Source organism: Aotus nancymaae, unplaced genomic scaffold (genome assembly GCF_030222135.1).
Source record: "Aotus nancymaae isolate 86718 unplaced genomic scaffold, 86718_ANA_hifiasm-v0.15.2.pri h1tg000040l, whole genome shotgun sequence".
NCBI classification, from domain to species: Eukaryota; Metazoa; Chordata; class Mammalia; order Primates; family Aotidae; genus Aotus; species Aotus nancymaae.
This window is the reverse complement of record NW_026988454.1, coordinates 50,035,149-50,323,506: the sequence shown is the minus strand read 5'-3', so window position 1 is coordinate 50,323,506 and position 288,358 is coordinate 50,035,149. Positions and strand designations below refer to the sequence as shown.

Here is a 288,358-nt window from a genome sequence, read left to right as displayed (position 1 = left end):
ATGATTCTCTTTTATTGCCAAATCTGATTTGTAAGCTCTTCTGCAAAGGTGATTTGTAAGAGGGTTCAGAAGCACCCATTTACTTGGCATCTCTATATCTTTTACTAAAATTTATTAGATGTTATATGCATGTCATTAAAAAGTCTGAAAGTACTTTAATAGCAAGCCAAGTATTTGAGATTTGAGATTTATGCATCATTAGAAAGAAAATTACTCTTTACAAGGCTCCATTCTAGCCTTGCAAGTGGGTCTTCCATGACCCATTAGATCTTGCCAACTCCCACTGCACACTCTTGAGCATTAATATCACATTGACTGAGCACTTCTTGTATTAACAGACCAAGCCCTGGCCCCAGATCCACTCCTCTCTGTACTCTCTCAGGTTCCTGAAATTCCTGCAACACTGGCTTTCTCTCACTGAAGTATGCACCACCATCCTCACATGACAATGCAATGTATGTGTTCCTTATTTTCCCTATTCCTCCACATCCATTGATTGTTTCACAAAGTAAATCATTATAATTCCAAATTGGCTGGAAACTGATGGGTTTCCACATATTCTTAAGTACAGGAATAACTAAATCACAAGCAGAAGAAATTAAACCACATTTCAATTTCTATAGGTAGCTAAGTACTCACTGAGCATCTACTTTGTGCCCAACATTATGAGAGAAATCAAAAAAGTATGAGGAAATGGTTCTCAAAATGTGCTTCTGAAGGATCCTTGGGCTCTCTGTAACATTTTAGGGGACTCCATGAAGCCAAAACTATTTTCATACTGTAACTAACATGCTATTTGTCTTTTTCACTCTTATTCTTGTATGACTAAACAGTGGGTGTACTAGAGAGTGTACAACATGTGATATTACAACAGACTGAATGCAGAAGCAGGTATGAGAATCCAGCTGTCCTTTGTTAAGTCAGGTACTAAAGAGACTTGGAAAAATGCAGAACAATTCCATTCTCTTTACTAAAATAATATTGTCTTGAAAAATCTAGTTATATTTTATAAAATATGTGACATATTAGTGTACAATGGATGAATTACATATAATAAATTAATAAATGAATATTTTATTTTGTCAATGTTAATATCTAAAATGATAACTATCAATCAGTAGATATAACTACATAAACAAAAGCTCTTTGGGGTTCTCAATAGGAAGAATATAAAGGTGTCCTGATTTCAACACATTTGTCAGAGGTTGGCAAAACCAAGTTCTGCCTCCATCCTGGGACAGTAATATTAGATCCTGGTATCTCTCAGAGTACAGAACCTATAGTATAAACACATCTTTCTCTTCTTAACACTGCTCCCTCTCAGAGTATAACTTTGGTATGATTATGCTAGCTTTCTTCCTCTCACCAGTTATGAGGACTAGAAGTGACAAGGAGCCAACAGGACAAAAGCTCTGTCCTGACACAGGGGTATAGGGGGCAGATGGGATGGTAGCTCAATGCACAGATTGAAGGTGCATTGGAGGAAGGGCAGAGATGGGAGGTGTTGGTGGGGTTGCTGTAGCAAGGTGCTCATGAAAATTCCAAACAGAATTTTGAATGTAGAGAGTAGACTTTTTGACATAGAAGTAGAAAGTTGAACACTTGAATGAATTATGTAAGGAAGTCATGGGCATCAAAAGGTTAATTTAAACAATGAAAACAGATGAGTTTGTTCAAGGAGAGTATACAGAGTTCTAAGACAAAATGCCCAGGTCACAACTCCAAGTGATCCCAATATTTAAGGTACCAAGGCACTGGTAGCAGAAGAGAACACTGCAAAGGAAACTGAAAGAAAGAGGTCAAAGTAGAAGGAAAACTGAGTATGGGTGTCACAGCAGCCAATGAAAAAGAACATTTCGGAAAGAAGGGAGAGTCATCACTTGAATGCTGCTGAGAAATCACATAAAATCATCATTGAAATGATGATTAGTTTTAACAACAAGGTCATGACAATCTTGGCAAAAGCTATTTCATGGCATACATATCTTTTTGTTTCGGTCTGGTTATAAAATCAAACTATGAAATTTTGATTATGAAAGATGCTTAGCAAAACCTTTTTCAATTTCCTATTTTCTTATTCATGCAAAAACATAGGAATTTTTAAAACATGATGTCTTTTGAGCCCAACATATTTAAATGTCTTTTGTCCTTGTCGATCACTACTGAGAATGAATTAAATCTTCTAAATAGTGAAGTATTGAAATAATTTATTACAGGTAGGAAGTACCTCCAACCTGTAAGTTCCTGCATAACAGAAATGTTGGGTGTCTACAGGCAGATGCCCATTCTAGAAACCTAGTCATAGGCTGTGTTTGAACTCTGAAGGCGTGAAGAAAAATGAGATGAGTCATGGCTATAACTGAAAGAGAAAAAAACCTACCGTAAGCAGAAAGAATGGATTCTTTAACTTTGAAGTGATTACATTTGAAGGGGAGGTGTTATTTGACTGATTTTATTTAGTTTTTTGCTTATTCATGTTTTGGCTGTGATTTTAAGTATTGTGTGATGGAAAGAGTAGCAGCCTGAGTCTTGTTGCTCAGGTTTGACTTCCTTCCAGAAGTACAGCAAGCTCTATGTCTTCAGGCTTCCTCTGGACTTACCAAGGCTTCATCTGTCAAGTAAGTATAAAGGTACCCACCTACTATAGACACACCTAATATGAAGACAGCTAATTCCTTACATAAGCTTCCATCAAAAGAATGTGCCCACCATCATTGGCAACCTTTCTTTTAGTCTCCCTGCTTTCTTTGTACCATTCTCTCCATGGACCTCTATATATTCTTGGATATTCTTCCTCGATAATCAGTGAAAACAGAAGTGGTTATTTTCCTCTAAATTTCTCTATAGAAGGTTTGTGGCAGTTAAACAGTTAACCATCACTACTTTTTAAATGGCTCTTCTACTATAAGCTCAAATTGCCATTGAATTCTTTTGTTGTGGTTGTTTAATTTTTTCTGCATTTATTTCGTGCCTCTAAAAACAGATTCCTTGATGGGAGAGAAAATTTCTGATTCATCTCTGATTTCTCCCACAATACCATACTCATAAAGTAGGGGCAGTCAAAAGATATTTAGTGAGAAGTTTGAAAAAATAAGTGTAAAAATATTTTAAAAGCTAAAAATATTACACAAATATAAAGAATTCTTGTTACTGTCCTTTGCTATAATTTCAACGGCAATTCCACTTCTATAAGATACCAGTCAAATGAAAGAGAATGCCTTGATTCTCAAACCCCAACACATTCCTCCTATTGTATGTTCCTCCAAACTTTGAAATCATAAAATTACATTAATCTAAAAGATATAGTTACATCTCTTTGCTCTGCTTTTCATCATTCATGTCAATAGTTCGTTTCTTTGCTTCTACTCCTTAAACTCTCCTATAGCTAGACAGGATCATTAACGACAGAATTGGGCTACTCTGGCAAAAACCAGAATGCAGTCAGGCTAGTTAGCTGGTCTATTTTAATTTTGTTTCTGCATAATGCAAACAGTCTACTAAGATGCATGTGACTTACATTGACCCATGGATAAATCGAATTTTTTTAAAATAGACATCTCTTCTTTATTGAAGACAAGTATGTCTTGTCACAATTTGGCTGCCTAATTTTAGATCCAGTAGGGTTTGCTTAGCCACCAAGCTCCAAATCCAGGCCAGAAATAGGCAGAAGAGTGATGGTCATGTGTTTAACAAGATCCCAGGCAACGGGCCAACACACATTGGAGCTAGGTTGGAATTTCTTGCCCTGTGAAAATGCAGTGCTAAATCTTCCTCTCCCTCTTCTCTCTTTCTCTACAAGTGGATCTCCCCTGTACAGTGAGCTGTCACCTGAAACTAACGAGGAGGATGTGACTCCCAGCAATCCGAGCTACAGTCAAAAGTGCATGACCTACCAGCCTTGACATGCCAACTTGGACTATGGTTTCTGGAATGGTTGAAAAAAATATTTTAATGTATTTTACCTTGATACGTTATTTCATTAAAAACTTCTAAAAGTGGTACATCTTTACAGTCCTTTGACACTCTGCAGGTAACACGTACTCGTTCTCTCGCTCTCTCTTTTTTTAACTGAAGGAAATTGCTCCTTGTTCTTGTTTCATTCTCTCTCTCTCATTAGGGCTTTTAAAATAAATATATCTGTAAAGAGTGAACTCCTACACTCCCTCTCTCACCTTTTTGATTATTATTAGTAGTAGATTTACTGAGAAAATTATTTTTAAGCTTATAAGTACACCTTGTTGTTTTTAAGGTATCTAAATTTGGCTATACGTTCAGGTTTCCCCAACCTTCTAGGGCCTTCATATCCTCTTCCACAGAAACTTTGTCATATGTTGAGATAGTCTATAGAGCCAAAAATAAAAATAGCACATTTATAAATGTGTTTGTTTTTTCTATGACTGACTCCCTAGGATACCTAAGAAGAAGGAACACATAAGAACAACAACAAAAAAAAATTAGCCGGGTGTGGTGGCGCATACCTGTAACTCCAGCTACTCAGGAGGCTGAGGCAGGAGAATCGCTTGAGCCAAGATCACACCACTGCACTCCAACCTTGGCAACAAGAGCAAAACTCCATCTAAAAAAAACAAAAACAAACAAACAAACAAACAAAAAGAATGAAACAGTCTTGATCAGAAAAGATAGAGAAGCCTGCAACCTCATACAGCACAGCATCTCGGGGTCATTTTCTGAAGATTTTTTTTTAACAGTTATTAGCTACCAATGGTTGCTAAAATTGAAGAATTAATACATATTACAACCAATCACCATATTTAAAGATTGATTAAAGTTCTGAATTCTAATAAAAAAAATCTTACCCCAGAGAAACTTAAGGTGTATTAACTGTCTTCCACTCAAAGGGAAATATGAGTTTCACAATGGATCTAGAAAACCAGACTTGAGTACCTCTTGGTATAAAAGGGGCATTGACTTTAAGAAGTTTTTTCCAGCAGTAGTAGAAATGGATTTGACATGCTCTTTTCTTCTTACCTGTATCTTGTCATGACCTATAAACATGGAAGGTAGGAAACCACCTCTGATTACAGACGTAAGTCATACCCATCTACCATATACCCAGAAACAAACCTCTGTTACACAGATTGATTAATTCAGTGAACCATCTAATAGGACCAACAGCATCACTGCTTAACTAATGAGCTAATAGATGAAGATGAGTCAAGGACTTACGTAATGATCCAAACTTTAATAATAAAGGAAAGTTGTAAGCATGATGTTAAATATTTTCACTGTAAAATATCTCACTGTCATTATTATTGATCTAGAGATGGATCTTAAAAAGCTTATTTGGAGGTCCTGTAAGGGAAAAACAGCTAACCCTATATTCTTAGACACAAAACCATTCCTTCTCTCTCTGTGAAGGCCATTCCCTGGGAATAAGGATGCACCCTGATGAGGAAAACCCCTTCAGTTCATGGAACTCACTGTGCTGTCTCCTGCTTCTGGGCCTTTGCACTTGGTATCCGTTTGACTTTTGATGCTATGCTGTTCTCAGTTCCCCTTTGCTGACTAAACAATGTATCCTTCAGGTCTTAAGTTCTGTCACCTCTTCAGGAGTAAAGCAATAAGAGAACAGGATACTTGCTACGTCAACCAGACACACTGGAGAAACCCTGGTCAATGCCTTCACCAACTTATCTGCATCTCCTCATTATCAGTTTTGTTAACTGTCGTTCTCCTCAATAGTCTATACTTAATCATATTCATTAAACTCCTAAAATAAGAAAAGCACAGTACGAGGTACTAAGAAATAGTAACTATTAAAGATGTAGAGTTGTTGCCCTCAAAGAGATCAGAGTCTACCAAAAGGGAGAAACATACAAATAGTTCCTAATAGCACAAAACAGTAAGGCTATACAGAATGGGTGGTCAAAGTGCTATAGCCTTTTTATAGGTGGAGCTGAGTATGCAAGGGTGAGTAGGATTCTTATAGATGAGGAGGCAGGAAAAACACAGTAAGCAGGAGACATAACCAAAGGAAAGACATCACTGGCAGTAGAAAGAAGTGTGCGTAATGTGTTTACTTGTGGGAGACAAGCTAGGCTAGAGAGGCTGGGAAGGATCAGTTATGTAATTTGTAGGATCTGGTACAAAATGAAAATGTGAAGCCTATGATTCAAAAAGCAGGGGGAAAAGTTCAGTTAAAGATAAACCAACATATAAATTTTTTTCTGTTTTTAACAAAAGGGAATGGAGTGGTTGTGATATAGGACTACAACATAAACTTGCAATTTGCACATATATATAAATATTTATTTATTGACTGTTTTTCTCCTCAACAACATACATACATATATATATATACACATACATATATATATATATATATTTAAAAGAATTGTTAAGGTTATTTTGCAAGCTATGGCCACATTAAGATACATTTTTGATATATTATTTTATAATGTAAATGTTAGTATATCTAGAGCTGATGATCCTTGTAGAATCATTTTTGAAGATTTGACTCTTGATACAAATGAATTTCATGTATGTTTTAACTTTTTAAATGTAATTTCAAATGTAAATTTATGCAATGTTTTTGTTTCCTCTGTCATTTCTTGAAACTTGTGGCAATTATACAAGTAACTGAAAGCAACTTCACAATTTACATATAATTAAAAATACATGCTTATGCATTTCACCTCTGTGTCTTCAATTATATGGAAAAATTAATTTTAAAATTATCTTTCCTATAAATGGTTCATGTGCAGTTTCATATGAAAATAGCATTCATTTCTGTCAAATGTAACAATCATTTAATTTTTATTTCCAAGCCTGGGGATACTTGCTTTGCAATGTTGCAGCAGTTTTCAAAACCAGATATTCAATATTCTTTGAAGGATTCTAATAATTCCCTGATACGCTTTTATGCAATGTCGTAAGTATGCTTTTACTTTGTAATAATTTACTGACAATGTTCCTAATCATTGATCTCCAGAGTTCTTGACCCTTCACTCAGGCCAGAGAATTCCTATTTGTGCAGATACACAGGGATGGACTCCAGGGATCAGTAGGCAAGCCTGCTTACCACCATAGCCAGGGCATTGGCCTCATGCAAAACCCTTTTTCTCTCCCAGAGTCACAGCCCCTGCTGCCATTGCAGCCACTACTATTGCTTCTGCTTCTACTCTGCCATTGCCACTGTTAATCTGGACCTAGGTTCTAGTCTTGGCCAGTCCCTTGGGGGCTAAGGACTCCCAGGGTCCCCTAGGCACCTGTGTGCCAGTAGGCCACGGCGACTGCCCAACTGTTGCTGCCACAGACCTGAGCCCACACATGTACAATCAGCTGCCTGGTACGCCTCTGCTGCTCCTGCCTACACTCTGTTGTTTCGTGTGACATCACTTACAAAACACAAGATCAAAGACAAAATATTAAGAATTTCATGATGTCCATAGCAGAGGATCAAGTTGAGCATGGGGCCTCATCAGAGGGCAGGGACTCTGTGACTGCACTGCCACTTTGCCATAAAGTCTGCCTTGGGGAGGGGGAATACCACATGGGAAAGAGAGTTTTTAAAGTGTTCAAACCTGGGGACAGGTTTTAAAGTTCTTTAAATGACTTAAGAAAGAGCTCGTGATGTCCTTTAAACACAAAAGATTTTGATGTGATGAAGGACATTAAATTTGCTTTTTATAAAGTTCACTCTGGTGTCTAATCATGTAGAAAGACTAGTAGATAAGTCAACTAAAAAACTGTTAGATAGTCTAGGAAAGTGGTTTAGAAAGTATGAATTTAGGGACAGTAACAGACTCAAGAAATAACCACAGTATTTTGAGTGACAAATGTGTGGTAGGCACTTTAAAAACATTATTTCGAAATTTCAAACAACCTTCTAAGGGAGTTGTTATTGCTGATAATATCCCAGGCAGTCAACTGATGCAGCTGACAGCCTCAGGGTCTACTTTCTCAAGGTTACACAGTAGGTAGAGCAGAGCCAGCTTTAAGCCCTGGGCTTTCCCCAATCCCCCACTGCACACCACTTCTTTTCAGCTCAGGGAAGACACCCCACATGTGGTGACTGCTCTATGCAAAGTGGCAGGGAGAAGAAAGAGTCTAAGATGTATTTAATGTTTCTCCCTCATGTCCTATACCCTCCAAAGTCCTTCAGCTTCTCTGTATTTATTTCACTTGTATTTGTAAAATGAGTAAGTTCTGGAAATCTAATATACAGCACGGTGACTACAGTTAACAATACTACATTGTACATATATTTAAAATTGGTGAAGAGGTGAATCTTAAGGGTTCTCTCTACATCAAAAAAAGAAAATGGTAATTATGTGAAGTAATGAATATGTTAATTAGCTTGATTGTGTTAATCATCAGTTTATACAAATATCAAAACATCAAGTTGTATACTTTAAATATATATAATTTTTGTCAATTATTCCTCAATCAGCCTGGAAAAAATGTCCTTTGAGATAAAGAGGACCAAATTCTAAAAGGAGAATCATTGCAGTAGACCCTTTCAAGGTCACAGATGTACAGTTAACATTCTATATACACTCCTTTCCATTCCTCACTACTTCTTTCGTCATGTCTCACAGTGCTCAAGTTTGATCTGGTTTGGTTTAGTTTTTATTTGTCTTCCCCTAAGCTGATACCCTACGTATCCCCCTTCCTCAAATCCGATGATTGTAAATTGCCCAAAAGGCCACGGGGAAGTGCATGTTTTTTCAAAGCTGTGGAGACACTGCCCTCCCTCATTTAGTTCAGGAATAGTCTGTAGGGAGTCTTGGTTGGGAGAAATGAAAGAGAAAAAGATGTAAATGAGTGAGGTGATTAGCACCCAGGCAGCATCCAATAAATGTCAACAGCCCTTCAGCCACAAGAGAAAGATTTCTAATGGGCTCTTCTATTACCTACCACAGAGAAGTTGAGAATCCTTCTGCAATGAACATCCCCAGGCTGCACACACAGGACATCAGAGTCCCAGCCTTCATTCTGAAAATCACTATGCATTCATCATGCAACAAAAATGCATTGAATGTCTACTATGATAAAGCCATCATGCCTGGTATTTTAAAAAGCCTGATCTTTCCTATTCATTTAACCAATAAGATCTTGGAAGTTGATAGTATCAGCATATATTATATTTGGTTAAAATAGATAAAAACAGAATAACTTCATCAGGTCTTGAGCCAACTCTCCACAACCAATTACATTCAATTATCAGTTTCAGTAATCAGAAATGATTTTAGAACATGAAGTTTTAAATGATCATTTAATTTCTCATTGTGGTATAATTCCTTGCTGTATTATTCCTTAAGAAATGAATATAAACCAATCTAGCATTTTTCAACATTGAAATAAAGTTCAGCTATATGCTCAAGTCCATGTAACAGATGTTTATTGGTGGGGTGAACATTCACATTTACTAAGCAATAACTGTGTTGTATATACTGAGAGGCCCCTTGACATACATGTTCTCATTTATGCTCACATTGACTGTTATTACCTCCATTTTACAGATGAAGAAATTAAAACTCAGGAAAGTAAAGCAACTAAGTGTATATCACAACCAGAACTTGATTGTACTTCTATTTGATTTCAAGAGACCTCCATGTGTCAGAAGTCATAACTCGTACAGGCATACACAGTTGATTTTAGGCCACTTGATTAAGTAGTACAAAAAGCTGGCACAGGACAAACCTGCCCCTATCCATACATGTGCCTTACTATATAAGATAGTTCCAATGCCATCTATTTCTTTTGTTACTTCCTACTACTCTGCAGAGCTAATCATTCTCCTGCAAATAATATTGACTGAATATTATTTTGCATCCCAGAATTTTAGTAAAATTAAAGTCATAGAACATAACCATCATTTTTATAACAGGTCATCAAGGAAAATCAGCTTGTGTAGTAAACTGAAAAATCATTGCTTCCTCAATTCATAATCCAGGCAAACAGAGAAATACCATGAATACGCTTGAGTTAGACAGTCGGCTACAGTTGTGCCCTGTATATTCTGCCTAGCAACAACTGTCTGGTCTTCCAAAGATGACAGGGCCCTGGGAGCTGGGTACTGACGCCGTGGAATGTGTGGAGCGCTGGGTGTGCAGGTTGCTGGAAGGCAGGGATTAAGGGAGGGCTGGCAAGCATGGGCTGGACTCTGAGGGCAGCACTGAAAGGTGTGTGTGACGTATGTGCGGAAGAGTGTTGGGCCACACAGAAGGATCTGAAGGACAAAGCAGAGGCAAAGGATACTTGTTGACATTTTTAAAGGAAGAATAGAGGTTTTGGGAGATATCTGACCCCCTAAACCACATGTCCAGGTGCATACTTTCTTTTCTCCTCCGCCTACTCCTCATTTCTCACCAGACTTTGTGAAACCTCTACAAAGATCATGTTCTTGCATATTGGATGCCACATGTCATTGTGTTGTAATTATGCCTGCTGATGTGCTACTGCCCTAAGGAGCATCTGTCATACCTTCCTCCAGGTCTCCTGTCTTCTTCCTTTCTTCTGTTTTCCTTATCTCTCTGATGTTTCCCTCAGTCACACAGATACAGTTGACAGCAACAGGACTCAAGTAGGGCTTGAGAGGTGACCACAGGCTGCAGTGATTGAGGTTCCATTTCAGAGGGTACTGTCTTCAAATAAGAGCCTGCAAAAATGACCTCCTGTCACTGAGGAATTAGTTCAATAAAAATGACTAAAAATTATCTGTAATCTCATCACCTAAAGAGACAGCCACTATGCATATTTTGGTAATTTCCTTCCAGCAGTTTTTATATACCTAGAATTTTTCTTTTATAAAATTGACATATGTGTGTATTTTCCAGAAATTATATATAACCTATAATATTAATATATGAGATCTATTATTTATAAATATAGAGATCATCTTAATATATCATTGAGATTATAAATATAGTACATATGTACTATATTTACTTGCAATTATAGATATTTGCTATAGGTATAAATAAAGAAACGTTTAGGTATACATAAATAGTTCAATAGCATATTTTTTCATTTAAGATATAATCAGCATTTTTTCATGTCAATGAATATTATTTTTCTTTTAATTTCTGTGGGTACATAGTAGGAATATGTATTTATGGGGTACATGAGATATTTTGATACAGGCATACAATATGTAATAATCACATCAGGATAAGTGGGGGTATTCATCACCTCAACCATTTATCCTTTCTTTGTGTTGTAAGCAATCTATGCTTTTTGTTTTCAAATGTACAGTAAATTATTTTACATATAGGCACCCTGTTGTGCTATCAAATACTAAATCCTATTCATTCTACATAACCATATTTTTGTATTCATTAACCATCTCTACTTCCAACTCCTGCCCCCTAACTATCTTTTTTAGCCTCTGGTAACCATCTTTCCACCCACCCCTCTAACTCCCCTTTCCAGCCTGTGGTAACCATCCTTCTACTCTCTATCACCATGAGTTCAATTGTTTTAATGTTTTTAGCTCCCACAAATAAGTGAGAAAATGCAGTTTGTCTTTCTGTGCTTGGCTTATTTCACTTAACATGATGACCATTCATCCATGTTATTGTGAATGACAGGATCCCATTTTTGTTTATAACTGAATAGTACTTCCTTGTGTATATGTACTACATTTTCTTTATCCATTCATCTGCATATGGACACTTAGGTTGCCTCCAGATCTTGGCTATAGTCAATAGTGCTGCAATAAACATAAGAGTGCAGGTATTTCTTCAATATACAAATTTCCTTTCTTTTGGGTAAATACCTACCATGGGATTGCTGGATCATAAAATAGTTCTATTTTTAGTGTTTTGAGGAAACTCCAAACTGTTCTTCATAGTGGTTGTACTAATTTATGTTCCCATCAACAGTGTATGAGGGTTCCCCTTTCTCCACATTCTCACCAGCATTTGTTATTGCCTATAATATAAGCTATTTGAATATAAGCTATTTTAATTGGAATTAGATTATACCTCATTGTAATTTTGATTTGCATTTCTCTGATGATCAGTGATGTCAAGTACCTTTTCATATACCTGTATGACATTGACGTCTTCTTTTGAGAAATGTCTATTCAGGTCTTTTGCCTATTTTTAATGGAATTATTAGATTTTTTTTTTCCTATACAGTTGTTTGAGCTTCTTATATATTTTGGGTATTAATCCTTTATCAGATAGTGAGTTTGCAAATATTTTCTTTCATTCTATAGGTTGTCTCTTCACTTTGTTGATTGTTTCCTTGGTGATACAGAAACTTTTTAACTCAGTGTGATCCCATTTGTCCATTTTTGCTTCGGTTATCTGTGCTTGTGGGGTATTACTCAAGAAACCTCTGTCATTACAATGTCTCAGAGGGTATATTCAATGTTTTCTTGTAGTAGTTTCACAATTTGAGGTTGTAGGTTTAAGTCTTTAACACATTTTAACTTGATTTTTGTATACAGCAAGAGATAAATGTCTAGTTTCATTCTTGTGCATATGGATATTCAGCATTCTTTCTTCTGTTCCATTGGTCTATAAGTCTGTTTTTATGTCAGTACCATGCTGTTTCAGTTACTATAGCTCTGTAGTATAATTTGAAGTCAACTAATGTGATTCCTCCAGTTTTGTTATTTTTGCTCAGGAAAACTTTGACTATTCTGGGTTTTTTATGGTTCCATATAAATTTTAGAATTGTTTTTTCTATTTATGTGAAGAATGTCATTAATATTTCCATAGACATTGCATTGAATCTGTAGACCACTTTGGGTAGTATGGACAGTTTAACAATATTGATTCTTCCAACACATGAACATGAAATATGTTTACATTTTCTGTGTCCTCTTCATTTCTTGCATCAGTGCTTTATAGTTTTCATTGCAGAGATCTTTCACTTCTTTGGTTAAGTTAATTCCTTGGTATTTAATTTTATCTGTAGCTATTACAAGTGGGATTACTTTCTTGATCTTTTTTCATATTATTTTCTGGTGGCATATAGAAATGCTACTGATTTTTGTTTGTTGGTTTTGTATCCTGCAACTTGACTGAATTCATTTATCAGTTCTAATACTTTTCTGGTAGAGTCTTCAGCTTTATCCAAATATAAGATCAAACAAGGATAATTTGACTTCTTCCTTTCCAATTTGGATGTTCTTTATTTTTTTCTTTTGTCTGATTGCTCTAGCTAGGACTTCTAGCACTATGTCAAATAACAGTGGTGAAAGTGGTCACTCTTGTTATGCTCCATATCTTAGATAAAAGGTTTTCAGTTTTTCCCCATTTTGTATGGTGCTGTGAGTCTGTTTGTTATACATGGCTTTTATTACATTGAGGTATGTTCCTTCTATATCCAGTTGTTTGAGGATTTTTATCATGAAGACTTGTTTAATTTTGTAAAATGCTTTGTCAGCATCAATTGAAGTGATTATATGATTTTTGTCCTTTATTCTGTTGATAAGAGGTATCACAATGATTGGCTTGTATATGTTGAACCATCCTTGCATCCCTGAGATATATCCCACTTGGTTACCAAGAGTGATCATTTTAATGTGTTTTTAATTTCAATTGGTTAGTATTTTGTTAAGAGTTTTTGCATCAATGTTCATCTAGAATATTGGCCTGTAGCTTTCTTTTTTTGATGTGTCTTTGTCTGGTTTTGGTATCATGGTAATACTGGCCTTGCCAAATGAGTTTGGAAGTATTCCCTCCTCCTCTTTTGTTTATTCAGAATAGGTTGAATAGAATTAGTATTAGTTCTCCTTTAATATTTGATAAACTTCATCAGTGAACCATCAGGTCCTAGGCTTTTCTTTGCTGGGAAAGTTTTAATTACAGGTTTGATGTCATGACTTATTGGTCTGTTTAGGTTTTGGCCTCTTCAAGGTTCAATTATTTGTAGGTTGAATATATCTAGGAGTTTATCCATTTTTCTAAGTTTTCCAATTTATTGGCATATGCTTGTTCATGGTAATCGTAATGATCCTTTGAATTTCTACAATATCAGTTGTAATGTCTCATTTTTCATTTCTAATTTTAATTATTGGGTCTTCCCTTTTTTCCTTTGTCAGACTAAAGATTTGTTGATGTTGTTTATCTTACAAAACACCAGCTTTTTGTTTAATTGATCTTTTGTATTATTTTCTTCATTTCAATTACATTTATTTATGCTCTTTCTTATTTTCCTTTACTAATTTTGTGTTTGGTTAACTCTTGCTTTTCTATTTCTTTAAAATGCATTGTTAGTGTTTATTTGAAGTTTTTCTACTTTTTGGTGTAGGCACTTATTTCTATAAACTTTCCTGTACTACCATTTTCACTGCCAATTAGTCTTCTCTTGTGTTGTTATGAAGAAATGCCTGAGACTGGGCAATTTATAAACAAAAGAGGTTTAATTGGCTCACAGTTTTGCAGGCTGTACAGAAAGCATAATAGCAACATCTCCTTGGCTTCTAGCAAGGCCAAAGGGAAATTTAACTAATGGCAGAAGGCAAAGAAGAAACAGGTATGTCACATGGCAAAAACAAGAGCAAGAAGGAGGAGATGCCACACACTTTTAAACAAGATCTTGTGAGAACTCACTCACTATCATAAAGACAGCACCAAGCTATCAGGGATTCACCTTCATTACCCAGTCACCTCCCACCAGGTCCTATCTCCAACACTGAGGATTACAATTTAACATTAGATTTGAGTGAGGACAAATATCTAAATGATATCATGCTGTATCTCATGGGTTTTGGTATGTTGAGTTTCCATTTTCATTTGCTTCAAGAATTTTTAAAATCTCCTTCTTAATTTCTTCGCTGACCCACTGGTCATTCAGAAGAAAACTGTTTAATTTCCATGTGTATGTATAATTTCCAAAATTCTTATTAATTTCTAGTTATATTCCAAGTAGTCAGAGAAGATACTTGATATAATTTCAGTTTTTTTGAAACTTTAAATACCCATTTTGTGGCTAACATGTGGTCTATCCTTAAGAATAATCCATGTACTGAAGAGAGTAATAATATATATTCTGCAGCAATTGAATGAACTTTTTTGTAAATATCTGTTAGGTCCACATGGTATATGGTGCAGATTAAGTCCATTGTTTCTTTGTTAATTTTCTGTATGGAAGATCTTTCCAATGCTGAAAGTGAGATATTGAAGTCTCCAGCAATTACTGTGTTAGGGCCTATTTTCACATTAGCTCTAATCATATTTGCTTTATATATCTAGGTTCTTTAGTGTCGGGTGCATATATATTTACAATTGTTATATGCTCTTGCTGAATTGACCTCTTTATCATTATATTATGATCTTATTTGTCTCTTTTTATACTTTTCATCTTGAAATCTATTTCGTCTTAGTATTAGCTGCCCTTGAACTTTTTATGGCTTTAATTTGCATGGAATAGCTCTTTCCATCCTTTTATTTTTCAGTCTATATGTGTCTTTATAGGTAAGTGTGTTTCTTGTAGGCAACCAATTGCTGGGTATTGTTTTTTATCCATTCAGTCACTCTATATCTTTTGATTGATGAGTTTAGTCCATTTATATTTAATGCTGATAAGTAAGGACATATTCCTGCCATTTAAAAATTTGTTTTCTGGTTGTTTTTGGTCTTCTCTTCCTTCTTTCCATCCTTCCTGTCTTCCTTTTAGTGAAGATGATTTTCTCAGGTGATACGTTTTAATTTCTTGCTTTTTATTTTGTGTGTATCTCTTGTATGTTTTTGACTTGAGGTTACCATAAGGCTGGCAAATGATATCTTATAACCCATTATTTTAAAATCATGATAACACTGATTGCATAAAAAAACAAGGAAGCAATCAAAAAGGAAACTAATAAAAGGTCTACACTTTAAGTTCATCCCTCTGCTTTTTTAACTTTTTGTTGTTTCTATTTATGTCTTATTTTACTGTGTACAGTTTGAAAAATTATTGTAGCCATTATTTTTGATAGGCTCATCTTTTAATCTTTCTACCTAAGATATGAGTAGTTTACATACCACAATTACAGCATTATAATATCCTGTGTTTTTCTGTGTACTTATGATTACCAGTTAGTTTTTTACCTTTAGATGATTTCTTATTGCTCATCAATGTACTTTGCTTTCAGAGTGAATTATCCCTTTAGCATTTATTGTAGGACAGGTCTGGTGCTGATGAAATCTCTCAGATTCCATTTTTCTGGGAAAGTTTTTATTTCTCCTTCATGTTTGAAGGATATTTTTTGCTAGATATATTATTCCAGGACAAAAGTTTTTTCTTTCAGCACTTTAAATATGTTGTGCCGCTCTCTTCTGGCCTGTAGGGTTCCCATTGAGAAGTTTGACACCAGGCATATTGAAGCTCCATTGTATGTTTTTGCTTTCTTTTCTCTTGCTGCTTTTAGGATCTCTTCTTTATCTTTGATGTTTATAAGTCTAACTATTAAATTCCTTGGGATAGTCTTCTTTGGATTAAATCTGCTTGTGTTCTATCATCATCTAGTACTTGAATATTAACAGCTTTCTCTAGGTTTGGGAAGTTCTCTTTTATTATCCCTTTGAATAACTTTTAATAAACTTTCCAACCCAATCTCTACTCCCTACTCTTTAAGGCCAGTGACTCTTAGATTTGCCCTTTTGAAGCTATTTTTTTAGATCTTATAAGTGTGCTTTACTCTTTTTTATTCTTTTTTTCTTCATCTCCTCTGATCGTGTATTTTCAAATAGTCTGACTTCAAGTTCACTAATTCTTTCTTCTGCTGGATAAATTCTCTTAGGAGAATCTGATGCATTCTTCAGTATGTTTTGCATTTTTCAGCTGCAGAATTTCTTCTTGATTCTTTTTTATTTCAATCTCTTTATTAAATTTATCTGATAAAATTCTGAATTCCTTCTCTATGTTATCTTGGACTTCACTGAGCTTTCTCAAAACAGCGATTTTGAATTTTCTATCTGAAAGACCACATACTTCTGTCTCTCCAGGATTGGTCTCTGGTGCTTTATTTAGTTCATTTGGAGGCCATGTTTTCCTGGCTGGTCTTGATGCTTGCAGATTCTCATTGGTGTCTAGGCATTGAAGAGTTACATGCTTATTGTAGTCTTCACAGTCTGGGCATATTTGTTCCCAACGTTTTTGGGCAGACTTTTCAAATATTCAGAGACATAAGTGTTGTAATCTAACTCTTTGGTCACTGCAGCCATATCTGCTTTAGGAGGCACCCCAAGTCTAATAATGCTGTGGCTCTTGCAGACTCATAGAGATACCATCTTGATGGTCTTGGGTAAGATCTGGAAGAATTCCCTGGATTACCAGGCAGACAGCCTTCTTCTCTTTCATTACTTCCTTCAAACAAACAGGGTCTCCCTCTCTGTGCTGAGCTGCCTGGAGCTGGGGGAAGGGTGACACAAAATCCCCTGTGGCCACCACCACTGGGACTCCACTGGGCCAGATCCAAAGCTAGCATAGCACTGGGTCTCTCCCAAGACCCACAGTGACCACTGCCTGGTTACTGCCTATGTTCACTCAAAGCCCAAGGGATCTACAATCAGCAGGTGGCAATCCAGCCAAATTTGTGTTCTTTCCTTCAGAGTATTGATTTCACTCTGCCCCAGGTGGGTTTGGAGGTGTCATCCGGGTGCCATGGACTGGAGTCAGGAAATTCAGGAATCTACCAGTGCTCTGTTCTCCTGACTGGGCTGATGCTCAAGCTGCAAGGGAAAATTATTCCTACTCTTTCTTCCACCTTCCTCAAGCAGAAGTGTCTTTCTGTGGCCACCACAGCTCCAGCCTACGGCAAGTACTCCTGGCTACTGCTGATGATCACTCAAGGCCCAAGGGCTCTTCAGTCAGCTAGTGGTAAATGCTGCAAGTCCTGGGTCTCCCCTTTTGGGGAAGTGGGCTTCCCTCTGGCCCAGGGCAGGTCCAGAAATGCCAACCAGAAGCCTGCTTGGTGCTCTCTCCCACTGTGTTGAGCTGGTACTCAAGCTGCAAGGCAAAGTTCTCTGTACACTTTCCTCTCGTTTTCTCGAGCAAAAGGAGTCTTGCTACATAGTTATCACAACTGAAAATGATGTGCTAGGTCACACCTGAAGGCAGCACAGCTCTGAGTCTCACCCACAGCCTGTGGTGAGTACTGACTAGCTACCACTACTGATTATTCAAGGGCTCTTTAACCAAGGGCTCTTTAGTTAGCAGGTGATTAATTCTGCTAGGATTGGGTCCTTTCCTTCAAGGCAGCAGATTATTTTCTGGCCCAGGGTGTGTTTAGAGATGTCATCTGGGAGATAGGGCCTGGAATGACAGCCTGCCTGGTGCCCTCTTCCACTGTGGCTGAGCTGGTATCCAAGTTGCAAGACAAGGTCCTCTTCACTCTCCTCGCTCCTCTTGTCAAGCAGAGGGAAGCAGTCTCTCCCAGAGTTGTAACTATGCTGCCTTGGTTTGTGGAGGGGTGGCACAAGCACTTCCTTGGCCACCCCAGCCAGTATTTCAGTAGATCACTGGCTAAGTCCAAGTCCACTGGCTCCAAGCCCTGCACCGCACCAGGACTTGCCCAGGAATTGCAGTCCTTATAGTCTGAACTGCCTTTCAAGTTTATTTAGGCCCCAGAGCACTTTAGCTCATGGTAGCCAGGCTTGTTGGAACTCATATTTCAATGGCTAGAATGAACAATTTGTCTCTGGCTAGCACTGGTCTAAATGCTCCCACTGTGGGCACTGGCTGAGTTCTGCACCATATTGTTTTCTGCTGTGACAGGGTGGCACTGAGTTCCAATGCAAAACCCCACAATCACTATACTCTCCCTCCCACAGCACACAGATTCTCTCTCCCTGCCACACAGCTATTGCTGGGGAATGCGGGAAGGGTGCTACAGGAGATTTAAAACTGTCTTTCCAACGCTTTTCACTGCCTCTTCCCTTAATATGATTTTAAAGCCAGAAACTGTAATCGCCCACCTGATTTTTGATTCTTATAAAGGTGCTTTTTCCTATGGATAGTTGCTCAGTTTGGTGATGTTTCAGAGAGGACAATCACTGGAGGCTTCTATTTGGCCATCTTGCTCTGCCTCCTCTCAATGAATATTCTTTTTTTTTTTTTTTTTTAAGGAACTCCTGGCTACTTTTTTGTGTGTGGTGGGGTACTGGGCCTGGACTAGCAGCCTTTTCCAGAATTTTTTTTTTTTTTGAAAGAAAGAAAAAGAATAAAGAAGAGGAGGAAAAAGGAAAAGAAAGAGAGAGAGAGAATAGGAGTATTGCTTTCTTGCCCAGGCTAGAATGCAGTTTAGTAATGGGTATTGAAAACCTCTTTTATACCAATAATTATACTTGATGTAAACAGGAAGGAATAAGGGAAGAAAATAACAAATGAGCAGCCAACCAATATTTCATTTAAACCTATGAAATGCTATGCGATTACTGAGGAGTGATTTACTTCCAATTATGTAGTCACTTATGGAATAGGTATGAGGTGGTAATGTATGTTTTGTGTATTTGAAGTGGAGAGTTCTATAAATGTTTATTAAGTTTACTTGTTCCGGGTCTGAGTTCAAGTCCTGGATGTCCTTGTTAATTTTCTATCTCGTTGATCTATAAAATCGTTAGCTCTTCTTGTTACATTGATCCTTTTGCCGTTATGTAATGTCCTTCTTTGCCTCTTTTGCTCTTTGTTGCTTTAAAGTCTACTTTATCAGAGGCGAGAATTGCATCTCCTGCTTTTTATTTATTTGTTTATTTTTACTCTCTGATTGGTTAATAAATCTTCCTCCTTCTCTTTGTTTTGAGTCTTTGTGTATCGTTGCATGTGAGATGGGTCTGGATGCAGCATACCTATGGGTTTTGGCTTTTTATCCGATTAGAATATATATAACTTTAATACTGGCATTTGATGCTAGCTGGCTGTTTTGCCCATTAGTTAGTGTAAATTTTTCTTTGTGTTAATGTTCTTTTCTTTTTGATATATTTTTGGAAAGGCTGATATCGGTTGTTCCTTTATATGTATAGTGCTTCTTTCAGAAGCTCTTGTAAAGCAGGCCTGGTGGTGGTGAAGTCTGTAAGTACTTGTTTGTTCGCAAAGGATTTAATTTTTCCTTCGATTATAAAGCTTAGTTTGGCTGGATAGGAAATTCTGGGTTGAAAGTTCTTTTCTTTAAGGATGTTAAATATTGGTCCCCACTCTTTTCTGACTTACAGGGTTTCTGCTGAGAGATCTGCTGTAAGTCTGATAGGTTTCCCTTTATGGGTAACCTGACCTTTCTCTCTGGCTGCCCTTAGTATTTTCTCCTTCATTTCAACCCTAATAAATCTGGTAATTATGTGCCTTGGGGTTGGTCTTCTTGAAGAATATCTTTGTGGTGTTCTCTGTATTACCTGGAATTGAATATTACCCTGCCTTGCCAGGTTGGGAAAGTTTTCCTGAATGATATCCTGAAGAGTATTTTCCAACTTGGATTCATTCTCTTCATCACATTCAGGTACACCTATCAAACGTAAATTAGGTCTTTTCACATAGTCCCATATTTCCTGGAGACTTTGCTCATTCCTTTTCATCCTTTTTTCTGCATTCTTGTCTTCTCGTTTCATTTCACCGAGCTGGTTCTCGACTTCTGATATCCTTTCTTCTGCTTGATCAATTCGACTGTTTAAACTTGTGCATACTTAGCGAACTTCTCGTATTGTGTCTTTCAGCTCCATCAATTCACTTATATTCCTCTCTAAATTGTCCATTCTCGTTAACATTTCGTCAAACCTTTTTTCAAGGTTCTTAGTTTCTTTGCATTGGGTTAGAACAAGTTCTTTTAATTCACAGAAGTTTCTTATCACCCATGTTTTGAAACCTGCTTCTGTTATTGGAACACACTCGTAATCTATTAAGCCTTGTTCCATTACTGATGAGGAATTGCGATCCCCTGTAGAGGAGGAGGCATTCTGATTTTGAGTATTCTCTGCCTTTTTATGCTGATTTCTTCCCTTCATTATATATTTATCCATCTGTTGTCGTTGTAGTTACCGACTTTCTAACTAGGTCTCTGAGCAGACGTCCAACTTGTTGATTCCCAGCGCCAAAATCTGAGCAAACCACTGCGCCGGCCAAAACAGCAGTGTTAAGATTGATGGTGCTTTTCTGCCCGGGAATCTCCGGACTCTGCACCAAAAACTGGCGCGCTAAGGCACCAGCAAAACCGCCGCGCCACAAGAGTCGCCCTGGCGACACGTGGAGCTCCTCTGCTGGGAATCTCCTGGTCCGTGAGCAACAAATATTTGTCTGAAAGTGTGGCGTCCTCTTGTTCTCTGCGCTTTCACTGGGAACTATGAGCCCGAGCTGCTAGTGATCAGCCATCTTGGATCTCTCTCCTCAATGAATATTCTTAAAAAACAAAATGATTTTAACAACTGACATGCCAATTTATAAATATGGCATAACTTATTTAAAGATTTTTCTATTGTTAGGCATTTGGGTTGCTTCAGGGTTTTATTGTTGAATTAATACTTTAATAACTATCTTGTATATAAATTAATCTGGACATTTATGTTTATTTTCATAAAAGTAAGGCTAACATTTACTGGTTGGAGCTAAATGCTTTACACATACATTATCTCATTTAATCGTCACAAAAATTTGTAAAACAGATTTTGTTACTATCCCCATGGCATTATGCCATTCTTGCATTGCTATAAAGAAATACTTGAGACAGGGTAATTTATAAAGAAAAGATGTTTAATTGGCTTATGATTCTGCAGGTTGAGCAGGAAGTATGGCACTAGCATCTGCTCAGCTTCTGGGGAGGTCTCTGAGAGCTTTTACTCATGGTAGAAGCCTAAGTGGGTGCAGGCACATCACATGCCAAGAGCAAAATAAAGGGTGTGGGGAGCTGCCACACACTTTTAAACAACTAGATCTCATGAGAGCTCACTTACTATTACAAGAACAGGAACAAACCATCACCCCTACGACCAAAACACCTCCCACAGGCCCCACCTCCAACAGGGGGATTACATTTCAACATGAGATTTGGGTGGGACAAATATCCAAACCATATCAGTGTGGCATACAGAAGTTAAATAAATTGTTCAAGCTTACACAAGAAGAAAATGGCGGAGTCATGGTTCAAATGCAGGCAATCTTACCCCAGAGCCTGAACTCCAATCCTCTACTGTAACTTCCTAGAGATCAAATCATACAAAACCAAAGGCTATGGAGATTTTATATATTAATTTGTGTTTTTTATTAAAATAATTTTTGTATATAGTATAAAAATAGTCTAAACAGCACAGGGTGATATTAAACAAAAAATGAAAGACTTCCACACCCTTTTTCCCCCACATCCCAGTCTGACTTCCTAAAGAAGATAGTTAAATATTTATTCTTTTTGTGATTTTGATAACTACCACTATAATTTGCAATAAAAAATACAAGTTTTTAAAGCAGTATTTGGTCAGTTAATTGAAAAGATCAATTAGCATGAGGAATTATCATTAATTAGAATTATAGACCATCAATGTGTGGCCAAAGTATTTTCCATTAGAGACAAAGTTGCTAATTTGAATGTCACATGGCCTGTCATGTGTCAACTGCAACTACAGTGCCTGGTTGGTCTCTAATTTTCAGTATTAATATCTTAACTGTGACATAAATAAACCACTTACAAAGCAACTGTGTGCAGAATCACTACAGATTGTTCTTTTATTTTCTTCCAATCTTTTAATATCGCCTTCTCATACCTAATTCAATAGTAATATTTTTGGCAACTCGCCTTTAATAAAGCATTTTCAAAGCATTTTCTTGACTTTTTAGACAACACCACCTTTAATTTCACACTTCTATTACTTAAATCATAATTAAGCTACATAAGAATGCGCACCTCATGGCTGGGCGCTGTGGCTCACACCTGTAATCTCAGCACTTTGGGAGGCCGAGACAGGCAGATCAGGAGTTCAAGACCAGACTGGCCAACATGGTGAAACCTCATTTCTACTAAAAAATACAAAAATTAGCTGGGCATGGTGGCTCGTGCTTGTAATCCCAGCTACTTGGGAGGCTGAGGTAGGAGAATTGCTTGAACTGGGACCAGGGAGGTGGAGGTTGCAGTGAGCCAAGATTGCGCCACTGCACTCCAGCCTGGGCTACAGAGTGAGACTCCATCTCAAAAAAAAAAAAAAAAAAGAATATTCACTTCACAACATGTATTTATATAATTGTATTAGACCACCACGGCTTCCATAACAAAATACCACAGACTGGGTGGCTTAAACAACAGAATTTTATTTTCTCACACTTCTGGAGACCTGAATTCTAAAATCCAGGGGCTATTAGGGTTGGTTTTGGTAAGGCCTCTCTTCTTGGCTTTCAGACATCTACCTTCTTGCTGCGACCTTACATGGCCTCTTCCCTGGGAACACATGAAGAGAGACCTCTGATGTCTCTTTCTCTTCTTTTTTTTTTTTAACCTAAAAAATTTGCAAATATATATATTTTATTTTATTTATTTTATTTTTTTTAATTGCATTTTAGGTTTTGGGGTACATGTGAAAAACATGCAAGATTGTTGCATAGGTGAATACGTGGCAGTGTGATTTGCTGCCTTCCTCCCCTTCACCTATATGTGGCATTTCTCCCCATGCTATCTCTCCCCAACTCCCCACCCCCCGCTGTCTCCCCCACTCCCCCTCAACAGACCCCAGTGTATAGTGCTCCCCTCCCTGTGTCCATGTGTTCCTATTGTTCAACACCCGTCTATGAGTGAGAACATGCGATGTTTGATTTTGTATTCTTGTGTCAGTTTGCTGAGAATGATGGTTTCCAGGTTCATCCATGTCCCTACAAAGGACGCGAACTCATCGTTTTTGATGGCTGCATAACATTCCACGGTGTATATGTGCCACATCTTTCTCTTCTTGAAAGGACATTCACTCTGTTAGATTAAGCCCCCATCCTTGTGACCTCATTTAACCTTAATTACCTTCCTGAAGGCCCTGTCTCCAAATACAGCTATCTTTGATAGTCAGAGTGACATAGTCATCTGGTGTCTTTCAGTAGACAAAGGCAAATGAGTGGCTGGATAAAAATTATTACACTGCAAAATAGTAACATTAGGTGAGGACAGAAGAACTTCATAGGAAGCAAGCCTATTAACAGTGTAATGTCGGGTATGTAACTTCGGTTCCAAATTTAAATACATTTCTCTCTTTTGAGAAAAGGAAATGTGTGCATTGTGAAGTTCCAAAATATCTCTGCCTAAAATATGTATGGAAGCCAAGGGAAGAAGCAGAAAGAAAAGAAAAGCCACTGAGTGAGACTACCTGGAATTCTAATAGTTTGGAGAGTCACAGGTTGATTAGATGCCTCTATCATTTGTTCAGTTTTATTACTCTGAGGAAGGGGACAACTTAAAGGGGCAGGGCTGAGAATGAAAAGAGTAGCTCCAGTGTCTACATGGGCACATGTCTGTTCTTCATTCATGAAACTTCCATTTCTCCTAAAACATTAGTCAGGAGAAATTAGAAAGCACCTTTTGATCCTTGGAGCAACCCTATTCATCTTGTGGGGTTCTATATTTTTGCAACCTGCTGTTATTTAAGTTTTCTGCAATCTTTTTTGAGACGGTCAGTCTTTTTACAATAGAAGCAAATACCCCTTGTATCATTAGAAGGAGGCACCCATTCTTTCTTAAAAGGCCTGGTTTGACAAATCAATTGTTATAGTTGTCAATTAATAGTCTTTGAGGCCCTAGTGGTTACTTCTTTCTGAATACTTTTAGAAAGTTTATTTGCCAGGCTTACTAATTCATTGGTTTGTATAGTCACCTGATTGAGCTTGTATCATTTAACTAAGATAGCCAAGTCAGCATTTAAACCATCAAGGGAAGTAGAATTTATAAGGAAATCATTCTGATGATCTTGGAGGCTAGCATCGATCATTTAGAAAATTGTTTAAAGGTTTTTTCAAATTGTTCAAAATAATCAAGCATAGATTTGTCTGGTCTTTGAGTATGTTGTTGAATTCTCCTTTAATCTACATGTTTAAATTGCAGGCCTGGAGAACGACATCATAAACAGTCTTGGCCAAAGTATGGACCCTTTCATGGTCAGTTTCAGTCTGGTTTTTGAAAATTTTCTGAAGGATTATTTCAGCTTCCCTTTTTCAACTGTTCAGTGGCCATGACTGCTGATACCAGGTAGAGCTCAGAATATCCAGGCTCCTAATTCCAGGTAATTAAATCAAATTCTTTTGCAAACCCTATGGGATCTTGGAATCGGTCTGGGAAGTCTTTCACAATATTCTTAAGTTCAGTCTTTGTCCAATGGGTGTATATAATAACAGGCTCGCCTCTTCCTGTGGGTTTTACCCTGAAAGAAACTGCAAAAATAGAAGTTCCAGGGAAGGAACCAGAGACCAGGGGATTTTCCTCAGGTGATGGTGGTAGAAGGGTTGATAAGTCAGGGCAGGAAGTTTAGATAAGACAGGATATAAAGGTGCAGGGTTAATAGGAGGAGGAGTTGGAGATGGAAGGGAGAGGGCCTCCATAGTCCTTTTAAATTTGGAAATAGTATCAGATATCCTTTTGTTCACCTCCTGAATACAGGCAATTTTGTTACAATTTCTTTTAGAAGCTTCTAGGTGCCCTCGAATGGGTGCTCCCATTCAATTTGTCAGGTTCTAAAACTAGTTTTTTTCAATTGTTTTCACAAATTATTTTAGGATTTTCAAAGGACCATTTCAACCATTGCTGCTTATGACCATGCTGGATTATGTGGGTTCATTTTCTGTAGATATTTATAAGACGATAACCCATCAGTGTTATACACAGAACCAGCTTGTCCTTTAAAAGACTGCTCAGATTCTGAGGGTTGATTTCCTATAACTTAAGAACTTTTCAAAAGTGACTAAGGCCAGAAAAGTGTTTTGGGTCAAACACATTTTGATGTGATGCTGTTTGAGTGATGCTGTTTATGAGCATCACTCCTCCAAGTGTCATCAAAGAGTTGTGGATCACTCTCTTATGTGTCTCGAAATATCTGATTGCCTTGTGATGGCAGTGTGTTCAAGGTGCCAGGCGACCAACACTTAGGGCACCTCCTGGCTGAGCTGAAAGTAGTAAGTGTTCTTGTAGGAAGGCCCTATAAAACCAATCCATGTCATGGACAAACAACCCATCACCTTCAAAAAGTCTCTGGTCATCTGATGCCAATTGAATTAAATTGTCAATTAATTGGAGGGAACAAGTGTCTCTTAATTTTGGGGTGAGAGAATTTGCTCTCATACACCTTTTGGTTTGAAACTAACAGAAATTGGTCACAACTGAAAAGACACATCTGAATTATAATCAAGAGGAAGCAGCTGTAATTTTTAAAACATGCTATGTAATTTTAGGCCAAAAGTAGTGCAACCACCAGTGCTAGATTGCAAATACTGTGACCCAGACCTTCCGCTATGAAACAGAGGCAGAGAAGGTAAAAGTTCTTTATCCTGAAATCCAAATCTCCTGCCCTTAGATAGAGATGGAAAGCTCCATTCTTGGAAGGGAGATCTGAGAAAAACAGTTCATGCAAACACTAGACCTCAGCCTCAGGGTAGGAAGGTCCAAATTCAGGACTCATATGCACTTGACCATGCTCTTAAAGCTGGAAAATCTCAAGAGGTTCCAGCTGACCAGGTGCTGAGTCCAGGAGGACTGTCGAATCGTTGAGGTCGGGGGTTGCTCTGAATCCTGCTCATAGTGCCAGGAATGTTGACTTCAAGGAAAAAAAGTGAGGAACAAAATATAATTTTAAACAGTTACTTGAGCCAAAATGAGACAGCTGCCTGGAATACTCAGACCCAAGTAACCTTGGATATGAGCTCCATTTGGCCTTTGTTACAAGCAGATTTTTAAAGGCAAAAATTGGGAACAAAGAGTTGGCTGATAACAAAGATTTTTTGTCAGGAATTCTCGTAGGTTTACAGAAATAACAGTGATTAGTGATACTGCCTATACGTTCTATAAGTTATGGTGTCAGCATTGTTAGATTAATTTATAGCTACTTGTGACTTTAGCAAGTAGTTTTGAGAGTAGATTACTTAGCCTAAAGGGGATAATAGGACATGACTGCTGTCTCGTTCCAGTGCCTCGCTGGGCCTGATAATTTACAGGAGTCTAGCATTCCTCAAATAAAAGGGATTTTTTTCTCAATACTTCTGACACCAAACATGATGGGAGGGTTTCCCCCACACCAACCAATTGCCTGAAAGCAGCTGGATATCCAAAAACTTAATTCAATTCTAACAATAACTACCTGAGTTAGTGTCAGATTCAAAAATTTAAGGGTTCAGTCCCACAAGACTGCCCCAACTTCAGATGCCAATCACAAGCCCTGAGTCACCTGTACTTCTAACCAACTGGCTATAAATGAGGGGTTCTTAGGATAAAACTAAGGAACAACCAGATGAAAGAGGTGCATAGGGCAATGTATGGGGAGGAGATGTGAAGCTTCCACGGCTGCTCCAGGAGTACTACCCTCCCAGAACCTTGATGTGTTCACCAACCTAGAAGCTCATCAAATCTCCCTGTTCAAGAGTTTTTATAGAGTTCAAATTAGGCATCCCCTATTCTCCTTTTCCAGAAAGTCAGTGGTGGGGAAGGGACTTGAAGTTTCAACCATTGAATTACCTGGGCTATTCCTTAATTACTTGAGCTATAGTGCATACTGAGGTTATCTATTGGGCTCACCCTAAGTCACCAAATTAGCATAAACCAAGGTATGATCAAAGGGACTTTTATGAATAACAAAAAAGACACTTCTGTAACTCAAAAAAGTCCCAGGGGCTTTAGGAGCTCTGTGTCCTAAACAAGGGATGAAGACCAAATATATATTTGTTATATCACAGTATCACATTCACTAATTGGGCTCCTCAGGAAGAAGCACTCTGATATGCAGGAAGTTTATTGCACAATGTTTGCTAGATGAACACCTGTGGAAGGGAAGAGAAGAGAAGGGAAAGAAACTAGATAAGACGAAGAAAGGGTTAAAATGTGATGGATGCATCACAACAAAGACCTTACTCAGCAAAGGAATGAGGAATTTATACACTCCATTGACAAGCATTGACTGTAGGATGTTCCAGAATCTGGATGTTGTGACTTTTTACAAGGCAGCTCTCTTCAACCAAGAGCAAGTCCTAAGGAGGGACTCTGCTGAGTAATAATGTCAGTCACCAATATTCCTAGAAGCTGCAAGAATGAGTGATTGGCACATTACAACATCTGCTACTGGCTATGCCTTACACTATCCGTATCTACTTGTGTCACATAATACTTTTTTTTTCACCCTCTTGACCAGGATTTTTTTTCCCACATAATACAATTTAGAAGCAGCTACTCCAAAATTACGTTAGACCTCATTTCCTGGAAGAAGTTTACACTTGGGAAGTTAGTAGAATAAGATATAATCTCCACTACTGCAACTGATGTCCAGGCTGAAACTGATCCTAATAATCCCCCTCCTTAGCCGGACACTTTAGATTCTCCTTTCCCTTGGTTAACACTTCTGGCTTTTCTAGTAATGTGACCCAGAACCTCATCCTTGAGGGGTATAAGCCCCTTGTCACCATACCCTTAGAGCAGAGACGTGCCAAGAAATGCAGTGTATTACTTGAGTGTCTACATATTCAGCCCTGCCCCATTGTGTAACAGCAGCTCTGTCTCCTGATGATCACTGTCAACCCTGCCAGGATGATGATCCTTTTCCATGCCTGTTGGCCTTTCACTACTACAAAGAATCCAAAGGGAAGAGGAAGCAACTATAGCTTGAAGTTCGAAGGGACTATGGTTATGTCTTCTTTAAGAAGTCTTACTCCTGCTATCTTCTGAATGTGTTTCTCAAAATTTGTGTGTTGGAAATTTAATCTCCAATGCAGCAGTGTTGGGAGGTGATGCTGTTAGAGTAAGCAGACAGCCAGACATAAGCAGGAGGCAGAGCCCTTGAGAAAGGAAAAGTCTAAGAAGTCTCTGGCCTGAGGGACCAACCAAAATTTGCATGTTAATAGCATCTCTAACGCTGAAGTGGGTGAGCAATTAGTTAACTGTGAGTAGAAAGGAGAAACATCTTAAGGAGTGTTTCAGAGCGTTTATTCCACAGGCAGAAACAAACCCTCTGAAACACTCCTTAAGATGCCCCAATAATCATTTACTTTGCAGTTACAATATTAGAATGTTGCTAGGTACATCCTGATAAGGAAGGAAAGAGGGGCAAAGGGGGAAATTCCTAAAAGATATGCAGATTTGATAAGTATAGATGTGACTGCTAGACAACTTTCCTGGGGTGGCAATAAGGAGCAATGCTTCAATTAGGCAAGCATAGTGCATTAACCAACACTAACAGAGGGTCCCACAGGCCTGAGCAGGAATTAGGTGGGGACAAAGGCAGGAACCAAAGGCAGAAGCAGGAAAACTAGACAAAGAAAAAAGGTGCAGACTTGAGAAGAAGCCAGAACTTGAAGAGGGAGCCTAATATGATAAAACTCACAGTCAGGACCCTTGGAGCTGTTTTCCTGCAGGTTCAGCCCACTTCTTTCTTGGAGTGTACTTCTTTTTTTTTCCTTACCATAAGCTCTTTGATCCCTATTTATTTCCCTTCAATAAAGCTCTCTGCTATCTTTGAACTTTCTCTTGGCAGAAATCTTTCCCTCAAGTTAGACAAGAACTGGGGACTTCTGTACTTAGTGGTAACAATGCCTTTTGAAAGGTGTTTAGATCATCAGGGCCCTGCACTTGTGAATGGGTTAATGACATAAAAGAGTTTGGCAGAAGGAGTTTCTCCTTTTTTGCCCTTCCACCATCTGTCATATGAGAATACAGCATTTCTCCCCCCTGGACGACCCAGTGGTCAAGGAGCCATTTTGGAAACACAGACTGAACTTGTAACAGATGACAAACCTGCTGGCACCTTGATCTTGGACTTCCAGACTACAGATTTATGAGAAATACATTGTTCTCTATAAATTACCCAGTATTTCCTTCCTTCCTTCCTTCCTTCCTTCCTTCCTTCCTTCCTTCCTTCCTTCCTTCCTTCCTTTCTTTCTTTCTTTCTTTTCTTTTCTTTTCTTTCTTTCTCTTTTTAACATCAACATAGATGGTAAAACAACCCCTCTAGAAAATAGACCCTTAAACTCACATAGTCCAGAATTGTGGGAACAGAAAACACAAATTCCCTAAGTGGGTCACTAGAACTGATGGCAACTAAGCTCATTCCTGTATCCATCACTTGGGTCCTGGACCAATAAATTCTGCCTATTGAAGATAAATAACCATAAAATGGTCATTGATTGAGGATGTATGCCTACTTCTGAAGTAAAGTGCCACACCCTCATTGGGTATTCTCTCTAAGTCAGCGCCTCAGTTGTCTTCAACAAGGTATTCCATTGTTATCTCAGCCCAGCAACTCCTGGATCATGCAGTATGTGATTGCACCAGTGAATTCCTAGCTACTGCATCTCCTTTGTTGAAGAATGAGCTTCTTTTTTCCATTAGATGTTATAAAAGGTCCTGCTCCCTAGGTCCATTCACGTGCTTTCTCTCAGAACTCCTGGCCTCTAATATTCCAATCTTCCTCCATTCAGGCGCCTCACCAATGTGACCAAGCTACTCACCACTGCCCATAATTCCATATAAATACTAACCTTGGGTAGCTTATTGTTCCAAAAGACAAAGTAGTGACCCACTGCTCTTCCTATTGAGATTTATACTCATTATTATTTTTCATAACCACCTCTGAATAGTGCTACAGTGCAACTATGGTTCATTTTTAGCTTGCACCCACATATTCACAAACTAAGTTCAGCCATTTCTGAGTATCTGTCATCCAACTTCCAGCCATATTTGTAAACAAAAAGAAAGTTGAACTAATGCAACAGTGTTGAATGATATGTACTTGGAGGTTACCTGGTTTGTGACTTCTTTGTGCCTTCTATCCCTGTTCATGACCAATTCCAGATGTACCAGTTCATTTTACAGTGAATTCTGCTAGGCATTTTAAACCTTATAATTTGGCAAATTTGGCAAAACTCATATCATAGTAGGCAGTCCTGGTCACCCAGCTATTTAAAGTCCCATGGTCAGGTGCTCCATCTCTACCAGAGGTCAGGTGCTCCATCTCTACCAAGGCTCAGTAGCGCATCAGAAGCTGTTTTTGAAAGTGCAAAATTCTCCACTGCCAATGGCACAGTCTCATGCCAGAATGCTATGAGTCTGTGTTATGATTCTCCTATTGAGCTTTGCCATAAACTGCACGTGCTGTTTGTTGTAATTCATTTCATGCTGCTATAAACAGAATGTCACAGACTGGGTAATTTATAAAGAACAGAGCTTTATTCTCACAGCTTTGGAGTCTGAGAAGTTCTCAAGGCACAGGTAGATTAAGGCCTAGGTCTCTCTTCTTGAAAGATGGTGCCTTGAACACTGCATCCTCCAGAGAGGAGAAATACTATGTCCCCATATGGCAGAAGAGCAGAAGAAAGAGAAAACTTACGTCCTCAAGCCATCTTTATAGCAACATTAATCCATTCATGAGAGTTGAGCCCTCATGAACTAAATGTCTCCCATTAGGATCTCACCACCCAACACTGTAGCATTAGGGATTAAAATTTTAACACATAAATTTTTAGGGACACATTCAGACCATCACAGTGTCTTTACTTACTACAGATACATCTAATACCACAGAGTCTGCTAGTCATACATCCAAATAAGCAGAGCTTCTTGTAATATGGCTTGGACCTGCTGAAAGGCCTTTTCTGCTCTGGATCCCACTCAAATTTGGGAGCTTTTGTGTTGCCAATAGTGTTTTGGAGCAGTATTATCAAGTATGGAACACCTGAATTTCCATAGGGTTTATTATTACCTAACCTCTGGGGTACATGTTACTTATTAAGGCCTTCAGTGTGCTTGCCACTCACTGATGATCTGGCCTAAGTTAACTTAATATCACCAATATTACAAAGCAATGTGATATTCTGTGGAATTTTTAGATGGTGCAGGTCCTTTCAAGCTATATAACAGAGAACAGAGAATTAACATAGTCCTTGGGCTAGACTGTAAACATATACATAGAGTTGTCCTTTCTAATCCTATAGGTAGAAAAGCTCAAACTCACCATATCAATGACCACATTCCTTGTACCTGAGGCTATGTTTAGCTGCTTTAATAAAGACATCACATCTGATATTGCTGCTGCAATGGGGTCACTAATTGGTGAAGTTTTAGGCAGCTCACTATTATCTTCCAGGATTCACCTAATTTTGAAAAAAAAAAAAAAACAGACTAGTGAATTAAATATTTGAGAACATTATAGGTACCACCACCTTTTGAACTTTCAGGTCTTTAAGGGTGGCAGTAATCTTTGCCATTCCCCTTAAATCCAATATTGGTTTTAGTCTACCCTCTTGACCAGAGGTTTCTGCTTAGCCTGTTTCATTATGATAGCTCTTATTCCACGTGCCAGGGATCAATTTCACAATTGAATAAACGTATTAGTTGTATGTCATGGGACTGGAGTAGTTGTTAGGCCTCCACTCTAACAAGGGATTCATGATAGTGCTGCTGGTTTCCTAGTATCAAAGCCATCTTGGAACCTCTGCCAACAGTTCTTAGAAAATGTACACCCGTCTCTTTTCCCAGTGTATGGTTACATAAGTATAAGTCATAGATTCCTTTAAGGACGGACTGAGAAACCCCTTGCTGTAATGTCGCAGTCTTTTCTCCTGGAGATCTGCCCTTTCCTTCAATCTAAGAAATCCCAGTCTGTAACACAGCCCATGGCCAGAAAAAAAGGAGAATGATCATGATATTTTATTGGGGCAGTTTCCCTGCCTCATGATCACCCATCCTTGATTTATTTTTGTTGTATAAATTGAGCAATACCCTTGGTGGCTGGTTACATAAGTAAACGGTCATAGATTCCTTTAAGGAAGGACTGAGAAACCACTTGCTGTAACGTTGCAGTCTTTCCTCCTGGAGACCTGCCCTTTCCTTCAGTCTAAGGGATCCCAGTCTGTAACATGGCCCACGGCCAGAAAAAAGGAGAATGATCATGATATTTTATTGGGGCAGTTTCCCTGCCTCATGATCATCCATCCTTGATTTATTTTTGTTGTATAAAGTCAGCAATATGCTTGGTGGCTGTCCAAATATCTTGTGACTAGGAACACTGTGTTTTGTTCACCATCTTCCTACCTCTCTGCATGTTTTGCCCACTCTGGCTGCCAGTATGCACTTGTTGATCATCATAATACTGCAGTCACCTTATTTCTGATGGCTAAGTGCTACCACCTGGCTTCTATCATTTTGGCATCCTATTGTCCCCCTTGCTATCAGTGAGAACCATTTTGATACAGCATCTTCTGCTGTTCAAGTTGGCCTACAAAGTACTGCCATAATTGATTTGTCTTTAATGCTGGTGACCCTCTCACCAGTGCATACCTTGTAGCTTTGGTGGTACCCTACATTAGTCAATAAAAGAGTGTAAAAGACACAGCTCCTCCTCCAAAACTTGGAACAATTGTGAAGGGCTATCTTAGCTCCAGAGTGCCTCTAGAATTTTCTGAGGTCTTTGTTACAACTGCATCCCTCTTCACTTTTTTTCTCTGTACAGTCCCACTTCCTTCACTCCCCTAAAGGTACTGACCCCAAGAGCCCTCCCCAGTAATTTCCTGAATGCAAATATCTGCCTCAGAGTCTTCTTCTCAGAAATGGAGAGAGCAGGCCCTAAAATGAGATTTTGGAGCTGAGTCACCAGCTGACTGGCTAGCAAAGATGACCCCAGTACAATCTTGGGCCAGGTGGCTCTCTTCAGCTGAGGCAAGGCTCAAAGAATAATTTAGCTGGGAGTTATTGGCTGTCAACTATCCCAACAGCTGGAGGAATGAATGTTTCATTCCTAGAAGAGGGAAACTGGGCAGTGCACCAACAGTACCTACTGCAGTTATGCTATTTGATTACTCTTTTTTCATATTAGCCCATTCTTCTTGTTGTTGTTCAGGACAGGGTCTTGCTCTGTCGCCCAGGCTAGAGTGCTGTTGCATGATCGTGGCTCACTGTAACCTCTGCCTCTCCGGTCCAAGCAATTGTCGTGCCTCAGCCACCACACCATCACATTACAGGTACACTACAGGTGTGCACCACCACACCAAGTTAATTTCTGTATTTTAGTAGAGACAGGGTTTCATCGCGTTAGCCCAGGCTGTTCTTGAACATCTGGCCTCATATGACCTGCCTGCCTTGGCTTCCCAAAGCATTGGGATTGCAGGCGTGAGCCACCATGCCCAGCCCATAGTAGCCCATTCTTGTTTTATGCTGCAATAACTGCTTGAACTTTCTCATAGGATAATAATTTAACTTTGTGAAACATTCTTGCTATTTCTTAAATCAATGAGTTTTTTTTAAGGTCAAAAAAACCATTTGATTTATAAGAACAGAGGTTTAATTGGCTCATGGTTCTGCAAGCTGTACAGAAAGCATGGCAGCATCTGTTTCTGGGGAGAAATCAGAGAGCTTTTATTTATGGCAGAGACAGAGCCAAAGCAGGCATCTTCCATCTTCGTATGGATGGAGCAGGAGGAAGACAGAGAGCAGGGAAGTGCTACACACTTTTATTTTTTAATTTTTTTTTAACTTTTGTTTTAGATTTGGGGGTACATTGCAGGTTTGTTATATGGGTAAACTTGTGTCACGGGTTTGTTGTACAGAGTATTTCATCACACAGGTACTAAACCTAGTACTCAATAGTTTTTTTTGCTCCTCTCTCTCCTCCCATCCTCCACCTTCAAGTAGGCCCTTGTGTCTGTTGCTCCTTTCTTTTGTTCATGAATTTTCCTCATTTAGCTCCCAATTATAAGTGGGAACATGTGGCATTCAGTTTTCCACTCCTTTTTTAGTTTTCTAAGGATAATAGCCTCCAGCTCCATCTATGTTCCTATAAAAGACACAATCTCATTCTTCTTCATGGCTGTATAGTATTTCATGATGTACATGTACTACATTTGCTTTATACAATCTGTCACTGATGGGCATTTAGGTTGATTCTATGGCTTTGCTATTGGCTATACACTGTAAACAACCAAATCTCATGGTAACTCACTCACTCATTGCCACAAGAACAGCACTGAGAGGATGGTGCAAAACCATTTATGAGAAATCACCACCATGATCCAGTCACGTTCCACCAGACTCCACCTCCAACACTGAGGATTACAATTGAACATGAGAGTTGGGTGGGACGCAGATCTAAACTCTATCATTCTATTCCTGGTCCCTCCCAAGTCTCATGTCCTTCTCAAATGGCAAAACACAAACATGCCCTCCTAACAGTTCCCCAAAGTCTTAACTCATTCCAGCATTAACTAAAAAGTCCAAAGCCTCATCTCAAACAAGGCAAGTCCCTTTCACCTATGAGTCTACAAAATAAGAAACAAGTCAATTACTTACAAGGTACAATGGGGATATAGTCATGGGGTAAATACTCCCATTGCAAAAGGGAGAAAATGGCCAAAAGAAAGGGGCTACCAGCCCTTTGCATGTCCAAAACCCAGCAGGGCAGCCATTAAATCTTAAAGCTCTAAAATAATCTCCTTTGACTCCATGTACCATATTCAGAGCAGGCTGATGCAATGGGTAGGTTTCCAAGGCCTTTGGCAGCTCCATCCCTGTGGCTTTGCAGGGCTCTGCCCCATGGCTGCTCTCATGGGCTGGAGTTGAGTGCCTGCAGCTTTTCCAGGCTAAGGGTGCAAGCTACCAGTGGATATACCATTCTGGGGTCTAGAGAGTAGTGGCTCTCTTCTCACAGCTCCACGAGGCATTGGCCCAGTGGGGACTCTGTGTGGAGGCTCCAACCCCACATTTCCTCTCTGCACTGCCCTAGTAGAGGTTCTCCATTAGAGCTTTGCCCCTGCAGCAGGCTTCTGCATGGGCATCCGGCGTTTCCATACATCCTCTGAAATCTAAGTGGAGGCTCTCAAGCCTCGTCTCTTGCACTCTGTACACTTGAAGGCTTAAACTACATGGAAGGTGCTAAGACTTATGGCTTTCACCCTCTGAAACAGCAACTGTATTTGGGCCTCTTTGAGCCATAGTTGGAGCTGGAGAGACTGGTGAGCAGTTCAGAGGAGAAATGGGGGATTGGAGCCACCACCACTTTTCCGTGTCAGTCCATTCTCTCACTGATATTAAGAAATACCGGAGACTGGGTAATTTATAAGAAAAGAGGTTTAATTGACTTACAGTTAAAGACTGTACAGGAAGAATGGCAGCATACGCTTCTGGGGACACTTCAGCAAGCTTTTTATTCATGGCAGAAGGCAATGCCAGAGCAGGCATCTTCACATGGCTGGAGCAGGAAGGAAGAGTGAGGCGGGGAGGTACTACACACTCTTAAACACCCAGATCTCATCATAACTCACTCACTCTCATAAGAACAGCACTGAGGAGAGGGTACTAAATCATTCATGAGAACCCACCCCCGTGATCTAATCGCCTCCCACCAGACTCCACCTCCAACATTGGGGATTACAACTGAACATTAAATTTGAGTAGGGGCACAGATGCAAACCATATCAGCTGTCCTACATACAAGTTTTGCGAACTTATTCCCATCATTTTACCACGCTCTTGAAAGGGCAAAGTATTATTGTTTTTAAAATGTTCCCCAGTGCTGTAAGCAAAAATATTACATTATCATTTCCATTTTCATTAAACTTTGTTTCATATATTTATGATCATAGTTTTTAAGCCCATAGGAAGAGTAGGGGAAGAAGACAAGCAGAAATACATGGCACTGCTTTTTTAAATTTACCTTTACATTCTAGAAAGGTCACTGCTTGAGAGAAAAAATTAAATGTTTCATTGCTATGCCATTTTAAAATTTTTCACTTCTTAGGCTTCTTATAATCTATTAAGGGATAAATTAATTCTGTATTCTTTTTACCAGTTGGGTTTAATTTGTAGTAATGTATGTTTCAAATTTCAACTCCGCAACATTAATAATATATTTAGACAGCCTCATGAGCTATGTCATTTTGCCCAAAATAACACACTAGCCCTAAACCATGCAATCAGATAATAAGTTAAGAAATTACTATGCAACAATACACTGTAAATAGACATTCTGAGTCTGAAAAGCACTTGACCTAACAAAGGGCTGACATATTCATATATTCCATCATGACATTATGCCGTTTTCTCGCAAGCCTGAGTAACGCTTACTTCATTTAACAGCAGTCAGCCTCTCCTACCCACAGGCTGCTCCTAGTACACTCTTCCTATTGGCCAGGGATAGAATGATGGACGGCAGCAGCTGCTGTCCTCCATCAGTCATGGGCTCTACCTTCAGTCTAAAATGATCATTGACTGAAATATATTAGAGACCACTCAGTTGTTCAGTAAAAAGCCCACATCTAGGACTGGCATCTTGTATACCTATATATGAACTGAATCTATAAATGTCCAGTTCACAGAAGAAACAATGTCCAGGCCCATCCTCACCTCCCCACAAGCCATAAACCCAAAGCACAAATCAGGTCCTAGGGCTGCGGGTATATCATGGATTTGTATGCAAACTTTTCATTCGGAGGCCAGCCTTGGTTCCTAGATGAAATTATTTTGCTGGTTGGCAAAAGCTAGGCAAAATGAAAGGGGTTCAACTAGGCATCCTGTAGCCAGGTCAATAATACGAATAGTGCTGTACAAACTGGTGTTTACAACACTTGTCAGGTTTGTCTTATAAACACTGCACTCACTTAATCTGGGAAATAGAGTGTGAGGAATAAAGAAGAAGTGGGACAGGAAAGAGGCAACATCCTATTGGTGCCAGGACCTCTTAGAGTCTCTGGAACAGGGAGATCAGTAAATTTTACACAGCTGCTTTTCTGAGAGTGCAGACTTTGGGGGGCATACATAGCCTCAAGTTTTGATTTGATAACTATGTGTATACCAGCATATTTTCCTGGATTTGGGACCCATGTTGACCCTGGGGCACCTCCACTGAGGAGTTGACTGGCCTCCAGTGAGTATCAATAATCTCCAGAGGCTGAGCAAAGGAGCTGAGCTGACAGCAGCATCTGCCGTTCATCCATCATCTCTTCTGGCCAATAAAAATAGGGCATGGCCGGTGTGGCCTGGGAAGGCCCTCATTCTCCCTCTCCAGTGGCTGTGCCAGATGAAGAAGTCATTACTATTCAGGGCAGAAAAAGAAATGGAGGATGTCTGGAGGGAATAAAAGAATGAGAGAACAGGATACAGTCAGCCAGTTGGTCACCGAGACACATTACATCCTCTGGGCACTTTTTCCAGATGCCTTGCATTTTTCAGTGTGCAGCCACTTTCCCAATCCCTTCACTAGGGGAGTTCAAAGTTTCAACATTTTTGCACAATGCAGTCTTTGGGAGAATGATAGGGATGTCCTCAGAGAGGGAAAGCAACGTGGCAGCTCTGGAAGATACTCAGTTTCATCATTTTCTTGAGATTAACGCTGAACACCCAGTGAGAAGCATTGGTTCCGAGGAGACTCAAAATGTCATTTAGAGAAAGAGAAAAATTATGATACAAGCAATCATTCAATGCTTCTTAAAATGCTGTCAACCTGACTGCAATTCTCTCTGCACTCAGAATTTGTGGGTGTCGTTCAGGGTTGCTCCTCACCACTATTTTCATGTTGTATCTCTCAAAAGCCTGTAGTTATTAATAGTGATAATACTAACAGTATCTTCCTTCTGAGCCATGCACAGCATTTACAAAGGTTTTCCACATTCACAACTACATCTGAAACTCCAGGAAATAAGAATAATATGCAGTGGCATCCATATTTTAGAGATGAATACACAGAAGGTCAAAAAAGGACCCAGGGAGCAGAGCTGAAAAGAAGGTCCAGGTGAAACTTGTCCTGAGATGTTATGTTTCCAAGTTCAGGGCTCTTTCCACATTCATGGCTGCTGTTTAGCCCAGTCCATAACTCAAGTGATGCCAGTCAGTTGTGATCCAGAACTGGGGGCAAGGTGAAATACATAGCACCTGAGAAGTTTGTCTGGGGTGTCATACCATTAATTCTATGAAGGAAGTCACATCCATGTTTGTGTGACTATGTGTAAAAAAAAATCATAATCTTTCTACTCACCAGCTCAATGACTACTGAAATGGAGAATCTGGAAAATCTCTTTTTATGAAGAATCCCTCTCACTTGAGATTTGGTGTCCTTTTCTCAAATCTTTCAGAACTTGATTTGTGCTGAGAAGATATGAAAGGTAGAGTTCTGTGCTTGCGCACACACATGTGTGTGTGCATGTGTGTTTGTGTGTGTGTGTAGAAAAGCAATATAATTCACTTTACTAGACCATAGAGAACAATTCTCAACATTTAATAGTAGAATTAATGGAGAAAAACATTTAAATATGGCAAAGCAGACACAGAGCAGAAAGCAAACTGTCCTCAAACTATTGCCAACTTCCAATAAATGCCATCTTTTCAATTTCCCTCCCTCAGGATCCATACCTTTAAGTGACCCTTTTTAAAAACCTTTTTCTCTTTGTATAAAAATGAAATTTGTGACAATAAAACATTTTTCCCTTTCTCTGAAAAATATGCAAGGGAAAAGGACTCCATTGCTAGCTTAAACCAAATAAAGTAAAACAACATGACTAATCAATATCTCATTATTTTGAGGATAATCTTTTTGCTATTTTTACTTTCCACACCAATTAAGAGCTTTGGATTAGATACTGAAGCTTGGACAGAGTTTTGCAGGCACGCAGAGTAACTCTTAGTAAACTTTAATTTATAAACACTAGAGTGCAAGACATACAATAAAAACCAACTCACAATTCACACTAGTTAAGAAACAATAATAAGAATTCTTGATCATTTTTAGATTAACTGTCAGAAAGATTAGGGATATTGAATGAGGCCATTAAGAATGCATAAAATGGAAATGACACTAAGATCCTAATTATTCTCTCTGCAAGAAGAGCAATGGAAGCTTTGGCTCTTTTATTAACTTGGTCCTAGGATAGATTTTTCTTCCATCCTCAAATACATTTTCCTTTCAAGTGACAGGAACTGAAATAAAAAAGAGGAAGGAGTAGAAAAAAATAGGAATAAATAAAATACCATAGGCCTGAAGCAGACAGTCACCTGCTATAAGACAGTCACCTGCTACAAGCATAAGCTAAATGATGCAATTGGTTTAATATATTTTATGAACCATAAAATATAAACCATAAAACATTTTAAACCAATTGCATCATTTAATCCCTTATTAAAGAGCAAGCAGTATATTATAATTCTAATTTATTCCTTGACATATAAGCAAAGATTCTCTTCATTCTTGATTCTTGAATAGGATTAAGTATGAGTCATGCAGTAATATCTGATCAATATCATCTGCATAGCTCATAATAAAACTAAAAGAAAAGAAAAAGAATTCTGGCATTCAATGTGCCCTTAATACAAATCACAATGGGACTGCAAAGTAAGAAAGCAATTCACAACATCAAATCATTTGCTCCTAAAGCAGTGGTTCACAAACTTTATCTCATATCAGAAATACCTATAGAAATTACGAAAAGATTGCTGGGCCCACCTCCAGAGCTTCTGATTCAGTAGATATAGGGTGGGACCTAAGAATTTGCATTTCCAGTAAGTTTTCAGGTTATGAGAAAGCTGCTGGTCTGGGGACTGCTCTTTGAGAATCACTGCTATACAGAAGTTAAGATAATAGAAAATATTAAAGGGTCTTTGGCCTAGACCAAAGAAATTCATTCATGAGCTAAAGAATGCAGTTTCTGAATAGAGAGCACTACTTTCCCTCAACAAATATTTAAGTGCCCACTGTAGGCTAGTAACTGTTCTAGATACTAGAGATTCAGTTAAGAACAAAACAGGCAGAGTCCTGTCCTCATGCAGCTTAAGGTCTAGTGGGGAAGACACAGGACATGCAAGTAGTCACAGGTGCTAGAGGTAGAAATGATGGGGGCAGGCTGCTATTAGATCTTGTGTCTAGTAATAGCCTCTTTGAGGAGCCCTTTGTACAAAGGCTTAAGTGAGAGAGTTAGCTGTGATAAGGAAAACTTTGAGTGTTCCAAGCAGAGAAATAATAACGTCCAAATACAACCTGTTTTGCTATTGCTGTGATATGATTCACAGCCAACCTTCAAGATCAACTTTAGCCAATGAAGCTATTTTTTTGACAGGAAACTTATGTTCTCGATTGAAAGAATGCAAAATATCACTTGCACATATTAAAAAGCATATGGGCAATTTCTAGCACTGAAAAAAAAACCTGAATAAGCAGCCAAACAATGGATTCAACAAAGAAATTAAACATTAATATAGAATATTAGTGTAAGCTGCATGCGGTGGCTCATGCCTATAATCCCAGTCAGTGCTTTAGGAGGTCAAGGCAGGAGGATCATATGAGCAAAGGAGGTGGAGGCTGCAGTGAACCATGACTGCACCACTGCACTGCAGCCTGAGTGACAGAGCAAGACCCTGTCTCTAGGGAAAAAAAGAAAAAGAAAAAGAAGAGAAAGAAAAAAGACTAGTAGTGTAACATTATTCAAAAAATATTATGTAAACATTGTTTAAACACATATCAGAACTATGAGTATAATACATACAGAAAACAGTGGAATATATCTAGGTTTAATGAAAGGATTTCAAAATGCAGTGGTAAAATGGCCAAACATTCAAAGTAGATGAAAAAATAGTCGTAATAAAGCAAATGATCACTGTCTAGTGTGGAGAATTCAAGATGGGATTATTCAAGGTGGGATTGTGTTTAATGAACAAAAAACTGAAAGAAAATTATCGCAGCTATAATTTGAAAAAGCAAGTGTTACTCATTTGAGCTGAATTGTACCAGGGATAAAAGTCATGTGGAAAATTCACATTCATTTCATGTACTTTTAAGTTACTAGAGAAGAAAACAAGAATATCACAATTAATTAGTATTTCCTTGGTTCTGAATTGTGTGAAGAATGAGAAAATAACTTTAAATTTAGAAATCAATTTTTAAAGTTTTAGAGGGGAAGCCTAAGATAATGAAACTAACGTTGCTGTTGAAGAAAAATGTGTAGAAACTAGAACTTTAGCTGAAAATCAGAAAGTGTTTTTTCTACCAGGTACAATACATAGTTTGAATTTGTTACTAGGAGACATAAACTCTACTGTGCAGATATAAATTTAGGGGAAAATTTTAACAACGACATACAATATTTTCTGGGTCTTCTCAAAGATAGAACATCTTGATTAAATGAATGTGACTTTTAAATCACTCTCAAACACATGACAGGAATTTTGACAAAATGTTGTTACAGCAATTAAACTTAATTTAGCCAAGATATGAGATGCACAAAGAGAGGTAAGCCAAACCACAGAAGATCCTCAAAGAGTGAATCATGGACATTGGCAGGAAGTGAAGCTAATTTTGAATTTGTGAGAGCCACAGCTATTGGTATGAACTGTTGCTTGCTATTAATAATATTTGTAAAATTTACCTTAAAAAAGATACAACTTCAGTAGTTTCAATTTTTAATAAATTTTATTTCTTGAATTTAAAGACAATTGTTAAATTAAAAAATATAAAATATGCTCCAAAAGTAACATTCCAATAAACTATAAGAAAATTCAAACTTGGGGGAAGTTTATGTGACTGTGAAATTGATAATTCACATACAAATAATTCTGAAAAATTTTTCTATACTATTTTCTGGCCAATATAGATCAAGTTATCATTAATCAATGTACTTCTATTTTTAAATTTTTTTACAATATATTGACATTAAAACTTCTGAAGGAAAAATAACTTAAGAAGTACTGTTTGAGATCTAGATACTGCCATAAGAGATGATGACTGTCACAATCTAAGTGCTAGCAATTTATATGGTGTAATATTTTCTGTAATAATTTCTCATATGAAAACCCATAACAATGTTTAACCTGATTCATAAGGTTCATGGTTCATTTCCAAATTGAATTATTCTTTCAAATTAAAACTAGTAAAAACTATCAAAGAACTACAATGACTCAAGAAAAGTGTGTAGTTTGACATTATTAATAGAAAATAAATTATGTTAAAATCCTCATAACAATCCAATTATCAATTTTGCTGAAATAAAGGCAAGAAAAATCCATTTTATCTATTTGGCTAAACTGTTAGTCATCCAAACATCAACAGAGTTCCTAAACATATGCAATAATAATTAAACCCAGTTGTCTTTTTTTTAATCCATTTAAGTCCCATAACTATAGCTCTGCACATTGTTCTGTATTTATTGTTATGAAGTATATTTTTGAAGTAGGAAGATAGAACCTGTTCTATTGAGCAGTTTCTTAGCTTGATTTTTAATTGTGAAATATTTAGACAAATGGTACATGGGTTGCCATTTGCACTCTTGTCCCAGCCCCTATACATGCTTTCACCCAACAGAGTGAGGAGACCCAGGCTTCAGATTCTTCCACCTCTGGAGCTACTTTAGACTGAGGAATCTCGTAACTAGTCTTTCCAGGTCTTTGTTTCTTTTTTGTCCTCCAGATGCTGCTTCTCAGATCATCTAATGCATGTCCTTTCCTACAATCCCATCAACACTTCAACTTATCCCAGGCCCTGGGGCTTTTAAGTCTCCCCCAGCCCTGGCTGCCTGAGAGGGGAAGACGGTAAGATAGGACAGTAATACAAAGTGATGACTCCTAGAAGATAGAGCACCACGTTTCCAAGATGCAGGCAAGCAATGACTAGAGGAAGAGAAGGAAAAAGAGAGAAAAAGAGAATACTGGCATGATTTATATAATGAGGTACCAAAAGAGTTAGAGAGAGTGGTGAGGATGATAGTAAGAAGATGAGAGAAGGGGTTAGCCACGAAGAAAATGATAGGCATTTCTTTTTCTGAGACAAATATAAATAGACACATAGGCATATAGGTAGATAGAAGAAAGATAAATGAATGAATAATTTTGAGATGTAGAAGATGAGATGGACTCAGAAATGCATTAAGGGAAATCATTTGCTTAGAGTAATAGCATGAGGATTCATGCCTTCCACAAATACTTATTGAGAGCCTACTGTGGGCTCTGTGTTGTGAAAGGTCCTAGGATAATAAAGGTTGGCAAAAGGAGATAGAGCCTCTTTCCTATGGAGCTTAAAAGCAATTGAGAAGCATAGAAATTGATCAAATATTCAAACCACTGAATATATTATTGTAACTCAGATATAAGGTCATGCTTCCATGGAAGGAAGATCAGTGTGAAAAGATTTGAAAAGGCAGTTTCAAGTGCATCATAAAACAGCAACTCTAGAACTTAATAGGCAAGCCAAAGGAAAGCACAGGTAAGAGAAAGGATTGGCAGTGTGTCTGAAGGCAGCTCACATTCACTACGTGACTGGGAAATAACCTGTCATATACTTTTATTCATGTATAAATTGTGGCTTACTTTTAAATCTTAGAAAAAGAAAAATGTAATACAAACGAAAAACATAAAAATTGAAAGCAACTCAAATGTTCCTCATCTGGTGAATGGGTAAGCAAATTGTGGCACATCATTACAATAGAATACTACTCAACAATAAAAAGGAACAAATGGTTAATTTACACAACAACTTAAATAAATCTCAAATATATATTGCCAATTCAAAGCAGCCACATCAAGAAGAGCTAGGCATTGTATTCCATTTATACGGCATCCTAGAAAAAGCAAAACTACAATGACAGAAAATGTATCAGTGGTTGCCAAGGTCTGGGAGTGAGAGGTAGCAGGGGTTAACTACAGGCATATCTCATTTCATTGAACCTTGCTTTCTTGTGCTTTGCAGATATTCCATTTTCTTTAAACAAATTGAAGGTTTGTAGTGGCAACCCTGCATCAAGCAAATCTACCATTACCATTTTTTCCAACAGCAGGTGCTCACTTTGTGTCTCTGTGTCACATTTTTGTAATTCTCTCAGTATTTCAAACTTTTTCATTATTATTATTATATCTATTAGGGCGATCTGTAATCAGTGATCTTTTTGATGTTGCTATTGCAATTGTTTCGGGGTGCCACAAACCATGCGTATGTAAGATGGCAAACTTAATGGAAAAGTGTTCTGTGTGTTCTGACTGCTCCAATGACCAGCCATTCCCCCATCTCTCTTCTTCTCTTCAAGTCTCCCTATTATCTGAGACAACAATATTGAAATTAGGTCAGTTAATAATGCTACAATAATCTCTAAGTGTTCAAGTGAAAAGAAGTGTCACATGTCTTTCACTTTTAATCAAAAGCTAGAAACAATTAAGCTTAGTGAAAAAGAGCATGTCAAAAGAAAGCTAGGCCTTTTGCATCAAACAGTTAGCCAAGTTATAAATGCAAAGGAAAAATTCCTGAAGGAAGTTAAAAGTGAACACATAAATGATAAGAACAAGAAAGAGCCTTATTGCTAAGATGGAGAAAGTTTTGGTGATCTGCATAGAAGATCAAACCAACCACAACATTCCCTTAGGCCAATGCCTAATCCAGAGCAAAGCCCTAACTCTCTTCAATTCTGTGAAAGCTGAGAGAGGTGAAGAAGCTGCAGAAGGAAAGTTTTAAGCTAGCAAAGGATGGCTCCTGAGGATGAAGAAAAGAACCTGTCTATAACATAAAACTACAAGGAGAAACAGCAAGTGCTGATGTAGGCTGCAGCAAGTTATCCAGAACATCTAGCTAAGATCATTTTTGCAATCTACCCATCTGACAAAGGGCTACTATCCAGAATCTATGAAGAACTTAAACAAATTTGCAAGAAAAAAAAAAAAAAAAAACAACCTCATCAAAAAGTGGGCAAAGGATATGAACAGACACTTTTCAAAAGAAAACATTTATGCAGCCAACAAACATATGAAAAAAAGTTCATCATCACTAGTCATTAGAGAAATGCAAATCAAAACCACATTGACGTACCATCTCACGCCGGTTAGAATGGCAATCTTTAAAAAACCGGGAGACAACAGATGCGTGAGAGGACGTGGAGGAATAGGAATGATTTAACACTGTTGTGGGAGTGTAAATTAGTTCAACCATTGTGGAAGAAAATTTGGCAATTCCTCAAGGATCTAGAAATAGAAATACCATTTTATGCAGCAATCCCATTACTAGGTATATACCCAAAGGATTATAAATTATTCTATTATAAAGACACATGCACATGTATGTTTATTGTGGCACTATTCACAATAGCAAAGACTTGGAACCAACTCAAATGCCCATCAATGATAGACTGGATAAAGAAAATGTGGCACATATACACCATGGAATACTATGCAGCCATAAAAATGGATTAGTTCATGTCCTTTGCAAGGACATAGATGAAGCTGGAAACCATCATTCTCAGCAAACTGACACAAGAACAGAAAACCAAACACTGCATGTTCTCACTCATAAGTGGGTGTTGAACAATAAGAACATATGGACACAGGGAGGGAAACATCACATACTAGGGCTTGGGGGGTTGGGACTAGGGGAGGAATAGCAGGGGTGGGGAGATCAGGGATAAATAGCATTAGGAGAAATACCTAATGTAGAGGACAGGACGACAGATGCAACAAACCACCACCACGGCATGTGTATACCTATATAACAAATCTACACAATCTGTGCACGCACCCCAGAACTTAAATTACAATAATAAAAAAAGAATTACACTTTATCTACTCTACCTGTGCTCTATAAGTGGAGCAACAAAGCCTTGATGACAGCATATCTATTTACAGCACATTTTACTGAATATTTTAGGCCCACTGATGAGACCTACTTCTCAGAAAAAAAAAAATAGTTCCTTTCAAATTATTACTGCTCATTAATAATACACCTGGTCACCCAAGAGCACTGATGAAGATGTACAAGGAGATGAATGTTGTTTGCACACCTACTAATGCAATACCCATTCCATAGTCTATGAATCAAGGAATAATTTTGTCTTTCAAGTTATTAATTAAAAACCTTTTGTAAAGCTATAGCTACCATAGAGAGTAATTCCTCTAATGGATCCAGGCAAAGTAAATTGAAAACCTTCTAGAAAGGATTCACCATTCTAGACATCATTAAGAGCATCCATGAATCATAGGAAGAGGCCAAAATGTCAACATTAACAGGAATTTAGTTGGTTCCAGCCCTCATGGGTGACTTTGAGGGGTTCAAAACTTCAATAGATGAGGTAACTGAAGATGTGGTGGAAATAGCAAGGGAACTAGAATTAGAAGCGAAGCCTGAAGATGTGACTGAATTGCTGCAATGTCGTGATGAAATCTGAATGGATCTGGAGTTGCTTCTTAAGCAAGAGTGGAAAAGTGGGTCACAAATAACAAGATATTTACAGCACATATAAGAAAGGATTAGTATCCAGTATATATGTAAAACTCCTATAATCTGTAAGAAAAAGATAAGTAATCAATTAGAAAAAATGTACAAAATAGATAACAGGCATTTCACAGAATGAGAAACATTAATGGCTTATTGTCATTAGCAATGAAGGAAATGAAATGAAAATAAGATTCCAATACACATATCACATATTGGTCAATTTAAAAATTGAAAAGACAGTGTGATTAAAAAAATGCTTAAAAATAGGAATTTTCTCATTCTTTATCAGTGGAAGTATAAATGAGTACAATTAGAAAAACATTGTGATATTACTTTGTAAAGTTAAACCTGCATAAACCCTATGACTAGCAATTTTACTATCAGGTATATACTTTAGAGAACTTCTTTTACACATATGTACCAGGAGACATGTTCAAAGCTGAATTTTTTTAATATCAAAACATTAAGCAGATCGAATGAGCTTAACCATAGAATGAATAAACTATAATGCTATTGATATCATTTGGCTCTGTGTCCTCACCCAAATCTCATCTTGTAGCTCCCATGATTCTCATGTGTTGTGGGAAATGACTGAATCATGAGGGTGTATCTTTGCCATGCTGTTCTCATGTTAGTGAATAAGTCTCATGAGATCTGACAGTTTTAGAAACGGGAGTTTCCCTACACAAGCTCTCTCTTTGCCTGTGGCCATCCACATAAGATGTGACTTGTTCCTCCTTGCCTTCCACCGTGATTTGAGGCTTCCCCAGCCACGTGGAACTCTGAGTTCTCCATTAAACCTCTTTCTTTCATAAATTGCCCAGTCTCAGGTCTGTCTTTATCAGCAACATGAAAATGAACTAGTATTAGTATACAGTAAATTTTTACAATAGACTATTAAACAGTAGTGAATAAACAGAGTAAAATTTATATATCAACATGGATAAATGTCAAAAACTCAAATTGGAGTGTAAGAAGCAGGTCGCAGAACACCACATGCGGTATGAATCAATTTACATGTAATTAATAAAAGACAAAACTACATAATATATTATTTAAGAATATTCATCACAAATGATAAAACTAGGAAAAATATGTAAGATGTTTGTTTAAAAATTCAGCTAGGCACAGTGGCTCACACCTGTAATCCCAGCTGCTGAGGAGGTTGAAAAGAAGAGATTTCTTTAGCCCAAGAGTTTGAGACCAGCCTGGGCAACATAACAAGACCCTGTCCTCTAGATAGTGAGTGAGTTCTGTCCTCACAATAGTGAGTGAGTTCTCAAGAAAAGATCTAGCTGTTTAAAAGTGCATGGCACCTCCCCCATCTCTTGCTCTTATTCCTGCTCTCGCCAAGAGATGTTCCTGCTGCCCCTTCACCTTACGCCATGATTGTAACACGCCTGAAGCCTCCCCAGAAGCTGAACAGGGGTCAGTGCCATGCTTCCTGTGAAGCCTGCAGAACCATGAGTCAATTAAACCTCTTTTCCTTATGAATTACCTAGTCTCAGGTATTTCTTTATAGCAATTCATGAACAGAGTAATGCATGGAGTACATGTGATATTTTGATAAAACCATAACAAATCAGGGTAATTGAGATATCCACCACCTCAAGTATTTATCATTTCTTTGTGTTAGAGGCTTTCCAATTCCACTCTCTTAATTATGTGGAAATATGCAATAAGCTATTCTTAACTATAGTCACTCTATTGTGTTATCAAGCACTAGAGCTTATTCCTTCTTTATAGGTATTTTTGTACCTGTTAAGCACCTCCTCTTTATCCTCCTTCTCTACCACCATTCCCAGCCTCTGGTAACCATCATTCTACTGTCTTTTTCCATGAATTTCCATTTTTTTAAAGCTCTCACATGACAGTGAGAACATGAAATACATTTATTTTTTGCTATTACAAATAATGCTTCAAAGGAATTTATTGTCTTGTTTTCCTGTGCACGTGTGTGTGAAATTCTCCAGAGTATATACTACTGAGAAATGAAATTGCTGGCTTGAAGAATATGTGAATCTTTATAGTAGTACTACACATTGTCAAAGTTCTTTCAAATTTGACTATAATAATTTACATTTCTATCAAGTGTTTGAAATTTTCCTTTGCTGCATATCTTAGCCAAGATTTGGTCTTGCTCAACTTCATGTCATTTTTTTCCAATCCAGTGATTGGAAAAGTTATCTTATTGGTTTAATTTTCATTACTCTGGTTACCACTGTTAGTAAGATTAATCATTGTTTTTATATTTAATAATTATTTAATTTTCTCTTCTGCAAATTAGCAGTTCATATTCTTTACTATTTTGTTCTAGTAGATTGTCTTTTGAAGTTGATTTATAGGAATTCTTAGAAAGTCTGGATTCGAATTATTTGTTGGCAATATGCTTCACAAATATCTTCTCACGACATGATTTTTATTTTTATTTTTGTTGTGTATGTTATTAAACTGAAGTTTTAATTTTAAAAGTCAAATTTATTAATTTTTTTCCATTATGGCCCACTCTTTTTCTGCTGTATTTTTAACAGTATTTTCTTCACTTTGGGAGGCCGAGGCGATCGGATCATGAGGTCAGCAGTTCGAGAGCAGCCTGGCCAACATGGTGAAACCCCATCCCTACGAAAAATGCAAGAAAAAAAAAAATTAGCCAGGCATGGTGGCAGGCACCTGTAATCCCAGTTACTCAGGAGGCTGCAGAAGAAGAATTTCCAGAACCCAGGAAGTTGAGGTTGCAGTGAGCCAAGATCACACCACTGCACTCTAGCCTGGGTGACAGAGAAACTCTGTCTTGACTCTGTCTCAGGAAAAAAAAATTGTTCCGACAGCTTGGTGATAAAGATATATCCTTTATTTTCTTCAAGATTTTAAGATTTTCATTAAAATTTGCATTAAAATAAATCTAATGAGTACTTATGTTTTGCACACGTTGTAAGTTAAGCATCAAATTTTATTTTTAAATATGGAAAAAGAATCATCTTAGAACCATGTATTTGATAGCAGATCCTATCTCTGCTACTTTTAATGTTCAACCTCTGCCATTTATTGTTTCTATATTTATACAGATCTGTTTCTAGGCTGCATATTCTTATTTCATTGGTCTATAATATGAATGTCATTTTGTATAAATTATTATGACTTTATAAATGTCTCAATCTCTTTAACTTTACAAATATTTTAATCTCTAAGAACATTCAGAAGAAGCACAAAGAAGATACTTCGTGGAAGACAAGAATGCCCTCTCTCACTACTCCTATTCAACATGGTATTGTAAGTTCTAGCCAGGGCAGTCAGGCAAGAGAAGGAAATAAAAGGTATTCAAATAGGAAGAGAGGAAGTCAAATTGTCTCTGTTTGCAGATGACATAATTGTATATTTATTTAGAAAACCCTATCATCTCAGCCCAAAATCTCCTTAAGCTGATAAACAATTTTAGCAAAGTCTCAGGATACAAAATCAATATGCAAAAATCACAAACATTTCTATTCACCAATAATAGACAAACAGACAGCCAAATCATGAATGAACTCCCATTCACAATTGCTACAAAGAAAATTAAATACCTAGGAATACAACTTACAAGGGATGTGAAGGACCTCTTCAAGGAAATGACAAACCACAGCTCAAGGAAATAAGAGAGGACACAAACAAATGGAAAAATATTCCATGCTTATGTTAGGAATAATCAGTATTGTGAAAAAGGCCATACTGCCCAAAGTAATTTGTAGACTCAATGCTATTTCCATCAAGTTACCATTGACTTTCTTCACAGAAGTAGAAAGAAACTACTTTAAATCTCACATGGAACAAAAAAAGAGCCCACGTAGCCAAGAAAATCCTAAGCAAAAGGAACAAAACTGAGAAAACATGCTACCTGACTTCAAACTATACTGCAAGTCTACAGTAACCAAAACAGCATGGTACTGGTACCAAAACAGATATATAGATCAATGGAACAGAACAGAAGCCTCAGAAATAACACCACACATCTATAACCGTCTGATCTTTGACAAACCTGACAAAAACAAGAAATGGGGAAAGGATTCCTTGTTTAATAAATGGTGTTGGGAATACTGGCTAGCCATATACAGAAAGATGAAATTGGACCCATTCCTTACACCTTATACAAAAATTAACTCAAGATTGATTAAAGACTTAAACATAAGACCTAACACCATAAAAACCCTAGAAGAAAACCTAGGCAATACCATTCATGACATAGGCATGGGCAAAGACTTCATGGCAACTAAAGCCAAAATTGACAAATGAGATCTAATTAAACTTAGGAGCTTCTGCACAGCAAAAGAAACTATCATCAGAGTGAACAGGCAACTTACAGAATGGGAGAAAATTGTTGCAATCTATCTATCTGACAAAGGGCTCATATCCAGAATCTACAAAGAACTTAAACAAATCTTCAAGAAGAAAACAAATAAACCTGTCAAAAAGTGGGTAAAGAATATAAACAGACACTTCTTAAAAGAATATATTTATGCAGTCAACAAACATATGAAAATGTTTGGTCTAATGACCACCATCATCGCTGGTCATTAGAGAAATGCGAATCAAAACCACAGTGAGATACTATCTCATGCCAGTTAGAATGATTATCATTAAAAAGTCAGGAAGCAACAGATGCTAGAGAGGATGTGGAGAAATAGGAACACTTTTACACTGTTGGTGGGAGTGTAAATTAGTTCAACCATTGTGGAAGACAGTGTGGTGATTCCTCAAGGATCTAGAACCAGAAATACGATTTGACCCAGCAATTGTATTACTGGGTATATACCCAAAGGATTATAAATCATTCTACTATAAAGACACATGCACATGTATGTTTATTGTGGCACTATTCACAATGGCAAAGACTTGGAACCAATTCAAATGTCCATCAATGATAGACTGAATAAAGCACGTGTAGCACATATACACCATAGAATACTATGCAGTCATAAAAAATGAGTTCATGACCTTTGCAGGGACATGGATGAAGCTGGAAACCATCATTCTCAGCAAACTAACAAAAGAACAGAAAGCCAAACACCTCATGTTCTTACTCACAAGTGGGAGTTGAACAATGAGAACACATGGCCACAGAGAGGGAAATACCACACACTGGGGCCTGTCAGCAGGGTGGGAGTCTAGGGGAGGGATAGCATTAGGAGAAATACCTAATATAGATGATGGATTCACGGGTAAAGCAAACCACCATGACACGTGTATATGTATATGACAAACCTGCATGTTCTGCACATATACACCAGAACATAAAGTAAAAAAAAAGAAAAAGAAAAAAAAAGATACTTTGCACTTCTTAATTGTCTTAATTATTCTTAAGCATTTGTTCTACTAAAGAAATTTTAGAATCAGCTTGTGAAGTCTGATGAAAGCCTCTTGTTGGGAGGTTGATCGAAATGAAATTGGATTTTTAAATTATTGATAGAAAAATTGCTATTTTCATAATATTAACTGTTTCCATTCATAATGTGATATTATTCAGGTCATTTTTCTGACCTTATATAATATTTCATAATTTTCTCCCACAATCTTGAACATATTTTATTATGTTTATTTCTGCATACATTGTAGTATTTTGACTGGGATCTTTTCCTACTACATTTTCTAATTGATTAATTACTTAGGTATATGAAGGTTACTAATTTTTTTAAGTTGATCTCTTGAGTCTAGCAATCTTGGTGATCTCTCTTAGTAGTTTTATTACTGTGTCTACAAATTCTTTTAAGGTTTCTAAGTATATAATCGTACTGCTGACAAATCAGTGTATTTGGCCTCTTCCTTTCAAATGCTTGTGCATTTTTCTCCCCTCTTGTCTTGTTAGATCAGCTAGGACCAACAAAATAATGTTTGTGAGAAGCAATTATAGCAGATATCTTCATCTTGCTTTAGTTTCAGTGGGAAAACTTCTAAAATTTATCCATTATGTATGCTTATGCAGATTTTTTTAAGGACTACACTTAATCAAATTAAGGAAGTTCCCATCTATTTTGATTTTCTTTTTTAAAATTATTTTACTTTAAGTTCTGGATACAAGTGCAGAATGTGTAGGCTTATACATAGGTATACATGTGCCATGATTATTTTGATTTTCATAATGAATGAGGGTAAAATTATATTGAATGCCTTTTCTGTATCCATCGAAATAATCATATATTTTATTCTCCTTTTATTTGCTAAGGTGGTACGTTTTAATTGATCGAATTTCTGAACTTTAATTCTGGGATAAATCCCTCCTACCTGCATCTTTTTCTAAATTATACTGTGACATGGTTTCACTCTGTGTCTTCACCCAAATCTCACCTAAAATCGTAATCTCCAAGTGTCCAGGCACCTGGTGGGAGCTGACTGGAACATGGTGTCAGTTTCCCCTTTAATGTTCTCATGATAGTGAGTGAAGTCTTTCCAGGGCTGATGGTTTAAAAGTGTTTGGCAGTTCCGCCCCCAATTCCTGCCGTCATGTAAGACGTATCTGGCTTCCTCTTCCCCTTCTGGTATGATGGTAAGTTTCCTCCCCAGACATGCAGAATTGTGAGTCAATTAAATCTTTTTTTCTCTATAAATTATCCAGTCTCAGGTAGTTCCTTATAGCAGTGTGAAAATAGACTAATACAGACTGAAACTTATTTAAGATTTTTTTCACCAATGTTTCCAACTGATACTGATCAGTAACCTTATTTTCTTATCATATCTTTGTTCAGTTTTGTTAGTAAGACCATCTGTTCTCTCAAACACTTTGTAAAAGAAAGGATTTGATAAAACTTCTCTGTAGAACAATATGTATATGTTGTATTTTGAATGAAATAATATGATATTTAAAAGCCTCATTATTTTGTATAAGATATTTCTAGTTGTCTACCCAATATCATTCTCCCTTCTTTCTTGTTGAGAGAACCCTGATTTGACATATATTTGTTTTTGAGGGTACCCTTACTTTCATGATGAGTTCTGACTATATAATAATAATGTATTTTTGTATATAAACAATTACTCCCTTATCTTCCCTGCTAAGACTTTTCTGTTTGCACCTGCCCCTGCCACCACCACATGCACACGTCTCAGTCCACTACCTGTTCTTTTGTGTGTATTTCAGGGCTCCTGCCCTGTTGCAATAGCTGAGATAATGCAAATCCCAGTACAGAGTCAGAGAGCCAGCTAGCCCAGTTCTTGGTCATGAGACTATGGCTTTTTCCTCCTGCCTGGTCAAGGCCAAAGCTTTAATGAAGATATAGTCAGGGCAACAAGCCAACAGTAATCATTTTCACTCTCCTTGTAGGTATGAGAGCCCCAGACAAGCCTTTTGGTAAGTGAGTCCAGCTCAGAATTTTTAGTCTTACTCCCCTGCAGGAGCCCAAAGCCTTATGGCCATCTCCCAGCCCAGAGCCCGGCAAGCCCAGGTACCAGCTCTGCTTATTACTTTGTGTCTTTTTGTTATGTTTGAATGTGTTCATGTGTGTTGGAAACTTGAGAGATGGGAACTCTCAAAGGTGATTAGGTCATGAGGGCTCTGCACGCCTCCTGCATGACACTGTGGGAGGCATTATATGGTGAGGAAACATGTGAGAGCTGAGTTCATCCTTCATAAGGACATTTCTCCCATGATAGATTAATGACATTGATCTATTCATGAGTGCAGAGCCCTGGTGAATAGATTAATGCCATCATCAAGGGAGTAATGTCCTTATGAAGGAGGAGTTCAGCTCTCATGTTTCCTCACCATGTGATGCCTCCTGCTATGTCATGACACAACAGGAAGGCCCTCACCAGATGCGTCCCCTCAATCTTGGACTTCCCAGCCCCCAGAGCCATAAGTAAAATAAATTTCTGTTCATTAATCTGTGGCACTCTAACAGCAGCCTAAAATGGGCTTTTAAATTTTTGCCTCAAAATGTTTGCCTAATTTGGAGGGTGTCTAGTCATGTTTTCTGCTTATCTGTTTCTATGTTTTATTTATTTCCACAGGCTTGAAACAAAATGTGTAAATTTTCCATGGTCTGAAGGCAAATGTACTGTCAGCTCTGCAGGAAGTGGTTTTCAAATATTCATTAGAATAAACAAAGTAACAAAATTTCTAAGTAAGCTAAGAAACCTAACAAAACATGTATTATTGCTCATTTTCTACCAGAAATCTATTGTTTAAGCATTCATCTACCCTAGACAGGAGGATTTGGAGGTCCTAGTCACCAAAAACGATGTTGTAACTAATAATGCTAGTAATTTAATTTTCTCTACTAAATAGGCTATATATTACTGCACATTGAAATATACGTTTAACTATATAATAGGATGAACATAAAAAAGTTCTAGTTTTGAAGCCCCAACTTAACTAAATACAAGAATGGGTAGCTTCTGTTCTTAGTCTCATGAAAGTTAGAAAGGTTGAACTTTTATTTTTCAAGGAGCAGATACTCGATATATGTACCATGTTGACTCAAGCCCATAGAAAACACATGGGCACTTTGGCTTCCGAAAACGGATACGAGAGATTTCAACTTCACTCACTGATGCGTTAGAATTCTAGAGAAGTGTAACTCTAAAAGGAAGACATGGCTCCTTTTTGAGTTACACTTCCCTGGAATTCTAAAGAATCTCTGGCTATTACTGCCAGGTCCTTATTAATATGTCCCACAGAATTACTGATTTCCCAGTAAAGTTTATAATGTGCTGTTCTTCAAGAAAGATCTCAGGTTGGAAAAATCCCTCATGTCAGAAATGTTTGCAAACATTATATACTACTTTAAACTTTCGAGTTTCAGAGTCTGGTGCTATAAACATCTGTAGAGATCTTCTAGTCCAGTTTCTTTATTGCACAGATGAATAAACTGAGGGCTGAAAGGGTGACTTTTTTCTCACCATGGGTCCAAAACCAGTGTCTTGATATCCAGTTCATCATTCTTTCCATGGTACACTTCAGGCTTCTACATTCTTAAGAAAGTAGCTAAGATAATTTCATGTGGTTGAAGTCGTGGGGCTTTCCCAGAGAAGGTAGGGCAATGTCCCATGAAATGAGACCAGTAGGCTGAGTTCCCAAAATGTGTGACCTTTAGAGCTCTGGGCATCCAGGGATCAGGTCTGCCACTTTGTGTGCTTCAACAGTGGCAATCAGCACCAGGTTTCCCTCTTTCCATTCCACTTTTAAGACCTGGGGGTTCTCTCCAGTTCTCCAGTTACTCGCCTACATAACTATTTGACAACATGTGCTCTGACATGTCTTCTTTTTAACACCTACTATTGGGACTTCCTTTCTGCTGAGGTAATTCTCCATAGCTTTGAGGTCTGCTACCCAAGGTAAAAAAAAGCATATATGTTTCTTTCTAACTTGGTATGGTTGCCTCAATTTAGCACTTCGTTTCATTATTTTTAATTATCAAATACAAATTGCATATATTTATGTGTATACATAGTGGAATGACTAAAGTCTAGCAAATTAACATATATATCAACCACATCACATGTTTATGATTTTCTTAGGGGGTGCAAACACTTAGAGTCCACTCCCTTAGCAATTTTTAAGTACAATTTATAGAGCTGTAGTCACCACAATATACAATATATTTCTTGTCTGTGGAATTTTGTGTCCTTTGACCAACATCTCCCAATCTCCCTACACCCATAGCACTTCATTTTAAATGCACAGATATGGCTTATTTTTCTAAAAACAATAGTTGTTTCATAATGGTGCTATTACATTGTATTTCTGAAAGGATTTTACCACATTCGTTACCAAAAATAATAAAAGCCATTCATTGCCCGATAATAGCCACTCCCTCATACACCCAGCGGCATAGTTATATAAATTGATACAGATTGCACCCTTAATTTATTTTGCCACTGAATATTCACAGAGAAAAAGAAAGCTTAAGGGTAAAAACATATAGTCATTTTGAAGCACTTCAGAATCACTGTCTTCTTAAAATATTTCCAAATACCAGTAGACATTACTAAAGTCATGGCTATATGCTGAGCATATGTATATTTGGAGAAAGAATTATCTATGCTTAGGAGTATAGGCATTAATTTACTAAACGGGAAGAAGTTTTCTTAGTGAAAGCCTACTTTGAGGACTGAATTGTTCAGTATTATTTCTTATATGGTCATATTTAGCTGGGATTTTTTTTCCAAATTATCTGGACAACTGCCAAATTTCCACTCTGATTCACTGTGACAATACACTGCATGAACCATATAAAATGACATGTAATTTTTAAAAATTTTCATTCCAGTGTTTTAAATTTTTTGGATAACTCTGTGAGTTGAATTATTTTAAAAATTAGTTGGCTCATGTCTCTCCTAAAGAAAGATGAAACAATGATACCACCTGAGCAGGTTTAATTTCATAGTCCACAACTGAACTTTCATTTTCAGATATGATGTGTGGCATTTATAGTATGAAGTTAAGAACAAAAATTAAAAATGCTTCTGTTTGACGACTACTATTTGCACTTCCCTTCTGCTGAGGTAACTCTCCATGGCTTTGAGGTCTGCTTTCCAAGGTAGAAAGGACCTTTGTTTCTTTCTAAAGTGTTGGTAATGGTTGCCTCCATTCAGCACTTCATTTTATTATTTTTTTAAGTGCCAAATAAATAAACAATGACAGTGTAGCAGTCCATGCTAGAAATTATTCCATGTATGCGAATAAAAACTTTCTATGAGAATTTTTAAAAAGCTGTTTTAAGATCTCTTCATACATGTGACAGGACACTACACTCAGATGGGTATCTTCACCTTCGGTTTGTTATTGCTGCGGTCTCCTTTGAATCCCTTCAGCATCCTGCTGAAATGAAGTTTATAAGCAGAAGTTTGAGAATGGATCAACACCTACACTGTCAAATATCTAACTCAACAGCTTAAATCCTTTAGTTTACTTCCATTTTCTGAATCTGTAAATTCCTCTGTATCTCTATATCTTACAAAAGTAATTCCACAAATATGTTAGTTATGAGGATTTCTCCAAACTGTGTGTCTTTAAAGAAAAGAAAATTATAACATCAGAAATTACAGGCAATTGGAGCTACTTTTCCAGGCAAAGCAGAGATGAATGGCAACTTCTTCCTATTAAAAAATAATTGACGTATGCTCTCTGACTTAGCTATCCAAGTAAATCTTGTATAATGTAAATTTCCCTCTAATTTTTTATCTCTTGTAAAAAATATAACAAGGCAAAATATTTAACACACATCTATTTCAAGTGTTCCTTATTTGCTATTTGTATGTTACCATTTTTAAAGGATTGGGCCATAGGAATTGAATTTGTACAATCTTATCTTTATATAACCATTTCATAGAGACTCATTAAAAAGAGCTCATTTCTAAAAGGTGAATATGGTTTTAGTTCTATTTCTCAGTCTTAGAAATGGGCACTAATATTAATAGAAATACAAGATAGACTAAATTAAAAAGATAATTATTTCACCAAAGCTAAAGTTGACATGTACATAACATAAAAATAAGGTTTTAAATATGTGAAGAAGGAAAAGTTCAACATTCTTTTAATAATCAACTACATGTCAATAAAGGTAGCCTTATCTCTTCATTTGAACTGATCATGGAAGATTTTTACTTGGAAGCACTGTTAAGAGCTACTCAAAGTTTGTATGAAAATAACAGAACCCTCTTTTTCTTTTTTTTTTCACTAAGTCAAACTGTAATTCCTCTCTATTCCTCACTTTTTAGTGAGGTTTCAGAATATATGGCTTTCTCTATTTTCCCCCTTTTTTCTTTAAAATTAAATCACCATTCAGTCTTTCCATTACTCGGGTACTATTTCTAAGTAGCAGATCATGTCCGAAAGCTCCAGCTTTTGCAGAAATGTTTTTAACTAATATTATTAACAGCTCGAGTCCACAAAATCTCAGCTACTCTCCCAAACTCAAACACAACTCCTGTCAGTAAAACATGAAAAAATGAGTTTGTGGGGGAAAATCTATGAGGTTATCATTGCGTTTATCCCCTTTGGCTGGCAGAATAAGGCAGCACAAAATGCCAACTCATGATTTAAATAAACCACTGGCAAGAAAGGGCCTGGTTGGCTGCAAGTCAGTACTCCAAATCAGTTCTATTCATATGTCTTTGCTAAGCACTGTCTCTGCAGTTTTCTGAATAAGATGACACAAGTGACAGATAAATTCAGAGATAATTAAATCAGCTAGTTTATGAAAGTAAGAGGTAAACCTTTCTGAAGAGAAAACAGGTATTTCATTGTGATGCGATCTTAAAACATTTACTCATGCTGAAGTAATTTAATTTCACTTATTAACTTTGAGACTAAAGGTGCCTTTATTTTCACAGTTTTAGATACTGTTAGAATTGTAGAATAGAACTAGGATATTAAAAAGAAATTTTAGTGGAATTTACTTTCATATGGCTTCTTTCTAGCAGTTCAATAAATTGCCATTAATTGATCATAAAGTGAAATTTATTTCATAGAGAAGTTTCGATACTCCCTCTGCCCAATTAGGAATTAAAAGTCAATTCTGCGCAATTAGGAATAGTTTATCTCACTGGGGGCTTGGGGCCCAAATTCAGGGACATTTAACTGTTTTTCAGTCTCTTCTTGAGGAATAGGACTCCAAAGGAAAGGAAAGAGAGAATTTTCTTAGTGTTCTTTTTCAACCTGTAGCCCATTCCCAAGACTCTGAATCAAAATCTAACTTCTTGTTAACGTGCTGGCGGTTTGAATGGCTGGGAGAGTCAAACTTAGCTGTGTTTTACTTTCCGCTTCAGCGGAACAAACAAGAGGCAATCTCATGCGCTTGAGAAATAAACCCCCCTGTAAATGATAACGTTTTAGACATAGAAAAAAGAGGAAACATTCTCCAATCTTTGGGACGTGTTTTAAAACCTGTGCTGTTTGTTTTTCTTCCTTCACTGTGGATTTAGGGGGGAGAGAATGGTTTCCTGCCTAAAGTCAAAATTGATGCTCACTGACCCAATTCCTTGTGTTCCTTCGAACTCCTTTGTAGTCCATACCCTCGCTTAGCTCCGGTAAGATTTTTATAAACTGTTTCAAGTAAGAGGAGATTGAGCAATATGAACGGAAAGCAGCCTTGGGCAGCTAGAATAATGTTCTCTTCGTTTTCTTCGTTTAAGATATGCGAAATTGTTCTTCCTGTAATCCGTTTCGAAAATAACTTTCTGCTGGGCCTTGCTGGACTTGGAGAGGTTGTCGTGACTTTCTCTGAAAACTGAAAAAAAAAAAAAAAAAAAAAAAAAAAATTAAAGGTCTTCTAGTGCTATGACCATAGCAAAATTTAAAAGTGCCAAAGTGACCGGGTACAGGTAATAGGAGGTAGCTACTGGGAGATGAGCAAGGACAAGAGCAAGGTTTCCAAGCGTTGGTTGGACGTGCTAGTGCAGCTTGCCTCCCGCCACTTCTCCCCACCCGCCCCCCCCCCAACTCTCATCCCCGCCGCACAATACTGCCAAGCCCAGGCTGAGCGAGAAGGAACGGACTTCAGCGACGGATGCTTACGTCCAGAGATGCCCAAAGCGGAGCCTCTGTGTCCAAGGAGGGACTGCGGGACTTGGCGCGAAACTGGGGGATGGGGCCCTCCCGGGCCTCACCAACCCGCCGCGCGGCGTCCCTGGCGCGGTGATTGCATTGGCACCTGTACTCCTGCGGGCCTAGGTGAAGCCGACCCAGCAGAAAGGGTGCGCAGCAGAGGCCAGCGAGACTGGGATCTGAACTCCCTATCTCCCGCACACAGAAGAGCGCATTGTGGCTCTTTCGGTGAGAGTTCCGGTTCTTGCCCCAAAGAAAATGCAGATAAGCGGTTGTGCCTCTCTTCAGAAACTCCTAGGGAGAGCGCATTGGGGTGGAGGTGTGACGGATGTTCTGCTTCACCCTTGTGCCTGGATAATCAGAAGCTCCAGAAGCCGGCAGAGTTCCACGAGGCAGCTTGGCCCCTAAAAAGAGGCTTGCATGGAAATGTTCTAGAAGAGTGTCTTTATTTTAAATTTTCATTAAAATAGATTACATTGTAGTTAATTAAGGAAATTGTCCAATCGCTCAAGATGACTCATCAGTTACAAAGAGTTGGAGATAGAGAGCCATTTCCCATATATAAATTAGGCAAAACCAAAAATGCAATACCAAAACAATTTGGCTTCAAATATTCACTTTTTAAACACAAATTGATCTTCAAGCGTTCATTTATTCACAGTTTTATAGCCTGAGAATCTATAAAGTCTTTCTGTTGTATTTAAACTGGGGGATAGCTAGGGTTTGCAATCCATGCTGCCTCTTTCTTGAGTCTAGACTCTTAATGCTCCCAACCTCTTCCCTTGGGCCCCCAAGTCTAGCCCGCCACTATTCCCTTAATGCCCCTTCCGCCACCTGACCCAGCCTTAGAGAACCTTGTCTCAATGCGTTCCTAAACTTGTAGAACTGAAGACTTCACTGTTACACCCCCCTTTCCGAGGGATTCGTGGTGAGTAGGGTTGGAAAGGATGGGGAGGGTCGCTGGAAGGAGGAAGCCAGCAGAGCTCTCAGGGCGGGCCAGAGAGAGAACGGTGGTGCAGGTTTTATAGTTGGAATGCATTTACTTCCAGCTCTGCAAAATGAAACATACCATCGCAGCTGGTATTACCCGCTGAAGAGGTAGCAAAAGACCTCTCTGTGTGCAGTTCCTAGGATGCTTCTTCTTAGCGCCAAGGAAACCTTGTTCCAAAAGTTGCCAAAATTTTAAAGGACTCCGGCCGAAAAGACCCCAGCATGGAAAGCCAGGCAGAGGGGGCCGGGTAAGGCCTCCTGGACTCCTCGAAAGCAGCTCACCCCGGGAGCAGCCGGAGGCTGCTCACTGGCTCAGGTGGAGAACATCAAAGAGAAAGGGGCGGGATCGAACTTTAGAGGGGCAGAATGGTGCGGACCAAGAGAGCAGAATTGGGGTGTGGTGCAGGCGGCAGGAGGACCAGGTCTGAGGGAGCGAAAGGAGGTGGATCAGAGGGCAGGAGTCACAGGTTTCAGCCACTGCCATTTCCCCGCAGAGGGAGCTCCTCCGGGCCCGGGAGGAGTACCCGGACTCCGACACTCTGTCTGCAACGACCCGGATTCCCTAGGGGATTCCAAGGGACAGCATCATCCTCCCCAAACATCATCAGGAACCGAAAGCAGAGAATTTGCCCCACCTTGGCACTTCTGGACTTATGAGACCAGAGATGGACGCATGGACGTAGAGAATATGGCATTCTCTACAGTATGAGACAAGGGCTCTCCTACGAGACCTTTCTCCAATTTTCTTTCTCTGCATGTAAGAGCCCGGATCCCGCCATCCCCGCCCCCTGTCTCTCTCTGTCTCTCTCTGTCTCTCTCTCTCTCTCTGTCTCTCTCTCTCTCTCTTTCCTGTTTTATCCTGGGAGATTCCTACTCGCGGTGGGAAGTCTCGGCTCCTCTCGGAACCGCTCAGTCTTTGGCACCCTTGACCGCCCCGGGAAACACACTCGCCGCCTCTCCAACAGGCGTCCCTCGCTCCCCATTGGGCCCCCGGTCCCCGCCCCCCAGCGCCCCCTCCCCCTCCACAGCCCCCGAGTGGCGTCAGCACGCCCGCGGGGCGTGGGCTTTAAAGGCCCACTAGCCGGAGCTCAGGCGCTTCTGCCCTGAAGCGCGATCGGGACTAAAATCGCAGGAGTGGGAGGGGAGCGAGACAGCGGGATTCCGAGCCGCGGAGCGCGCTGGCCTCGCTCCGCCTGATGACTCCAGAGCTCGGGTCCAAGCGCCGCCCAGGCAGCACCGCTGAGCTCCGCGGAAGGAGAGTTAATGAAAATACACTTAACCGTCTCCGCTGCGGAGAGTCATGAGCTGTCTGGATGTTATGTACCAAGTCTATGGTCCTCCGCAGTCCTACTTCGCAGCCGCCTACACCCCCTACCACCAGGTATGTGTCTCCTCTGGGGTCTTTGGGAAGGAGTGGCGCGCCCCGCGCTTGCGGCGGCACGACCTCTACGCCAAGGTCCGCTGCGCCTCCGCGCGTCGCGGGCGTCCGACCTGGGCGGGCACCGCCGGGATGCAGTGATTGCCCGAGCCGCCTCCAGTTGGTAGTGCAATTAGCTAACCCCTTTAGCTCCCCGGTTTGCTTTCGGGAAGCAGCTAAGCCCTGCTAATGTGAGCCTAGGGTTTCCCTGGAATAATCAGAGGAGGAAGGCACGGGCTGGATTTTCTTCTTAGAGTCTGTCGGACTCCAGATTCTTCCAAGCCAGGTGCAGTAACAGGAAATGCAGACAAAGCTCTCGCAGGGAAAACCAAACTTTAGTCCCAGTGGTGAAAGTAACAACAGAACCAAAAGCAAAGGCCAGCCTCTTTCTGAGATTCAAGAGCCGGTGTTCTCATCCCTGCAAGCTTATCTCAGGAGTAGTTTCTTCCGTTTCAATTCTCCGGCGACCAGGGCAATTAATTCCAGATCCAGCGAATTCATTTCAAAGGGCACCGCGCAGTTTTACAATTTTTTCTTCGCGAATTTCTGGGAGTATTATCTGGAGTCCGATTGACCTGGCAGAGGCGAGCTTGATAGACAGTACTTTGCCTTTCTCCAGCCTGAATAGCTGAATGGGGCAGCTCTGCTTTCAACAAGCACTTAAAGAAGACCACTCAACCCGGGTTCTGCAAACTCTTCAAGTTCCATTCAATTCTGCCAATTTCTCTTTCCTTCAGGCTGCGTCTGTTTGAACCATTTTCCTTCCATTTCCTCAGCTGAGGTAGCAGAAACTGAGGACAGTAGTCCAGGAAAAGAACGAAATATACATTTGGGGGGCCGTAGGGGTCCCCTCCAGGTTGGAAAGTGAGAGCTTGGTCACCTGCTTTGGGAAAACTGAAATACACGCCAACACCCCAGTGGATGCTTTTGCTAATTTTCTCTGCAAATTTAGAATGTCTATTCGGAAATTTCCTGATGAATTAATGATGGACCGGGTAGGGTTCACTTTTTGTTTTCTTACCTCGTCTTCTCCTCTTTTAAACTTTACAACCTGCAGTTTGTTTTGTATCAATGTTAATTTGAGGAATCACCAGTGTTCCTCATTGTAGGGAGGTGGTATTTAGAAGTGGTGCTATTGCTAAACCTTACATCTTTTAGCTCCAAATAACTCAAACCTTTTGGCTGCAGCTTCTATGTACTTCTTCCCAGGATGGGACTATGGCAAGCAAAGAGGAGAGAGGTGGATTGGTTTTCTGACTGGCCCTTTCTCCTTCCAGACCCTGAACCAATCTATTGCATTAAGATCTTTGTTCATTTTTGTACGACTCAGGTCCCTTCTTCAAGGCCATCTCTGCCTGCGGAATGCTTTAACACTTAATCCAGTCCATTGCTCATTTCTAAGAAAATGTTCACAGAAGCTGCACTTGCTTTTTAAAATCACTATCAGACATCTCGATTTACCCCAACTCACAGCCAGGATCTTAACTTTCTTCCCGTCTGCTCCTTTTTATCATTTCCTCAATATGTGTGGAGATGATGAAGGTGGAAATATTCATAATCCACTAGTTTTTCCTTATTAAAGAGAAGATCTGTTTAGAAACTGAGGCACGCTTTTAAATGGATGTCGTATGGGTAACCAAACAAATATCAGCTTGCATTTGTTAAAATGATCCATATTTCCCCAGTCATAATGTTACCCCAGATTTTTATCACACATAATTCATTACTAAATGTAACTATTTCAAACCCACTGTGGCATTTCTTCCTTTACATTCCTGGTTGCTTTCCTTCACACATTCCTATTTGCAGGGAGTGGATTTTGTAGGGGTAGAGGGTCCCCCCCCCCATTCCATCAGGAGGATGTTTGTCCTGTATCCTGTGCTTCTGCCCTGGATTCTCAGGCAGAGAACAGTCAGGCCCTAACTGGACTTGGGTGCCCTTTACCCCTGGAGTCTGATTTTAAAAATATATCTGCCCTGAGCCCAGCTATGAGGTCAAACTCCGCTCTAAACCTAGCTGCTTAGGTGTCTCCTGAGACTTTCACCCAGACATTTTAGGAGAAATTTTCCGGGCGTCAGAGGGACCAAGGACCACAATCTTCCTCTAAGGAAGCCTGCCCTTGCATGGATGCAGGTTGGGAGGACTGCTAACTATGTTGCCCCGCTATTGCTGGTTTTATGCTAACAGCACAAGGCTTAGGCCCATAAGCCAGTTTTCCCATAAATACCTTAGGAATTAGGATGAGGGAGTCAGTCTGAACCGAATTTGCCATCACTTTTGAAATTGACATCTCTGTTCTTTCTCTCTCTGAGCAGAAACTAGCCTATTACTCCAAAATGCAGGAAGCCCAGGAGTGCAATGCCAGCCCCAGCAGCAGTGGCAGCGGCAGCTCCTCCTTTTCCAGCCAAACCCCAGCCAGTATAAAAGAGGAAGAAGGCAGCCCGGAGAAAGAGCGCCCACCAGAGGCAGAGTACATCAACTCCCGCTGCGTCCTCTTCACTTATTTCCAGGGGGACATCAGCTCTGTGGTGGATGAACATTTCAGCAGGGCCCTGAGCCAACCCAGCAGCTACTCTCCCAGCTGTACTAGCAGCAAAGCACCAAGGAGCTCTGGGCCCTGGCGAGGTGAGTATGGGGTTCTGCTGGGAAAGACCCATAGAGGGTCCTCTCAGTGTGGGCTCCACCTACAGGAGCCTAAAAACGTGCAGCTAAAAGAATATTATGTGTCAGAGACAATGTGCAGAGGAGCATTTGGGAAAAGTAAGGAAAACGCACGGGGAAAGGGCGTAGGTATAAGAAAAAACTTCTTGGACAAAACACTGTCCTTGGAATTGGAGGGCCTAGGCTTGTGTGTTGGCTCCACCACTTCCCAGCAATATGACCTTGGGCAAGTCTCTTAACCTCTTTGAGGTCACTTTATTTACTGCTCTCTAAAATTAGAATAACACTTACCCTCCTAACTATCCCCAGAGAAAGCTATAAGACTCCAACAAGAAAATGGATGTAAATATGCTGGAAAAATATGTGTTTCCAGCACCCTCCCAAACCAGTGAGTGAAGGATCTTCAGCGCCATTAACTTAAAGGGCACTTTCCCAATTTGTAAACATTTTCCCATTTGCAAACAGTTCTAGAGCTCCATGCAGGCAACACCTGCTTGAGAATGTCTCCTAAAACCAACCTTTGCCTTTCACCAGGCTCCTATTACTTGGGAAATCTTGAAGCAGAAGTGTCTCAGTAGCAAGTAAAATAACAGAGAAACAAAAATCACAGCCAAAACACCTCTAAGAGTTTTCCCAAAACACATACCCTTTTTATTTTTCTACCTTCCCCCACAAAGCACTGCTTTTTTGTAGCCTAGGACAATTATTTGTTGGACAAGTCAACTAAATCTCCCTTCTATTCTGAAATCTCAACTTTCCTTTATTACCAACAAGGCAAAGGTGGGGGAACCATTAAGTAAACTTGGCTCACTAAGCTGTATTTGATGTGTACCAAGCTGAGAAAAGAGGATGTTGTTGAAAAAAAGGAAACAAATTTTCATTTGTCTTTGGGAGGGAAGTGGCAACTCTTCACCCCCTCTTTTTTCCATAAGAGAGTCTGGCAGTTTGCACAAGGCTTGCCCTTAGACAAGATCCAAAAAACATTCATTTTAGATACATAATATTCTTTTTATTCTCTGCCTAAATATTTTTAACAGGAAGATTCTTCACCACTTAGAATGCATTGTCAATTCGTTTAAAATTCTCTAGTATATGGTGCAGATGCCTTCCACAGAGGAGGTGTTCCATAAAGGCTCCATGAATTAAATATCTTTCTCTCCCTCTCTACTAATGGCAACAAATGAGATCTAAACGCTGATCACTTAAAATGCTACCACGGGCTAGGGGCCCACAGTGATGCTGACAATAGTAATAATAATTACTATTATTGCTGGCGTCCTCACTTTAATGCAGAAAGTTAATGTAAACGTCGGATAAAAGACCTGTCTATTCGTGTCGTTCTGTGCAAATAATAGAGCTGCACTTTTAATGTGACTAGTTTACTCTTCTGCTTGAATTCTTGGAGAAAAACATTTGAAAGAAGGTTTCTAGAAAGAAAACTAATAATAGCAAGACTTCAAAATATGTCGATGGACTTTCAGGCTGTCAGAGACCTTGGAGGGGCACATTTTCTGGAGCCAGGAAGGCTGAAACACGAGAGCGGGTAGTGAGATCCCTAGGCGGCCGACCAAGAGTGGGGAGAGGTATCTTTAGCTTGAGGAGAGGCTGAGGCTGAGAAAGGGAGACCGTGTCTGCACTGAGTCGCGGGAAGCTCCTTGCGCTTCGAGGCTTGAGTCGCGGAGGGCGTCTCTCCGCTCTTACTCTCCCGGCCACTCGGTTCCGCACAGAGGAGGCGGCTGCGAAATGGGAGGAAGCAGGCCTCTTTCTCAGGGGTTCCTTTGCAGTACCCCCACCTCGCTTTCACAAACTGCAGCCCCCTTAGAAAAACGCCGCTGCAGAGGCGAGGGCTGCTTTCTGCCCTCGGCCGTGACTTGCCAGCCTATTGTGCCTGCCCGGCGCCCTCAGCTCTCGGGAGGGGCCCTGCAGGTCGGCGCTGAGTCCCGCCGCAGTGACACGCACCTCTCTTCTTTTCCTCCACTCCGCCTCCCCGGCCTGCAGACTGCTCCTTCCCGATGAGCCAGCGCAGCTTCCCCGCCTCCTTCTGGAACAGCGCGTACCAGGCGCCAGTGCCCGCGCCTCTGGGCAGCCCTCTGGCCACCGCGCACTCGGAGCTGCCCTTCGCCGCCGCCGACCCCTACTCGCCTGCCGCGCTGCATGGCCACCTGCACCAGGGCGCCACCGAGCCCTGGCACCACGCGCACCCGCACCACGCGCACCCGCATCACCCCTACGCCCTCGGCGGCGCCCTCGGCGCCCAGGCCGCCGCCTACCCGCGCCCCGCCGCCGTGCACGAGGTCTACGCACCGCACTTCGACCCGCGCTATGGGCCGCTGCTGATGCCCGCCGCCTCGGGGCGCCCGGCCCGCCTCGCACCCGCCCCGGCGCCCGCGCCCGGCAGTCCTCCCTGCGAGCTCTCTGGCAAGGGCGAGCCGGCGGGCGCCGCTTGGGCCGCGCCGGGGGGGCCTTTCTCGAGCCCCTCGGGGGACGTGGCCCAGGGTCTGGGCCTCAGCGTGGACTCAGGTAAGCAGAGGAAGAAGTTTGGTCTCCGCAGAACCCCTCGGCCCCACGTACCCGACCCTGGGCTGTGCCTAGACCCCCTTAATCCTCCTTGGAGACCTTGAATTCTGTGGCCCAAGGATCTACATGGCACCGTCGTGTTTCCACTGATAGATGGCCCTGTGCCAACGGGTAGGCGGGATGAGAAAGTAGAACCGTACCCTAACCTGGATGGTAAATATTACAGAAGGCTTTTTTTTTTTAATAAAATTTGGTGGAAAAGTTCTAGCTCTGCGCTGTTCAATACTGTAGCCGCTGGACACATGGTACCACTGAGCAGTTGGTACGTGGTGAGGCCGAATTAAGATGTGCTGTCAGTGTGTAATATACACTGGATTTCCAAACCTTTGTGCTGAAAAAGAACGTAAGATTCATCTCATTAACACTTTTATATTGATTATATGTTGAAATATTTTCAACACATTGCATATAGATTATAAAAATTAATTTTCATCTGTCATTTCTTTTTACTTTTTTTCCAATTGTGGCTACCAGAATATTTAGAATTATGTTTATGGCTCCCATTGTATTTGTATTGGACAGAGCTGATCAAGAGTAGCTATTGAGAGTATAATTTAAAATCTAACATGGCTTGGGGGATTTTGTTACCTAGTGACAGTTATAAGGAAAGAAAAATGTGATCCTGCTATCAAGTTAATTGCCAAATAAAATAGATCTCTTAAAAATGTAAAACTTAAAAAATATTTTAAAATAACAATCCTGTTTCTAGCTTAAAGAATTGCAAATGTATAGTTAATAAGAGTTTGCTTTTTTGCTTTCTTATTGTTAGGGCAAATGAAAGAAATAGTTATAAAATAAGTGCAATCACTGGCTTATAGTCTGCCCACTGCCCCTTTCCTTAAGTGATTTGACTTTTTTGTTTGCTTTGCTTTTACTTTCAGTCACTGCCCCCCACCCTGAACTTTAGATGAATTCTATGACTTTCACAATAAAACAGTGGTGTTTTGTCTTTCTTTCCTTAAATATCTTGTGCCTTCCCTCCCCATTCCTTCTTTCTCCCTCCCTTTCTCTTCCTCCTCCTCTTCTTCTCTCTTTCTCTGTCTCTCTCTCTCTCCCTCCCTCCCTCTCCACCTCCTCTTTCTCTTTTATCCTCTTTCTATTTTCAGGTTTGCAGCCTCAGGACAAAAGCAAGGATGTGTACTGGTTTTAGACAGCCCACCTTCTTCCCTGTAGGTCTCTGCGTAGTGGAGTTGATGGCACTCAGAGCTGAAATGGAGTGGGTTTGTAACAGCTTCTGATCTTGGTTTGCAGCTCGTCGTTATTCCCTCTGTGGTGCATCCCTCCTGAGCTGATCTGCTGACCCAGGGTTTCCCCTTCCCCTTCCCTTCTGACCAGCCTTGGAGGCTCAGCATCTGTGCCTCTCACTCCGTGGATGAGGACATGGGGGAAGGCAGAGACTTCAGACTTCTCAGTGTATTGGGAAAACCAAAAACCACAACTGCAGAAATTCATCTAAAAATAATTCCTGCTGCTGAAAGAGCAAATCCAAAGACTCTGAGTTATGTTTGACTTTTGGCCGAATCACTGGAAATATCTGTGGTGAGATGGCTTAGTCAGGTGATATGATATCATAAGCTTTCTTGGAAAGGGGGAAAAGAAAATGAGACTTTTTGGTGTGAATATTTTTTATGCTGATGTGAATTATTTTGTTAGGTAGTGTGATTTTAACACTACTAATGTCAGATTTTAAAATGTATGTGTACTTGCATCTAAGACTGTGGTAGAGAAGTAAAAAGAAGTCAATTCCTTCTTCCTCACCTCTCAGCCTCCAGATCCCTTCCTGTCCATCCCCTCCCTACAACGCCCACTCCAGACGCAAAGATACACTTTTTTCCTTTGGACTGTGAACATGGAAGCCTCAGCCTGAATGTGAGTGGCAAGTGGCTTATCTGGAGCCACCTGCCCAAGTCTTACTAAAATGCAGCTGTTGTAAGACAACTGTTTAAAACTCCAGAAATATATCAACCAAGGTGGCATTTCTCAGTATTTGGCAGAACAATTGCAATTGCACTGGATATATAATATATATATATATATGTATGTATGTATATCATATTTTTTACAAGGAACATTTTACGATGAAAGAAGAAACCCTTCTCTGCCTTCTCTCCCACAAATTCTGTCCCTCTATCCTCTGGATGAAAAAAAACAAAGAGAGACCTGAACTGTCTCCACGGAGAAGAACTGGGAACCACCACAAGCGGAAGAAATGTGCATGAAGTCTCCATTACCTCGAATTTTTTTCTCAGTCTCTCTGATTGTGATTTAGTGTTGGGGCAGGGGAAAGGGTCTGTGCGTGGGCAAAGCTGAAGGTGATAAGGAAGAAGAGATGAACATTAAAGATGTCTGTTTACTATGAGTTCACTGTGTTGATTCATAAAAAGAAAATAACTTAGTTTTTTTCTAGTAGAATAAAATAACATAGTACTATGATTTGATGTCAGTAATATTATATATAGATATAGATATAGATAGATATAGATAGATAAATAGATAGTTCTTTCTGTGTTTCCACTGTGTTTGCTGTGCTAGGAATCTGTTAGCTGTTTCCATCTCACATCAGCCTTGGAGAATGAGAAGTTAGGTGCCCCTATCTGTTTTACAAAGGAGAAAATTGTGGCCTACAGAGGTCAAGGTCTTGCCTGTTAGCATTCAGAAGTCAGAAGCAAAGATGGTACAAAAAGCACTACCTGTAGACCATTCAGTCTGGTACAGATTTATTATTTTCCAGAAAAGAATTATTGTTACATGTTAATTCTAGACTCAATATATAGAGTCATCAGTTAAAAGTGTTTCTGAAGTATTGGCTATTTTACATTTTAATAAGCTAGGCTAAGAAACCAAATCTCTCACTAGGCAATAAAAGATTATTAAACAAGAAACTGATAGTTTTTCCCCTTGTTTCCTCTTGATAACACAGTTATTTCTGTTCTTTCATAAAAGTGCCCAGTAGAGAGATTTTATGTGCTGCTCAAAGTGCCCTTGTACCTTGTTGATGCCCATACAAATATTAGTCTGAATCTTGATCTTCATTATAACATGAGAGGCAAATATAATTTATCTTGGATAAGTCTCAAGAATTGGAAGCAGTTAAGGGATCTAACTCACAGCATGAGCTTGGCAGAGTTCCCCATACCCTCTTTCTGTCATTTGGCTACCTGTGAAGTAGATGTGATCGTTCCAAGAATATTGTTGTTTGCACTCTGATGGAAGGTACTCTGTGATTATGTGCATCACATCTGATAACAATAATCATAACTTATTTAAATAATGTTAATTGTTTGTCATCCACCGGGCACTGATCTTTATAGATTAACTCATTTAAGCCTCACAATTCTATATGGTATTTATTATGATGTTCTCCTTCTTACCTATTAGAAAACTAAGGCACTCAGAGGAGAAATAATTTTCCCAGTCATGAAGCTCATCAGTGGCAGATCAGGCTGCAAACCCATGTAGCGCCGGTGCAGGGCTGCACTGTTATTCACTGCAGTGACCCCTTGTCCAGTTCTGATTTGTCTCTTTGCTCTTCAACGTTGGGCTTATTTTCTCCACAATAGATGCATAAAGAAGGGAAAAAAGTCAGAGAAGCACAGATTGATGATGTTTTGGTAGAGCATCTGCAGTCTCAAATGAACTGTCATAGGACATTGTCCAAACTCCATCAAATGACACTACTTAGACCATTCAGTCAGATGCGGCTCTCTATTCTTCTTCCGGAGGGAGGTATTATTGCTTCTCTTATTTACTTCAGTATTTAACAGCCTTCACCACTCTGAAATTCTTCACACCTAACCTAATCAAGCTGTATAAGAGTTAGCCTGAGGTTTGGACATTGAAGCAATAACTAAAATTAGCTTTGGACTTGTCTGTGGATTTTTTTAATCCATGTTCCACTGGCATGAATCCCTGGTATATACAAGTGTAAATAAAATGCATTGAATCCCAGTGCGCTTTTCAGAATTTGCCACTAACTACACTGTTGAAGAAAGCATGGCAGTTCATTCTCTGCTGGACATCTCCACGTATTCCCCACTGAAGGGGCTGTTTACCTGCACCCCATTTGCATTAACACTCAAAGATCTGCGATCAGAACCCACAGGGAACATCCTCCCAGCCACATGGTTCTGATTACTGAAACTTCTCTCCTAAGCTACATCTGACCCTAATATCAGGTTGCTGGTGAGAAGACTCATTCACTGGAACCGACCTTTGGGGCAGTCCTGAACAGACCATCCAGACTGCTGAGCCAGTCCAGGCTCCAGCGACCTGGCGCATATGACACAAGAACCACAGCATTTCCCTCCATTCCACACCTTCCTCAGGTAGAAATGCAAGATGACCTAGATCTATAATGATTTGTTCCTGTGTAATAAGAGCATCAAGGAGAACTCTGGTGAAATGGTAGACCTACCTGACATTCTTCAGGCTCACTTCAAGTCACACAAAATACGAACTCTCATGCCTGTCTTGCTAATAGTAGTCAAACCATGCAGATCAGAGAAGGTTCTAGCAGTTGAAAAAAGGACATTCAAGGAAATGAGGGATGGCATGAGGAAAGGCAAACATGACGTTTTTACATATGTTATACCTGGTCAGGGGGCTCAGAGAAAGGTTATATTCTCCTCTAATCACCCCTCTCCTTGGCATTCGTGTCCTCTTTGCCCACAGTTTTCCCTTTGCACTTGGCCTAGGTCGAAGGTGAGGTGATGAAAAGGAAAGAGACGGCTCTCCACTACCAAGTAATCCTTTTGCCGATTGCCCTCTGGCTGAGAATTCGGTCACCCAGCTACAGGGAACTCTATCTGTTCTATTCCTTCAGTGTAAAGAGAGTTGCCATCCCGTCTCATTTCCCCCTTTGAAGTTCTATTTAAATGCATGGCAAATTCTAGCAATAACTTAAGATTGACTTGGGTCTGGATGGGAGATGGCGGGTGTTGGGACTCAGAACCCCTGACTGAACACTTCTCTTTTCACTTTTTCTGGGTAAGTACGGTATTTTCTGTGCCCTTCTGCATCTGGATAAAACAGCTTTCGGGTAACTTCAGTTTTCATTTTGCCTTGAATGAGAACGCCTACATTTCCATGCAGCTATGCATGTATTCTGTCAAAATAAAAAAGCTCTTTTTTTTTAAGCACTTAGTGAACAATTACTTCGGAGTTGGAGGGGTAAAAATCAATAGAACTTAAACAAACTGCTTTCATGTAAATGCTATGTCCATAAATTGAATTTATTAGTGTAATTCATTAGGATGTCTTCTAAGCATGGAAGAAAAATGGAAAGATATGTGAAAATACTTTAAAAATAAGTGAAACTGAAAAACCTAAGATCACTTTTTAAAAGTGCTTTAACAGTTTATTGACAAATCTCATGCAAATAATTCACATTTTGATTATACTTGCCAAGCTCTTTTCTCCGTATATTTCATTTTTTCTTACTAAATTTTTAGGATTTATTATATATTCCTAAAATCTGGAGTAAAGGAATAAATATAAGACAGTATTATTATTACTGTGGCTGTCTGTATGTAACTGAAATTGCGGCATTTACACAAGCAGCAGGGTTAGGCAAATATTAATTTCACATTTCCTAAATACCAACTGTTGCTTATTGCTTATAAATATGAAACTCTAATAATGCAAATGTGATATCTGCACAATAGAATCTATCCACAAATATAATACACACACACAGATGCAGGCCTAAAGAGAAATCAGAGACATCATGCCCTCAGACAGGCACAGGCACAAATGATTATTCTCACTTGACAGACCAACTGTACTGCTCTTTCCTTGTATTTCACTGCAGCCCCAGAAGGCTGGATCAGGAAAGAGACACTTGATAGCTGCTGTTTCCGTGGTTGAAATATTTGTGAAGTTAACGCATAATCTGAAAGCAGAAGCTAATAAATTATAGGGTGCTAATTGGAGCTAGAATAGAGCTGTCAATCATGTTATCCTAAACACAGAGAGACCCTCATAACCTAAAAAGGCAATGCAGCCTCCAAAAACAGCTCCCATTTGTTTCCAGCCATGACCTCCAAATATCATGTCCAGGCAAGGAGTGGCCACTGACAAGCGTCGGCAGAGGTGGTTCTGCTAATCCAAGTTGACTTTAAGAGACAGGCAAATTTTCTTTTCAAGGGAAAAGAGTAAGATATTTTGCTGAAGAAATAATTTTTAATCTTTAGAGAAATGCATACATTATACGTGTATATATATATACACATATATATACCTTACTAGAATGTGTGTCTATATGTGTGTGTATATATATATATATACACAAACACACATTATTCTAGTAAGGTGTGTGTATGTGTATATGTGTATATATATATATATATAAAACTTTGGTAAAGCATATGACCCCTTCATTTGGAATTTTTCACTTTAAAAAAATGAGTTAACTCAGTAGGAGAAAAATCTGAAGTTCTCCAGAACACAGGGTCAGATCTACTTCAAATTACAGTATTTCTGTGAGTTTCCGGTGTATTCTTGTGAAACTAAGCTCCTGTAAAACAAAATGGAGACATTTGAATTTCCTCAGCCTTATTGGAATTCAGTTAATTCACCTAGAAAAGCAGCAGCAGCATATTTCCTATTCTTTTGTTTTGTCCTTAGACTCAGTAAGCTCTGCCTCTGCTTATCTCCAAGTGCTTCAAAATGGCTACAACGGCTTTGCTCAATCTATCCTCTCATAGCTGTTTCTACTTTCTATCAAAAATGTATAAATAAATAAATATATAATTATGATTACATGTATGAAATTTAGGTTAAAGGTAAACTAAACTCTCAAAAACGAAACTAAAGAATTAAAACTTTTTTTATTCCTAATCAATATTTGTACCACTCTAAGTGATCTAGCTGGCAATTAGAAATTTTTACCAACATGTACTTTTGGAGTACATACTTCAATCTCTACCATACTTACAACTAGGAAAATATTCCATTTACCTTATAATTTGGAAGCTTCTTTAGAATATTTCATATAAATTTTTTTTCACTCAGAAACAAAAATTAAGGATCTTAAAATTCTAAGCACAAACTTGCTAGAAACAATTATGATTGGGATCATTGATGGGAATGTCCCAAACTTATTTCCTTTCCTGTGAATTCCCAAACTACAGTCTTGCTCCTGTTTTTAGCAAGTACATTATTGGCCCTTTAGCAATAATGATATTATTGAGAAATGGGATGGAAAAGAAAATAAAATGATTTATTTTTAAATTTATTTTTACCAGTACAATCCTATTTCATGTTTTTTTCTTCTAAGAGTATTTCACCCAATGTATAATCTGTTATACTCAATGTATAAGCAATTGGATAATTTTCCTCTAGTATCAAATGACTGTTTCCCATTGTACCAGCTTTTTGATGGAATTTCCTGATGCCTTTGGAAGCACTGCCTAAAGGTGCTGTATTAGTTGTATTCCACCTTGCATTGTGGAGTGTAATCCCATTTTTACCTCAGGCAGTTTCTTCTCCACACTCAGAAACTGACAAAAGGTCGCTGACAGACAGATGTTGGTAAGAAACATAGAGAACAGAACTTACGATGTTTGTTCTTCCTTGTTCAAATACTTCTTTTAAAAACATATTCTTCACTTATATATTTTTAAAGGCATGAAAAATGATCTGGGGGAAAACACTGAGGGAAAGCACCTATGAGGTTATATTCAATTGAAATTGTTGAGATGAAAAATTATTCACAATTTTATACTTAACAGTTTCAAACCATTTAGTTAATAAATTAAAACAGTAACACCAGAGACCATCATCTCCCATTGAAACTTGGGATGTCTGGTCATTTGATACTTAAGGAATGGTGTCATTATAGATAAGACAGAAAATTTAAAACTTTTTCATGGGATACTGCCATCTCTTCTTTTTGCTTGAGATATAAAGTATTGAAACTAAAAAAGAAAAATAATACTTCACAGTCATAATATATACTCATGCTGCCAATTGATGTAAGCTTTGGGTCTTAAGAAAATGAAGCAGAAAATACAGATACCACTGAATATTCCTGTGTCACAGAACAACAAGGGCAACAATTAAACATTAAAATAAAATAATGTATACAATTTAATAGTATATATTAAACATTAAAATAAAATAATGTATACAATTTAATAGTATATATTTTTCACATCACAAAAGCTTCTGGCTATATTTTCTAGTGTTATTTTAGGGTACATATTTATTTTTCTTCTTTATCAGAGGAAGTTCTAGCTTGAACTCAATTACACACCCTTTATTCTCATTCTCCTTATTGTAAACAGAAAAAGCTCTAGAAGTGACACTAAAAAATGCTTTGCATGATAGCTTTTAGTATACTGATCTATTTATTGTGCTTGCCTATCCTGTGTCTCTGTATCAATTATCAGAATGAACTTAGAGCTATCTTGTCTAAGTTTTCAGGCGAATATCAAGCTCACGGTTGGGTAAGACCTCAGCCCACCGGTACACAAGAAGTTACCAGAGTACCTAAACACAACTGTTCTGGTTGACTGTTCCCCTGAGCAGTTTGCAACGTTTTCTCATATTCCACAGAAGGTCCTTGTGAATTCCTACCTTCCAGCAGATTAGAAAACCTTCACCTTCACTGCTATCTTATTCAAATGCTGTCTGTTCTTTAAGTCTAGATTAGTTCTGTCTCTTCCACAAAACGTTGTCTCCACATCACACCACAGTATGTGGTCTCACCCTTATGGAACTCCTACCACCTAGTGTCTACGCCACTTATTTGGCACTTTTGTAACAACAACATCACATGATACAAGTTTGGGAGTTCTGAGGTTGCAGTAGTCCTACAGATCATTCTGTTGACCCTTGACTGATAATATTCTTTAACCTTAGCTAGATATTAAGTACATTGAGAAAGTACTACCAATTATTATGAAAAAAACAAAGAGTATTAAAATATTTTATTATGTTTAAACAAATTTTAAAATATAGGTCCAGCTGAAGTTTGGAGTGCAAGTTAGAAAAAGAAAGACTGGCTCAAAGTCTGCTTCATTAAAGAAAATCTCTCATTAAAAGGAGTAGAGAAAGATTCTATCACATTTAATAGGAGCCAATTAGTATCAGATATCCTTTTCCTGCCCTTATATCCTGAGCCTCAATCTCTGTCTTCTGCTCAAAGGTATCATTTCCACAATTACCTTCTCTTCATCCTGCATTATTTCTTTTTCCTCTCTATTGAATCATTCCCATTAATAACACAGGTTACAATATTTCCTGTCTTTAAAACATACACAAACCTGAAGACAAAATCTCCCTTGATCCATCCTCTTCCAGTTGCTACCTCACTTCTCCATTCCCTTTAAATGGAAAAATGCTTCAAATGAGTCATCTTTGCACTTTCCATTTACCTTTTCGTTGTATCCTTCCCCCTCTCTAATTTAGCTTTCCCTACACATAAACTTGTTAGCTCCTTATGTTTAAACTTTAAGAGCAGTTATCAGTAAGTAGCCTTTTGAATTGTCTTATCAATAGGATGATACAACAGTTTGGATCCTCTGAGAACCAAATGCCAAGACACATACCATGCACTTGAAGCCTTATTAATACATTCTAGCAAATATACATCTGGCATATCAACTGTAACTAAGGCCATTATTGGGGTTAACTTATGGTATTCTACACAGCCATTCTCCAGGATCTATCCAGTTTTGTCAGTAGCCTAGTTAATTAAATGGAGATATGATAGAAGCCATGAACCCTGAAATCTCTAGATCTTTAATAGTGGCACTAATCACTGTCGTGCCCCTGAGATTTGCATTATTTTTGATTTACAATTTGGGCTGGGGGAGGGGAAGGAAAAAGGGGCCAGTTTTAAAGGTTTCCACTTGGCCTTCCACACTATGGTATCTCTTACCACACAGGCCAAAGATCCAGTGAGGGGGTTATGCCAACTACAAAGTATATTGATCCCAATTACACATATAAAGAGTAGGAAAATGACCACTGGGTGGGGCTGTGGACTGAGTGGACACATCATAGGTTAGATTTTATCCAGGACGCAATTTAATACTTGCTCCCATAAGCCCCACTTCAACAGAGGGACTATGATGATGCATTAGGTTTCTGGATACCCATATCAACTCAGACCCTGTATCCAACTGCCTGAAATGTCTGGGAATTTCCCCTTTCTTCAGTGTACAGTCACTGAAGTAAATAGTTCCCATTGCAGTATATGCTGTGATCATATTGCAGGGTCCTTCCACCTAGGAACTGTCAGTCAATGAGTTGTAGATTCCAAAACTGGCTCAGGTCTGGAAATTGAGCAAGGATCATGATTTTTATTAGAAAGACCATGTCAGCCCCCGTTTCTTCATTTTTGCCTTTGTGATCATTAACTTTAGGGGTCACATTTTGCTTTTGTGATAGTTAATTGTAGGCGTCAACTTAACTAGATTAAGAGATGCCCAGATTACTGGTAACACATTATTTCTATATTTGTCAGAAAGGGCATTCTGAAAGAGATTGACATTTGAATCACTGAACTAAGAAACATCTTTCCGTATTGAATGTGGATGGACATCATCCAGTTGGCTGGGGGCCTGGATAGAACAAAAAGGCAGAGGAAAAGCTGATTTGCTCTTATTCTTTCTTCTGCAGCTGGGACACTCATATTCTCCTTTTCTTGGCCATTAGAACTCCAGATTCTCTGGCCTTCAGACTCAGGAAATTCCACCAGTTGCTCCCTGCAGGTTCTCAGGCTTTTGGACTTGGACTGAGTCAGGCTACAAAATTCCTTGGATTACCAGCTTGCAGGTGGCGAATCATGGGACTTCTCAGCCTCCATAATCATGAGAACCAATACTCGTAATAAGTCCCCTCTCACCTATCTATCTATCTATCATCTATCTATCTATCTATCTATCTATCTATCTATCTATCTATCTTATATCTATCTACCATCTATCTAAATATCCTATCAGTTTTGTTTCTCTTAAGAATCCTGACTAATAAAGCCTTCTACTGATGTTGGATGTTAAGGACTGGCTGCCCTAGGGATAACATGCTTTGATATGGTTTGGAGGTGTCCTCACCCAGATCTCATCTTGAATTGTAGTTCCCACAATCCCCATGTGTCATTGGAGGGACTTGGTGGGAAGTAATTGAGTCATGGGGATGGTTACCCTCATGCTGTTCTTGTCATAGTGAGTTCCCACTAGATCTGATGATTTTATAAGGGGCTTTTCCCCCTTTGCTCAGCACTTCTCCTTCCTGCCATTCTGTGAAGAAGGACATGTTTGTTTCCACTTCTGCCATGATTGCAAGTTTCCTGAGGCCTTCCCAGCTCTGCAGAACTGTGAGTCAATTAAACATCTTTCCTTTATAAATTACTCAGTCTCAAGTATTTCTTCATAGCAGTGTGAGAAGAAACTAATATATGCTTTATTAACCATCTCCACAACTATCTATAGTTAAGCCCCTTTGGCTTCCTCTCTGTCATTGGTGATGAGGGTCCCCTGGCTTTTGGTGATAAAGTGCAGCCATCTGGCCTCTATTGCTTTAGGCCTGCATCGGGACCATGGATGTTAACAAGCTCAGCTCTGGATCTGCCTCTCCTGCCAACAGCTCTGCCTGCATAGGAGACCATCACTGAGCTTCTTTGCGATGCATGTGAGACCCCTTTCATCAGTACATTCCTGATGACCTTGGTGAATGCTGCATCCTCTGGTGGGTCTTCTGGCTTCACATTATATGTCCACTCAGCATTCCCATTCCTCAGCCTTTGAATTCCTTCCTCTACCTTTTGACAGGGAAACTCAGAAAGGGCCTTTGTTTTCTTCTGGATTCTGAAGCCACCCTAGCCACAAATTTGTCTCATCTCCATTGGTCTTTTCCAGAATGTTAAATCTCACATCCCAAGAAAGTCTCACCCAGTGAATGAATTCTTGCTTACGCAGTCTTACCTTTCCATTCCCTTGACCAAGCGCCTTTAGAATGCAATCTCAGCATTAGCCCCCTCACTCCTGCCAATGCATGTTAGCTAATTCCTGGAGCTCCTATGAGATGTAATCTCTTTCCTTCCTTATCAGACCCAGAATATCTCTAGTCAAGTTATATTGGGATTTATCCAGCACAGTTATCAACCTGGCTGTCGAGAGAGATGAATGTGGTTCCTGAGGGCACACCAGTTGCCTGGTTGAGAAAAGGTCTCTATCATTTTCCTCTACAGAGAAAGTGCTGGCTCTTACTTTGGAGGAGTGGGCCACCTCTACAAGCTCTGAGGTATCAGAAGGGTCTGCAGAGCCAAAATCTTTGTGGTATTTATCTAAATACCTTTATTCTGTGTGTCAGGGCACCAGGTTTTCTCAACAGACCCACCTTGACTGAGCACTTAAACATCTCAAGCACTGCAACACTATATGAAATGCTGAGTTTGCTCCTCACCTGTCTGTGTATATATATATATATATTTTTTTTTTTTAATTTATTATGTCTCCTCCTCCAACTACAATGCTGGAATGTAACCTCCATCAAGTCACAGACTTTGCTTTGTTTAATTCTCTGTTCTTAGCACCTATAACAATGCTTTCTGCATTTTAGCCACTCAATATTTTTATTAAATGTGTAAATTAATGCATCGAAAATCTACAAAGGAGAAGTAAACCATAGTAGATCCATCCTAAGGTATTTTATGCAGCCAGCAGAAACATGTACAAAAGATTATGTAATAGAGGGAAAGTTTATGTAATAATGTTAAGTGAATAAAACTAGGAGAGGTGCAACTACAACTATTCCAGCATGAAAATAAGTTCATATTGGGGAGAAAAAGCTGAAAGGAAATATCCTAAAATATTCACAGTAATGTTTGGGAGGTATAATTTGGCCCCTTCATTCTTCTGGTTGTGTGTGAAGAAGCCCGAAAGGATCAGGACAGGTCATCTGATTCAGGCTCCCTGTAACCCTGACCGGCTGCCAAAAGGAAAGTTGGACAGGCTTCCTTTTACCAAGGAGTATCAAAGAGAAGTCAAGGACACCCTAACATTCATCCTAGATTCACAGAGACTATTGTGAGGTTAAAAGGTGGGTTTGGGACAAGGTAGAAACTGAGAATGATAAAATAAATGTTTGCTTCCTTTAGCATATGTTCACTATTATTTCAAAGGCTTCCAAAAGTTTGGGCATCACCTATGTCTGATATGAATCTCAAAGTAGTTCCCCAACGTCTGTAATCTGTCCAGGTCTCAAGTGATAACTCATTATTGAAAGAATCCTCATGAGTCCCCAGTGGGATTAGACCAATTTTCTGGTATTCCTGGCATGAGCCATAAGCAAGGACTTGTTCTGAAATAGGCTGGAAGAAGATAATGATAAAATCAATTTATCAATCCATTAAAAGCAAATACCTACTTTGGCTTAGGGATTCTATAAAGGAATAAAAGACACCATTCTATCTTCAGAACACTTGCAATTTATTTGAGTAGGTAAAATGCATAGAAATAGAATGGAAAAGACTTGCGATTACCGCCAAATAAGATTTAAAGACATTAAGGGCAACAGTAATTCTGAGAAAGGAGAGGGTTAGGGGCAGGCCTTTCCAAAAAGTTAGAATATGAGCTGGTTATAAACGTTGAGTGAGATTTATTAAGCAGAAAAGAACAGGCCAGGAGATCCCAATAGGAAAGTGAAAGCCAATATAGGTAGGCAACATAGAGTGCATCTGGACCCAAAAATAGACTTTTTCTCAAGAACATTTGGAGTGAAGCATTTTAATCAAAATTATATCAACATATTAATTTTATCTAGATAAATGTTTCCTCAATTGGCAGTTTTAAACCATAAACAACATAGCATTTGCTTCCAACTCTAAATTGCATTTCAACTTATTTAAATATTTTTCTTATGGATTCTTTTCTTGAACAATTTTAAATGAAGGTTAGATTCATTAATCAGCTTTTTCATATAAATTTTTACCAGTTAGAGCTTCTGTCTTTATGAGTCATTACTTCTCTAAAGTCTTCCTAGGTCACATAACACAGATTAAAAATATATATATATATTGGCGGGCACAATGGCTCACACCTGTAATGGCAGAACTTTCGGAGGCCGAGGCAGGTGGATCACCTGGGGTGGGGAGTTTGAAACAGCCTGACCAACATGGAGAAACACTGTCTCTACTAGCTGGGTGTGGGGCACATGCCTGTAATCCCAGGCATGTGCTACTTGGGGGACTGAGACAGGATAATCGCTTGAACCCAGGAGGTGGAGGTTGCAGTGAGCCGAGATCAAGCTGTTGCACTCCAGCCTGGCAACAAGAGTGAAACTCTGTCTCAAAAAAAAAAAAATGATCAATAAGATTTTATTCTTCTGCAAATTTTATTTTAACAAGTGTCATTTTTAGCCACTGTCAATTTTTTCCTCTGGATTATAAGATCTAATTTTTCTAGAATTAACTTCCAGTTGTAGTACTATAATTTCAGAATTAACCAACGAACTATACTTTATAAAATTATTTTTATTTATAATACATTTTACACATGACATTGTTAGCCATCATTTTATTTTGAATTAAATATTTCTACCACTATTATTCATTATGAATTATAAAAAAAATACTGCTAATTCACACTTATTTCTTAGAAACATGAAAATTTTGTAGGCCGTTTCCCTCAGATATCCTATACATTCTCTATTACCCAAATTGTAATGCAAATGTATTATACTGCAAACTTAATTCGTCTATACACTTCTGATGTCTTCTTATATCTTCCAAAGGTCCATGCCACTGTCAAAGCAAAAACCTCACTGCAAGCAACAGAAACTGACTCTGGCTGGTTTAAAAGGTAAGTGTTTATTAAATGGATGTAGGGATAACTCTCAGCACCTTGGAGAGGACTTGAGAGCAGACAGCAGAATGGGTCTAGCCTGGCTGTCCAAGCTTTCAGAGGCACCAGGCTCCAGACTAGCTCTGCTGACTCTCCTAGCCTTGGACTCTAGATGCCACTTCTAGCACCACTAACTTCTTTGTGCCAGAAGCCAGACTGATATGGTTTGGCTGTGTCCCCACCCAAATCTCATCTTGAATTGTAGCTGCCATAATCTCCATGTGTTGTGAGAGGGACCCAGTAGGAGGTAATTGAATTATGGGGGTGGGTTTTCAAACTGTGCTGTTCTTGTGATAGTGAATAAGTCTCAGGAAATCTGCTGGTTTTATAAGGGGCAGTTCCCCTGCACATGCTCTCTTCCCTGCTGCCATGAAGATAGGCCTTTACTCCTCCTTCATCTTCCACCATGATTGTGAGACCTCACCAGCCATGTGGAACTGTGAGTTTATTAAACCTCTTTTTCTTTATAAATTACCCAGTCTCAGGTATTTCTTCCTAGCAGTATGAAAACGGTCTAATACACAGACTATTGCAGTTGGCATCATCCCCAGAGAAGACTTGCCATGGTCTCTGATTCTTTGCATCCCTAGGTCTCAATTAGAAGCCTGGGGCAGGTGGGTGGGTGAGTCTTAGTGGTGAGGTCTGGGTCACATGCCTGCTTTCTTGCTGCAAGAAATGCTGGGGGAGTGAATGGAACACAGTTCCCACCCAGATTACAAAGGCGGAGGAATTACCCAGCATAGGAAGGGGACTCATATCATGGCATAACAAAAAGAATAGCAAATGCCCATTAGAAGATGAGAAGATCAGAGACAAAATATTCTGCCTTATTCAGCAGAATATCAGATGTGGCCGAGTGACCACAAATCCTGGACCTTAACTTGGGGGCTGTTCACCATAGAACTAACACATTTACTTCTCTGTGTTCCTTGCTGATCATCTGTGCAGGCTCTCAGGTAGTAAGCAAATTATAAGATTGACTAAATTATCCAAGGTGGAAGTGAATACATGATCCTTTTCCAAGGCAGATTTTAGCAACTGCTATAAATAAAATGTTCTTCACTATATCTAGCAAACTTTCTGAATACTGCAACTTAATAACACAGAGAATGGCTTCACTGGTGTTGTTAACTGAATAACACAGAGAATGGCTTCACTGGTGTTGCTGTTAGAGCAATTGTGGTTTTAAGATTTAAATGGACAACTGCAAAATATATATTTTGATTTTAAGTTAAAGTTTTCTCTGAAGAGTTTTTTTAATAACAGTTCTCATTTCAGTGTTTATTTTTTCATGTGGTTGCTAAAAATCACACAGCTTGAATTAATATTGTATAATTTTTTATATTTATTTTAAGCATAATTTGATACAAAATGTAATCTTAAGTATTTTATATATAAAACAGATATGGTGAATAGCAATCTTTATGCTAGTTAATTTCCATAATACCACACAAGTCAGAGTGATTTTTATACAACTCAAAGATAGCAGAATGCAAAACTTCAGGACTTAAACATCTTCATAGTCTTATTTTCAATATGACTGAATCTACTGCTGTAAGCCTCCAAAATACAAAATATTTTACAATAGTGATTAAAGATAACATATAACATTGCAGTAATAACTTTCCAAGTGATTTCCCATGTCACAGGTGCTGGTTTCTTCTGTATGTGTTGAGTTATTTCTCATTTCCTCAGTCCCATTTGAGATTATTTGTAGTTCAGTCAACCCCCTGAGCCTACTACTTAGCCTCTTCTTCAGATCCCTGAACATACCTATTCTGTTTCCAAACATGTGGCCAAGATATTTATATTACAGCACAAACTTAAAGGTGGGTAACAGCCTAAAGCACCTCAAGGGAGAGGGAAAGCGATGTTTCCCTTCCAGACTTCTGAGTCTTCCTAAGCTTTCCACTTGCTTAGTGTTCATCTCATAATTCTACTGAAAGTCAGGCAGCTGGTATGGGGATTGCTACAACTGAAAATAAATGGCTCTCAGAACCAAGATTAGAACTCAAGAACATTGCACTGTTTATTTAGAGTCATAGACCATAATGACATTTATCATTTTAGTGGAGTTTTCTTTCAGTAACTACTGAATGAGAGTGTTTATCTCAACTCTGTATTTCCCAAATGACGCTGTTAATCAGACCCATCTCCATATCCACTGTGAGTGAGACAGGCATAGTTCAGGCCTTCAGACTTGCCAGGAGGGCAGTAAGCCACTTGTTTTTCTTGGCAGAAATCTTTGTCTGCATGTGGTTCCTTCTCTTCTTTCCTCAGACCACAAGATTCAGATTCCTGGGAGCCTAGGGGACCCTCAGACTTTTCTTCACCTTGGCTGCGTTCTGTAGCCAGTACCATATAGTTTAACCCTTCTCTGTTCTTGGTTTCCATTAAAGCAACTGGCATAATGTCATCTGAATTCAAACAAATCACATTGCCATCTTCACCTGTGAAAAAATATGAATGTTATTCTAGCATGTATTTAATTCTTTATTTGTAATAATATACAAGCTACATCAGAATTATGGCAACACCAACTTTATACATTTGTTCAGCAAATGTTTGTGAAGACTCCCAAGTATGGGAAATATAGAGATAAATAAAACATGCTTCTTGTCCTTGCAGCTGCTACAGTCTAGTAGGGAAGCAGATCAATTACTCTAGAAGGTGACATGTACTTTAATAAAGGAATATTTTTAAATGTAGTAGGAGCATAGGGGTGATTAACTCTGCCTTAACAAGTGGAGCAGGTCGTGGTCTTTGTGATAGGACTCAATTGGCCCTAAGAGGGCCCTTTTTGTCTAAAGTGTTTACTCTTTTATACCTCCACAGCAACTGAAATATTTACTTTTAAAGACTGATTTTTCTAGATTTAGAAATTTTGCTAAATTAATTGCTTAATATAATATTTACTGATGACTGCTACATTCCAAGCCTGTGTTCTACTTATCGATGGATATAGCAATGAACAAAACAATATTGCCTCTACATTCACCCCAACACATACCCAGATTTGATTTATTTGTAATGAACTTAAATTGAAATATGGGGAAAATAAAATAATTTCAAAAGACTACAGGAGGTAGAATTGTCCCTATTTTTCCCAGTAAAAATTTAATGGATCTACCTATTTATTAGGTTTAACATCTGAACTACAAAGCTTATTTTATAAGAGCATATGGACCACATCCCTTCTCCCCAGATCATTAGGTGTGCATTTCCTTTTTCTAGACCCTCCAAATTGCTGAAGAACAAGATAGCGAAGCTTGCAGGCTCTTTGGTATCATCTCATTTTTCTCTTCATTGTTCAAACATCATTATAGCATATTTCAAAACATGTGAATAGTTAGATGTGTTGCAAAATTAACTCCCGAATAGAAAAAGCTTTATCAGATGCCAAGTTTGGTTAGTATCAGAGTGTTGAACACCTGTGGAAGGTATTCAACTGTTACGATTATTGCCAATATGCACTAATAGCCATTAAGATGCCCATAAGGATAACTTGGTATATGTAATAATAGCAATGTAAAATATTTTTAAATGTTAGAAAAAAACAAGATATTTAAGTAGTCCAGTAGTCTGATAAGTGGGGAAATTAGGATGTTCTTAACAGGCTTAAATAAATCAGGTTAAAGGAAAATTTAGAATTTCAACAAAAACTTAAATCTACAATATAGTCTACCTACTCATATCAACTATTTCATTGCCATACCTTTAATCCATGAAACAGCATATTGGAAAACTTCCTACCAAAACATGATTTTAATTTTTTAAACTTTTTTGCTTGTTGAGTAGTCTGAAAAATAATATTTTATATGAGGCAAATAAATTCTTTTTGAAATTCTGTTGTCATGTGTCAAAGAAAAATCATTAGCTAACTACTTTATTGGTTTATAGTACTTGTAGCAATATTTAGTAACTTGACCCTGGCAAGGTTTCAGCAATTAGTACATCTTCTTGTTGCATAAAGAACTTACAAGAGACTGAAATAGTAGAGATAGGTTGTTTTGTTTGTTTGTTTTTAAAAATTATTTAATAAGTAGTCTATGGGTAGACCTTAAAGCAGATATCCTGAACAAAGATAGCATGCACTCAGCAACCTCTTTAAGAGAGAAATATTAAAATAAAGACTTCCAAGTAAGAAGGGGTATTTACAGACTAGACATATGCCGGCTGACTGGCTATGTTTAGAACAGCAGAGGAGCATTTAGATTTGTTTCCTGTAGAACTCTCTGGGACTGATGAGGTGATGTTTACACAAATGTTTGAATGAAGTCACTGGGATATTTTTACTAGATGCCCAGATATGTTACTAATCTTCTCTCTCTATCCCCTTTCCACCCCATTAGGTCAGTAGGACCACAGGATAGGCATGGTATGATTGTTCCTTGTTATCCTAAGGGCCCCCACCTTTTTACTTTAAAAAGTCCTTCCAAATGCTTTTCTTATCTTCTTACATATCTCCAACAACAACGAAGACTGTCATTTTATTGCTTTGTCAAATATGCCCACCAGTCTGCAAAGCAGTACACTATTATTAAACACATTCTCTTTTATTGAAAAAGTAATTAAGTTTAGGCTTGGCTTGAAGGGTCTATTCCACTATTTTTATCCTTTGCAGATATGTAAATTTTGCCTTTACCCTGCCTCTCTTGTTCAGTCACAATCTCAATTATCAATTTAGTGATTTCCACATCTCTTTTCTTTCCTTACCTTCAGGATTTATATTCATTGTAAATAGTAGAATAACGATTTCTCTTTTCCTAAAATTATATTTCTGTCATGGCCCAGAAATGCCTGTTACTTTCTAAATTATAATAGTTTGATGATATTCCCTGTTAAATTCTTCCTGCATCATTACTTTGAATATTTGTTTGCTTCTCTATTGTTATGAATGTTATTTAGAATTTTAATTCTTTCTGCCAACAACCTGGTACCTAAATAGATTTGGTATAACCAAAAAAAATGGTGTATATTTTCTAGCAGCTTCTAAGTAATCATTTCTTTCATTATACCTAGCTGTGCAGTACCCTATTGATAACATAACTGGGGAGATTGTGTGGGTCATTTCCTTACCACAGCCATGGCTTTGTGAAACCTTAGAGGAAAGGCTCAACAATGGGGACAAACTCTAGCCCTATTTCAGCAGTATTATTATGAGCAAGTTACTAAACCTGTTTTCTCATCTGTAAAATGGTGATAATAATAATGTCCACTTCATAAGGCTGTTGTAAATATTTAATGAGTTAATCTACATAGCAGAGTGAGTGGCACTTAGAAAAGTACTAAAACAAAATTAGAATAGTAATTCTAATTAAAAGCCTTTCATAGTGGTATTTTATTCTTTATATTGAGTGTGAGCATTGTTTATTACCTATCGCAGCCTCATAGATGAACTAGGCAATGCAAAATGCTGAAAAGATTTTCTCAAGGGTCCGTGGAGACTTCTAATAAAATCTAAAGTAAAGGTAAGCTCTCAGGCTTGCTAACACCCATTATGGCAGCCTCTGTGACTTTTATAATATGTCTTTACACATTAGAAGAAAAGGATTCCATGAGCAAAGAGTTGAATTTTAAAATACAAGTAAACTGTAACATCTGTGCAACCCTCTGGATTGCTTTACCTCTCTGCAGCATTTGGTCACTCCCTTCTTTGAAAGCCTCTCTCCTCTGGGTTTCCATAACAACCCTCCCTATGACTTTCCTCTTCCCTTTCTGGCTGCTCCTCCCCATGTCCACCATCTTTGTAAGCCCCTCATAAACTGGCTACTCTCTGGGATCCACCCACTTGTCACTCTCTTCTTATTTCATATACTCTAATTTAATGACCTCATCTGCACCCTGGACTTCAACAACCTACACTTACAGGACAGATCTTTCAACTGAGTATGAACCCGTATCTCGACTATGTCCTGGACTTCTCTACCTAGATACGCAACAGCCAACTCAAACCAAACTCATGCAAAACTGTTCCTCTTCCTATGTTCCTCATCTCCAGCAATAGCATTGGTTTTTTACAAACTTTCTCCTTTTTTCACCCACTTAGTTGCCAAGTCTGATAGCATTTACTTCTATGGTAACTCTGGACTCTCTTTTCTTCTCTCTAAACCTGTTACCATTCATTAATTCAGTTTTCATTACTTTTCATTCCTTACTTTGATCAGTGTGAACAGTAACCCTCCAATTTTATCACTTCCTACATTCTACCCTTATGCATAATAAACTATATGCAGTTCTGTGAATACCTCATTCTCTATTATTCCCTGCCTTTCTACATGCTGCTCCTTCTATCCTGAAATAGACAGGATGCCTTAGCTTCTTTTTCTCATACCTCTGCTTCTAAGTGGGTCTCAGCTTAGATGTAACCTCCTCCCCATGGCCTTTCTTGACTCTCCATCTGCCATAGTGTGGACTTGGCATCCTTCCTCTGGACTCCCACAGAACATGGATTTCTTCTCAATAACAACATAGAATGCTTATTCTCCTGGATTCTGGCAGAAGATGTAATACAAAATCATCTTCTCACCAAATTTTTTTAAAAAGCCTATTTGTAATTTTAAAAAATGCTGGAGAAACTACTAGAGAATCTACAGCTCATCAGTTCCTTTAGATTACCTAAATTTAATCTCTGAATCTAGATATTATATACAATATTTGCAAGTATATAACCAAATCTTTATCTGTGGCTAACACTGGGGAGTGAGATAGAGATGAATTAGGAAACTTTTACTTTTTACACTGCTTAAATAATTTTATATTTTTTACAATAAACATGAATTACTTTTACAATAAAGATCTTTAAAATGTAGACACAGTTATAAAATAATACAGCAAGAACAGTTACTGAGATTAATTACTGGAAAAGTTGCAAGGAAAACAGAAAGGAATCAGGAGTCATTTTTATGATTGTTGTAAAATAACATAAAAATTACTTTTAAACTTTCTAAAAGTTCGTGATTATATTTAATCAATAAAGTGTATAAAATTATAATCAAAAACATTTGAGCCTCAGCAGTCAAAAAATCTGAGCCTTATTTGTTGCTTTGAATGATAAGAGCATGCTAATATCCCTGATGAACACAGATGCAAAAATTCTCCACGAAATACTGGTAAGCCAAATCCAAGAGCACATGAAAAAGATACTACGCTATGATCAATTAAGATTTTTCCCAGGGATGCAGGGATCGTTCAACATATGTATATATGTTGAATATATATGATCCATTATATCAATAGAATGAAAGACAAAAACCATATGATCATATGAGCAGATGCGGAAAAGGCGTTTGATAAAATTTAGCATCCTTTCATAATAAAAGCTCTCAACAAACTAGGCATAGAAGGAACATATGTCAAAGTAATAAAGGCTATATATGAAAAATTCACAACCAACATCGTACTAAATGGGGGAAATTTGAAAACATCATCTCTAATAACTGCAACAAGACAAGGATGTCCCCTTTCACCACTCTTATTCAACATAGTACTGTAAGTCCCAGCCAGAGCAACCAGGCAGGGGAAAGAAAATAAAAGGGCATCTAACAAAAGGCATTCATAGATGATATGATCTTATATCTAGAAAAATCTAAAGATTCCACCAAAAAACTGAGATTTGATAAATAAATTCAATAAAGTTTCAGGATAAAAAATTATTGTACAAAAATGCAGTGCATTTCTATATACCAACAATAATCTAGCTGAGGATTAAATCAAGAAGGCAATGCCACTTACAAGAGCCACAAAAAGAATGAAATACTAGGAATATATTAACCAAGGAAATGAAAATTCTCTACAAGGGAAACAACAAAACACTGATGAAAGAAATTATAGGAGGCGCAAACAAATGGAAGACTATTCCATGCTCAGGGATTGGAAGAATCAATATTGTTAAAATGACCACACTACTCAAAGTAATCTACAGATTCAATGCAATCCCTATAAAAATATCAATGACATTCTTCACAGAAATAGAAAAAAAAATCCTAAACTTTATATAGAACTACAAAAGACTCAGTTAATGGATAGCCAAAGCTATCCTGAGCAAAAGGAACAAAACTGAAAGAATCACATTACCAGATTCAAATTATACTACAGACCTACAGTAACCAAAACAACATGGTACTGGCATAAAAACCAACACATAGACCAACAGTACATATATACAATTGAACACTATTCATCCACAAAAAAGAACAGAATACACAACACAGAAATAAATTCACACACCAACAGTGAATTCATTTTTTACAAATGTGCCAAGAACATACACTGGGGAAAAGACAATCTTTTCAATAAATGCTGCTGGGAAAACTGGATATCCACAAGCAGAAGAATAAAACTCATTCCCTATCTCTCTACATATATAAAAATCAAATAAAAATGGATTGAAGATTTAAATCTAAGACTTCAAACCATAAAACTACTACAAGAAAACCCTGGGGAAAATCTCCAGAACATCGGTTGGGGCAAAAATTTCTTGAGTAATACCACACAAACACAGGCAATCAAAGCAAAAATAGACAAATGGGATCACATCAAATTTTAAAAGCTTCTGCACAGTGAAGGAAATAATTAACAAAGTGAGGGGACAATCCACAGAATGTAAGAAAATATTTGCAAACTACCCATCTGACAAGGGGTTAATAACCAGAATGCATAAGGAGCTCAAATAACTGAATAGGAAAAAAGCTAATAGTCTGATCAAAACAATGGGCAAAAGATTTGAATAGCTATTTCTAATAAAAAGAAATACAAATGGCAAACAGGCATATGAAAAAATGCTCAACATCATTGATCATCAGAGAAATGCAAACCAAAACTGCATTGAGATATCATCTCAGTCAAGTTAAAATGGCTTACATTGAAAAGAGAGGCAATAACAAATGCTAGCAAGGATGTGGAGAAAGGGAACCCTCATATACTGTTGGTGGGAATGTTAATTAGTACAATCACTGTGGAGAGCAGTTTGGAGGTTCCTCAAAAAACTGAAAACAGAGCTACCATTTGATCCAACAATATCACTGCTGGGCATATGCCCAAAAGAAAGGAAATCAGTACATCAAATAGATATCTGCACACCCATGTTCATTGCAGTACTGTTTACAATAGCTAAGATTTGGAAGCAATCTAAGTGTCCATCTGTAGGTAAATGGATAGGCCGGGCACAGTGGCTCACGCCTCTAATCCCAGCACTTTGGGAGACTGAGGTGGGTGGATCACTTGAGGTCAGGAGTTCCAGACAAGGCTGGCCAACATGGTGAAACCTGGTATCTACTAAAAAAAAAATTAAAAATTAGCCAGGCATGGTGGCATCTGCCTGTAGTCCCAGCTACTCAGAATGCCAAGGCATTAGAATCGTTTGAAACAGAAAGGAGGAGGTTGCAGTGAGCTGAGATCTTGCCATTGCTCTCCAGCCTGAGCAACAGAGTGAGACTCTGTCTCAAAAAAAAAAAAAAAAAAAAGATAAATGGATGAAGAAAATGTGGTATATACATACAGTACAGTGGAGTACTATCCAGCCATAAAAAGAATGGGATCCTTTTATTTGCAAGAATATGGATGGAACTGGAGATCATTATGTTAAGTAAAATAAGCCAGGCACAGAAAGATAAACATCTCATGTTCTCACTTATTTGTGAAATAAAAATATCGAAACAATTGAACCCATGGAGACAGAGAGTAGAAGGATGGTTACCAGAAGCTGGAAAGGGTAGCAAGGGACTGGGTGGGGCAGGTGGGGATGGTTATTGGGTACAAAAAGTAGAAAGAATGAATAAGACTTAATATTTGATAGCATAATAGGATAACTATAGTCAATAACAATTTAATTGTACATTTTAAAATAACTGAAAGTGAAAAGTTGGTTTGTAACTCAAAGGATAAATGCTTGAGGGAGTGGACACTCCATTCTCCATGATGTTATTATTACACATTACATGCCTGTATCAAAACATATCATGTACCCTATAAATATATATATATATATCTACTATGTGTGTACCCACAAAAATTAAAAATGAAAAAAATTTTTAAAAATACTACAAGGCTATAGTAATCAAACAGCATGGTAACTGGTATAAAAATAAACATAATTTAATGGAATAGAATACAGAATCTAGAAATAAAGTCACATATTTACAGCCAACTGATCTTCGGCAAAGTCAACAAGAACACACACTGGGGAGAAAAATACACCTTTCAATAAATAGTGCTGGAAAAATTGGATTGCCATATGCAGAAGAATGAAACTGGACTCATCTCTCACTATATAAAAAAATTAACTCAAGATGGATTAAAGACTTAAATGTAAGACACGAAACCATGAAAATACTAGAATTCCCAAGTGTTCTGCCATTGGCATTCTTAGAATCAGTTCTGTCCAGGATGATAGTGAGTAGAAACAATGTGAGACTATTCACAAGGTTCACTCTAATGAGAGTTTTATGACACATGGCCAAGGCATGTGCAGACCTTTCCAATCTGTCGCTTAGCAGTTTGTGTTAAAGAAGTTACATGATCAGACTTTTATGTTCATATCATGGACCCAAAGTCACCCAAAATATGTAGTAAGAAGTATAGACAAGTAGATGTCTGTCCATGGGCTTCTTCTTTTTATCTGCTATTAGTCAGGTGCATCACTTAAGGTGAAGGTCTCATGTGAGGGTAATCTGGCTTCAACATCTGCCACCCACTGATCGCCAGGGTTGATTCAGCTGATACCTGGCTACACAAGTGTCCCCTTCCTCCACTGTTCCATATGTAGCCCTCCTCAAGTTGAAAAATGGGTTGAAGAGGATGACCTTCCCTGATAAAAGAGGACCATTCTTTAATCAAGGGCGTGCAAGTAGCTCTCTAAGCTCTCAAGGTAAAGGTTTCACCTGCACTGTCAGTTTTATAATCAATCACTGCAAATGGCAAGAAGCTTAATTTCTGAGAGATTCTAAGTTGTGGTCCATCTTGCCAGCTTCATTTGTAAGCAAGGACATCTGCATTTAAATAAACAAAGGACCTTGCAAACTTTTAATAACAAGAAGTTCTAGATCAGCTGAAAGAGAAATACTTTAAATTCATTTTTCTGCAGCCAATTAGACATACATACAGTAAATGTGACTTTAGAAATGAATTAAGTGACTACTGCGTTTTAAGTCTATTTACATTTAACTAAAAGGCTTCGTCTGTTCATCATAGTAGAATGCTTCCAGAAGATTATTATCTTAATCACCAAAATACTAAAGTCATAGAATCAGACTAGATCTTAGCAAAACCTGATCCACTACAATAATTATAGCAAAATTATGCATCAGTTTGAAGCAAAGGATTAGATATATACCTAGCAACATGGATAGATCTTAAAAACATAGTGCTTAATGAAACAAGAAAAAAAACTTTCATGCATAAAAAGCAATATACATTTTGCAGGAAAACATACAAATGAAAAGATATGCACTAAAGACGGTAGAATGGTTGCCCGACGGGGAGGGAGGATGTTGAAAAGGTGAGGAATATGAGGATCAAATGACTAAACAAACAAACAGGACAGGAGCCCTGCACAAACCAATGATGATAATGTACCATAAGCAAAGAGTATATAATTAACACTATACTTGAGGTCCACACTGATGTGTCGGGAGAGAGGAGGAGGAGAACGGACCTCGTGAAAATATAGTTTAACATGTTAATTCTCCTCCTTACTATCTTAGATTATAAATCCAGGGGCCATAGCAGTATCCTTTATTTTTTCAGTTTTTCAATTAAAATTGAAAATTTTTTTATTTTTTCAGTTAATAATACAAATAATTTTCCAAGAGGAATGCCACAAACACCTAATTATGATGACAAAGGTGCCAGTATATTATTCTTTCTGCCTACCCTAAAATGCCTCCTGTGTACATTCCATTTTAACCTTGTTCAGTTCACAGTGGAGAGAAAACTAGAATATTCTGAAGAATCAAACTTACCTTCAAAGCCTTCATTTGTGACTCCATTGGTATTTGCTTCATCTCTGCACTGATAAATACTATTTAAGAAAAAATTTCTGAATAACTGAAGTTGGTCTTGAATTCTATGAAAAGCAGGCCTTTGGTCAGGTTCTTGAGCCCAGCACTGGATCATTAAATTCCACCTAAATATGGAGAAAGATGGGAAAGTAAATAGCGATTGGCTATAATTATTGATAACCCAGGTAGGGTCATTTTAGAAAGGAAAGAATTTGATTCATTGCCAGTTTTCCACAATTAATGTAAACAAATCATAACAAAGGCTTTGGTTTCTTATTTAAGAGTGGCTTGTAACATTACTATGTTTATTAAATAACACCTTTCTTTGGAAAAACTGACATTATTTCAACAGTTATTTTTCCAAATAAATAGATGGATAAGTAGATGGTTGAAAAATGTCTACTCAACACATAAAGAAACTAATAACTATAAAAATTGTTGAAGAGGGTGAGATTTAAAAGATTTACTCCATTCCACACAGATATTTAGTGACAGAACCAGAGGCAGAAATCAGATTTTATGCCAGTGCTTCTACTGCTCATGATACAGTCAGGTTAAGTAAGAGGTTGAGTTTCCCAGACATTCATAGTTGGTTAATTAAACATTATCTTTTCCTTAATGGTTGTCCAAGAAATATCTGTGCAGCACTCTTAAGTAGTATTCATTCATTTACTCAGCAAAGATTTTGGACACTTACTTTATGCCAGCAGTATGTCAGGAGCTAGGGACATGGCCATGTGACTCTCATCCTCACAGATGATATGTATAGTAATTATAAGAGAAAAGCAAAATTCATCACACCTCAACTCATATGAGCAGAAAAATTATAACTCTTTTATGTTGTTTATAATTAACTAGGTCTTTTTCAGAGTCCCTACCTAGCAGAAGAAAAGTAACATCATTTAGTACAATGTTGTTTATAACTTAGTCCCACTATTTTAAACAATCTGTTTAAATAATATTCCATCTTTTCTGGATAGTAACCCAAGCTCTCTTATTTTCAGGCCATCCCCACTCCCTCTGCCTTGCTTTCTAAGGTAGTGTCAGGATATATTTTGGGTACGAGGCTTATGTGACTTCTAGAGGCACAGTGAAGAATCCTTTGAACCCCACTGTGCTCTCCAGATCTTTGTTAGTCTCAGTGACTAATCCAGAATTCAACAAGGAGTGATTGATCTGATCCAGCCTAGGCATCAGCCCCTATTGATAGTCTATGAATTCTTTACCTATTCTTTTGATGTTTCCCCACTAAAGTGGTCCACCCTGGTCTCTCTCTAGCTGTAGGAGTCTCAGACACTATCAAGTCCTGCACATGCTCTCAAGGCCCAGGGAATCCATTCCTATTTCTGCTGTATGCCCACAGGGTGCTTCTTGGCAGAATCTCTAGCTCTCAACAAAATGTTCACACAATACAGGAAACAAAGGAAGTTTGGAAGCATCAGCTAGACCTTTCCGTCTGTACAAGTGCTGGGTCTCCCACATAAAAGTGAGAGCCCTCCAGTCAATGATCTCCTTGTAATTCTCCCAAACTAGGGGTGAGTGAGCAGTTGGCCTTGGTGGTACCCATCTCTTCTAATTGAAGCCTGAAGAGGAGGTTTCTGAACCCAGATAACCAGTATCTCACCCTCCCACCTCTGTCAAGTTCTCTTCTTTCTACACTTCCCCAGGGCTTGGAAGAAATGAGGGCGCTACCCACTACATTTTTTTTTTACTATCCTTATATAAAATTGTATGTTTTTATACATAAAATTTAAACCTAGTACTTAAAACATTAACAAGGAGCCAAAGGACTTTAGAGAGCATCTTTAGCATATAGATGCTCTCTATATTCCAAGCCTGGTTTTCAAGTGTACTGACTTACTATAAACAGGTATTTGCTCTCTTTTTTGACTTTCTGGAGCTATATAGCAGATCAGAATCAGGGAGAGACAATTGATAAAGAAACAGATTGGGAGGTACTTAAAACATTAGTACTACTATATGAGTAAATATACAATTACAAATTATAAGTTTTTGCAAAGTAATAATAAAAACAAACAAGAATTCTAATAAACATGAACCAGTTTTGGAAAGTTGCTTACAGAAGGTCCCTCTGAAGAGGTGACATTTAAGCCAAAGAACTTTGTAGGAAAATAAGATGCTAGTCATGGGAATAGGGTGTGGATGGGAGTCAGGGAACACACTACAAGTGGGGAAAGCATGTGTAAAGTCCTAAATTTGGAAAGAGCTTGGTACATTTTAGAACCTGAAAGAAAGCCAGTGTCGCTGAAGTGCAGTCACTGAGGGGAAAGGATGAGATGAGATCAAAGGAGGAAAGCGAGATCATGCAGGTCTCACAGGGTAGGCAAGGAGTTGGATTTTACAACACTACAAGGAGAAGCTTTTCAAGATTTTTAAGCAGACTTTTTTTTAAGGATTACTCTAGCAGATATGTGGACAATAAATCACAAAGAGGCAGGTTGGAAGCTATTAAAGAAGACTAGGTGAGAGATAATGATGGTGTGGACTAAGGTAATGCCTATGGAGCTAGAACAAGATTATAATCACTAGGTAACGATGGCCCAGAAATCACTATAGGTATTGTATTTACAATAGCCAGTATCCATTTTGGGAATTATAATGCAATCTCCATTCCATTCTAATGTGGCATGCAAACTCCACTTCCATTTATTTCGCTTCTTGACAAGCGCCTCAGGTCAGAGTTGATACTCTGTATCAGAATAAATGATATCAGGGAAAACTAATATTGGACTGTTTCAATGTTTTTGTTTTAAACTGATGACTTCATATGTATTACAAAGAATTTACATACTGTGTATACAATACCAAAATTGGCTCTATTTTTTTAAATGAAAATCATATCTGAGAAATAACCAAAAGACAACCTAATCTTTTACATATTTCTCTATAACCTGTGCCATTTAGAAATGGGGATGATACAAAGATGTCAATGAAGGATCATTAGACTTTGAAATGAGATATTATAATCAATGTCAGATCACGGAATTAAAAAAATAGTGTTTTAATGATTAATCTAAGGGTTGTCCTCACAGTTGAGAGGAAAAATTGAAGTATTATAATTCTCCAGAGGAAGCATTTTATTTTTGAAAATAAAGCCGTGATTCAAAAATATTGCCAAGGCATAGACAGAATCTCTCAAGGTTGGTCATATTTCAATTAAGAAGTTTTTACAGTTGTCCTTCCTTATCAGTTTTGCTTTCTATGGTTTCAGTTAGTTGAGGTCAACCATCCAAAAATATTAAATGAAAAATTCCAGAAGTAAACAATTCGTAAGTTTTAAATTGTATTCCATTCTGAATAGTGTAATGAAACATGAACCTGAAACATGAAACTATCCCTTTGTCCAGCATATCTATGCTGTATATGCCACCTACTCATTAGTTGACTAGGTTGTCAGATCAAGAAAACATAGTATACCTGAGGTTGGGCACTGAAATGATTTGGCTCTGTGTCCCCACCCAACCTCCTGTCAAACTGTATCACCAGTGTTGGAGGAGGGGCCTGGTGGGAGGTGACTGAATCATAGGGGCAGATGTCCCCCTTGCTGCTTTGGTGATAGAGTTCTTATGAGATCCGGTGGTTTGGAAGTGTGTAGCATCTACTTCTTTCTTCCTCCTGTTCCCTCTCTTCCTCCTGTTCTGGCCATGTGAAAGACTGTGCCTGCTTCCCCCTCTGTAATGATTGTAAGTTTCCTGAGGCCTCCCAAGCCATGCTTCCTGTAGAGCCTGTGAAACCACAAGCCAATTAAACCTCTTTTCTTTATAGATTACCCAGTTCTCTTTATAAATTACCCACTTTCTTTATAAATTACCAGTTCCTGATAGCAGTGTGAGAACAAACTAATACAGGTATTATTCTTGGTTTCAGGCATTCACTGGGGGCCTTGGAATATATCCCTCACAAAAAAGGGCCATTGCCATACTTATTTATAACCTGCTTTATTCTGCAAAAAAAAAATCAAGATCCTTAATGGAGATTATTTAGAAGGAGAGAAAGGAAGGAAGAAGGAAGAGGAGGTCAGAGAGCAGGAAGGCGGGGGGAGAAAGAAACCATCCTTACAGCTGCCACCTAGTCACTTGCATATCACCCACTTATTCTGTCTCCAAAAGTTCAGCCTCTTGTTTAAACTGTGAAATCCTCATTAGCAGAAATTCCTAATTTTTTCATTTATGGAGGCTCTAATTTACATTGAATCCAATCATTACTCTCTACTTAATTTTCTGATGACAAACACATTTGACCTGTTAATATATAAAACCTTTCTGTTCCATGATCCAGGGATAAATGAAGACTAAAAAAAGAGGGACTATATAAAAATAGTCATCTAAAAGTAAAGAATAAAACTCGTGTTCTCAAATAGCAATAAATTGGCAATGGAATGAAATTAAGAGCTTTTAATAATCCTAAAAAAGTATTCCTTATATCTTTTAAGTAAATTAACAATGAAAACTATCTTGGCATAGAGGATCTTCCCTTACAAATATTCCCTTGTCACCATTCTGTATCATGCAGTATATGCTTGCGCCAAGTTATAGTTATAAATATTCAAACATATTACTCTAAACAAATTTGCAGTTCCTTCAAGTTTGTTAAAATTTACCTGGGCTGTTTGTTTTGACTCCAGAAAAATGCTCATTATACTTGAAGTATCTCATTTGGCTAAGAGAGGTTCCACTCACCATGCAAACCCCTTACAACTCTTTTCCTTAACTTTTTTTTTCAAAATAGCACAGGACTCATTGGCTATATCCAGTGTTAGTCTCTATGAATATTGAAGACTTTGAATTCAGAAGGCAATTGAATTTCAGTACATGAAAACACCATAGTGTTTTTCAGTATTAAAGGGAAAAGTTTCTACAGATATTTATACAAAGTACATAAAATACAGACATCAAGATTTTCCTTACTCATTATACCTAACCTGGAGAGACCCAATTAGTCTCTAGGTGTACATATTTTTTAAGATGTAAAAATAAGATGGTGAACCTCTGTGTTCTCCCGTGGTTGCTTCTTACAACCAAGGGACTCTCCAGTAATTCCAGTTGCCACTGTAACATATCTGTTATAAAACCCCAAAAAGCTCTCACTTGAAGTAGATTGCCCTTTGATCCTATTTCTTCTCAGGAGTGGTGTAGTTGTTGTGAAAACTAAAAACTGAAGAGAATCCTGATGACTGGGCTTTCTATCATACATCCCAGGCTATGGAGAGAAGGGTAGGAATGCTCTGAACCGGGCATTCCATTAATAGCTGAGTACAGCATAGCTATCTATGGGCTTATCTGACCTGGAGTGCATCCAGGTGCTGAGTATTTAAGCAGTGAATGGAAGATGTAGCAAGGCTCAGTGCAGACTTTCAAACCCCTAAGCTGGGCCTGTGATCTCAGAAAACTGCTTCAAATAAATACGAGTTTCCTCTGTACTCTAAGGAGAGTAGTTAATCTTTATCATGACAACTTAAGGCCATGACCAGATTGAATGGCATTGCTGAGATCTCCATTTCCTAGCCCAGCTTGTTTTCCTGGTTGGCAATGGATCTTTAACCCTTCCCAGGGCTTGTCAGAGTCCTGCAGCACTTGGAGGGCTTGCTGCATGGCTTATTTGTATTAATGACGTTCAGATGAACTTCGAAACCACCAATGGAAAATTTTCATTTCAAATAAACTATATTTTTATTAAAACAAGGGCAACCCAATCAATAAATAATTTAAGATAAAACTATAGCATATTATATTTTTCCACTCATAATCAGGAATACTTTTCTAGCACTCCTCCTTCCTCCTTCTAGTTGCATTTTTGATATCTTTAGATTGAGCGAAGTTCAACGTGTCTACATTTTGCTGCTCCACAATACAGCAATTTGTTATTAACCTCCCTGCCTCAAACAAAATAATCAAACATATCAGTCAAAATTGATAGTTTAGTGATCAGTTTCTAAGGAGCCTATCCAAAAATATTGCATGATTGTGATGATGCACGTTAACCCTTGGGGAGAGAGTAGAATAAGCCAGATAACATTCTAACAGCATAAGGAAAATTTTGTGCAACTGAAATTCTGGCAAAAATTCTGAGTGTTTGACATGTAAGAGACGCAAAACAGGGATTAGTTTGTAATTACTTAAAATTTATTTTGTATTTATCCTGGGCTTTTTTCTTAAGCCCTACATGAAAGATTTTCAAATTTTGTATAATTTATTATCCTTAATTTATATAATTTTCCCCATTTTCCCCAAAATCATTATGAATCATTTTTTAGGCACTATTTCCAAATTTGGTCAGATGTGTGTGCATCTTATCTCCCTATAAATATCCCAGAGACCATTAAGCTAAATCAGAACAAGCAATGATTCCAGTCATCTTCTAGCTGGAAGATTTAAATCATACAAAAACATTCACCAGTACAACATCCAACTAAGGTGCCCAGCTCTTAATCATCTTTTGGCTCAAGTCTGAATAATCCTCTAAATAACACAGCATAGTCAAGGCAGTACAACCATGGTGTGCATCCGCATACTGCTAATTCCTTTTGCACTTGTCTGTACCACACAGTTTAGCACTTTATTACATGTTGGCTTGGCATCTAACTGCTCCGTGTGGGTGCCTTTTCATTCAAAACACATTCTAAGATGCTGAAGAGCTGGGTCCCTGGTTTAAACACCTCTGTAATCCATACAATCCTTGGCATGCTATAGTGCACATACAGAGTTCATACTTCTTTGCTCTTTTAGAAACTTCTTGGATAAGACAATTCTTGGAAAAAGTTGTCAAGACTCAATATTTCTGCTGAGATTTTCCACAAGGAGGCAGATTAATACTCAGAATAAAAACTTTTTTCCTTATAATTTGATTCAAAGTCACTCACTCTTCTGAGAAATCACTATTAGAATTCAATAATGGCCAGGATTCGCTAAAGTTATAATACTTAGTCATTTTTTTAAGCTCGTAAACAGATCATAACCTGTGTAACTTTTAGTAATACTTTTTCCTACCAGTCAACATCAGCTATATCAACAAAGGCAATCCAACTTTTAAACAATATGTTCATATTTAGTAGAATCTTTTAATATGTAGATTAAGATACTAGTCAAATCAGATCTCCCAAAATAAAAGGTGTATGTGTGTGTATACTCTCTCTCTCACACACACACACACAGAGCGCTTTTATTTATTAGAATTCACTTAACCAGAAGTATAAATATATTATACTCTCCAAAATTTTGTTTCTCAGTGAAATATCATGTGTATATACAAATAAAAAGAAACCATAATGTATTCATAAACTGACACAATGAATTTATATTTTATGTGGAATATACAAATATGTAAGTTCCAATTTTTATTTTAACAATTAAACTGTACCAAGAGACCAAAGATTGTATGTGCACATGTTTTTGTTTTGGGGGCGCTTATGGTAACATAATTAACTTACAGATCATCAGGACAATTTCTTGGTGGCTCCAGTCTCCCTCCTGTTTGCACATAGTTTAAAACATCAAGATTTGAATGAGCTGGATAAGGCTGATGGCCAAGAGTTAAAATCTCCCAAATCAGAATTCCAAAAGACCTAAGAATATTAGAAAGTTTGCTTTAATTATACTTATTACAAACACCAGGTTTACAGTAGTTTCTCCAACAACATTTTTCCTGGGGCTAGCAGGGTCTACTTTTTTGGAGTATTATTGGCCTCATAAAAGGCAAATGGGAGATATAAAAGCAGACTGATCTTAAGAAAAAGTAGAACAAGACACTGCATATAAGAAACTACTTCAAAGGTGATAGGGTGATAGGAAGGCTTGAAGGAGGCACACATGTGCACACACAGAGACAGAGACACAGACTCATATGCATGCTCACATATATGCACATCCACACACACATGCACACACAGAAACACACACACGTGCATGCACACACAGAAACACATGCACACACACACATGCATGCACACATAGGTACATACATGTATACACACACTCATAGTCTGTTTCTCTCCCTGTCTGAAACCCTACTTTAGGACTCCATTATCTTAGACTTTTAGAACATCGACATGCAGACACACATAAGGGTGAGCACAAAAGCATTTCAGCATTTTCCTCCTAAGCTTGCAGGGGATACAGTGCCAGTAAACACTGAGAGGGAAGGCATGACTAAAAATTGGCAGCACTGAGACATTTTATTTCATCCCTAATTTTGCCTAGGGCCAGCCCAACTTAAAAGTCATTGAATAAACCTTTACATTTTGAGCTGTTCTATTCAAAAGTTGGGAGTCAACAAACAAAAATAAGGGGTGTTATTCAAATAATAAAGAGACATCCAAATCTCCCCAGTGTCCTAATCTTTTTGAAATCCATGATTTAAAGTTTACGATAAATTAATGACCAAACATTCCCAAATAGTAGTCATTTGGGTGCACACTTGGACATTAATTCCTAAGTATTAATTCCTATTAGTCATATGCTTTTACATCTTTGGAATGTAATAAAATATTTAAATTAAATCTATCTATTTCATAACAAAACTAATTCAGGGAGGAGCATGAACTACTGAGACCCAGGAATAGTCCCACCATAACCACCAACTCTCACTTTAGCTTGAGGCAAATCACTTAATCTCTCTCACACATTAAAAAAGCAAGATTAGATGTCCTTTTAAAATCCCCTCTAAGGTCTGATGATTCTGTCAGCATTACTCTGTGTCCCATTAAACTTACCATACATCAGAGTGAGTAGTGAAGATTCCATCCATCAAACTTTCTGGAGCCATCCACCGAACAGGGAGCAGGCCTTCCCCTCTCTTTCTATAGTAATCATTTTTATAGATGTCCCTAGCGAGTCCAAAGTCCCCAATCTTCACTATCCGTGGACTGGTATAGTCTTTCACAGAAACAAGGCAATTTCGAGCTGCCAGATCCCTATAGCAGAAGTTATATTTAATAAAATAATAACGATAAAATTCCAGAAATCAAATAGGCAACCCTAGTAGGTCTGTAAAGAAGAGAGGCTTTTTTTTCTTTAAGTTTTGGGACGCATGTGCTGAATGTAATGTTTGTTACATAGGTATACATGTGCCATGGTAGTTTGCTGCACCTATCAACCCATCATTTACATTTAAAGCCCCACATGTATTAGATATTTTTCCTAAGTTCTCCTTCTCCTTGCCCTCCACCCCTGACAGGCCCTGGTGTATGATATCCTCTCCCTGAGTCCATGTGTTCTCATTGTTAACTCCCATTTATGAGTGAAAACATGCGGTGTTTGGTTTTCTGTTCGTATGTTAGTTTGCTGAAAATAATGGTTTCTGGCTTCATCCATGTTCCTGCAAAGGACATGAGCTCATTTGTTATTTATGGCTACATAGTATTCCATGGTGTATACGTGCCACATTTTCTTTATCCAGTCTATCACTGATGGGCATTTGGGTTGGTTACAAGTCTTTAGTATTGTAAATAGTGCTGCAATAAACACGTGTGCATGTGTCTTTATAGTAGAATGATTTATAAAAGAGATGCTTTATTAAAATTATTGCTATTTTGAAGGAATTAAAATGTTTAATTATCTTGTGTGCTTTACCCACACTACAGGTGACTATTGTGCCAATATCCATAATAACCCTGTATCCAGAAAAAAAGTGTACCTGTGAATGAAGTGCATCTGCTCCAAGTAGACACAGCCTTTTGAAATATCTACACACAGGTCTATGAGGTCAACCAAGGTGAGTAAAGGACCATAAAACTGTAAGAAATGAAGGAAAAATTACAGGTAGTTTTCTAGTTTGCATGCAATATATACATGTATGTGTGAATATAAGTAAATACATGTATATGCTTATACATGTATGTATCTGATATTTAAAAGGGATATTTAGTTATAGTTATAAGAATTCAAACATAGAGGAAAACAAGCTTATGTTTTCTATGCAAATATATATAAATAAATGATGGCTATGTTTAGGAAGTAGAGGCAATATGGAATTTTCATTGGAGAGACCTCCAGGTGTCAGGTCAGACAGATCAAGATGTGAAACCTAGTTCTGGTACTTACTAGTTGTGTGAACTTGCTAAAGTTACTTAACTCACTAAGCAAATTTCTCATATGTAAAATGGGTGATAATACTGACATTGCAAGACTCAAGTAAGTTACAATATATGGTTGGTGGAACACAAGCACTTAACAGTTGCTGCTCTCATAAGTGGTAATAATGATCAGTTATTTAGTGCTAGTTGGTTTAATTACTGACCCAATGGCACTCTGTTTTGTCAGTCATGACAATGGGCTTGTTTCTCATACCAGCCCCGTATAAATTGCTAGCAATACCCTATTTCAAGGTTCCAAATTACTCCTCTCATCTAAGAGAGCCGGTACAAATATACACTTGAGCCTGTACTGGTTGCACTGATTTCTGAAAAAAAGCCAGTTGAAGTTTTTATTAGTACCAATCAAAGTTCCTGCCCTGAAGCTATATTCCTACACTGTTTGCCTCTTTCCATTGCCCTGCAATTACCCTGGTTCAAGCCATTGTCATCCCTAATCTGATGGATTCAAAAATTTCCCGTGTCTCCAGCCTCCTTTGCTTTCATTAGCTTGCTTTGTTGTGACCCACTTCCTGTGGAGTCTATTATAAATACCTGAGCACAGCCTCCACAGCACCCTCAGGCTGCACCAGCCTCTCTCCAAGTCTACCAATTTCCAATTGTTTCTCCTCTCTCAATCTGTGCTTCAGTTATGCTGGTCCACTTGCAGTTCCTTATACCTACCCTGCATTTCTCAGCCTGTCTTCTTTATTCCTGCTATCGTTTTTTCTCCCGGAATGTCCTCCTGTTTCCTGATTTCTATCCGCAGCCTTAGCTGAGTATCTCAAATGATTCCCAACCTCCAAGTTCCTTAATTTCTTAAAAACAAATGCGCTTAAGTGCTGTTCTCCCTACCTCCCCTGAGAAGTTTATCTCTTGCCCCCAAACTAGGAATAATCCTGATGTTCTGGGCTCACTATTGCCATGATCCTGCTCAACCACACCTACAGCTAATAACTAGGCTCTGACCTTACTCCCAAATCAATGCCCCTCCAACCTTATTCAGGTCCACTGTCTCTTTGCCTGTGTCTGAGTCTCTGCTGGATGTCTTGAATGGTTCACTGGCTCCTGTGTAAATGGAACCCTCCTCTGCACTTGGCAAAATCTACTCTACCTGTGAAGACTTTCTCCAGGCCTGGGGTCTTACTCCGGAACTTCATTCTGGTGGCTAGTGCCCTGTTCCCTGCTGACAGATTTTCGTAATGCTGCCTGCCTGCTTGGATCTCTGACTGTTCCCTCCTTCTGATATCCCATGTGTCAACCTCTTGGGATACCTCATCACTCCATGTTGGGTTTCCTTGACTGTAGATGCTACCCTGGACTTACCACCTGTTATCTCTTGTTAAACACTTAAGACATATCAAACTTTGATTTCAGTCTATCCCTAGTCAAAGCCTTTCATAACTCAGTGGGAAAGTAGAGTTCAGCTACTGTTCTACTTCCCGCTTTGGTTGTGTCTGAATCAGAAGACCTCTTCCATGAAGCCCCTCAGCTTTCCTCAGTTGAAAATCATGTCTCCTTCCTCTGGGCTTCTGCAGTATATTCTCCACTGCACTCTAATGAGTCCACCTACTTCCTACTTTAAGTGGATTATTTATGTGCGACTTACATCTCTACCATGTAGCAAGTCCCTTAAGTGCAAGAGCCACATCCTTCATTGCCGTATAGTAAACACCCAGCAAAAATTTGGTGAACTGAATTTTACCTGGAAGGCAGCACATTTACTGAATACTCGTATTTGACAGTTTTTTGTTTGTTTGTTTTGCTTTTTTCTATCTTAATACAATCCTTTTAACAAAAGTTAAGGCCAGGTGTGGTAGCTCACACCTGTAATCCCAGCAGTTTGGGGAGCCAAAGCAGGCAGATCACTTGAGGCCAGGAGTTCGAGACCAGCCTGGCCAACATGGTGAAACCACACTTCTACTAAAAATATATACATACATATATATATATATACACAAAAAAAAATTTATCTGGGCATGGTAGCACATGTCTGTAGTCCCAGCTTCTCAGGAGGCTGAGGCAGGAGAATTGCTTAAACTTGGGAGGCAGAGGTTGCAGTTAGCCAAGATCATGCCACTGTACTTCAACTTGGGCCACAGAGCAAGCCTCTGTCTCAAAAAAAAATGTGACAAGGAGATTTAGGAAGCTTTTGATTAAATATTTCATTTGTTGATGAAGAAACTGAATCCTCAAAGCAAAGGACTAGACTAAGCTTTCTGGGCCTAGTTGCAGTCAATTCTTAGGCATTCAACCCAACTAAACAGTCCTTGAATGCCGGGAGAGAGAGAAAAAGGCTTCTGCTGGTTCTTCTGGTATGGTGCCTCTGAGCATCCCATGTGGAGAGAGGCTGGCCTCAAATGAACTCAGCATGAGGGCGAGCATTTGTGGTGGCTCCCATAGGCCTCAGGCCCTTATTCTGCCTCAGCACCTAATGACATCTCTATGGTTGCAGCAGTGGAGACGAGGCCCTGGAAGCTGTCTTTGGCAGCCACCAGAAAAGGCTGCGGAACAACTGGAGTGCATTTGAGAACCAATCTTTATAAACATCAGGATCCTGGATGAATCAAAGTGATTTGGAAAAAATAGATCCATGTGTATTTCAGTCCATCCTTTTTCATCCTCTCTTCTCTTTTCTTACCCCCAGCCCCACCACAAAATAAGACAAATCCACAGATTAAATTTATTGTTTAGATGAGAGATTGAATATGTGCATTTTTAGTTCCACTCTTTTCCCAAACCTTACTAGCATGGCAGTACAGGGAAAGTTTTCATAATTTCACAAGCGCAAATCAAATGTCAGGAGAACTGACATGGCATACAAAGCATTCTAGAAGAGGGAAAGCAAATGGAGGAGTGGTAATTTAGCAGAGCCAAGAGAGATGAAAGCTGACTGCCCACAGAAAATAGAGGCAAGAATTGAGCTGTTTTTCACTATGGAACCCCAGAAGTCTTCAGAATGGGAGGCAGCAGGCAGCCCTGAATACAGGGATGAGAAGGACTGAAAGCAAGAAGAATGTTTAGGTTATTTAAGGCCTAACTAAGTCATAGATTCCTCTACCACAGATGAAGTCTTTTGTCTGTAGGAAACAAACAGACAACAGAAATCTGAACCAAAATAACTCTAAGTTCAGAGATACTACCAGTCGCACTGAGGCACTGTACTAAAATGCGGAGAATTGAAATTAAGTGACAGTCCACATACTGAGCCTTGAGACCTCCAGCCCCCTCTAAACGCCCTGAGTTGATGTATCAGGCATTTACTGCCCAGAGAAGAAATGAGCAATTTCCTCTGAGGTTAAACTGGCATATGTCAGGGAAGAGATTCAGTTACTGACACTGGAGGACCCCCAGTGGAAGAGCAGGGTCCCACCTAACACCAAAAGGAAGCTTCCTTGGACACATAGGTTCCCATCATTTTGTAAGGCTCATGATTAAATATGAAACCAGCCAAGAATACTGAACATTTGAGAAAGATTCTCACATCGAATCAGATTCCAAAACAAAGAGGAACAAGGAAGCCAAGACAATTCAGGAAGCAAATTAACGCTTTTTGAAAAACATAATTAATATCCTAAAAAAAGATGAGTACAATTTTGCATCTGTGAACAAAACCAGAATATTATTTTAAAATGCAGGCAAAATACAAACAAGTCTGTGAAGAATTAAAATATGGTAACAAAAATTTTTAATTCTACAAAAGGATCAGGGGACAAAGTTGAGGAAATCTATCAAAATAGAAAGCAAAATGACAAAAGCTAGAAAATAGGAGAGAGCAGGTAATAGAATAAGAAGATGAAAAAAGCAGTCCATTATAACAGGATTTCTAGAACAGAGAAATAGAGGGAATAAGGAATTTTATTGATTATCAAAGAAACAATGAAAAAAAAATCCTGGAACTGGAGGGAATGATTAGCAAAGTAACTGTTAATTTTCTTATAAGTACTCTTATAAGTAACAGTACCACAGATAAAACTTTCCTCAAATTTTTGAAGGGGAGGAGGCAAAAAGCAGACTACTGATAATAAGTTCAGGAATCAGAATGGCATGAGAATTCTTACTGGCAACTGTAGAAGCTAGGAAACAAAGATGTAATGGCTTTATCTGTTAGATGAACAGTTTTCCAGCCAGGCGCGGTGGCTCACGCCTGTAATCCCAACACTTTGGGAGGATGAGATGGGTGGATCACGAGGTCAGGAGTTTAAGACCAGCCTGGCCAAGATGGTGAAACCCCATCTCTACAAAAATACAAAAATTAGCCAGACACCTGTAGTCCCAGCTACTTGGGAGATTGAGGCAGGAGAATTGCTTGAACCTGGGAGGCAAAGGTTGCAGTGAGCCAAGATTGCACCACTGCACTCCAACCTGGGCGACATAGCAAGACTGTATTTCAAAAAACAAACAAAAAAAGTAGCGATTCAATCACTTTCTGTCACAGGGAATTGCTTGAACCAGTGAGGAAGAGGTTGCAGTGAGCCAAGATCATGCCACTGCACTCCAGCCTGGGCAACAGAGCAACAAGACTCTGTTTCAAAAAGAAAAAAAAAAAAAGGTTTCAATGTAAAAGTTCAGTCAAATTGTCAACTAAGTGTGAGGGAAAAATAAAGGACATTTTCTCAAAAAATTTTTTAAAAAGCAGATTTTTGCTGCACATGCATGCTTTCTCTTTTCTAAAACAAATAGACAAAAAATCATGAGATAAAAGGAAAAAGCCCCACATGGACAAGAGTTGAGGGAAATTCCCAGAGCAAGGGTGAAGGAAACCCCTACCACAGCAGCTGTGTAGCTATCCTAGAGCACAAGCATGCACACTGTTTCCAGGAAGGAAGTGTCCAAGAAAAAATTAAGCACTGGATAATCTGATACTGTTAACCATATTGAGAAAAGTGTTACAATTCAGTCGAGGAGTTTACATATATAAAAAATTAAAATAAAAAAAGAGGTATTTATTAAACTAGTCCAAGGAAAAAAAACTTACAATGGTAACATTTGGATAATTCAGCTCCAAAAAATAATAATAATAACTAAGTAGTTCCAATAATGCAAACCTGGAAGGGTGGTTTATCTGCAAATTGTGATAACTGTCGGAAGACGGGGCAGGCAAAGTTTTCCTGTGTATAGCATGGTGGGGGTTGGACAGGTATATTATGAGGAAGTCTAAAAGAGTTAAATCCTCTTCTTCCATAGTGGGCAATTTACCCTAAATTGAAAAATCAACATGTGTCAGCATGAGCAGACTATTTAGGAGCTTGGAAGTAAATACCAGAATATATGTGCTGGCCTGAGAGGTGGGAATGAGGCAGTGCATGGGGCTTCTGTTTTTCACTATATGCTTTGTCACACGTTTTAAATTTTTAGCTATAAGATGTTTACTGTGATAGAAAAAGAAATGTTTTAAATCCACCAGATTTAAACTTTGGTGACTTGCCTTATTTCAGGTGCTTTCATCTAAGGTATAAAGTAGGTTCCCGCAGGTAGTCACCCCTGGCCCTGTCAGCTATTCCACAGTATTTTCAGGGCTCATAATATGCCACCCACTGCTCCAGGTGCCAGGGATACAAAAGAAGAAGGACTATGGCTGTGTTTTGCAGACAGAGCTTGTTAGCATGGATGTAGGGAAATATTTGAAAGCAAGGAACTAGATGGGTGGGGTAGGGAAGGATGTACAAAATCAAGAGCTCTGTTTGGGGCAAAATATGTTTGAGATGCCTACTAAAATCCAAATAGATATGTCAACTAGAGAGGAACATACAAGTCTGTACTCAGTAAAGACATCAGGACTGGAAATATAATTTGGGACAGACAGGCATATAGATTAAGTATAGAGATATGGCTTTCCAACTCCACATGATCCCTGTGCTCCAGAAAAACGTGATTCTGGCAACGAGGGTCTTATTCTCCCATTAAATACTAAAAGCAGGCTCAAGGTCACATGATCAGAAAATGCCAGAATGTTAACCAAGGGTTCTGATTGTCAAAATCTAACATGAAGGAAATAGAAAATTTTTTTCTGTAAAAGTCTTCTAAGGTTTTACCACTGCAGTCTATTAAATTTAAAGAAAATTAATAGGGAATTATAGGGCATTTGCAGTATCAAACCAATATTTAGATCCCAGCTGCCTACCGTTGTCATGCGTGCTTTACGCAAATAGGTAAGAAGGTCTCCTCCTTCCATCAGTTCCAGGATAATGTATTGGGGTTCATTCAGCAGACAAACTCCAAGCTGCTTCAGAATGTTGGGATGATTAAACCTGCTGAAAGGTGGAAAGACACAGGATGACGTGACAGAGGCAGGAGTCCTAGCCCCTTGGACTCTTCATGGGGCACAGCAATCCTTTATCAATAGTTTCCTTCAAAATCCCTGACTGTCTCTAACGCTTCCTTTTCCAAATACTGGTTTGTGTGCTTACCTTAAGGAGGTAATACGGCAACCCCTAGTGGCCGTGAGTATGGATAAAATAGGTTGGTTTTTACAAGAAATAACATTTATATTAAGCATATTTTGGAAAAGAAAGCGATTTTAACTAGTAGCCTCCTTGAAAAGATATTGTAAAACATTGTGCTTTGGGTCATTACAGGCATGAAATATATCCTCTCCCTTTCAGGAAAACAACTCAGAAATGCAGGTTTAGCTAAACAGTTTTCTCAAGACATTAAACCAAGTAAGTCCTAACCTAATACTTGGAAGCCAGAGCTTGAGACCCAATCAACCACTGCCTCAAGTCTTCCCTTTAAGATGTGATTGAGCAGTTTTTATGACCACAAACTCATAGTTGCAGACAACTTTATTAAGACAAGGGATATTTTCATTGACATTACAGCATTTGAGAGAACTCGTTCTTACTGGGTATACTTGACCATTATCACACATTTAGATGAACACAAGCATGTCAAAAGCCAAACGTTTCAGAAGTCACTTGCAAAACATTCTCCTTGTTGAAGACAAAAGAAAGGATAACCTTTTGCCTGAGAAGTACCTATACCCAGGCTTAGAAAACTGATTTCTATAAACTACTTGCTCTGCAGATGTAGTTCCATTTAAATGTTTGAACCATGTTTGTTTTCGGCATGATCTATTATGTCAGGCCATTTTGGATGTTAAAAATAAGTCAAGCAGACTTAAAACTTCTTACCCATATCAAGAGAAAATTATTTCAGAACTACCTCATTAGATGTGCCTCCTTCAGAAATTCAATCTTCTCCTGGTCTGTGGAACCCTTCTTCAAAGTCTGTGCAACATAAAAACAAGTCAGGAATCAGTATAGCAAACATTTCTGTGAGCTCAGTGGGTTAATGGAGATTGTTCTGTTTGTTTTATAATATCTACCCTGAAAGCTGGAAACAGATCGTAGATAAAGCATGTGAATGTATTATGTAAACCTTTCAAATGTTACCTCCTGTTATTGCTAGTAGAAGAATATGCAAAATAAAAATGTCTAGTAATATTTACACAATGTTCCTCCAAAAGGTAGAAATTTTAAGAGACCAAGTTTTGTTGTTTAGGTCAATTTCTTAATTTTCAAATTTTTTTTCTCAATACGTTTCCCCTGTCTCCTTGGTTCAATTTATTTCTTGGAGGTAAGGTTCCCAGTCCCAAGCAGTTGATCAAAGCTAACAATGAAAACTGTGTTCTGAAATTCTCCAGCCTCCATTGGAAATTGGGGTGGTCATACAACTCAGTGATGGTCAATGGTATATAAGAGAAAAACTGCTGAGGCAGGGAGGGAGCTTTGAAGACTTTTGCCTTCCTGCACATGTACATTTCCCATCATCTTTCCCCCTCTCCCTGGCCTGAATGAAAATGTGATGCTTGCTTCTTTGGCAGCCATCTTGGAACAATGAGGCAGCAAGCATGAACAATAGCCAAGAAAATTTCAGAGATACTGGCTCTGACCTGACACGCTAGCCTGAACCAAAGCCAGCAGTCATCTTGTTATGTGAGAAATAAACATTTATTTAAAACAGTGAAGGCAGGAGTAAGTTAAAGAACTTTTAAATTGCATCATTTGGAAGCAGAGAGGATTTTGCCAACTTACCTAGTTGTATAGCTCACCCTCAAAGCAGTATATTTCTAAAAAGCAGAGATCAGGATACTGCTCAATGACATAAAAGATTCATCCTCCCTTTATCAAAGGAAAGTTTTGCAAAAATATAACAGTATATCCAGTGCTTCCTTAAAAATACATTAAATACACCATGATAAATAATCATGTAGTCTGAGACTGACAAACTACAGCCTGTGGGCCAAATCCAGACTGTTACCTCTTTTTGTATAGCCTATGATCTGAAAATCGTTTTTCCATTTTTAAATGGTTGAAAAAGTCAAAAGAATACTACTATTTCATAACATATGAAAATGATATCAAATTCAAATTTGGGTGTTCATATTTTATTGGTACATAGCCACACTCATTTATTTACATATTGTCTATGACAATACAACAGCAGAGTCTGTATGGCCAGCAAGTCTAAAATATTTACTATCTGCCCATTTAAGGAAAGGTTTGCTAACCCTTGGTCTAGTACCTTAAGAATGTGTTTTACAGCTCCGGTTCTCTTATGGTATGTTTGAAGGAAAATGATTGATGGGTCTTAGCTAATTAGTAGCCTTAGAGGTAATGCAAACCCTGGAGATTGTTGATTACAGACAGTGTACCTATGTAGGAAATGCTTCTTTAAAATGTGATTTCTATAGCTATGGATAGGCTTCGACATTCTACCAGCCCCCTTTTCAACAAATAGCACTCAACTTTTATTATAATTATATCCATGTCAGTCCTTGTAGATATGGTGATATAATATCTCAAGGAGTTCTAAGATCCACATTACCTTCACTGCTACTTTGATTTCACCACTTCCAACACCTAAGATGTCCACTGCTCTTCCTTCATACACTTCTCCAAAGGCTCCACTTCCCAGCAAGAGACGCAGAGTCAGTTTCTCCCGAGGGAAGGCAGGAAGATTTTCAATCTCCTCTTGCGTTGGAAGAGTACTGTAAAATAGCAACATTGTTGTCTCCCCACCCTCCACATACATAGGGTATACAAATTTGTGTTGGTATTGGTAATTGTGCTTGAGAGAGAAAGAAATATCTCATGGCTTTGTGGCACTGTGTGTTCTATGTGACGTGGTGATGTGGAGCTTTGTGCTCCTAATATACTTTTCTATACTACCACCTTTTACCCAGACAGAGCATGATAGTCCACTTAATTCCGATAAAAACATACACGCGTATGCATTGTCTCAAGACTTTTATTGTTACTTGCTGTGTCGAAATTAGTAGATATTAACTTCTTCAGATTACCAATTTGTGTAAAAAGCTATTGCAAATTAGTACAAATGTATCTGGGTTTATAAGCTTTTCTTTTAACTATTTGACACATGTGACATCTTATACAAAACAAAATTTACTATGACCAAAAAATATCACCCCCATCACCATAGGGTTACCTTTTAGAAAGCCAAGTTTCTCACTTGGAACACTACAAGGTGGGGGAAAGCTGCTATATTAAAAATGCTTTCAATTTTGAATGGAGAATCTTGAGTAGCAGATATTTGCTCAAAGGAAAGTCACCTCTAAACAGCTGATTTAGATCACCTTTGTGTCTACTTCAAATCCTTTGTTTTTACACCTTGCATTATACATTTCTGAAAGCAAGGCCTATGACCATGTAAGTCCTTTTTGCATAGATCCTAATATAATAAACCTTTGCATAAGACACTTGAATATCTTCCTTAATTATAATGACAACAAAAGTTCAAAATTTATCTGTCTTAAGAAGGTTTTGTGGGCAATCATTATACACCTTCTGAAATGGAGTAAGACTGACTTAAGGCTGACCATGTACACAAGGTTCCTGAAACTCCTCTCCTCTCAAACACTGCCCCCAGGTGAACCAACCATGTTATCATCTATTCTCGTCAATGTAGCATTTTTCTCCTTCTTTCATCTGTTTTTGAGCTACATGATAAAACACTGGAAAATAATGGACTTTTCTGTATTTTTCTTACAACCACATAATTTGCCATCCATTCCACATTTGAGAGTGGAAGAGGAAGTTATTAATAATTATGCCAGAAAAATGGGTAGAAACCATGACAGTCCTGGGCAATGCGGAATTCATAGGCACTCTCGTTGCTGTTGCCCACCCTTTGCCTAGGTGCTCCATAATGACGGCCAAAGCTACGTACTGTATCGCATAGCAGGCATTAGCCAGGCCTACTCCGGCTGCCAGACCTCGCAGTTCAGCCAACTCTTGGTCTTCGTTAATAAGCACTGTCGGCCCTTCCCTGGCGCTTTTTCGAGTCTTTAATCTTCTATGCCAGACTATAGAGAAAAAAATGACATAATTTACAAAGTAAAATATTGCTTCTTTATTTCTTTGGAAATGTTAACAGTGCATTTTAAATGTTTTTATGTAAGAACATTATTGATAGAATAGTTATAGAACTTTTCATAATTTGATTTTAAAATATGCTCATAAAAAAACTAATTAAATCCCAGTAAAAAGCCATATAAAAGCACACAAATCATACTACATCACTTTTAATCTCACTTCTTAAAGTTTAATGTATTTCTTACTGTTATAAACAAATTAAAGTATCTTAATATTAAAACTAATTTGTCAAAATCACCCATAAACTTGAGTCAAAATAAATAAAAACAAACATAATCATTAGTGAAACAAATTCATTTTTGAGTTTAGTCATATCCAGGTTATACTCCTCAGTAGAAAAGGAAATGCTTTCAGTGTAATGGCAATTTTTTTTTTTTTTTTTTGCAGAGTACAAGAGTGTATATCTTTGTTGTTCATATATGCACACTCAAATATGTAGAAAAAAGTATCGGAAAGAAGCTTACCAAATGTTAGCAGTTGCCTGCCCTAGTTGTAGAATCATGAGTGATTTGTATTGTCTTCTTTATATAATAAGCAGTATTAGTTTTATGATAAAAAAGAAAATGTTATTTTTTAATATGAAAATATAATTATGCCAATAAGATCATTCATCTGTACTGGAATATTGGCTCAGAAGTTGAAAACAGCAAGTGTGCTTCAAGAGATGATCATTAAAATTTAAACTTAATTCCACAGTAGCTTCCGTACTCAAGAAATTAAAGTTTTATTCACATGAAATTCAATTTGAGGAACTACACAATGAAAGATCACAAGTACCTTTACTAAATTAATTTTTCATACTTGAAACATTCTCACCACCTTGCTTCACTTTTAAATGCCCAGTGTAAGCCCACATCCTCAATGATGCCTTCTGAAACCTCTGCAACTTCTGCTGATCTTTCATATCTGAACTTCAAAGACCAATTGTGCCTCTCCGTGAGCGCTCACCCTATGCACTGTCTTGTTTATTTCATCTACTATTGACTTTTGTTATTATTTAACACATATCTTGCTATTTATCTTTCCACACAGGCATGTCTTACCTCCCTCATTAAATGGCAAGCTCCTGAGGCCAACAGCTGTATTTTACAGGCTTACATTTCCCTCTACTCCCAGCAGAAGCAGAAGACTAATGTTGTCCATTAGATATGACCACTCAGAAGCAAAGGATGTCGACACTCATTTTTAAAACTGTCTTAATTTTAGTATAACTGTTGAGTGCCCTCAGCAAGATACAAATTTTAAAATAATTGAGACTTTCTGTTATTTTAATGACTCAATCTTTTCTCATGCACGCACACACTCTTACTAGTAAAACCACATGCACTGCTGCTAAAAGCAAAGAACTGAATTAGCTTAGCTAGACTCAAAAATTCGTGAATTTTCAAACAGGAATAAAGACCTTTAAGTCCTGAGAAAGTCAGATATCCATAGGATGTCTTGGAAGCACAATAGGTTGTCTGAAATTATCTCATGTTCATCCACTAGAGTTATGGGTTTTAACAATGATGATGTACAAGAAAGCAAGCAAAGGTCAGCCGAGGGATTCTTCGTGTAATACTCCTTCCCAGTAGGAAAGCAGACAAGCAGTCAAGCCTATATGCCAACTGCCAAATATACTGCAGTCATATGCGTAATTCTGGAGGGGCTGGCTTAGTGGCACAAACATCAGCTGTGCAATACTTAGACTCTCTGGAACCACAGGTTAAAATCCTGGCAGGGTCAGCTGAAATTTTTAGCTTTCCAAGTTTGCTGAAAGAGTTTCACATATTGTCTGGGTAGAACCTTTGAAAAAAAAAATCTCAAATTAAGCTTCAAAGTTCTCTCATATAGATCGTGACTCCAAGCAGTTTGCAGAAAAAAAATAAAGATTTAGAGCACAGTAAAGTGTTGGCTTTATTTATCCTGAGAGTTCAACTTTATGTTTGACTTTTCCATTAACTTTCCCTTGTAGCTTACCCCTATTTGTGAACAAAATAAGCCACAACTTTCTTAATATGTGTTTGAGTGTTCTTTTCTGGTAAGAATCATGCCCTTCTTTTAATGATTCAGTGTGTTGGGAACTCTCAATATTAGCAATAGACAGGGGACCATATATCTTATAAGCCAAAACTGGACAGTTTGAGGACTGAAAGAAAATGCTGTTAATATTTGTGCTGAAACTGAAATAAACAAGAATGTATGATCACCATGATAACTAAAAGTCTAATACTTGACCATTCCTTTGAGGTTGTCACTGCATTTTATCATCATTAAAGTAAATCTTCTTATTAAAAAATAGCTTTCTGTCTACCTCACCTAATTTTTCTGCTTTCCTGGTCATTTGTAAATGAGCAGGGATTTGAAATAAGCAAATCAGATGTCTGAAAGCAAGAGTGGATCCCACAAGCCAGAAATGGATCTTCTGCAACAGAGGCCTTACTCATTCCAAACCAGCCTGTCTGCTTAGAAACCAAAACTATCCCAACCAAAGATTGTCACTGGCCTCCCATTAATCCTATACTTTTTTCTGTACCCAGGGTTATTTTTCTTTTATTTATTTCAAACTATAAGCCACAAAACATTTGTATGCAGCCCATCAGAAACAAATAACGTTTTAAAGAAAGCTAAAAGTTGGTGCCCTTGTGAGTAGTTTTATCTAAAGTATATCATTAAATGTACATATTTATTTTTTATAAAATAATTATACCTAGATCAGAAAACAATTCACAGAAGTTTGTAGTTATGAATGTATAACCAAAGGTAACCCTGTAAATTTTATTAACTGAATCAGGTAATATTTCATGTGGGAGGTTAGATCAACTAAGAGATAAACCAATCAGGTGTGATTAAGTAAACAGTTTGTTGCTTATTTTTAAAATTCGATTATACTTACCGAAGGTCAGTGAGATTGTAACAATCAGAAATATTCCAACTATAATAGTAAGTATGAAACTTGTTTCTGGTATCCAAAAATCATCTAATGATAAAAATGAGAAAGAGAAATTAATTCATAGATTAAAGCTAAGTAGCCCCAGTTCTACCTAAACACACAGAGTAATATGGCAGAGCTAGCTACTACTGGATTTTTGCAAGCCAGTTGTTTGCTAGACAGTTGGTAGCTTGAAAGCATCCATACAGAGAACATTTATGCCATGTGAAATCAAAATCAAGGTTTTTGTTTTTTGTTTTTTTTTTTCAGAGAGCTAGTTTACCAAAAAACTACTGGAATATACCCACTCAATCTTCTATTTTAAAATCACTGAGGACACACATGTATATCTTTTTAATATATTTAGAGTCAAAAAATCTCATTCTTCATATCAAAATAGTTGGCATTATTATTTTTATAATATCTTCATACATATTCAATTTCATGGATATTAAATTGAGGAATAAACATGGTAATTTCCCTTAGGTAGTTTTAGTTGTGTAGAGGAAACAAACATGTAAGCCAGAGTCTGGCAAACCATGGCATGAGGACCAAATCTGGCCTGATTTTGTACCCATTAGTGATGAGTAAGTTTTACATTTTTAAAGTGTTATTTGTAAGAAGAAGGAGAAAGAGAAGAAGAAGAGAAAAGGAAAAGAAGAACAGGGATCAGATGTAGCCTGCAAAGTCTAACATATTTACTATTTGGTTCTTTTCAGAAAACATTTGCTGAACTGGGAAGCAAACCTCTGTATACAACTAACTATGGAAAACTAACTATAATACAAGTAAGAATGATTCTGTAGACAACTATCTGTAATACAAATCAGAATGATTCTGTAGACAAGTAACCCTAATACAAATAAGAATAATATAAGTTTTATATAGCATGTGAGGGTATAAAATGCAATAATTCATTTGACTAAGGAGCATCAGTTAAGCGTTATGATGGGTTCATTTAAGTCTTGAAGGACAAGAAGAATTTTAATTGGCAGAAAACGAAGAAAAGGAAATCCCAGCTAAGGAGCACACGGTAGGTGGTGGGGACCTGTATTCTAGGCTGAGGCAAACACAAGGCCAAAGAGCAAGTGACATAAAAGCTTTTTACCAGTCTGATGTGGCTACAGCACAGACATAAATATTGGAAAAGATAGGTCACAATTGGAGGACAAATTATGGGAGAGCTTACATGCCACAAAGAAGTTTGTAGTTGATTTTGAAAGCAGTGAATGGAGAGCCATTGTGGGTATTTCAGAAAGGGGTTAAGTAACCCAGCTTGTGCTTCAACTAGACTTAACTGTCAGCAGTGTGAGTAAGCCAAGGGCACAGGCAAGAAATGACAACTTAAATTAAGAAAGCCAAGGTGGAAAGAGGAAGATAAGAACTCATCAGAGAGAAATCAAGATGGTAAACTCAATAGGACCTGATGACTGAGTACAGGGAAAAATCACATGTGGCACTGAAATTTCCTGCCTATGTGATTAGAAAGACAATATATCATAAACTAAAATGAGATACACAGTGGAAGAGGTAGCTATTGGGGAAGAAACAAAGGTCTTAGGCCTGTTGTGTATAATGTGAGAATGGTAATGAGGCTGGTATAATGTGAATAGAAAAATAAGGCTGCATAGAACAGATTGTGAACAGCCTTGGAAGCCTAGTTATGAGCATGGAATTGATGCAGTAGGAATTAAGGGGGTAGCTAATTATTATTGGGGAGAAAAATGACATGATGATAGTGATGTTTTAGAAAGATCACATCACATGAACGGAATACTTTAATAGTTTGGATAATAAGATATGAATGTGTGTGTGTATACACACACACACACAAACACACACATATATTTAGTCACTGTTTATTGCTAATGTTAAGAACGTACTGATATTTACTACTGAACCTTTAAGTAATAAGCTAGCGTGCAGGCAGACATGGTAACATACCTCCAACTAATATAATATTCTCACTGATTCCACTATATTCACCAAACCCTAGATTATTTGCAGCTACTACTCTGAACTGAAATATTCCTTTCAGATTTTTGGACTTCCATGTGCAAATGCTACTGCAGGATCCATTAAATGTCATCTTCCACCTTAAATCCTGGTTCTGTGAATTATTTGAAGTACTCTTTCTGCAAAAGAAACAGTAAAATGTTAAATATAGAACATATACATGACAACATACATGTTATTTCTAGTTGTTCATAGATCTTCTTGGTGACTGAACTCCAGAGAGTGTCCTTTGGCACACTTTATCCTTGACCTCATTCCTCTCCTGTAATCTGGCTACAGAACACAGCGTGGTTTTATAGTGATCCTAGTGAGGCATGGAGCCAACCAACTCAGCCCACCAAGAAAGTTGTGAATGATCAGTGGTCAGGAGAGAGCTGAGCATCTTTTCCCTACTAATTGCACAAGTAAACTTTCTTCAGAATTCCAAACCTATAAGACAATTATTCCATGATTTTTAACTCGGAAGTTTCCATTTTCTTAATTTTCAGTCTTTTACATTATTTGTAGTTTACTTACACAATAATGGATAACATACAGAATACAAAATTGATAAGGAAGGTGTGACAGTTCAGCTACCAAAGTTATCATTATATCTGAGATTCTGAGGTTTGTTGCTTCCTTTTGTATTGACCTACACCCTACCTCAAAGTCGATCCAATTGTTTTTTATATGAAACATGGAAAGAGCACAAGGGCTGGGTTCAAAACATGTAACTGGAATGACTTTTTACAGAATCATCAAAGGCAAGCTCAAAGTCTTCCATTTATGTCTTCTCTAACAGTGAAGAACATTTCAGGTCTTAAACTTTTCAGACCTGGCACCAATAGTTTCAGGACTTGGCACCAATCCACAGTAAGCTTGGGATACGAGAGAATCTGGTTCTGTTCCTGCGAATTGGCTCATTCTTCTGAAGACCAACAGGCAGTGAGGACTGGCCCTTATAGGAGGCAGAGAAAGGGTAAGAACGTGAGGAGCAACAGGACAGCAGAGTTGGTCACAGCTGTTCCCAGGAGCTGAGGGTCCCTTTAAAGACCATCCTGAGCAAAACATTAGGATGGAGTGTTTTAACACATTTTGTGAAGTCTCACGTTCAGCACTGGCAATTTCATTGTTTAATCAAACAACTCTGATCCAAAAGAAAGAGGCCCTTAAGAATTTGTGAGGTGGCTTTACACAGAGGCCATTGAGAAAAGAAAGAAGAATTTTTATAACGTTTGAGCACCTTTTATTTACAACATACTGTACTGGGGCTTTACATAATGTTGTTTCAATTCACTGAGTCCACAACAACCTAAAGAGATGAAGAGATATTATCAGCTCCATTTTACAGATGAGGAAACGTAAGTTCAAAAAAGGAAAAGAACAAGGACTTAAACATGGCTTGTGTAATGGATAGAGTCGTGTCCTTCCAAAATTCATGCCCACTCAGAATATTTTATGTGACCTTGTTTGGAAATAAGATCTTAACAAATGTAATCAAGTTAAGATGAGATCATACTAGTTTAGAGTGGACCCTAATCCAATGACTGGGGCTCTTATAAGAAGAGGGAAATTTAGACACAGAGAGCACCTTGTGATGAAGGAGGTGATGGTAAGAGTGGTGCATCTACAAGCCAGGGAATACCAAGGACAGCCAGCAGATGCCAGAAGCTAGGAGGCAAAGACGGATTCTTCCCTAGAACCATCAGAACAAGCACAGTCCCGCTGATACCTTGGTTTCAGACTCATAACCTCTAGAGCTGTAAGAATAAATGTCTGCTGTTTCAAGCCACCCAGTTGGTGGTCCTTTGTAGTGGCAGCCCTAGAAACTAATAAGGTTTGTTCAACTCCCAAGTTCATGCACTTGGCACTTATACTACCCTGTCAGCAAGTACACAGAGTCTAACTAGAGTGTCCTTACTGAAGAACTTATTTTGAGATACTGAAGTTACAGCATTCATTTAGTCATCCCATAGTCCACATCCTGACGGTGGAGACCTGGGGCAAGGAGTATGCAGAGTATTTGATGGAGTCACTTAAGTAGCACTTAAGGTGTTACTCAGGGTGACACACTAAAGAGGCCCTAGCAAAAATCTGATGTGTGACTTGACTGATGAACATAATTACAGTCACAAACCACCAAGATAATTCTGTGGGTTAGAATATATTTCACTCTGCATGAAAAGAAGTAACAGAAGCTTCAAGGAGATTTCAGTTAGAAATATGGCCAAGGGAATTCTCTAGTATGAGCAGGAACATTTTTTAAGGTTATGGGAGTGCCAGAGCCAGATGAAGCAAAAATAGATCTAAAGATCAAGGTGCCAGGACTATAATTATGGAAGTGACTTTTGTCCTTGGAACTTCTTAAAAGATGGTTTCATAGTCCTGTGAGAGAAGTGTCTTTGGAATTTGGAATTCTCCCCTCAAGTTGGCATGAAATCAGTCCTTCTGAGCCAGTTATGGTTCACTGTGCTCCCCATACTGGCCAGGTCTGAGGCTGTTCATCAGTGGCTGGTTTTCATTGGTAGTGTGTTTTCACTCCCTGGAAATACACGGCAAACTATAGTCTTCACAATGAACAGAGAATCCTGTGTGACCTATATGCTTCAGACCAATTCAGAACTTGACCTAATTTTATAGTATGAAAAATATCTACTTCATTGCCAATTCTCACTAGAGAGTATTCACCTGGCTAAAGCAAATTATCTTCAGAAATTTACATGCTGTCATCATTTAACATTAAACATCAGCTAAGCTTTTTAAACAAAACTGATATTAAGTAAATATTGGCTGCATGAGCCTATGATCAAACAATTTCCATACAGTGTCAATGAGCAGTTACAGATTTCTGAGAATGATGTGATCTGTTTTATAGTTAGCGTGCCAAGACCAACCTCTAGGAATTGAGCAAAGAACATAATGATGCGTGTTATGCATCATATAGGTCCTTAAACTAAAGATCTTTGTGTTTCTATATAAACACATTTTCATAAATAGTGTTACTTTTGATCACTTTATAATTAACTGCTTAGTTCTTTGTAGTTTACAAAGTACTTTGCAAACACACATACCTTATCTCAAGGATATAGTATATAATCCTACTTCCATTATCTTCAGCTTTCTCCCACTGTATTGAATTTTTATTCCCTTCTAGTAATTTGGGAATGCCTGGTTTACTTGGGACTCCAGCTTTGGAAAAAAAAAGAAAATACTGATTGATATGTTTGAAGTATTAATCTTCTGCATTGAAATCTTTCTATAGAATATGTTAAGGGCAAAGAAAAATAACATTAAAGAAATATTCATAGAGGTGGGGCCAAAGAAGCAACTTCATTTGGGAATCCTTCACCAGCAACCAAGGTATCCAGATTCTCTCATCAAAATTGACTAGAAGGCTGGCATGAGCCACAGAGAGAAGGAAGAGCAGTGTGGTGCAGGAGCGGCCCACCTGAGAGCCACATGGGGAAAGGGAACTCCCTCCCCCAGCCAAAGGAGCTGGCAAGTGAGCAGGCTACCCAGCTGAGGAAACTGCTTTATCCATGGAACTGTGCAACCTGTGGATGGGAAGATCCCACTTGTGAACCCACGCCACCGGGGCCTAGCATCCCAACCCAGAATGGGCAGATTCTTATGGCCTCTCAGCTGGAATCTGCATAAGCCTACAGAACTCCCTGGGGGAGGGGTGACCAGCACAGGCTTCTGCTGCCTGCTGTCTAAGCCCTTTGAGCTCCTTTGGGGCAGAGGCAGCAGCCAGCACTGGGACTCCCAACTGCCAAACATGCTAATCTCCTTGGGTGGGGGAAATGCAGCACCCATTTCTGTAGCTCCAGGCTGCACTTTTCCCCTACTGGAGCCAGGGAGGCTGGACAGCTTGGTCTCAAAACTTGTCCCCACACCCAAACACACCAGCTGTGGCAGTCAGCAGCCAGAGTGCCTCTTCAGGGCTAAACCTGACCCATCCTTCCTCAGTGGGTAGGGCTTCCCTGCAGGATCTCCAATAACTCCAGCCAGAGGCTCAGGGACAGAATTCAGATCTCCCTTGGCCTCAGCTCCTAGAGGGAGGGGTGGTTACACTCTCAGACTTAGCCTCTCCTCCTGGTAGTTCTGAGGAATCTGGGAAGCTCAGACAAGTGGATTTCCCCCCAGTGAAACACACGCTCTCCACCAAGGCACAAAGTGCTTTGTTAAAGAGGTCCTGCTCCCGGTGCCACCCAAGTGGGTGAGACCTTCCAACAGGGTCGTCAGGACACCCTATACAGGAGTGATCCTACTGGCATCAGGTTGGTGCCCCTTGAGGTTAGAGGTCCCAAAAGAAGGAGCAGGCACCCATCATTGCTGCTCTCCAGGCTCTTTGAGTAACATATCCAGGTGTGGGAGCAAATCAGATGAATAAGGCCTGAAGCGAACACCCAGCAAACTGAAGCAGCCCTATAGAAGAGGGACCTGACTATTGAAAGAAAAACAAGCACAAAGTGACAACAACAGTATCAAAAACAATAACAACAAGGTCCTCCACAGAAAACCCATCCAAGGGTCTGCAGCCTCAAAGACCAAAACTAGACAAACTCACAAAGATGAGAAAGAATCAACAAAACAAAAGAATGCTGAAAACCCAAAAGGCCAGAGTGCCTCTTCTCCTCCAAATGATTGGACTATCTCCATCAAGGGTGCAGAATTGAGTGGAGGATCAAATGGATGAATGACAGAAGTAGGCTTCAGAAGATGGGTAATAAAAAACTATCATGAGCTAAAGGAGCATGTTCTAACCCAATATGAAGCTAAGAACCTTGATAAAATGTTAGAGGAATTGCTAACTAGGATAACCAGTTTAGAGAGGAACATAAATGACCTGATAGAGCTGGAAAACACAGCATGAGAACTTCATAAAGCATACACAAGTATCAACAGCTGAATCGACCAAGTGGAAGAAAAGATATCAGAGTTGAACACCACCTTACTGAAATAAGACATGAAGACAAGAATGGGGGAAAATGAATGAAAAGGAACGAACAAAGCCTCCAAGAAATATGAGACTTCATAAAAAGGCTGAACCTACGATTGACTGGAGTATCAGAAGGTGATGGAGAAAATGGAAACAAGCTGGAAAACACACTTCAGGATATTATTCAGGAAAATTTCCCCAACCCAGCAAGACAGGACAACATGCAAATTCAGCAAACACAGAAAACACCATTAAGATACCCCATGAGAACCCCAAGACACATAATCATCAGATTCTCTAAGGCTGAAATCAAGGAAAAACTGTTAAGGGTAGCAAGAGAGAAAGGCCAGGTCGTCTACAAAGGGAAGCCCATCAAACTAACAGTGGACCTCTCAACAGAAACCTTACAAGCCAGAAGAGACTGGCGGCCAATATTCAACATGCCTAAAGAAAATAATTTTCTACCCAGAATTTCATATCCAGCCAAAATAATTTCAAAAGTAAAGGAGAACTAAAATCCTTTCCAGACAAGCAAATCCTGAGGGAATTCATCACCACCAGGCCTGCCTTACAAGAGCTCCTGAAGGAAGCACTAAATATGGAAAGGAAAAACCAGTACCAGCCACTGTGAAAATACACCAAAATATAAAGATCAATGACACTGTGAAGAAACTGCATCAACTTGCATGCAAAATAACCAAATAGCATCATGGTAACAGGATCAAATTAACATAGCAATACTAACCTTAAGTATAAATGGGCTAAATGCTTCAATTAAAAGACACAGACTGACAAACTAGATAAAGCGTCAAGACCCATTTGTGTGCTTTATTTAGGAGATTCATCCTACATGCAAAGACACACACAGGCTCAAAATAAAGAGACTGAGGAAAATTTACCAAGCAAATTTTAGGGAGTTGCAATCCTAATCTCTGACAAAACAGACTTTAAACCAACAAAGATCAAAAAAGATCTTTTGTTGAATAAAATAACAAAAAAGAAGGGCAATATATAATGGCAAAAAGAACAATTCAACAAGAAGATCTAACTATTCTGAATATATGTGCATGCAATACAAGAACACTCAGATTCATAAAACATGTTTTTAGAGACCTATGAAGAGTCTTAGACACCCCACACAATAATAGTGGGAGATTTTAACACCCCACTGTCAGTATTAGACAGATCAACAAGATAGGAAATTAAAAAGGATATTCAAGACTTGAACTTAGCTCTGGATCAAGTGGACTTAGTAGTTGTCTACAGAACTCTCTACACCAAATCAACAGAATATACATTCTTCTCAGTGCCACATGACACTTATTCTAAAATCTACCACATAATTGGAAGTAAAACACTCCTCAACAAGTGCAAACAAACTGAAATTATAACAAACAGTCTCTCAGACCATGGTGCAATCAAATTGGAACTCAGGATTAAGAAACTCACTTAAACCTACACAATTTTATGGAAATTGAACAACCTGCTCCTAAATGACTCCTGGGTAAATAAAGAAACTAAGACAGAAATCAAAAAGTTCTCTGAAACCAATGAGAACAGAGACAGTGTACCAGAATCTCTGGGACACAGCTAAAGCAGTGTTAAAAGGAAAATTCGTAGCACTAAATGCCCACATCAGAAAGCCAGAAAGATCTCAAATTGCCACTCTAACATCACAATTGAAAGAGCTAGAGAAGCAAGAGCAAACTAATCCAAAAGCTGGCAGAAGACAAGAAATAACTAAGATCAGAGAAGAATTGAAGAAGATAGAGACACGAAAATCCCTCCAAAAATCAATGCATCCGGGAGCTAGTTTTTTGAATAAAATAACAAAATAGACTGCTAGCTGGACTAATAAATGAGAAGAAAGAGAAGAATCAAATGGACACAATAAAAAATGACAAAGGGGATATCACCACTGACCCCACAGAAATACAAACTACCACCAGAGAATACCATAAACACCTCTACACAAATGAACTAAAAATCTACAAGAAATAGATAAATTCCCAGATGCATACACCCTACCAGGACTAAATCAGTAAGAAGTTGAATCCCTGAATAGACCAGTAACAAGCTCTGAAATGGAGGCAGTAATTAATAGCCTACCAACAAAAAAAGGCCCAGGACCAGATGGATTCATAGCTGAATTCTACCAGAAATACAAAGAGGAGTACCATTCCTTCTGAAACTATTCCAAACAATTGAAAAGGAGGAATTCCTCCCTAACTCGTTTTATGATGCCAGAATCATCCTGATACCAAAACTGGGAAGAGACACCACAACAAAAAACTTCAGGCCAATATCCCTGATGAACATCAATGTAAAAATCCTCAACAAAATACTGGCAAACTGAATCTAGCAGCACATCAAAAAACATATCCATCACAATCATACCTGGGGTACAAGCTTGGTTCAATATATACAAATCAATAAATGTAATCTATCACATAAACAGAACCAAAGACAAAAACCACATGATTATCTCAATAAATGCAGAAAAGGCCTTCAATAAAATTCAACATCCCTTTATGTTAAAAATTCTCAATAAATTAGGTATTGATGGAGCATATCTCTAAATAATAAGTGTTATTTATGACAAACTTACAGCCCGGATCATATTGAATGGGCAAAATCTGGAAGCATTTCCTTTGAAAACCAGTACAAGTCAAGGATGCCCACTTTCACCACTCCTATTCAACATAGTATTGGAAGTTCTGGCCAGGGCAATCAGGCAAGAGAAAGAAATAAAGTGCATTCAAATAGGAAGAGAGAAAGTCAAGCTGTCTCTGTTTGCAGACAACATGATTTTATATTTAGAAAACCCCATCATCTAGGACCAAAAATTTCTTGAACTGATAAGCAACTTCAGTAAAGTCTCAAGATACAAAATCAATTTGCAAAAATCACAAGCATTCCTTTACACCAACAATAGACAGCAGAGAGCCAAATCATAAATGAACTCCCATTTACAATAGCTACAAAGAGAATAAAATACCTAGAAATACAGCTAACAAGGGATGTGAAGGATCTCTTCAAGGATAACTACAAACCACTACTCAAGGAAATAAGAGATGACACAAACGAATGGAAAAACATTCCATCCCCATGGACAGGAATAATCAATATTGTGAAAATGGCCGTATTGCCCAGAGTAATTTATAGATTCAATGCTATTCTCATCTAACTACCATTGGCATTCTTCACAGAATTAGACAAAAGTATTTTAAATTTTATATGGAATCAAGTAAGATCCCGTATAGCCAAGACAACCCTAATCAAAAAGAACGAAGCTGGAGGCATCATGCTACTGACTTCAAACTATACTCCACATAACTAAAACAGCATGATACTGGTATCACAACTGACATATAGACCAATGGAGCAGAACAGAGACCTCAGAAATAACACCACACATCTACAACTAGCAGATCTTCAACAAACCTTACAAAAAGAAGCAATGGGGAAAGGATCTCCTATTCAGTAAATGGGGCTGGGAATACTGACTAGCCATATGCAAAAAACTGAAACTGGACCCATTCCTTATATCTTATACAAAAAATAACTCAAGATGGATTAAAGACTTAAATGTAAAACCCAAAACCATAAAATCTCTAGAAGAAAATCTAGGCATGGGCAAAGACTTCATGACAAAAACACCAAAAGCAATGCAACAAAAGCCGTAATTGACAAATGGAATCTAATTAAACTGAAGAGCTTCTGCACAGCAAAAGAAACTATCATCAGAGTGAACAGACAACCTACAAAATGGAAGAAATTTTTTGCAATCTACCCATCTGACAAAGGTCTAATATCCAGAAGGTACAAAGAACTTAAACATATTTAAAAGAAAAAGACAAGCAACCCCATCAAAAAGTGGGCAAAGGATATAAACAGACACTTCACAAAAAAAGACATTTACACAGCTAAAAAACATGAGAAAAGCTTAACATCACTATCATCAGAGGAGTGCAAATCAAAACTACAATGAGATACCATCTCACAACAGTCAGAATGGTGATTATTAAAAAGTCAGGAAACAATAGATCGTGGCAAGGCTGTGGAGAAATAGGAAGGTTTTACACTGTTGGTGGGAAAGTAAATTAGTTCAATCATTGTGAAAGATAGTATGGTGATTCCTCAAGGACCTAGAACCAGAAATACCATTTAACCCAGCAATCCCACTACTGAATATATACCCAAAGGAATGTAAATCATTCTAATATAAAGACACATGCACACATATGTTTATTGCAGCACAATTTACAATAGCAAAGGCATGGAACTAAGCCAAATGCCCATCGATGATAAACTGGATAAAGAAAATGTGGTACATATACACCATGGAATACTATGCAGCCATAAGAAGGAATGAGATCATGTTCTTTGCAGGGACATGGATGAAGCGGGAAGCCATCATCCTCAGCAAACTAACACAGAAACAGAAAACCAAACACTGCATGTTCTCACTCATAAGTGGGAGTTGAACATTGAGAACACATGGACACAGAGAGAACAACACACGCCAGGGCCTGTTGAGGGATGGGGGCTGACGGGAGGAACTTAGAGGATGGGTCAATAGGTGCCGCAACCAAAATGGCATATGTAGACCTATGTAACAAACCTGCATGTTCTGCACATGCATCCTATTTCTTTTTAGAAGAAATTTTTTTAAAAAAGAAATATTTTGGTATAAGTACATATTTTTAAATGAGCATTTGAAGTTTTTATTAGTTATGGATTTGATGAATTAGTGATAAGATTAATAATATAGCACAACTTGGCATAAAATAAGTGATAAATGCAAATAAAGAAAATTATCATAAGTTTTGGAACATTTTTCCTCCATTCTTTTTTTAAATCTTTTTAGTTCTGGGGTACATGTGCAAGATGTGCAAGTTTGTTATATAGGTAAACATGTCCCGTAGTGGTTTACTACACCTATTAAGCCATCACATAGATATTAAGGCCAGCATGCATTAGCTGTTTTTCCTAATGCTCTCCTTCCCCCCACTCAATCCCCTGACAGGTCTCACTGTCTGTTTTTCCCCTCCTTGTGTCCATGAGTTCTCATTGTTCAGTTCCCACTTGTAAGTGAGAACATGTGATGTTTGTTTTTATCTTCCGGTGTTAGTTTGCTGAGAATAACGGCTTCCAGCTTCATCCATGTCCCTGCAAAGGACATGATCTCCTTCCTTTTTATGGCTGCATAGTATTCCATTGTGTGTATGTACCACATTTTCTTCATCCAGTCTATTGTTGATGGGCATTTGGGTTGATTCTGTGTATTTTCAATTGTGAATAGTGCTGCAGTGAACATACACATGTGTGTATCTTTGTAATAGAATGATTTATATTCCTTTGGGTATATACCTGGTAATGGAATTTCTGGGTCAAATGGTTATTTCTGGTTCTAGATCTTTGTTCCCTCCATTCTTATAGAGCTCAACTCAGAGTTGAGGTATACCTTTCAGGACACTAGTTAATTTTTAATGAACTTCTTATATTATATTTTTTATTTTACTATCTGGAACATAGTAGTCAATACATATTTTTTGAACATTCAGTAATACTATTTTCATGTAGTTATCACCACAAAACCATCATAGCTAGACATGAAATAAGGATACTGAAAGAAGAAATAACTGCCCAGTTCAGGATCCTGTCAGACCCAGCCAGTTTTATTTCATTACTGCCTGCAAGGTCTCCTATGTTTTCTCAATTTCTTCAGGTTCTAGAAATAATAATGTACTGTTTTTAAAGATAAAAACATAGAAATAATAATGTACTGTTTTTAAATTTCAATCTCTAGGATTAGTTAAATAAGTGATAAGAAAAGAACAGAGGCACAGGGTTTTCTGAGTGCTGAGTATATTAGTACTCACCTTTTGTTGTAAAGCTTTCTGGAAGTGAGGTGCTACTTTCTCCTGTCTTATAAACCACCACTACTCTGACATTATATGAAGTATAAGGTTGTAGATCTGTGATGTTACAGACGTAAGCAGGACCTTGGCTGCACGAAGTTTTCACATGGTAAAACTCATTGTATTTCCACTAGAAAAAGAAGACTCGATTAATATTTTTGTAAGATATTCTTAATCTTCTTAAAACACAAAAATGTATGGGCTTATAGCAAGTGATTAAAATGTAAGCTTTCTCTTCTATTAAAGAATAAGAACATCTTTATGAATGATCCCAAACATTACCTCATTACCTATAGTCGTTTTGCTTTTTATTATAAGATATAACTGACTTACATGACAGTTCATGGGAGAAGATCAAGGTGGGACATACACCTCTCACTGTATATCATCAAGGAAGATTCAGAGCTATGAATTCTTGTTATTTCAAAGAGTAGATACCTACATTTAATCAGGATGGCTAAGAATGCAAATCCACAGCTGTGGAACAACAGATCAAAACAATGGTACTTTCAAATTCCAGGGATTTGCCAATGTCATAGCAATAGTATTTTCACATATTTTGACATTTTTTTTCCTCCTAATGCCCTCTTCAGGCATGTGAACAGAATTCTTTATTTTTATATACTGGAAGCCTAGATAGCCAAAAGAAGAAAATTTTTGCCCACCATTGTGAAGCTACTAAGTAGCAAGGCCAGAAGTTAAATACAGAAAATCTTGTTTTCATTCCACTTTAGATACTGGGCCTCTAATTATAGCTATCTGAAATTTCTTGCTCTGCAACACTGCTTTTTAAAAATCTGTGTATTTGGATACTTATTATTATTTGAAAATGATAATTTCTTAACATACAAATAGGAAAAGACAAAAAGATATGGCACTCTTTCAAGGGTTCTTGGTGTATTTTCCCTTGTAGTGTTTCATAAAAAGGTCAGTTTCCCTGAATAAACTTAATTTACATCTTCTTTTTCACTTAACACTCGTGAGGTTACATCATTTCATTAGATGGACACTTTATATTAGTTTTCTATTCAGTAAGGAGTGATTCTCTAGACGTTTTCAGTCAGTAGACCACTATGTACAGTAAGAAAGGGGAATAAGGGAATGGAGAAAATTAAAAATTAAAAAATGGAAGTGCTGATGTCAGGGACACTACCTGCACTAAACTCATAAATGTAGCAATCCCGCTGAGACATATAGTTTAACGGCTTAATGAAACAGGGGCATTGAATCCATAGTATTTACTGTGAACCTCAAAGAGAGAGAAATTAATTCCTGGCTAAAAAAAAAAAAAAAAGTCTTAACTCTTTTTGTTTCTGTCTGCTTCATGATCTGGTGGAAAAATTACCTTAAGTGAATAGTCTAGGTGACCCAACATTCCATACCATCCAGAAATTATCAGAGCTCCTTGAAATGTCAGGAGATGTTTGACCAAGGGTACCACTGCTGGAAACCTGTAGAGTGTTGGCCTCACTACAGCAATGAATGTCTGGGCAGACCACCAACTTGGAGAGGTGCCACAGGATATCCCAGTAAATCACAAGGGTGTCAGGACTTTCCATTTGTTCGAGGTTATCAAGTGCAGGGGTGAAGGCTACCACAGAGGGATTTTCAAATTATTTGGGTAGGAGTGAGGGGAGTGTGAGCTAAGATGTCTGAGAGTTTGGAACTTCAGAAATTTATGGTTCTGATAAGAGATTTTCCTGCACAGCTGAGAAAAGCACAATTTTAATGGGCTTCCATGAAAAAATATACCAAAGCAAAATTACTTGTTTTCTCCCTATTTAAAATATGTTCTTCTTCTATACACTGTTGTGAGTTTTTTTTTAAATCTGTAGAATTTAAGATCTAGATAAATCTTATCCAACTTTCAGCTTGTGGGCCTTATGTGGCCAAGGATGGCTCTGAATGTGGCCCAACCCAAATTGGTAAACTTTCTTTAAACATTACAAAAATTTTTTGCAAACTTTGTTTAGCTCATCTGCTAACATTAATGTTAGGGTTTTTTACGTGTGGCCTAAGACAATTCTTCTTCTTTCAGTGTGACCCAAGGAAGCCACAAGATTGGACACCCCGATCCAGATTGAAACTTCACCTTGTGCTCTAGTTCCGTCATTTGTCAGATAAAGAAATTTTAACAGAAATGACAAAGTTTATCGTTTTCTTCTCTTTCCTTTCTAAAAAATTACTAATTAAAAAGACACATAGTACCCTTCATTGCCCACTCCTCAGAGTTTCAGTATCATTCCCAGCTGTCCTGTCATTGCAGAGTAGGTCCAAGTCATTCAAAAGAGACAGCACTTTCTGACTAGATAGCACTCATCAACCCTTGCTGAACCACAGACTTTTACTGTACTCATAGTTAATATTTGTAGATGGCCACTCATGTAGAAATGACTATATCTTGCATTTGCAGCTTCAAGATTTTCTAAATGGTCTGTCTGGAATCTGTGTTGAGTAAGTATAAAAACAGAGGAAGTTTAGAAACAAAATCACCACATGAAAGTCATGAGAACTGGACCAAGAGGTCTCTGTCTGCTGTCCTTCTCCCCAAACTTTACAAAGTGGGATGGATAACTTAATGACTACTATTCCTTCCATGGACAGCACCCTAAAAGGACTGCTATAGGAAGAAGTCAGCCCTGAGGTTTTTCTCTGCCTGGCTGGTGAGATCTGACATCTGTCTGGGTCTCCATCTTCCAATGAATAAAATGAGAGGCTAGAGTGTCAATCATCTCTAAAGTCTTTTCTCATTTCATTTCTTTGATAATCTTGGAAATGAACTTTACATCCTTCCCCTTGGCTTTAGACTGAACTGCATTAAGTTTACTTAAATAGATGTCATTTTGAAAGGTACACGTATTTCTCCAATTTAACAGCATTTTTATAAGGTGGCCATTTTTTAAATAGGCAATAAATCATCAGAAACATGCTCAATGGAAAAAGTCCAATTAAACTATGGCCTTTGATTTTATCAACTCAATATTCAGTGTTGTTCCACAGTTTTATCTATAAAGTATAAGATCATAAAAATATCTTACTTAAAAATTTTTAAACATCCTGGGGAATAACTGCATTTTAAGAAATAGGCCATGATTATACTGATTTGCTTTTTAAGTTACCACTGAACAAAACATTTCTAACTAATCTTTTAAAATGTGTACACTTACACAGGCTGAGATATCCACAAACATGCACATGCAAATATACAATCTTTAAAATAACAAGTAGCAATTATAAAAACTTAATAATCAATTTTAAGTTTATCACCATAAAAGTCAATGTAGGCTTTCCCCATCAATGAATTAATCAGGTTTGAATTAATTAATCAGGTTTGAATTAAATGAATTAATTTTAATGTCTTAAAATTCAATGACATCTATTTAAGTAAATTCTTTTTTTATTGGTTAAAGCATGAAGAGTTTTGGATAAGGAATTATTTAAAGTTTGCAAGCCAACAACAAAACTACTTTAGAATAAGCTGGTTTTATGTTTTACTTCTCTCCTGTTACTGCACAGCCCTTAAATAATGAAAAGAACATTTCTAAACAAGGTTTTGGTTTTCTGTTTCTTCAGTTCTTTTTAATTTTTTTCATAAAAAACACCAAGTTGCTATGGACTTTAAGCTAGAGAACCGTGCTAACATCTAAACTAAATAAAATATTATAAAATTAGTAACTATAACTTATACCCTTTTACATAAAGCCTTTTAAAAGCAAATTAATCTCCCTGAGAATTCTTCATACAAGAAATTAGTCAGGATAACTTACTGCTTCTACATGCCAAACCCAAATCAATGAAAGTTGTGAAATATATTGTTTATTTATAGATGAGCATGCTCTAGATGTATGAAAAAGGCCTTTCCAATTTATTTATATTATAAAATAAAGAGTTGCATTAAAAGTCTACCTTCTGTAGTTCAAACCAAAATCTGATGAGGTTAACATTAGATGGAGTTTTCCAATTAAACTGCAAACTAGTGTTCTCTGGAACCAAGGAATAAAGTTTCTCTGGTGTGTCAAACATTTCCACAGTGACAGGATGACTCTCTGTACACCACATTTCCTCAGAGTGGCAGGCCAGAACCTTTTTGTAAAAAAAGAACAATTGCTTAATCTTTTGAGAGCCTTACACTTGAGAATGACAATAAAAAGTGCCTAGTATACTCACTGTACCTTTAACATATAAGTATTTCCACCAGATAATCTAGTAACAAGGAGAGTGAGACTTCCATTTGGAAATTCACTTTGTCTTAGAGGAGCTTCAGGAATTAGGGCCAGATTCAAGATTGCCAACTGATAGCGAACTGATTCTTTAGGTCCATTTGGCTTGTGAGATTCTCTCCAAGATATAATGAGGCTGGTGTCTGACCGCACAGTTGTATTAATGAGCTGCACTGCCTCTGGTACTGAAATAAATGGCAAGGAATGATAAAGGATGCTACAATAGTGCTGAAAGATAGAAAGAAGTAATAGAGTTTGGGTTGAGGAGTAATCATATGGTATGAGCAGAACAAATAACTGATGTCCAGAAAGAAAGTCAGTCTCTTATATAATGGTAGGTTAACAGGCTGCCTGAAAGGCTCCCACTTATTTTTGTCCAGTGACCAAATCATTCTCTGACTCCAACTCAAGGATATGGCCAATGGGAAATAACCCAATTTGGGTGAGTTTTGTGAATATCAGAGAAATCCGAAATAAATGTCATCACCTCATAACAATTGACGCCTAATAAGATCTTAGAAAACCTTTTTAGATCTATTTTCTTTAAGGCAATACTGTTGTGTAACTTTACATCTCAGGCCTCAATAAAATTCACATAGAAAAAAGGCTTGGCTTTTCTACAGCTCACCACATGTACAGAAACCTCTGAGTATCTGGAAAAAGAGTGACACTGTGTGGTGAGTCCAAATAATGTGTTTCTTCGTCAAACAATATTGATTTCAATGTTTTACCTCCTAGTTGCTGTCCATTTTGATAGAATATTATTAGTCAACTTCAAGGGTTAGAGGGTCAGATCATAGTTTTCTACAAATACATTTTTCTCATTAAAAAAGCTTATATATTAAAATTACTTTGCATTCAAATTTAAAAAATAAACATCGACATACACATCACATATATCACAATATCCTCCTTGAGAAACCCATACCAAGCCCATAACTCACCTCCACTTTTAGTTTTTCCCAAAATCTCTTTTCTTGGTGGTAAGTGTTGCAAAGGATCTGAATAATAATTTTTTACAGCTATCTGTATCATGTATGTCGAAAATGGTTGTAAATCTTCAATAAGAGCTATACTGCCCTGAAATTCCTGTAATTAATTTTTAAAAAATCATTATCTTACTTTTAACATTTTATACAATGGGTAGAAATTATTTAATCAAAGAGAGAACAAAGTTAAAAACTCAAAAAAGTTAATTTATTTTAAATTCTGGATTATTAATGATAATACCGCTGTTCTACCCAGACCCGAGTTGTTCAATATTTCCAAGAATAAATACCAAGTGATTGGTAGCCCTCAGCTGATTTTGTGGCATAAATCATTTCACATGGAAAGTTAAATTCCTAGAAGAGGACACTATTTCATTAACATTGTGTTAGAAATTCAGCAAGATGGTAGTAAACGTGTGACACGTAAGTGAATATAATAAAAGATTGTTATGTTATCTAATCATTCTTAGAAAAAAAGTTTAAGAGAGTAAAGAGACTTTCCTTAGACCAATAGTTCTCAACTTTGTTTATACTTTGCTATCATCTGGGAAGTTTTAAGAAACTGCTATGTCTGGGTTCTATTGCCAGAGATTCTGATTGAGTTATCTGGGGTGAAGCCTAGATGCAGAGTTTTTTTTTAAAGCTTCAATGTGCTGCCAAGGTTGAGAACCACTGTCTTAGACCACTGTTAATCAACAGGAAGACTGTAAGATAGATTAAATTTAATAACAGGCGTGTCCAATGCTGCAAGTCCAATCTTCACCAGCCAAATGAGCTAACCTATCTCTGAAATTACTCATGTTCAAAATGTGTAAAAAGGGTTAGTTAGCCAAATAAAGGAAGTAATGAAAAATCATGTATACTTTAAGTGAAAGCATATCGTGTTTAATGTCCAATAGTTAGTCAATTTCACCTTTTGGATTGGCTAAATAAAGCCAAGCACAAAGCAAAATATTGGATATACGTGATTCTGTCACTAAGACAACTGAAATATTAATGAATACACTTCATCATTCAATGATTGAATGAATAGTGCCAATTCATTTAGGAAATGTCTCTTGAATGCCTAGACAGTGCCAAGTACTGTGCTAGGTGCAAGGGATACAGTGATGCCTAAAAACAGCATCTGCATAGCAGTATATTCCTCTGAACATAGGAAACAAAAGACAAAATATAATGTACAATTTTCATATTAGATATATTCTATGGAGGTATACAGCAATGTTCTTTCTGTCCAGTTCATTTCTTTCTCTTTTTTTTCTTTTTTTCTCTTTCTTTCCTTCTTTCCTTCCTTCCTTCTTTCTTTCTTTCCTTTCCTTTCTTTCTTCTTTTTGTGATAGAGTCTCACTCTGTCACCCAAGCTGGAGTGCAGTGGTGCAATCTTGGCTCACTGCAACCTTCGCCTCCCAGATTCAAGAAATTCTCCTGCCTCAACCTCCTGAGTAGCTGGGACTACAGACATCCACCATCACACCCAGCTAATTTTTGTATTTGTAGTGGAGACAGGGTTTCACCATATTGTCCAGGCTGGTCTCAAACTCCTGACCTTGTGATTCGCCCACCTTGGCCTCCCAAAGTGCTGGGATGACAGGCGTGAGCCACCACGCTTCGCCCAGTTCATCTCTTACTCCTCAATCTTCAATCCGCTCCATAGGGCACAAAAAAGCAAGTCTCTATCATTCTCTCTGAGGATGATTAGATCATCAGGGTGGGGAATAAACCCAATTCTTTCTAGACACTCAGAAAACTGTTACCATGGCAATCTATCAATGGGCAAGAGTTGATATACTTCCTTGAAGCTTAACTTACAGTCAAGAAAACTAGAACACAATATCTTTTGATGAATCACTAGCTGTAAAAAAGTTGCATACTAGTCCACTTCAGAACATATAGGAAATACTTTACTATGGCTCATAATTTTATATCAAAAAAGAAAGTCTTGTGAAAACACAAAGACCAGTAGTTCCAATCTTACCAGAATTCTATATTTCAAGTCAGAGCTGTTTTTCCTGTCATTAACTTCTGCATAACAAACCAGGTATGTTGGAGTAGGGCTGGTGATGCCATACGATGTGAGGTTTGTCTTGGCCAGAGGTAATCTGATTGTGAGGCTGGCGTTAGTTGTATTAAGTATAGTTGGTTCCACAGTGTCCAAAGCTAGAGACAGAAACAATTTATCTAAAATAAGAAGAAAGCAAAAGATTAAATATATATACATATATGTGTAAGAGAGGAAAAGCAGATTTTTTTAACAAGGATAATAACAATGGTTAGAAATTTGTAGAGCATACATAACTTTTGCTTGAAAAGATAAATATGAAGATGCTTTTGAAATAATGTTCTCTCTGAAGAAAGAAAAATGGCTGTATCTTGATACTGTGTGCAGTATGTGCTGCTACAGTCTACCCAATGTCCTGCTTCTTTTCTTTAAGTTCATATATGTCTGATATCGTTCTTGGAGGAAAACCTGTTTCTGAAGTTTGATTGCAGCCCAGACCATCATGTGACACAGTCTGGTTAGACAGATGTAAGGTGGGTACCTGCTTATCACTGTTGCACACCTCTGCCCCTCACCCTCTCCCAGCCCAGGAGGCTGACACTATGCCAGAGGGTCAGAGTGTCATCTTGTGAGAATTGAGTAAAAGACTCACTAACGAAGTTTGGGGAAAGATCAAGCCCAGGTGCTTGATGGCATCATGGAGCTCCCTGGCCACCGCATACAACCAAACACATTGCATGCTGCAGAACTCCAGGGAGCCCCAGTCACAGAGGCTACAATGGGAATGGTCTGTTCTAGGCCAGTACAGTAGCACAACCATACTGCAGGCTTAAGCCTTGAAAATCACGATTCTGTCACTTGCCGCTGAACACAACTTCCTGATCTATTCACTCTAAGTCTTAATGTAAAACATCACCTAAAAATACAGGATAATTACATAATATGTAAATAATTCCAAATATGATTTTAATATGAAATCTAACCATCTTATACCAGTTAGTCAACTCTTTAACTCATTGTGGATGGCACTGTGCAACCTGGCTCCTGCTTGCTGTTCTAACCAATCTCTGACTACATAAAGCCATCCTTCACTCTAACCACAGTACACTACCTACACACTGCAGGACTTCTACCTGTCCGACCCTTCACACAGGGAGTCTCTTCAAATTGGAATGATCTTTCCTATTGACAAAACCTTACTTAAGGCTCAGTCCTTGCCTCATTTTTCCTGCGAAGCCCTTTCTGCCTTCCTATTCCAGGTGAAGGACATTTCTCTGTCCTCACTACACTTCACACGTTCTTCACCAGTGCACTAGCCATATGTGATTTTGGTTTTGGTTTTCTTTTGCTGCTTTCTTTTCTTCCTCTACCACTAGAATGTAGGCATCTTTGGCTCAGACTGTGCTTGATTTATCTTTGTTCCCCCAGAGCCCCAGAGGGTGCCTGACATGTATTAGGTATTTAGTAAGTGTTGTAGATCCCTATGACTTCATATTAGCCACATATAAAATACATCCTTTGCATTCAACAAGAAAATTAGGGGGTAAATGTCTAAGTGACAAATAACTTGACCAAGCCAGCTCCCTCACTTGCTAACTTTTTGGTCTTGGGAATGTTACTCCAGCTCTTCTGTAAACAGAGGCGATTGCCTGCTTTACAGATATTTATATATCACTCTATCCCTAGCACATGGTGAGCATATTAAATAAATGTTAGCTATTATTATCATCATTACTGAGATTAAAATGAAAACTTAGAGAAAATAATGCTGACCTTGTCTAGGAATTCCAAATATGAATTCCAAAATGCAAAAAAAAAAAATGTTTAAAATTAGAACTACGTCGCAAATCTCCAACAACAGAGAATAACACTGTGAACCTAAGTTTGAGGACATTTGGAAAGTGTGGGGGTTTGGAGATAGATAACGTTACTAAAGTTACAAGATGATCACTCTCTAGTTCAACCAATATTTATGCAATAATAATCAGTTTGTACTGATTTCTGATCTGAACAGAGAACGGGATACACAAGTGAGCAGTCACAGCAATTATCTAATTCAAAGGTCATTGGTAATTTTGTCATTTCTTTATTTAACGGATGAAATATGATATGTTGAAGTGTTGGAAATATTATTGAGGACAGAAAGACAGGTCTTTCCCTTACATTTTTTTTCCTTCTTTTAATCCCATACATTTTGAAGATAATTGAATGAACGCCTTCAGAAAAGAGCAAGGTTACTTGTAATTCCTTAAAATTTCCAGCAGATGGAGGTAAAGTATTCTTAATAATGTACCTAGAAACTAGCAACATAAAATTGATTACAGATTTAAAAGAAAATAATGAGTATTATATTAATCAATTCTTAACGAGTTCCAGTTAAAAAAAAAAAAAAAACTCATGCTACTCTTAGGACTTCGTTTTGGAGGATATTTGTGTATGGGGGCGGGGAGAGTTTATGTGTTTTGTTCAACTTCTGATACTGCATGGACTTTTTTTTTTGGTAAGATTTTTTGGTGCAGTTTTAGATTCACAGCAAAATTGAGAGGAATGTACTGAGATTTCCCAGATACTCTTCTTCTCCACACATGCATAGCTTTCCCCCCATTATCAATACCCCCACCAAAGTGGTCTATTTGTTACAATCAATGACTCTACATTGATATTCTTATCACCCAAAGTCCATAGTTTACATTAGAGTTCAATTTTGCATTGTACATTTTACAGGTTTGAACAAATGTGTGATGACCTGTATCCACCATTATAGTATCACATGGAATAGTTCCTCTGCCTTCAGCGTCCTCTGCGCTCTATTCACCACTTCTCCCCGAGCCTTCTGGCAACTACTGATCTTATTACTGTCTACAGTTTTTACTTTCCCAGAATGTCATATAGTTGTAGTCATTATATGTAGCCTTTTCAGATTCGTTTCTTTTACTTACTTCTATGCATTTAAGTTTTCTTCATGTCTTTTTATAGCTTTGTAGCTCATTTCCTTTTACTTCTGAATAGTATTCCATTGTCTGGATGTATCACGATCTCTTTATCCACTCACCTACTGAAGAACATCTTCGTGGCTGGGCAATTATGAATGAAACTGCTACGAACAACCCTGTGGGAGTTTTTGTGTAAACATAGTTTTCAGCTGTTTTGGATAAATACTAAGGAGCATCATTGCTAGAATTTGTTTAATTTTGTAGGAAATTACCAAACTGTCTTCCAAAATGGCTGTACCATTTTGCATTCCCACCAGTAATTAATAAGGTTCCCATTTCTCCACATCCTTGCCAGCATTTGGTATTGTCAATGTTCTGAATTTTGACCTTTCTCATAGGTGTGCAGTGATATCACATTGTTGTTTTAAATTTGCATTTTTTGGATGACATATAGAGTATTTGTATATCTTGTCACACATGATGTGAATTGCCATTTGTTTTATCTTTTTTGTTGAGGTGTCTGTTAAGATATTTGACTCATTTTTAAATCATGTTTCTTTCCTTATAGTCAAGACTTAAGAGTTCTTTGTAAAGTTTGGATAACAGTTTTTTTTTATCAGATATATCTCTTGCAAATATTTTTCTCCCAGTCTGTGGCTTGTCTTTTTATTCTCTTGAGAGTGTCCTTTACAGAGCAATTTTTTTTTTTAATTTTAATGAAGTCTAGCTTATCAATTCTTTTTTTCATGGATTGTGGCTTTGGTGTCATACTTTAAGCATCATCATCAAACCCAAGGTCATCTAGACTTTATATTATTTTCTAGGAATTTTCAAGTTTTGGACTTTACCTATAGGTCTGTGTTCCATTTTGAAATGATTTTTGTGAATGGTGTAAGGTTTGAGTCCACATAAATTTTTTTGCATGTGGGTGTCCAGTTGTTTCAGCACAGTTTGTTGAAAAGTATTCTCTATTTATCTTTCACCCTTTTGTCAAAGATTACTTGAGTATATTAATATGGGTGTATTTCTGGGCTCTCTATTCTGTTCCATTGATATTTGCCTATTCTTTCACCATACCACACTGTCTTGATAACTGTAGCTTTATAGAAAATCTTGAAGTCAGGTGATATCAGTCTTTCCCAACCTTGTTCTTCTTCAGTGCTGTGCTACCTATTCTAGGTCTTTTGCCTCTCCATATTAACTGTAGAATCAGTTTGTTAATATCTACAAAATAACTTTAGCTGGGATTTTCATTGGGATTTTATTGAATCTATAGATAAGTTGACAATGTTGAGTCTTCCTATCTATGAACATGGAATATCTCTACATTTACTTTGTACTTTGATTTCTTTCATCAGAGTTTTGTAGTTTTCCTCATAGAGATTTTTGTGCATATGTTGTTAGATTTATACCTCAGTATTTCATATTTTTGTGGGTGCTAATGTAAATGATACTGTGAGTTTAATTTCAAATTCCACTTGTCCATTGCTGGTATATAAGAAAGTGATTGACTTTGTATGTTAATCTTGTGTCCTGCAAACTTGCTATAGTCACTTAGAGTTCCAGGAGTCTTTTTGTCAATTCTTTCAGATTTTCTATATAGATGATCATATCATCTGTAAACAAATAGTGTTATTTCTTCATTCTCAATCAGTATGCTACGTATAAATTTTCTTGTATTGTCACATGCTGTGACTTCCACTGCAATGTTGAAAAGAAACTGAGAGAGGGAACATCCTTGCCTTGTTTCTGATTTAGTGGGAAAGCTTCTAATTTCTCACGATTATGATGTTAACAATAGGGTTTTTATAGGTGTTCTTTCTCAAGGAAGTTTCCCCTATTCTTAGTTTGCTAAGGGTTTTTCATCATGGATGGGTGCTGAATTTTGTCAATAGCATTTTCTGCATCTATCAATGTGATTGATCATCTGATTTTTTTCTCTTTAGGCTGTTGATGTAATGGACTACATTAATTGATTTTCAAATGTTGAATCAAACTTGCATAGCTGGGATAAATCTCACTTGACTGTGGTATAAAATTATTTTAATATATTGCTTTATTTTCTGCAATTCTTGCAATATTGAAGAGAAATACTGGTCTAAAATGTTTTTTTCTTGTAATATATTTGTCTAGCTTTGGTCTTAGGGTAATTCTGGCCTAGAATAAACTCATTCGTTGACCTAATTGGAAGTAGTCCCTCTGGTTCAATTTTCTGAAAGACATTGTAGAGATGGCATAATTTTTCCGTAAATGTTTGGTAGAATACACCATTGAATTCATCTGGGTCAGGTGCTTTCTATTTCAGAAGGCTATTAATTATAAATTCAATTTACTTAATAGATGCGGACATATTCAGAGTGTCCATTTCTTCTTCTGTGAGCTTTAGCATATTGTGTCTTTAAAGGAATTGGTCCATTTCATCTAGGTTATTAAGTTTGTGGGCATAGAGTTGTTAATACCATTCTTTGATTATCCTTTTAATCTCCATGGGCCCTATAGAGATGTCCCCATCTTCATTTCTACTAGTAGCAATTTGCATCCACTCTCTTTTTTACTTAGCCTGGCTAGAGGTATCAATTTTGTTCATCTTTTCAAAATGCCAGATTTTAGTTTCATTGATTTTTATCTGTTGATTTCCTGTTTTCAATTTCATTGATTTCTCCTATACTTCTTTTTGTCTTTTGTTTTTCTTTTGTTTCTTTTTATTATTTTGGATTTAACTTACTCTTTTTTTTCTAATTTCCTAAGGCAAAAGCTTTAATAATTTTAGTTTTTTTTCTAATATATGTAGTCAATGCTATAAATTTCCCTCTAAGCATTGATTTTACTGATTCCCATAAGTTTTAATGTTTTGTTTTCATTTTTAGTTCAAAATATTTTTGATTTGAGATTTCTTCTTTTACCCATTTGTTATTTAGAAATGTGTTGTTTAATCTTCAAGTGCTCTGAGATTTTTCAGTTATTGATTTCTAGTTAAATGGCATTATAGTCTGAGGACAGGTATTGTATGATTTCTATTCTTCTAAATTTGTTAAAGTATATTTTATGGTCTGTCTTGGTGAATGTTCCATGTGAGCCTGAGAAGAATGTTTATTCTGCTGTTGTTGGATAAATTATTAATAGTAGATAGATGTCCATTATAACCAATTAATTGATGTTGTTATTGAGTTCATCAGTATATCCTTAGTGATTTTTTGTTTTCTGCTGGATTTGCCCATTTCTGATATAGATAGATGTTGAAGTCTTCAATTGTGATAGTGGCTACCTCTGTTCCTTGCAGTTCTATCAGTTGTTGCCCCATGTATTTTGATGCTCTGTTGTTAGGGACATATGCATTAAGGGTTTTACGTCTTTTTGGAGAACTGACCCTTTTATAATGATGAAATGTCCCTCCTTATCCCTTATAACTTTCCTTGCTCTGAAGTCTGCTCTGTCTGAAATTAACATAGCTATTTCTTCTTTCATTTGATTAGTGATAGCATGATATACTATCTCCATTCCTTTACTTTTACGTATATGATGTACCTTTATACTTAAAGTGGGTTTCTTATACACAATGTATAGTTGAGTCTTGTTTGTTGATCCACTCAAACAACCTCTGTCTTTTAGTCAGTGTATTTAGACCATTAATCTTCAAAGTGACTACTGCTATGGTTTGATTAACATCTACCATATTTGTTGTTATTTTTTCATTTGTTGCCCTTGTTATTTGATCCTATTTTTGTCCTCCACTTTTTTTTCTGATTTTTGTGGTTTTACTTGAGCATTCTAAGTGTTTTATTTCCTCTCCTTTCTTGAGAATCAATTATACTTTTTTAAAAACATTTTTTAGTGATTTGCCCTTGAATTTGCAATATAGATTTACAACTAATCCAAGTCCACCTTCAATCAACACTACCTCTTCACAGGTGTGCAGTACCTTATAATAACAAAATAACCCCAAGTCCTCTTTTCTATCCCTTGTGTCACTGCCGTGATTCATTTTGCTTAATACAAACATACGTATATACATATATATACACACACACATATGTACATAAGTGGATATAATTGAATACATTATTGCTATTATTTTGAACAAACTATTATCCATTAGGTCAATTAAGAAAAAGAAAAGTTTTATTTTACCTTCACTTATTTATTCTCTAATGCTCTTCCTTTCTTTATGTAGATCTGAATTTCTGATCTGTATCAGTTTTCTTCTTTCTAAAGAACTTTTAAACATTTCTTTCAAACCAGGTCTACTAATAAAAAATTCTCACAATTTTTGTCTGAGAATGTCTTTATTGCTCCTTCTCTGTTGAAGGATGATCTCACAGAATATGGAATTCTAGGTTAGGGTTTTTTTTCTCTAAACATTTTAAATATTTTGCTTGTCTCTCTTCTTGCTTATATAGTTTCTGAGAAGTAGTTGGATATAATTCTTACTTTGTTCCTCTATAGGTAAATTATTTTTTCCTCTGGCTTCTTTCAGAATTTTTTTCTTTATCTCTGGTTTTCTGCAGTTTAAATATGATAGGCGTAGTGTAGTTTTTTTGACATTTATCCTTTTTGATATTCTTTGAGTGTCCCATATCTGTAATTTGGTATCTGATATTAATTTGGGGAAATTCTCAGTCATTATTGTTTCAAATATTTTTTCAAATATTTCTTCTGTTCCTTTCTCTCTCTCTTTTTTTTCTAATATTCACATTATTCATATCTCTCAACTTTTGTAGTTTCCCCACAGTTCTTGAATATTCTGTTCTGGTTTTTTTTCCTTATTATTTATTTATTTATTTATTTATTTTGCTTTACAGTTTTGGAGGTTTCTATTGAGATATTTTCAAGCTCAGAGATTCTTTCCTCAGCCACATCTAGTCTACTATCAAGCCCATCAAACGTTCTTTGTGTGTTACAGTGTTTTTATCTCTAGCATTATTTTTCCTCAAACATCTGTATCTTTGCTCACATTGATCATCTGTTCTTGCATACTGATTACTTTATCCATTAGAGCCCCCAGCATATTAATCATAGTTGTTTCAATTTATCAGTCTAATAATTCTAACGTCTTTGCCATATTTAAATCTGATTGTGATAGTTCCTCTGTCTCTTTGATCTGTGTTTCTGCCTTTCAGTATGCCTTGAAATCTTTTTTTAATAGCTGAATATGATGCACTAGTGGGTGAAAGAAACTGCTGTAAATAGGCCTTTAGCAATGTGGTGGTAAGATGTAAGGGGAGGGGAGGCATTTTATAGTCTTAGATTAAATCTCAGTCTTTAAGCAGGTCTTTGCTTTGCTTTTCAACTGTGAACTTCACAGGTTGCTTTCAGTCCTCCTACCCTACTTAGGTGGGACAGGATGGCTGGAGTGGGCTGGAGTTGGGTTATTCTCTTTGCCCAGGTCAATTAAGCTCTGATAAAACCCAAGCAGGTCCAGCTGTGGTTAGTATATCTTGAATGCAGACCTTGTTAAGAAGAACAGAATGCTCTGGTCCCTTTCAATTGTTCCTTTTTCCCACCCCACTGCGGGAAGCACAAGGAGATTTTCTAAGAAAAAAAAAAAAAACAGTTAAAGCTCCTGGAGGTAAAACTTATAAAAGTGTTAAGCCCCCCCACCCTATGGCTGGATCCCCCTCAAGTCTCTGATTTTCAGAGTTACCCACACTGAGCCTCAAGCAATTCATCAATTACAGTTTAGATTTTTCTACTGCTAAAACTGCTTTTTTTGTTTTTTCTACTGCTAAAACTGCTTACGGGTTTTTGCTCTGGTAAATTGTAATTCTCTGTATTTACCAATCTGTCTTTCCAATACTGGGGACAGCAGTTTGCTCTGTGACCTCACTTCTCTTGTGGATCCAAGAAGAGCTGTTTTCAATTTGCTCAGCCTTTTACTTGCTTTTGGGTGGAGTGGCAATTTCTAAGCTTCTTATATGCTGAGTCAGAAACCAGAGGCCGCGTGAACTTTCCCTTAAACTTCTCAAAGTGAAAAATAAATTATTTTACAAAAATACAAAGTAGTCTTTATTTATACATTTTTACATTTTTCAATTTACGTATTTTATAACTGAAAACATTTAAATGAAGGGAGTTTATGTCATTCATTTCTTTCCCTCTCCAGAGGAGAGTTACACTTAATTTAGAATGGTATTTGTACCTTAGTGGCAAAGAGAGCCTTGACAAGAGACCAATGAGGCCATGCAATACCTGTTTTGTTTTTGTTTATATGGTTTTTAGATTTCAACAAGGTTTTATTATGACTGTCAGTAGAAAATATATAGTCAGTTCTGCTATAACATAATACATGTTTTTCTAGGAATCATTGCACTATACAAATCCCACAGTAAAATTCAGTTTATGGGAAAAGTAGGATGAGGGGCATAACACTAAAAAACTTCATCAGTGACACTTTTTAAAAAAAGATAAAAACAATAAAAATGGTATCACAGGCTTATTCATGTTAAATGGTACCACATATTATAATAGTATATATTAATACTTAATGCTTTGATACATAATACTGCATAATAATAACACAAGTATGACCCATTACCTTGAAAACGAGGTTGTATGCAATGCTTTTTGACACCATTGGGAGGCCTAAAATACGATCAAAGGAGAAATGAGAGAAAGAAGAGAAATTATGAGACTGAGAAGAGAAAGAGGACAGGCAGAGAGAACAACAGGATGCAGGTTTCCCATGTCTAAAGTTGCCCACCACAGCCCAAGCTGCGTTTACACATAGAGGTAATTTGTGATCCAGGGCAGACAGCAGAGTGCACACTAAAGACTGGCAGTTTGGAGCAAGGATGAGAGCACAACAAACGGGCTAAAGGGACAGCCTTGGAGAAGAAGACATTATGAGAATTTTCCAAACCTAAATTGGGAGAACAAGCTAATTATGAATGTGACTGTATTACCTGGAAAAGGTTGCATTACTGAACTGTAAGCCAAGATATGCTTACTCCTTAAGGCTTTCACCTGGGAGACGATGGCCCCATTTCCTTTCTTTGCTTGAAAAATTTGTGTGTTGTCCTTTGCTGTGATGATCCAATATACAAAATCTCCATCCACAGTTAAGCTAACAAGTGTTTTACCTGCTGTTAAAAACATAAGGAATATAAAGAACAAAATTAATATCTTACATTTTTTACTCTAAAGAATATATAAAATTCTTTTTCTATATTGTAACTCCTAAATTTTGAATTTATTATTTTAATATATAAAAAAACTTTCTTTAATGTCATTTGGCTAAGGTTTTTAGGGGTGTTCTCTAATTTTAGCACCATATCAAGTCAATCAGGTCACTACTATTTTTACCAGCCTCATTTTGTGGAAAGGCAAACTGAGGTTTAGAGGAGTTAAGTAATCTGCTCAAGGACACCAGGTTAGTAAAGGGCAGATCCAGGATTTAAAACCCACCTACGTGACTCAAAGTCAAATAATGCCAATCTGAGGGAAGTATTAAATGATAGGCATAAGTCTCAGTGCCTTTCTCAGTATATTTATAAGTGGTTTGGAATGAATGCATAGTAAACATATTTATCAAGTTCGCAGATAATACATGATTATCACTGTCACTAGCAGGTTCATTTACAACCTTGAAATTCAAAAATATCACAACAGAATCAGGAAATTGATTCAAATTTTATAGGAATAAATGTAACATCCTAAATTTATCAACTCTGTAAATGAATGCATGAAAGGGATCTGGCTTAATAATAATGAATGTGGAAAAGACTGTGGTCTTTCAATGGCAGGTATCCTAAAGATTTGATACCACTTTTGGCTGCAACAAAAAGAAGACCGTCATAGCCAGAATCTCCCTTCACCGACCAGAACACATCGAGAGTGCAGTGTCTTTATGGGGGCAATATTTAAGAGGATATTAACCAGCTGGAATGAAATTACAGGTGGGAGACTAGGGGAGTAATTGCAGATACTTAAATTTTTCCTCCAAAGAAAATGCTTGGTTCCAGCATGGTGGCTCATGCCTATAACCCCAGCATTTTGGGAGGTCAAGGCAAGTGGATCACTTGAGCCCAGGAGTTCAAGACTGGCAGCATAGCAAGACTCTGTCTCTACAAAAAAATACTAAAATTTGCCAGGCATGGTGGTGTGCAGCTATAGTCCCAGCTACTTGGGAGGCGGAAGCAAGATGATCACCTGAGCCTAGGAGAATGAAGCTGCAGTGAGCCATGATTGCAACACTGCACTCCAGCCTGGGCAACAGAGTGAGACCCTGTCTCAAAAAAAAAAAAAAAATGCTTACAATGAGCTATGACAGTTATCACTACATAGTTGAATGGCTATCATGTAGAAAGTGATTAAATTATTCTTTGTAAATTTAGAGGTCAGAACTAAGACTAATGAATGGGAGAAACAAAGAGAAGATTGGCTAAATATAAGAAAAAATCTAATATTCAGAATTGTCCAAAAATGTAAGCAAACTTCCTTATAAATTATGAGGGTTTTTTAAAGAAACAAGTGTTTATGCAGGATTATTTTTAAAGAAAAGATTTCTTGCTACATCATAACATCTAAATGATCTCTAAAATCTTTCTATTTTAGGATTTTAATTACAGGTTTATGAAAAACTGACCAGTTTTATACATATATAATGGTCCACTAGATAATTCTTGTGTCTCGTGTATTAAATACTAAAGAAAAAATTATTCTGACACTTGTTAAAATGGTAAGAAAGACTTTAGTCAAGACAAGTGCAATAGCGCAGTAGGAAAGGCAAACAGTGCAATGTAACAAAGACAGTTGGGGTTTTTATAGCCAAAAAATTGAGTGAGGAAGTCAGTGGGTGGAAAGACAGTAAGAGATAACATCAAGGATAAGGCAATCCTTGTTAAATTATCCTAACAGGATTCCTGCTAAAGGCAGGCCAAGAGCCTATACACAATTCTTACTTAAGTCAGACCAATGCCCACCAAGAGTGGGAGATGAAGAACTTGATCAGATATCAGTGGTGGGGGGGTTCTCTCTAAACTGACTTTGTAGGATTTTTTATAAAACTGAAGTCAGAAAAGATGGACACAGGAAGACCAAAGTTGAGGCCTAGTCGAGAAGAGGACTCAGAGGAGCATAACTAAAGTTTGATCAAGGAAAGGGTCTTTGTCACAGGTTTAACAGAAGCAAGTAATATACCTAAGAGGGAATCACTCAAAACATTACCTCTATCATTAAAAATCCATTTAGAGTACCTAGGAATTGTTTCTAAAAGGGCTTGGTTGACACGTCAACAAAACCTATGTGCAATTATAACACATACATACATATTTGCAATTTCAAAACTTCACTGTATAATCCAGCAATGACCAATAGAACTTTCAGTGATGATGGAAATGTTTTATACTACATTGTCCAATACAGTGGCCATTAGCTATTTGTGGCTTTTGAACACTTGAAATGTAGCTACTGTGACTGAGAGATTAAATGTTTAATTTTATTTAATTTTAATTTTTTTTTTTTTTTTTTTGAGACAGAGTCTTACTCTGTCACCAGGCTTGAGTGCAGTGGCGCCATCTTGGCTCACTGCAACCTCCACTTCCTGGGTTCAAATGAGTCTTCCTGCCTCAGCCTCCTAAGTAGCTAGGATTACAGGCATGCACCACCATGCTCAGCTAATTTTTGTATTTGTAGTAGAGATGGTGTTTCACCATGTTGGCCAGGTTGGTCTCCAACTCCTGACCTTAAGTGATCCACCCGCCTTTGCCTACCAAAATGCTGGGATTACAGGCATGAGCCATGGCACCCGGCCTTAATTTCAATTAATTTAAACTTAAATAACCACATATGGCTAGTGATTGATTACCATACTGGACAATGAAGAGTTGACTCTTAAGAGTATATGGAGTATTTAGAGTGTATTTTTTTCTGTTGAATAACTCCTAATTAGGAGACTTCCAAATTATACTTGACTTTAGAATATTTATTCTACAACCATTCAAATTTCAACAAATAGAACCAAGTATTGAATCAGTCATGTTGAAATGGGATCATCAAAGTGGAAACAATTTAGGATAGTAGGAAGATCATGCATGTTGTAATTAGACCTAGTTTCAACTTCTCTACTAATTGTGGCCCTCAGGAAAAGTTACCTTACTTTTCTCAGACTTTGTTTCCTCATCTGTAAAATGAAGATATCAGTTCCTACTTCACTGAGGCATTATGAAGATTAAATAAAATAATGCATTTAGTACATGCTAAGCATATACAGTTAAGCCCATTAAATTGTAGCTCTACTATTAATTACAATTTTTAAAACACAGATTTAGAAAATTATGTGAATGCTTACCTACAATTTTCCTGAAAACAACTTGATTTAAATTCTATAAGAACACTTGGCATGGTGCAGAGCAAATGTCATGTGTATATTCTTTGGAGTATATGGAGAAGGCAAGCCCTTTTTAAATGTGATTGAAGGGACTGTGCACATACATCAGCATCTTACCGGGCATAGCAGGTACCGTGATAACTCTCCAACACTGACATCCTTCCAGATCCGTTGCCCAGATCTCTTGTGCTTTGGCAAAGTATATCAGTGGTTTCTCTAAGTTAGAGGTATCCATAGCCATTGCTCCACTTAACTCAAATTCAGTCACATTGCAAGAACATTGATTCCTTTTGCTTTGTTGGTTTGTAGCTGTGGGTTGCAGAATGCGGTGCAAGGTGTGATTGATAATACTGTAGTAGAACATCTGATAGCCAAAACCGGAAACTTCTGTCCAATACAAGCGACTATAGGGGGAAAAAAAAGTCCCTCCAACTTAATGAGTAAAATACATCATTTCAAATATTGGTTTCTAATGCAGATCAACCATTCCTAATGACTGTGAGGGACAAATGGAGGCTTTAGAGAGAGCATGATCAAGTGTCCAGTAACCTTTTTCTGAGATGAAAGAAGTCACAAGAAGTCTAACTTGTAGCATTTCCAGTGATTTCTCAATAAATGTGTTTACAACTAAAGTATTGGAATGTAATAACTGTAGGTGCTATGTTAAATGGCCCACATAATAGCTGAAATATAAAATACATTTGCATAATTTTCATCAATGTCCATCTCTATTCCCCTCTTAATTCTAGTTAATGATCTAGTCTCAAAATAAACTATTCCTATGCTTATGGTACAAACAAAAATGTATCTTTCCAGCCTGGGAAATTGCTACTTAGATGCTGAAAGGAGACTTTAAAGCTCACCTCATGAGGATATTAGTTAAGCTAAGATGGATGATCACAGAATAACTTTTGCTGTGCAAGACATACTGCCCATCTGTTCCTGCTCATCGCTTGCCACTGTCTCAATCCTCTTCTTGTCCTTACCAACAGATGATATTATTGCATTCACTAGCATAAAAATCTGCTATTGTTTCCTGATGGTAATTAGCCTAAATTTGTTAGTCAAATTGTCAGTATGCATTAAGTTTACATATTTGTGGTTGTGGCTCCTAATTTACATGCAGAATTACTTACTTTAATATAGTGAGCCCAGAGCCCTAAGCATCTTATTTTCTCATAATTGTCCTCTACTATTAAACCAAAGACATTACATTAAATATGTCTATATCTATTTCATCACAATATAAAAAGATACTTGCATTTACATACCTTAACAGAGGATACACAGAAAAAGAAATTATTGTTGAATTCGTATTGCAAATCTTCACCTCTCTGAGGTATTTCACCTTGTGTTCAAGATCAACATCAAATATTCGCATTCCATTTTGTGATTCTTTCAGTGCAAAATAGAGGTGCCTTGAAATCCAGTCAATTGTAATAACTGTGATTTCAGAAATCAGTGAATCTCGGAAAAGCTTAACAATAGGTAGAGAATACAGCCAAGAAGAGAGTGGTTATTTTTATTTGAAGACTTTTCTAAAATCACCCATATCACTTGTTTATTGTACTTCTCATTTGTAATCCCAAACCTCAGCAATATGGATAGTGGGCCATTGTAACATGGGCCCTCTTCTCACATTTTTCCTAAATGATTTCAACTACCATGGCTTTAACTGCACTCTACAAACCAGTGCTACAAATTTGTATCTTCAGACAAGATCTTTAATGAGTTACTGATTCAAATATCAAACTGTCTACTGAACATCTCCATATGAATGATCCCAGGAAACAGACTTTCATTACCCACCCCAAAATCTCTTTTTCTCCTGCATTTTATATTTTTATGGATTTTCAACACCCACCCAAAGCTAATCCTGACAAATATGGTTCCTCATTGAAATCTTCTTTTCATTACTATCCATAGTAAACTAGTCTCTCTCTCCTTTTTTTTTTTTTTTTTTTGAGACAGTCTGGCTCTGTCACCCAGGCTGGAGTGCAGTGGAGCAGTCTTGGCTCACTGCAACCTTCATCTCCTGGGTTCAAACGATTCTCCTGTCTCAGCTTTGCAAGTAGCTGGGACTACAGGCGCACACCACCACATCCAGCTAATTTTTGTATTTTTAGTAGAGACAGGGTTTCACCATGTTGGCCAGGCTGGTCTTGAATTCCTGGCCTCCAGAGATCTCCCTACCTAGGCCTCCCAGTGTTGGGATTATAGGCGTGAGTCACTGCACCCAGTTCAAACTAGTCCTATTATAAATGTCCAAATTGTCATCTCCTTTCTCACCTCATGCTCATCCCCACTCAGGCCCATAACATTTTCCACCTGGATTCCTGTGACAGCCTCCTAATTGTCTCAGACTTAACCCTCTCCAAGTCACTATTCACGCTGCTAACAGACAGGCCTTTCTAAAACACAACTTGACCATCTTAATGACCCACTAAATATCTTCCCTGGCTTGCTGTTGGCTTCTAGAATGACACCTGTTCTTTAGCACAGTAAAGCGGGTCCATTATGTTCAGGCTCCCCACTGCCTCTCCAGCTTTCCCATTTTCCTTTCACTCCACTCTCATCCAAACACTCTATGGCTCTTTGTTTTCCTGTCTTTGTACCTGCCTTGCCTTCACCTGGCTCATCTTTGTTTCCAAGATGTTTTTCCACTCCGTCACCACCATGCCAACCTATACTACATGTTCATTCTCTGTGATTCCACCACATCCTGTTCTCAGCACAGCAATTATCCTAGTCTGTCTTTGCTCTCAGTTAACATTTAGTGAATGCCTACCACGTGCCAGGCATTGTGCTAGATGCATTACATGGATTATCCTATTAAATCTTCATGGGAATCCCATGATGAGGTATTACTTAACCATAGAGATTAAATAACTGTCCAGTGATCATAAATCCAGTAAGTAGTAGAGCCCAAATTGAATTCTAGGTAGTCAAATCCTAAAACTCACTTTCTTAATCACTTGGCAATACTGCCTTCCTAGTGTTAGACTACTACTAATCTGGGTTTATTAAGAGCAAAGTCTATAAAATTTCACTTCTAATATCTCAGGCTCTAACACAGCATCCTAAACCCAATAACTATTTGATAACTGAGTGTTGAATGACATTTCCCCAAGATTTACTCTGTATTCATTTGTGGCTAATGGATTATACAGTAGCTGCCCTTTTCATTCTAATCTTAATGACTAAACCATTTTCCACTCATTTTAATTACAGAGTAGTGTTATGTGCAAATACTTCCTTTATTTCAAAAGAATTATGTAGTAAAATACCTCAGAGCTAGAACGATTGTGCAAGTTCAGAAGAAAGAGTGAGTCCCCTTCAGCATAATATCCCATCTCATTATCAGCTGTGTAGCCCATAGCACTGATAACTCTTTCTGCTGAAAACATCCACACAACTTGATTTTGATCCATATCTAAAAAAACTATCTTGTTATCAAGAAGAGTTATGAGGTAAGGAAATGGTTTGATTTCTGAAAACAAAAAACATGTAGATAATATGCATGAGAAAATTAACTTTAGTTTAGCAAAGTCTCTTGATTTAATATCAGGCAGTTTTGAAGTCCTTGGGCTCCCTTTGGTTCCTCCAATACATCTGTCACAGTGATAACCTTCTAGGCTCTCTACCCCTAGGTTTCTTTAAACATATTTTGGTGATATTTTCGGGTCAAAAACATGTTTTTGATCTAAAATTTAGCTCAGAGACAGTGTTCATATCCCTAAAGATGCCAATGGGCAAACACACACACACACACACACACACACACACGCCTCTAAATTACTATTTGCATAGATTTTATAAAACAAATACCTGATGTTGTAGACTTTAAAATATCAGAAAATGGTCCTGGCCCTTTAGATGTAAAGGCCTGAACCTAAAGAAAAGAAAAGAAAAACTGCATTCAATAGTGTTCTCAGTGGCAACATGTAAGTTCTGAGACTGACAGATTACTAAATGTTGCATTTCACACTCCTGATACACAACATCAATAGTTTTTAATAGTTATTTACATTAATATACAGCAATATAAATCATTAAGGAAAAATATTGCTCTATATTTATGTTGATAGATTTTTTATCTAGAAAAGTGCAAGAATCGAAACAAATCTGTCTTGCAAGAAAACTAATTTCTAAAAAATATCTGGGAATTAAAAGTACAGCAAGGATGGTGATTAGTGTTTAATTAATTCAATTGTGATAATCATTACACAATGTATACATTTATCAACTCATGTTGTACAGCTCAAATACATACAATATTGGTGGGAGTGAAAATTCGTTCAAACATAGTGGAAGACAGTGTGGCAATTCCTCAAGGATCTAGAAATAGAAATTCCATTTGACCCAGCAATCCCATTACTGGGTATATACCCAAAGGATTATAAATCATTCTATTATAACGACACATGCACACATTCATTGCGGCACTCTTTACAATAGCAAAGACCTGAAACCAACCCAAATGCCCATCAATGATAGCCTGGATAAAGAAAATGTGGCACACATACACCCTGGAATAGTATGCAGCCATAAAAAATAATGAGATCATGTCCTTTGCAGGGATATGGATGAATCTGGAAACCATCATTCTCAGCAAACTGACACAAGAACAGAAAACCAAACACCACATGTTCTCACTCATAGGTGGGTGTTGAACAATGAGAACACATGAACACGGGGAGGGAAACATCATACACCAGGGTTTGCTGGGGGATGTGGGGCTAGGGGAGGGACAGCAGGGGTGGGGAGGTAGAAGAGGGATAACATTGGGATAAATGCCTGATATAGGTGATGGGAGGAATGGAGGCAGCAAGCCACCATGGCATGTGTGTACCTGTGTAACAATGCTGCAAGTTCTGCACGTGTACTCCAGAATTTAAAGTATAATAAAAAAAATTGTCAATTATATATTTTTAAATACGATAAGGTTATTTTCAAAATTAAGTTATGTAGAACATTTAACAGAAATAAAACTGTACAAATTATGATAAACTTCCATTTTTCTTCAAGAAGCTTTAAAAACCTAATTTACCACACTTTTTAAAAAGTAATTTTTAGAAATATTAAATCTTACATTTGAAAATGATTGTGCATTTCAAACCAGTTTCACATATATTGCCTCTTTCAATCGTCACAACTACTGAGAGTAGAAACTGGACCAGGATACTAATTAAGGTAAGTAACTCATCCACAATGACATATGTAGAAATCGGCAAGTCTTTTGAGGTCTGTATACATTTTTCCCATTGAACAATGCCACATCCTAACAGTAAAGTTTATTTTTACTTTTTTAGATATTTTCTTTTAAGTAATAAATTATTTACATTTCCAAACCTTGCATATGTATATTAGCCTGCAAAGAAAATTGATATCTGTAACAGTGAACTCAAAATACAAAGCCTCAAGTGCTTTATCAACAAAACTTTGTATTATTTTTATTATACTCTTAGTATTAAACAAATTTTACTATACTTTATATATTATTATCCATGTACTTTTCATAATGGTGCATATATATATAATAGTCTTCAATTTTGTACAGAACTGTGTTAAGTGAAACTCACACATATCCACATATATCACTTTGCATGGTTCCATAGTGACCAAAATTTGAAATTATATATATATAGAGAGAGAAAGGCACACTTAGCCAGAATATTTATTTTACCAAAAATCTCCTAATTTTAACCAAATAGGAATATGTATTATCTTTAACTTTCATGTATAACTTATTTGATTGGTATATGTAGACTTAACAAATCACCAAAATAATTATTAAATTAGAATTTTATGAAAAGAAAAACCAAATCCCTAGGCAACTCAAATCTCCAAAACACTCCCCAATATGTTATTTTCCCCCAAAAGAAATGGTAGAAAGCATTATGGCACAGTCTTTTCTAGCCCCACAGCTTTGGTATTTGACTGATATACTCAAGGACTTGACTTTTCCTTTACAGTATGAGAATCAAATAAGATGATGAATACAAAAGTACCTACTGTGGTGCATGGCCTATAGTGATCTTACTGATAAATAATGGTTTATGAAAATAACACGTATACCCTAAATGTATGTACAACTACAATATGTATCAATAAAAAAAATGCAAAAGTAATGTGTAACATAAAAAAATAAAATTGTGAAGCAGCTTCAAAAAAAAAAAAAGCAAAAAGAAAGAATGAATTACTTTGAATTTGCAAAGTTCTCTGAATGTAAGTTGTGAAAATGTCCTTTACCTCACTCTCTACTTTTGCTGCCCACTTGACCTTTCTGATCACAGTATACCTAAATTATTGACAGGGTGGCAGAATTCCCTTTAATTATTCTTCTGTTTGCACTATTCAGACCCTCAAATCTTCCATTGTCTCTCTCATACCTGGAAGGCAACAAAGCATCCAGGAGTCATGCCTTCAAGTTGAAAAGACATCACTGAGGGAGTGACATTGACAGCAATCCAGTCTTCAAATGTTTTGTTTGTAATACTTTGACTGGATATTTTGTAGAAAATTTCAAATCTTGTTAACACCCCATTTTCATGCCTAGGTTTGTTCCACCTAAATTCCACCACAACTTCATTCTTGTTGCAGCATTTTCCACTTGGTAATATAAATATTCTGGAGTTCTCTGGTGCTGATGGAACTGAAAAGTAGAGGCACAGATAGAGCAGAATAGAATGTAAGACTGACTTTTACCACTTACATGAGAGTGTAAACAACTTAACAATATTTCTCATTCCAGACAGTTGCAGTATATTTATTACATTCTTAAAGATCTTCAAGAGAGAATATTCCATAGATTTCTTCAGGAACCCATCCTGATAATTTCAGCACATCTGACTGACAGGCAAGACTTCTTATGTTCAAATGAAATCCTTTCTACTACCACTTAAGCACAACTTTCTTCTCTGTGCCTTGTGTACATGGAAGGTGTCTGGTTTTCCCTATAAAATGCAGCATTCACTTTCATCCTGACAGAGCGATTTCAGTGAAGGTGAAAATGTTATCATCGGGATGAATGGCAGTAAGTCCAAACAGCCTTCAGCCAGTTCAGGGTGTAAAACACAGCATGCATCAGAGACCTAGGCCCTGTCACTCTGAAGTCCCTAGGAAGCAGAAAGTTTTGGGGGAGGCTGATGGTACCCCAAGAGTAAGGTTTGGGAGTATTCATTTATTCTAGAGGCAAACCAAGCAATTTGGTATCTCTCAGTCCTTTAATCAAGAGAAATGTCTCTGCCTGATTCTAATCATTGTCTCTAGATGGCCCTCTCCTCTCTTAGGACTCCTCCGCAAGGTCTTCACTCCCTCCCTCATTCCAATCACATTGCTATTTAATGTTTAACACTCACGCTATTATTCAATCTCCAAGCCTTCTTACGTTGGGCTTCTCTTCTCACATGGGATACCGCTTCTTGCTCCATCTTTCAGGGTGCACTAAAGTTTCCATTTCCCAAAGACATCTTATCTCTTAAGAATGCCTGAGGTAGCTTGATATAGGTGAAGGTTTCATAGGCTTGTCTACTCCCTCTATGCCACTGCTGCTCAGGTATAACTCTCTAGTATCTATTATCATTTGCTGTGCATGAGTTTATCTCCCCCATGTTTCATGAGCTCCATTAGAGAAAGCATCTCTTCTTATTCCTTGTTAAATCCTCCCAAATGTAGTATAGAACTGGCACACAGTAAGTGGTTAATAAAGGTTGGTCAATTTGGATAATTTCCTGGCTATATTGTAAATTTCCTGAAGGCAAAGGCCAAATCTTGTCATCCTTTCTTATTGCCTCCAATATCCAGGAGAGCACTGTTGACTCTTGCTCCCACCAAATCCCCTGATGGATGCAGTCAAGTCCATTTCCACAGAACAATTCAACAAAGCTGATATCCCAAGGAAATCTCAAGCAGAACATTCCGGGATCCAATGCTAACTGCTCCAGAACCTGCCCAGGCCCCACTATGTCCCTGTTGTGTGATTCGTAGATGAATATTGTTGAAATCATTCTAATAGTAAAAAATGCAATGGTGAATGGATATCTGTATTTATCAAGCTCTTATTACCTGCCAAATCCTGTATTAGCTTTACATAAATTAAATAAATCATATCATCATTTACCAACATTTGTAAAAATGACTGAATGGAGATTTGATGAAACTGTAGTGTAAAGTCCAGATTAAGTCTCAGCCCAGCCACTTAGTAACTATTTTATTTAAGCAACTGCTAGGCCTTCATTTTCTTTCTTGTATAATCAAGATAACAAGACTTTCCCACCCACCTCAGAGCTATGTGAGAATCAAATGAAATGTTTCCGACACATGGTAGGTATGCAGTAAATATTTAATAATGGAGTGATATATAAAAATGTGCTTTGCACACTTTAAGGTGATATACACATGTAACAATATGGCTAGTATCCTTTTTAAAATATCTTTTCCCCCCAACATTAAATTTAGATATCAGTTATTCACCAACAGAAGATTCTGAGTTACCATCTATGAGAACAGTCTGCCTTCCAAAAAAACTGTCTCTGCCCTTAAATGACCATTTTTCTTATGAAGGATTTTACAAATTACCTGAAATATGCATCTGCATCTCCTACATCACTACAATCAAATGAAATGGCTGTTAAAAAATCTTTGAACTATTGTTTTTGAATAAATTATGCAGATTTATGTTAATAGAGCTATTCTAATCTCCAAAAAGTCATTGAAAGGATATTGAATCTAAACACATCTAAAAAACTGAAAGTTATTTTTAAGTATCAACTTTCCATTCCAGATCATGAAAAGTGAGATTCTGCTTTTTTAAAAAAGAGATTTTTAACCTCTGTACCTGTTTCAGGTGCTCGAAGTGACAGAGATGTTTTGGGGCCCTTTCCCCAATAGGTATAAGGAGTGACAGAAAGATTAAATAAGGCATAGGGTTCCAGTCCTTCCACAGTAAGTACAGGTGAAGACTGTTGTTCACTAGTCAAGAACTAAAATATAAACACAAAACATTATTTTCTCAGGGAGAGAATTATAAAATCTTTCATTCCTTATTACCTAAAATCTCCAAACTTTGGTTCATATGTAAAATCAAAACTTGCAATTGAGGAAATGCTAAGCTTTGCAAATTCCATGTTGTACCACACAGACCAGTTAAAGTGTATCCAGCACAGCAGTTAGTACCAAGCAGTCAGAGACTGGCTGTAAACAAGTTTTCTGGGGAATAATCTTAATAACCAAATGCTATGGAAATGACAAAGAAGATGGGCTTGGCTAAGTCAAGATGGTACAGGTCAGTGTGGGCAGGGCTGACACAGATGGTACAGTCTGTTTGTAAAATGAAAGTTACTAGAACCAACACCATACCTTAGAATGAGCACTAAATTTTACACTGTAGAAAACTACACCCCAGTCTACTGCAGGAGGACCATTCCACCGGATATGAAAACTTGAAGCATTTCCTTCGATCCTAAATGAGGACTCTTGAACAGAATCTGGAATAACCTTAGGAGTAAAGGAAAAGTTCCCTACAGGATGAAAGAAAAGAAAAAAAGAAAAAAAAATTAGGGATTATTGATCAATATAAAAATCATAGAAAATCAATAGAAATTGCTAATAATTAGAACTGAAACAAAATTTTTCTTTAACATATCCTGAAAAAAATTATCTTTTTCTGACTTTTTCAGTCTATAAATTTGGGTTAAGATTAAACTCTTAACTGCAAGCAAACCAAATGAAAGTAAAGCTTTGTTCCTCTTAAAACTTAATTCTTAAGAAAAAAAAAATCCCAACCTAAACATTTATTTAACAGAAGGTATACTGGAGTAGAGTAGGCAGGAATAAAATACTGTACCTGGCAGAGGCTTAAGGGATGTCTGAATAATTGTGAACTGATTAAATTTGGCTGGTTCCAAAACAGAGACACTGGTTCTCTGATCTATTTCCTGAGTTGTGATCATCCTTAAGCCGTTGATCCAGAACAGACGACCACTATAGTACATCAGTGCATTCTGGGAAATTTCAGAAGTACTCCAGGCTGCAAATTCTGTGATGGTGGTATCCTCAGCGCTGCTAAAACATAACACCAGTTAGTGTGTGTTTCTGGAGTGGTGGAAGGGCTGGTCCATCCAAGAACTCATGAGAGTATGTGTGCACACTTGTGTACATTACTTTCTAACAATTACTGTCAATTTTTTTGTTTCGTATTGAGTTTTTATTTCAAAATTTTTTAAGTAGTAGACCTAAAGTAAATTTTTCGAGAGCTTTTATTGTTTCTTTGAGATGGAGTCTTGCTGTTGCCCAGGCTGGAGTACAGTGGCACCATCTCAACTCACTGCAACCTCTGACTTCCAGGTTGAAGAGATTCTCCTGCCTCAGCCTCCCAAGTAGCTAGGATTACACACACATGCCACTATGCCTGGCTAATTTTTTGTATTTTTAGTTGAGATGGGGTTTCACCATGTTGGTGCTGGTCTCAAACTCCTGACCTCAAGTGATCTGCCCGCCTCAGCTTCCCAAAGTGCTGGGATCACAAGCATGAGCCACTGCACTCCTCTCTGGGGGCTTTTCTTATTAATGTGATGTTGCAATATCAAGAGTGTTTAGATAAGTTGCAGCTTTTTAAAAAATACTTGTGATTTTGGTAATTCTCTACAACAAAGGCACAACCTGGATTTTCATTACTTCATTAGTTGAGACATTGCATCTTTGGTTTATTCTATGTGCTCCCACAACACCAGCATTAGCATAAGAAAGACACGAGGCAAGGTTCTTACAGGACCTGGAAATAAGGCAATCATCCAGAAATGAAACCTGTAGAAACCAATGGCTGAAGTATAAATTTGCCATCTGTACACAAGGTTAAAAGTTAGCCTGTAGACATGAAGCAGAAGGGCTTTGGGACCAAGCAATGCAATAAATCATGATGGAGACAGCAAATTAGGATTCAGATACTTTATTTATTTATGTATTTATTTGTTTTTGAGACAGAGTTTTGCTTTTTTGTCACCCAGGCTGGAGTGCAATGGAGTGATCTCGGCGCACTGCAACCTCTGCCTCTCAGGTTCAAGTGATTCTCCTGCCCCAACCTCCCAAGTAGCTGGGATTACAGGTGTGTGTCACCATGCCCAGCTAATTTTTGTACTTTTAATAGAGACAGGGTTTCACCATGTTGGTCAGGCTGGTGTTGAACTCCTGATCTCCAGTGATCCGCCGGCCTCAGCCTCCCAAAGTGCTGGGATTACAGATGTGAGTCACTGCTCCTGGCCAGGATTCAGGTACATGTTACTTTAAAAAGGAAAGCCTACTGCGTTGAGGGATTTGAAAAAAGGACACACCCAAAAAGCAAGAACTTGCAGGCATTTATCCAGAACTGACAGGAATGACAGTTCTTAAATGTGGTAGCCATAAGGGTTCCAGTCCCTAGCTAGACACACAGAGTAACTCTGTTATGAGCTGAGTTCATCACTGCTCTGACACTGCCCTGGGTGGGCATCCTTCCGTTCTATCCAACAATCCTCACTCAGACTCCTTGTTCTTAAAGCAACCACCTTACATCTAACCCAGTTTACATGATGCCAAGAAGGCATGGCCTGCATGTCTACATGACTATTCTCATTTCTGAATAAGAGTAGGTCCCACTGTGAAGTAATGAATTTGCAATGTAGGGGATTCTTCAGAAACAAACAGAACTGCATGGAACCCCAGCTTAGCCAATTATTAAATGATTGACTTTAGGCAAATAATTTAGCCTCTCATTGAACCATCTATAAAATGTGGGTATAACACTAACAAATCTACATCTGGGTGAAGCTTTGGATGAAGTTGAACTCATTTCATCATGGTTTTCTCAAGAAATAAAAAGACGGATTTAAAAAAAATCAATTCCATGACCCCACCACCCCATAATGAACAGCCAGGCATAACAAGATGAATGGGAAAATCAATCCAGAAGGCATGGTCTCTTGAATAGTTTCTCCTCATTGAACCATGTCTTCCTCCTACTCTTGGTTAGTCATCTGATTTACCTGTCATTTATTATTCTAGCCTGCTGGGTCATTCACTTTATACTATTCACAACTGTCATTTCAATGTGCTTATCAGTTTCTATAGTTTGATCAAGATGCTCCTTTTCAGACTAGAAAATACAAGTGAAAACTATGTTTTTGTGTTTAGAGGGTTTTTTTCCCTCGATGGAAGGAAATTTTGCAATTTTTCCTTGAAAAATCTGCTTGGTTGTTTCTAAAATTATAACAGTTGTTTGGTACTCAAAAAAGCTACCTCAGTTATTCTCAGGATTTTGGAGTGATAGTTCAATTTTTTTAGTGATTTCTGTAAATCATTTAAAAATATTCACTTTTCTCTCTTTAGAAAAATATAAATAAAAGTTTTATTTTGAGAATTTCACAGTGCCTCAAATAGGTTTGCTCTTGTATAAATTAAAGGAAATGGATGTACATAGAAGAGGGAAGAGTAGTTTGAAGGGCCATTCAATTACAGTTCTCAGGTTCAGAATATGATGAGTGACAGCAATCAGTTTATCTCATCTCTACTGCAAGCTAGAGCTATACTGCTCAGTACAGCAGCAACTAGCCACATGTGACTACTGAGCCTTTGAAATGTGGTTAGTATGACCGAGAAACCAAAATTTTAATGTTATTTAATTTCAATTAATTTATGTTAAATTTTAAAACTAATATTTGATCCATATGTTATGAATCATGTAAAATATATTAAAATATTTTTTAGGTTTCTTTTTTTTTTTTTTGAGACAGAGTCCAGCTCTGTCACCCAGGGTAGAGTGCAGTGCAACCTCCACCTCCTGGTTCAAGAAATTCTCCTGTCTCAGCCTACCGAGTAGCTGGGATTACAGGTGTATGCCACCATGCCCAGCTAATTTTGTATTTTTAGTAGGGATGGGTTTCACTGTGTTAGCCAGGATGACTCTCCTGACCTCATGATCTGCCCACCTCAGCCTCTCAAAGTTCTGGGATTACAGGTGTGAGCCACTGCACCCAACAATATTTTTGAGTATTTTAGACCTACTTGAGTATGTAAATCAACTCTTTTGCCTGTAAATTTTATGAAATTTAAATACAGATCAAAGATTTTCTATGTAAAGTTAGTGTGTAAATTAAGACATGTTATAAATGTAAAATACAAAGAGGACATCCAATCATTAATGTGAAAAAGAGAATATAAAATAACTTAATAATTTTTATTCAGATTGCATGTTGAAGTGATATTTTGATATGTTGTCAAAATATTAAAATATACTATTAAAGTTATGTTTACTTGTTTTTACTTTTTTTTTTTGAGACTGTTGTTACCCAGGCTGGAGTGCAATGGCATGATCTCAGCTCACCGCAACCTCCGCCTCCTGGGTTCAGGCAATTCTCCTGCCTCAGCCTCCCGAGTAGCTGGGAATACAGGCATGCGCCACCATGCCCAGCTAATTTTTTGTATTTTTAGTAGAGACGGGGTTTCACCATGTTGACCAGGATGGTCTCGATCTCTTGACCTCGTGATCCACCCGCCTCGGCCTCCCAAAGGGCTGGGATTACAGGCGTGAGCCACCGCACCCGTTTTAACTTTTTTTAATGAGCCAACTAGAATATTTAAAATTACATATGTGACTTGCATTATATTTGTATTGAACAAAGCTGATCTAAACTAAAGGTAAGAAATTTTGATTATATGTTACAAAAAACTTCCTGCTTATAAGATGACTCTGGAATCCCAATCTCTATATATAACTCCTTTTTTTTTCCTGATAGGATTAAAAGGTAAGACTTACTTGGAGGGCAAAAGTACCTACCCTTTCTATCATTTCACCGGGAGCTACTATACTCCACTATGCATACATACAAGGAAATATTACTAACCTTAAGATGAGGAAATACATTTTTTAAGAAGGAACTTCATTCCTCTACTTCATATTGAATCTGTGGATGCTTGAGGAGCTAGACTCGTAAAGAAACCAGCTCTTTGGTGTATACAGAGAGAATGCAGAGAATGAACTATGATCCTTCACGACATGGTTGCTTTGAACATTGTCTGTGTCTCACTTTAGACAGCTTATTTTGGCAATCAGATTGTCAGTACCTTAAGTTCTAAGGAAAGAAATAATCCATTTCCTCTGATTCACAGATAGGAAACTAGCTAGAGCTGTGTACCATAGTTGATGTGAAATAACTGATCAATCAGATTTGTTGTGTTTCTGTGCTTATATGCATTATGTATGTGTGTGTATATATATGAATATATATACACACACATACATATAGCTACATACATCCACATGCATATACATATATACACATCCATATACACATATATGTATATGTACATCCATATACACATCCATATATATACATATATGTATATGAATGTATGTGGACATATATGGATGCATGTGTATATATAGGTATATATTTATATCTATAGACACATAGATAGATAGACACATACCAACACTGCTTTCTCAGAGTTTACATGACTTGGAGTTTTTCTATTTACCAAAAAAAAGTAAAGCAGATAAATGAATCAGTAAAGTTTCAGGATATAAAATTAATGTACACAAATCAGTAGCACTGCTATACACCAACAGTGACCAAGCTGAAAATCAAATAAATAATTCAACCCCTTTTACAAAAGAAAAAATACTCACAAATATACCTAAGAAGATTAAAGACTTCTATAAGGAAAACTACACGATACTGCTGAAAGAAATCATAGATGATACAAATAAATGGAAACACATCACATGCTTATTGGTGGGTAGAATCAATGTTGTAAAAATGACTATACTGTCAAAAGCAATCTACAAATTCAATGCAATTCCCATTGAAATACCAGTATCATTCTTCATAGAACAAGAGAGAACAATCCTAAAATGCATGTGAAACCAAAAAAGAGTCCACATAGCCAAAGCAAGACTAAGCAAAAAGAACAAATCTGGAGGAATCACATTACCTAACTTCAAACTGTACTATAAGGCTATAGTCACATACCATACAGTATGGTACTGGTATAAAAATAGGCACATATATCAAAATAACAGAATAGAGAACCCGGAAAAAAAGTCAATTACTTAAGGCAACTAATCTTCGACAAAGCAAACTAAAACATAAAGTAGGGAAAGGATACCCTATTCAACAAATAGTGCTGGGATAGTTTGGCAAGCCACATGCAGAAAATTCTCATCTCTGACCTTAAACAAAATTTTCAACTCTCACCTTATACAATAATCAACTCAAGATGGATCAAAGACTTAAACCTAAGACCTGAAACCTTAACAATTCTAGAAGATAACATCAAAGAAACCCTTCTAGACATTGGCTTAGGCAAAGACTTCATGACAAATAACCCAAAAGCAAATGCAACAAAAACAAAGATAAATAGATGGGACTTAATTAAACTAAATGCTTCTGTGCAGCAAAAGAAATAATCAGCAGAGTAAACAGACAACCCACAGAGTGGGAGAAAATATTCACAAACTATACATCTGACAAAGGACAAATATCCAGAATCTACAAGGAACTCATACAAATCAACAAGAAAAAAAAAACCATCTAATCATAAAGTGAGCTAAGGACATGAATAGACAATTCTCAAAAGAAGATATACAAATGGCCAACGAACATATGAAAAAATGCTCAACATCACTAATTATCAGAGAAATGCACATCAAAACCACAATGTAATACCACCTTACTCCTGAAAAAATGGCCATAATCAAAAAATCAAAAAGAAAATAGATGTTGACATAGATGTGGTCAAAAGGGCTCTAACACGGCTGGTGGGGATGTAAACTAGTACAACCACTATGGAAAACAGTGTGAAAATTCCTTCAAGAACTAAAAGTAGATCTACCATTTCATCCAGCAATCCCACTACTGAGTATCCCACCTGGGGAAAAGAAGTCACTATATGAAAAAGATACATGCACATGCATGTTTATAGCAGCACAATCCACAATTGCAAAAATATAGAACCAGCCCAAATGCCCATTAATGAGTGAATTTTTAAAATGTGACATATATATATGGATATATAGATATAATGGAATACTACTCAGCCATAAAAAGGAAGAAATAATGGCATTCATAGTAACCTGGATGGAATTTGAGACCATTATTCTAAGTGAAGTAACTCAGAAATGGGAAACCAAACATCGTACGTTCTCACTCATAAGTGGGAGCTAAGCTATGAGGATGCAAAGGCATAAGAATGATACAATGGACTTTGGGAATTTGGAGAAAAGGGTGGAAGAAGGGTGGAAGATAAAACTACACATTGGGTACAATGTACACCGCTCAGGTGATGAGTACACCAAAATTTCAGAATTTGCCACTAAAAACTTATCCATATAACCAAATACTCCCATTCCTCAAAAACCTATTGAACTAAAAAATAAAATTTTAAAAAAGAGAAACTACCTATTGGGTAATATGCTTGTTACCTGGGTGACAATCTGTACCCCAACCCCCCAGGATACACTATTTTTCTATAGAACCTAACTGCACATGTACCCCTTAAACTAAAATAAAAATTTAAAACCCAACAATAAAACAAAAAATGAATGTAAATACTCAAAAAGATTAAAAAATAAAGAAATTGAAATAGTTGTACTATACAAACACTAAGCAAAAGAAAGCTGGTGTGTCCATACTAATATCAGACAAAGGAATCTTTAAGATGAAGAATATTAGCTTAGATGAATAGGAGTACTTTGTAATAATAAAAAGGCAATATAATCAAGTATATAGATAACCAATAACTAAATGTAAAGCACCCAAATACATTAACCAAAAAGAACTATAGGCAAATCTACAATCATAGTTGGAGACATACCAAAATTTGTTAAATACAACTAATATAGACCTTAAAAGAAACTCATAGTTTTAAATGCCAGCGAGTGGAATCATATAAAAACAATGACCTCTCTTTTCACCCTAAAAAGCTAGAAAAAGAACAGAAAATTACATCAAAAATCAATAGAAAAGGAAAAATAATAAAAATAAGATTGAAAATTAATGAAATCAAAAATTGACAAAATAGAAAAAAATCAACAATACCAGAAACAGATTATTTGAAAAGATGAATAAATCTGATAAACATTTAGCAGGAGTGATCCAGAAAAAAATGTACCAATAGCAGAAATATAAAAGAATATCACTATAGACCCTACTGGTATTAAAATGATAATAAGATGCTATTATTAAATTTGACAACTCATGCAAAATGACAAATTCTTGAAAACATGAATTACTAAAACTGGAAATAAAAATAAATAGCCTTAATCCTTAAAAGATATTGAATTTGTAATCAAACAATTTTCCACAAAGAAAACTTCAGATCTAGATGAATTCACTTGTGGATTTTATCAAAACTAAAGAAGAATTAATAGCAATTCTATACAAATGCTTTCAAAAAATTGAGGAGAGCATGCTTCCTAAGTCATTTTTAAGACTAACTCTTACTAAAGTATTATAGAAGAATCTGCTAGGACATATAAATGAAGTTAATAATGTATAAGACACAAAGTCAATATACAAAAAGCAGCTGTATTTTCCCACACTACTAATGAACATTTAGAAAATGGAATTTTTTAAAATAACATCTATAGAGCATCAAAAAAATAGATACCTAGCCATTAACCTAATAAAATACATGTTAAACATCTACACTAAAAACTATAAAACACTGCCGAGAGAAATTAAAGAAAACCTAAATAAATGAAAGAGACACACCGTTTTCATTGATTAGAAGATTCAATATTTCAAGATATTCATTCTCCCTAAACTGAAAAGAAATCAAAATTCCAGCAGGATTTATTCTAGAAATTGGTGAGACCATTTGAAATCTATTTGGAAAGGCAAAAGATCAAGAATAGCCAAAATAAAAATATTGGAAAAGAAAAGCAAAGTTGGAGTACTGAATCTGGCCTATCTTTAAGTTTTTCTCTAAATTTCTTTAATAATCAGGACAATATAGTACTGGCAAGAAGAATAGGCAAATATATCAAAGGAACAGAATAGAGAGTCCATTAATAGACCCAGACATACACAGTCAAATTATTTTCAATAAAGATCCCAAAGCAATTAAATAAAGAAAGAGAAAATCTTCAGCAAATGGTGCTAGAACAACTGGATATCCCTATAGAAATGAAAAAAAGAAATCTTTAACCCATATCTCAGACCATACCCCAAAATAAATTTAAGATGAATCATAGATCTAATTATGAAAGCTAAAACAATAAAACTTCTTGAAAAAAATACAATGTAAAATCTTTGCAACCTTGGGATAGGCTAAGATTTCTTACAGAAAACACAGAAAGGACAGAATATAGAAAACACATAAATTGGACTTAATCAAAATGAAATTCTGCTCATCAAAGCACACCACCAAGAAAATAAACAGATAAACTAAACACTGAGAGAAAATATTCACAACACATATTTTGACAAAGTGCTTATATACAGAACAACTCAATAACAAAAAGGCAACTCATTTAAAAAGGAGAAAAATACTTGAACCGGCATATCATAAAAGAGGATATATAAATGCCAATAACAAATGAAAAAGTGATCAAAATTGATAGTCATCAGTGAAGTGCTAATTAAAATCACAATATTTACTGCTCCACACACCAAAGAATGGTGAATATAAAAATGATTGCCAAAGCCAACTGTTGGGAGGATATGGAAGAACCACAATTCTCATACATTTTTATGGGAATATTAAATGGCACAAACATTTTGAAAAATTGTTTGGCAATTACTTAAGAATATAAACATCTATCTACCTTATCACCCAACAATTCTACTCCTAGGTATTTATCCAAGTATATATCCACAAAAAGCCTTGTATACAAATATTCAGTTTTATGCATGATAATCAAAATTAGGAAGCAATTAAAATGTCCATCAAGACATACATAGAATGGATACACAGACAGTGGTATCTTCACACAATGGAATACTACTCAGCAATAAAAAGGAAAAACTACCACACATAACATGGATATATCACAAAAGATTTTATGCCAAGTAAAAGAAGCCAGACACAAAAAATACATATTTCTGGATGGGGGCAGAGTGACTGGGAAAGGGCACAGGAATTTTTTGTGATGATGGATACTTTCTATGTCTCAATATGCATTTGTCTAACCTGATATAATGGAACACTTAAGATCTTAACTTTTCACATTATTTATATTATAACTAATTTTTTAAACAAAAGTGTAAATTTTATTTTTAAAATATCTGGCAATGCTAATGTTGAAGATGTAGAGATACTGACAAGAGCAGGACAGGGGGATATGTTTGAGGATGCATATCAAGGAGATAATTCATGTGGTCCCTTTCACCCTCTGGTTTTTATTTAAGACATCACAGGAAGAGTTCTGCCTTCATTCCATAGTGTATACTCTATTTTGTGAAGGAGCAGAAAAGCTTATCCACACACTTCCTAGGCTCTTGAGCAGCATTCTCCTGAGTGTCTATTCTGTACTCTGGTCATACCTCATCACAGCACTTACCATATTCTGCTGTAACTAGTTGTTTACAAATCTCTTTCCCCTACAAGCCCAATGCCTGCAACACAGTGGATAACCAGAAATGTTTACTGAAAGAATAAAAATGAATTTTCATGCATTATCATTTATGATTTAGGGACAAGTTTTCTTCTCAATCAGTTGCCTTTGAGGGACCCTACTTACCTCTGTCCCCGAAGAACAGCTGTGTACAGGTGAATACATTGACTGTCTTGAACCAACCAATACAAGAGCCCATCACTGAGATCTAAAGTTAGAGCAGTTACCTAAAGAGAAAGTAAGGTAAGAAAATAAACCAAATACATGTTTGAAGCATATCTTTGTGAACAGGTCACACTTAAGCTATAGATTTCTCATTAACATCCTCTTTGAAATAATAAATTCAGGCTTCAGGTTAAATTTTAATTCCATGGTAAAATGTACCATATGCTGTGAGTTCAGCTTTATCAGATGTGACAAAAGGTATCTTTTTACATTAGAAGAATCTCTTACTTTGTTCATTCTTTTTTTATCACACAAATAATTGGGACTTTCTATAAATAATTGGCTGACTGTATTTCATTATATCTTCTGATTGCAAAATACATTATTACTGCATAATAAATCTGTACATGATATAAGTGAACAAGAGACAAATTGAGAGCTTTGCTGGTTGCAAAATGCATTGCCTTCAAAACAGCCACTGGCACTAATGGAGTCAGATAGATTAGATATCAAACCATGGAACCACAACACAGATTTCCAAAAGCAACAACAGCACTTGACAATCTGGGAGAGGATTTGGAGAGAAGTTTTGTTTTGTTTTTTTCTTAATTTCCATTCTTTTGCTTTTAATATATGTATATTTTTAATTTCAGCAGCTTTTGGGGTACAGGTAGCTTTTGGTTACATAGATGAATGTACAGCGGTAAAGGTTGAGATTTTAGTGCACCAGTCATCTGAGTAGTGTAAAATGTGCCCAATGTAATGAAGCATTTTTTAATCCCTCACTCAACTTCCACCCTCCCTCCTTCTGTGTCTCCAAAGTCTATTATACCACACTGTATGCTTTTGCATATCCATGTCTTAGCTCTCACTTGTAAGTGAGAACTTACAGTATTTCGTTTGCCATTCCTGAGTTACTTTACTTAGAATAATGGCTTCCAGCTCCACCCAAGTTGCTGCATTATTTCCTTCTTTTTTATGGCTGAGTGGTATTCCATGGTGTAATTATACCACATTTTCTTTATCCACTCATCAGTTGATGGGCACTCAGGTTGGTTCCCTATCTCTGCAGTTGCAAATTGTGCTGCCATAAACATATGTGTGCAGGTGTCTTTTTGATATAATGACTTCCTTTCCTTTGGGGAGATACCCAGTAGTGGGATTGCTGGATCGAATGGAAGAAATACTGTTAATTCTTTAAGAAATCTCTTCACTGTTTTCCATAGAGGTTGTATTAATTTATATTCCCATCTGCAGCGTATAAGCGTTTGGAGTGGGGATTTAAAGAGGAGTAAGAAGGATGAATTTCCCCCAAATGTGCTGAGAAATTGAATGACTCACTCATTTATAAGAAAGTCCCAAGGCCACTCCAGAGCTTTTTCCTGGTTGGTGAGAGTACTTAAACAACCATATCAGATCACTGGGAAGATTACTGACAAAGTCCCTGAGGTGGAGAAGAAGTTACTCTAGAGATAATATTATCAATATGTTTTTACAAAAATGAAAATGTTTTTTTCCCTAACAATTATATTTGAGAAACAAAAATATGTTTTCTTGGTATTCAGACTCAAGTGACTCCAAGATAGAATTAAGGGACCTTTTTATTATTTGACAAGAATGATTAATCTTTGGATATGGTACATAAATTTCTCTCTCTTTTAAATGTCTGTGTTATAATCCATGTAATGCAAATCATGCCTCTTTAAATATCCTGGGAAATTTATGGCCCATATATGTTATTGAAATTGGAGATCAAGTGACTCAACCATTAGTTCATATATATATAAATATGCATATATATTTTAAATTATCTGGTAATCTGTATTATGTATATTTTAACTCTGCAGAAAAAAATGACTTAAAATAAGAAAATCTTAAAGGATGTATTAGGTAGAAGTAGTGTGAATGATTTATTTATTCTTAATGCATCTCTGCAATTTTCAAGTTTTCTACAGTAGAAATATGTCACTATTATAATCGGAAAAAAATACCTAGTGGGTAAACACGTCCAAGAAAAATAGGTATTGCTTGCAGAAGCTGAAGAAGTAAAAGTAACATTTGCCTTAGAAACATTCCTATATCAGGCATATTTTGCAGGTTGAATAATAATAATTACTGAGCATGTACATTATACCTGGAACTATTCCACTCCTTCTCATGAATTATCTCATATAATCTTTATAACAATCCTAAGAAGTAGAATAATAGTTAATAGTTCCATTTTTCAGATAAGGAAAGAGATACATAGAAGTCAAATAATTTGCCTAGGTTTCTAGAAACAGTTTTTAGAATAGTCAGTACCCAAAACTGATTGAAAATAGTAAAATGCCTAATCACCACCTGATTTGAAGCTCTAAAATAGTCAACAGGAGTCCTTAAGACTATACAAACAATAATAAATTAAAATGTTTTTGAGTTCGGTTCACTCAAAATAAAGCAAACTACAAAAATCTCCATGGTGTATTTGAACTTATATAATCAATTATGACCATGAAATAAGGCTTTTTGTTTGTTTTTCAAATAAAAGAAATCTTAGTTATACCAAGATCTTACCAACACAGTATTTTTTTAGAAGTCTGCTTTAACTACTCACAATAAGCAAGAGACAGTATTATCATAACTATAGAGTTATATAGTATTACTAAATGATCAGATCTTTTCATTTGTCACCTTTTTCCCAGAGAACCAAGGCTGTGCCTGTAGTATAAGGGAACTTTCCCCATTTAGTCTGGTGCTTTCCACTGAATAGAGTGTGGTCCAGTAGAGATATCCACCAACTGAATCCACAACCATGTCATTCACCAACAGCTTCACATGGGTCACAATGTCTGTGTGTCCTGTCAACATAGACTGCCTTTGTATCTAAAAAGCATAATTGTATGGTCAGTTAATGGCTTACAAGTGATATTGCTATTTCTGAATAGTTTATTGCAATCATTAATAAATTGCTTGATTAATCCATTCATTCATTCAACCACAAATAGTCATTGGCACTAAATACTAGTAGTGTGCTAAGTCTTGGAAACACAGCAACAAGCAAATAGGCATGGCACCTGCCCTAATGGGGCTTATCTCTTTACATGCCTCCAAAGAGAAGGGAAGTAAATTTATTTTGCATACAAATGACTGCTATTCCTAATTATACGTGCAGACAATGTAAACACTGCTAGATAAGAATACATTTGATTAGACTCCCAAGAAAAGATGTATATGTCCTTATAAATGATGACAGCTCTCCTTGCTCTTCTCTCTCAGTGTAGTTCCCTAATATTTCATTATTGAGTATCAATAATGTGCCAGGCACTGTACTTTTTTTATCTTTAAAATATAAACTCCTGTAATCCTCACATTAAACTTGGGAAGGATTTCTGTTCCCTATTTTTTCACAGGCAAAGTGAGTTAAAGTTAAACAATTTGTCCTGGAGTTAAACACTTTTATAAGAGATTTTTAAAAAATACTTAAAACTGGTTTTTATGTCCACTCTTACATTTCCTTTTTCAAAAGTATTTTTAAACTAACCCATTTGAGGGAGCATTCTCTGACTAACCTCACTCAATTTCATTCTACTTGCACATCTTTGGCACTTATGAATTCAGATTATACCATATTGCTTTGTCTCTAAATACATTGCTTCATATGCTTCTTTATTTCATATATGTATTTTATCTCATCAGAAGAGCAGGGACAACTGATGATGGCTGCACAACACTGGACACAGTAAAAAATCTCTGAACTCTACACAATAAAGGACATGTTGGCTATTTATTTTATATTCACCTACTTTGCCTTCTTTCAAGGCTTTCAACACATTGGTGGTAAACAAATGATTGCTGGACAAATAAATGAATAGACAGCAAGCACTTTCCTGATTAAAAATGATTTCAATATCATATTTCTTGATCTGTCAGGCCAATGTTCTTGTCACTAACCATCAACTTTCTCTTCAATGTATATCACTCCACAGGTGTGCTGGATGTCTTTATTTTGCCTCTAGGTCTAATCTCCACTCTTCTCCACCCTACTCAGTGCCCCACAAGAGGCCGACATCTATGGACTTCATCTGCTAGGCTGATGGGTTGTTGTCTGGCTTCTGGTGAGCTTCAGCCAATGGAAGCACTGGCAGATCAGAGGGCAGGAGGAAGGAGGGGTAGGGGTTCTTATTCTGTTAGCTGTATTCTTGCCAAACCATGCATCTTGATAGTGGCCGGCTTCTGTGCCTAAAGTCACAGTTCATATCAGATACTCTCCTACAGTCACAGCCCTCACCAGGTTTTTCCACTTCTTCCCCTTGCCGCTTCAAACCTAGACTTATATCTTCCCACACTTGCAAACCGTGAGGATGCTTCACCATCATTTGTTCATTTTCCCTAGCCTTTGAAAATGTCTCTTCATTTAGTTTCCTTGAATCATGACTTTGGAGCATGCCATGTTCCTGCCAAGACACCAACCCTCAGGTGAGCATGTTTATGTATTTATTTTAAACTATTATTGGGGAAAAAAAGAACTAGTTCAACAAATAGTGATAACAAATTTAATTTACACAAAAACACATTTTAAAAGGGATATGGGGCCAGGCAAGGTGGCTCACGCCTGTAATCCCACCAAGGTGGGAGATTGAGGCAGGCAGATCACTTGAGGTCAGGAGTTCAAGACAAGTTTCGCCAACATGGTGAAACCCTGTCTCCACTGAAAATACAAAAACTAGCCAGGCATGGTGGCATGTGCCTGCAATCCCAGTTACTTGGGAGGCAGAGGTTGCACTGAGCTGAGATCACGCCACTGCACACCAGCCTGGGCGGTAGGGTAAAACTGTGTCTCAAAAAAAAATTTTTTTAAGTGAGTTGGTTAAAGATAAACATAAAAGAGATAATAACGCAAGTGGTACACACTTTTTTAAAGATGAAACTGGTGTGCAAGTCACTGAAGTAAGTATTGTTCTAGAGCATCCAGAATGCCATGCTTTAACTCACCACATATGTCTTTCCAGCCCAGTAGAGAAAGTGTCCCAGCCACTCAAAAGCTAAAGCCCCTGCTCCTGCAATGCTGGGTAGGTGATAATTCTCTGAGATATCCGTCCCATTCAGCAGCCACACAAAAACATCACCTTTCGTGTCACTGTAGTAGAGGCTGTTGTTATACCAATCCATGTCTCAAAACAAAGTGAATTATTAGCAGTTACTTTTCACACATACCAACAAAAACATACTGAGTCAATAAATCACAACTGCACCTCAACATAATTTTAAAGAACACACTGATATATATTCACTAGAACTTTAAGGATCTGTCAAGAATATTTCAGTAATGTTATACCAAAACCTTAACCCCTGGAACTGAGCAGAACAACTAATACACATCAAGCATCTCCTATTTGCCAAATGTTGTCCCAGGCACTTTGCAGATCTCACTTAATTCCCAAAATAAAGTTATGAAGTAGGAACTATCCCCATTTTTGAGATGGTAAACCTGAGACAAGGTGAGATCATGTGTCCTGCCTAAGGGCTCACACATATATCGAGATGGAGCCCAGACTCAGCCAATGCCAAAGTGGCATTCTCTCCACTGATGCTACATTACCTACGACCGGCTCCTGTTAGTCAGAAACGCTGTTGTACTTTAAATGGTCAAATAAATCAATAAACAGTTAGATAACTATGGAAGATGTCATCTTCAGGTGAGATCACTATTATACCACCCTAGAATGAAGTCTTTTCTTCCTTCTAATGCCTTCCAAGCAAATTACCCATTTATTACTTAATAATCCTCTTTGTCAACCAATCGTTCCTTACACCTTATTCAGAACTCTATGCAGCAATTTCTGCTCCTGTCTTCTAGCAAACTCATAGTAAATTATCTTTAAGTATAACTGTCTTAGTGGAACAAGATAGGCTGTTAATGTGAGATGACATTGGTAGATTAATATGTGAGCATTATATCAAAGCCTTGCTGGTGGGCATAAAATTAGAAACAACCTCACATTTTGTGACTTAATAAATACCATTCCTATTTAAGAACAGACATTTTCCTAACAGAATCACTGGCAGTAGAGTTCAATCAATAGTTTTTCCTTTCACTATTGACCCAATACCAAAATACCCTATTCTTTTGCTTTATTGAATGACGTAGGAAGTCTTAAGAGTAGAAATCTGTCATCCAAGTGAACAGAGGACTTGGTGTTTACCTGTTACATTTACTATATCAGAAGATAAGAACTCTCCTGGGCCAAAGCTATTTAATGGTTTACTCCAAAGCCCATCTTCTTTCACAGCCATGATAAATGGTGGCTCAGTAGCTGTCAGGTAAGAAAGAAATTAAAAGAAACATCACGGAAAGCAAACTCTTTAAAGATAGCTTACATACTTATATCTACATCTTATATCTTAAGATTTTCTTTATAAAGTAAAAGAATATCAACACTTTGAAAAGTTCTATAAAAGGACATGAGTAATTGTATAAAAGGATCTGTGCAACAAGAATGATCCCATTAAACACACTTTCTGATTTTCACATAAATTTTTGAAACTTGAAGAAAAACGCATGGTGAGATTGCCTCTATGACAGTGTCTTGATCATTGCAGAATTTTTTTTTTTGAAGTGGCTTTGACTACTGTTTGTCATGGTCTCACTCAGAGCACCCAGAAACAATTGTGATAGCAATAGCAGCATAAATGGTATAGTCATCTTTCCATTCCTTTTCAGCCAAGAGGATGGAATTCAACATAATTCACAGTCCCTCAACTTCTCTCAGCAAGACCTTCAGAGTTCAGGAACGCCACTGCTTAATAAACCATGAGAAAAAAGAAACCCATAAAGAATCAATTATTGTATTTCCTAAAAATATCTTGGAAAGTTTAAAGTGGTAGGTTATAAACACTAATTAAATATCACACAATGCTTTATTTGCTTTCCTAATCTCAGAAAATAAATACGTACTCAATATGTGTTTACTCAAACACATACTCAAGAGGTCAATACACCCTCATTCTAATTCCTTTACACCCAAGGCAAGGAAATTTAAAGGACACTCAGCTATGTCTCTTTTTGTGAGAGTCACTCCCTAAATCCAGAACATTTTCTCACCTGGCACCAGGGTAGTACCCACTGAAGGCTCTGACCAGGGGCCTGGCCCCTTTGGAGAATTCGCTCTCACGGAAACCTTGTATTTTGTAGCACTCTGCAGTTCAGGTATATTCAGCATGGTTCCACTTACGTTCAAGAAAATATGAGTGACTTCAGGAGGGTCTGGGGTGGATACTTTCACCTCATAGGTCCAGTTCTGCCAGGCAGAAGGGCCTAATTCAAAGAGTTCAACAATATCACTGGTCAGGATGACATCTGTAAGGGCAAACCAAGGATTCTCAATAAATTCACCTACAGCCTCATCTCAAATGGGACAGCAATTGAGCTGTAATATCTGCTACCCTGATGATGACCAGGGATGGTTTGTTGATGAGGCTGGGACAGTGTTCATTCCTTGTGCCGCTCATTTTGCTGCGTTGAAGAAGACAGCATTCCCAACAAATAGGACTGTCCTTCAGTTAAAGCTACACGCTTGCTGCATATAATTGTCAGAAGGGTTCTCTACAACAATAACCGATATAATCAGGTTCTTAATAAAAAATTCTTAAGATGAATCTCTAAGGTAATTACTACTGTTTGTATAGTACCTTCCTCCAAGAAGCGCAATCAATAAAAAAAATCACCTATTCATTCTCAGTCATCTTTGAGATATGCAGCAAACATACATAATTAACTTTGTTCTAAAGCAAAAAACAGCCAATGTTTGCTAAATACTTACTATTATCTAGGGGACCAGAGGTTGGCAAACTCCACTCACAGGCCAAACCTGGCCCACTGTTTCTGTAAATAAAGTTGTACCGGAACACAGCTGCAGTTATTCCTTTACATGTTATCTAAGGCTGTCTTCACACTATAATGGCAGAGTTGAGTAGCTATGACAGGGACCATCTGATCCACAAAGTAAAGAAAAATATTTACTATCTGGCCTTTCCTTTACAGAAAAAGTTTGCTGACCTTTGTGCAAGATACTATTCTAAGGGTTCTACTTATGTATTTTAATTTTATCTGTGTGACAGTTCCATTAAAAGATAATAAATATTCCCCTTTTCCAGTTGTGGAAACTGAGGCACAGATTGGTTTACTTGCCCAGGGTCATTCTGTTAACAAATGGCAAGACAAGCGTTTGAATCTATCCAGGCTGACTCCACAGCCCACCTGCTTACCCACCACACACACTACCTCTCTCTAGAGATGGAGATTCGAGTCCAGAGAGTTTTAGGGAATTGCTCAAATTCATGCAAGCTTTCAATGGCACAAAAAATCTCAACCCAAGCATTCTATCTCCCTGGCTATTTGTCCTGACTAGAATGTCAATGCCTGGTTCTTAGCAAACACTCAATAAATGTTCAAATTATCCTATTGGGATATACTTGGAAAATATAGATACTCTCATAATGTAAAACTAATAAATGCAGAACAAATGTATAAACTTTTTTTTAAGCCAAGTAGCTGCTTCTGGTTGAAGACTGAATAACCACTAGGGCTCTCAAAATTGAATCATAACACCAAGCAGTTCAAGCCTTCCTCTTATTCCAGCAAGGCCAGTAACCACCCTGGGGACAGAGCACTCACTGGCTCCTATGGCAAGGGCAGGAGGTTTCCATTGAACAAGAGCCTGGTGAGAGCCAAACAGCACTGAAAGCTCCTGTGGGCGGCCTGGCAGAGGGTGTGGCTGGGAGGACGAGCCAAAGATGACCAAGTTACCAAACCCAAATTCTTCTATGTGACTCAGGTCACATCCCACGATGAACTCATTAAAAGACAAAGCATCCTGTTGGAAAATGACCTTGCCATTTGTGACAAGGAAGTCATTGTTTTCACAAGCAAAGCTTTTCACATCAGCAACTGGGATGTGAGGTAGGATGATATGGGAAGCAGAGCCATCTAGAAATGTTGACATGAAGACTTGGGCAGTGTCATTGAAGTAAATGATTTGCTTGGACTGTGGCTTGATTGCAAAGTCCTTTAACATGCAACTCTCCACAATACGCACAGCTTCTGCACACTGGCCAGATGGCACTGGAAGGTCTACTCTATAAATGCCATCTCTCAGAAGGTAAAAGACATACCTGACATAGGAACAAAAGAAACCTCATGAGATTCAATGCAAAGGTGGATGAGTAACCTCCTCAGTTAATTGCTTTATTCTGTTGCACAATCAGAACTATGTATCTCTGATGTTGCTAAGTATGGGAATGTCCAAGATGCAAAAATGTAATTACCTAAGATATACTCTATTTGTTTGTTACAAGTTGGAACATTAAAAAATTTCAGCCCCACTTCTAATGCGTAGTCTCTTAATTATTATAAGTGACTTTTTTTAAAATTTATTTATTTTACTTTAGGTGCGTACTATATCTGGCATTTCTCCCAATGTTATCCCTCCCCACCCTTCCCTTCCTCCCTTCCTCCCCACCCACCGCTGTCTCTCCCCTACCCACCCAACTGCCCTCAGTGTGTGATGCTCCTCTCCCTGAGTCCACGTGTTCTCATTGTTCAAAACCCACCTATGAGTGAGAACATACAGTGTTTGGCCTTCTGTTCTTGTTTTAAGGAATTCAAAAATTCAAAAACAGAAAGGGTCTCTTTTTTTTGAGACACTGTCTTACTCTGTCACCCAGGCTGGAGTGCAGTGATGCAATCACAGCTCACTACAGCCTCAACCTTCTGGGTTCAAGTGATCCTCCCACACCTCAGTCTCCCAAGTAGCTGGGACCACAGGCGTGCCACTACACTGGGCTAATTTTTGTATTTTTTGCGGAGACAGGGTGTCACCATATTGCCCAGGCTAGTCCTGAATTCCTGGGCTCAAGTGATCTCCCCACCTTGGCTTCCCAAAGTGCTGAGATTACAGGCATGAGCCACCATGTCCGGCCAGGAATAGTCTTTCAAACTTTTTTTTTTTTTTTTGAGACGGAGTTTCGCTCTTGTTACCCAGGTTGGAGTGCAATGGCGCGATCTCGGCTCACCGCAACCTCCGCCTTCTGGGTTCAGGCAATTCTCCTGCCTCAGCCTCCCGAGTAGCTGGGATTACAGGCACGCACCACCATGCCCAGCTAATTTTTTGTATTTTTAGTAGAGACGGGGTTTCACCATGTTGACCAGGATGGTCTCGATCTCTTGACCTCGTGATCCACCCGCCTCGGCCTCCCAAAGGGCTGGGATTACAGGCGTGAGCCACCGCGCCCAGCCAGTCTTTCAAATTTTTAAAGGAAAACATACTATATAGAAGTCACATGGCTAAATATGGTATTTACTATAAAATACCTTCCTCCAAAAAAACACACATCCTTAAGTCTAATTTTATCAGTAAATTTTTCTCATGCATTCTGAGTGATAAATGGAAGAAAGCAAAAACATTTAAGCCATTTTTAGTTGCATAGTTATCATTTTGCCGTAACTATCTAGCATGACTACTTTGCATTTGCAGCGGACTAATTTTTTTTAATCTCCAATTGATTCAGGCAATAGAGCTACCATTTTATAAACCACAAAGAAATACCCCACACAAGACTGAAGTAGGACCACCCAGCAATCAGGAGAAAGAAGCCAATGAAAGAATGAGAGAAACACATCTAGTTTAAAGTCAAACCTCACAGTAATGAGGCAGGTTATTTTAATAATGAAAAAGCAAACATACCACCAAAATATTTCATTGACAATGAAATATGTAAATAATGTTTTAACCAAAATACAAAACCATTAATATGAATGTAGCTAATTTACAATTCATGATTATGGAGACAGGTGCTAACAGAAGTATACTTTGATAAATTCTTCTTATCCCAACCCCAAGGACTGGCAGCATTCCAACCTCTCATCACAACTGCCCAATCATTTTCCTTGTCCTTGTTTAGTTCTGCTCTAATTTCCCTTGACGTCTATTCCAAATCTTTATCAACTCCTATGCTAGAATAATGTCGAGATATAAGTTCCATTTTGAGATAAGAAGTTATTCTTTTCTCTGAGGAAGGATTGTAGCAGGCAAAAAGCAAAAACAGCTTGGCTCTTAATTTTCTGCTTTTGTTTCCCAAATTCAAAATTGTTAATGGAATTTGGAGAAATTTCAGAGTAGATGAAAGGAAAAATATCTGTGGTAAAGATTACAATTATTATATTAAAGCAGGGAGGAAGAAAAAGAAAAATAGAAGGTGAAGAGATTTGGTGCATGGGAGGAGGAGGGCAGAGTGAGGAGGAGAAGCCGGGGTGGAAGAAGATGGAGAAGTGGTGGTAGGAAGAAGAGCAGAGGTTTACAGTAAGTCTGACCTCAATGAGGAGATAATTCAGCAGTGCAAAAAGAACAGCATAGGGAAAAATATTTCTGATACCAGGACAATACACTGTTTCACACATTTGCTGTCTGTTAGGACCACTGTACACAAACTATTGCTAAAAGGTACATGCTGATTTTTACAGAAACTCTCCTATCATGGTATGGAGAGATGGTTAGAAGACAAGCCGTGGAGCAAGAAGTCCTGGAGCAAAACTTCTTGTTCCAGGGCCTGTCTGGTTCCACTTTTTCCACTGGTTCCATCGCAAAACAGCTCTATCATCTTGTACAATTACTGAATCAACCTGTGTTTCCCTTTCCTTATCTAAAAAACTAGGATAATAAAAGTACTTATTTCATAGGGTTGAATACAAATTAAATGAATTATTGGACATAATACACTTAGAAACACACATTAAGTATAAATACTAATTATCATTATCATTTCTAGTCACATTGCAAAATATAAGCACAAACCCATTTTATCCTAATGGAAAAAAAGAGCCACTGAGGACCTCACTGATCTCATTTGAATGATTGATTAGTGGGTGAAATTCATTATCATCAGAATGAGTCATTTTGTGTAAGTGTCAATAACAAAGTTACATTTCATAGGACCGCAGACCTTTACAAATGAAAACAATAAGATCCAGAGGATCCTTGTCCTACATCACAAAGTGTTTTGAAATATCCCATAATTCAGTAATTCACTTAAACCCAAGAAGTTAAAATAAATCCTTAGTAAATTGTGAATGAATAGGAATAAAAAGCTTGATTTTAAAATCAATAATGAACAATCTTTTTTTTAAGAAGGCTTCATTTGTGAAAAACATGTTATGAGCTATATTTTTTTCATTCAAAATGAAAGCAACTTTATTCCTATAGGAATGAAAAAAGTTTAAACTTACAAATATGGGCTTTGCCTATTGGTTACTAATCTGTTATTATCTGGTAGTATCTGAGAAATAATAACCCCAAAATAACTTTCTATGTATTTATCCTTCATATTCATATACATTTGGAGTTCACAAAATATATTCACAATGAATATCTCATTTTGTCCTCAAAATAACCCAACTGGGTAAGTATTATTACCTTCTCTGTATGGATTGATAAACCAATGGTCACAGACATAATGTTACTTGCTTGAGGTACTACTGCAATTTAACAGCACTGCAGTACAATGTGTCCATTTCATTTGTGGGTAGGAGGCAGAGTTATCAGTTCCCGTCTCCTAAAGTGGATACTAGTAGCTTTCTTATTAAGGAGACTCTTGATAGATGTGATAACCAGGCCAGAGGAATGAACTAAAGCTGAATGGCTTAGCAAAAGGAACAGGTGCAATAAAGGGGCTTCTCACAGGTAGTATTGAGGGGGGCAATGAGACTCTGAGTTCCACCGTAAAGAAGTGGCAAATCCAGGACTAGAACCCAGGTCCCTGACTCCCAGATAAGTCTTTCCCATGTGCCCATATTTGGCCATGAAGGAAAAAGGAATTACTTTAGAGGAGTTGATTTATGTTTGAAAAAAAATTTCCTCCTGGCTCTACCAAATGAAAACTTTGCCTGGATGTAATTAAATTTACCTAAAATAAGATGCATAGATAGGCTCATCTGGTACTACAATGTTTCATTAGCAAGCAAGTTTCTCAAAAACTATTTATTGCCAATGGAAGAGAATTCATTTTTACAAGGCTAACACTTACCCATTGTATGAATCAGCCACAATTTTTTGAGGTGCACTAATAGAAGGTGGAGTAATTTCCTCAATGTTTGAGCAGTTCTTTAAATCACAGACACATACCTAAAACATAAAAAAAATACCGGTAGGCTTAGCGTCTGTCTATATAGCATTCAATTCAGCCAACAAGTATCCCCGAGGATCTGTTCTGTGCTTGGAATTGTACTAGGCACCGAGCACTGTCCAAGACAAACAAACAAAAAAGCCCTTAAACGGCAGTTTTATATCCTATATCCTAATGAGCTTATACATTATTGACATCAATGCAATACAAATGCCTATTCCCTGGCTTGTAGAGGCATTCGACTATTTTTAACATTTAAGCTATATTTAAGTTTATGGGCTTCTAACCATAGCAATGGCTGTTGCTTATTGTGATGTGCCTGTACCTTCCAAAGAAGTAGAATTTGAAACATGTCAATAATGTGTGTCTTCATCAGCTCAAAATAATCCTTATGCAACTAAAAAAAAAAAAAACTGTCTTCCAAAAATTTCAGTACTACTGTATTTGTGGAGAACTACTAAATTTCCCTCTGGTTATGATATAATTTTAAATGTTTGCAGCTGACTTTTATCATGACTGGCAGTATTACCTAATGATAACACAGGTACCACCACTATCTTATGGAAGATAAATTATCTTTAGGGTAAACTCATGACTGTAAAAAATTATGAATAAAGGTGATTTAAGGCTATGTGAGAACTAGGACTAGGTAAAGTCTATACCCTCCTATAGGCCAGATCTATGATTCATTGATAACCTAGTATATAAAGCATAGTAAATACTCGAGAATTTATCGAATAAGAGAATTGTATTTAGTATTAAATATACCAAGATGTGCATATCAGTAGCACTACCTAACACCATTCCTCTTTAAGTTCTCAGACTAACCAGTTCATCCATGATGAAATACATTCTTTGATAAAGCCAGTCTATGGAGATAGAAGAAATTAATCCTGAACCTCTGTAGAAAATTCTCAGGTCAGACACATCAGACATGTTGGTAGCCTTCTTCACCCAGATGAAAGTTCCTTCAGAGAAATAAACGATTTGCTGGTGGACATCAACTGATATTCCTAGAAGAGCGACGCAAGTGCACATACATTATTATATAACAACCAGGACAAAAAACTTATATGAATGAGAATTTATTTATTTAATGTTTAATAAATTAAAATAGAAGTCTTTTATTTTAAAAGAAAATATTCTTCTAATTTCTTCTAATATAGTAGGATATTAAGAGGATATGTTCTAGAAATATTCAAAAATTGTCTTTTATTCTAGAAATACTTCTTTTAGAATCTTTTTTTGCACACTGAGGAATCATTTCTCGCTATCATACTGACCTGTAATATTATGGTATATAGCATCCAACTGAAGGCAATGTGCTTCATCTACTAAATGTTTTAAAGATCTCTTTCTTAGAGAAGTTTTTCTGGATAAAAAGAGCCACTGTTCCTCTTCTTGAACTGAAACAACATGATTTGCAGACAGACCAACCACAAGTACACCAACACACACAAAAAAGATCAATATTACCCTTCAAAGCAAGGGGACTAGTGCTTGAAAGAGGCTGGTCAAATTTTCTCTAAGGACACTGGGGAATTGCATCTATGGTATAATCCACATTATTTTATGATTGGAGGTGGGAAGTACAGTAACAATCAAGTAGGATTTATGTTTATATGCCCCTAAATAACCCAGACATGACATCACATGATGTATCACTGTTCTCAACAGTCTTGCCCCAGCTCAGCTCATTATTTTCAGCCATGAGAATTGGCTCGGTGGAGGTGGTCCACCCCAGGCCAGAGTGGGTTACGCATAACACACACATATAAACAGACACTGGTTATCTCTGTATTATCTTCAGTATCTTTCCCTTTGGGATAGAAGAAAGGTCCTTAGAGGAATGGCGTTTGAAGGCTGCAGAACTCTGCTTGATGTACTGTTCAAGTGGAGACTGATGCAGGGTGTGTGGGTGAACATTTTTAGGGTATTTGGTGAATGTTATGCAATAATCACAGTAACAACAACCTCAACTCTGCTTTATATTTAACTCATCCTTTGGATGTTCTTCTGACATAATAAAAATACCTCTCCCTTCCTAGAGTCTAGGAACAGCTAAAAAAACCAAAGGCTGATGATAGATGACATTCAATATCCTTTGGCACAGGCACGTACAGATTAGAGTAAGGGGCAGACAAGTCAGCAAATAGGGTTCTAGTAAAAATAGAAAACAGACTCCTAGAATTCTGAACCTTTGCATGTTCTTAAAAATCTTTTATTAGTTTTTCCCCAAATTTCCAGTACTTCTTAGAAAGCATTTTCATTTATTATTTTGCTCACACATACATCATACAGTAAGTATTCAGTCTTTTGAGGTAATCATTAAAACACCAAAGCCAAAAAAAAAAAAAAAAAGAATGCTTACAAAATGATAACAAAAGATACTTTGGCAGATTGAATACTCATATAGTAAAAGATAAATATTAAAGTCCAGACATACTTAAAAACAAAGATACTGGAAAAATGATGTCTGATATATATTAAATAATTATAAATAATCTAAAATAGGGATTAGGGCAGAAAAGTTATATGTATCCCCTAAGTGAGTAAATGTGAGTCACAAACACTAGTAATTTCAACTAAAACCAAAGATTTGGAGCCGTTTTATTAAAACCTGAACTTTTTAATTCTGATTTTTAATTCCCAAATTCTAATATTAAAACTTTAAATCTAACCACTTACTTCAATTCATTAAATACTTAGGTTCATTTAAATTGAAAACCTATCAAGTACCCAAAAAATAACACTCATTTGGGCAGAAGAGGTGAGTCTTGAGGTCTACCAGGTGACCTGGCTCTGAAACCACCCTTGCCACCCTCATTCCTGTGTAGCTAAAAGAGCAAGCCTGAGCCATACCTGCTGAAGATGAAGTGGTAATACTAGATTCTGCTTCTGGACCCTCACCAACTTCATTTACTGCTGCAATAGAAAACCTATTCCAAAAACAATTTGGAGAGATGTGTTTCACATGGCATGGTGTGAACATGAGACAAAAATAGAAGGAGCAATAACATTTCTATTTAAAGGATGATGTGGCAATGCATGGGTCTAGTTACGTGGTGCCACTGCTCAGCACTAAAATGACCATCAATCACATCCTTGTTTGCATTCCCCTAGAACAGTTCAGGGTCATGGAGGTCAAACGCTGAACTCTGCTATCTGCACGACCCCCATTCTCCTCCAAATTTAAAGAGGCCTTAGTAAATGCTAGAATAGCTAACAATAATAAAATAATTCCCCTGGTGGTTAACAAAAATACCTAAATAGAACTCCACCTCCTTACTTTTTTCATACTGGATTCAATGAAAATTTTACATTCATGGTGTTTATGATGTCTTTATTAGCCCATATTTATAAGTATGCTCTAAATATAATAGAAACACTTGAGAAGTTTTTGCTTAGGATGCTATAATCTAATAAGCATATAAGCTTGAGGAAAACCACAATGACTTCAGTCCAACACCATGGAGTCAGTGGCACTTCTCAAAGTACATTTAAACTATTTGATAGACATATTTCTTAAATAATTATCATGCCTGCAGCCATGCTGGTTACATTTTCCTCTGCATCACTTAATTCTTACCTGTAGATAGTATTTGGTAACGTGGAGTAAAACTGGAAACTGGTTCTCTGTGTCCCTGCATCTAATTTTTGATGTTTGCTGATCAGCCTTAAGTTATAACCCAAAATAGGTCCACCTGGGAATTGAGGTGGATCCCAGCTGACTTCCACAGTGTCGGGACTTGAGCTCTCAATATTCCCAATCAAAGGTGCAGTTTCAGGAACTGGAAGAGACAATGGTGACAAAGTGAACAGAAAAATGTGCAAGTGTGATGTTTTAAAAATTAGATTTTAAAAAGTCTTGTTTTTAAAAAAAATTAATGGAAATATAATTTTATTAATATTCGAAATATGTGACAGAGGAAAGGTGGTAAGATGTCTAAACCAGTTAGCTCCTTTCTCAAGAGGCTCTTTCAAATGTTACTTTCCTCATTTCTAATTAATGAAATAAAATTAAATATAGTAATATACAAATACAATAACAGTTCTTTAAAAAAAAGTCATCAGGAATCTCTAGAGACTTAAATGAGTTGAAACATGGGATGGATGGAACCAGTTTAGGAAAAAGAAGTGAATCTGACCAAAACTGGAGTCAATGATTGACATGAGTTAAAAAAAAGTCCGTCTGGGGCCTTTTCACTCACTTGGGGTAGCCTTTCTGGTTCCAGCTGGAGATGTGGGTTCAGATAAGCTGGAATTTGAACAGTCAGCTTCAATTTTGTTGGCATCAGCTCTAATGACTCAGACTACACTTTCCTTATCCCAGCTCTCAGGTCCTGGAAATCCAGGCTGACTGAGCTTCAGCACCCCTGCCCTTGCAAAGGAATTAAAGGAGCCTGTATGAAATGACTGAGCATTCACACACAGTCCCCAGAAGCTACTTAAGTGTAAAAAGAAAAGATAACAAATGATCCGACAGCCTAGCTTCCATCTGTGTCACCATCTACTTTTCAAACCCAAACCCCTGAAACCACACTCTTTTATTTCCTCTTTCCATAGAAAGACACGATTGGAAGTATTTTGCTCTTCAGTAGACTTCTCTCCCTCTGAAAACTTTTGGCAAATGCTCTGCATCACCACTGACTTTTAAAAGCCCTCTTAATTGCTCTCTCAGCCTTTCTCTAATGTAATTCCTCTCCAACTCTCAGGCTAATTTTCAGCAAACACAAGCGTCATTGCATCACTCTTTGGCTCCATGCAGTCAATCACCATGATAAACAGGGAGGAAATAAATTTCTCCCACTGAATTACTCCCACTGAATTATAATAGAATCAGAATGTCAAAATTGAAGTCATTAGGGTCAATGCCCAAATGTGATCTGCAACCATTGAAGCAAGTTAAATGTCACCTACATGGCAAGATGTGATGATTGTCCAGGTCTTCCCCCACTAAAACAAAACAAAACAAAAATCTTCCCTGAAATGCTGGTATCCCCTGCCTGGCAATCATTCATCTTCGCTAAGAAATTATTTTCTGAAAGGACCCAGTTAAAAGGCAATAGCACCATTTAGGCCAGGTGACTTTGGGAGGCCGAGGTGGGCCAATCACTTGAGGCCAGGAGTTTGAGATCAGCCTGGCCTACATGGCAAAAACCCATCTCTACTAAAATTACAAAAATTAGCTGGGCATGGTGGCATACGCCTGTAATCCCAGCTACTCGGGAGGCTGAGGCACAAGAATCACTTGAACCCTGGAGGTAGGAGTTGTAGTGAGCCGAGATTGTGCCACTGCACTCCAGCCTGGGTGACAGAGTGAGACCTCGTCTCAAAAAACAAAACAAAAAGGCAATAACACTGTTTAAAATCATGTCATTCCCATAGCTAAAAGAGAATAGGGCTATGAGGCAATTAACATAATACAGATAAGTTTCTAACTTTTGATGTAACTAGAAAAGTGAGAAAGAATCAGAAACATGAGACCTATACATAAGAAGGACACCCATAGGGTCTAGAAGACACAGAGGGTATGTGAGCTTGCTTATCCAGGAGAAAGGCTCAGAAACGGACAGCAAAAGTTGCTTTCATTATTTTACTTTGCCCAGCCATTGTATCTGCATGGTTATTTCTCTAGCACCAGAATATGTCCCCTCACTGTTGGATAACATGTGTCATTGCTTGGAACAGGAAGAATTCATTCTACTCTGATATGGAAAATTTCAAACACAGTCCTAGGCCAAGGTCTGATCTGAGGTTCTAAGCAAGAATAGTCAGAATAATCAGCAGAGGTGGCCACACAAACCCTGAGATCTGACAAGCAAGGAGAGAGCACTCATCAGGGAAGGGGGAAAATGCCCCAACCAACTTCATCGGCTGCTCGGCTCTGCTTAGGTCCAAGGCCTAGATCAGCCTGAGGCTCTCTGCACATAGGTGCATCTCCAGAACTGGGGGTTAAGGCATCCAGCCCAAAGCAAGTCTTCCTGGGTTGCCTCAGCTAACTCTGAGTGTGAAGGCACCAGACAACTCTCCCTTAGTGTCTGTCCCAGCATTCGCCTTCCTCTAAGGCTTCTGGCTTGAATCCTTTTCCCGGTGTGGAAGTCACATCTTCAAAATAATAAGTCAGAGAATATCCCAACATGTATTCTGTTTTTAAAAAGCAGTTTTGATAAAATCTTAAAATATTATAGTAATCTCCCAGCTGTTCTCTTCCTCTGTACTTGCAAATCTCTTTCATTCTCTCAATCTATTCTATTTGCAGTTGCCAAAATTTTCTTTTTGAGAAGCATGTGAAGCAATTACTGCTCTGCTTTAAAACCTTTCACAACTCCTAACTATGTTCTAGATAAAGTACAAACTCCTTAGCCAGGACATTTAATATTCTTGGTAATCTGTACCTAGTCTGCCTTCCCAATGTTATTCTGACTGTTTTTCTTCCTGTATCCTATGCTTCCAGCAGATGAAATACTGACTGTTTTCCCTCCATGCCTTAGAATCCAATCTTGATGACCCTGGTCACACAGACACCTGCACCTGCCCTTGTCTCTCCTCACCTCATGTCTAACTCAACAAACGAAACTTCCTCCAGAGAGATTTCTTTGATATTTCATTTCAGAAATAATATTTCCTTCTTCTAAACTTCCATGGGAATTTGTCAGTACCTTTTCTATGTGTTTAATCAAGCATTACCTTACTGTGGAGTTAGTTAGGCATGGGCTTTATCTCTTCCACATGAGAGTAAGCTTTTTAAAGTCAGTATCCATGCATCTATAGATAGCCCACGAATGTATTTTGAACAAGAGAACAATAACATTTACGTAGAGCTAGAATTGCTCTAAGTATATATTAGTATCCAGAGGACAGCAGCTCAGATAAAGTTATATTCTGCCAGGGCAACATTCTGTATGAAGGATGGGAAAGTGGGGAAGCAGGAATCTAGCAGACAAAAAGCTTTTTGTTGCTTTCCAGAGATAATGTCACTGTGTCATACTCAATCACCTTCGTTTTTGAAACACTTTCATCACTTGGCTTTGAGACACCACAAGCTCCCGAATATCTCCTTCTCAGTGTCCTTTGCTGTCCCTCCTCTTCTTCCCAGCAACCAAATATTGGGGGACCCCAGGCTGACACCTTGATCTTCTCCTTTTTTCAAACACATTCACTTTTAGCATGTTGCCTCCAGGCCTATGGCTTGAATCACATCTCTATGTTGATAACTCCTAAACTGGTGGTGTAGATACCTTCGACCTACCTCCTGAGGTCCATATCCATTCATTTAATTGCTTCCTCAGCAGTTCCACTTGGATATCCAACAGACATCCAAATTTTACTTGGCTGGAACAGAACTGTTGATTTTCTCTAGGAAAGCCACTCCTCCTTTACCCTTGTTCCTGTCTTAGTAAATGATGACACTCAGGTATTCAGACCGAAAGCCTAAGTTAGCAAGTTTGATTTTCCCATCTTCCTGACCAAATCCATTCAGCAACCCCAACAGCTCAATCTTCAAAATATATGACAAACCTTTCCCCCTTTTCCCATGGTCATCCTTGACAGAGCCATCACCAAATCAGGCCTGACTTACTTGGCCTCCTAACAGCTCCCCGGCTTCCCTGGCCCTCCTTCCACCCTCCCTGTCTGTTCTCCATGCAACAGCCAGATTGAAAGTTTTAAAACTTGAACCAGTCTTTCCTTTGCTTAGAACTCTCCAAAGACATTCTGTCACACTTAGAATAAAATCTGTACTCCTTATCAGGGTCAGTATTGCCCCACATGACCAAGCCTGTGGCTACCTGTCACATCCCACCTTCTACTTTCCACCAGACTCATGGTGCCCCAGCCACTCAAGGCCATACCTCAATACACCCAGCTTATTGCCGCTGCAGGCTCTCTGTCCTTGCTCATCCCTCTTCCTGGAAAATGCATCCTTGGATATTTGCATGTCTTTTTGTCTCACATCATTCAAAGCAGCTCTTCCCCAACCAGCCCATGTTCCCTCCCCAGGTATTCTCTATTATTAGCATATTTTACTTTTATTCTTAGCACTCACTTCTATGTGAAATTACACTGTAATGTTTGGTGAGATGCTTCCTCTTTCCTCATGTTATATCAACCCATGAATTTTGTATAACTATTTCTGCTTCTTACCCTACCTCGCTCTGCCCCTTAGAGAAGTATAAATACCTGCTTGGTGGCAGGGGCCTTGGTTCTCTATAGGGTGGAGGTGATGATTCAGAGGTCTTGAGAGAAGTAATTTGGTCTCCTTATCCTTCCCTGTCTAACAAACTCAGGAAGAAGCAGCCATGTCTGCTCAGCAGACTCAAAACTTCTCTTAAGTGGGTTGTTTTAAAGTCTATCATCATCCAATTTAGTCTTTATCAGAAGTAATATTGATACTTGCGCAGCCATCTTCCGGCCATTTTTGTTTTACCTTCCATTGGTCCAGAACTCAGAGTAAGAAGAAGGGTGCTATTCATTGGGTTTTCTCATGACCTAACAAATACTTTTACTTAATTACTTATCTAACTAGCTTCCCTAGCTGGAATGCAAGCCCCATAAGTGTTAGGATTTTGTCATCTTTGGTTCCTAGAACAATGTCTGGTATATATTGGTCCTTGATTAATACTTGAATGAATGAAAAAAGTGTCCAATCTTCTTTTCAACTATATTAAAAATATAATACAAAAAATAACCACCTTTCCAGTAAAAAAAAAAAAGGAAGTGAATTTTTTACAAATGTTATTTTTTCTACAGCCAAAGAAGTTTATAACCTAGGCAATAAAAGACTAAAATTATACCAAGAAATAAAAATAGAATCTAAACATATCTATACACACCACTTCCACCCTGGGCCTCTCACGTGGGTCACTGCTAGGCTTCCTACCAGTTCTTCTTGCTTCCTCCCACACCCCAGAGTTCATTCTCCATACAGCAGCCAGTAATCCTTTTAATGTATAAGGCAGGTCTCATTAGATCGTGCCACTCTTTTCCTCAAAACCTTGCAATGACTCTCCTTCCAGAATAAAAGCCACAGTCCTTACCAAGGTCCCTGAGGTAGACTGGGATCTGGCCCCCACCACCTCTCTGATCTTAGCTGTTACTCCTCTGCCTCCTTCACACTGGTTCAGCCACATGGGCCTCCTACCTGCTCCTTGATCAGGCCAAGGATGATCTTGCCTTAGGTCCTCCACATGGGCTGGCCCTCTGCCTGGAACTCTCTATCTGAGATAGCTTCCTGGCTGACTTCCCTGCCTCCTTTTAGTCTTTGCTCAAACTTTACCCCGCCATCTCACTGAGGCTCATTCTGGCCACCTTATTTCATACTGCCACTGGCCTCTCCTTCCCTTCTCACTCTTCATTTCCAGTCCCCTAAAGGACAAATCTGCTCAAAATATTCTTCTTGCTATAGTACATAGCACCATCCCACTTACACATACTTTTTTTATTTCTTATGTTTATTGAAAATATTTCTCTTCCACCAAAATGTGAGCTCCAGCTGGGTGAGGTGGCTGACACCTGTAATCCTAGCACTTTGGGAGGCCAAGGCAGTCAGATCACTTGAGGTCAGGAGTACGAGACCAGCCTGGCCAGCATGGCGAAACGCTGTTTCTACTAAAAATATAAAACATTAGCCAGGCATGGTGGTGCATGCCTGAGTCCCAGCTACTTGGGAGACTGAGGCAGGAAAATCACTTGAACCCAGAAGTTGAGGTTGCAGTGAGCCAAGATCACAGCACTGTATTCCAGCCTTGGCAACAGAGCAAGACTCTGTCTCAAAAAAAAAAAAAAAAAAAGTGAGCTCCACAAGAGCAGGCGTCATTGTGTGTTTTGATAATAAACATATTGTGAGTACCTAGAATACCACCTGGCACATACTTATGTACCCAATTGTTGAATGGATCAATTAATAGGAAGGAATAGATTTGTTTCATTGTTTAAGATAAAAACTAAATCAAAGCTTTGGAATTATGTCTTTTCATAAGCAATGTGTGCACAACATACCTCCATGAGGATGAGTCCTGTAACTGGGACTTGGAGGAGAGAAGAGCTGCAGCTGTGCTGTGAAGATCCACACCACTCGGAAAATATACTCAGTGAAGGGGTGCAGGGGTTTAACCACGTAGGACAGTTTGGACACGGTCTAGATCAATGAGTGATCAATAATCAGCATATATAGAATCACCACCCCACATTGGGACTCAAGAGCATAGATAAATTTGTAGAAGATGGATGGCTTGCCAGAGAAGACAAAATAGAGGCCTGGAGCTTAGAGCTAAGCCATTCAGATATCAGTGTGCAGAATTCACTCAGAAATTCTCTCCTTCAAAATAGCAAAATTAAGGATTCAATTATTTGGCATTTACCTGAAGGACTTACATTTTTCTATGTTAGTACACATAGTGTCTTGGGTCTGTTTTTTTTTCTAAACTTTCTCATGTTTTCCTAAAAGGCACAGTCCTGGATGACCACCATAGTCAGTACTTCTAAATCGCAACAGCCCCCATGTGAATCTTTCTTCCGCCCTCCATCCTACCTGGACTCATTTTAGCTGGGATGGGCAGATAATGACTAATGGGGAGAATGGTTATGTGATGCTATACTGAAGGAATTGCACATATGTCCAATATTATATTTTCCTTATAAAATATATATTATATTTTCCTTATAAAATAAGCCTTAATGTTAAGGCTTAGCATTAACATGTTACAGAGTAGCTGAGATTAAATTTCATCTAATCCAACTATCCATCTCATGCTTGAATCTTTTCTAGAAGGTCTTTATGCCTATAACTGTAAGTAATAATTTGGTGCTTTAAAAAATAGGGAGTGGTCTGGGTTTAGGTACAAAGGCAGCCTTTCATACCTTAGTATAAGTCCAGCTTCCCAGAAATTGTGCATATTTCCACTGAATGATGTATTTTACTCCAGAGAAGTTGGCAGATTTCCATCGTAATGTCATATTGTAGCTTCCAATGGAAGAAGCAAAGGGTGCAGTTGGAAGATCTGCATTTTCTGGGGAGAAAACAAGATTTCACTCACCATGCACTCCTGTTCATCAGAGCAAGAGAGCGTGTGCCTGTCTCATCTAGGGCTCTCCATAGTCTCTTGCTAAAACTGCATTTTGCCACAATAACTCACCTGAATAATCAATGGTATGCATATTCAATTTATTTTTAAAAATCAGTCTCTCAACCTTTTTTTCTGCAGAATTTACTATTATCTTTGAACATAGTCTTTTTTGGTTCTGATTTTGTTTATAGGCAGATGACACAGCGTGTTCTGAGCTGTCCAGTTTTCTCTTACAATATCACTCTCTTACAGGCGAGGGGAGCCAGTGCTCAGAGCACATCTGTGGGCACAACAGAACCATCCATTATCCTGGGATATGTACCCCAACATATTTCTGAAATTTTATACTCTAATTCTACTATTGCTGTGCATCTTAACAACAAATTATTTTTTATGTGTACAGAGCAATTGCCTTTACTCCAAAGGACTCTGTGATCAGCTGTTTCATATTATAAAATATTTCAGGACATCTAAACATTAGACATATTACAACTGACAGCACATATTTCTCAGGTGCTGCTTGCCAGGCATGGCACTAAGGGCTAGGCTTCTGAGTGGCACATCCCGCTGGGATGAAATTATTTTACTTTACTTTTTATATTTTTCCAAAATTGTGATGAATTTAATGCTTCAGCTTTCTTTTCTGGAAACAAAATCAACACTCTGGTTGAGAAAGCATGGTAAATTTGGTAGGGAGCTTAAAGTGGCTAAATACAAACTCCCAGGATCTCAGTCTTTCTGGTTAAGAGAAAATCAATACAGTTCTTATCACTACAGGCACCAGACACAGACCAATTAAAGTCCATACTCTGTAATCCAGAAAAACCAGAGTCATTGTCATCTGAGGACCTAGCCCACAAAGGGGCCTAGCACATCCCTTCTCTGCTGATTCTTCTTTTTAGAGTTAATTTTTGCCTATTATAACTGAATAAGCAAAGCACAGCCCCACTTTTCTTCCCTTTCTTGTTGTGAGACTCTCAGTACCAGGAATTAGAGTATGCTGTGGACATCCTGAAGAGGAGTCCAATGATGGAGTTGTCAGCAGAGTGAGGAAAAATAACCAGGAGGCATCAGAAACAAAAGTTGAGAACTGGCAGAAGTGATCAGTTATGTAAGTACAAGTAAATGTAAATATCATAGCTAAATATAGACATATTTCAAAGCCATGGTGATACATATGAAAAAAAGGTAAAGTAGGTTTATGCTAAATTATCAAGGCAAAGAGAGAGCCAAATGAAAAAGGGAAGCTAGACTGAGCTCCATCCTATTTTCAGTATATGGCAGAGTGGGTAAGAAAAGGCTCTGTTACCAGGCACCTGGGTTATAATTCCAGAAATATCCCTTACCAGATATGCAGCCTCAAGCAAATGTATAAACTTTGTCCCTCAATTTTCTCACCTGTAAAATGAGGTTAATAATAGTACGTATAACTCTGAGGACAAAAGAAGCTAATACATATGAATAAATAAGTGGTCAACTCATAAATGCCTAATTAAAAAATAGCTATTTTTGGCCAGGTATGGCGGCTCATGCCTAACTACTCAGGAGGCTGAGGCAGGAGGCTTGCTTGAGCTCAGGAGTTTGAGGTTATAGTGTGCTGTGATTGTGCCACTATATTCTAGCCTGGGTGATAGAACGAGACTCTATCTCTCTCTCATATATGTGTATATGTATATACACACACACATACATATATATACAAATATATATTTATTTATTCATTTTAATATGTTATTAGCTATTATCATTTTCCATCATGTGAAAGGGGGTATGGGAGATATGTAAAATGAATATAGCATACCTACAGATAAATGACTCAGGAATCAGATGTGTTAAAGACAAATAAAATCTTAGGATCATGGACAAAATAATTCATTGTAACAGACTACAGATATGGTCCCTAAGTACAAATGCTTTTATTTAGACTTGGTACATCTCATTTGTTAGTGGTACATAGACATTGATCCATTACCAATGAGAAAATAAAAATAAAGCATTGATTACACTTGTATTCTAACAGAATTGTATAATTAAGTTTGTAATATAATTTTAGAACATAATAAAGGAATGTAAATAAAAGATTTCACACTTCCTCAGTTATGGTGTCCTTAGTTTCTCAGAAATTTTTTTCATGGCTCTCTGAACCAAAAGAATTCTCTAGAGAACAGTTCCATTTTTTTTAAGTAGTATTAACTTAATAAGTATGTGTTAATACCAAATTGACTAACAATTTGATATTAATTGCTAGTATCTAACAATTTGGTAGATATTTGAAACAAATAAGAAACTGAAAGATAAAACTGTGTATTTATTTCATCCTTAAATAAAAATAATTGTATCCTAATGGGACCTGTGGACCTGTCGGGCACTGCACAACTCCTCTAACCTTAGGATCAGATTGGGTATCATCATCCAACAGATTCACCTCTCCCTGTGTTTCTCTTGAGTGTTTAAAATACTCCATGGCTCCCTATGAGATTGCTGTAATGGCCTGGAGCACATCAGTGCCCAGCTGGAAAACCATAAAATATAAATTTTATCCACAGCTAATTCCCATGACACAGAAAAAAATGTAATATCACTACCTCTCCACAGAAATGTCTAGGGTATCTTTTGTGGGACACTAAAGGGCAGAAGCAAATCAGAACAGCAAGATAAGATTCCCCTTCCAATTTCTAACAAACACTGAGAGCAAGGAACAAGCCACTGAGTCAAGGACTACAACGTATGGAAGAACCAAGCATCTCTCAGACTTAACGGAATTGTCTGCCTCTCGGTGGGAGGATGCCCTAGGGAATTCAGCAATGATATCTGCTGACATCCAAGATAAGACTTATCAAAGCACTGGCCTTTAAGAAACTACTAGAGAATTAATACACTAAGGCAAGGCTACTTTGACATGCCCAACCTACTCTGAAATCAGGCAGAGGGAGATGATAAACACCCAAACTCCCTACTTGCTCAAAATCTAACACTGAAAAGCATAGCTTCTGTACATTTTACAAATTTCTAGAGCCTTTTGGGGAGTCTTACACACAATAGGCACTCTATTGGATAGCTGTTAGCTTAATAATGGAAGGTACATTCAATACAATATACCTATACATTCCATTCATTAAAACAGTGGCATTCCCTGACATCAAGTCTGCTCAGGATATACATTGTCTTGTCATTAAGATAGAAGTGAGTATACCTACTGAACTTGAGGACAAAATCTGGTCCTAAATATTAGTCATGTACTGTTTCCTCTGTTTTGTTCTGAAAGAAGAATCTTGCTGAGTCTTTATCGGAATGGCCTCTACATTTAAGATTTTTGAATTCTCTAAGTATGTATTTTTTATCATACTGAGATGCAGAAGTCAAGAGGTTTTGAGAGGTATTTCATTATCTTTACATAAGTACAAGTCACTAGAGTGGTGTAGACTATTTTTTTAAAGTCGTGTGTGTCCTCTTACCGAGTACTTCCTCTTCATATGCACCTTTCGCACTGCTGCAGCCAACCTCACATGATTCCCACTGTGAAAGACAGGTAACATGCCAGTCAGGGCATCCTTGTTACTGGTTTTGCTAATAAGCTTCAATTAAATTTTGAAATCTGAATGCCTAACATGCAAGTATATCTTTGCCCAATATGTAAGTAAAGCTTTGAAATCAGAGTGCCTAATACACAAGTACCTCTTTATGTAAACTATTTCCACTGCAGTAAAATTCCCACGTGCTAGACTGGCACTTCCCAAACTTTTGACCATGCTCTGTAACAAAAAATAATTTAACAAAACAACTAAGTACACACATACCTGTTGGAAAAAAGATTCCTGAAACAATCCTTACTTTTCCTTCCATTTTTAGAAGTTTTATTGAGATATATTCACCCGCCATAAACTCACTTATTCAAAGTACACAGTTCAGTGCTGTAAGAATATTCACAGAGTTGTGCAATAATCACCACGATCTAATTTTAGAACACTTTCATTGTCTTCAAAAGAAATCCCTTGTCTGTGATGTGCTCTTATATGTTCAATGCTATTCTATTCTATTCTATTTTTTCATTTTGTTTAATGCGACTCTTGATTTGCTGAATTGATTTGATGACCTTCTAATGGGTCATGTCATATAGGTTGAGAAAACACTGAGCTCAGCAGTACAATTATGTGCTTGCCAACTTGGTTGATGTTTTCATGAGTTTAAAACCTAAAACTTTAGACTACAATGATGCTTAGGGATTACCTATTTATTTTATATATCCTGGTCTTCCTTGGAAAATTAAACATTGGCTATAAATTTATATAGTAGCTGAACATTTTAATGAATATCTTTATACCAAGGTTGAGTTTTCAAATCTATGAAAACTTAATGATGTTTACATTTTATCTAATTATTGAAAAATACAGTACACAATTTGATGACTGCAACACAAATTTCCTGCAACTCTTAACAGATGCATTAACATTAGCTACAAAACACACACACATACTTGGAGAAAAGGTGCACATTGTTAAAGTACAACACAATCATGATCTAGCTTCCTGTTATCTTTCAGTTTGTAACTATAATACTTAGGACAACATGCTATTGTTTCTCATGATAATGGTGGAAACCATGGCATAATACATTTGCTCTAAAAAGAAGGGCTGTAACTTGCAAATATGAACAGTTCAACGTTTGATCTGCACACTAAAAGGAAGGATGCCTGATAAGTCCAGGTTTGCTTTAATTAAGGATTAATTTAAACACCTCAGTTTGGGTTTGGAATTATTTAACTTCCAGGTTTAGTATACATTTCAAATACTGTTTACATATTTTATTAAAGCATTCAACATATTTATTAACTGCAGAGAATAAACAAACCAATTTATAGCAAAATTATTATATAGCATGAGTTTTTTTTTCTTTCAAAAAGAAAACTGAGGAGAAGAAAGGAGACATATTTGGAAATACAGATTATTTTGAAACATAGCTAGTCCTGACAATCAGGGAAAATTGTATTCCTGTTTTTTCTGATACTTTCAGGGGAAACAGATAATAAAATTCCCATCTTCTGGGAGTTTAAAAGTTATCTCAAGTGGAGACAAAGCTAACAACTATGTTTCCTTCTACCTCTCTCCCCAGCCCATTGTCCCACCCCTTTCACCTCCCTTCACCCCTCCCTGAACCATGGTGGCAATTCAACACTGGACTTCAAATAAAGTTATCCAGTGTTTCTCAAGCTTGAGTTGCCTAGAGAGAATCTAAAGGTGATTGGATTTAAGGAATTTACAGAATCTGAGCCTGAAGCCCTTGGATGGAACATTCATGTGGCATATTCCAAGTTAGTGAGCTGCCATTCCCACAGGGGAAGCCAAGTTTACTCTTCCTCAGGGCTACATTAGCCTGCTCTCTCTGTTCCCACCCATACTCCCATCTTCCCCATCGTAGTCAGACCATCTTTATTGTCCCTCTGGCTCCATCCTTGGTTTCTCAGACTGGCAAATAGACTGCCAGTGCCATTTCTAGCTTCTGTAACACAAGGAAGACTCCCCCCACCCACCCTCCATATAAACTGTGGCATTATTCCCTTAAAAATTACTCATTTATTTATTCATTCAAGAATATTTGAACAGTTGGTCTTTTTCATGCCAACCATGGTTTTGGGGTCTAAGAATATGACAGTAAGCAAGAAAGTTAAATTCCCTGCCTTACAGGAGGACTTCCCTTAGAAGGAGAGAGATAATAACTGAGTGACAAATTTTTAAAAAGCAAAAATAATTCTAATAATGAAAATTGCTAGGAAGAAAATAAGCCAAAGGCATAGGTATAACTGTTTGAATGTAGGAAGCTTATTATTTTTGCAATTCATATTTCTTAGAGGGAATAATCTTGAAAGTGATATCTCAGTGAAATAGAACTTGGAAAATAGCCAAAAGGCCAACAGGCAATAAGATCTAATTTATGTTTTCAATTATCAGGGATAAGCCATCTCACTAGCTATTGTCATTTTCCAAGTTCTATTTCACTGACCTATCACTTTCAAGATTATTTCCTCCAAGAAATATGAATTGCAAACATAACAAGCTTCCTATGTTCAAACATTAATGATTAAGGAGTTTGATTTCCTAATGGTGTGGACAACTGAGATGACAGACAGACAGAGAGAATAGATAGATGATAGATTGATAGAAGATAGAGATGATTGATTGATTGAGATACATGTAGAATGTATTCCTCTTCAGTTCTACTTTATTTAAAGTGAAACATTTTAAAGTGTAAAATAGCAAAGTATAAAGAGAAAAAATAGAATAGTTATACAAGTTATAACACTGAGAGGAAAGATTTATACTATATAAGCACAGAAAACTGGGCAGCATAATGATTAACAGAGAACTAGCACATTAGAAATCCAATCCTGGGCTGCTTCCATGCTTGAGAGACTCTCTCTCTGATTTTCCTGACACTGGTACATTTATCCTAAGGACTATTCTTTGGGGGTAATTTTGCTTTCATCACATAAAAGAATTTGCAGACAATTTTTTTTCTATCTCAATCAGGAGAGACCTTTAATTGTCTCATTACATGTGGGTGACTTTTCCCCTCTGTTTTCTCTCTTCTTAGCCAATCCTCACCTCCACCCATTCCCAAGAAAAATTGCTCAGACACGATTTTTATAATCAACCAGTAACAACTGATAAAACATGCCAATTTAATTTTTTGTTTGTATTTTTGCTCTCTATTAAGAGGGAATTTTTCTGTTTTACTAATGGATGATAATTTATACTCCTTCCCCAGGCTTCTTGTCACCAGTTTCAAGGATATTTCAATAGAATACAACATAGGTTTTAACGTTTTTTCCCTTAGGGGACAGTTGTGCTATGTTTCCCAGGATGCTCTCAAAATCCTGAACTCCAGCAGTCCTTCTATTTCAGCCTCCCAAGTAGCTGGGACTACAGGTGCACACCATCATACCCAGCCACCATGGGTTTTAAACTAATAAATAAGATAGCTTCTTCATATCACCTATTGTCAAATAAACTTATTTTGAAGGGGTGAAATACAGAACAGGTAATCTTAGTTGAAGACTAAGTAGGAAAAGATCAAAATGCCAAGGTCTCTTTGAAAAAGAGAAAATCAAGTGCAGCAGAGGTTGCTTAGAGGACCATAAGGACACCTGGGAGGGGCAGTGTGAGACATCACTTACCATTGTGGGAGGGGTGGGAGAAGCTGTGTTGCGAAATGTTGGCAAAGGATTTTGTTGCATAAGAAAGAAAATTGAGGCCAGGCATGGTGGCTCATGCCTGTAATCCCAGAACTTTGGGAGGCCAAGGTGGGCGGATCACTTGAAATCAGGAGTTCGAAAACAGCCTGGCCAACATGGCAAAAACCCATCGCTGCTAAAAATACAAAATTAGCCAGGCGTGGTGGCACGGGCCTGTAGCCCTAGCTACTCAGAAGGTTGAGGCAGGAGAATCGCTTAAACCCAGGAGGCGGAGGTTGCAGTGAGCTGAGATTGCACCAGTACCCTCCACCCTGGGTGACAGAGCAAGACTGTGAGAAGAAAGAAAGAGAAGAAAGAAGGAACAAAAGAAGGAGAGAAGAAAGAGAGAGAGAGAAAGAGAGGAATAGAGAAAGAAAGAAGAAGAAAAAAGAAAAACAAAGAAAGAAAAAAGAAAGAAAGAAAAGACACAGTTGCAATTAAAGGATTCTCTTTTATGTCCTATATTTAATGATAGAGCACTATACATTGTGGGGAAGAAAATGTAATCAGCAGAAATGTCTCTGAATGTACCCCTTCTTCCTCCCCTCTCCATTTCCCCAACTCCAATCCCCCAAACCAGAGTAGAGTAATACACACACACACACACACACACACACACACACACACGGTGAATGTGCGTGTATCTATATACAAATATATATAATATATACATATGATATACATGCACATAGATACATAAAACAGTAAATATTTGTGCCAAAATGGAATTTTACAGTCATTTTTATACTCAGAGTAGTAACACTTTCAGGAAGAATGTCCCTGTGCACTGAGAATACCTTAGGTTTCTGCACTCCTACTTTAAAAGCTTTTTAGAGACCAGAGATAAAGACATGAGGCTTGATGACATCTTTTTCTGGGATTGCCAACTCACCTCACAAACAGTGGCATAAGTATCATTCTGCATAGGAAAAAAAAAAAGAAAGACTACTTAAAATCTTGAAAGTTGTAAATAATTTTAGTGACACTGAGCTGTACATTTATTTCAAATTAATTTCTTGCCCCACCATTGATAAATGACCAAACAAACAAACAAACAAAAGCAAGGGAGCCCAGAGCTGGAGCTCTTATCTAGGCAAGATACTGCATAAGCAGCTCTAAACATTAAACTGTTTACATCACTGGAAAAATGGGAGAATATGATATCCACTAGAAAAATCTCAGCAGGCTAACATAATCTGTGGCGGACCAAGTTAGAGAGTGAAGGAGCATTTGCAAATGCCAAAAGGAAACAGAACAGGAAGTGAAAACCACCGATAGCTCTTGCTAGCAAAGGACAGCAGATTCCTCTGCCCATGCTGGCCCCTCCAGCAGCCACAAAGCCTCCTGAATTGTTGCCCAGCAACAAATGATGCTTCCCATTCATTCCTTCAGCAAATGTTGACTGAGCAGCTGCTATATGCCCCACACTGCATTCAATGCTAGAGATAACAATCTAAAAAAGACGGAGAGCATCCTGCCCCAGTGGTGCTAATACACTGAGATAAAAAATACAAAACACACAACCAGAAAAATTGTTTGAGTTGCAATTTCTGAGAAATATTTAATAGCTACTAAGTCCAGATAGCACATGATCTACATTTTAGTAACTTCCATTCTGTGAGGCAACATAATAACATAAAAAATAAAATATCTGGGAATGTATTTCCTATATAAAATGGAGTAAACCAGGTGTTTGCGGCCCTGAATTAGATACCTGCCATATTTCCTGCATAGGAACTTTGAACATGATCTACGGCCCTGCAATCCAAAATGTGGTCTGGGGACCACAAGCATGGCATCACTTGGAAGCTTGTAACAAGTGCAGAATTTCAGGCCCCACCCAAGACCTACTGAATCAGAATCAGCATTTTAATAAGATCCCAGATAATTGTACATTAAAATTTGAGAACATAGGCCTAGGAAATTTAACAGATACCAAACAGTCTACTAAAAGAAATTTATAGTTTGGGAGCAATTGAGCATCCCTGGGTTCTATGATTTGTATTAAACTTCCCTGACCTCTAGTGGCATTAAAAATGTTAATCTCAATCTCTTTTTTATTTCTATGTATTATCCATGTGAATGGCTTTTTAGTTTTGTTCTGTTTTGTCTTAGGGTCAAGCAAACTAGTTGAAAGCCAATGGAAATGCAAAGGGGAATCCTCTTACAAAACTTTCCCCTTGAAAGAAACAACAGTATCAAAATAGAAACCTAAAGAATACTTACACACTTTAAAGCACAGTTTTTCTGATCTACAGAGTTCCAAAAGTGACATCCTTGGATGCACTGGAAGAGACAATAACAAACAAGAGTGAGTGATTGAAGAAATGTGACTTTTTCTCGTCACCTAAACATACAACATGGTAACACAAAGCATCACCCTGTGTTTTAGAAATAGAAACCTACCAAGAAACTTGAGGCCTTCAAAGGATCATGACTTTTGGGGTTCCAGACAGAGCTGTCCTATCTACAGGTAGAACAAGGCTTGTGGCTCACTGCAGGGCAGCCAAGTTACTGAGTGGAGTTAAGCCTGGAATGAGCAGGCCTAGAAGCCAGAGAACAGCCAACCTTCAGGGAAGACACTGTACACTGGGTAGTTGTCAAAGGTAAAGCCCAGGACAACGTGGGATTTAGTATATCCTAAGGCGTCCACACATGTCAAGCAAAACTCAAAACTGGAGATTCAACCAGATGGTAGCATGTCAAAACCTAAATAGGTAGGCAGTTTGGGGAGTCGGCTGTCTACTAGCAGCTTTTGCCCCACAGCTGTCCTGAAAACCCTAAGCTGCCCTGACCTGCTAGTGGGCAGATTCGACAGGTTTCTTCTTACCTTACTTGATCCATCTGTGCCTGTCTTGACCACTCCTTCTACAGGCCATGTTGGCACCTGGATTCCTTTTTCCTACTTCCTGCTCAGCCTCCTTTGCCATCCTTTTTTCCTCTCTCCACCCCTTTGGTGTTTGTGTTCTATCCTCGGCTTTTTCTCCTCACGCTCTTCTAGTTCTCCTGGAGCGAGTTCATCCCCTACCTCAGCTTCAAGTGATCTTGGTGTTGATATTCCCCAAACTTCTAACTGCAGCTGAGGCTCCTTCCTGAGCTCCAGACCCAGATATCCACTCGCTCATTAGATGTCTCCATTTAAGTTCCTACAAGCACTTCAAATTCATCATGTGGAATTCAATTCCTCACTTTCCATCCTCAAATTTGCTCTTTCTCCTGTGTCTCCCATTAACATGCTACATTCTTCTGAGTGGTCCAAACCAGGAACCAGGGTGTTGTCTTCCCTCATCCCACTCTCGCTTCTCATGGAAAACCCATCACCAAGTCCTATTGACTCATCTGGTCATTAAAATCTATCTGGGTTCATCACTCACTGCCTCAATTTTCTGCTGTGCCATTTACCACTTGCCAAAAACCTCAGGGAGATCCCTCTTGTTCCCACATTTGGAGTGATCTTTTTAAAACAAAACCTGGTCACACTCTTCTCTTACCTAAAACTCTGTATGTCTCTCCATCATCTTGTGGGTTAAGACCAACTTAGCAAGCATGGCAGGCAAAGTCCTTCATGATCTGGCTCCATGTAACTCGACAACTGGTCTTCCACCTCCCTATCATCTACACATGTACCCCATTTTCCAAGCAAGCTGAAATACTCAGGTTCTTTAACAACTTAACAACTTAGCAACAAATACTCAGTTCTTTTACAACTTTAACAACTTAGGCTACTTCACACCTTTGTTTAACAACAAATACTCAGTTAATGACTTTAACAACTTGAGGCTACTTCACACCTTTGTGTCTTGACACTAAGGGCCCTGTCTGATCAATATGCCTTTTCCCCTTTAGTCCATCTGGAAAACTCTTCCTCTTTCTAGTTTTAGTTTGAAGACCTTGCAGGCAAGTGAGGTGCCTTTTACTCTTGTGTATTCTCTTTTTACTCCTCACACACACACCACACTTCTGGTTCTGATAATACTGTCTGGGCACGGTTTTATGTGTGTGTCTGTCTCTCTGGTTTTAAGTATGCATCTCAAAAAGGTTGAGAGTTCTTTTAAACAGAGACTCTATTTTTTTCATTGTTAAATTTCTAGTTCCTGGCACAGTGTCTTGTGCATACTTACACCTCAAGTCACTAAACACTTGTGAAACGAATGCATGTGCAGAACAGTAATAAAACCATAAAGTGTAATTGTTAGAAGAAATATTAGAGACTATCTCAAATAACATAGAATAAAACTAAACCTCAGAAAAATTAAGTAATTTGTCTAAAGCCACACAGTTATATAGAGACAAAATCATGCACCTGGATTTGTCCTGTGCTGTTTCCACTTCAACACACTTCCTTTTTATATAAATTCAGACTTCTCATTATTTTTAATTAGTCTTCTTCCAGCAAGGATAAATGAGATTTTACTTAGCAATTCTTACTGTAATAAAACCTGATCATTGTTCCTTCATTATCAACACAAACATTGTAAAATTCTCGACAATTGAAGCAATTACTTACCGGTTCACTCAGATTATGTGGTGTGCCAAGGTCAAGCTGCCGGCCCTGAAATGAAGGCACAGTAAACACCAGCCATCAGTACTGGGTTCCGTGTAACTAATACACCTTTTAAAAAAGTTTCCTGAAATAATGTTGCCTCCTTGGCGTTTTGTAACTATAAAGTAAGGAGCCAAATATTTTAAAGGCATTAAATCCATTGCTACCAGACAAAATGCTGGTGCAAATTATAAATGTAATGCCTAAGAATTTTGTAGGAACTACAAAGGTGGGAGTAAGGGTGTGGCAATTAAATAAACCTGTGGCATTGGTCAGTTGATCAAGTCAAAGGACTCCTAAATTAGTGATGAATTGTGTTCAGGTTTTTCTTTTTAAAATCAAGAGCAGGGAGAAAATGCAAATTGGTATACAATAAACTGTAAGGTTATTCTATTGTTTCTCACATACAAATTGTAGGAACTTTTTTATCCTGGAGGAAAATAAAATAAAGGGGAACTAAGCACAGAGATCTATAAATTGTTCATTTGTCTCTCTGGTCATAACTTGAGTAGAGTCTGTCATAAACAAGACGGTTTACAAAGGATAGAAATACTGGGCCTATGATAATCAAATAAGTACCCAAATAGTGGACCGTGCTTGGCAGAGAGAAGAGAGCAGCGTTCTGTTACTGTGCTCACAGAGCATGAGCCTCCTTTCTATCCATTTGGCTTTTCACTCCATCCTCAGCACCAAGAACAGTGCCTGATGGAAATAGGTGTTCAATAAATACAGATATGCCAAAGGAGTAAATTCATGAATTCAAGTGGTTTCTCATGTAAGGATGCTCCAGAAGTCCCTTGGAAACATTATCCAATGGCTTCATATTGTGTGGATTGACTTGAAAAGTAATCAGACTCAAGAACCAAAGAACAAATGTTGCCTATTTTTTCTTTACTTTGAAGCATGAGTGAGGATTCCTTTAAACTCCATAACCAGTTATATTTGTAGGCAAAGAAGAAGGATGATTATTTGATTTTGTTTTTAGATAATAAGCATTTAGATAGTAAGAACTCTGTTAGATGAATTTTGCAACCAAGTGCTTCATAGTACTTTGTTTCCATGATTTTGTTCAAAAGGTGGTTGAATCGCAAGCATATAAAAATCAGGTGAGAGATAATGAGTTCAAAACTGAATCTTTTCCTACCCCTTCAAAAATGTATTTTAACTCATAAAAGCAAAAGGGTGGGTGCTAGGTAGTCTTTGTGTTGTATTTTAACAGTAGGAGAGCAGAGATATTTCTCAATCATCATAGTCACATTGTAACAGCACTGATCCATCCAGTCCTTCTGGATTGATCTTCTCTGGAGTAAATTTAACAGGCTGAGTGAAATGACCATCAAGTGGTCCTGGGAAAGGTAACCTCAACGGTCGAGTCTAAGGGTTTCCGATGAGGCAGATTTTGTCAACACTCTTCCCTAATCTCCATTCATTCCCCATTCTCTTCCTCATAATTATAATAGCTAACATTATTGAATTATTGCCATGTTTCAGGTACTCTTGTAGGTGTTTTACACTAAATCTCACTGAATCATCTCAGCAACCCTATAAGGTAGGTGCTATAATTAACCTCATTTTACAGCTGAGGCACAGGAAAGTTTAGTAAATTACCTGGGTTAGGATTTGAAGGGGGCAGGGTGATTGCCTCCAGAACCTGTGCTCTTAACCAGATGTCTTCTATGATCTCCAACAAAATCACATTTTTTTTTTTTTTTTTTTTTTTTTTTTTTTTTTTTTTTTTAGTAACAGAAAGGAGAGAGTTACCCAGAAAGAGAATTCTAGAGATCTGAAAGAGTTCTTGAGTCATCAGCTGAATACTAATCAGCCCATGAACATGGGAAAACAACTTGAGACCAGAGAAAGAAATGTATGAAAAGACAGAGGTAGCATCCTTTGCACTTACATAGGACCAGAAAAACAAATGCTCACTTCCATTAACAAGAGTAGAAATCCTAATAATTCACACAGTATCAGGTAGAGTACATAGAAAATGTGTGCCTCAATTGTGGAGCAAAATTAGCCATAGGCCAGATTCTGCTGTGGTCCTGCCTAACAAAATTTAAAGGCAATAAGCAGATATGAACTGCAAGAAATATTAGAGGAATTCCCACAGGTAGAAGGAAAATAATCCAGATGGAAATAAAAATTTACAGAAAGGGGTGATTTTTTTCCTCATTATAGGTCACCTTTTTCTGCTTCTTTTGCATGCCTTGGGATTTTATTTTATTTTATTTTATTTTATTTTATTTTTTCTTTTTTTTTTTTAGAGAAAGAGAGAGAGAGAATAGGAAGGAGGAAAAAGGAAGAGAAAGAGAGAGAGAGAATGGGGAGGAGGGAGAAGGAAAAGAAAGAGGGAGAGAGAATGGAAGTATTGCTTTCTTGCCCAGGCTAGAATGCAATTTAGTAATGGGTATTGAAAACCTCTTTTATACTGATAATTATACTTAATGATGTAGTTAGGAAGGAATAAGGGAAGAAGATAACAAACAAACAGCCAACCAATATTTCATTTAAACCTATGAAATGCTATGCGATTACTGAGGAGTGATTTACTTCCAATTATATAGTCACCTTTGGAATAGGTGTGAGGTGGTAATGTATGTTTTGTGTATTTGAAGTGGAGAGTTCTATAAATGTTTATTAAGTTTACTTGTTCCGGGTCTGAGTTCAAGTTCTGAATATCCTTGTTAATTTTCTATCTTGTTGATCTATAGAATCGTTAGCTCTTCTTGTTGCATTGATCCTTTTGCCATTATGTAATGTCATTCCTCGCCTCTTTTGATCTTTGTTGCTTTAAAGTCTACTTTATCAGAGGCGAGAATTGCATCTCCTGCTTTTTGTTTATTAGTTTATTTTTACTCTCTGTTTGATTGGTAAATCTTCCTCCTTCTCTCTGAGTCTTTGTGTATTGTTGCATGTAAGATGGGCCCGGATGCAGCTTACCGATGGGTTTTGGCTTTTTATCCAATTAAAATATATGTAAGTTTAATACCGGCGTTTGATGCTAGCTGGCTGTTTTGCCCATTAGTTGATGTAAATTTTTTATTGTGTTAAAGTTCTTTGCTTTTTGATATATTTTTGGAAAGGCTAATATTGGTTGTTCCTTTATATGTATAGTGCTTCTTTCAGAAGCTCTTGTAAAGCAGGCCTGGTGGTGGTGAACTCTCTAAGTACTTGTTTGTTCGCAAAAGATTTAATTTTTCCTTCGCTCATAAAGCTTAGTTTGGCTGGATAGGAAATTCTGGGTTGAAAGTTCTTTTCTTTAAGGATGTTAAATATTGGTCCCCACTCTTTTCTGGCTTGTAGGGTTTCTGCTGAGAGATCTGCTGTAAGTCTGATAGGTTTCCCTTTATGGGTAACCTGACCTTTCTCTCTGGCTGCCCTTAGTATTTTCTCCTTCATTTCAACCCTAATAAATCTGGCAATTATGTGCCTTGGGGTTGGTCTTCTTGAAGAATATCTTTGTGGTGTTCTCTGTATTACCTGGAGTTGAATATTACCCTGCCTTGCCAGGTTGGGGAAATTTTCCTGAATGATATCCTGAAGAGTATTTTCCAACTTGGATTCATTCTCTTCATCACATTCAGGTACACCTATCAAACGTAAATTAGGTCTTTTCACATAGTCCCATATTTCCTGGAGACTTTGCTCATTCCTTTTCATCCTTTTTTCTGCATTCTTGTCTTCTCGTTTCATTTCACTGAGCTGGTCCTCGACTTCTGATATCCTTCCTTCTGCTTGATCAATTCGACTGTTTAAACTTGTGCATGCTTCGCGAAGTTCTCGTGTTGTGTTTTTCAGCTCCATCAATTCACTTATATTCTTCTCTAAATTGTCCATTCTCGTTAACATTTCGTCAAACCTTTTTTCAAGGTTCTTAGTTTCTTTGCATTGGGTTAGAACAAGTTCTTTTAATTCACAGAAGTTTCTTATCACCCACGTTTTGAAACCTGCTTCTGTTATTGGAACACACGTGTAATCTATTAAGCCTTGTTCCGTTACTGATGAGGAATTGCAATCCCCTGTAGAGGGAGAGGCATTCTGATTTTGAGTATTCTCTACCTTTTTACTCTGGTTTCTTCCCTTCATTATCTATTTGTCCGTCTGTCGTCTTTATAATTACCGACTTTCTAACTGGGTCTCTGACGTCCAACTTGTTGATTCCCTGCGCCGAAATCTGAGCAATCCACTGAGCCGGCCAAAACAGCGGTGTTAAGATTGATGGTGCTTTTCTGCCCGGAATCTCCGGACTCTGCACCAAGAACTGGCGTGCTAAGGCACCAGCAAAACCGCCACGCCGGCCACAAGAGTCACCCTGGCGACCCGTGGAGCTCCTCCACTGGGAATCTCATGGTCCGTGAGCAACTAATATTCGTCTGAAAGTGTGGCGTCCTCTCGTTCTTTGCGCTTTCACTGGGAGGTACGTGCCCAAGCTGCTAATCATCAGCCATCTTGGATCTCTCTCCCAAAATCACATTTTTCATTTTGAACATTAGGATCCCCACTGGTTTACTTTGGCTCAACTACTCCAATTATCTGCTTCCAAGAGTCAAACTCAGTCCCAGATCTCAAACTTTCTTAACCTAATAACTACTTCCAGACATAAGCTTTTCTATTCTGCCCACCTCAGTCAGAACTAATCTCATTTTTACTTCCTACCCTATTTAAATGGAACAGAGCAGAAAGATCTGTATTTTAATTCCACATGATATTTGCTCTCAATGTGATATTTTCAAAGTTACCTGTGCCATCTAAACTTAGTGTTCGCATCCGGGACGTGAGTAGGATAATACTTAATTCATAAGCTTCTGTGAAGATTTAATTAAAGCCATTAATTACTATAGTGCAGTGCAGGCACTTGGGAATTTATTAGTAGTATTATGTCCCAACTTCCTATTAACATTCTTTTGCATACATATCTTTGGTTAGTTATGGAATAATATCCTCAGATAAATTTCTTGATATACAAGATTAGAGGTATATTTTCTCTTTTAATTTTGACATTTAATAACCCATTCTTTTCTAGAAATTTATCCATTTACATGCCAACCAACAATTCATGAAAATGGCAGTTTACCCATACTTTTTCCAACTATAAATGTTTTTATCTTTACCAATTTGATAGAAGAAAAATTGATAATTTATTTTTACTCTGCAATTTTGTGGTTGCTGTGAGGTTGAATATCACATGCTTTTTAGCCATTTCTATTTCTTTTTTATATATACATATATAAAAAATGTTAATATATATACAATTGTATATATACAATAATATATGTATATAATTGTATATGTATATATACAATATATATATACAAATATATAAAAATTTTATATATATATAAAATTTCCAGTAGCTTTTGGGGTACAAATGGTTAAGTGGTTTTTGGTTACATGAATTGTATAGTAGTGAAATTGGATACCTTAGTGCACCTGTCACCCAGGTAGTATACATTGTACCCAATATGTAGTTTTTTCATCCCTCACTCCTCTCCTTCCCTCCCCCTTCTGAGTCTCCAAAGTCTGTTATACCATTCTGTGTGTTTTTGTGTACCCATAGCTTAGCTACCACTTAGAAGTGAGAACATAGGGTATTTGGTTTTTCATTCCTGGCCAAATAATGGCCTCCAGCTCCATCCACGTTGCTGCAAAGACATTATTTCATTTCTTTTTATGGCTGAGTAGTATTCTATGGTGTATATATGTAACTTTTTTAAATCTTCTCATTGGTTAATGGACACTTTTACTTCTTTTTTGAAGTAGATGTTTATATTCTAAATTCATCTTACATGCTTTTATGTGTATCAGGGATTTTTTCTTTTTTTTTTTTTGGAATAGAGATGGGGTTTCTCCATGTCAGTCAGGCTGGTCTTGAACTCCTAACTTTGTGATCCGCCCGCCTCAGCCTCCCAAAGTGCTGGGATTACAGGCAGGAGCCACTGTGCACGGCCTGGATTTTTTCTTTAAAAAAATTATTTATCATGTGTAATACTCTACTTTTTGGCTTTGCTGTTATTGTATTCTGTTTATTGTCAAACAGTTTAAGTTTCTAAGTAGCCAAATTTACTGATAATTTCGTTTTAGGAAGTATGAATTTTTTAAATTAGGCTTCTTGAGGCATTTCTACTTCAAGATTACAGAAACAGTAACCCCTAATTTCTTCTAGTATTTTTATGAGGTAAACTCTTGCTTTGTTTTATTTCTTTGTCTGTTTGTATTTAAATAATACCTTTTTGTTTTTGTTTTTGTGTTTTTGAAACAGAGTCACCTAGGCTGGGGTGCAGTGGTGAGATCACAGCTGACTGCAGCCTCGACCTCCCGGCTCAATCAATCCCCCCATCTCAGCCTCCTGAGTAGCTGGGACAACAGGTGCACACCCCACGCCCAGCTAGTTTTCGTATTTGTTGTACAGACAGGGTCTCACCATGTTGCCCAGGCTGGTCTCAAACTCCTGGGCTGAAAGGATCTGCCCGCCTCAGCCTTCCATAGTGCTATAATTACAGGCATGAGCCTTCACACCCAACCAAAAATCATACCTTTTTACAAAATATATCCTGAAATTTGTTTGAATCCGGCAGTTATGTAGGAATTTTTTATTCTAAATGGATAGCAACTCATTGGTTTGAATTGTCATCTTTATCATATTTCACATCCCCTTATGTACATGGTTTTATTTCTCAATTGTATTCTGTTTTACTCACAGGTTGTTTCCTGTATCAATAAAAACTATGCTAATTTGTGGATATTTTATACAATTTCTGAATTATGATCTTGTTATATTATCTTGCTTTAATGTTATGTATTTATATACAAGACAAGTATTGATGTCTATACACTAATTTTTTAAAATTTTCCAAATGCTATTATTCCTAATAGTCTTTCAGTTGATTTTTGGTTTATTTCTTTGGAACTTTAGCTACAAATCAAAAATGAATGTTTTGTCATCACCCTTTAATACAATAAAAACACATCGTGTTTGTAATAGCTTTTAACTGTCTAGTGACAGCAACCTTGATACCTCAGTATTTAGGGACCTGATTATATAATTTACTTCTTTTGTATTGCCAATTGCATCCCCCACAGAGTTGAACATACATCGATACCTAGGAAAATTTATTGAATGGAATTGATACTCCTAACTGAACCCTTGTCAATGTTAGTTCCTCAGTTGTTGTGATTGGTTAATTTTTTAAAAAAGAGAGATTTGTGATGTAATTCGGGAATGGAAAACCAAACATCGTACGTTCTCACTAATAAGTGAGAGCAAAGCTATGAGGACAAAAGGCATAAGAATGATACAATGGACTCTGGAAACTTGGGAAGAGTGGGAGGGGGAGTGAGGGATAAAAGTCTACAAATATGGTGCAGTATATACATGGTTGATGGATGCACCAAAATCTTACAAATCACCACTAAAGAACTTACTCATGTAACCAAATACCAATTGAACCCCCAATAACTTATGGAAACATTCAAAAAAGGGTTTTGTTGCTAAAGAAGATGGGGAAATTATGATTAAACAAAGCCTTTAATATGCTATTGTGCCATGTGAATCTACAAAAAGAGGGCATAGCAAAATACACTTCTACGAATTATTCAACCATGAATTCTTTTTCCTTTTTCATAAAGGATCTCACAATACTAGTATTCTGAAGAGCATTAATTATTTGTTGTTTTCTGCAGTACATGGCATCTAGAATTAAAAAAAAAAACTTTTCATTTAATTCTTTCAACTAACACATGCAGATCTCTGTTAATGTAAGCTAAAATTAATGTAAAATACCCATGCTCAAGCATAGAACTGTGCTTTGTGCATTTTGGTCCGCAGTTCTAACATTTTTTTTTTTTGATAAGACATTTTTGTGTTTTTCTTTTTTAAGGAAACATGCCTCAATATCAAGAATCAACCAATAAAATTATAGATGACCTTCAGAGTAAATGTCCATGTTTTTAAAAATGGCACAGAAAATATAAATTTGAGCACTTTGTATATCCTCTCCTGTGAACAATGGCTACATTCAACTGTTTATTCACTTCACTTTTGTCCCTCCAAGCCCTGTGTGGGAACATGTTGCACTTTCACTGGTCAAATTGGCAGACCGTGTCTCTCTTGCTGTTGCCGCATATCAGCTGTGCTTTTCTCTGTAGGTGGTGAACGGAAGGCAACTCAACAAAGGAACAAAGTGTCTATTTCTACTGCCAAATCCTGAAAGCAAGGAGCCCACACAAAAAGATAAGAATAAATGAAACTACAGTAAAATAAAATGGAGACTGCAATATTGGAAACAACTAAAATCAGTTTCAGCAGTGGGGAAATTAACAAATAAATTATGGTGGTACAGTCATATAATGGAATACTCTAAAGATATTAAAGATTCTGTTTCTGAAAAAAATTTCAGGGTCTAGGGGAAAACTCAATATAATGTAATGAAAAAGCTGTATGCATAGCTGTGTGTAAATTATAAATATATATGTACACATATAAATATGGGGAAAAATACTAAAAGAAAATTCAATCAAAAGCTTACTAGGGGCATAATTATAAAATTTTTTTATTCTTCTCTAGTTCTACATCTTATAAATATTTTATTTAAAATGTGTATTCTTATAATTAAAATAGTTAAAATCTTTTTAAAACATTTATTAGTGCCATTCTTCCATTTTTAAGTTTGGGTTACAAATATAAAAAACTAAAGCATGCAATTCTATATTAAAGGCAATGAAATCATTGGCAAAGATTTATATAAAATACTAAACTTTTCAAAAAATGCTATTAACCACAGTAAGCCTAAGTAATGTTTTAAACTACAGTTTAAATCAAAAGTGTGTAAGCACAAGTTTCTTTTTTAATCTGTCACAGAATCCTATCTCCAACACTTCAGCATAATATAATGAGTACTCTATTTAGTACTAATATTATTTTTAAAACTAAACTATAACTGAAAAGAGATGATACAGTATTTACTGAAGGGATGATACCCAGAAATGAGAATGAAAGCATAAATTTCCATGTAAAAAAACTCACTAACTAAAATTATAAATGCATAAACAGAAATAAAGAAATGTACAAATAATTATTGCTTTAAAATATTATATTATTTTACATGGTATCTGTATCTGCTTCCTTGGTCATCCAGCTCCCTATACATTATCCATCTCTGATGTAATTATTACTGTTATACTGGAATTAGCAGGCATTATCCTGTGGCCAAACTTATTTCATGTTTCAAGATCATTATTAATGATTTTGTAATAAGTGAGTTTAAATTGAATTCTTTTAAGTGTGCAAAATTGATTCCATTTAAACTTCCTTTACCCAATCCTTTAGCCCAAAAAAACACATGACCAGGTACCCTAAAGAAATAAAATAGCCTGCTTTATCTTCTGCAATTATAAGTGCTCCTAACTTATTTAAGAAAAAATAATCTATCTTGCCTTGCTGCCACCACTTCTCATAAGAAAACTCCTCCTAAAGAAAAAACAATTCTACCAGTTATAACAAGCTGAATTCTACATGTTCCAGTTCCTGCAAAGACAAATATTAGATTGTGAGACTTACCAGATTAGTAACACACGACTTTAAGCAGCTATTTAAAACTGTACACTGCACCACAGAAATCCATAGGCAGCCAAGAGTTGCAAAACTGGCAAGTTTCAGAATAAGCCAGTAAATGTTCTTCATCACTTCACCAATGGCAGATTTTTAGATGGCCAGTCTTCTAATTTTCTCCATTTTGCCGTATGAATTATTCGGGCTTCATCACTTCAATTGAAGGAGTTGCTGATGGATTTTCTTTTGTTTGTTTTGCTATATTAGAATATATTAGACTTTTGAAATAATACTTAGACCTTTGAATCCTTGAAAGCTTGTAACGGTTCCAAAACAGCTATTTCATAACAGCTTCCTTTTACTCCCATAAAGAAAGTCACCCACTGACTAAAGGTTAGTTTTTAGAATAGTACTTCACATGGAAACGCAAATTGTATTTCAGCAAGGGTGTGAAACATGCATAGTCTGGAACTGGAACATTTCAGTGGGTCGTCCACCATGTCCTCCACCTTCCTTCTCTGAGCTCCTTTCAGCTCTGCAGGAAATTAGGTTTTGACCACGTATGCCTTAGCAAACAGTAGCACTATTATAATAAAGAATTATTGAAAAAATAAAAGCACCCAACTCAAGCAATGCAACTGAGAGGGAAAACAGAACTCTGAAGCCAAACACATATTTTTAAATTTAAGAGCAAACAAAGCTGAAATTAATAGACAAATACCCTGGGAGCGAGTTAAAAACAAGGAAGTTCGTTAGAGCACTCTCAGAACTTCACTACATATTAACTAAAATACTGCCTTATCAGGTCTATTGAAACAGCTGAAACTAGTTACCAGAAACCTAAGATATGTACAAGTGTCTGCCTTGAGAAGGAAACATTATACAGGTTTTTTATTTTGAGACTGAGTCTCACTCTGTCGCCCAGGCTAGAGTTCAGTGGCGCCATCCCGGCTCACTGCAACTTCTGCCTCCGAGTTCCAGCGAGTCTCCTGCCTCCATCTCCCAAGTGACTGGGATTACAGGCGCGTGCAACCACGCCCAGCTAATTTTGTATATGTAGTAGAGACGGGTTTTCTCCATGTTGGTCAGGCTGATCCCCCGACCTTGGCCTCCCAAAGTGCTGGGATTACGGGTGTGAGCCACTGCACTAGGCCATATTGTACAGAATTTCAATTAGTCAAGCATGAAGATATAGTTAAGCTGAAGCCTAAAACAAAGAATTTGAAATCTACAAAGTATGGAAGAGAATCATTCTCGACAGCTACTCTTTAGATTGTTAGAGTTAACTCTTAAAAGCCAGATGTTTTTGTAGTGATGCCTTCTACATGGCAAGCTAAGGTGTCAAATAAACTTCCTTGTTTTCTTTTCTTTTTTTTTTCTCTTTTTTTTCTTTTTTGTTTTGTTTTGTTTTGTTTTGTTTTGTTTTGTTTTGTTTTGTTTTGTTTTGTTTTGTGAGACAGAGTCACGCTCTGTTGCCAGGCTGGAGTGCAGTGGCGCAATCTTGGCTCACTGCAACCTCTGCCTCCCAGGTTCAAGCAATTCTCCTGCCTCAGCCTCCCAAGTAGCTGGGATTACAGGCGGGCACCACCACAACTAATTTTTGTACTTTATTAGTAGTGACGGGATTTCACCATGTTGGCCAGGATGATCTCGATCTCTTGACCTCGTGATCTGCCCACCTCGGCCTCCCAAAGTGCTGGGATTACAGGCGTGAACCACTGAGCCCAGCCAGCTTCCTTGTTTTCTTAAATAAATTGTACTAAATGTAACTTAACCTTTTCTTAATAATATAAGGTTCTCATTATGAGTAACACATGCCTGAGATTTTGTTTTGAGCTGAACGTCTTTATCATTGGATTTTTTTTTTAATTTTTGTGGGTACATAGTAGGTGTATAGATTTATGGGGTACAGACGTTTTGCAACAGGCATGCAATGTGAAGTGAGCACATCGTCAAGAATGGGGTGTCCATTCCCTCAAGCACTTATCCACTGAGGTGCTAATAATCCAAGTACACCCTAAGTCATTTCAATATGTACAGTTTTGACTATACATATTAAACTATTATTTTTAATATTTTTATTATTATTATTGACTATAGTCACCCTGTTGTGCTATCAAATAGTAGGCCTTCTTTATTCTTTCTACATTTTTTGTACCCGTTAACTGTTCCCATCTTCCACCCCCTACTCCACCCACCACGACCCTTCCCAGCCTCTGGCAACCATCCTTCTACTCTCTGTGTCCATGAATTCAATTGTTTTGATTTTTAGATCCCACAAATAAGTGAAAACATGCAATGTTCACCATTCTGTGCCAAGATCAATTCACTTAACATGATAATCTCCAGTTCCATCCGTGTTGTTGCAAATGAGAATATGGTTGAATGGTTCTTAATTGTGTATATGTACCACATTTTCTTTATTCATTCATCTGTTGATGCACACTTAGGTTGCTTGCAAATCTTAGCTATTGCAAACAGTGCTGCAACAAACATTAGCATGCACGTATCTATTTGATACACTGATTTCCTTTCTTTTGGGCATACACCCAGCAGTAGAATTGCTGGATCATACAGTAGCTCAATTTTTAGTTTTTTGAGGAAACTTCAAACTGTTCTCCATAGTAGTTGTATTGATTTACATTCTCACCAACAATGTACAAGGGTTCCCTTTTCTCTGCATTGCCACCCACATTTGTTATTGCCTGTCTTCTGGATATAAGCCATTTTAACTGGGTAAGATGATATCCCATTATAGTTTTGATTTGCATTTTTCTGATGATCAATGATGTTGAACACCTTTTCATATGCCTGTTTATCATTCATATATCTTCATTTGAGAAATGTCTATTCAAGTCTTTTGTCTGCCCTTTATTTGGATCATTAGATTTTTTCCTATAGAGTTGTTTGAGCTCCTTATATATTCTGGTTATTAATCCTTTGTCAGATGGGTAGTTTGCAAATATTTTCTCCCATTCTATGGGTTGTCTCTTTACTTTGTTAATTGTATCCTTTGCTGTACAGAAGGTTTTTAACTTGATGTGATCTTGTTTGTCCATTTTTGCTTTGGTTATCTGTGCTTGTGGGGTATTGCTCAAGAAATTTTTGCCCTAACCAATGTCCTAGAGATTTCCCCCATGTTTTTTGTAGTAGTTTCATGGTTTGAGGTCTTAGATTTAAGTCTTTAGTCCATTTTGACTTGAGTTTTGTATACGGAGAGAAATAGGGTTCTAGTTTCATTCTTTTGCATACTGATATCCAGTTTTCCCCACAGCATTTATTGAAGAGATTATCTTTTCCCCAGTGTATGTTCTTGGCATCTTTGTCAAAAATGAGTTTACTGTAGGTGTGTGGATTTGTTTCTGGGTTCTCTAGTCTGTTTCATTGGTCTATGTGTTTATTTTTATGCCAGTACCGTGCTATTTTGGTTACTATAACTCTGTAGTACAATTTGAAGTCAGGTAATGTAATTCCTCCCATTTTATTCTTTTGCTTAGGATTGCTTTGGCTATCCAAAGCCTATTCTTGGTCTCTTATGGTTCAATATAAATTTTAGGATTTTTTTTCTATTTCTGTGAAGAATGTCACTGGTATTTTGATAGGGATTGCATTGAATCTGTAGATTGCTTTGAGGAGTACGGACATTTTAACAGTATTGATTCTTCCAATCAATGAACATGGAATTTTTTTCCAATTTTTGTGAGTCCTAATCAGCGTCTTTCATCTGTGTTTTATAGTTTTCATTATAAAAATCTTTCACTTCTTTGTTAATTCCTAGATACTTAATTTTATTTGTAGCTATCGTAAATGGGATTGCTTTTTTGATTTCTTTTTCAGATTGTTCATTCTTGACATATAGAAATTCTACTACTGATTTTTGAATGTTAGTTTTGTATCCTGCAACTTTACTAAATTTGCTTATCAGCTGTAGTAGTTTTCTTGTGGAGTCTTCAGTTTTCTGCAAATGTAAGATAGATCATCTGCAAACAAGGATAATTTGACTTCTTCCTTTTCAATTTGGACACCCTAATTCTTTCTCTTGTCTGCTTGCTCTAGTTGGGATGTCCAGTACTGTGTTGAACAACAGTGGTTAAGTGGGCATCCTTGTCATGTTCTAGACCTTAGAGAAAAGGCTTTAAGTTTTTCCCCATTCAGTATAATATTAGCTGTGGGTAGTTTATATATGACTTTTATTATGTTGAGGTATGTTCCTTCTATTCCCCAGTTTTTTAAGGGTTTTTATCATAAAGGGATGTTGAATTTTAACAAATGTTTTTTCAGCACCAATTGAAATACCATATGGTTTTTATCCTTCATTCTTTTGATATGATGTATCACACTGATTGATTTGTATATGTTGAATCATCCTGCCATCCCAGGGATAAACTCCACTTGGTCAGGATGAATGGTCTTTCTAATGTATTGTTGAATTCAATTTGCTAGTATTTGGTTGCAGACTTTTGCATCAATATTCATCAGATTGGCCAGTAGTTTTCTTTTTTGGTGTGTCTTTGTCTGGTTTACTATCAGGATAATTCTGATATCAAAGAATGAATTTGGAAGTATTCCCTCCTGCTCTGTTTTTTCAGAATAAATTGAGTAGGATTGGTATTAGTTTTTCTTTAAATGTTTGCTAGCATTCAGCAATGAAGTATTAGGTCTCAGGATTTTCTTTACTGGGAGACTTTTATTACAGCTTCAATCTCATTACTTGTTATTGGTCTGCTCAGGTTTTGGATTTTTCCTCTTTCAATATTGGCAGGTTATATGTATCTAGGAACTTCTCAATTGCTTCTATATGTTTCCATTTATTAGCATACAGTTGCTCATAGTAGCCACTAATAATCCTGTGAATACCTGCAGATATCAGTTGTAATGTCTCGTTTTTCATTTTGATTTTATTTATTTTATCTTCTTTCTTTTTTTCTCAGTCTGGCCAAAGGTTTGTCAATTTTATTTAACTTTTCAAAATAATGTTTTTGTTTCATTGATGTTTTTTCCATTTTTTTTTCCTGCTCTGATCTTTATTATTTCTTTTCCTCCACTAATTTTGGGTTCGGTTTACTCTTGCCTTTCTAATTCTTTAAAATGCATCATTAGAGTGTTCATTTGAAATTTTTTCTTTTTTTTTTGGTGTAAGCATTAGAGCTATAAAATTCTCTCTTAGTACAGCTTTTGCTGTATGCCATAGGTTTTGGTATATTGTGTTTTCATGATCATTTGTTTCAAGAAATTTTTCAATTTCCTTCTTAATTTTTTCTTTGACTCACTGGTCATTCAGGAACATATTGTTTAAATTCTATGTATGTGAATCATTTCCAGAATTGCTCTTGTTATTAATTTCTAGTTTTATTGCATTGTGGTCAGAGAAGATGCTTGATATTCTTTCAATTTTTTAATGTTTTAAGATTTGTTTTGTGACCTAACATACGGTCTATCCTTAAGAATGATCCATGTGCTGAGGAAAAGAATGTGTATTCTGTAGCTCTTGGGTGAAATGTTCTGTAAATATCTATTAGATCCATTTGATCTATAGTACAGGTTAAGTCTGATGTTTCCTCATTGATTTTCTGTCTGAATGATCTGTCCAATACTGAAAGTGGGGCATGGAAGTCTCCAGCTATTATTGTATTAGAATCTATCTTTCTCCTTAGCTCTAATATTTCTTATATATATTTGGGTGCTCCAATGTTGGGTGCATATATATTTAAAATTATTGTATCCTCTTGCTGAGTTGACTCCCTTTATCATTATATAGTGACCTACTTCTCTTCTTATTGCTTTTGTCTTGAATTCTATTTTGTCTGATGTAAGTATAGCTATTCCTGCTCTTGCCATGGAATATTTTTTTACAACCCTTTATTTTCAGTCTCTGTGTGTCTTTATACGTGAAGTGTGCTTCTTGTAGGCAAGAGATCAAAGGTTTTTTTTTTTCATCCATTTCATCTATGTCTTTCAATTGGAGAGTTTCGTCCATTTATATTCAAGGTTATTATGGACAAGTAAGGACTTACTCCTGTCATTTTGTTGTTTTCTTATTGTTTTGTGGTCTCCCTTCTTTCTTTCATTATTTTCTTCCTCTAGTGAAGATGATTTTCTCTGGTGAGATGAATTAGTTTCTTGCTTTTTATTTTTTGTGCATTCATTGTATGTTTTTTAATTTGAGGTTACCACGAGGCTTGCAAATACTATTTTCAAACTCATTATTCAGGCATATAAACCAGCCGGAGTGGCAGTGGCAGAGGCAAGACCACCATAGCACCTGGAGTAGCAACCCAGAAAAAGCACAGAGAAGCACTGGGGGCAGAGATCTGGTGACAGCATGAGAGATACTAGGTTTTAAAATTTGTATCATGCTTGAGTATAAATTCGTCATTCTTGGCTCAGGAAGTATTGGAAATTCTGCTTTGACTGTACAATTTGTACACAGAATTTTTGTTGAAAAACATGATCCTACAATAGAAGATACTACAGAAAACAAGTAGAAATACAGGCACAACTCTATGTGCTTGAAATCTTGAATACTACAGGAACAGAACAACTTATAGCAATGAGGGATTTGTACATAAAAAATGGACAAGGCTTTGCATTAGCTTATTCCATCCCACCACAGTCTACATTTTATGATTTACAAGATCTGAAAGAGCAGAGTCTTCAAGTCAAAGACACTGATGATGTCCCAATGATTCTTGGTAATAAAGGTGACTTGGAAGATAAAAGAGTTGTAGGGAAGGAACAAGGTCAAAATCTAGCAAGGCAATGGAACAACTGTGCAGTCTTAGAATCTTCTCCAAAATAAAAAATAAATGTAATGTAATCCCAACATTCTGGGAGGCCGAGGCAGGTGGGTCACCTGAGGCCAGGAGTTTAAGACCAGCCTGACTAACAGGGTAAAACCCTGTTTCTACTAAAAATACAAAGTTTTCTGGGCATGGTGGCACATGCCTGTAATCCCAGCTACTCGGGAGGCTGAGGCAGGACAATCACTTGAACCCAGAAGGCAGAGGTTGCAGTGAACTGAGATTATGCCATTGCTCTCCATAGTGTGCAAAAAGAGTGAAACTCCATCTCAAAAGAAAAAAAATAGTTAACGACACTTTTATGACCTAGTGTGGCAAATTAACAGAAAAACTCCAGTGCCTGGGAAGGCTTGCAAAAAGTCATCATGTCAGCTGCTTTAATGTACCAAATGCATTACAGCTCTGAGCTATGTCTGAAGAATGTTGCCCTCAACAGTGCCTGAGCAACTTCAACCTTGTTAAACCTACCAACGTCTTAAGTAGACTCTCCTGTGGTGGTACCCTTTAAGAGAGAGATGAAAGATACTATATCAGTTTGCACATTCCAATAACTTTCCGGTACCACAAGAGAGATTTTTACTTATCTAATAGTCCTAGAGTATGCAGCTGGTAAAACCAGAAGCTACATCCCGTATTAACGCTAATTACAACATTTTTCATCCACCAATGTTGTACATGTATGAAAATGGTGTACTGTACACTTGAACATGCCTCATGCTTTGTATTGAAGAGTGCAATAATGCAAATCCTAAAAGCACCACCATTTTAGCATAATAAAAGGAAGTCGAAGAGGTCCTATACAGACTACTCCAGATAACTTTGCTTTGTTGATACTTGTAGCTTATCATACTTAAAAAAAATCAAGATTATTATCATTGTACAAAATATGCATTTTGATTAACACAGCCATATAGTTTTTTAATGTTTTAAAAATAAACTATGAAGACAGTGATCTTGTCTTTAAAATTTGATAGTCCTTTCAGTATAATATCTTAAATTAAAGATGTTGCCTTTGATATCTGTTGGGAAGGAAATGTCCAGACTTTTCAAATCTCTTATTATATTTTTCCCTTTTTGTTTATATAGGAAACAGTGTTTATAGTTGTGTGTATGGTGTGAGTCTACAACAAGTGGATATTTTCATTCTAAATTATTTTCAGACTTCTGCAGCTGTAGATTCTCACTGTGAATTCCTTGCTTGCTCATACAAATGTAAGTGTATTTGCAAGACCAAATATACAGGTTTAGTATTTTTGCCTGTTATTGATTGTTTCACAGTGTAACATTTTGATTGACATGTTAAATGGTGGATGAGTACTGTGGATGTAAATGTGGGAAGTAATTTTAATCACGTGTAATTGGTCACAAGGACTAATTTGCAGTAACTGTTGTTACCTAACAATGCCTTGTTTGTTGCCTTGTATGCATTGATGTTTGGATGTAAAGATAGTATGTCTATCCAACAGAAAGCCACAATATTTAAATTGATCAACCTCATATTACAACTACTTTGAAATGGCCAAATGTAAACTAAAAGCCCTAATTAAGGTGGTGCAACTTTGCATAACTTAGCATCAGTAGCTCAATAAATTTTGATTGCCATGCAAAGTGTTTGCATTATTAAAAAAGAAAAAAAAACCACTCATTATTTTAACCTGATAAAAACTTAACGCTATTTGCATAAACAAGCAAAAATAAAGCTAATAAAAACTCACCTTAACTTTATCCTCCTGCTTTTTAACTTTTTGTTGTTTCTATTTATATTTTATTGTACTGACTATGACTTGAAAAGTCGTAGTTAGTTATTAGTTTTGATTGGTATATTGTTCAGTCTTTTTTTTTTTTTTTTTTTTTGAGTCAGAGTCTAGCTCTGTCATCCAGACTGGAGTGCAATGGCACAATCTCAGCTCATTGCAAGTTCAAGTGATTCTCCTGTCTCAGCCTCCAGAGTAGCTGGGAATACAGGCACCTGCCACCATGCCCAGCTAATTTTTCTATTTTTAGTAGAGACAGCATTTCACCAGGTTGGCCAGGTTGGTCTCGAACTCCTCACCTCAGGTGATCCATCTGCCTTGGCCTCCCAAAATGCTAAGATTATAGGCATGAGCCACCACGCCCAGCCCTTTTGTTCAGTCTTTTACTTAGGATAAGAGTAGTTTACATACCACAGTTACAGTGTTATAATATTCTGTAGTTTGGGGTGTACTTACTATTACCAGTAAGTTTTGCACCTTCAGGTGATTATTTATTGCTCATTAATGTCCTTTCCTTTCTGATTGAAGTACCCCCTTTAGCATTTCTTGTAGGATGGATCTCTTACTATCGTAGGGTAAAAGGTTTTTTTCCTTCAGCACTTTAAATATATCATGCCACTCTCTCCTGGTCTGTAAGGTTTCCACCAAACGTTTGCTGCCAGACATATTGAAGCTCCATTGTATGCTATTTGTTGTTTATTTTCTCTTGCTGCTTTTAGGATTTTTTTCTTTATCCTTGATGTTTGGAAGTTTGATTATTAAATGCCTTGAAGTAGTCTTCTTTGGGCTAAATTTGCTTGGTGTTCTATAACTTTCTTGTAATTGGATATTGATATCTTTCTCTAGGTTTGGGAAGTTCTAGGTTATGGTCCCTTTGAATAAACTTTTTATCCCTATGTGTTTCTCTACCTCCTCTTTAAGACCAATAACTCTTAGATTTGCCATTTTGAAGGTATTTTCTAGATCCTGTTGGCATCTTTTTTATTCTTTATTTTGTCTCCTCTGACTGTGTATTTTCATAATAGCCTGTCTTTGAGCTCACTAGTTCTTTCTTCTGCTTGATCCATTCTGTTACTAAAGGATTCTGATGCATTGATTAGTATGCCAATTGCATTTTTCTGCTCACTTCTTTTTAATTATTTCAATCTCTTTGTTTAATTTATCTGATGAAATTCTGAATTTCTTCTCTGCATTATCTTGAACTTCTTCGAGTTTCCTCAACACAGCTATTTTGAATTCTGTGTCTGAAAGGTCACATATCTCTGTTTCTCCAGCATTGGTTCCTGGTGCCTTATTTAATTCATTCGGTGAGGTCATGTTTTCCTAAATGGTGTTGAGGCTAGTAGATGTTCTTTGGTGTTTGAGCATTGAATAGATATTTATTGTTGCCTTCATTGTCTGGGATTATTTGTAGCTGTCATTCTTGGGAAGGTTTTCCAGACACTTGAAAGGGCTTGCATGTTATAATCTAAGTTGTTTCTGCTTTAGGGGGCACCTCAATCCCAGTTACACTGTGATTCTTACAGACTCGTAGAAGTACTGCCTCGATGGTCTTGGATGAGATCCAGGAGAATTTTCTGGATTATCAGGCAGAGATTCTTGTTTTCTTCCCTTACTTTCTCTCAAACATACAGAGTCTCTGTCTCTCTCTCTCTCTCTCTCTCTCTCTCCTTCTCTCTCTCTCTCTCTCCCTCTGTCTCTCTCTCTGTCTGTCTCTCTCTGTTCTGAGTCACCAAGCACTGGGGTGGAGTGACACAAGCACCCATGTGGCCACCATCACTATGACTGCACCAGGTCAGACTCAAAGCCAGCACAGCAGCAGGTCTTGCCAAAGGCCTGCTGTCACCACTCCCTGGCTGCTGCCTATGTCTGCTCAAGATCCTGAGGCTCTACAATCAGCAGGTGGCAAAAACAGCCAGGCCTGTGTCCTTCCCTTCAGGGCACTGAGTTTCACCAGGCTCCAGGTGGGTCCAGAAGTGCCATCTGAGAGTCAGGGACTAGAGGCAAAAACTTTAGAAGTATACCTGGTATTCTATTGTATTATGGCTGAGCTGGCACTCAAACTACAATATATAGTCCTTCCCACCTCTCCCTTTCCTTTCCAAAGGCACAGGATCCTCACCCCTAGACACCACCCCCCTTGGCCATGAGGAGTACTGCCAGGCTACCAGTGATGGTCTCTTAAGTCACCTTGTAGTGAATGCTTCCTGGCCTGGGATTCACCCTTCAGGGTAGTGGGCTCCTCTCTGTCCCAGAGCAGGTCCAGAAATGCTATCTAAAAGTCAAGTCCTAGAATCAGGGACCCCAAGAACCCACTTGGTGCTCTACCCATCTATGGCAGTATTGGTATCTAAGATGCAAGACAGTCCCCTTTACTTTTCCCTCTGCTTTGGTTAAGCAGGAGATTTGCCCTGTAGCCCCCTTGACTGGTAATGTGCTGAGTCTCACCTGAAGCCAGCAAGTCTCAGAGACTCAGCAAGGTCCTTGATGTAGTACCTGGGTTTCACTGCTGGTTATTCAGGGCCCAAGGACTCTTCAGTTAGCAAATGATGAATACTGGCAGGACTGGGTCCCTTCCTTCAAGGCAGTGGGTTTCCTTCTGGCTGTGTGTATAGAAATGTCATTTGGGAGCTAGGCCCCAGAATGGGGATCTCATGACTCTCACCAGTGCCCTATCCTGTTGTGGCCAAACGAGTATCCAAGATGCAAGACAAAGCCCTTTCCACTCCTCCCTCTCCTCTCCTGAAGCAGAAGGAAGATGTCTTTTGTGGAACCATGAGCTGTGGAGCCCGGCACTCCCTTGGCTGCCCCAGCTGGTGCCTCAGTATGCCCCACCAGTCCACTGTCTCTGGGCCTAGTTCAGCCCAGGACTTGCCAGGAATTGCAGTCTTTATGGCCTAGACTGCCTTTCAAAATTACTTAGAGACCAAGAGCACTTTGGTCCTTGGTTGTGAGACTTGTGGGCACTCAAGTTTGGACCACTGGGATCAATGATTCCCCTCCGACTAGCACTGGTTTAAATGCTCCCTCTGTGGGCAGGCGTCAGCTAGGTTTGGTCTGCTTTTCCTTTCTGCTCTAACAGGACAGCACTGAGTTCAGTGCCTCACAATTGCTGTTTTCTCCCTGCTCCATAGCCCAGAGATCCTCTCTGCACTGCACAGCATCTACCAGGGGTAGGAAAGTGGTGGTGTCAGTGACTCAGGACTGTTTTTTCGATCTCTTCAGTGTCTCTTTCAGTGATATGAAGGTAAAATCAAGTACTGTGAGTGCTTGCCTGATTTTTCATTCTTATAAAGGCGTTTTTCTGTGTAGATAGTTGTTAGCTTGGTGTCTTCACTGGGAGTATGACTGGTGGAGCTTTCTATTCCACCATCTTGCTCTGCCTCCTGAGCTGAACGTCATTTTATAAAGGTTGACAAAACTAGTGTAAAACATAAAGATGACTAGATACTGACCCCAGACTTGATCCCTAAAACGTGTTTCCTTGAAAAAAAACTTTGTTGTCCTCTTTTTCTTTGCCCATTTTCTGCACTTTTAGGAATATATATTAAAGAATATACAGCACTGGACTTCTTGGTCAGAGGAATGTGGCCATCTTTCTACAAAATGCACTTTAAAATCAGAGAATAAAGTAGCTTGCTTAAAGATTTTATCATCCCAACAAAATTTAACTCCTTCACTTTTGCCTTACTAATAAAAGTAATAATTGTAACTTTTACTTCACTAACAAAATGAACCAGCAAATATGTTTTTTAAAACTGAAATTCATTCTTTATCTTACTTGACCTAACTTTATTGGTGGGTTGTGAAAAAGAAGTATCCTTCCAATTGCAAGATTCAGTGTTTATTCTGCTTTTTGGAAGTTACTGGCACACAAATTTGTACTTGTGAAAGATGAAGTATGTTCAAAGACACTTGCTGCAGAATTATTCATATCAGGAAAATATTGAAAACATGCAAAAAGTCCAATAGTGTAATACTGGATCAATTCACTCACATAATCTTCTCCATGTGGTTTTTCCACATAAGTTTATCTGGATCTCCTTACAGCATGATAGTCTCTGGGCAATCAGACTGCTTACCTGGTGGCTTAGAGCTTGAAGGAAGTATTCCAGCTCTCGAAACATAAGCCATATTTTATGACCCAGCTATAGAAGCCACAGTCATATTTGCTGCATTCTATTTATTACAAGAGAGTCACAAACCTACCCAGATTTAAGGAGAAGATCATTAGAATCCTGTCTCTTAATGTGGGAAAGGAAGGATTCTAGAAGAACACGTAGGATGGAAGAGATTATTTCACCACTTTTGGAAAATGTGATCTGCTGTCATATAGGTAGTCATAATTTGCATGGTTCTGATATGCAGATATTTATAATACCACAGTTTACTTAAATAACACATTTCCCAACAACACATTTCAAACTTTAGTTCCCATAATAGATTAACTGTGAATGACAACATAAATTTCAAACTTCTCAGCTATCCCTTCAGCCACACATCAGCTGTAAATAATAGATGGGAATTGTGATAAGAAGCCAATCATGTCACTTCTTTCAATGTCTGTCAGTGATTGGTCATGGCACATCTGTCATTCAGTTCATGCACAGACAGCAAAGCAGATAGTTGTGTTGCCTCCTTGTCTCCCAGTGGTAAATCCATATGACATTTTATGAAATGATACTTAGAAAAATAGATAATTGAAAGGGAAAATTGGCCAACAAAGATAAAAATGCAGCAAAGAAATGAAAAAATGATAAAACTTAAAGTGAGATTTGAATCAAACGCAAATGGAGTTATAAAAGAAATTGCTGACCATGACAGTCTTCATATTGCTACTTTTTAACAGATATGCAGCTAGAAGAAATAAGTGAAGGTAAATTGAACATAAATGAGGAGAGTTGTTGTGATGAACAGGATGAAGACGTTCCAGAGGAAGTCATGCTGGCAAATAAACATATCTCTTAGAAACATTTTATGACACTAAAAGTGCAAAGGATAAAATGTTGAACACTGATTCAAACTTAGAAAGCAGTTGACAATTTGCCAAGGCATAGAAAAGAGGCCCTCTAAATTAAGTTGTAGGATGAGAAGAGAATAAAGAACAATTGTAATTTGCCCACCCATTATTAAGATCACTTTGTATGGTTTCAGCTTATACACTTTTATGCATGACCATGCAAGATAAAGATTGCCTGTATAGTAAGCTGCTATCGGGGTAGAGGGTCATAGTTTACAGGCAACTGGTGGTCTCCTCAAGGGAGAAAGAAAAAGATTTATTGACTACCTAGTCATTATGGTTGAATTTTGTGCCATGAGCATTAGAGATTTAAAAATTAATTGAAAAGTAACAATTTAAAAATTATTCTGCACTAGGATTTGAAATAATAAGACTTATAAGCCTCTGACTCTAGCTCAATTTAGAAAAAGATATTCTAAGTACACGACAAAAGTTCAGACCAAGTAAGTTCCTCTAAAGTGTCTGAACAAAATTTTAGGTGAAAGTATTAAAGTGTTGTCCTAATAAACAAAACTAAAACTTCTGCACAATCCCTTATACTAAATCGAACTTTCCATCGGATCAATTCTACAGTTAAGAGATTACATTCTGAAACAATGGCCTTTTTCATAAACTGCCTCAGTGAGGCAGCTTTGTAAAGAGCAAATTGTTAAAATGGTTTTCATCATCTAATCTTTCTTCCTGGGGTTAGCACTACAACTAGTTAGTAACAGAATCTATTTTATGTCAGATACATTTATGAGTTCTGAAATTATATGTATTGAAAATATAAAGTGTATATCCTCAGACTCAGTTGTACACAATCAATATCATATGACCCAAGGGAAGTTAAATTGTACAATCATGAAAAAGAGCCTCAAATATGGACCCACTGTCTTTTTACCATTAGGCTAGGGAGGAGCCATGTCAACATTCAAGGCCTAAGAATTTTCCATGTAAGAAAATTTTTACTCAAGCACACACTTCTGCCATCATTTTTCTCTCTTTTTTTAGTTGACACAATTTATGGGATACATAGTGATGTTTATATATGCATAATGTATAGTGATCAGATCAGGGAAATTAATATATTCATCATATCAAACATTTATCATTTCTTTGTGTTTGGAACATTTAATATCCTCCTTCTAGCTATTTGAAACTATGTAATATATTGTTGTTAACTATAGTCATCTTACAATGATACAGAACACTGGAATTTATTCCTCCTTTCTAGCTGTAATTTAGTATTCTTTAACAAATATCTCTCTATCCCTCCATTCTCCCTACCCTTCCCAGTTTCTAATATCTTACTTTCTACTTTTTACTTCTATTAGATCAACTTTTTTAAAACTCACTTCCATATGTAAGTTAGAACATACAGTGTTTGTAGCTTTCTGTTCCTGACTTACTTCACTTAACCTAATGTCCTCTAATTCCATCCATGTTGCTGCAAATGACAGAAATTCATTCTTTTTATGGTGGAATAGTACTTCATTGTGTATACACACTACATTTTCTGTACCTATTTATCTGTTGTTGGATACCTAGGTTGATTTCATATCTTGGCTATTGTAAATAGTGCTGCAATAAACATATGGGGGAAGAGGTCTCTTTAATGTACTGATGTTCTTCCTTTGGATAAATGCCCAGTTGTGGGATTGCTGGATTATATGGTAGTAGTTCCTTTGTAGTTTTTTTTTAAAGAACCTCCAAACTGTTTTCCATGGTAGCTTTACTAGCTTACATTCCCACCAATTGTGTATAAGAGTTCCCTTCTCCGAGGCGGGTGGATCACGAGGTCAAGAGATCGAGACTATCCTGGTCAACATGGTGAAACCCCGTCTCTACTAAAAATACAAAAAATTAGCTGGGCATGGTGGCACGTGCCTGTAATCCCAGCTACTCAGGAGGCTGAGGCAGGAGAATTGCCTGAACTCAGGAGGCGGAGGTTGCGGTGAGCCGAGATCGCGCCATTGCACTCCAGCCTGGGTAACAAGAGCGAAACTCCGTCTCCAAAAAAAAAAAAAAAAAAAAAAAAAAAAAGAGTTCCCTTCTGTCCACATCCTCCTCGCCAGCCATTGTTGTTTTTTGTCTTTTTTGTCATAGCCATCCTAACTTAAATGACATGACATCTCAATATGGTTTTTATTTTCAGTTCCCTAATGATTAATGATACTGAGCGTTTTTTCATATATTTGTGTCTTCTGAGAAATGTCTTCTCAGATCACTTGCTCATTTTCCAAACAAAATTGTTTGATTTTGAGTTTCTTCTATATTCTGGATATTAATTCCTTGTCAGATGAATTATTTGCAAATGTTTTCTCCCATTCTGTAGGTTATCTTTTTACTCTGTTGATTGTTTTCTTTGCTGTGCAGAAGGTTTCTAGTTTGATATAACCCCATTTGTTTGCTTTTGTTGCTTGTGCTTTTGAACTCTTATTCATAAACTCTTTTTTTAAACTAATGTCCTGAAGAACTTCTCCTACATTTTATTTTAGTAATTTTATAGTTTTCAGTCTTACATTTAGGTGTTTGATCCATTTTGAGTTGATTTTTGTATAGAGTGAGAAGTGTGTGTCTAGTTTCATTCTTCTACATATGAATATCCAGTTTTCTTGGCACCATTTATTGAAGAGACTGTCCTTTCCCCAATGAGTGCTCTTGGCACCTTTGTCAAAAATCAGTTGGCTAGACATATGCAAATTAATTTCTGGGCTCTATATTTTTTCCATTGGTCTATGTGTCTGTTTTATGCCAGTACAAGGCTGTTTTGGTTACTACAGCTTTGTAGTATATTTTGAAGTCTGGTAGTGTGACCTGCAGCTTTGTTCTTTTACGTAGGATTTCCTTAGCTATTTGAAGTCTTTTGTGGTGCCATACAAATTTTAGGATTGTTTTTCCTATTTCTATAAAAAATGACATTGATATTTTGATATGGATTGTATCAAACACAGAGGGCTTTAGATAGTATGGTCTTTTTAACAATGTTCTTCCAATCCATGAGCATGGGATGCCTTTTTATTTGTTTGAATATTCTTCAATTTCTTTCATCAGTGTTTTGTTGTTTTCCTCATAAAGGTATATCACCTCATTGGTTAAATTTATTGCTAGGTATTTTTTTTGTAGCTCTTGTAAATGAGATTACATTCTTGATTTCCTTTTCAGCTAGTTCTTTGTCTGAAATGTTACAGATTTCTGTATATTGATTTTGTATCCTGCAACTTTACCAAATGTATTTATCAGTTCCAAGAGTTTTGTAGTAGTCTTTAGGTTTTACTATGTTTAAGATCATGTCATCTACAAACAGGGACAATTTGACTTCCTCCTTTCCAATTTGTATGTCCTTTACTTCTTTCTTTTGCCCAATTGCTGTGGCTTGCCATCATCTCTTACTGCAGTATCAGGCCAATTGCAATCCTGGTCATGGTCTACCATAGGTTGAAATTGGCCAAAACACAGATACACTGAACATCATCAGAGCAATAATTCTTTCCCTCATGGGGCATTTTGTGATATTAATCAATGATATCACAAGATATCCCACCTGACATTGTTCTTATTTATAAGTTCCTTGCACCCAGTGCATCTCATCTGTATGTCTTGGGGAAGAGATTTTGCCACAGAGTCCAAAGAACAGAAATATTAAATAATTGATATTTGAGTTTTAAAAGCCCTGTCTCAGCTGAGAAGAACAGAAGTTGAAAACAGAAAATAAGCTTAGTTTCTGGTCTGAAATTTGTTAATGCTAATGATTCTCAGATCATTTGCCCATATTCTAAATCAAATTGTTTGATTTTTTGCTGTTGAGATGTTTGAGTTTATTCTTCATTCTGTTCTGGATATTAATTCTCTGTCAGATGAATAGTTTGCTAATGTTTTTCTCCCATTTTGTAGGTTATCTTTTTACTCTGTTGATTGTTTTCTTCGTCATGCAGAAGGTTTTTAGTTTGATATAACCCCATTTGTGTTTGTTGCTATATAATTTTTTTTTTTTTTTTTTTTTTTTTTTTTCCTGGAGAGACAGAGTTTCACTCTTGCTGCCCAAAAGGGAGTGCAATAGTACAATCTCAGCTCACTGCAACCTTGCCTCCCAGGTTCAAGCAATTCTCCTGCCTCAGCCTCCCAAGTAGCTGAGATTACAGGTGTGTGCCACCACGCATGGCTAATTTTTGTATTTTTAATAGAGACAAGGTTTCACCATGTTGGTCAGGCTGGTCTCAAACTCTTGACCTCAAGTGATCCACCTGCCTTGGCCTCCCGAAGTGCCAAGATTACAGGCATGAGCCACCATGCTCGGCCAATGCTATATGATTTTTAAATTAAAATTTTATTTTAGGCTAGGAACTTGGTTGATGAAATGCATAAGTAGGTTATTTGACATTCTTGTTCTCTGCATTCCATCCCTGAGGCTTGAAGATGAAAATGGGATCAATCACAGCATGCCTTTTGCCTGACATGATGAAAAATAAAATCACATTGTAAAAGGTATAATTTAGGCTTTTTTTATTGTCCTCAAATATTTACTTCTGAGTGCACAGGGGATGTTTCCTTCATTGTCATTGTTGTCATTATTATTCAGAGCATTTTTCCCTGCCACTTTCAAGTCTGGAACTTTTTCAGAAGCTTAAAGTTCTAAAAGGCTGGATTTTAAGTGGTGCTCTTTATTTGAATGAGTATATTTAATAGTGATTAAAAATCAGTCTCTGGGATGTTGAGGTAGGAGGATCACTTGAGCCAGGAGGTGAAGAGTGCAGTGAACACTCCAGCCTGGGTGACAGAGTGAAAACCTGTTTAAAAAAAAAAAATCAGTTTCATGAAGAAATTTTAATGACTCGAGGAAATTAATGCTATGATATTACATAGAAAGAAATGCAATCATTAACCACCTAATGACGTTCCAGTCAATGATGGACCAGATATGTGGAGGTGGTCCCATAAGATTGTAATGGAGGTGAAAAGTTCTTATTGCCTAGTGACATTGTAGCTGTCATAACATCATAGTGCAAAGTATTACTTGTGTGTTTGTGGTAATACTGGTGTAAATAAACCTACTGCACTGTTAGTTGTATAAAAGTATTACATAGAGTACATAATACTTGATAATGACAATAAAGGACCATGTTACTGGTTTATGTGTTTACTAAACTATACATTTTATCATTATTTTAGAGTAGCCTCCTTCTACTTATTAAAAAAGAAGTTAACTATAAAACGGCCTTAGGCAGGTCCTTAGGCAGAAGGTATTCCAGAAGAAGGCCTTGTTATCATAAGAGATGGCAGCTCCATGTGTGTTATGACCACTGAAAACGTTCCAGTGGGACAAGATCTGGAGGGGGAAGACAGAGATATTGATGATCCTGATCCTGTGTAAGCCTAAGCTAATGCGTGTTTTTGTTCTAGTTTTTAACAAGAAAGTTTTAAAAGTAAAAAATTAAAATAAAAAAATTAGAAGAAAGCTAATAGAATAAGGATATAAAGAAAATATTTTTGGTTAGCTGTACATGCTTGTGTTTTATGCTGTGTTATTACAAAAGAGTCAAAATTTTAAGAAAGTTTATAAAGTAAGCTAAGGTTATTTTATTATTGAAGAAAGAAAAATAGTTTTATAAACTTAGTGCAGCTGAAGTATATGGTGTTTATAAAGTCTATAGCAGTGTACAATAACATCCTTTGCCTTCATATTCACTCACCGCTCACTCACTGAATTACCTAGAGCCACTTTCAGTCCTGCAGGCTCCATTCATTATAAGTGCCCTGCATCGGTGTACCATTTTTTATCTTGTATGCCATATATTACTGGACCTTTTCTATGTTTAAAAATATTCAGATACACACATATTTACCATTGTGTTACAATTTTCTACATCATCCAATACAGTAACATGCTGTACAGGTCTGTGGCCTAGAAGCAATAGGCTATACCACATAGCCTAGGTGTGTAGTTGGCTATACCACCTAAGTTTGTGAAAGCACACACTATGATATTCACACAAAATTGCCTAACAATGCATTCCTTAGAATGTACTTCATCATTAAGTGATGCACGACTGTATAAAAAACTATATACTTTTTATGATAATGATCTCAACTATGTAAAATAAAATAGAATAACTTGATAGAAATATACCAAAATATTTTTCTCTGAGTGGTCTAAAATATAAAACTTCTGTGTCTTTACATGTTTCCCTAGTTTACATATTTTCTGCAAGACAAAGCTACAATAAGAGCAGTAGTTTCATTACTTCCAGTATCATCTTTAGAGGTTTGTTTTACAAATTTCATGAAACCTTTTGTCTGTTCCTCTGATTTCCAGCACCCATGGCCTCCAACTTCTCTCAAATGACACCCCCAACAGGTAATTCATCTGTACCCAGGTTTGGGCTCTCAATGCTGCCACAGGTCAGAATTTAAGTCTTAGGACTTTTATCTTTTAATGACATCACACACTTTAAGAAGGTTACTATCATCACTGTAATTATTAAGCCATAAGTAATATAGAGAAAACTCCAACAATGGTTTTTAAACAGATACTGAGAAACCAATAAAAAGAAAAAGAAAAAAAGTAAACCCTACTAATTACATTATTTATGGTTGTTAGCCAGTTATAACTAATTACTCTGAGCACAAAATCAACTATGAATACCATCTTCAGACTAAAAAAACTATCCTTCTAAGTTACCTTAAGCTACATCTAGGAACAAGAAGAATAAGAATCTTTCAGGTTTCTTTGCTTCAAAAATTCTTGCGGTGTTAAAGTGAGGTTCTTGAGAAATCAAGAAATGGTTCTTGAACTTTAACAGGTATGGAGAGTTTATCAGGTGGCAGAACATGTTGTTAGATATTTTGATGCACTTTCTTTCTCTTATCCATTACATCAGGTCTGTAACACTAAAGCCCTCGCCTTTTCTATTGTTTAAAAATAATTTAAAGAAACAAAACTTAAGGCAAACTAAATTTAACAGAGTTTATTTGAGCAAAGAATGATTCATGAATCAGGCAGCACTCAGAACCAGGAGAGGTTCAGAGAGTTCCACCCAGCAAGATGAGCAATGACTTTTTTATAGGCTGAACACTGAAAAAAGTATATAAATCATCTGATTGACTACAGCTCAACAGTTACCTTATTTAGGCATGGTATGAGGAGTCTGATCAGTTGCCAGCCTGTGATTGGCTGAAGCTTAGCTGTTTGTTACAAAAGTATGATCCTCAAAAGTTGTATTGCAGTTTATTACATTAAAAATTAAAGAATGAAGATAGCCTCAGGCAAATGTCCTTCTGCTTATTTAATCTGACTGACACCATCTCCTAGAAATAATACAGTAGTTATGCCATGGACTTCCATATTAGTCAATGTCCAACCCTGATGTAACCACCCATAAGCCTAGTGACCTCAGGAATTACTTAAGATCTGTCTGCCTCAATTTTCTCATCTGTAAATGGAGGTAATGACCTCAAAATTTTGGTACCCAACACATGGGAAATTCCCAATAAATTGCCTCATATGTTTAAAAATTTTAGAAGTTCATGTTGTTCAAGTTAGAGGGTAAATTAGTCATAATAATGTGTCACATAAAGATTCAACAGTTATTTAGTGCTGGCTATTTGCCAAAGACTGTACAAGGCACTGTGAAGTCAACAGTGAACTAAACAGATAAAAATTGCTGTCCTCATCTGGGTAGGGCTCGGGGAGGACAGGGCAGATATAAGCAAGTAAAACATGTATTAGGTGATTATATAGTGAAAAGTATTAAAGAGAAAAAGGGACAGGCTTGTAGGGACAGAGGGCTAGGTTTGCAGGCTGCTATTTTAAATATAATAACATTACTTATACCTTGCAAAATTTTATTGTTAGTGAGATATTAAATTTATGATTTTAATTAAAACCATGAATTAGTCTTTCCTAAGTTAACAAGATTATCTGCTCACAAATTAAAAACATCTACACAAACTTTTGTAGCTATTTATATTTAATAAAAAAAGTTTATCAGTATTTCTCACATGCTTTCAACGAGAGCACTTTGACCACTTAAAGATCACAAGTAAGCATAAAGTGTCTCATTTTAGTACTTCTATGATAGAAGTACCATTTAAACTCATAGAGGATGAAGGAGTCGGAAACCACAATTTCAGACTTAGCAAAGATTTGCATTTCTTTATTCAATCAGCTTGTCTGCATTTGCAAATATTGCAACATATATTTCAGACAAAGTTTTCAATTGTACTCTTTGATACAAAGAAATTTCACAATGCAAAATGGTTGCAAAACCCCTCTAACATATAACAATACAATATTTACTTTACTCTCAAAGACTGGACTTCAAAAGCAGGTTAGTGCAAACCACAGGCATCAGAACATTAATAGGAGACTGTCCTCAGTGCAGAGCTGCAGATTCATTAAGGAAGCAGACTTGTGTGCCCATTGTCTGCCTAGTGAGTGGGAAGTAAACTGCTTTGGGGGCTTATTTCAGGATTCCTATTTAAAAGGTCATTGTTAAGGAAAAGAGAATCTGCAGTAGGAATTTTGAAGATATGCTACTGTATTAGTCTGTTTTCACGTTGCTGATAAAGACATACCTGAAACTGGGAAGAAAAGGAGTTTTAATGGACTTACAGTTCCACATGGCTGGAGAGGCCTCACAATCATGGCAGAAGGCAAGGAGGATCAAGTCACATCTTACATGAATGACAGCAAGCAAAAAGAGAATTTGGGCAGAGCAACTCCCCCTTTTTAAAACCATCTGATCTCATGAGACTTATGTGCTGTTATGAGAACAGTATTGGAAAGACCTGCCCCCATGATTCAATTACCTCCCACCAGGTGCCTCCCACAGCACATGGGAATTCAAAATAAGATTTGGATGGGGACACAGCCAAACCATATGAGCTATTTAAATTTTTACATAACATATCAAAGTTTAATTCCCTTGTTTTGAAAATACTTGTAATTCGGAATGGTTCTGATGGTTTCTGCCTTTGACATAGAATCATAACCATTTTGAAACAGACATGAGGCATGGTCTCTTAAGTTAAACTTAATGAGTATTAACTACTCACTGGAGAATGGTTTATGAGCATTATCTTGTTCCATTCTCTTAAGACTCAATAAAATTATTGTTAGCATATCCATTTATAGTTGAGAAAAGTGAGGCATAAAGAGATTTTAAAAGTTTCGTAGGTACACATAGATAGGAGGTAGCAAAATTGGAAATAAACATAAGTTTATGTGACCGTAAAGTTTATAACCTTGACCTTAACATTAAACTGCCATTAGCCAGGTAATGTTTTAAATGAGTCATTAGTATTCTTTTCATATTAAGAGCCTGGACTATCTCATTTGAACGGTCTTGCCCCTTTTAAGGAGGGAATTTATTTTATGTATAACTGTCACTTCAAAGTTTAGAATAACCCCTACCACCACAAAAAATAAAAACAAAAATCAGTAATCAAACACAGAGGAGAAACAATCCCTCAACTATAGGAAATTGCATTCTAAGGGTTGCTATAGCTAAACATCTCTCCGTTTTGGAATTTGAATAAAGCTTTCAGGGATAATGGCAATATTTTAAGTCTATTATTATCCATTGTAATAGCAACACTTCTTAAACAAATATTTAATAATAGGTTTAGATTCCTAGAGTCACTGGCTCATCTGTTTTTCTCTTCTTATAACTAAATTCTAATCTTTCTCTTCAATTTTTAACCTTCTACAGCTGCACTGTCCAGTATGGTAGCCACTAGTCACATGTGACATCCTGTAAGTGTAAGCTACCTCAATCATTAATATTGATTACATATTTAATGATATTTTTGACATATTAGGTTCAATAAAATGGGCAGAGCCAAGGAAGGTGTTATATATTGCTTGGGTGCTTGTTCCACATATGGCACAATTTCATCTGCAGTCTGGGCCTAGAAAAAAAGTGAAATTATTCATGTGCTGAAATTATTCAAAGTTACCTGTCCCAATCATACTCTCAGAAAGGTTCAAAAATAAGTCTCACATCCTGCACAAGTCCTGGTTTCATTATTAATTTTATTTAATTTACATTGTATTAGGTAATTCTCAGAATACATGAGATCTACTGCCTACATTTCAAAGGAGTTACTAAAACAGAGATCTAAGACTGAGTAGGACTTGGTTAGTATGCTAAGCTTTGGTTTTTGGGGAACTAAAATTGTCCCCACAAGCTTGAATTGGGGCTTTCTTATTTACCTAAAAATATATCATTAAGTCAATCCATTTAACTAATCAGGCTATTGTTCCCTGATCTCTAGAATTCTGAAAAATTAATCCTAACCAAATCACTTTAGCATGTGTGACAAACTAGACTTCACTTGTTCATTCTAATCATGATGACCACCGTGTTGACAGGATTATTGAGCACTGTGTCTTTGAATCTTCTCCCTGGAAGAATCCTGACAGTAGAAAAGCAATAAGAATTAAGTGGAGATGATGCCCATCTCTGGACGTGGGCTTTGAGTTTTGAGCTTTGAGCTTTGCACAAGGTCAAATTTTCTTCATATCTCTAGTTTTGGCTCTAAAATTCATACAAACTTAGGATTTTACTCTATGATATGTTTTAATATAAAAAATAAATTAAAAATTAACACTGGATCCACCAGATTTCTTTAAGTGAGATCAGGTTTGTGTTAAGACATTTTCAGTTTGTTATTTTAGTTCTTAGTCAAGAACTTCTCAGTTGATATAATAGAAGCAAAAGAATATAAAGTGTTAACAAAAGGTGAAGCCTAACACCTTGGATGTAGTAGATATTCCAAAAATGTTCATGGATATAACTATCAAAGGAGGAAAGTTTTAATGTCAAAAATATCCCCCCAAAAATCTATTTTTCCGGAAGCTTATTTCACTAACACGTGCAGGATGGATCCCAATTAAACCTCAGGAGCACATGGTGTTCATTTACCGGTAAGATTTGTCCCAGATGTTAAATAGTCTGGCTCAACTATAGTTTACTGTTCACAGCCAAGACAGCTGTATGTTCCCATAGTATATGTAGTGTAGACGACACAGCTAGTTTAGGCATTTTGTGCTTTTCTAGTTGCTTTTATATCTACCCTGAATTCTTACTGTAATATTCACTCTGAAACCCTTGCTCAATTGTTTTTGAGAGGATTTCTCAATAGCTGGTATACCCCAAGCCACTTATTCTAAGTTACAAGAAAACTATGTTCCCTTCTGTAAGGTATATTGCTGAGTTAAAATGAGGAAACTGAGGCCAGTGAGAAAAAATGAGAATCCAATTTATTCAGTTCCCAGGCGAGGTTCTGTGGTCCAGGAAGGGGCCAGAGAAGTCGCAATGGGCTTCTCAGGACGTGGGGTTTTATAAGAAGTGGAAGTAGTTGATTGGTCATTGGGAAACAGAGCAGACAATCTCATTGGTAAGGAGATTTGATTGATTGTTAGGGAAACAAAGAGCAGACAGTTTCATTGGTAGGCTGACTGGCTGGGGAGGTTAATGTTAAACTGCCGTTGGACAAATCTTCCGTGGGCTTTTTAAATTTTGAAAGAGTTGAGTGAGGAATGCAGGAGTGGGCGTGTGGAGCCTGCATGGAGAAACCAGATAAGAGCAGGTGTGGGGAGCCAGCACAGAGAGATAAGTGTGTCCATTTGGCTCTTCAGCGAGGCAGCCGGCCTTACACCTTCCTCACCCCACCTGCCTCCTGAATCTCTACTTCTATCTCTTCCTCTGGGAACTGAATAGTCAGAGATGCCCAAAGGACCAAGAGAGCCTGGAAATGGGTCTCAAGCAACCCAACTGTGAGGGCTATGTTAAGATAGCTGGCCTGTGGTCCTCAGGACAGGCACTGGCCTCATCAAGAGTGAATACTCTATCTAGAGGGACAGGTACACATTTTTTTGCTCCCTCAAGACTTGAGTTGCTGGACACCAACTCAAACTCCAGACACTTCATTCTCTTCAGATCTTACTGCAACACTTGGAAATGTCAACGTGGCAGTCTACCAAATCTAATTCTATACCAACACACTGTGTAAAGATCAGTTGTTCCCCTTCTTAAAAAACTTTGATGCCTTTACATTTCCCTTAGGACAATCTCTGAAATCCCTAAAGTTTATATGGTGTACAAAGACTTCCCCAGCCCACTTGGTCATCCTCTCCCTCTCTGACCTTCTTCCCCTACATCACCCTCCAATCAGCCAGACTCCTTCTGGTCCTTCCCTCCCCTATGAGCCTTTCCCATTAATCTCCACTACCTAGAAAGCCCATCCCTGTCTCCATCAGATTCATCCTACCCATCCCTCACATCACTTCCCTAGGGGCACCTTTTAACCTCCAAATCTAAATTCTTTCTTCACTGTATGGTCCCAGGGATCCTCGCATGCTGTTTTTGCCTATAGATGCCACACTTGTAATTATTTTGTTGTTTTATAGAACTTTTTGATTGTTTATTCCCCTGAGAGTAGAGGAGGTTTCACTGCTAATTCCTTGAACAATTATTTTAGTTGATAGGTTCAACCATGTGAAATAGCTAATAGTCCAACATCTTGATCTTAAAAAAGTCTATTTTAGGCTGTGTGCAGTGGCTTATGCCTGTAATCCCAGCACATTTGGAGGCCAAAGCAGGTGGATAACTTAAGCTCAGGAATTCAACACCAGCCTGGATGACATAGCAAGACCCCTTCTCTAGAAAAAAAAGAAAACATTAGCCAGGCATGGTGGTGCATGCCTGTGGTCCTAGCTACTTGGAAGGCTGAGACAGGAGGATTACTTGAGCCCAGGAAGTCAAGGCTGCAGTGAGCTGTGATCATGCCATCGTACTCCAGCCTAGACGGCAGAGTGAGACACTGTCTTAAAAAAAAAAAAAAAGTCAATTTTATATGATCCAATTCAATAACCATTCAATAAATATTTCTCAAATAAATACACTAATAAGCCATGCACTGTGGTTTTAGGCTCTGCGTTCATGCATATGTTCCTGGGTGTGTGTGTGTGTGTGTGTGTGTGTGTATGTGTGTGATCAGCTATTAATGCAAACTTTTATTTTAAAAAGAAACTCCTTAAGTTCTGCTAATTGTTAAAATTTATTTCATTAAGTTTCATAGATAATTTTCAAAGTTAAATACAACAACAAATTTCAAAAATTGGCCCTACTAGAAATACGAATTTGGCAATTTCCCTCAACTCCTTTGATCTTAGGTTAATTTTCTACTCTCCTGAGTTTTCTTTATTTTTCTGTGAGATTAAATTCAGCCACCTGTTGAGCTCTCTGGATCCCTTGCAGGTGATTTCTGCATGACTTCCTTCTGACCTGTGGAAGGAGGAACCAGGAACAGATCCAAATTTTGAACCGGGACCTCTTTCTATCCCTGAGCGTTAGGCTAGACAGTAATGGCCAGAAACCCTTCTTGATTCTGTCCTCCTGAAACTAATTCAGCCATTTAAGACCGTGACTATTCTCCCACACAGAAACTCCTCTCCAGAAACGCTTGGCCCAAACTCCCCTAACATTTGTAACTCCATATAACTCTTTTCATTCATGTGCAACAAAAATGAGTGGTACGGTGATGCCAAGTCTGAGGTACCATAGTTAAGCCACGCTAAGTCACTTTAAAAACATTCCATTTTATTCCTCCCACAGAGTCACCCCCTCAGAGACTCTGAATGAGAGGAATACTGAGGGAGGAAAACACCCAGAAAAACAGGAGAAGGCAGTGACGTGGGACTTAAAAAAGACTGCACAGAATTCTGTCTTCACCCGAAATGCTCATAAATTAAACGGTTTGCCCACCTCAAGCAAGCATTCAACAGGCACATCCTATGTGCCAGTCCTGTGATAACTGGCACCTTAGAGGCACTGGCATCCTGGCTCATGAAGACCAAGGAAGGTAAAGAAGAGATAAGTTTTCAGGCAAGGTGGCTCACACCTGTAATCTCAGCACTTTGGGAGGCTGAGGCAGGACGATCACTTGAGCCCAGTAGTTCAAGGCCAGCCTGGTCAACATGGCAAAACCTCATCTGAACAGAATATTTTAAAAACTAGTCTGGCATGGTGGGTGCACGTTTGTAGTCCCAGCTATTTGGGAAGCTTAGATGGGAGGAATGTTTGAGCCCAAGAGGTCGTGACTACAGTGAGCCATGATCACATCACTGCACTCCAGCCTTGGTGACAGAGCAAGAACACGTCTCAAAAAAATAAAAATAATTTTGAAAAAAGAAGAAGAGATAATTTGATGACATAGAGAAAAATAGGAATGATCAAAAAGAAAGGAACAGAAATGGCTGGCTACTAAAACTTAAAACTTTTGCTAAGTACCCATGTTTTGGACCACTACAGAATGCTTGCTTTAAATATAGAACAAGAGAGATATTATGCATCATGAAATAAAATGATGCCAGAAGAAAGCAAAGATAAAGGAAGAACAAGTGGTGTAAGAAGAAAGGAGCAAGTCCTTCAGAAAGAAGGTTCTTGAAAACATCACACCCTGTCCCTCATCCCACCTCAGAAGCTGCTTTCTATCCAGGACGCCTGAAGCCCTGTCTCTTCCAGGAGCTTAGGGTGAAAAATTCTCCCAGTAACAATCTGCTGATTTGAATATCTGATGGATAGCAGCTCTGTGGAGCTTATCAACATACCCAGACCATAGTCACTCTCCAAGGGACAAAGAGCCAACATCGCCTGAGAAAAGAAGTTTTCTCTCCTTCACTCAGACTCAGCACTTGGTCTGTACCTGGCAACAATAGGAAATAACAGAAACAATAGGAAAAGGAGAGGGTGTACACACAACAGTCACGGTCGTCCTGCCTCGGGAGGCCAACCAGATCACTCAAGGTCCCCACTCCTTTATTCCTTACAGCTCAATTCAGTAAGCACAGTTATCAAACCTATTTTACAGGTGAGGAAACTGAAGCTTGATTGATCAAGCCAGAGGTCAAACCCAGATGTGTCTGACACTACATCTCCAAATCTCTATACAGGCCAACATTGCATCTGAAATTCATGGCTCCCTTACCTCTTAAATCATTTCCAAGTGAGTTGATTCTATAGTTTACAGACCTGAAAGCAGTTAATCATGGAAACGTTGAGAAATAAACTGGTTTTTCATTTACTGCCATTCTACTCATCATCCCTTTTGCTGACAGTCTGCTGCAATGAAAACATGACACCAAGGCTCTATTTACTTTATTTTAAAACATCTTTAGTGTGATATAATTCGTATACCATACAATTAACCTATTTAAAATGTGCTGTTCAGTGGCTTTTAGCGTATTTACAGAGTTGTGCAACCAGCACTGCTATCGAATTCCAGAGCATTTTCATCACCAAAAAGAAACCCCAACCCATTGACAGTCACTCCTCATTCTCCCTGCCTCCAGTCCCTGGTAACCACTAATCTACTTTCTGTCTTTACTGCCAACTCTGGACATTTCATACAAATGAATCATACAAAACATGGTCTTTTGTGTCTGGCTTCTTCACTTAGTATTAATGTCTTCAGGGTTTATCCAGGTTGTATCATGTGTCAGTACTTCATTACATTTTATTTCTGAATAATACTCTATATGAATATGCCACATTTTCTTTACCCATGCACAGTCGACAAACATTTGGATTGTTCTCACTTTCTGACTATAATAAATAATATTGCTAATAACATTGAATCCATTTACTTTTAATTCATGAGACTTTCATTTCACCCTGAAGGTTACCGTGAGCTCCCATAAGTAACAAATTGCTGGAAGCAAAAAAGCTGACAATCCCTGAGCAAGACAGCCATATGTGTGTCATATGCAGGGTGATCCACTCTGCCCAGTTTCCCACAACTTTCCCATTTTTAGTACTTAAAGTCTTGGGGAAACTTTGCCCCAGGAAAAATGCAACAGTTGATCATCCTAGACTGGGATTTAGCTCAGAAGACAATTCTAGAAAATCTACTTTTGGGATGTTTTGTGGTTTCTGATAATGGTGTAGTTATATTTAAAGAAACTAGCTTATGCAGTAACCATCATTTTGCATACTTTCATTTAACAGGAAACAATTATTTTTAATTCTTACATAGTGAACAATGCCTCGCATTTTTATATATACTCATTTTGGAGTTACAATCGATGAGGCTATTTGTCTTGCATAATTTTTAAGTGGAATACTAGTTACATATTCAAAGGCCTTGTTGGGGCCAGGCACAGTGGCTCACACCTATAATTCCAACACTTGGGGAGGCCGGGGTGGGTGGATCACGTGAGCCCAAGAGTTTGAGACCAGCCCAGCCAACATGGTAAAACCCTTCATCTCTACAAAAAAATACAAAAATTAATTGGGGTTGTGGCATGGGCCTGTACCCCCAGCCTCTGGAGGCTGAGATGAGAGGCTCACTTGAGCCCTGAAGGCAGAGATTGCATTGAGCAGAGATGGCGCCACTGTACTCCATTCTGGGTGACAGAGCAAGACCCTGTCTCAAAGACAAAAAAAAAAAAAAAAAAAAGCCTTGCTAAAAGCTGAAAAACTTATGTCCACAGGGTGGCGGTGTGATACTCTACAAACTCAGAAATTGACATAAAAGCTAAATTAATCAAATCAAACTTCATCTTTTACTGAAACTACGTGATTTTATGGGAAAATGGATAAGACCAACCATTTTTACTTGTGAAACCAGTGGCTTTATTTTATAGTAATAAACAGTCATTGGCTAACTATGGATATATCTGAACACAGGTTAAAGACAAGAAATACAAATAATACCTTTTTTGGAGGTTGTTTTAAAAATGCTGGCAAGGTGCAGTGGCTCACGCCTGTAATCTCAGCACTTTGGGAGGCCGAGGTGGGCAAATAACCAAGTCAGGAGTTCGAGACCAGCCTGAGCAACACGGTGAAACCCTGTCTCTACTAAAATACAAAAAATTAGCTGGGTGTGGTGGCGGGCGCCTATAGTCCCAGCTACTCGAGAGGCTGAGGCAGGAGATCACTTGAACCCAGGAGATGGAGTCTACAGTGAGCCGAGATTGTGCCACTGTGATCCAGGCTGAGCGACCGAGCGAGACTCTGCCTCAAAAAAAAAAATGCTTTTGACAGAATTATAGAATCATAGAAACCTTAGAAATCACACAACTTAGTATTTTCAGAAGTTTTCCCACCAAAAAAACCACGTCACATTTCTAGTTCTATATATGCCTATGACATTTAATAGAATGCAACTTCACCTCTTTGCCTTCACTTAAGAAAGAATATTGAAATTCAAATGAGTGACTTCAAGGGACATTATAGGGGTAATCTCAAATCTTTATTTTTAAATTAATTATTCCCTGGCTTCAATCCTTGATTTTTAGAAATGAATTACTTCTACATGATTTACGGTCAATCCCAACACAAGTGTGTGTGAGAGTCCTTAAAGTAAGAAAGTATGATCTTAGTACAACCTGGCATTGAATGCCGGACCCACGCCTCAACATCCTTAACAGATATCTACCCTCAGGGAAATGAAAGCGAAAACAATGACCTTTTATCTGCATCAGCACCATTAGCATAAAGTCAGTGTTTGCAAGCCTGACATTTATTTTGTATATTTTTTTCTTCTAGACTCTTTATTCCCCAGGAAAAGAAAAAAGAGTCTAGAAGAAAATGTATACTTTCTCTAGCAAACAGCAACAGACTTGAAATTTAGAAGCTATTTTAGTTTGTTCATGTACATAAAGGTAAGGGAAAATGTATGCACCAGCAACTTACATGATTAAAAAACAACACTGAATCTTTGAGAAAAACAGCTTCTCTGTTATGGTTGGTAACTGGCACCCCAGGACAGCTTTCACCTTCTGTTAATAATGAGGCACCATAGGCTCAACAGCTGAGCAAAGATAATTTAGCAAAAGAAAGATAAACACAAACTAAATTTGAACCTGGTGATATATATTTGTATTTTCTTCCCTTTTTGTATCAAATTATGATTTCCATGGAATAAAAGGCAATTTGATCTCTCAGGGCTTTTTATGTTGTTATCTGTTTTCTTCTAGAAGTCTTCAGTTCAATCTTAGTGGTGTTTCTTTTAGCCACGTTGATTCAGACCATTTATGATGGCAGTGCTGAAATCCAACCATGTAGACAGTGAAAATTTAATCTAGGAGAGACTAAGACAGTACGTGTTTAAATTATCTACCCTGTTCTGTCTATGAACTTTTATTTTGACAATCTATATACCTACTTCTATGACTCTTCTAAACAAAACTACTGGATAATAACAATTAGATTGATCTGAGTCTTTTTGATTTGTTTGTTTTTAATATTAACAACTGCCCTCCTGGACTGCAATCCTCTTGCTGCAGAGGAACTTTGAGGCATAAAATATATACCTAGGAGTGTGAAAACTCCCGTATTAGTCGGAGTTAAATAATTCTTTCTGTAAGTAGTATTGCCTGATATGTGTGAAGTGATCCTTTGCTAATTGGTTAATACAAGTACTCTCTTTTCCCATGAGGCAGGGACTTCCTACATGGAGAGTTTCTCAATAGATCCTGAAGTTTATATAATAACATCCTGCTTGGTAGAATAGGCAACACAATCACTCTTCTGAGATGAATGATGCTTTTCAAAACTAAGTCTTCAATGTTTCTTTTAGGGATGGCCGCTCACCTTTGTAACAGATTTCAAAGGCCCACGAAGGCCACCTGTCTGTTGTTGGTTGCTCTGGCATGCAAAACCAGCTTTCTGAGCTCATTAAGGTTTGTCTGCAGAAACTTCCCCTGGAGCTGCCTGTGCTGACTTCTGGAAATCTGAGTTACTATTTTTGAGGTCCTGAAGTTCAAACTAGAACTACCTGAGGGTGGCAATCATAATAGCTTACACTGACTGAACTCCTTACTACCAAGGCTAGCTGTTTAATCCTTGCAACAACACAAAGTGGTTTTTATCCACAGGTGCAAATGAAACAGACTGGAAAATTCAGTGACCTACTCAGCGCAGAGCAAGGTTTGAACCAGGGTCTGATACTGACCTTGACCTTGACCTTTTTCCATGGAAGCATCCTGCTGCCCTGGGGCTCTTTACACAAGAGAGGACAGGGGCTTGTATGGGAAATACCTGTATGGCTAACCCAAGAAGCAGTAAGACAGTGACATGGGTCCTGTTGCAAGTTAGAAAACTGGACAGCTGTGGCCCTTGCCCTAGAACTACTGAGACAGAATACTTGACCTCCATCAAAATGTCATCAGTGGTTCTTTATTTAAGATATCCCTGACTCTTAGCCTTCCCTAACTTTGCCTCATTTCAAGGCTTTTTCTGCTTTACTCATGTCTATGTTGGAATTTCCATGTACCTATTACTTTTATAATTTTTAAGGCAATGAAGATACTTTATTTTCTCTTTTTTTGAGACAGTCTCATTCCATCACCCAGGCTGGAGTGAAGTGGCACCATCTCAGCTCACTGCAACCTCCATCTCCCAGGCTCAAGCGATCCTTCTGTCTCAGCCTCCTGAGTAGCTCAGTGACTTGCCCAAAGTCACATAGTGAGTGGCAGGAACATATAATTTCCTCCTCTATCATTTCCTCTGCTATCATTTCCTCCTCCAAAAATGAAAGGGTTGGAATGGATAGGTTTGCATTCTCTTCTAGAGTTAACATTCTAGAATTTTAAGTTGTACTTTCTTTTTTTATTATTATTATATTTTTTGAATTGTACATTAAGTTCTAGGGTACATGTGCAGATCATGCAGGATTGTTGCATAGGTATATACATGGCAAGGTGGTTTACTGCCTTCATCCCTCTATCACCTATATCTGGTATTTCTCCCCTCGTTATCCCTCCCCACCCTCGCCACCCCCCCACTGTCCCTCCCCTAGCCTCCACCAACTGACTGCAGTGTGTGATGCTCCCCGCCCTGTGTCCATGTGTTCTAATTGTTCAACAAACATGCAGTGTTTGGTTTTCTGTTCTTGTGTCAGTTTGCTGAGAATGATGGTTTCCAGATTCATCCATGTCCCTGTGAAGGACACTAACTCATTTTTTATGGCTGCGTAGTATTCCATGGTGTATATGTGCCATATTTTCTTTATCCAGTCTATCGTTGATGGACATTTGAGTTGGTTCCAGGTCTTTGCTATTGTAAACAGTGCTGCAATGAGCATACATCTGCATGTGTCTTGATAATAGAACAGTTTATAATTCTTTGGGTATATATCCAGTAATGGGATTGCTGGATCAAATGGTATTTCTATTTCTAGGTCCTTGAGGAATCAACACACTGTCTTCCAAAATGGTTGCACTAATTTGCATTCCCACCAACAGTGTAAAAGTGTTCCTATTTCTCCACATCCTCTCCAGCATCTGTTGTCTCCAGATTTTTTAATGATTGACACTCTAACTGGCGTGAGATGGTATCTCAATGTAGTTTTGATTTGCATTTCTCTAATGACCAGTGATGATGAGCATTTTTTCATATGTTTGTTGGCCTCATAGATATCTTCTTTTGAAAAGTGTCTGTTCATGTCCTTCTCCCACTTTTGAATGGTTTTGTTTGTTTTTTCTTGTAAATCTGTTTTAGTTCTTTGTAAATTCCGGATATTAGCCCTTTGTCAGATGGGTAGATTGCAAAAATTTTTTCCCATTCTGTTGGTTGCCAGTTCATGCTAATGATTGTTTCTTCTTTGCTGTACAGAAGCTCTGGAGTTTAATTAGATCCCATTTGTCTATTTTGGCTTTTGTTGCCATTGCTTTTGGTGTTTTACCCATGAAATTCTTGCCTATGCCTATGTCCCGAATGGTTTTGCCTAGGTTTTCTCCTAGGGTTTTTATGATGTTAGGTCTTATATTTAGATCTTTAATCCATCTGGAGTTAATTTTAGTGTGAGGTGTCAGGAAGGGGTCCAGTTTCTGCTTTCTGCACATTGCTAGACAGTTTTCCCAACACCATTTATTAAACAGGGAATCCTTTCCCCATTGCTTGTTTTTCTCAGGTTTGTCAGAGATCAGATGATTGTAGATGTGTGGTGTTGCTTCTGAGGCCTCTGTTCTGTTCCATTGGTCTATATCTCTGTTTTGGTACCAGTACCATGCTGTTTTGATTACTGCAGCCTTGTAGTATAGTTTGATGTCAGGCAGCATGATGCCTCCAGCTTTGTTCTTTTTGCTTAGGATTGTTTTGGCTATGTGGGCTCTCTTTTGGTTCCATATGAAGTTTGAAGTGGTGTTTTCCAGTTCTGTGAAGAAGGTCATTGGTAGCTTGATGGGGATAGCATTGATTCTATAAATTACTTTGGGCAGTATGGCCATTTTCACGATGTTGATTCTTCCCAACCATGAGCATGGAATGTTTTTCCATCTGTTTGTGTCCTCTCTTATTTCATTGAGCAGTGGTTTGTAGTTCTCCTTGAAGAGGTCTTTACATCCTTTATTAGTTGTATTCCTAGGTATTTATTGTCTTTGTAGCAATTGTGAATGGGAGTTCACTTTCAATTTGACTCTCTGTTTGTCTGTTATTAGTGTATTAGAAATGCTTGTGATTTCTGCACATTGATTTTGTATCCTGAGACTTTGCTGAAATTGCTTATCAGTTTCAGGACATTTTGGGCTGAGATGATGGGGTCTTCTAAATATACAATCATGCCATCTGCAAATAGAGACAATTTGACTTCCTCTTTTCCTAACTGAATACCCGTTATTTCTTTTTCTTGCCTGATTACTCTGGCTAGAACTTCCAATAGTATATTGAATATAAGGGTGAGAGAGGGCATCCTTGTTTTGTTGCAGATTTCAAAGGGAATGCTTCCAGTTTTTGCCCATTCAGTATGATATTGGCTGTGGGATTGTCGTAAATAGCTTTTATTATTTTGTGCTATGTACCATCTATACCTAGTTTATTGAGGGTTTTTAGCATAAAGGGCTGTTGAATCTTGTCGAAGGCCTTCAATGCATCTATTGAGATAATCATGTGGTTTTTGTCTTTGGTTCTGTTTATGTGGTGAACTACGTTTATAGACTTGCATATGTTGAACCAGCCTTGCATCCCTGGAATGAAGTCTACTTGATCATGATGAATAAGCTTTTTGATTTGCTCTTGCATTCTGTTTGCCAGTGTTTTATTGAAGATTTTCGCATCAATGTTCATCATGGATAATGGCCTGAAGTTTTCTTTTTTAGTTGCGTCTCTGCCCGGTTTTGGTATTAGGATGATGTTCGTCTCATAAAACGAGTTAGGGAGGATTCCCTCTTTTTGTATTGTTTGGAATAGTTTCAGAAGGAATGGTACCAGCTCCTCTCTGTACGTCTTTCAAAATTTCCGTGGGCCCTCAGGTTAATTGAAAGGATCAGCTCCATAATGATCGCCAGCATAAAACAATCTATGGTAAGGCCATTTCTGTACAGCTACCACCCCACACCATCTCTCACTGCCCACTCCTGTTTTCTCACCCCGTTTTGCAGCACTTTCTTTCTCTTCTGTCCACCTTTCCTTGCTTCCGGCACTCCTTCCTATACTGAAATCAACTAGACCAAATATTTAGATACAGATTTATCTTGGCTTACCAACATGGACTAATTTTACATTGGAACAAAATATCATTAACCATTATGCAAACACAGTGGTTGTATGATATAAGAAAAAGCCTTCTGTACTTCTGAAAATGTGCTTTTACCTCACTGAAATACCTGTAAGCTGGGCATGGTGGCTCACACCTGTAATCCCAGCACCTTGGGAGGCCAAGATGGGAGAGTCACTTGTGTCCAGAAGTTTGAGACCAGCCTGGGCAACATAGTGAGACCTTGTCTCTACAAAACATCAATAATTTGGCTGGGTGTGATGGCTCACACCTGTAATTCTAACACTTTGGGAGGCCAAAGCAGGCAGATTGCTTGAGCCCAATTCAAGACCAGCTTGGGCATCATGAAGAAACCCTGTCTCTACAAAAAATACAAAAAATTAACTAGGCACAATGGTGCATGCCGGTAGTTCCAGATCACCTGAGCCCAGGAGGTGGGGACTGCAGTGAGCTATGATTGCACTACTGCAGGCCAGCATGGGCAACAGAGTGAGAACGTGTTTTGAAAAATAAAAGAAAGAAAGAAATACCTATAAAAGTGACCTTAGAACTGTACTACACTTTAGAATTACAAAGGCTTTCAAGTATAATATTTTAATATTGCTGATAAGTTTGAGAAGTAGATTTAATTATCTCTCTATGATAGATGAGGAATCCAGCATTGAAAAAAAATAATTTGATCAAGAACTCACAGTTAATAACAATGTATGCAAATCCAGATCTGTTAAATCAAGATCCTCCAGGGTAAGTTCATGAAATACAAATTTCTATCTCTAATTTTAATTTCCAAGACAATTTACTTTAGGCCTGTATAAATCAACTTTATGATTTTTTTCTTGAGAAACATTACCCCAAAATATCCTCTCCAAGAATTTTAACTAGGCTGTTGATGTTTAGCTTCTTGGAGTTATCATTGATGTGTTTTGTTTTGTTTTGTTTTGTTTTGTTTTAATATCCTCTTACATGCCATGCCCAGAGAAGATGTCTAAAAATTATTTTTTAAAAGAGTGCGTGGGTAGAAGGGTGAATGGATTGATGGATGGATGGATGGATGGATGGATGGATGGATGGATGGATAGTTGGATGCACTAATCAAGAATCAAGTGAATGAATGAATGAATGAACTTGGAATCATTTGTCTTTTCAATTATTGATGAGAAAATATTGCAACATTTTTATTAGAGCCACTTATATACCCATTTATTTAGTAAGCACTTTTATGCATTTATTTAGTATTTGCTCACTCTAATCAAGCATTGATAATTGAAAATATTAAACTGAAAATTACTCCTCTACTTACGTTCATCCAACTCCATTTGATGTACTTAAAAGCCTGAAATGACAAGTTGTTAAGCTTTTGATTTATTTAAGACTCAAAAACTTGGCAATAACCATCTTCAAAGTACTCAATATGTCAGAGGCAGAGTTCAAGCTACTATTGCCTATAATAATTGACTTTTTTCCTACAAAAAAGAGAAGCAGAAAAGCAATTTACCCTACAATTTTTACAAGTTAAATATATTGCAAAAGCAAATTTTCACTGGGTGTACAAAAATTTTTACTAAAGATGGATTGAGCCAGGAAGACTGTGGAAACCAAGAAAAACAAGCCTAACCAGCTTTTCTGGTACAAAAGAATTGAATTTAAAATGAGTCAGGTTTAACACTGTAAAATGATTCCTCAAAGTCCCTATTACAACTTTACATATATGAAACCATGTTTTATCTGCATTTAAAACTTTATCTGTATTATGGTCAATGTAGTCACGGTATAATAATTATATTTGAATAGCAACATTCCTGTGCCAAAAAATCAAAGTTAAGTTTTGGAAGTTCTGGAGAGATACACACAAAATGTAATAGTGGTTATCTGAGGAGGGTCAGGAAAGGGAATTAAGAAGACACAAAACTAACTCTGTCCTATACTTTTTAAATGTTTACCTTTATACAATAATCACATATTGCATTTTAAACATAAAAACACTTACATTTTTGTTTATGTTTGGCTTCTGGAGTATGTGATAAATAATTCTCAGCAGGTTCTACTCTGCATTATGAAGATATCTACTCATATTTATATTGATGCCTTCTAATTCAGTGTGGATGAAGATCTAAGCATCTGAGTGAATATAATGATTCCAGAGATCAGATGTGTGTTTCCAACACACTGGAAGATGTGTGTTCTAATGATATTAGAAACAGTACTGCCAGCTAAGGTTTCCAAACACACTCATAGTTTCCTCAAACTAGAACTGAAGAAATTAAAAGTTAAAGTCATTATTAGCATTCTAAGTTTGAAAGAAGTTTTGCAAACATGGCTATATATGTAATATAAATTTATTACAGATTACTATTTAACTATGTTTCACCTGATCAAAGTCTACCATTGCATAATATAAAACACATATATATACTGAAAATTCACAGCATTCTATAAAGCAAGAGAGCATCTAAGATAATGGTTTAAATTGAAGATACTTCTTTATTTAACACACGTTTAACTAGGTTTAGAAAAGACCTTAGAAGTACAAAGAATTCGTATTAATAAACTTGGCTTTATTATTTAGATCACTACAGAGAGGAATAAGGTGTACATTTTTAGAAGAGTAACAAAAGTAGACTTTACAAATATACAATTATTTTAAGATACAAATATCAAATCATATCTCATTTATCAAATAAAACTGAAGGATGAGGTGTTGCACATTAGTGATTTTTCAAATAGCCAAAGTTAGCCATTTCAAATGTCTTTTTTAAAATGACAAACTATTTAAACTGGATTTGATATTTTCTCACCTAATGAGCAGAATATGGAGCAGAAGTTCACTCTGTCCTGTGGCTGTGGATGTTGGTTGTTGTACTGGATGATGCTCTCCTTCATGGCTAAGGTTTCTAATTGCTGTTTGACTCTCTTGCTATCTCCTACCCATTGTTCCCAGCATGTCTGCAACCCTCTTTTCATTTTTCCTTCTAGAATACCCCACCCTAGTAACATAATAATAATTGAAAATGTCCAGTGAAATCCTGATAAGCAAGCTTGTTTAATCTGTGAATTTAATTTTACACACAAACCTGAGTCAACAGATTCTGATATGAAACTCTGATAACAGCTTCAATCCTCTCTAATGTTGAGAATAGTACCTTTATTCCTTAGCTCAATATGCTGCTTTTTGCTAAGTCTAGGCTGTACCTTGATCCAGGTGGATAAGAGATGATAGAAAAATCAGTTGGCAAATCATAATCATAACAAAGTTAAAGTGACTTGCGTGCCTGTGAAAGCTGTAATCTCCAAGAGGGGCTCCCAATTAATAGCACCCCCTTACCTACCCAGTGGTGAGCAATTTGAGTAAGAAAGTAAGAATGGACATCATGATTAATTAAATTCAGCTGGAAGTGTGGACCCCTAAATGGGCCTACTGGCTAAACCAGAATTAGGAAGATTTGCCCACTCAGTCCTAGGAGGCCCAAACCTAAGCAAGTCCTCACATTGGAGGCCGACTCCCAAGAGAAAGATGAAGAGCTGAGCTATGCATGCTTCTGGCATCTTTCCAAATTTGTCAGTATCTCTCTCTCTCTCCCTTTTTTTTTCCAGTGGACAGGGAAACGTTATTTACTAAATGAGTAAATGTTTGTGTGAATGAATGAGCAAATTTCGTTCTTCCTGGTTGATGAGTGGGGAATTTAAAAAATATGGAATGCTTCACAAATTTGAGTGTCATCCCTTGCAAGGGGCCATGCTAATCTTCTCTATATCATTCCAATTTTAGTATATGTCCTGCCAAAGCGAGCACTAAATTTACCAATACCTCTCGGCTGCTGTTTACATTCAGTTTACCCAGCTTTCAATTCCATATAACCAGCCTTCCCTTACTTCTTCATCTCTTCCTCCTTTAATTACCTCAGGTGCCAGGATGGAGCTAATCATACTCATTTCAAGGCACAGTATCATCAAGGTCCATACCCAGCCCCTTTTTGCTTATTTACATATATACTATTTATCTACCATGGCCACTCTTTTTCCAACTTTAGGTAACAGTTGTAATACAGCTTATATGCTTTCTTGAATTCCTATGCAACCTTGTAAAAAAAAAAGTATTCTTGTTTGTCTATTTTAAAACCTTATATAAAATTACACATAATGGTTCCTTACTTTTCTTACTCCACACCATGTTTTAAAGCTCTGTCTGTGCTATTACGTGTATATATAATTCATTGCTTCTAAAGGTGATATTGTGCTCCATGATGTACATCCACCACAGTTTACTTGCTCACTCCAAGTGATGGACATCCTAACTCCTTTACTTTCTATTCATGTCCTGTTATGATCCCAGAAGGGTAGTAGAGCTATGGGTACCTAATTTGACTGAGGACTGCAAAATCATGAGCTATACTAGCCTACATTCCCTCCAGCAGGGCAGGAGGGTTCCTGTGACCCAATAACCCCACCAAATGTTGTATTATCCAACTTTCTCTCTTTGCCATTCTCGTCAGTGTAAATTGGTATCTCATTGCACTGAAAATTCACATTTCTCTTATTACTAAGAAGTTTTGACAGTGGCTGAGCATGGTGGCTCATGCCTGTAATCCCAGAACTTTGGGAGGCCAAGATGGGCAGATCACGAGGTCAGGAGTTCAAGACCAGCCTGGCCAACATGATGAAACCTTGTCTTTACTAAAAACACAAAAATTAGCTGGGCATGGTGGTGCACACCTGTAATCCCAGCTACTCGGGAGGCTGAGGCAGGAGAATTGCTTGAATCAGGACCCAGGAAGCAGAGGTTGCAGTGAGGCGAGATCGCACCATTGTGCCCAGCCTGGGCTACAGAGTGAGACTCCATCTCAAAAAAAAAAAAAAGGTTTTGACAGCTCTTTAAAATATTTTTTTACTTTTAAATTTGAGATCGTTTTTGATTCACGTGTGGTTGTCAGAAGTTATACAGAGAGACCTAGTGAACATTCTTTACCCAATTTTTCCTGCCGGTACCATCAACAAACAATTGTGCAATATCACTACCAGGATATTGATATTGATACAGTCAAGACACAACCATTTCCATGACCACTGGGATCCCTCACGTTGCCCTCTTACAGCCACACCACTTCCCCACTGCTGCCCCCAACACCTTAACATTTGGCAATCACCAATGTACTCTCCATTTCTACGACTCTGTCATTTCAAAAGCGTTATATAAACAGAATCATATAGCATATGACATTTTGTTATTGGCTTTTTTCACTCAGCACAATATGGAATGAATCTGGCAATTTGCTCAAGCTGATGTATGTACCAATAGCTTCTTGCTTTCTTTGCTGAGCAGTATTCCACTGTTTAACCACTCATTCATTCATTGAAAGATATTTGAATTGTTTCCAGAATTTGGATATTATGAATAAAGCAGCTATAAACATTTGAGTACAGATTTTTATGTGAATATGAGTATTTCTTTCTCTGTAATAAATGTTCATGAGTGTGATTGCAAGTTTGTATAGAGTTGCATGTTCAGTATTTTAAGAAACTGCCAAATTATTTTCTGGAGTAGCTGTACCATTTTATAATCCCACCAGGAGTGAATCAGTGGTCAGTTTCTCTATGTCTTCACCAGTATTTGGTGTTGTCACCATTTTATTTTAGCCATTATAAGTTTACTGTTAACGTATAGTCTTAACTTGCATTCCCCAAGCAATAATGATGCTCAGCATCTTTACATGTGCTAATTTACCATCTATGTATCCTCTTATGTCATATGTTTCTTCATATCTTTTTCCCATTTTCTAATGGGATTGCTCAGGTTTTTTACTGTTGAATATTGAGAGTTCTTTATATACTTAAGATACAGGTCCCTTGTCAGATATGTGGTTGGAAAATATGTTTTCCACTCTGTAACATGTTTTTTAATTCTCTTGGACATTTTTACAGAACAAATTTTTTTAATTTTTATGTAGTTCCATTTATTAATTTTTTCTTTTACGGACTGTGCATTTAAAATACCAAGTGTAGGAATTTCTACCTAGCCCTAGACACTGAAGATTTTCTCCCATGGTTTTTCTAAAATTTAGCAGTTTTAACACTTAAGATACAATCTATTTTGAGTTAATTTTTGGATAAGTTGTGTTTGTTAAGGTTCTTGTTTTTGTTTTGGTTTTGCCTGTGGATGTCCAGTTGCTTCAGCACCATTTGTTGAAAAGCCTCTTTTGCACTTCTTTCACAAACAAGTTGGGCATATTTGTATGCATCTATTTCTGGGTTCTTTTTTCTGTCCCACTAGTCTACGTGTCTTTCTACCGGTGTCATACTATGTAGCTATATATTAAGGCTAGATATGGGAAAGACCTATTCCTCCCACTTTACTGGTCTTTTTAAAAATTGTTTTAGCTATTCTGGTTCCTTTGCCTTTCCATATATATTTTAAAATAATTTTATCTGTGTCTACAAAAAATATTTTTGAGACTTTGACAGGAATTGCATTAAACCTATGTATCAATTTAGGCAAAATTGACATCTTCACTGCGTGGAGATTTCCAGTTCATCAACACAGTATAATTCTCCATCTACTTTAGATCTTTTTTGGTTTCTTTCATTTGGTTTATTTCATCAGCTTTCTGTAGTTATCAGCATACAAGTCTTATACCCATTTTCATAGATTTACACCTAAATATTTTATGTTTTAAGCAGTTATAAACGGTCTTATACTCTTGACATATACCTGTTTACTGCTAGCATACAGAAATACAATTTTTGTATGCTTACATTATATTCAGCAAACTTCCTGAGAGCGTTTATGTGGCCTAGAAATTTTTTGGTTGGTCCCTTGGAATTTTCTATATAACCAATAATATAATTTACAAATAGAGATTCTTATGTTTTATTTCTTCCTTTTCATATGTCTTTTTTTTTCTTTTTTTGCTTGTTTTTTTTTTTCCTTGCCTGCTTTGTTTTTGTTTCTGCCTTACTGAACTGACTATAACTTCCAGCGCCATGTTGAATAAGAATGGTAAGAGGAGAAAACATCCTTACCTTGTTCCTAATGTTAGGAAAAAAGCATCATGCTTTCACCACGAGGTATAACGTTAGTGGTAGGTTTTTTTGTGAATTTTTTTAAATCAAGTTGAGAATATTCCCCTTTATTTCTATTTTTCTGAAAGTTTTTTCATTAGTGACTACTGAATTTTGTCAAATGTCTGTCCTGCATCAATTGATATGACCATGTAAATTGTTTTCTTTAGTCTGCTGATACGGTGAATTACATTGATTAATTTTCAAATACTGAACCAGCCTTGCATCCCTGGAATAAACATAGATATGGTGTACGTTTTTTATATTGCTGAATTCTATTTGCTAATATTTTGTTAAGGATTTTTGTATATATAATCATGAGAAATATTGGCCTGAAAGTTGTTTGTTCTGTTTTTTATTGTCTATTTTGGTATGAGAGTAAAATCAGCTTTATAAAATGAAATGGAAAGTGTTCCCTCCTTTTCTGTAAAGGTTATGTATAACTGATGTTGATTCTTCTTTAAATATTCTCCAGTGAAACCTTCTGGCCTACTGACTTCTTTTAGAAAGCTTTAAAATTATAAATTCAATTTTCTTAATAGCTAAAGGGCTATTTATCTCTTTCACATTGGGTAAATTGTAGTAATTCTTGTTTTCCAAGGAAGTGACTCACTACATCTAAGTTGTCAAATTTATGTGTGTAGAGTTGTTTATAGTAATGTATTTCATCATTTTCCTGTTGATGTCTGCAAAATCTGTAATGATATCCCTTGTTTTATTCCTGGTTCTGGTAATCTATATATTCTCGCTATTCTCTTTTTCAGTCTTGCTGGAGGTTTGTCAATTTTGTTGATCTTCTCAAAGATCCAAATCTATTTTACCTATTTTTTCTATTGTTTTCTGTCTTTAATTTCTTCCTTTTTTTTTTTTTTTTTTTGGGATGGAGTCTCACTCTTGTCTCCCGGGCTGGAGGGCAGTGGCAAGATCTTGGCTCACTACAACCTCCGCCTCCTGGGTTCAAGCGATTCTCCTGCCTCAGGTTCCTGAGTAGTTGGGATTACAGGCACCTGCCACCATGCCCAGCTACTTTGTACTTTTAGTAGAGATGGGGTTTTGACATGTTGGCCAGGCTGGTCTCGAACTCCTGACCTCATGTGATCCAACTGCCTCGGCCTCCCAAAGTGCTAGGATTACAGGCGTGAGCCACCATGCCTGGCCTTCTGTTTTTAATTTCATTGACTTCTGTTTTGTTTTGTTTTGTTTCTGAAACAGAGTCTAGCTCTGTAGCCCAGGCTGGAGTGCAGTGGCATGATCTTGGTTCACTGCAACCTCTGCCTTTTGGGTCCTGGTTCAAGCAATTCTCCTGCCTCAGCCTCCAGAGTAGTTGGGATTACAGGCACTCGCCACCATGCCCAGCTAATTTTTTGTATTTTTAGTAGAGACAAGGTTTTGCCGTCCATGTTGGCTAGGCTGGTCTCGAACTTCTAACCTCAGGTGATCCAACTGCCTCAGTCCCTCAAAGTTCTGGGATTACAGGTATGAGCCACCGCGTCCTGCCAACTTCTGTTCTTATTTTTATTCTTCTTTCTATTTGCTTTAGTTTTAGTTTGTTCTTTTTTTTCTAAGTTCTTGAAATATTTCTGCTATTGATTTCTAGTTTGATTCCATGGTGTTCAGAAAACACATTCTGTATGACTTTAATTATTTTAAAGTAATTGAAGTCTGTTTTACGGCCCAGGATATGGTCTATGTAGGTATATGCACTGTAAGCACTTGAAAACAATATATGTTCTGCTGATATTTATACTTTTTATTCTAGATATGGAGAGAGAGAGAGAGATCTTAATCATAACCTACTGATGCCATTATTTTTCCTGTTCAAGTAAAGTATAAAAATCTTACTTCCTTTAACATCCTTTTACTTATTTTATTTATACTAAGATTGTCTTATATAGCATATTTCTTCCATATACATTTTTAATCACATCAGACTCTGCCTAAAATAATAGTATTATAACACCATATTTTTGCTGTACCTTTTTAACGTTCAGATATGTTTAGGTACACAAATACTTACCGTTTTCTTACAAGTGCTTATAGTATTCAGTGCAGTAACACAAGGAGCAATAAGCTGTACCATGAAGGCTAGGTGTGTCATAGGCTGTACCACTTAGGTTTATGTAAGTGCACCCTATAATTGTATTAGTCCATTTTCACACTGTTACAAAGAACTACCTAAGACTGGATAATTTATGAAGGAAAGAGGTTTAATTGACTCACAGTTCCACATGACTAGGGAGGCCTCAGGAAAGTTACTATCATGGCAGAAGGCAAAGGGTAAGCAGGCACCTTCTTCACAGGGTGTCAGGAGAAAGAGAGAGCAGTAGGTGAGGAACTGCCAAGCACTTTAAGCCATCATATCTTGTGAGAACTCACTCAGTCATGAAAACAGCATTGAAGAAAATGCCCCCGTAAGCCAATCGCCTCCCACCAGGTCCCTCCCTGACACATGGGAATTACAATTCAAGATGAGATTTGGGTGGGGACACAGAGCCAAACCGTATCAGAAATGTTCAAACAATGACAAAGTCACCTAACAATGCGTTTCTCCATCGTTACGTGACACGTGACTGAATCATGTCATGAGACCCAGGATTTTATTTAAACTTTCTCTTTCAGCTGGTGACTGAATCATGTCATGAGACCCAGGATTTTATTTAAACTTTCTCTTTCAGCTGGCTTTCTCTCTGACACATCTCTGACAGAAGAAGAGTGATGTGCTGCCTCATGGAGCTCTCAGGGGGAGGCAGAAGTCCGGGTTCCCCACTTGGCCTCCTTGACATTTGAGGTGAAGGGACATTTGTGGGGTCAGAGGAGACAATGTGGAGGGGATGCTGGGATGCTTTGTTACAGTCTCAAGACGGTGAAAATCTAGGTGCCCCACTTTGCTGGTGTGAGTGATCGTAGGGCTACCTTTTGACTGTGGTGATTGAATAGATGAGGGCAGTTGCTATCTGAAAGTTTTCTCTCATGCTGTGCTGACCCTTTTCTGATCCTTTGACTGGAAAGGAATGGTTTTTGTTGGTTTTTATTTTATTGTTTTTGTTTTGTCTGTGCCCACTGGTGTTTGCTGGTTGCAGGCTTATTCAGCTCTAAGTTTGGTATATGTAAAGCAAAAAGAAAACCCAGGTGACTCACCACTGTGTCACTCCTCAGGTCCCAGTGTCCCTAGGCAGTCTGTCTTCTCTCTTCTTTCTAAAGTCTTATGTTTGTATGGTATATAATATTCTGTGTTTTTAGTTGTACTTAGTGGAAGGAATAAGGAAAAGTATGTCTACTCCATCTTCCCAGAAGCCAAAGTCTAATAGCTTCTTTTTATATAACACATTTTTATAACACAGCACATTGTACATTTCTAGAGCAGATTTCCTGCAGAGCGAATTAAGAGAGTTATGGGATTTCTGTGATATGTGAACATACAGAAGAACAAGGGAGAAATAGGCTTTGCCATCATGAAAGACAGGAAGGCAGAAAGGGAACAGTTGTCTCTAAAATAATAATCTAGTCACTCTTGCACTAGCAGAAGAGAGCCAGTGACCTAGTACAGACAGTGTGCAGAAGTACCTGGCTGAGACCCTAACAAAAGCTTCAATTCCTCAGCCTGTCATTCCCAGTGTTGTGCTTTTATTCTTTGAGCATTGAAGCTTTCTTTGAATATCTCAGTCAGACATGCATGAGAGGCATAACAGGGGTCTTACCATCCCACATGAGTAGATTTTATCCCCAAACCAGATTGTTTAGTTTGCTTGGCTCTGGAAACCCCCAACCCTGATTCTACTTTTGGCCCAGTCTTGACACTTTTCTTGGTCTCAACAATTCCCAACATTGTGCCATTTTGTCTTTGGTAGTTCCCTGTTATGTCTCTAACTGGAGATCAGGCAGTTAACCTCCTTTCGGTGAAAAGCAAGACCCTCTTAGCCTCCCAGGGAAGGGTCTGGTGACTCCAGAAACCCTAACCTTGTGCTCTGAATCCCAGTTATGTTCAACAACTAGAGAAGAAGAGAAAACTTAGGAATATGGGTACAAAGATGTCATAGGTCCCAGGCCCCAAATCTGATGAATAGTACTTAATTCCAAATCCCACTGTTAGTGAGAAAGAATAGCAAGTGTGTCCCAGTACTCAGGGGAAGTCTTAGGAATAAAGACAACTGGGTTCACCCTCAAGGAGGGACAGAAAACCTTGGTTGAGGAAATGAGACAGAACTGATACTGTAAATTTTCAATAGCTCCTCTTAAGAAATAAGTCTTTGTTAAGATGTGATCAGTTACCACCTCAAAGAGATCTCTGAGCTGCAACAAGAGAGCAAAGCTTTATAAAAATGAATCATAGAATAAGCATGGAGGACCCTTTAAAGCTGCAAAGAGGAACAGGGTGGAAGGGAGTTGGAGGAGAAACTGTTTAGCTCATATTTTAACCACAATCTGCCAAACTTGCCCCCTTAAAGATCTCATTTGAAAAGTTTGAGAAGGCACTAAAGAGCAGGAGGCTAAGACAGGGAGCAAGTGCTGGTGCACACATGTGGTCCCAGCTACTCAGGAGGCTGAGGTGGGAGGATTACTTGAGCCTAGATTGAGGCTGCAGTGAGCCATGATCTCACCACTACACTTCAGCCTAGGTGAGAGAGTGAGAGCCTGTCTCAAAAAACAAAGAAAGAAAGAAATATAGGGAGCAAGGAGAGGGAAAAAGGAAAGTGCCTCGGATCAGACTACTTGGCTTCCAACAGGAGTTCTGCTAACCAAGTGTCAGGTCTTTTGAATTCCTTATGACCTGCCTCTCAATCTCCTAATTCTATGTTCTCTATCCAAATAGAAGTTCCATTAACTAAGATAATTTTTGTCTGAATAAAGACTTTGGAATTAAACCTCATAAAGGATTCCCTATTTACTTAGAAATCTCTGCTAAGAAAGATTGTTCAACTTCTTGATTTCAAGATTTTTCTCTCGTTTTTTCTCTGAACTTTGATCATCTCCATTTGGTCTGGAGTCATGAAAACGTTTAAGTAATATGACAAAACATTAAGATTTTCAGAGAAAAATGGAAAAAAATCCTCTTTGAAAGGCAAAGCCTCTCTGCTCTCAAACACACTGAAATTCAATCCTTTGTGTATTTAACTAAATAAGGACCTTTTCTCAGGATAAAACTTGTGAGTGTAGGAGATAAAAGGCTTTAGAAAAGTGGATGACAGGTTTTTTTAATTAGAAAAATGTACTTTTAGAGCAATTTTAGATTCACAGCAAAATTGAGTGGAAAGTTGAGTTCCTATACACTCACTCCCTGTCCCCACACACTAACAGCCCCTGCATTAGCAACATCTGCCACCAGAGTGATTTTTGAATGGATACTCTCATTTGTCCCATGCTTCATACCTTTCCTCTCTGTGGACACCGAAAAGTGTTCGTGGGTGTTCTGTTCTTGCCCCATCCTGTCAGATACCTGTATTTGGGAACTCTCAGATGTCAGGTCTGAACATCTGAGAGTCACAGCAGGAGGCCCGGGGATGGGAATCACTTTTTTATTGTTTCTGTTTTGTTTTGTTTTAATTTTTTAAGCTTCCAGTAATACTTTCCAGAGATCCCAAGAGATTGCCTCCACTTCCTTAGAATCATCACAGCATCCTGATGGCCAAGCAGGAAATGTTTCAATTTCCAGATCATCCACGCCTCCTCCTTGTAGAGATGAGTGAACTGAGGCTGAAAGATGGGGAGGAGTTTGCACCAGGCTATGGAGTTGTGGAGCCAGGACTAGAACCCAGTTTTCTTTGACTGCCTGTCCAGCGCCTTCTCACTATGTCATATATCACATGAGTATAGCAGTTGAGGGCAGGGGCGAGGCTGTGCTAAGGGCTCTTCAGTTCTTCTACTCCCTCCTCTCAGACTCCCCTGCTCTGACCATATTGGTTTTAATTTCTCAGAGGTTTTAATCTCTCAGTTCAGCCTAAAGGCCGAAAGGTCAGTATTGGCTTCAGTATTGGAAGACCCTCCCACCCTCTACCCAACCAATAGTATCCTCTGCTTCCTACTGTCTTCTCCCTGTTAACCACTTGCTCCCCAAGGTCCCTCTCCAGCTCTTCCTACTTTGGTTCCTGGCTCAGATGGAGGGGCCCAGAGCAAAAAGTGTGAGGCACTGGAGCCTATCAGTTGAGCCTCCTGAGACCAGCTTCTGAGTCTGATCCAAACACTCAGGTCAATAGTTAGTGGCTATTACCAGTGAAATGGAGAGTTCTCCATTTTTATCTTGTGGGTTCTGAATGATGGTTGTACTGTTATAGATGTGCATGACTCCAGGAGAATTTTCCCAAAGTACAAGGACACTAGATCTGCCTGCCACGTGGATGTGAGCCTCCAAGTTCCCATGTACCCCACATTACCCAGGTGAATGGCTCAAGGCACAGTGGAATCCCAGCCTCTGAGCAAGAGATAGAAACTTTAAAGACAGTAAAACCTGGAACTCTCCTCCTGCTTGCTTTATTGAGCACTGCACACTTGTCTGTCCCTTCAATTTCTATTTCCTTTTTTTTTCCACTTATTGATTTATTATAAAGCATATTGCAGAGGATGCAGATGAAGAGACACATAGGGTGAGTTACAGGGGAAGGGATGCAGAATTTCTATGCCCTCCCTGGGCATGCCACCCTCCAGGAACCTCCACATGTTCAGCTATCCAGAAGATCACTGAACTTTCTCTTCTTGGGTTTTTATGGAAGCTTTGTGACACCAGCATTCCTTCCTCCAGGGTATACGGTGGACCTTCTCATGGGAGGATCTCAAGACCCACAAGCAGCAAAGTAGGAGAACATTAGAGTAAAATGAAGACAGGGAAAGGTCATAGGCCTGCCCCTGAGGCCTGACAAATCCAACATTATAACAAAAGATTGAAACAAGGACAATGAGAGTTGTGAGCCAGGAACCGTGGATAAAACCGATACATATCATAACACCACAGCTCCCCGTTTTGTTTTGTTTTGCTTTTTCATTTCAATAGTTTTGGGAGAACAAGTGGTGTTTGGTTGGATGGAAAAGTTCTTTAGTGGTGATTTCTGAGATTTTGGTGCATCTGTCACCCGAGCAGTATACACTGTACCCAATGTGTAGTCTTTTAATTCTCATCTCCCTAAAAGAATGGTCTTTTATTCTACCCTTCCCCCGAGTCCTAAAGTCCAATTTATCATTCTTTTGCCTTTATGTTCTCATAGCTTAGTTCCCACTTATAAGGGAGAACATACAATGTTTGGTTTTCCATTCCTGAGTCACTTCACTTAGAATAATGGTATCCAACACCATCCAGGTTGCTGTGAATGCCATTATTTAGTTCCTTTTAATGGCTGAATAGTGTTGAATGGTGTGTGTGTATATATATATATACACCACATTTTCTTTATCTACTCATTGGTTGATGGGCATTTGGGCTGGTTCCATATTTTTGCAACTGCAAATTGTGCTGCCATAAATATGCATGTGAAACATATATTACACACAATCATTAATAATAATCCAGTTCATCAGATTGTATGAATGTCTCCTGAGACCACTCAGGTTTGCAGGCTTCCTCTCAATCTTGTCATCTTCCAAAAGCAAAAGCGGCCATGGTAAATATACAGTTTCACCCATTCAGGCATCTGGGATAATTGAGCTAAGAGTATCATCTTTTGCTCTGAGACAATTTTGTCTTGTTAATATAAAATTACATTTTCCTCAGTAACACATTTATTCATTTCTTTACTCTCAGCTATGATTTCTCCTTCTCTCCATTAATACCCAAACTTTTTGCCTTTGGAAGAGACACTAGAATCACCACTGTGCTGGTCTAAATTCTAAGGAGCAATACAAATCTATCAAGTAGCTCCTCCTCAGTTCATTCCCATCCAGACAGGGTAAGGTTACATAGGTGCAGAGCTAGTGAGCAATTTTTACGCAATATAGCTGCATTCACTCCTAACTCCAATATTGCTAGAGGGAGTGAAGGCACAACCTACCCCAATTATACCCTTAGGAATTTTGACATAAGGTTTAAAAATATAGTTACAGTTTTTTGCTTAGAAATCATCCCTCTGCTGTTACAACTTGTAGTCGCAGCCCTAGTCTTAGGACCTCTGCATCAGGTAGACGGGAAAAATTAATTTTTTTTTGCAGTGACTTCAGGAAGAAAGAAAAAATTATAGTCATTATACCAATGTACTCCTCCCTTGGCAAAAATTGCAACATCATACCAGCATCCTTCCCACCTCCTCTTCCCCAGGTCAACCAGAAAACAGAAAACAATCAAGCAGCAACACTCTAGTCCCATTCATGTTGAATGTGAGCACCGACTTTGTGACGGTGTGTAAGCCAGCCCTTCATGCTTTTATTTCCCCTTGTTTTAGACAACCAATGTTTCAATTGCCCATTCTACTTTTCTATCAAACTATTACTCCAACATAGATAACTCTCTGCTTGTTGTTAGACTTTATGGACTGTACAGAGTTTCTTGGTCTGAGGAAATGATGGTCAGCAATCCAAACAGCCAAGCAATACCTTCTATTCTGTTTTTTTTTTTTTTTATGGCACTCTGAGCATTTTCATCTTTCACTCAATAAGCAAAACTTACTCCAGAGTCAGTGTCTATTCCTGTTAAGACCCATCTGTAGCCCCCCAAGGCTACCAGCATCAGTCTTACTTGCCCACTGTGTTCAGGGCCTTCCCACCAGAGAATCTGCCTCATAGCCATCAGTAGTCTCTGTCACTCTTGCTGAGAAACAGAATAGTTCTTCCTGGCATTTCATGCCTGAGAGTGTGAAAAAGGAACATGTCTAGATTCAGCCCATCTCTGCACTGCTGCTATACCCACTCATTCCATGGAACCAGGTAGCCACCTCAAGGGAAAATATGGGAATATCTGCTTGTCGATTCCAGTCACCTTCTGAACCTGGAAGTTAGTTCTTATGGGTATTGACTTGTTCTACATTAATCCACCCTTCAAATTTCCATAGGGCTTGCTCCGTATGGGCATCCTTTTAATAGGCCAGGTTTCCATTGCCCTCTTTCATGAGTATGGCCAAGCTATTGGTAACTACCAATGAGTCAGTAAAAACTCAAATTCAGGGGCTTCTACCACTGCTCCATTCGTCCATCACTGTTAGAAAACAGCATCCAATTCAGCCCACCAAGCAGGTCTGTTTCTACCTTTTTTTGATCAAAGTAGCAACCTTTCAGACAGGATGGTGTCCATTTATCTTTGAATTACCATCCACAAACCAACCAGCTCTTGGTTGGTCAACTGAGAACTGTTTATCGGGCACTGTAGAATCTAGCAGTTTCTTACAGTTTCAGAGTCAGTCCTAGGGGAAAAGAAACTCCCTGCTGGAGAGTATCTCCTCCTTGCATTCCCTAAGTAGCATGATCCTCTACAAACAATTCCCATATTATGAGACTCCTCTGGGCACTGCCATCCCCATTAGAATGTTTCTCTGACATCATCCAAGACGGTATGGGTATTTCAGGTGTCATAGGGGTAGCTTCAGCTAACATTTCACAGCAAGACAGTAAATCCTTCTCAGGTGGAAATTCTCTAGTCTAGTCTCTCAGTAGGTGTTGCTGGGAGGTGCTCAGAGGCTTTTGCCATAAGCTCCAGGAATGCTCCACAGAGGGTTATCAAGTAGAGAAATTGTCCCTACTAGCACTCTAAGTTCTGCTATTCATTGTGTGGGCTTGGGCAATCTCACTGGTTCTCATTTAGCATGTCCAGTTAACATTGCTTGAAGGGCAGATTTACATGCCTTCTGTTTTATAGTGCCTGGTATGGGAAACATTCCCCAATCAGATAATGTTCATTCCCATGACACAATCAGGTAAAAGAGATGCAACCACTTCCCATGAAGTGTATTCAAATATAACAGCTTTCATAATCCTATCAACCTTTACATTTTTATATTCTAGTTTCAAGAATGTCTCTTCTCTACTCCCAGACCAATTTACCCTCATTTGTGCAAAAGGCTGTGAGACCTCAGCTAAGAGGGACTCAAAGAGCTGAGCCAAAGAACCCTCGTCCCTTTGTCAATCTTTCTTGATTAGTGGGCCTGACTATTGCCCTAGGTGGTTTCAGATCAGATTTTTCATTATAATCTCTGCCTTCCAGCTTTTAAAATTTCTCCAAACTGGGAGAAATGCAGCAAAGTAGTTTGGGGCCCTTCAAAGTTAGGAGACAAGAAGGGGCTCCCTTTGGTCCACCCAACCTTCATTGGTGTGATAAGTCCTTTGTTCTAACCCATCAATTTCCATTGTATTCATTTCATTTCTTAATAACCCTCTAGAGATCTCCACCCTACTGGGATGAGTCCCATGACTCTCCCGTTCCTTTTCTTCTTAGTTTTACCCTATCACTACTTTCTTTATTCACCTTATTTCTTAATAACTGTTTTAAAATTTCGACCTTCCTGGATGAGCCTTTTGACTCTCCTTTTGGCCTTTCCCAATTCACCTGTTAATTAACTTAATGTTTTTCTTAGCATCCGTAAGACTTGGCAAGCTGAGAGAGCAAATTTGACAAAGCTTCTTGAACTGTTGTTCAATTCTGCAGGAGTAACATCACATGGGGTACCCACATAGAAGGAGCCCCCTTAACCACAGCATTTATCATGACTTAGGTAATGGACATATTCAGCAGGTGAATATTCCTGTCATCATAAAGCCAGGCCCACATGGCTTGCAAACAAAGCATATCAGCTACCTCATCTGGGGTGTTCCACTTGGCATTTATAGGTGGTCTTGGATAATCCCTCTCTCAGAGTAAACAGACCTTACAGTGGCTTTTATCCAGCCCACCAAGCTGGCTTTCTATCAGGATTAACCTCCTGTGTGTCTGCATCATATATTCATCTGCAATTGTTCAATGGTAAGCAGTGGGTCTGGCATCAATCCAAACATACTCTTGCACTCTGCAGCATTTAAAACCAAAAATACTGCCCCTACATTAGTCACTCTCATAATCCATTTTACTATAGCAAAGATTCCATAGGAAGCTAATGATACTTATCTACAAAACAATTCCTCACACTGTGCCCTCTGGTTTCAATAGTTACTTGGTTTTGCCCTTCCCTCACATTGACCATCTTCTTGGCAACCATGGGTCTTAGAGGTACTTTCCGTTGTCACTGTGTAATTTTGCCCTTGGGGGTGTCTTTGAGGCTGATGCCCTAAGCCCAGATTGAAATCTATCACAGCATTCTCTTTTAATTTCATTTTAACTGTTACAGATAACAATAACAAAGAGATAGAGTATTTCACTTTTTCATTATTAGTTTGTATTTCCTTACACATCTCGTGAACCAACTCCTGGGAAGTTGAAGCATCTCTAAATTCCACTGGTAACTTTTACCTTTAGTAAGTGATCTCAACACATTGCAGCTTCATACCACTGTTACTGGAAAGAGGTCTGAATCCAGACCCCAAGAGAGGGTTATTGGATCTCGCACAAGAAAGAAATCAAGGCAAATCCATAAAGTGAAAGCAAGTTTATCAGAGAAGCAAAGAAATAAAAGAATGGTTACTTCAGTGGCAGAGCAGTGGCATGGACTTCTTAACTAAGGATATTTATAGTTATTTCTTGATTATGTGCTTAAAAAGAGGTAGATGATTCATGAGTTTTCTGGGGAAAAAGTAGGCAATTCCCAGAACCAAGGGTTTCTCCTCCTTTTAAACCATATAGGGTAACTTCCTGATGTTGCCATGGCATTTGCAAACTGTCATGGCACTGGTGGGAATGTCTTTTGGGATGCTAATGTATTATAACTAGTGTAAAATGGTGTAATAAGCAGTGAGGACAACCAGAGATCACTTTCATTGCTATCTTGGTTTTGGTGGGTTTTGGCTGGCTTCTTTACCACAACCTGTCCTATCAGCAAGGTCTTTGTGACCTGTATCTTGTGCTGACCTCCTATCTCATTATGTGACTACGAATGTCTAAACTCCTAGAATGCAGCCCAGTAGGTCTCAGTCTTATTTTACCAGCCCCTATACAAGATGGAGTTGCTGTGGTTCAAATGCCTCTGACATATTTCTCCCCTCCCTTTTATAAGGGAACGCTTAACCTTAAGAGTTATGGAGAGATGCAGATTCATTTTCTGTAACTTCTTCAGGCTGAGTAAGGGCAATGATATTCCTAACTGTTAGGATCTCTTGTATTCAGGGTAGAGAGGAGCTCAGACAGAAAGCATCAGTATGTCAAGGGCCACTCAGAACTCTTGAGCTCTGGCAAAAGGTAACATTGGGAAGATTAATACGTGTTCAGTTTAAGAGAACATTGAGTATGCTTATCCTGGATTCCTACACATAGAGTACAATAACAATATATTCCACAACAGTAAAGCTAAATAAATAATACTACCCCAAGTAAACTAAATAAGAAGGCCTTCCATGAACTGGGCAATTGTTGAAGCCAAGCTAATATGGAGTCACTAGATGATTCTAATATGTGCCCAGAATTAGAATACTAATCCAGATTTTTACATTACCCATCTCTCTTGTTTCTTCTGAGCAGCAACAATAGATCACTGGTTGGGTCACAAGAATAAGCAGGGTTAATCTAAATTGCAGGAAAAAAACTCAAAAACAACTGACAAGACTTAGAATCTAATAACAGGTGTATCACATTTTTTGAAACATAATTTTTCTCTCTCCAGTCTCCCATTTTTACTAAAAACAAATCAAATCATAGTAAGACCAATATGCTTTATTATATTTGGCCTGATTATTTGCATATAGTACAGCGAGAATAATTATTTTTCACATGGGCTTTTTAAATTGGCTTTGATGGAACTCTGTTTCATAAGGAATCTCAGAAAAGACTTTTTTTAAAAAAAGCCCAGCCAGCCATGGATTTGTACCCTCAAATACCCATGAGTTGGATAACTTCCTCTCTTCTTGAGGTCCCAAGATAACATGGGGTTCCTGGGCCTGTCAGAAAGTGACATTCTTTATTTACCACAGTCAGGAACCCTGTATAGGGACTGTGTAGACAAGGTATGAGGCCAGTTTTCCCAAGGGACTTTTATTGGCTCTATAAGTCAAGGTAGATTCCTTAAAGGAAAACACCATTCCAGTCAAAGCTTTCATAAAATAGCCAGTTTCTCCAATTGTGTCCTGTTGCAAAAGAAAACATTCTTATTGCACTTACACAAATAATTATATTTCTATAAGTTAAGAATACTCACAAAATAGTCTTCAAATTCTGGAGAAACCAAATAGAGAGGAACAGATATGCTCCAAATTTTATTCACGGGAGTATACTTTACTCAATTGATAAAAGCTGCCCATAGCTTAAAAGTTCTCTTAACTCCGAAAAACAAAACAAAGGATCCACAACATTTTAAGCAAAAAGTCAAAAAATATTACTTCAGACTTCTATTGGTTCAGTTCATGCAGTTAACTCCTGTTCCAAATGATATTCATGGACATTCCAGCTGTCCATGAGAGTCCTGAAAGTTCTCCCTCTGTTCTAATGTCACAACCTCCAAAGTTATCAGAACCCTGCATTCCAGAGCACCTGTCAAAGTCCTATAGCTAACTATAAACCAGCTTTTGAAGAGGATCTAAACAAGACAATCACTGTGATGACAAAAAGTCCTAGGACAGCCATTATTAAAACCACAATTGACCAGAAATTTCGGTCACTTCTGTGGCATAAAACAATGTTACATAATAATGATAATTATGAATAACATAGACTAAGTCATATCAGAATAATAGGAGTTTCCCATAATTTTGGAACACATACTGGTAACATATTTATACAATAGAACCCAAAAAAAGCCAAACACCATTTCATTTTTGACAATGTTTCCTGTATGATGTTTATACCAAATAAGCCAAATGTCATTTTTGGACAGGGACCTAATGTCTAAAAGATTAATTAGGTCAGAAAAAGGAACAATTTATACTCTGTCAAATATCAAATCCTAGGTTACCATAAGTCACTCATTTGGCCAAAATGGCAACTCAAAAAGAATATTTTTTTTTGAGATGGAGTTTCACTCTTGTTGCCCAGGCTGGAGTGCAGTGGTGTGATCTTGGCTCACTGCAACCTCCATCTTCCGTGTTCAAGCAATTCTCCCTCCTCAGCCTCCTGAGTAGCTTGGATTACAGGTGTCTGCCACCATGACCGACTGATTTTTGTATTTTTAGTAAAGATGAGTTTCACTATGTTGGCCAGGCTGTGCTGGAACTCCTGACCTCAGGTGATCTGCCTGCCTTGGTCTCCCAAAGTGCTGGAATTACAGGCATAAGCCACCATGCCCAGCCACAAAAATTTTTAAAAGACAAAAACTTTTACTCATCAATAGAGGGAAGACTTAGCTTTCCAAACAATCTATCTCTTTCCTTTTCTTTCTTTTTTCTACAGTTTATTCAAAATGGCAAACAAAAAATGGCAGACATTTTTAAAAATATTACATGAAAATATTGTTCAAGAGAAAAAGCCAAATTTTACCCTTGCCTTAGTGCACTATTGATGTCAAACCTAATTCTTAATAAAACCTTATAGACAAATCTATCCAATCTTAACCATTATGACCATATGGTAAGATTCTTATAAACCTTTTATAACCCTTTACAATTTTTGCGACAGAGCAGACCAGTGTTGTATGAAAAACCTGCTGTGATTTTATTCCAATGTTCAATTTATGAAAAAACTAAATAATACTCCTTTAACTTTAGCTAATATTTTCATATACAGAATTTCTTTTACAAGAATAATTTTTCACAAATATTCCACAACTTGTTCGAAACTTCAGCTTTTTCCTAATTTAAAACAATCCTTTAACATTTTAATCTAGGCCAAAAAATCCACATTCCTATGATTTCTTATATAATCTTTACCAAAAACACATTTCACTTTCCTTACACAACTTGCATGTAAAACTCTTTTTATTTCCCAAAGATTACTTAAGTCATGTGAACTAAAAGACATTACACTTTTTACTTTTCTGACAAAATTTTTGATTTAAGAACTTACTCTTTTTTAATCCAAATAATTAGAGCTCTTTTATATATAAACATCACATGCATAACACATATAAATAGAAGAAGATCCAGTAATTGTAAGAGTTTTCATCTGCCAGTGTTTCTTAATTGAATGACTGGCTTCATGGTGGAACCCTTGGAGGAACAGGGACAAGAAAACAGGCAGTTTCTACAGTCTAATAAGCAGGCACAGCTGGAAGGCAAAACAGATCCCCCAAAATTAAGGGCCCCATTTTATATCAGATCCTGGATCCTCAAAAGGAGAAATGTTATGGAAAAAGACAGTGTAATTATTTTACTGTGTATTTCATTGCAAAGCAATCTAAAGCCAATCAGCCCATTCTGTAATTAGCCCATCCCTCATGGGAGTCTTATCTCTGGGTGTATGTGGGCTGGGGAGACACATCTGCATACCTTCCAGGTGGCCAAGAGTATACTTCTCTAATTCAAACACCAAAGATCCAAGTATTTACTCATAACCCCATTAGCCATTCCTCAAAGTATATTTCCTACCTAGTTATTATACACCAAACCTCTCATAATGCAAAGTATTTTTTGATACCCCCAGGGGTTAAAACATTAGATAACACAATGCAAAACAGAACAGAGCCTAAGATTTTAAAAGGGATCTATCCACTTTCAATTCCTGGATCTCTGAGGAAAACAGAAGTTTTTCCTAATACTGGGTCTGTGGCATCTCCTTTATTTTTCCCAAGGAATCCCAGGGTGTTGGAACTTGAATATTCACTTCTAATTTAGCTGACATTTCACCATAGCACTCTTTTTTTTTAAGTCCTTTTAAATCCCTTACTAACCACCTTTAGCCACACCAAACTGCCAATATTTCTGGCTTTTGAACGTTACCAAAAGTAACCTCACAGGTGAAACCCATAAGCCTTAACTATTAAGTTACAGCATTGGAAAGTTTCCATTGCACTTCCCAGAAGGAGTCTAGAGCAGCCAGTTTTGAGCTTGCAAAGGCATACATTTTAGGGCTATGACATGAACCCCCAAATTTCTGTTCCCTGAATGGCGGAGACCAAGAGAAAGTACCGCCACATGATTACAAGGTCAAGCTCCCAAGGACATTTCTCAACATGTGGTCTCTGGGCAAGGTGACAGAGTGGACAGTTGCCCTAACAGAAAAGTTAGAAAAGAGAAAGAAGAGAAAGGGAAACACAATTAGGAAACTGCTGTCGTGGAGTTGTCATAAGAACCAACTCAGACCCAGTATATGAAACTTCTTCAAAAACTATTTTTTGAAATGACACAAATGTATTACACCAGGTAGTACAGAGGCAACTAGAATTTAAAATTAGGGCTGGCCCTGGAAAGTGATACCATAAATCAATGAATAATGAATCAAACACAATGACAGAATAAGGGAGAAAGCCTGGGTAGGAGACAGCCTGCTTGCCTCAACAGCATGCCTAAAGAAGGAATGGCAGGACAATGATAAGTTTATCAAAAATGGAAATTAGAGAAAGGCCACTTTGGGAGGAAAGTTTTGACCGTGCCTTGCTGACCTCTGCCACAGAGGGGGATGGCTCTGACCTTTAGCCTAGCTGTTTAGTGCTTGTGGCAAAAATATCCACATGGGAGTGACAAAGACTCTTTGTGACCAGTCAAGCTCCCCGAGCCTTCTTTTCTTCTAGGCCTTGTTCTTGAACCCTGTCTTTGGCCTGCTTAGTCCAGCTTTAACAAAAATTCTAAGTTAGTTCAGAGAGAATCCCCCATTCTCCGTATCAGATCAAGTTTCTCCTCCCTTATCTTTACTGGGTAAGTCCTTGACCTGCATTCAGGAAGAATCTCATTAAGTCAGTTTACAAACATCCCCTCTATCCCGATGTCTCCTCCTAGTGATTTTTCATCACAGACCCCTTCGCCCTGCTCACTGCATAGAAATCCCTGAATTCAAAGTTGAGCCTGATTGCCATAATCTTGACACCTATTACAATGCAAATCTGAACAAGTTTCTTTCTTCTTTTTTTGAGACGAAGTTTTGCTCTTGTTGCCCAGGCTGGAGTGCAATGGTGTGATCTTGGCTCACCACAACCTCCACCTCCTGAGTTCAAGTGATTCTCCTGCCTCAGTCTCCCAAGTAGCTGGGACTACAGGTATGTGCCACCACGCCCAGCTAATTTTGTTTTTTTTTTTTTAGTAGAGATGGGGTTTCTCCATGTTTCCCTGCTTCCCATTACCCCCAGGAGCCCTCAGATTCTGCTCCTACTCCCCATTCTGTATTCAGGCTCAAGTTCAATGATAAAGTAGGTTCAATCTTTTTTTTTTTTTTGGCAGAGTCCTGCTCTGTTACCCATGCTGGAGTGCAATGGTGTAATCTTGGCTCACTGCAACCTCTGCCTCCCAGGTTCAAGTGATTCTCCTGCCTCAGCCTCCTGAGTAGCTAGGATTACAGGTGCCAGCCACTATGCCTGGCTAATTTTTGTATTTTTAGAAGAGACAGGGTTTCGCAATGTTGGCCAGGGTGGTCTTGATCTCTCAACCTCAGGTAATCTGCCCACCTTGGCTTCCCAAAGTGCTGGGATTATAGGCATGAGCCATTGTGCCCGGCCAGGTTCAATCTTGGTAAGCACCCTGTGATCTCTGTTTCTGAGTTTTTGAAATAATATATTTTCCTTGTCTGACAAACACGTTTTCCTTCTAATTAATATCTTCACCTCTCCCAGACCCTGCCAGACTTTGAAAATCAAGGTTTTATGCCCTTCTCCTGTGATTCCATGGTACCCTGAACCTCTTCTATCATTGTGCTTATCAATCTATATAATTAATTTTGTCTGTGTAATTAACTTTCTCAAATTTCTATTATTAGATCATAAATGAGGAAGAAACAGTACCTGCATTTATTTTTATTGTATTGCCATCACATTGTTGCATATGGAAAATGTCTAAAACATTGGGAATTACAATTGAAAATGAGATTTGAGTGGGGACAGATAGAAACCGTACCAGATATCTATAAGGGCTTCAGTTTATAGCTCAGATAGTTTTCTTCATAAAGTCACAGTCGGGTTACTAAATGTTAAGGATAAATTGAATTAGGTCATTGAACTGGACTACAATCTATTTTGAAGCTTTCTAAACTGTTTAGAATCACACTAGGTTTGCAGTTCTGTTTAAATTCTGTCCTACCTAAGCAAGACAGAACACATAATTTATAATATAAAATAAGGCAGCTCCTGACCAGCTGTTATGTATTTTTATAGAAGAGCTGGCAAATGTAAGCATAAATTGCAGTAAGATATGCGAAATAAAGGCTGGATGGCAAGTTGGGGGTTGCGTTAGAAGTGGAATAGCCTATGAGAGACACTTCCCTAGAGATGTTTTCCATCTTAGTATGTGAAATGTTTATAGGTAGATCCTAATAAGCATAATTTTTCTTAATGGAACTTGGTTCTGAGATTCCATCATGCATTGTTTTAAAAAATCAAAATGGAATCTTCCAAGATTGAAACAAGTATATTAATTCAACAAGGCTTATTTTATTGTATACAAAAATATACTGCAATTCCAGCTACTCAGAAGGCTGAGGCAGGAGGATTGAGCTCAGGAGTTAGAGGTGGTAGTGCACTATGATCAGGCCTGTGAATAGCCACCGCACTCCAGCTGAGCAACATGGTAAAGCCCTGTCTCTAAAAATGATACAAACATATTTATGTATACATACACACACACACACACATACATACACACACAGAGCAGGTATTTGATAATCTGTAATATTTTCACATTTTTATTTTATTATTATTTTCTTAACTAGAGATTTTATATTTCAAAGAAGGAACGGCATGATGAAAGCAATAGGATCTGGCTTTCTGTTTCTTCATTGTTACCAGATTCTAAATCTCACCCCTTGTCTGGTTCAGGATTTGGGTGTAGAGCAGATGACTCCATTCCCATCAAGGTACTAACTGAGATTTTTTTTAAAAAAAAGGTCATCCCTGAAAGCCCACCTGCCTCACATTATGAATTCCTCACTGGCAAACAATACTCTCCATTGTCTTTGCTTCATTCATAGCTCACAGTGTCAAACCTGTTAGAGCCTGGCAGCAGCTGCCCAAACTCACTTAGGAAGAATGAAGAGAAATAAGAAAAAGGGAAAGCTGAAGTTAGGAGGATGTTAAATGTATCAAAGTATCTTTTTATGTTTTTCAGTGTAAGAATACTCAATATTTTCATGTGCGTGAATTTACTTTCTATTAAAAAATGATAAAATCCACCATTTATTAGGTATTTTCTCTACGTGCTAGAACTTAATATACACATTCAGTTAGGTGTCACACTCTGCAACAAAGCTAAGGTCCAGAATCAAACTGGGATCCACTCCATTTCTAAAGCCCAAGTTTTTTCCTCTAAGATCTGCTGCCTCAGAGAAAGCAAAGCCCCAAAGACAATCTCATTTGAGATTTTATCAGCTTGTTTATTTAGTTAAAAAAAGAAAAGAAAGAGGAAAAAAGAAACACATGTATGAAATGGGTCTGTCCAGGTTATCCAAAGATCACATGAGGGGCCACTATTTGCCACTGGAGGACTGTTGCTTCCTCTCCGCCTCCATGCTTCCCTGCACTGCACCTCTAGGTGAAACCTCAGAGTGCCACGCCTTGGTGCTAAGGTGGGGGCAGCGCGCAGAGGAAGTAAACGGGGACTGCAGGGGACCAGAGACGTAAGATAGCCCTTAAAATACATATCTAATCTGTCCTTGTCACTTTCCACTGCCACCACCCTATTCAACTACTCGGTAATAGCTTTGTAATTCTCCACTCTCCAATCTGCCTTCCCCAAACCCTTCTCTGCAACTCCTTAGAGGATCAACGGGTCGAGTCCTTCCGCCTTCTGAACCTTCCGTGGCTGCTCACTGCTCCCAAGACCAAGCTAAACACCCTTTAGGTTGTTTAGCTGCACGTCCTGGCCCCTACTCTGTACACTAGCTTCTACATCTGGCCGTGCACCCACCTGTTCACCGTGCTCCAGCCACCTGGCCCTTTCCTCCTTCAACTTCTTTGCACAACTTGTCTGTTTTAGCTCCTGCTTTAATCTCAGCTTTGATGCCACTTAGCCCTCTCCTAGCTGATTCCTCCCTCAACCCCGTTACTCGCCATCTAATTAGAGCTCTCTAAATGTGCTTCAACAGCACCCTTCATGTCACTGATTGCAATTTGCATTGAATACTTGCCTGATTATTTTCAATGCCTGCAAGTGTCACATGGGTTTAGCCCTGCTCCTGACAAGCACACTGCTGAACTGAATAACTTTTGAGTGAATGAATGAATGAGTTAAGGTCCTACTTGGCACTGTCATCCTATCATCAAAATATTTCCAGTCTCTCGGTGTGGCTATCCCTGGCATGCCCATCCCCGCGGGCTGGCAAAACCCTGGAAGGGGGCAGCCTCCCAGGCCATGCCGCGGGCTCAGCCCCTCCGAGAAGGACTCCCGCACCTTGCGGCGAGGGGCGGGTCTCGAGGCGAGGTGTCCTGCTGCGAAGCAGGTTCACGTGTATTGGGCAGGTGGGGCGGAGGGGAAGGAAGGAGCGCTGCAGGGAGCGCCAGATACGTGGAGGCGAGCGCGGGCGGCGCCTGGCTCGCCTCCAGCCTCGCAGTGGGTAACTGCCGGGGAGCGCGACTTCCTCCTCTGAGGGCCGACGTGCGGGGCGGGGCGGGGCGGGGCGGGAGACGCCCCCGCGGGGCTGGGCTCAAAGCCGCCCCAATGGGATTCGGTGCGGGGCAGCGGCTGCGCCCCGTCCTGGCGCAGCGCTCCGCTGCGGAGGAGGCGGCCCGGCCCGGGCAGCGGCGGCGCAGGGTCCGTCGAGGGGAGGCCGAGCCTGCCAAGCTGGCGCCCGGCGGGGCCGTGTTGCCCGGCGCCCGCGCGCTGGCGGGGGCTGCCGGGCCGGGCCTCCTGGCTCTGTTGCTCGCGGTCTCCGCCCCGCTCCGGCTGCAGGCAGAGGAGCTGGGTGAGTGGAGCGCGTCCGGCAGGCGGCGGGACCCGGGGCGCCAGGGGCAGGCTGCGGGCTGCGGGCTGCGGGCCGGGCCTGAAGGGACGGAGCACGGGAGGAAGTCGGGCTCGCCTCCTGCACCCGCCGAGTCCGGCTGTGCCTTCGGGGCCGGGGGTGAAGTAGATTACTGCGTTCCGGGTCGGTCCCCCACCAAACTCCTTCCTTCCCCCCAAAACCAGAGAATCAACCAGGCGTCCCTGAACTTTCTCCCTTCGCCGCCCCCTCAGCCCATTTCACTTAGTTTCCAGACTTCCTGACTCGAGCCGCCCGGTGAGAAGGGACTTGACCCGAGGGTCGCCTTAGGAGACAGCCGTGTGCCGGGCCGGTTCTCTCCAGCCGCCCTTTGACAAAGCCGCTCCTCCTGCGCGGAATTGGAATCCCGGCGTGTGCGTTCGGGGCTCGTGAGGAATGGCCGGGGCACGTTTGTCGAGGTTGGCCTTGGACGCGGGCGAGCGGGCGGTGCCGCCACCTCCTCCCGAGTGTCCCGCTGGCGCCGCAAGTTGGAATCGTGCGGCTTCCTGTGTATTTGAGCGCGTAGACTCTCAACTAGGCTGCTTTTTCTCTGGAGCTGGTCTTTGACTTGGAGTTGGACCTAAATAACCCACAACCGGGTTTACCCTCTGCCTGTCCAGATTAAAGCAGCAACCCCCCTTACCGGCCCTGTCTCAATTTCATTCATCCTCATTAATTCGTGCTTTTTTTTTTTTTTTTTTTTTTTTAATAGCAAGGGCCAGCTTTCTGCCGAGTTGTTTCAGTGTTTCCTCTCCTCCCTTGCTCCTGGCCCTATATGCCTGAGCTTATTTAATGGCGCTGAGTCTATCCGGAGTTCTTTGACAGCTCCCCCAACCACCGTGCTTTCTGGTGAAACAAGAATCTAAACTAAAGCCAGTGCCGGCATTTTTTTTCACTGAACGATGCCTCCATTCTGAAACACTAATACTCAAGATGTTGATAGTGGTTCCTAAGTTTACATTACATACCAATTTGTTTTAAAAAAGAAAACCCGCAAAACCCTCGTGATTTTTGTCTAGTACTGTATGTAGCACAATACTAGGCAGATTGTAAAATACTAATAAATATGTAAGATTTTAGTTAAATGTGTAGGACTTTTATGATGTATGTTTTAAATATTTCTATTTTTTTCTCAAGTCACTGTTTGAAGTTGCACCTTTAATAATATATGTCTATGAAAATCAATCCAACAGTATGTTCCTGTACTAATCTGTCATTGTACAGCCAAAGCTGTCATTGATGTTTCCCAATAAAGTTTTGGATTTTGTATGGTCATCCAGGCTGTTAACTGGGCATTTTGTGAGAGCAGTTCTCTAGGAACAAGTGTGATTGCTTAGATTCTTTTTAAAAAATTATTATTGTTATAATTATTGTTATTTTTGAGACAGGGTCTCACTCTGTCGCCTAGGCTGCAGTGCAGTGGCACAATCTCAGCTCACTGCAGCCTTGACTTCTGGACTCAAGCAATCCTCCTGCCTCAGCCTCCTGAGTAGCTGGGACTACAGGTGCATCCCACCACACCTGGCTAATTTTTGTGTATTTTTGTAAAGGCAGAGCTTAGCCATGTTACCCAGGCTGGTTTTGAACTCCTGAGCTCAAGTGATCTGCCCACCCCGACCTCTCAAAGTGCTGGGACTACAGGCATGTAGTTGCTTAGATTCTTACTGGGCTTCAAATCTGAAACTTTCTTGCGGTTGACTAATGGAAGAAGAGATAGTTTCCATGAAACATCCTATGTATTCAGGATGTTAAAAGAACCAGTGAAGGAGCAGGTATTCAATCATACACAAAGAGTAAAGGTTAGATTTGAGACATTTACTGAAACACATCTAGGAATTCCAGTGCTGATACATCTTGAGTGATGAGGCATAATCAGTTATTTTTGAATATTTCTCACATTTGTGATTTTCCCAGCTAGCACTTGGTCACTTATTTTTCAAGTCTTCATACATATAAACATGCACACCTATGTTTATGTCTTGAGATATACGTTTGACTATGTAATTGGATGGTGGTCATAAATGATACTAGTGCTCTCTGTTTAGAATAGGGCAGCTTAGTCTGCTTTTGGTGAGAAGAGAATAGTATTTATTTATTTATTTATTTATTTTGGCATTTAAGTTTCATAGCTCTTGTTGTCAGCTTAGTCTGGTGCTTCCTAGTTCCCCAAGATTCCCCAGCCTATCTGATCACTAATCTGTCTGGAGATGTAGAAAGCTCCCACCCCTTATTTTGAATCAAATTCTAGTGGGTGGGACTTGGGAATAGGCACTTTCAAAAAGTTACCTCAGATAATTCTGATTCTAATCAACTTTGAGACTGGGAAACATTTTATAATGTTAGGGTTGTGATAAAATGCTACCATCTGTGTTATAGGCAATTTCATATTAGACTTTTATTTATTGTGTAGTTTCAGGAAACAAATGTCATAATTTAACCTAAATGTTTATAAGCCTAATCAATACAATTAATTAAATTTTTTTGTGTCAGAGTCTGGTGACCCCATGGATCTTTTGTAGGGCAGCTGCTTGCCTGTCTGGTGTTTTTGTTAAATTAAATTTTTTAAAAAGTGTCTACCCCTACCATTGTTTGCAGCCAGCCAGGTCCCAGGCATTTGGGTTTAGTGGCCAGAGCTTGGGATTATTTCGGCTCCTTATGCCCTGTTCCTCTGGATCCACTTAACTAAAGGTAGATATTTACATAGATTGTTTCACATAATTTTGACCTTACACAATAAGACATTAAGTCGATTATTGGTTTTTATTCAACGTGTATAAATTCATAGGTTTGGATTTAGTCCAACCTTATTACCTTGACATACAATTTTTGTAGAATAAAATACCCTTCACTTGTATTAATGAATTTGTGCAACCTAAAACTCTCTGCTTCTTTCTTTACCACAAGATTTGCAAATGGTTATTAGCTAAAGTTTTCCTCCTTGTCATTTAAGTGTTGGTGAAGAATAAAAATGAGCACTTGGTCTGTGAGGAAACTTGTAAGTGTAGGTTCAAATCTTTCTTACTTAAAAATTGCTTCAAAACCCTCTGCCCAACTCTTAATGTGTTAGTTAGAAGGTCTGTTGTTAAATCATCTGTCATTTATGCTGGGTTAGACATAGGATCAGCTGATAGATGATGTTTTAGGTGAGTGGCTTTTTTAAAAGTCGGCACAAATTTATTCTGTCACTTTCTGTGCCAGTGTGTGCACTCACCCTTCCCTCATCTCACCTGGACAGGGGCGAGTCTGGGATTCAGTCAGCCTTGTAGACTATAAGATCCTGAGGCCAGAGACTGGGGCTATAGTCTTTGTCTTCTAGTATCTGACAAAGGTGCTCAGTGTTCCTTGAGTTGAACTGAACAATCTTTTTGTGTTTAGGATATATTTCAAATTACTTCTTAACTAGTAGAAACCAAGTAATAAAGAGCCTACTGACGTTCTTTATGAAGGTATACATCTGCTGCTTCTACTAATTAATTTTGTTTATCAAGCCCAGCTCTCTTGGCATGCTTATTTCTACATGTAAGGATGCCTTTTAAATGAAAATACAGCACAAAGAAGGGAACACGCCAGCAGAACAATATGTACAATATCTTTTGGCTCTAGTACATGTAATTTGTAACACTCAGAAACATTAAGTTATATATGAATATTTCAGAGAAGAAAGATGTTATGTTAAAGAATTCATTAAACAAATCAAATTATATGTTTAAAGCAGAATTTGAACTCTGAATAATGTCCCAAACTGCTTTTATTAACTTTTTGTGTTACAGTTTGAACCCTTTAACCTTGTGGAACTGACACAGACTTGAAAATCATATTAAAAAACCACAACTTGGAAATTAGTAAGCCATCTGACATTTATGAGGAATTATGTCTTATTTTTAAGACACATGGAGACGTTAAATTAATTGCAGCATTTAGCAAAGGTTTTAGTCATGTTAAAGCAGAAAAAAAAAGTTTGTTCTGGGAAATATGTCCCATAGCATTTTAGAACTACATCTACGTGTGTTTTAAAGCATAAAGTTAACTCTGTACGTATTAGAGCAATTAGTTGTTTTTCTTTATTACAAGAAATAAAGCAATAAATGTTAGCTATCTTACTATTCATTACTGTTTATTACTATTGATTTGACAAATATTGAGGCCTCTTTGTTCTGTCTCCTCCACTGCCTCTCTGACCTCATTCCCTGAAATGCTCCCACATCCTCAGGCCTCTCTAGCCATTCAGTTTTCTTGCTGTTTCTCCAAGATGGCAGGCATAGTTCTACCTCAGAACCTTTGCACATACTGTTCTCTCTGCCTGAAATAGTCTTGCCCCAAATATCCACAAGACCTGCCCCTCCTTCCGTGTTTGTTTAAATGTTGCCCTCTCAGGAAAAACTTTCCTAACCATGTGAAGCCCTCTCTTTATTTTCCCAGAACTCCATATCCCCCTTCTTGGCTTTCAGTTTTCTCCAGAGCAGGGGTCCCTAACCCCTGGGCTGGGGACTGCTACCTGTCAGTGACCAAGCAGGGCTGCACAGCAGGAGGTGAGCAACAGGCCATGGACCATTACCACCGGAGCTTGCCTCCCATCAGATCAGCCGGGCATTAGGTTCTCACTGAAGCTTGAACCCTATTGTGAATTGCATGTTTGAGACATCTAGGTTGCATGCTCCTTATGAGAAGCTAATGCCTGATGATCTAAGGTGAAACAGTTTCATCCAAAAACCATCCTCCCCACACAATGCCATAAAAGGAATAATTGTCCTTCATGAAACCGGTCCCTGTTGCCAAAAAGGTTGGTGACCACCACTCTAGAGCACTTACCCTCTTCCGACAAAGTGTATAATGTACACTTTAATATGCCTGCCTTCCTCCTAATAGATTATAAGGTCCATGAGGAGTTTTGTGCCTTGAACAGTGGCCATACTGAGAACTCAATAGGGAATGGGTGCTTAGTGAGGATGGGGTGAGAAGGCAGTGAAAACACAATTCCCACCCTGTTGTTAAAGACTCAAACCTCACTCTAGTTAAGAAATCAAAACTGGCTGGAGATGGCTCACACCTGTAATCCCAGCACATTGGGAAGTTGAAGCAGGCTGATCACTTGAGCTCAGAAGTTTGAGACCAGCCTGAGCAACACAGTGAAATCCCATCTCTAGTGAAAATACAATAAAACTAGCCAGGTATGATAGTGTCCTCTGGTCCCAGCTACTCAGGATGCTGAGGTTGGAGGATCTCTTGAGCCTGGGAGGCAGTGGTTGCAGTGAGCTGAGATCGGGCCACTGCACTCCAACCTGGGCTATAGAGCAAGACCTAGTCTCAAGAAAATAAAAAAGAAAAGAAAAGAAATTAAAACCCAGACATGGCAAAGTAATGAAATTGTATGTCTAATACGATTTTGAATGTAAAAGTCTGAATGTATGTATGTAAAATAGAGAAATTCGTTCTGGCATATTAGAAATTTGGCATCGAGGGTGAAAGGAAAAGTAATAGCCAGAATTTCAGATTTTTTTTCATTAGACTGAGGAGTAGTTTTGCCTTTTTGCAAACTGAGGAGTCATGTGGATGTCATCTTCCAGATGTTCATTGTCTGCTTTGTATATTAAATAGTTGTTTGCCTTGCTGGGAAAAATAAAACAAACCCATGTGATGACTTCTAACCTTATGTGGAAATACAGTTGTGACTGTGAGCCCTGGTATGCTGAATCTAGAACCAACCACCAAACTTGCCTTTCAGTGGGAGTTGAAGAGGAGGGGTTCTGAGGGGTTGGGGGGTAGGCATTGGAGGACTCCCTAAGATCCATGAGAACAGAGATGAATCTCAGCCTCTTCTTTCACCACTAGCACCCAATACAGTGCCTGGCAGGTAACAGGCTCCAGATAACTAGTTCCTGAGTCAGTACATGAATGCTGTGGTTGAGGTTTAAAAGAACTGAGAGGTGGGTAATATTCACTATGTTATTTTAAACAGAAATTGTATTTATGACTATTGTGGAGCCTTAGGAAACACTGTGCATGTATTTAAGAAAATAACTAGGCCGGGCGGGATGACTAACTCCTGTAATCCCAGCACTTTGGGAGGCTGAGATGGACAGATCACTTGAGTCCAGGAGTTCCAGACCAGCCTGGGCAACATGGCAAAACCCCGTCTCTACAAAAAATACAAAAATTTGCGAGGTGTGGTGGCACACACCTGTAGTCCCAGCTACTTGGGAAGCCGAGGTGGGAGGATCCCTTGAGCCCCAGGAAGCTGTTACGGTGAGCTTTGATGGTGCCACCACATTCCAGCCTGGGCAACAGACTAAGACCTTGTCTCAAAAAGAAAAAGAGAAAAGAAAATAACTAAATTCAACTCTGAAAAGAATTGGGAATCTTTGAGACCCTTTTACAGGCAACAGTAGGAAAGCTGCCATGAGTGAGGGCCAGCAGTCTTGGGACTAGAGGGAGTAGCAAATGATCCACTGACTTAGACCAGTGATCCCTATGATCAGCTAATGCTTACACATTTGTGGTATCAGGGGCCTACTTCACCTCAAAAATCATTTGAGGACAGTGTCTTGGCATTTGTGACATCAGCACTGTGTTAAACCATATTGTCATGTATAACTTTACTGTTCACTGCCATTTCTACTTGATGTATTAATCTAGTTCTTATTAGCTATTTCCATAGGAGCTACATGCTGTGTGATAATATACCAAATATTTGCAGAAATGTCTTGTGTCTTGTATATAATAATATATGATTGTATTAGTCTGTTCTGTGTTGCTATAACAGAATACCAGAGGCTGGGAAATTTGTAAAGAAAATAGGTGTATTTGGCTTGATTTCTGTAGGCTATACAGGCATAGCATGAGCATCTGCTTGGCCCCTGGTGAGGGCCTCAGGAAGCTTACAGTCATGACAGAAGGTGAAGGAGAAGCACGTGCATCACATAGAGACAGAGCAAGAGAGATGCTCTTAATCATCTAGCTCTTGTGTG

The 288,358-nt window shown here is 37.9% G+C and overlaps 2 protein-coding genes, 1 long non-coding RNA gene, 1 other non-coding gene and 1 pseudogene across 4 annotated transcripts; 3 read left to right on the top strand and 2 right to left on the bottom strand.

Moving 5' to 3' along the window:
• Window positions 1–62,849: 62,849 nt before the first annotated feature.
• VGLL2 (vestigial like family member 2) lies at window positions 62,850–70,769 on the top strand. The gene is made up of 4 exons (XM_012460436.2): window positions 62,850–63,136; window positions 65,488–65,797; window positions 67,832–68,353; window positions 69,662–70,769. The coding sequence occupies exons 1-4, from the start codon at window positions 63,056–63,058 to the stop codon at window positions 69,700–69,702; spliced, it is 954 nt and encodes a 317-aa protein (XP_012315859.1). The 5' UTR covers window positions 62,850–63,055; the 3' UTR covers window positions 69,703–70,769.
• Window positions 70,770–73,319: 2,550 nt separating this feature from the next.
• Window positions 73,320–133,627, top strand: LOC135268337 (uncharacterized). The gene is made up of 5 exons (XR_010336630.1): window positions 73,320–73,396; window positions 83,150–83,217; window positions 104,857–104,987; window positions 119,373–119,441; window positions 133,553–133,627. It is a non-coding gene; the product is annotated as an uncharacterized LOC135268337 (long non-coding RNA).
• ROS1 (ROS proto-oncogene 1, receptor tyrosine kinase) lies at window positions 84,847–217,776 on the bottom strand. Its single transcript, XM_064360761.1, has 44 exons — window positions 217,284–217,776; window positions 207,692–207,736; window positions 205,411–205,470; window positions 204,077–204,103; window positions 199,412–199,472; window positions 195,751–195,899; window positions 194,890–195,028; window positions 188,480–188,681; window positions 187,753–187,829; window positions 186,174–186,296; window positions 185,719–185,903; window positions 184,792–184,889; window positions 180,389–180,885; window positions 178,817–179,029; window positions 177,918–178,028; window positions 176,707–176,885; window positions 174,406–174,597; window positions 171,697–171,797; window positions 161,827–162,044; window positions 161,340–161,500; window positions 160,819–160,963; window positions 158,372–158,634; window positions 155,808–155,871; window positions 155,267–155,469; window positions 153,251–153,456; window positions 152,097–152,383; window positions 148,555–148,734; window positions 138,699–138,901; window positions 136,679–136,823; window positions 135,687–135,919; window positions 135,421–135,597; window positions 131,476–131,644; window positions 123,720–123,837; window positions 120,598–120,788; window positions 118,618–118,701; window positions 115,537–115,672; window positions 114,175–114,337; window positions 112,510–112,574; window positions 111,470–111,599; window positions 104,910–105,007; window positions 103,987–104,187; window positions 102,706–102,840; window positions 95,220–95,383; window positions 84,847–85,709 (listed from the first exon to the last, which is right to left on the bottom strand). The coding sequence occupies exons 1-44, from the start codon at window positions 217,404–217,406 to the stop codon at window positions 85,399–85,401; spliced, it is 7,032 nt and encodes a 2,343-aa protein (XP_064216831.1). The 5' UTR covers window positions 217,407–217,776; the 3' UTR covers window positions 84,847–85,398.
• A 5,851-nt stretch (window positions 217,777–223,627) lies between these two features.
• Window positions 223,628–224,455, top strand: LOC110567428 (ras-related protein Rap-1b-like; annotated as a pseudogene).
• Window positions 224,456–257,013: 32,558 nt separating this feature from the next.
• LOC135268502 (U6 spliceosomal RNA) lies at window positions 257,014–257,120 on the bottom strand. The gene has a single exon (XR_010336817.1). It is a non-coding gene; the product is annotated as a U6 spliceosomal RNA (small nuclear RNA).
• Between the last annotated feature and the right edge of the window lie 31,238 nt (window positions 257,121–288,358).

Bases quoted from the DNA above. Each gene is read 5' to 3' on its own strand.
- VGLL2 (XM_012460436.2), top strand. From the start codon at position 63,056: ATGAGCTGTCTGGATGTTATGTACCAAGTCTATGGTCCTCCGCAGTCC. The intron at 63,137-65,487 runs GTATGTGTCTCC...CTCTCTGAGCAG, and splicing joins CCTACACCCCCTACCACCAG to AAACTAGCCTATTACTCCAA. The intron at 65,798-67,831 runs GTGAGTATGGGG...CCCGGCCTGCAG, and splicing joins GAGCTCTGGGCCCTGGCGAG to ACTGCTCCTTCCCGATGAGC.
- ROS1 (XM_064360761.1), bottom strand. From the start codon at position 217,406: ATGAAGAACATTTACTGGCTTATTCTGAAACTTGCCAGTTTTGCAACT. The intron at 135,920-136,678 runs GTGAGTTATGGG...CATTTATTTCAG, and splicing joins GGGAAAAACTAAAAGTGGAG to TACCAGAGGCAGTGCAGCTC. The intron at 118,702-120,597 runs GTATGTTACCAT...TTTTATCATTAG, and splicing joins GAATATTATATTAGTTGGAG to ATGATTTTTGGATACCAGAA.